At 41.0% G+C, this 288,358-nt stretch overlaps 2 protein-coding genes across 12 annotated transcripts in view; one reads left to right on the top strand and one right to left on the bottom strand.

Moving 5' to 3' along the window:
* Nucleotides 1–35,626, top strand: part of ankrd13b (ankyrin repeat domain 13B) — a 421,315-nt gene extending 385,689 nt beyond the window's left edge. For 2 of the 5 annotated variants that reach the window (XM_059655241.1, XM_059655240.1), the window contains 4 exons: nt 6,401–6,457; nt 11,059–11,219; nt 14,083–14,159; nt 24,411–35,626. In XM_059655241.1, the coding sequence (XP_059511224.1) occupies nt 6,401–6,457; nt 11,059–11,219; nt 14,083–14,159; nt 24,411–24,606 (491 nt within the window). In that variant the 3' untranslated portion in view covers nt 24,607–35,626. Of the gene's footprint in view, nt 1–6,400; nt 6,458–11,058; nt 11,220–14,082; nt 14,160–22,985; nt 23,025–24,410 lie in introns of all 5 variants that reach the window. The other 3 variants (XM_048557095.2, XM_048557094.2, XM_059655242.1) reach the window with 2 other exon arrangements.
* Nucleotides 35,627–49,802: 14,176 nt separating this feature from the next.
* LOC125464515 (coronin-6-like) lies at nt 49,803–272,747 on the bottom strand. Of its 7 annotated transcripts, XM_048556954.2 has the most exons (12): nt 272,208–272,746; nt 268,343–268,606; nt 211,140–211,339; nt 133,210–133,332; nt 90,898–91,027; nt 83,098–83,279; nt 76,029–76,148; nt 71,080–71,184; nt 69,259–69,404; nt 65,373–65,430; nt 62,083–62,313; nt 49,803–58,654 (listed from the first exon to the last, which is right to left on the bottom strand). In XM_048556954.2, the coding sequence occupies exons 3-12, from the start codon at nt 211,335–211,337 to the stop codon at nt 58,532–58,534; spliced, it is 1,416 nt and encodes a 471-aa protein (XP_048412911.1). In that variant the 5' UTR covers nt 211,338–211,339; nt 268,343–268,606; nt 272,208–272,746; the 3' UTR covers nt 49,803–58,531. The 7 variants fall into 7 exon arrangements, with proteins under 7 accessions (XP_048412911.1, XP_048412910.1, XP_048412909.1 ...); XM_048556953.2 differs by lacking the exons at nt 76,029–76,148; nt 268,343–268,606 and adding an exon at nt 74,849–74,968 and having other exon boundaries at nt 272,208–272,747; XM_048556952.2 differs by lacking the exon at nt 268,343–268,606 and having other exon boundaries at nt 272,208–272,745.
* Between the last annotated feature and the right edge of the window lie 15,611 nt (nt 272,748–288,358).

Genomic DNA, 288,358 nt, shown 5'->3' with positions numbered 1-288,358 from the left:
TTCTGTTTTTTTCAGTGGTTTGTATATTGGGTCAGTTTAATGTGTTTGTGAATGGAGTTCCGGTTGGAATACCAAGCCTCTAGGAATTCCCTAGCATGTCTCTGCTTGGCTTGTGCTATTATGGATGTGTTATTCCAGTCAAATTTGTGTCCTTCTTTGTCCGGTGTACATTGAGACCAGTGAGAATTGGTCCTGTCTCTTGGTGGTTAGTTGGTGATTGTATATCCCTATTGTCAGTTTTCTTCCAGCTTGGACTATGTAATGTTTTACACAGTTCTATGGTGGACCACAACAAGAATCCACAACACAGCCAGACACACTAGTCACATACAGCACAGACATATCAGAGATGACCACAAAACTACTCAGACCCCTAGATAGCCCACGAACCAACAACCACCCTGTGACAGCTACTGACAAACATAGAGGATCCCATACCCACAACCAATAAAACTAACATAATATACAAAATACCAGGCATGGATTGTGGGCTCTGAAATATCAGATATTATTGGAGTCCATGTGTCCCTTGTTGGCTGCATTTCCATAACATGGAAACATTAATGCATTTGTTGGCAGGTGAAGTGCAATATAAATGTCAGTGTGGTATTTAAAGTCATAACTTCCATGTTTATCAAGAGACTTGCATACTAGCACATTATAAAATGCCAGGAACACATGACCAGCATTGACATTACTCAGCTGTCTGTGGGTGAAACAGAAGGATGCTGAACCAAGAGGAAAAATACTAGAAACAGTTTGGCATTCAGAAGACAAAAACAGGGTCTGGGCTTTCCACAAGCTGGAAGTATTTATTTTAAGGAACTTTGACAATTCTAACAAATTACCGTCTACTTGATGCAAGCCGTGTGATAGCTGTCTTTAGCAGGTGCAGTTGTGTTGTGCTAGAAGCTACTTTATAATATTATTCTCTGTCAGAAGATTAAGAACAGTTTTATGCAGCTATATTTTCTAATTGAGTGCACTAATTAAGTGAACTCAACCGGGGACTGAGAACCTCCTGCATAACAGAGCCAACACATCAGATAAAGCATGATGAGGAATCGGAATTGAGAATGAATCACAAGTTCAACATCACTGGAAAAAGCAATATGTTGGAGCATAAGAATTTTCAAGTGGATGTGGGGCACAGGACAGCATTGAAAGTAATGATTATTTTTAATTGTGTGGCTTTCCCTTTTACTGAAATACTAGTCTGAAGCAAATGGCGACTTACATTATTTAAGTAAAAAGCAATTCATATGTTATGCAGAACAAATGCCGTGTTTGTCTGCTAGATAGGACACGGCACAAACAGAACATCACCTCTCCGTCTAGCAAAGCAAGGGAGAGAAAATTCGAAGTACAAATGCATTCTCCCTGTCTGTCAATATTGCATAAACACCTGAGACATCATTCCTTGGAACATAATCTGGCAGGAGAACCAGCAAGAAAGGGATAAGTATGTGGTACGAAACAGACCTGTACGAAGTGCTTTCATTTGGATTTGAATGAGGAAGACAGCTGCTTAAGAAAATCAGGGGCTGGTGTCATCGTGTCACTGGCCCTTTGCTCGAACTGAACAGAGAATGCATTGAGTGCCTCAAGGCTCAATGAGAACAGAAGGAAATTGTGGCCCCTCCCTGTCCATGCTTCCAGTTAAAATCATAAGACATGGGCATTTGCCTTTGGGCTAAGACTTGTTGGCAGCAGTCAAACCATATCCAAAGACATCACAAGAGGAGGAGGGATTAAAGCTTTTCTTTTAATATAAATTTATACTATAAGTAAGGTTCTTCTTATTCATTCAAGAGATGTGGACATCAATGGTTAGACTATAATAAGTTACTTCTGGTTATGCTCCAGCATTTTATAACTAGCATACCTTATGGTTAGCAAAGTCGTCATGCTTCTTGAAAGCAACTTTCGCAGCCTTGATGTGATGATCGATTTTCCCCTTCACACTCTCCATTAACTCTTTATATCTTGAATTACTCAATGCACCATTGCTCATGGTGAGGGGCTATGAGAGCGAGTCGTCAAAATCCTCGCAAACTCCCAAAATTTGCTGTAACGGATATCACAGATATCATTCATACCAAAACATGGTCTGCCATCAATCTTTTAGAAGCAAAAATTCTCATCTTTTAAACAAAATTCAAAAATCCAAAAGAATGAATGAAAATACAGTCTCCAGTTTGTATTTTTAACTGACAATGCCAGTAACTATGTGCATGGGTCCATGGGCAGAAGCGGTGTTAGCTTTCCAATTACTTTATCTCTCTCTTTAGTTCCAGCCTCTGGCGTGTATGTACTAAGCTCCTTTCTAGTTAAAGATGGAGCAAGTAATTGCAAGTCAAACAGTTCTGTAGTGTATCAATTACTGATATGACATAATTGCACTTCATCCACTAAAATAATCACTGTAGCTTACTCCATATGAAGCATTCATAAACACTAATAATGTAGTTCCCATTTATAATACACACTGCAGAGACTCACCGAGACTGCTTTGACAGCGCCTTCCAAATGTGACATCTAGCACCTAGAAGGACAAGGGCATCAGATGCACGGGAACACTTCCACTTGCAAGTTCTACAAGCCACATACCATCTTAACTTGTAACTATTTTGCCATTCCCTGAAGGTCGCAGGGTCAAAATCCTGGGAATTCCCCTTCCTAACAGAAAAATCTGTGCACTTATGTCCCAAGGACCACAGTGGTTCAAACAGCAGTTCACTACCATCTTCTTTCTGGCAACTTTTGCTTCAATGTATTCTATGTTAGTGATGTAAATCAGGTCAAAACTCATGAACTAATCTTGAAACCTTCATTGTGTTGTGCCATGTCACTAAAATCTTTACTGGATTGCTGGAGATGAATATTTATCGTTATGATTTCTTGTAACTCTTGATCCAGTTGAAACAGATTGAATTAGTTTATCTTTTTGCCCTTATTCCATTCGGTAGATTAATGTTTTTGAGTATAAGCTTTGTGAAGTTTATTAATAAAACCAATACCATTAAAGCTCATTCAGAAATGGAAGGCTGAATTAAGAGAGACAGAGTTGAAAATGCTGGCAGATGGTTAGAAACAGAAACAAAGGCTAGGATTTTCTTGTTTTTGGATTAAATCTGAAAGCATGAGTGTTACCAGGAGGGAAACTCTCACCCTACTAAAGTGAGAAAACCCAATGGAAATTCTGGTAAACAGGCAGCATTCTACTGGATTTAGGACTTGGGATGAGGCTGCCATGACTGCCTGGAGTTGTCAGCCACTCAGAGGCCAGCAGCTCCAGAACTCAGCAGGTCCATGCAGAGGCTATAGCTACTGCCAGGACACCAACCCTGCACTTCCAGGCTGAGGGGTCGCCTATGAAAAAGGTATGTACAGGTAATTCTGCTATAACATATGTTTCATTAACATGAATTGGCTGTAATGCAATTGATGAATAGTGGACGCTGTTGGATAAGCAAACTTTCTGCTGTACAGGTATAGCAATTTTCTGTAGCTATTTCCCTGTAATGTGATTTTCTGTGGTGATTTTCTATAGCATAAGGTCACACAAGAACACAATTATTGTGTTATAGGAGAACTATCTGTGCTGTTTGGGGTTTTGTATGTGTACTTTGTCTTTAAGAGATTTCACCTTTCAGGACTGTACATACTGAGTGTACACAATGTTGCAACTCACCCTGTCAGTTAATTTACTTCTGTTGAAATGTCTGCTTCATAACTTAAAATGTGTTTTACTGTTTTTAAGTAAACTAAACTATGGAGTTAATCAATCCCAAATAAGTGAATGATTATTAGTCCATTATCATTAACATGACATAGTGTATAATAGGAGAAAACAGTGGACTAATGAGGCACAATAGGCTTGAGCATTCCACAAGTAAATTTGTCTGCAGTTGAAAGCATGGTTGATAGTCTAAATCGTGCTAAAATGTGTGAGACAGTCATCAATGTCATTCTTCAATACTGGCTTGGAGACTAATGAAAACACAACTTGTTGAGAATCAGACAAATTCCGATTAAGAAATTATTTTAACTCACTTGAGAGAAATGATCAGGTGTTTGACAGACCAATAGCAAGCAAGGAAAGGTCAAGGGCTTATTATTGCCCTAGACCTCATCGCAAAAAAACCCTCCAAAAACCTTGACGTAACTCAATCTTAGCCAAAAAAAAAGCCTAAGATTCAGCCCGAAGCAATGTTTTTCAGAGAAAACCCACAGTGAGTACAAAGCACGTTCAAATACAAGTTCACTATTAACAGGGGGCAAGCACATAGTTTTCATATTGTTCCACATCCTCCTGCTCTCCATGTTTGCACCTCCAGTGGCAGTAGCAAAATAGCAGACAGCTCAGAATCACATGCATCTAAGAGATCTCTGAATGACAGCAGTCATGTAAGTGATGATGATTTATCACTACATGTTAAACCCAAAAAAAAACACTAATGCTATCTTTTTATTCTACTTACAGACCATCCTAATTGCACTCCATTGTCTTATTGAAACATGAGGGTTTAGTCAGAGGAAGTGTATGAGTTGAGGTCTAAGTTTTTATTTTGTTCTCCAAATGCAATTTTTGTTATAATTAGAGGTGATTCATGAAGGAGAATAAACATTTGTATTGATCCAAAGGGTTGTCCAGGCAGTGAAGTATTTTCAAAGTTGTCATCGCTGTTGCAATGTTAGAAACACAGTCAGCTCTCACAAATTACAATGTGATAATGATCAACCAATCTGGTTTGATGATGCAGACTGGCAGGTAGCAGATTGGTCAGTACTTGAGGTTAACTCCTCTGCCGTTTTCTGGAATAATACGCTGGGATCTGAGGGGAGCAGACAGGGCCTTGGAATTCCGGCCTCATCTGGAAGACTGCACTGCTGACAGAGTATTACCCTCTCAGCCATGGACCGGAGCATCAGCCAACATTTCAATCTTTAAATCCAGAGTGGGACTTAAGCCCACGATGTTCAGATAGTGGCAGTGCTATGCATGGTGTCACTGGTGAATTTTTGTTAAAACTAATTAAGTAACTTTTATATGAAGTCATCAATTTACAAATTTTCAGAAGTATTTAGTAACCATTTCAGTAAGGTAAACCCATTAACTATTAACAGTCTAACTATACTGGCTTCAGCATGTGGTGATACATAGTGGCTGCTCTTATATTTCTCTGGTGCAGTAGGCTTCAGTAAGTAAGTCTACTGTTAGACCCGGAGGCTGATGGTGGGGGGGATATGTATTGTTTAATTAACTGGACCTTTCTGATCATTAACCATCACAAACCTGGCCACTTCACTCTTGCTTTGCCACCAGCTAAGCTAGATTGACATTATCAGGAGCGAGCACCACTAACACAGTACCAGAGCAAAAGAAAAGCACCAAATTAGATGGCCCTTGTTAACAGGAAAAAAAAATCACTTAAGGGAAATACACATTTTTCCATTAAGTAAACACTGCAGGATTTATAAATGCAATAAAGTGGCATGCATGATCTGCACTAAGTTAGCTGCTAACAGTTATTAGTCTACTGTAGTTAGCACAGTGTTCCAGAAAATAGGGAAATCAGATAATCTTCCCATTCTTGAAAGCAAATGTGTAGACATCGTTTAGCAACAGGTTTGAGACATGACAGCAGTTGAATGCTGTACTAGTTTCACTACACGATCAATGTGCAATACCAGAGAGCTGCTATGTGTAGAATTGTCCTCTAGGAGCAATCCCTTGAAAGCAGAAGAGGTTTTAAACAGTTTAAAATTGGATCTTTCAGAGTAAATAAGAAGGAACTGTCTAAACTCGCAAAAGGATTGGTACCCAGAAACACACCTTTGAGGAAGTATTTGGCACAAAGACTGGAGTGTATAAAATAATTTTTTTGGTAGTTGGGATTCCACTCTCTGAAATGGTGGTGCAAGTGGATTTAATGGTAACTTTCAAAAAATGGATTACAGTTAAAAAGGGTAAATGAAAAAGCAAGCCTATGGAGAAAGTGAAGGGAAATATGACAAATGGATAGTTCTTTCAAAGAACTGTCAGGGGTAGGATGAACTGAATCAACTCCTGTGCTGTATGATTCCAACTCTGCAATTAATGAATTTGTCCTTACAAAATGCTTTTCTTCAATCTGCTGGCTAAAATGTATGAAATGGTGTCATCGCTAGTCCTAACTGTCCACAGGGACTTTCCTATTTCAATTAAATTTGCAAAGAATGTTGAGGTTACGCAATGGAACTTTAACTCAATCCTTGGAACAGTAGACACAGGGTTTCCAATTAACTTAGAATCACACAATCAAACAGGACAGCAGTTTGGCATTTGACTGTGTCATATCTTTGAATTCATAAATTTCTAACTTTGCCAATACAAACGCAATGTCCCTTTTTGCAGCGGAGAGCGGCGCGAGCCGGGCGGACGTGAGGTCAGGGCAGAGAGGCAGTTGGGAAGGTAAGTGAGTGCTATTTAAGTACTTACCTCGAAGCCAGCGGGTCCTTTTTGCAGCGGAGAGCGGCGCGAGCCAGGCGGACGTGAGGTCAGGGCAGAGAGGCAGTTGGGAAGGTAAGTGAGTGCTATTTAAGTACTTACCTCGAAGCCAGCGGGTCCATTTTGCAGCGGAGAGTGGCGCGAGCCAGGCGGACGTGAGGTCAGGGCAGTGAGGCAGTTGGGAAGGTAAGTGAGTGCTATTTAAGTACTTACCTCGAAGCCAGCGGGTCCTTTTTGCAGTGGAGTGCTGTTTAAGTAGGCTTGTTCTTAGCCCCAGGCCCTACACAGTAGGGCCTCCCTCCCACCCTCCTCCTCTAACCTAATTAAGAGTCCACAGACTCACAGCAAACACACAAGGGCTGAGGGAAGTGCCTGGTGAGTAAAGTGCGAGTTTTCGGTGAAGAGGCTCAGTGAGGAGATTGCACCACTGTTGAAGAGGGTGAAGACATGACTGCCAAGCTGATTCAGTGTGCTGCATGCATGATGTGGGAGGTCAGGGACACTGATGTTTCTGGCTCCTATAGCTGTGGTAAGTGTGTACACATTCAGCTTCTGAAGGAGGGTGTTGCAGCCCTGAAGAAAGAACTAGACGACCTCAGGCTTATCTGAGAGAATGAGAATTTTCTGGACAGGACCTTCAGCAAGGTCACTACACCGAGGATACCTGAAGAGAGAAGGGGGATGTCGATGACAAAGGAAGACATGAATGAAGTACAAGAGACACCGGGGAAGCACCTATTGTAAACAGGCTAACTGTCTTGGAAACTGCCGAGACAGATGACACTGCCAGTCTGAGAGGTGGACAGGTCTGCGAGTCAAAAATTGGTGGCGAGGCAGAGCCAAGAAGTCAGACATCACGGAGAGCTGTGGTAATAGGGGACTCCATAGTGAGAGGGACTGACAGGGGTTTCTGTGGCAACAGGTGAGATTTGAGGATGGTGTGTTGCCTTCCTGGTGCCAGGATCAAGGACGTCACTGGTAGAGTGCAGAGAATCCTCAAGGGTAAAGGTGAAGACCCAGAGGTGGTGGTCCATGTCGGCACTAATGATGTCGGGAAGAAAAGGAGGAGCATTCTACAGCGGGACTTCAGAGAACTCGGAAGAAGGCTGAAAAGCAGGACTTCCAGGGTGGTTATCTCTGGTTTGCTTCCAGTTCCTCAGGCTGGAGAGGGCAAGAACAGAGAGATAATGGACCTGAACGTGTGGCTGAGGGACTGGTGCCGGAAGCAAGGATTTAAGTTCTTGGATCACTGGGGTATTTTTTGGGGTAAGAATAAATTGTACAGGAGCGGCGGTGTGCATCTTAATAATCGGGGGACCAGCATTCTGGCAGGCAGGTTTGCTACTGCAACACAGGTGTGTTTAAACTAAGTAATGGGGGGGGAGGGGTCAAACTGGAAATTTAAGAATGAAGTTAAAGGGAAAGTGAGAATAAGAGAGGTTAAGAAGGACAACAGAATCAACAGAGCAGAAAACTCAAGAAGGGATCGTACAGTATGGCCAAGTGAAATGGGGATTGATAGGAAGGGTAACGGGAGAAACAAATTAAAAATATTATATATGAATGCACGAAGCATAAGAAATAAGGTGGATGAGCTTGAGGCTCAGTTGGAAGTTGGCAAGTAAGATGTTGTGGGGATAACTGAGACGTGGCTTCAAGTGGACAGGGCCTAGGAAATGATTATTCAAGGCTATACGTGCTATCGAGAGGACAGACTGGTGGGCAGAGGGGGCGGGGTAGCCCTGTTGGTGAGGAATGATATTCCGTCCCTTGCAAGGGGGGACATAGAGTCAGGAGGTGTAGAGTCAGTATGGATAGAGCTGAGAATTCTAAGGGTAGAAAGACCCTAATGGGAGTTATCTACAGGCCCCCAAACAGTAGTCAGGAGGTAGGGTGCAGGTTGAATCAAGAGTTGAAATTGGCCTGTCACAAAGGTATCACTACAGTTGTTATGGGAGATTTCAACATGCGGTAGACTGGGAGAATCAGGATGGTACTGGAGCCCAAGAAAGGGAGTTTGTGGAGTGCCTCCGAGATGGATTCTTAGGACAGCTTGTACTGGAACCTACCAGGGAGGAGGCAATTCTGGATCTGGTGTTGTGCAATGAACCAGATTTGATCAGGGACCTCAAAGTAAAGGAGCCATTAGGAGGTAGTGACCATAATATGATAAGTTTTAATCTGCAGTTTGGGAGGGAGAAGGGAGAATCGGAAGTGTCAGTATTGCAGTTAAATAGAGGGAACGATGGAGCTATGAGGGAGGAGCTGGCCGAAGTTCAATGGTACAATACCCTAGCAGGGATGGCAGTGGAACAACAATGGCAGGTATTTCTGGATATAATGCAGAAGGTGCAGGATCAGTTCATACCAAAGAGGAAGAAAGATCCTACGGGGAGGCAGGGGCGGCCGTGGCTGACCAGGGAAGTTAAGGACTGTATAAAAATAAAAGAGAAGTATAACATTGCAAAGATGAGTGGGAAGCCGGAGGACTGGGAAGCTTTTAAAGAGCAACAGCGGATAACTAAAAAGGCAGTACACAGAGAAAAAAATGAGCTATGAAGGCAAACTTGCCAAAAATATAAAGGAGGATAGTAAAAGCTTTTTTATGTATGTGAAAAGAAAAAAATGGTTAAGACTAAAATTGGGCCCTTGAAGCCAGAAACGGGTGAATTTATTATGGGAAATAAGGAAATGGCAGATGAGTTGACTAGGTACTTTGGATCTGTCTTCTCTAGGGAAGACACAAGCAATCTCCCAGATGCAGTAGTGGCTGAAGGACCGAGGGTAATGGACGAACTGAAGGGTATTTATATTAGGCAGGAAATGGTGTTGGATAGACTGTTAGGAGTGAAGGCTGATAAGTCCTCAGGACCTGATGGTCTGCATCCCAGGGTACTTAAGGAGGTGGCTCTAAAAATTGTGGACGCGTTGGTAATTATTTTCCAAGGTTCTATAGATTCAGGATCAGTTCCTGCAGATTGGAGGGTGGCAAATGTTGTCCCACTTTTCAAGAAAGGAGGGAGAGAGAAAACAGGAAATTACAGACTGGTTAGTCTGACGTCAGTGGTGGGAAAGATGCTGGAGTCAATTATAAAAGATGAAATTACGACTCATTTGGATAGCAGTAACAGAATATGTCAGAGTCAGCATGGATTTACGAAGGGGAAATCGTGCTTGACTAATGTTCTGGAATTTTTTGAGGATGTATCTATGAAGATGGATAAGGGAGAGCCAGTGGACGTAGTGTACCTGGACTTTCAGAAAGCCTTTGATAAAGTCCCGCGTAGGAGATTGGTGAACAAAAATAGGGCACGTGGTATTGGGGGCAAAATACTGAGTTGGATTGAAAATTGGCTGGCTGACAGACAGGAAGCAAAGAGTAGTGATAAACGGATCACTTTCAGAATGGCAGGCAGTGACCAGTGGGGTACCACAAGGCTCGGTGCTGGGACTGCAGCTGTTTACGATATATATTAATGATATAGATGAAGGCATTAGAAGTAATATTAGCAAATTTGCTGGTGACACAAAGTTGGGTGGCAGTGTGAAATGTGAGGAGGATGTTATTAGAAAACAGGGTGACTTGGACAGGCTAGGTGAGTGGACAGATGCATGGCAGATGCAGTTTAATGTGAATAAATGTGTGGTTATCCACTTTGGTGGCAAGAACAGGAAGGCAGATTACTATCTAAACTGAGTCAAGTTAGATAAAGGGGAAGTACAACGAGATCTAGGTGTTCTTGTACATCAGTCAATGAAAGCAAGCATGCAGGTACAGCAGGTAGTGAAGAAAGCTAATAGCATGCTGGCCTTCATCACAAGAGGAATTGAGTATAGGAGCAAAGAGGCCCTTCTGCAGCTGTACAGGGCCCTGGTGAGGCCGCACCTGGAGTATTGTGTGCAGTTTTGGTCTCCCAATTTGAGGAAGGACATTCTTGCTATTGAAGGAGTGCAGCGTAGGTTCACAAGGTCAATTCCCAGAATGGTAGGACTATCATATGTTGAAAGATTGGAGCGACTGGGCTTGTATACTCTTGAGTTTAGAAGGATGAGAGGGGATCTGATTGAGACGTATAAGATTATTAAGGGATTGGACACTGTGGAGGCAGGAAGCATGTTTCTGCTGATGGGTGAGTCCAGAACCAGAGGACACAGTTTAAAAATAAGGGGTAGGCCATTTAGAACAGAGTTGAGGAAAAACTTCTTCACCCAGAGAGTGGTGGATATATGGAATGCTCTGCCCCAGAAGGCAGTGGAGGCCAACTCTCTGGATGCTTTCAAGAAAGAGATAGACAGAGCTCTTAAAGATAGTGGAATCAAGGGTTATGGGGATAAGGCAGGAACAGGATACTGATTGTGGATGATCAGCCGTGATCGTAATGAATGGTGGTGCTGGCTCGAAGGGCCGAAGGGCCTACTCCAGCACCTATTATCTATTGTCTATTAATTCATCAGCAGGCTTCTTCCATAGCTATTGACAAAGTGTTTGTCTAAGATGATAACATGGCAGATGGAATCTATTTAACACTGTAACATTAGTTAAGTTTGCAAGTATTTCTTGGCAGCTTCGTGTCGTGGCTGTGATATGGACCCAGCGCTCTTTGAAGTACCCAGAGGCTACACTGTGGTTGGCAGCAACCGGGATTCTCTGAGGGAAGAAGATGATGATCTCTTACAGTTCGCTATTCAGCAGAGTCTGCTGGAAGCAGGCACTGAATATGACCAGGTAGGGCAGGAAAATGGTTACCTCTGATTTCAGAAATAAGAACTACATCTTAAATTCACACAATTTTTAAAATAAGTCAAGGACTGAATATCAAAAAGAATGAGAATATTCATACATCATCTGAAATTAACAGTTGAACCTTTAGTTGTGCAATAATAATAAATCATGTAAGGGATAATGAAAACTTGGATGTGATTATCTGAATAGTAATGTAATTGAGCAATTTAAATAATGTCATAAGATCGAAGTTTGAGTAGTTAGCAACTGTTATTTAAATCCCTAAAATGAGGGTATAGTTTTGAAATCACTTCCTGTGACTGAAAAAACTAGTATTGTCTATTATGTCAATTCTAGACAAGAGTCTATCCTGCATCTGGTTAATTCCTGTGCTGACAGCTTGCGTCATTGCAATGATAATTTTCTCGGGGGCAAAGTTTTCTTGATATGCAATGACATTCATACAAGGAGATTCAGAGCTGGGATCTTGTTGCTACATAATTATTTGAATCGATTACTTAATGTAATTTTACATCCACGGTAACCTGAAGATATTGTAAAGCATTATATTTTGAATTTTGTCCAGAGCACAATGGAAATTTATCCTTCTAAATCTTAAGTTAATTTCTTCCTGAATCCAGATCAAACACGATTCAATTTGAACTTACCTTTTGACAAAACATTTGTAATAAGCAGGTATGACAATTTTGAAAGAAACCTAACATACTTGAGTCCAAGAATTTCCTCAAGAGCTGCTTTCTTTCCATCAACCCCAAATAAATAAATACACTCACTTAGCCTCTCCATGTACAACATTAAAAGAAGCTCATTACATCGTTAGCTGTACCCTGAGCACTGCATCCACCATGTTCTGTCTCCTGTAAATGAGGAAAAGGGAATGAAAGTGTGACCATCATGGACACTGCCTGTTTGAACAAAGAATATGAAATGTTTCTCTTGATCTAAAATACTATACCACACCAGAAATGTAGCATGCTGCTGCTTCCATGTTTGATCCCAATAAATCCCGATCCTGCAGGTGTGATTGTCAGACAATACTGCACTAAAGTATGACACCGCACCATACTCCCAATGGAGTGTTATTATCTTAAGGAGGGATTGCTTGTATCGATCATCAGCTATAAAAGAAAGATGTAGAAACATCAGAAACATTTCATTAGCCTTGTCCTTTGAAAATTTGTGTTGTAGCTCAAAGCTCTTGATGTATTAAAATGCTATTACTACCAGTTGTGTAATGGTAATTTTAGATGTGGAATAACCATACCTTCTCTGAGTTAGCTTAAAGTATCTTACCATATCATCTTTAAATACTTAATTAAGTATTGCCCAGAAGAAATATTTATCTTATGTGTTTGGAAGAAAACAACAATTCTGCCAATGTTCTAATATCTGATTCAGCAATGAACTCTCAGAATAAACACTTGCTATGACATTTTTATATACACAAGTGACGTATTGGAGTCATTGAGTCGTACAGCATGGAAGCAGACCCTTCAGTCTAACTAGTCCACACTGACCATGTTCCCAAACTAAACTGGTCCCACTTGCCTGCTCCTGGCCCATAACCCTCCAAACCTTTCCTATTCATGTACTTTTCCAAATGTCTTTTAACCGTTGTAATTGTACTTGCATCAGTCATTTCCCTCTGGTAGTTCATTCCACACAGGAACCACTCACTGTGTAAAAAGTTGTCCCTCAAGTCCTAGAACTATCTCCTCTCACCTTAAAATAACAGCCCCAGATTTGAACTCCCACACCCTAGGGAAAAGACCCCTGCTTTTCACCTTATCTATGTCCCTCATGATTTTTTAAACCTCTGTAAACTTACCCCTCAACTTCTTATGCTCCAGTGAAAAGACTCCTAACCTACCGAGCCTCTCCTTATAACTCAAACCCTCCATTGCCAGCAACATGCTGGTAAATCTTTTATGAATCCTTTCATAACATCCTTCCTGTAGCAGGCTGATTAGAATTGCACACAGTATTCCAGAAGAGGCCTCACCAACATTCTATCCAACCTTAACACGACAGTGTAACGCCTATACTAAAAGGTCTGAGCAATGAAGACAAAAGTGCTAAATGCTTTCTTAACCATCCTATCTACCTAAATGCAAACTTCAAAGAAATGTGTACATTCACCCGTAGGTCTCTATGTTTTATAGCATATTCTCCATCAATATCACCCCAACTTCGGATGAGAATTTTTCTTATGACAATGAGTCGTAGCATTTTGTAATATAACTTTTAAAACAGAGGGACAGATGGTTTGTTCAAGATGCAGAGCAATGAATGAAATCCTGAATCAATTTCCACTTCAGATTACACAGTATGTCAAGTTGCAGCACAGTCTCATCATATTTGGACATTTACAAACTTGATCTTTGATTTTTCAACTGCGTTTTTTCATTTGTCCAAGCCCAAGACAATCAGTTTACTTACTTACAAGATTGGTACTAATGAGAAAATGATGATTCAACCATTCCAGTACATCGTCTAGACAAAGCCTAAAGCAGGCCTCTCATCACACCATCCAACTACCTCTTAAATGCTTACAAAGCTTTGTCTCCATAATGTGATTTAAAAGACCATCTCACATGTTGATCACTTTCTAAAAGGAGTTTGACTAATTTTACAACTGGATTGAGGTGTCTGTTACAACTCTGGTTACTAAACATGTTTTGGATAAAAGAGACACCTGCAGCTTTAGGCTAGTTCAGATCGAGAACTAAGTTTAGAGCTTAGCTTTGTATCAATTAATCACAAGAACTCTAACTCACTAACATTTTGGACAGGTATCATGCTTCCAACTTTATTCACCTAATTTTTTATTTATTTTATTTTCTAGGTGACCATCTGGGAAGCACTGACCAACAGCAAGCCAGGAACACGCCCGATGATGTGTGAGGATAGAAAAGGAGAAAGGTAGTGCAGATTCAGAGACAATCATTTACTCTCAGAATCTTAGATACTATTTGGATTAAAGGCATTTCATTGCTTATGAATGTATATGCATTTGTAGTGTAACATATTCGTTAGGCAGAAACAAACTTGTGAGAAAATCACACCATTATTATTCATCTCTCAATGTGATTATCACAAAGCATCATTTTGTTGATCAATGGCAGAGAAAAGGCTCAGAATAAAAAGTTATAAATAACTTCTAGTAAGTCATACTCAGTTCATTTTGACATCAAGCAGGAATACGAGAATGACTACGAAAAGAAAAGAAGAGCTGAGAAGTGCCTTTTGTTTTTCAAATTTAAATGGTCCCACATGGTTATTGGTAGCAACTTACCTAGACAGGGCAAAGGGTGTGACATATTCCTGGTACATTGCTCATCTGATCACCTAATGGTTAGATGACATTGGACAGTACAGTACGTAAATGAATGCATAATGGTGTTTTGCTTACCCAGGTTTTCTTGAGCTGGTCAAAGAATAACTTTTGGACAAAGAATATGAATAATGGTAGTTGACTTAGCTGACATTCCAGAAATGACAGTCCACTTATCAGCTGATGCCATGAAGGCCTATATTTTGGACTTGCACAGTAAAATTTACAGTTAAATATTGAAGAAAGTTACATTGTTCCCGTGGACAACACAACGCCATTTCACGTTACATTTACTGAGCTCAGCCAGGTGATTAGCTCTCAAACTTTGTGCTACAGTAGTCTCATGTTTATCCCTCAGATGAAAGGCCATGACATCATACCTCTTCTATAACCTTTAGTCTTGCTTTATGTGAGCTTGCACCAGCTCAGGATTCCACAGAATTGTTGAATTCCGTGACTTTGTGGAAGGAGGTGACAGGTATAAAATCCACTAGGGGGCTCGGAGCATAATAAAATCTCCCTTATCACCTTAGGTTCGCAGAAAAGATGAACATATAATTGTTTCAGGAGAGTCTACCTAAATAAAAACACAATAATCCACATGTCAATAGCATTAACCTTGCAATGGGCCTTGGCGATTTGAGCTGATGTTTGGTCAATGTCCACATTGCCGCTGGCGAATTCTTGGAAAGCTGTCTGGAAAGGAGTGGTAATAAACCGGAAAACACCGCATTTCCTGCCAGGACCCTAAAGACAACAATATGAACAAGGACAGTTGTTCCAGGATCTGTTTGACAGGTTTACAAACTTGTTATAAATGATAATTAATATCTCATTGATCCTGTGTTTGGTGAGGATTTAAGGACTGCCTACCTCAGAAGGTGATCTTGAGTACCCAACATCTACTTTGAGTTAACTTGAGATGTCAAGAATTAAAAGAATTATGGATACTCTGAAAACATACTTATTCTCTGTGTGAGTGGCACCCAGAAAAGCCTTTAGAGTACATGAATTGCAGAACTCTACTGTAAGCATAAAGTAAATATCACTCATAATTAAAGTATAGGCACACATAATAATACTTTAATAACATTAATTCCTCTAATATTTACACATCGTGATTGTTGGTTGTGGCACATTACAAGCTCAAACCACCAAAGTAGACATTCACCCAAGCTTCCAAATACAGCAATGACTGTGCATTTTGTTCCTCTGTAGCTCATAGGTAATGCACAAGTTGCTTTGATGCTACTGACTGTGAGTTTGGATCACATTGTTTCTACTTTGGCCAAGCTTGGGTGTTTTACATGTGCCACATATTAATCTTAGAACTCATAGAATCCCCACAGTGTGGAAACAGGTCCTTCGGCCCCACAAGTCCACCCTGACTCTAAGAGCATCCCACCCAGACTGATCCACCTATTACCCATCTAATCTACACATCCCTGGACACTATGGGCAATTTAGCATGGCCAATCCACCTAGCCTGCACTTCTTTGGACTGTGGGAGGAAACCACAGCATCCGGAGGAAACCCACACAGATACAGGGAGAACTTGCAATCTCCACACAGACAGTTACCCATGGGTGGAATTGAACCTGGGTCCCTGGCACTGTGAGGCAGCAGTGCCGTCCACTGAGCCACCTAGGTTAGAAGGAAATGGTAAGATCCAGGTATCACCAATGATCAACAAGCATTAATTATGGACATGCCAAAGAGGTCATTTGTATTGTATTGCACCTAACTGCAAGGGTTGTTTGAATTAAATATAACAGTTCACCTGCTGAATTTGACATAAGGTTTTCAATTATCATGCACTGGGTTGGCTTTGTAAATCTGGATGAGTGTTTTATACAAAACAATGTCAATCTCGATTTATGTTATCAAGATCCAGTGGATTTCATAAAAGCAGAGAACATGCAGCCAGGGCTCTCAGTGCTATATAAACAAATGCTGTTTCCAACTGGCCCCCTTATAATTAATCCTTAGAGGGCTGAAGGACACACTTTATTCTCCTTTATGTTCAATGTTTCAGATAAACAGGCGTCCTTTTAGTCACGTGTCTACTCCAAAATGACATTTCTTCAACCTGATGTTAAATATATTGGCAAGTTGCAGTTCACTCTGAGCAGAAGCAGAGAATTTTGGGCTATTTTTGGACATAGTGCAGGAAAGTGCCAGCAGTCCGCAAAGAGTTAACAGATTTTACTTGCTGAATTTATCCTTTCATATGAATATTTTAGTATGTTGTTATATTATTCATAACTAAATAGGTTTTAATTTAAAACATTCATTACATGACTGGAGGGCTTTTTTTTAAAAAGAAAAAGTATTTTTCTACCGAGCTCAAATCCAAATTACTTACATTGTAAAATCTATTAAAGGCAGTGACAAAATAAATTATTCATCTCACTGTCACAAATTCAAATTATTCTTTTGATTACATATTGGAGAACTCTCAAAACAACTTCTGTAATATCCAACAAATGAAGCAATAAGCTATGGGAGCCAGAGTAGACCGTTTGACTGTTCTGTACCCTTTCATTCTTGATCCTACCACGAGTGGGAATATTTTATCCCTGTTTGCTCTGTCCAAACTTGTCATGATTTTGCATACTTTAATCAGATTTCCTTTTAACCTTCTCCCCTCCAAAGAAAACAGTATCAGCTTCTCCAACCTGTCTTCATAACTGAAATTCTTCATCCCTGAATGTTCTCAGGAATCTCTTCTGCACTCTCTTCAATGCCGTCCCATCTTTCCAAAGTGTGGAGTCCAGAACTAGACATAGCATTCCAACTGAGGCCAAATTAATGTCTCACATAAATGCAACAGAAACTCCTTGCTCATGTACTCTATTTCTCTTTTAATGAAATTTAATCTGAATTTGTTTATATTGCATCCTTTTTTAAAACAAGGGTGAAACAGTTACTATTCTGCAGCACCATGACACCACCTTGGAGTTGAAACAGATTGAAAGATAGTCAAAGGCTCTGCAATTCCCGTTCTCCTTCTCATTTCCCACATATGCTTGGGTGCATCTCATCTGTTCCAGTGCTTTGTCAACTTTAAGTATGGACCCAATACCTAGTTCTTGTCAATTATAAACCCATCTGTTTCACAAACATGGCCTGGGTAACATCTTTCTCCTCAGTAAAGACAGCTGAAAAGCTTTCATTCAATATCGCAGCTATGCCCCCTGCATCCACGACTTCACCTGACAAAGGAGCAGCACTCTGAAAGCTGGTGATTTCAGATAAATCTGTTACATTAGCTGCCAACTTCTTTTCATCCTTGCTCTTTGCTTCGCTTAACCCATTTGCTTTTCCACCATTCCTCAGAAAACGTTGATGTTCTGCCTGATTCTGAATTGCAATTTCCATCCAACACCTCTCATTAGTACAGCTTTTCTTTCTTATCATAATTTCTATGTCTTTTCTTATATAGTTAGCTCTGGATGTGTTTTCTCTGAGGAAATATACCACAACCATATCCAAACCATCTCTTCTATGAATGTTGCCCATTGTTTAGCTACAGTTCTTCCTACCAACTTTTGACTCCAATTTATTTGATCCTGTTCCATTCTTGCTCCATTGAAGTTGGCTATCTCTCAATTAATGACTCCTTCTGTAAATTGTTCATTTCTATGGTTGTCCTAAACCTAATGATATAATGGAAAATGGTTATAACACCTTCAAACAATGAGAGAAACTCAGGGCAGGTGTCTTGCACATTACCAAGAAAGCAAGAGGAAGGACTGCTGTATCTTCAGAACATCAGGGACTTAAGGGGCCAGCAAGTGGGTTTTTATCTATACTCGGGTCTCAGGGCGTGAAAGCCCCTCTACTGTGCTTAGCTAATGCTGGTAACGTAACCTTGGAGATTAAGGCTATGGCCAAAAGTAGGTGATATGTCAGGGCAGAAGAATGGTGTTTGTTTTCACTGGTCAGGCTCACAGCTGGAGCAGAGTGTTATTATCTCAGAGATGGTCAACACAGGGTGCCTTTCACTGAGAGCCCACCCCAAACCAATGGGTAAAAAATGATCACACTCTTTCTCGCCCAGGAATTGGGGAAGAGGTTGGGGATACATTTGTTGACTGGGTAACGTACACCTGCATTAACTCCAGCAGTGACAAGCTGAGGCCCTTAAAGTGGTCTATAATTATCCAGTTAAGGCCTCAATCTGTGTTGGAAAAAGTGGGAATGGACCTTTCAATCCCAAAAATAATTTGTGTGGAGGTAAGAGACAATGGGAACTGGATGTGCCTCCTCCCCGTCTGTTTAAATGTGCTCCATGCCTCCTACCTCATCTCCTCCAGGATTCAGCTCTCAGACTTAAGAGGAAGAAGAAATAACACTCTATTCACTTTGGAATTATTTTGATGTTCAGACTGTGTTCCATCAATGCTAAGAAAGCTCAAAAAAGTGCGAGCATGAATACGCCATAAAGTCCATTGAACCCATTGTACTATTGAATAAAATCATGGCTGAATTTCTGCCTCAACCCAATGCCCCTTCTCTATTTCAATATTGATTGATCCCTTTAGTGTGCAAAATTTTAGTCCGAAAGTATCATTAAAATGTCACATTTTCTGTATCGGATATGAATTCTTCAAAGTAATGAGAACAGAAAATTCTGGAAACACTCACGTCGAGCAGCACTCACAGAGAGCAAAATAAAATTAACATTTTCAATGGTTTAAAAGGTCATCGATCTGAAAACTTACTTTCTCTGTCTTTAACCTGCTGAATATTTCCAACATTTTGTGTTTTCTCTTTATTTCAGATTCTCTAAATCCTCAGCAGTTTCTTTCTGCTTTTAAAGAGATGTCTTTTGTTGCTGGAAATTAGCTGGTCAACTTTTCAATGAGTAAAATCATTACAGGAAATATACAATTTTGTTTAAAAAGATGAGATTGAAGGCTGTTTTTTTGAGTGAAAGAAGCATCTGCAACAAGATAGACAGATTAATGACACAATTAGGGATAATTTATTTAGACCTAATTGACATTACAGACATGAGAAATAAACATTCCAGGGTGCACAATATTTCAGAGAAACAGAGAGAATGGCCAACGAGGAGAAGCAGCCCTGGTAGCGAAAGATGATACAGGGCCTTGAGTGAAAAAGGATCTGGGCTATGAAAATCATGAAGTGGATTTGTATGGCTGAAAATAATGAACAGAAAAGAGTCAGAAAGTCCTGTTGGGAGCAGTTTTTTTCGGGGGCATCCTACAGTAATACAAGATTGGACAGAGCATTAAACAAGACAATCCTGACTTGTAAAAGTGGCAGTATAACAATTGTTGGGGTCTTCAATCTAAATATAGATTTGGATAATCAAATTGGCAACTACAAACTGATCTTCGGCAGTGTTGAGTGTTTTCATGACAATTTCTTGGAGCAGTACATTATGGAACCAACTGGGGATACAGCCATCTTAGATCTCATATTGTGCAGTGAAACGGGGTTAACCTGTAATGAAACAGTAAAATATCCTCTGGCAAATAGTGATCACAATTCCATTAAATTCTATTTTAAGGCTGCAAGTAATGTACTCCATAGACAAACATGAAACTTAAACAATGCTAATTACATAGGTATGAGAGGAGACCCAACTGAGATTATTTGGGTAAATAGACTGAAATATATAGCTGTAAAGGAAAAATGGGAAACATTTAAAGAAACAATTGAAACAGCTCAACCAAATTATGTTCCATGGAGAAACAAAACCTCAGCAAAAAAAAGACATCTGTGGCTCACAGAGGAAGTTAAAGATTAACCATGGAATCCCTACAGTGTGGAAGCAGGCTAATTGGTCCATTGAGTTGACACCAACCCTGAAAAGACCATTCTACCCAGACCCACCCCTACCCTATCCCTGTAACCCTGCATTTCCCATGGCCAATCCACCTAACCTGACATCTTTGGACCGTGGGAGAAAACAAGACCACCCAGAGGAAACCCATGCAGACAAGGGGAGAATGTGCAAACTCTACGCAGACAGTTACCCAAGGGTGGAATTGCTTGCCATTGAGCGACTCTGCCAGCCCACAACATAGTAAATTCACTTTATTGCAAGGGAGTTTGAGTACAGAATAAAGAAATCTTGTTAAAATTATAAGATGACAGGGTGTAGAGCTGGAGGAACACAGCAGGCCAAGCAGCATCAGAGGAGCCGGAAAGCTGACGTTTCGGGTCTGGGCCTTTCGGACCCTGTTGTGTTCATCCAGCTCTGCACCTTGTTAACTCAGATTCTGCAGCATCGGCAGTTCCTACTACCCCTTGTTAAAATTATACAGGGTTTTGGTGAGGTCACATCAAAACTCACACAGTTCTTCAGATCTCCACATTTATGGAAGTGCATTGGAGGTAATACAGCAAAGTTTCATTAAGTTAGTTCCTGGGCAAAAGGGATATCCGGATTGGCTGAAATATTCTCCAGGTTTTAGAAGAATGAGAAGCGATCTCCTTGAAACATTCCAGATTCTGAAGCAGCTTGACAGGGTGGACCCTGACGGACTGTTCTCACTAATCAGAGAATTTAAAAGGCAGGGGACAATGTCAAAATAAAGGGCTGGTCATTCAGGATTGAGGTGAAGAGAAATTACTTCACTCAAATGGTTACCAATCTTTGAAATTCTCTGTCCCGGGGGGGTTTGGAGTCTACACATTGAATACATTTAAGGCTGGAATAGACAGACTTTGGTCTCTCAGGGTATCAGGGGATACGAGGAATGGGCAGGAAAATGAAGTTGAAACTCAAGATCAGCAAGGATCATGTTGAACAGTGAAGAAGAATCGAGGAGCCAAATAGTCCACTGCTGCACCAATTTCTTGTGTTCTGTGTATAGTGGTGGTTGTTTAAGAAAGCAACACTTGTAAAATAGTAATGTGTCACAAATATATCAACTATTCCCCTGTAATTTTTCTTTTGGCTTTTTCCATCCCCAAAGCAGCTTGATTCCAATTTAAAAAGACGTATGTTGTCTTATTCAAGTTGGCCAAAGATGCCAGAATCCATAAAGCTTGTCCTAAATAGCCACACCTTGGAAACAGTTTTAAATTTCTTGTCACCCCCCCTTAATGTAAAATCCAAACATTACTTTGAAATAATTCATGGGAAAATAGGGATTTCACATGAAGAGTTAGCCGAAAGTGTGCGTCATTTCTCAGGTGGATAAATATAAATGAAATATATGTGCGATAAAGTCTTAAATCAGATTAAACGGATCAAAAGCTCACAAGGTAGCGAGGCTAAAATTGACGTGCAGGGAGCATTGACTTGAATATCAAAAACTAGGATGCTGCAAAGTTTGTAGCAGTTGTTTGATCCCAGATTTGGATTATGCCATAGTAGACAGTGATAACTTATCATGTCACTTCTTGCAACGATTCAGGGCCAGAAAGAAACACTATCCAGTGGCCTTGTCTTCCTTACAATTCAGGTCAGTGCAACTTTTCTATGGTGTTTTTAGCAGAAGCAGAGTGGCCATTTAGTTGACAGCTGTTGAGATATAAATGCTGTCTTTTGGAACTAGTGCTGGTTCAGTAATTAATTTAGATGCTTTTTGATCATTAGCTGTGCTTTGTTCTTCAGCTTCAGTTCAGGCAGAATTTTACTGCTATGGCCTGAATGAGGAATTGTATTCAGTGTGGTATCAGTTTAGTTAATGGGACTTCTGCTTACTGGTTCAGGCAAAAAAAAAAGCTGCACCTCTCTTGCCATGCATTCTGCTGAGTGTGTGAGCTAATATACAGTGCAGTTAACCTCGTACAGATGCAATGTGCTCCAGACTGATTGCAGTCTATGCTGAGTCTGTCAGATAAAGCACTTACTAGATATCCAACAGTGAAGTACAGGCAACAATTGAATTAGGCATTGCATCGTTATTGTTGTAAGTAAAACATAAAAGCTGCTCAATTTAAACAGTGTCAGAAATTTGCTCATTTTTACATCAAACAGTGTGCGTGATTTTCTTTTTAAATCAATAAGGGAATTTCTTCATTCTTTTCAGCAAAGAAAAGAGTGAGCAGGATTAAAATAACTATAAAGTTTTTGGTGACTCATAACCCGAAAGATAAACAATAACATGAGCTTGGCAATGGAATCTCAATCTAAGTTCAGTTTTTCTGGTAACAGATTTCCAAAGATTATGATATAATAGCCCCAGCTTCTGAACTGTGTGTAGACATTCAATCATTCAGGACTGTGGGAGCCTGGACTGCAAGATTCCCAAAAAAGTACAAAATGTTAACTTTTGTTTCCTGTCCTGTGAAGAGAGATCTGTTTGACACTTGCTGTACTTTTGCTTCAAATTTTTTGGGTGTATTTCTTTTGCCAACATTCTCATTTTTGCAATATCATTGTTAGGATGGCTGTGTGTATGATGGCAAACATGTTTGTTTTTCAGAAGATAAAATAAAGTCCTTCAGTGCTCAAAGGGTTAAAGGTAAGGACAGAGATTGGGGGCCACTGGATTTCTTTCACTGTGAAGTGATTCCTTTGCTTTCATTCACTGGTGTTGAACCTTAGGCCAGATGCAGTAATATCACAATTTTCTCTGGCAGTATGGTCTTTACAGGCTTGATGACACTCATTGGCAGCCCAACCAAAATAAAGAATGATAAATGGGATCACCTAAACCTGTAATAAGTATATTGCCAAATCTGACTGGTGTTATTACTAATATTATCAAACACAGCACTGTAGTTCTGATTTTCTATGCTTTGTGGGTGCTTTGTCATGATGGGTTGAGGTGGCTTTGAACCTGTACTTTGTTAGCATCTTTTAAGTCTTCCATGCCTTTCTGCTAATGTGGCATAGTGGAGTCTTGTGTACATTGGGTTTTAGATGAAGTGGTTGTCCAAACTGTTTCTAAAACAATTGATACACTTTGAACCAATGGTATAATTAATGACTGTGGCTGATTTAATGACCAGGTTTAGGTATCTGGTAAAGTCAACCAATAATTTGGTTACATGACTTGATACTATTCTTCTCACTATTGGTATTTTTTTCCATAAAGCTGTTAAACCTCAATCGGTTAAATTTCAGTAGTTTCAATACAATAAATATGTTAGTCCATTGTATCAGCTTAGAGAAAATGCTTGAAATTTAAACTGGTATAATACTTAATTTTTCTTTAACAATAGATTGTTTAAGGATTGCAGAAGTTTTAGACTTCACTGTAAGGCTGTGATTATTTGATATGGTCATGGATGATGACTGGAAGAAAATTCCATTACCTAGTACTGTTATCATACTTGGCTTCAAGTTTTGTTTATATATAAAAATAAATATTTTGTGCATGGGTATTTCTTCCAAAATACACTCTCTTGCTTAGTATTGCATTCCATGTTACTTCACATTATTCTCTGGGTGAAATATTACTTATAAACAGATTGAGACTCCAAAATTGTCAACATTGTACTTTAAACAATATCCTATTGTCAATGTTATCGTGCTTGGACAAACAATTCAGTGGTTGCAGCACTTTTAAAATGGCTGATCCCTTAAGTTGAAAGAACTAGTCAGCTTTTAGATGCATTTAACTGACCTTGTTTTGGATTTTCTGTCACTGTGAAAAGGATTACAAGGCAGTTTTGAATTACCAGCCCTAAAATTACTAAAAGAAATAATGGCTTAATTTGTGATGTCATGGCATTTTTAAGTAGTTCTCATAATACTGTCTGGTTCCTGAAAGTTTAACTTATACTATCAATATTGCGTTGTTCTGAGTCTGAGTGGTTGATCTTCAGGCAGGATGTTCCAGAAGAAAATTCACAAGCAATTATTTATCATTTCTTACTAATTTTGTGTACAATGATTGTTTCAGAACACCACAACACAATATTCTCAGTCAGCCCAGCACCCAGCACATACCCAGCAACCAACTATACCCCAACTATGATGAGCAGCTGCGACTGGCTATGGAACTCTCTACAAAGGAGCAAGAGGAAGTAGAGAAACGTAAACGGCAGGAGGAGGAAGAATTGGAACGCATTATTCAACTTTCACTCACTGAGAAATAGTATCGCCACTCGATTGTGCTTTCGTAACAGAATTTTTTAAAGATATAAAAATTAAAGGTAAAAAGACAATATGTAAGGTCACCAGTCCATGCATTACTTTTGGGCACAAAAGAGTGTCACAGTAAAGCAAAACGCAAGGCTGGTTTACAGCCACACAATTGTGCATTGAAAGCGCACCATTGAAAAATGCCTGAATAGCCCATATTTTATTCTACTGTCTTTCACATAATTCTTTGTACTTGGTTCAAGAACAACAATAACCAGAGGTTTATTTGTTTCCAATATTGATTACTTTAGGTCATGGCGACATTTTACGTCAGTGGAAAAAATGCTATTAGACTATTGGCTATCTGAATTGGAGCCATTACATGCAACTGGTCTTTTGTGTTGGAACATTGTTCTCTAACCTCTAGGGTTTAGAACTGAACCGAGTTCATACAAAATGCTTTAAGGAGTCTCCCCTGCCCCATCTCCCTTGTTTTATAAAGATCTCTTATAAAACAATGGATACCTAATTCCACTCCAAACTGCACATAAAACTTGTTAGTACAACTTCTAATGAGGAAACGTACAGACCTGATGAGAAATGCCACAGTGGTGCAGTACAGGAAGACACTGTGTGTGGTTAGAATCCATGCTCATTATCAGGGCAGTATAGTTTCTGTGTCCTACACATCATACTGGGAAACCTGATTGATAACAGCTCTATGCAACTGTTCATTACAAAGTGGACCAAATCTCAATTTATATTGACACAACAGCGTTGAGCTCAAGGTCCTAAGACGACAATTGGACCAATGCACCTTCTAAAAGCTAGATTTAAAGCAAACGGAAGAGGAGTGTCCACCTCTTATGACATCATGTTAGCCAAGCCTTGATTCAGTGCAAAATAGTTTGAACTTTCTAGCAATGCCAAGCCAGAAAGTAATCATTTTGCTTGGATGACTTAACGCACGGTCATGGTCATTTTCTGAACCTTTGCTACAGTGGAATGTTCATTCTCAAATGTCAATTATGAGAAAATTATTGAAATATCAAAATAACTCGGCTCCAAAACTGCAAGTATCAATTTTCAGAACAATGTGAATAAAATGTTTTAAAATCTCACTCTTTAATTCTAAGTTTATAAATGTAATTCTTGAAATATTGAAACCTCCATTGGGTATTTTGCAAAATGACCAGATTATTGGTTAATCTTGGTTTTCCTAATTTTGGAACTTGTTCCCTGTTCTGGCATTGGTATTGCAGACATAGACACTAACTTTTACACTAAAACTGATCAAGTGAATCATCAGATCTAACATAGCTATTGTTGATCAGTCGTAAAGACACAGTGTAATGGTGACCCTTTTGCTTTCACATTGATGAATTTATTTGCAACTCACAAGGCCACCAAGCAATTGAGCTGACTTTGACTGATACCTTGACCAGAGCAGATAAATGTTGCAGTTCTTGGCAACATCATCAAATGACTTTGTTAACAGCTGTAGAACATTATAAGATTGTGAAAAATGTATGTTTGCTAAAAATCAATGTTCAGTGTTTAGCTGAGAGTTGAAATGTCAGTTCTCCAGACTGAGAGAATATAGGTAATTAATATACGGCAACAAAAAAGTATAAGAGGACTGAAAAGAAGCTTATTTTGGCTTGACTGTCAGAGATTTTTTGAATCAGTGTATTTCACAGATGACACAAAGCTCGGCTGCGTTGTAAACAGTGTAAATATAGAAGTCAAATTACAAAATGAGAAAATAGATTGAGTAATTTGGCAAAAGCCATGGCAAATAGATGTCAATGAAAACAAATGTAACGTCATCCACTTAGGAACCAAATGCACTTTCTGGGTGTTAAAATGTTACAAGCAGTAAAGGGTGCAAAGAGATTTGGGAGTCTCAGAATATCATGGACAGGAACAGATAATAATCCAAAAGGCTTTTGGTATGCTGGCTTCTATATCTAGAAGAATAGAACACAAAGGATAAAAGCTAAACCACTGCCACCCAAAGCCCTGGTGCAGTTTTGCACTACGCCAAAGGGATGAGAGTGGAACATACATTTAACAGGATGATACCTGGTCTCTAAGGATTAAATTGCAGGAGAGGTTACACAAACTAGCATTTTATTGCATATAATTTGGAAGATTTGGGCTGATTTAATTCAAGTTTTCAAGATGTTAATAGGTAGGGATAGATAAAACAGATTGTGAAAAAAAGACTTTCTTTCTATAGTCTTGAACATCCAAGAATAAGGAGAATTTAAAACACTAAGCCAGGCGTTTCAGAAGTGAAATTAAGAAGCTCCTCTGTAAGCAAGGGAGCTCAAAGTTTGAAAATCTCTTTTGCAAATGGCAACAATGCCATTGACCTTGTGCCAGATCAATTGTGAATTTTAAAATAAAGGTTGTTAGATTTTTGTTAGCAGAAGATATTAAAGGATAGGGCAAAGGTGGAGTTAGGTTGAAGATCATTGTGATCTCATTAATAAGTTCCCTCCCCCTGCTCCTATGTATCTTTGAATATCATTGTACAAGTCTGGAGCACGTCACCAACAAGTAGAGAACAACGGATGAATGTTTCATCAAAGGGGTCAGATAACATAAGCCATAAAGAATAAGCATTATGAATTACTTTGACATCTGAAGTCACCATGTACTATTATTTTATAGGGCATTTATTGCAGTGTTTTGATAAAGATTAAGATGTTCTGTACACAGTTGCTATGGGGGCATGTTATTTTTCAGCAATGGTTGCCAAAGGTGACTCAGAATATTCAGTCATTAATGCATGATAAAATATTCCATGAAAACATAAATGAATCATAACATCTCTAGCAAAGAGTTTAATCAACCACTGGTATTTTCACAGTGATATGAAATAACTGGCATCTCCCCATAGTAAACTTCTAATTACTTACCATAATGATAATTAGCAAAGATGTCAACAGTTTTTCAGGGACGCTGGGTGCACTGCCCATCAACATCTGTGCAATATCTGCAAAGAAAGATAATGATCCATTCAGAATAAAATTTAATGGAGATGCTTTGAAGGCTGTTCTTGCATCTCAACATCCAGTTAATAATGGTGATAAACTTTTATGCTATACACGACAGGAAACATAAGTGAAAAACATGTTAGTTAGCAGTAAGAAAGGAAGGTACAATGTTTTACACCGGTGGAATAACATTGAAAAAAAGAATTTATGAAGATTGTAAGATAGTTTCTAGAGAAGTAATCTGGTGAGAAATTAAATAGTTGGGTTAAGGATATACTAGAAAAGTGCAGGTTAGTTGGAACTAAAACTTTCTTCTGAAATGCCTGAAATAAATTTAAGACTGATTTAAATTTCATCTTGAAATAAGACAGTGGAATAAAGTTAAATACTAATTATGTGGCTATATACAGTTTTTGAGTTGTGCTGATTTAACTGATGCGTGCTTCCACCTCTTCAAAAAGCCGTTTGATAATCTGGGGACTATCTCCATTTGCAGCTTCTTTTCACATCCATTTGACAGCTGCATCATAGCAATGTGGCATTTTCATTGATTCAGGCAATTGGAGCAGCCTCATGGAGAGATATAGTGATAAACCTTCTTTAAGAAAGGATCAGAAATTACAGAAACTCATTTCTACAGAGACCGTAGGCTACAAAACACATTCTGAAGGCCACAATAGACAATGAGTACTTAAAGGTTTGCATCTGATTTATTTTAAAAATCTGCATTCATACTGTCTCTTTACCATTTGGGTCTATATGTTTCTAATTCTGTAACTAAACGACAGGCTGAGTTCACATGATCTTAACTTACTGGAAATTTGAAGAGAATGACCCAGGGATTGGATTACGGCTGAATTGGGATGTATTCTTTCAAACCAATGTGATGGCTGTAGAACTACTGCAGATTGATCTACCAGTCTCACAAGGATAATACCAGCCGACTAGCGTCATCAGTTTTCTGCAGTCCAATTTCATGAGCAACCACTCTTAATAAAAGAAACAAAACCTCTTCAACTTCCACAATGGATGCAAAGTACAGTAAGTGTGTGATTATTCCTCAGCATAGGCTCCAAAGAAAACCTTGCAACTCTTTCCAAAGGTAATCTTATTCATATGTTTCAAGCTGTCATTTTCCAATTGAACATGTCAACGTGAGCAATTGGGCTTGATAGATATCTGCATAATGATGGATGCTGATAGATGACGTTCACGAGCATTTTGAGACCACAATTTGATCTATACATAATGGAAGTGGCATGAAGTCTAAGACAGTTATAGTGCAATTGCGGTTTGGCGGAACTGTCACATTAAAAATATAAATGAAGTGTTTTAGGCTACCTTGAGTTATAGCAAGTGCAGTTTAAACAATTTCCTGTTTGCAGTTATAGGTTTCTCACAAGGGATCCAAAAAGCCTTCTGGCTCCATCACTCTTAGTGCAGTATCTTCTTGCCCTATTAAATAGTATAGTTGTGATCAATAGTTTTGTTATGCGGGGGAGGGAGGAATTAATCAGTTTGTTTGGTATGCATAATGACGTTGTAAATGCAGTATTTTTGAATTAATGTACAATCTTATGTGATGACTCGATTAATACGTGGTTATTTCCATTCATAAAGAATCTTGGATGAAACCTGACTGACCTTAACATTTCACACCATGGCGTGTGCAGCAGCAACCTTTTAAATGCACATGTAGTGACTATATTGGGTTCAGCCAGATGAACCTTATAGACTAGGAGTTCATGATTGGGCCTGTTAATCTGGTCCCGTTAGGGAACCTTGGCTGACAGATAAAAGGGGAGTGTCCGAGATACTGGCACTCTGAGAGCTGACTCTGAAGAGGCAGTACTAAGCTCAAGGACTGTTCACAAGTAAACAAAAAGTGATTTGGTGATAGGATACTGGCCTGTATGGAGCTATTTCAGTACAGTTAGAACTTTAAAGGGCCATTGTCTTCATGAGTGATTTTATCAACTTCTTTCCAGAAAATAAACTCATTTTGCAAAAATAAAATGAACAAACCCACACAAGTGCAAGAGAGCAATTTTATATACATATTTCTGAGAAGTCAAGGGACAAGGACATGGTTGTTGAGTAGAGTGCTCTAAGTAATAGTCTTATCAACCAAGCACTTAAATGTGAATCAACATGTCGAGCATTAATTCTACAAATGAGGGAATCCTGCCCACAGATGACTGCACTTGGATTACCGAGTTAATGTGGAGTCTGTTGTTTGGCTCTTTATATCCATAGGGAGCTAAAACTCAAACAATTACTAGTCTAAGTGATGCAGCTAACAGTAGGATGCTTTAAAATAATCCCTAGGTGTCAATTTTTTTGATGCAGGAGCTTATTACATGAGAGGGAAATCCAATGCCTATGGTGCTTTAGGTTATGAAAGGATGTGTTTCACAATTTACCAAGTGCTGGTATATTATTATTTATGAGCTTGATGTTTTATCTCTTAGAACGTATTTTTCAAGAAAATGGAGTAGGCATTAGGAAAATTGTTTTCTATGATTTCAGATTTGTCAACCAAACATTAAGTTTTCATTAATTTCATCGAGCTGTGGGTGGTTTAGTGTGACATACTAAAATAAATTAATGCTAGAAAATTAATATAGGCAGTTTTAAATTGGAGTTTAAATTAAATATTTGTCGTTAAAGGCCAAATTTATTGAAATCATTGAAGGTCATGGAAACACCTTTAACTGCCTGCACCAAGTGAACTTGATTCTGAATATCGTAGTTTCATGAAATTCAACACAGAGTGAGGGAATAGATCTTATCTCAGACAATTCTCCCAAGGCAACGTGCATAATGGAGCCACACCGTCCAAAAGACACAGGGATTGACAGAGGGTGAGAGAACAATGTCTCCATCTCCTTTTTTGCACCAGTTTCCATCAGCCCTCTTCAAATGAATTGACAGAACTTCCCTCCACTGTATGTCCCCTCTCAACCCTACCCCCTCAGACATGGAAGCAAATGTGTTAAGTTACCCTAGGCCATTCTCAACAAGCACCCAGCAATCAGACACAGTCATCCGCAAAATAAAGTCACTCACCTCTTACTGGCTCATCAATGTACTTCTGAGAGCGGGACAATCTAACAGAAGTCTAAGGCACAAATAAAAGTGAAAATACATACTTATTAAATGTATAAACAAGTGATAACTAAAATCTTGAGGTAGACCTGAAATTACACTGTAGAATAAATGACTGTGTTCAAAATAACAGAGTAAGAGTATAAAAAGACTTCAATATTGACCAGTTGTCAGCTTCAAAATCTGTTAGACAGATTGATATGCTTTGGACAGGTTTCGAGATAAGAATTTACATTCCAAGCATTTGATCGGAATCTATTGAAAACTTGGTCCACTCCAGTCATATGACACAAAAAAAGGAAAGAAAATTGACTTCTGCTTTATAACTGTGTGTGTGTGTGTGTGTGTGTGTGTGTGTGTGTGTGTGTGTGTGTGTGTGTGTGTGTGTGTGTGTGTGTGTGTGTGTGTGTGTGTCTGTGTTCAGGTTAAGCTTGGACAATATACCACATTCTGGATCAAGTCAAAAATAGGAATCACTGGTTAAAAACTTGGTGCTTATTAAGCAACTCTGGCCCAGGTTAGTAATTAATCAGCCAAACCTTTTTCTCCCCAAAATATCCTCCTGCCTCTGTAAATCAGAGAGAAACATTCCCAGTGCAAAGCAAAATGCAAAATGTTTCCATGTTTCTTTAACTCCAGTTCTGAATGTATGTGTGTGCAAAATGATTCATTACAGTTATTGAAATTAAATATAAAAAGAAGAATCCCCAAAATGATTCACGTTATCTTTCTCTGCTGGTAACTTTAGAAAGATTATCTGAGCTGTGCAATTCACAAATGTTTGGAATTGCATTTGTTGATCTGTTGAGTTGGTAGCACAAATTCTAAGTTTTCCTGTATATTTTTGTCCATTTCATACATTGTTATTTCCAAGTACATCTGTTTTTACCTTAAGAAATGTTTGCAATCTACACACCTACTCACCAGAAAATCTTTTAAATCTCAAGTAAAGGTCTATAAAACCTAGGCACAGTGGCTCAATGGTTAGTACTGCTGCCTCATACCACCAGGGACCTGGGTTCAATTTCAGCCTTGGGTGACTGTGTGTGCAGGGGGTGAGGTGGTTTGCAAATTCTTTCTATGCCTTTGTGGATACCCTCCAGGAGCTCTGGTTTCCCCCCCACAGTCCATAGATGCAAGGTTAGGTGGATAGGCCATGCAAAGTTGCTCATAGTGCCCAGATTGCAGAGGTTAAGTTGATTTGCTGTGGAAAATGCAGGATTACAGGGATAGGATGGGGTGAGTCCAAGGGCTGAATGACCTACTCCCACACTGTAGGGATTTAATGATCTCACCTGCCATCACTTTCAGAACAATTTGAAGTAATACTTTCTGTAATCATTCACCAAAACGGAGACAAATAATGTAGGATTTTTACATCCTCAAATTAATATTAAAGAGGAGGCCATATTTCATTTCTGAATACAAAAAAAAAGACAAAACACTTGTTGGTGATTTTAGGGCATGAAATCTTACACGCCCAGCCACTTATGAGTAGTGCTAACTGCTAGAAATTAATATGAGGTTCCAGAAAGCAAACTATCATTAGATGCACATGATGTAGCATAAGACATGTTTGACTAACACCCTTCTCCCCACCTTTGCTGCTCAATATGACCCATTGTCCTCTTAGGAGCATTGGCCTGTAAAAAATATCTATTTTGTAGTATTTTTCACCATACTGTATGCCTCAAAGTGTTTTTTAGCCAATGAAGTGCTTTTTTTGATGCATACTCACTTTGGCATGTTGGAAATGTGGCAACCAATTTGCAGACAGCAATCTCCCACAAACAGCAATGAAATCATTTCCAAATAATTTGTTATTGTAATGTTGATTGAAGGACAACACCTCTGCTGTTCTATTAAAAAAGGTGCATGGGATCTTTTACGTCCACCTATGAAGTCAAATGGAGAGTTGGCTTGGCATCTGATCTGAAAGACAACCCTACTGACAATGCACAGCTCCCTCAGTGCTGTATTAGATTGCCAATGTGTTCAAACTTTGTGTTCAAACTTTGAAATGGGCTTTGAACTTAAAACCCTATGACCCAGAGGCAACAGTTCAACCAACTGAGTCAATGTGGACATACAAGAGAACATTCCTGTTCATCCAACTGGGGATGAAGGTTATAGACTTCATGTATCATCCCATCGATTATTTTCTTACATACCTCACAAAGGTTAGGATAATTTATGGTGGCAAGCAAATACATCGAGGAACATTTCCCATTCACATCTAGAAATGTAACATTTTAGGTTGAACATAGCTAATTATCTATGGTAGGGTTGCACCATTTGACATTCTGTTTGTTAAATGACAAACTCAAAAGGAATGATTGGATTAATAATCACCATCCTGAAATTGCAACCGTGAGATGACATTTTCACATTAATTTCAAGCAAAAAGTATTTTCTGTACCTAATCATTTATATTGTGAGAAAATTGTTGTCAAATTTACTCGGGTTAACTTTCCCAAAGTGTCTTTGTGTAAACATAATGTTTAAACCAAAGCAATAGAAATTTGTTTCTATTAGCACACAAGAAATGTGAACAGCTGCATCTTTTATGCACAACCTAAATTTCCCGTTTCAAATCCAATTACTTGTAGGCATATTATCTACTGTTTAAGTTAGCAAGAAAACTAATGTGATAAAAATTCAAATTTTCCTCAAATTGTTTTCATAAATTATTTTGCTAACAGTAACAATTTGAATTAGATTGGTTGTTCCTAACTACTTAACAGGAAGTGTAAGAGTATGCCATGATAAAAGTTGTGATTTGGTCTAAATTTTCCAAGTAACTCCATTAGAAAATTTCTGTTTAACCCGCTCAAAGATGCTATTGCACACCTCTGAATCAGGTGGAATTTGAACCTAGATCTCCTGCCTCAGAGATAGGGACATTATCTCTGTGTCACAAGCATCCCAAACAGCTGTTTTATGCAAATACAATTGTTATGCTATTGATTAATAATGTTCTTAACATAACCTTCTCAAAAGATTAGGTCTGATCTGATACCAATAAATACTATCTTGAGAGTCTGACTTATAAATGCATTTGACAACAGTTTAACAAGTAGAAATCGTAAACCTGTTGAGAAAATAAACACTTGATTCCACAGAACAATCTGTTATTACAAGATTCTGGTTGTATAACTCCTCTTTCTCCTGATCCCAGAAAAAGATCAGCTATACCTGAGGTGTGCATTGATCTCCATAAGACAACACATCAACTAGATTGTTTACAGCTGTGAGTTTGTAATAAAGAGATTTATGGCACTTTATGTAAGACAACCTTAGTTTTTACAGAGATTTTCTCTCTACTTCCTATGAAAGATGGAAGTCTGATTTAATTGCTTTAGTGTCTGGGCTTAATTCAAAGATGGGAACCTTAAAAATTGATTTTACTTTCTCACAAGTGCCAACGTTATCCAACATTAAGTGGGACAGTGGAGGCATAAATTCTGAATCCTTAAAGTGCAACAGCTGTGGCTCACTAGAGGGTTCTTTTTAAAGGCATAAACTAAAGATGATCCAAATGGCCTGAGATCATCTCCAGATATTCTTTGATCACCTGCCAACATCTCTCTTGAAAATATCCTGGCCTTCCCATTTTGTGTTTCAATGTTATCAATGGATAAGCCCATCCGGCTCTGAGGATTGAGCTTGGAGTTTGATTTGGAAGCTGCTTTATTTCTTTTATAAATTGAACTCATTTTGTGAAGAATTTTAAGTTTATGCAACAGCTGAAAGGCTGCTGATAAAAGGTCAGTCATCTCCAGCGCCACTCATTGTTTATATTAGACTAGTGGCAAAATAACACGTGTTTCTTAAAACACAGAGCAGCAGTACAAACAGTGTGATATTGTAATCGGCTGTGTTGAAGAAGTTTCTTATGAAAATCAATAACACTCAGAGCTCATCTCTGGTGCTGCCCTGCCTCTATAATACTCCTTACCATAGATTTTCATTGGTTGCTATCCAACATGACACAATCCCAGTTGTGCTTTATGGAGCCTGTTAACATTCAAGTGATGTGTCTGCTTCCCCTTATTATGGAACACACACGGTTCTGAGTCAGTCTTGATTGTCACTGGAACTTAAGAGTTCAATGCTCAGTGTCCCTGCATGCGAATCCAGTATTCTACCTCTATAACCACTGGGCCTTCAAGAAGGGGCATTTCTTTATTAGGAAGGCAGCCATAAACAGTCAATACTGTATTCATGATGATCAGTATCTCAAGACTGCTACAGTTAAGAGCTGGCATAAGACAGATCAATTCTGTCAAGGTAATACTAATTGATACTGAAAGGCTTAAGTATGTCCTAATTTTGTCTCTTGTTCCTTTGCATTGTAAACCAAATACATTATATACCCACAGGCAGTGGTACAGCCATTTGAGAAAGACTGAGCATCCATTTGTCTAGCATCCTAAGTACAAAACACTAATAGACACTGTACAACTGCAGTACATAGTATGGACTACACTTCACACAATTTTTATCTGCAACATGACTCGAGATCATAAATAAATACATCTCAATAGAATGTCAACAGCTTGGTGGAAACTGCTCAATACCGAAGCAATACACTCTCAACTCTTAGCTAGGGGTGTTTGTAGTTACAGCCTGCTTACTAAAGAATGCAATTTTTAAAATGTTTGGTGAATGTGGAGATAGATTTACTTGAATCCAATGTTGAGGAAACAAAACTGCCCATTTATGGTGTGTGACATTTCTGCTCATGTCCTTTACAATCAATTTGATTTTAACATGCAAATTTTCAAATGGAGATGTTTACATGATTTGTTGAGTTGAGTTATTATTTGATAACCAATGTTTCAGGCTGAGGAGACCAATTAACTAAGGTTTTAGTGTAATCTCTATGGTGCTGTTGAATAAAATTTGAAATACAATTTTATATTTGTGTACAGTTTGAATTTATGTGAATGCTTAATGTATGGTTAAATTCACACACACACGCACTAGACTTAAGATAGAGTCAAAGCATATTCCTTGTCATTTTCCAAATATTTAACAATAGTTACAAAGTCTTAAACTTGCAACTATTTCTGAATCATTCCATGTAACAAATTTCCAAGATACACATGCAGTCTGTTGGACGCCAACATTAACGTAACATCAAACTGCCATCTGTTTCTGATGGATGCTTAGTGGGAATCTGCTGCAAACCCCTTTGGGATTTGAACATTTTCTAGTGTTTTCTAGACCTACACAAGAGTTTCCACTCAGCCTTCTAAGTGTACAAGGCCATAGTGTGGAGGACACAGGGACTCGCAGTGACAGAAATCTGTCTTGGATGGTGGTGCAGAATAGGTGATATCAGAGCAGTTAGTGGAACCTGACATTCAGTGCCATTTGAGTAATGGAATTAAATATCGGACATTGTGCATAATGAGTGGTTGATTCGATACCAATTGTTGAGAACTACTGCCTAAGATACATTTCTACCTGCTTACGCGATGTTTGCAAAACCTCAATCTGAAATGGAGGACAGTGCTGTTCAGAAATGGGTGCACAAAAGGAAGAGAAAATGCTAGTGTTTTCTGCAGCAAATATTGTGGGGGGGTGGCAGTTATGGGCTCAAGCCTGCATAATGGCCTATGTGGTTATGTTCCAATTTGTAATGCAGTTTGAATACACAAAGAGAAATGCTAACAAAAAGTGTTTCCTTGGCAGAGGAGCAGACATTCCTCTTGTTGTCTGAGCACCAAGGATACAGTTTGTGGTATCATGAGGCCCAAAAATCACAGAATTGGCAGACAGGAGACTATTGAGTCCGTACTGACTCTCTTAATGAGCATTATAAACTCAGTACCACTCTCCTGATTCTTTCCCATTACATATCTACAGCAGTTATTCACACCTTACTTCTGGAATTCAACTCTTTTTTCCATGTTTGAACAAGGGTGTAATAAAGTCAGAAGTTGAGTGTCACTGGCACAACCCAAACTGAGTGGTAATGATGTTATTGCTTTACGAGTGTTGCTTGATAGCACTTTTGACCTCCCTTCCATTTGTGACGCTGGAGGCCTTAGGAGGGAGTGAAAGGGATCATTGAAACTTCACTTTTGGCTAAAGATCTCTGCTTCAACCTTGCCTTTTGCTCTGAAATTGCTGGGCTCCATCATTTTTGATGTTGGGATTACTTTGGAACCTCCACTTCTCGTTAATTGTTGAATTGTTCACTTGAAATAAATGATTATTGTAAAAAAACAATGGTTGCCTGATTGAGAAGTGAGGAACAAGTCCAAATGAAAGCAAAGGCAACTCCCCCAACTAAGTTACACTGTTGTTAACAATGCCCAACAGCCATTCTCACAGATAGCTGGGAAATTATTGACAGAGTTTGTTGGGAAAATAGCTCTTAAAAGCTGAAGCTGATACTTTAAAGGACACACACAATGAGCTGCTGTGTGCAACAGAGCATAAGGCAAAACAAAGTGTGTGCCATTTTCGTTCTCTGCTATCCTCAAGGTGAGCAAAGTATTGGGCCCAATTATGATAGCTCTCATTCTATTAAATTCTGAGCAGAGCGTAATGCTTGTTACTGAATTAAATAGAATCCAGTCCATATTTAACACAGAAATATAAACATGGATAGCGTTTCTGTAAATATTTGAAGAAAAGATTTGATATTGAGTTAATTTCATCCAATAGAATGTGAGGCTGCAGAATTAATGGTGGTATAAGGGAAGCAGCAATGACAGGTATTTTACATCAGTCTTCAGTACAGAAGATAATAACAGCATCCCATCCCAGGGGAGTAGTGATAAATCAAGAAATGGAAGGGAGGGAGGAACTTAGAAAACACAATCACTAGAGAAATGGTAAGATAACAAAGTGTGGAGCTGGATGAACACAGCAGGCCAAGCAGCATCTCAGGAGCACAAAAGCTGACGTTTCAGGCTTAGACCCTTCACTTAAAATTGTTGGGGCTGTGAGCTGACAAGAGTCCAGGTTCTGTTAGACTTCATCCCAAGAGAAATGGTTAGTGAGATAGATGCTGCGTGAGTTCTAATTTTCCAAAGCTCTCTTGATTCATGAACTATCCTGTTAGATTGGGAGATAGCAAATGTAACTCCTTTATTCAAAAAAGAAGGGAAGCATAAAGCAAGAGATTATGGAAAACACCATGTGGAGCTGGAGAAGCACAGCAGGCCAGACAGCATCAGAGGAGCAGGAAAGTTGTAGCACTTCCTGCGGTTGCATGGAAAGGTGCCCGGGATGGTGGGGCTAGTGGGGAGTGTTGAGCGGACAAGGGAGTCGTGGTGAGAGCGGTCCCTTCGGAGGGCAGAAAGGGGTGGGGAGGGTAATATATCTTTGGTTGTGGGGTCTGATTGCAGGTGGCAGAAGTGGCAGAGAATGATACATTGAATCCAAAGGTTAGTGGGGTAATAGGTGAGGACAAGGGGGATTCTGTCTTTGTTTATGTTGCGGGGAAGGAGTGTGAGGGCAGAGGTGCAGGAAATGCGGGAGATGCAGTTGTGAGCATTTTTGACCACTGAACGGGGTGGGGGGGGGTGATGTTACGGCCCTTGAAATAAGAGGACGTCTGGGATGTTCAGAAGTGGAACCACAGGAAGTGCTACATCTGCCTCTAGACCTTGTCCCTCACCTCCATTCAATGAACCAAAAAAGCCTTTCACATCAGACAGAGGTTCTCCTGCACATCTGCCAATGTGGTCTATTGCATCCGCTGCTCGCAATGTAGCCTCCTTAACATTGGTGAGACTAAGTGGAGGCTCAGAGATTGCTTTGTGGAGCACCTGCGCTCTGTATGTGACAAACAACACCACCTTCTGGTTGCCAACCATTTTAACTACCCCTCCCACTCCCTGGGTGACATGTCCATCCTGGGCCTCCTACAGTGTCTCAATGACACCACTCTCAAACTGGAGGAACAGCACCTCATATTCCACTTTGGGAGCCTACAGACTGATGGTCTAAATGTGAACTTTACCTGTTTCAAAATTTCCCCACCCCCGGTAACATCCCATGACCAACCCACCCTCTCATCCTGCCTCCTTGAACTGACACAACCTGTCAATCTTCTCTCCCCGCTATCTGCCCCCCCCCCCACCTCACTAACCAATCCCCACCACTGCCTACCTGCACTCACCTAACACCATCCCACCTATCTTCCCCAGCCCCACACCTCCTCTCCATTTATTTTGGAGCTCCTTCAGAAATGGGGGAGGGGGAAAGAAGGGTCCCGACCTGAAACGTCAGCTTTCCTGCTCTTTTGATGCTGCCTGGCCTGCTGTCTTCCTCCAGCTCCACACTGTGTTATTTCTGACTCCAGCATCTGCAGTTTTTGCTATCACTAAGCAGGAGATTAAGGACCAGCTTAACACATGTCATAAGGAAGATTTTAGAAGGTATTATTTAAGATGTTATAACAGGTCACTTTGATGAGATAACACATGCTCTGAATAAAGGGGAACCCGTGGATATTATGAATACTTAGATTTCCAGGAGGCAGCTCGTAAGGTGTTGCATCCAATGTTATTATGGGAAATAAAAGCTCATGGGATAGCAGACTGGCCATGGACAGAGTGTTGCTTCCTGTTAGCCAGTTAGAGAATAGGTGTAAATGGGTCTTTTTCAGGTTGGCAAAATGTAATGAGTTATATGCCACAGGGATTAGTGCTAGGGCCTCAACTGCTAATAATTTACAAAGGATTTAGAGATTGCAGAGGGATCTCAAAGCCCTTGTGCATGAATCTAAAAAAGTTACTATGTCAGAAACCTGACAGAATGTTATCATTTATGGTAATGGGAATTGAACACAAAATGGGGAGATTATATTTTAATTACACAGGGCCCTGGTAAGGTCTCTCTGAAATACTGTCCGCTGTACTGGTTGTCTTATTTAAAGAAGGATCCAAGTGTTTTGGAAATAGTTCAGAGACAGCTTAATAAATTAAACCTGGAATGGATGGGTTGTCTCATGGTGAACATTTGGACAAGCTAGGCTTGTATCTAGAAGAGTAAAAGGTAACATTTATTGAAAAATATGAAGCCGTGAAGTGACTTGGCAGTGTGGATAAAGGGGAAGATGTGTCCTTTCATGGGAGAAACTAAAACTAGAAGGTTACTATTTAAAAATCAGTGGTCACTCACTTAAAATGGAGATTAGGCGATTTATTTTTTCTGTGTTGAGAGTGGTTGGAACTTTGCCTTCGAAAAGACAATGGAAGCAGAGTACCTAAATATTTTTTGGCAGAGGTAGATAAGATTCCTTTCAAGAATGGGATTGAAAAGTTTTCAAAGCTAGTGGAAATGTGGATTTGAAGTTATAATCAGATCAACCATGATCTTATTTAATGGTGGGACAGACCTGAGAGGCTGAACAGCTGCCTTCTGCTTCTAACTTGTATCTTCATATGTTTATTGTAAATCCATGGTTTAGTACAAACACAAGTTTCCACCTTTCCCACTGGATCCTTTCCCTGTCCAGAAGCTATCTGGTTCACAGGGGAAGAACATAGATCTTAAATGCAAAGTCTAATTACTATACTCTGCTCTCAACGAACTCTAGGGCTGTTCTGATTTATCATTAAAGGCATTTGAAATCCATTGTGCAATCACAGTGACAATTCAAAGCAGTCTCTCACACTAAACCAACATACCAGCTGAGTTACAATCCAACTTGAGTTTGATAGGGATCCTATTTCTTACAGCTCTGGTCTAAATCACTGTCTGATGCAGAGCTAAGTGCTATGAATTTCACGATCCCCTGGTTTAAGGAATGTCATGACTCTGGACGTGACTGCGCATAATCCTAGAGTGGAATTCTTTATTAAGATGTTAAATTCTCCTTTGTGCTATTTTAACACCAAACGGTTCAGATTATTTCATAAAAATCAAAAATTCATTTAAATTAATATCTTTTGGTCTATTTTATTTGATTTCTCAATGATTTAGAAATCTTCCACTTTCCTTTAAGCTAATGGACAATTACATTTTCTCTTCATCCATAATGGGGCAAGAGTCATTTATTTCCAAACAATGACTACTATAGATCAGTTACAGTGTCAGTGCTTCGGCACTGTGTGAAAGGTATGCATGTGCTGGAGCAGATAAAAGGAAAAACAACCAGGAAGATAATAAAGAAATCTAAAGTGCTTTCTACGAGGAAAGCAAATGCGTTATGATTTACATAAACATGAATGCATTGGATTTGTTCCAGTTAGATATGGGTGGATGGGGTGGGGAGTGAGGTCAAGCTAATGAGATATGCATTAATTGAATCAGTTTGGATGTTAGGACATATTTCACTGACAAAATCACATTGCCCCGTTTGGGAAAGAAAAACTGCTGAGATACTGATTAAAATATTTTGGTAATTCCACAAAGAGAATTTGCTAGATTTCTGAGGGAGAAGTACTTTCGAGTTATAGAGAGCAAGTTCCTAGTTGGTGCGATTACATGGAATCCTAGTAAGTAACCTCCTAGCCTCACTTCCATCGTCTCTCCAAAGTCCTTGAATTGCTCCCTTCAACCCTTGTTCAAACACTTGCAATCAACTTTGTGCTCCACCTGTAACACAGAAATTGCCCCTATCAATATCACAACTGACATGCACATGACTCCCATGATTGCAAACTATCGCCTCCACTCCACCTTTTTTGACCTTTCATACAGCCTTTAGTATGATTGCAGAAAAAACACCCCCTACAAAATGCCTCTCCTCCATTGTCCTTCTGGATGGAAGTGTCTGCACCTTTTCCATCTCTTGTGGTGTTTTGCCTTCCCACTTCAGTACTGGGATATCCAGAGTCTTTCAAGGAACTTTGTTTGGCGTCTTCCTCTTTCGTGGTGACTTCACCTGAAAATGCTTTGGCCTAGCTCTTGTATTAATACTAAAGGTGAGGTGAATGTGGAGTCAGTGGACAGCAACCCCTGTCTCCACATACACAGAGTTAAACAACGCAATCAGAGTGCTGCTGTCAGAGGTATGGTGTGCAGTAGCAGGCCTCATTGACAGCACTGAAATCAATGCAGTAATTGTGGACCTTGTAGTGTAACGGTATGATCATTGTAATCCGAATGACTTAGAAACCCAAGCAAATGCTCTGGTGAGACAGTTTCAGATTCCAGCCGGGCAGATGGTGAAATTTGAAATCAATCTGGAATAAAAAGCTAATTTAATGGCAATTATGACTTCCTCATCTGGCCTGGCCCACAAGCTCCACCACTACCTTATACGATCATCCATATGCCTATCTAATAGCCACTTAAATGCCCCTAATGAGGCCGACTCCACTACCCTCTCCAGCAATGCATTCCACACCCCCACCACTGAGTAAAGAACCTACCTCTGATGTCTCCCCGATATCTATCTCCACTCACTTTAAAACTGTGCCCCCTCATAAACGCTACCTCCATCCTAGGAAAATGTCTCTGGCTGCATACACTATCTACACCTCTGATTATTTTGCACACCTCTATCAAATCATGTCTCATCCTTAGTCGTTCTAAAGAGAAAAGCCCTAGCTCTCTCAACCTTTCCTCGTAAGACCTTCCCTCCATTCCAGTCAACATCCTGGTAAATCTCCTCTGCACCTTTTCCAACGCTTCCACATCTTTCCTGACCAAAACTGGACACAATACTCCAGACGTGGCTGAACCAGGCTTTTGTATAGCTGAAGTATAACTTCATGGTTCTTGAACGCAATCCTTCTATTAATGAAAGTTAACACACCATATGCCTTCTTAACAACTCTATCCACCTGGGTGTCAGCTCTCAGGGAACTGTGGACATGAACCCCAAGATCCCTCTGCTCCTCCACATTGCCAAGAATCTTTCCATTAACCCTGTATTCTGCTTTCAAGTATGTCCTTCCAAAATGAATCACCTCACACTTTTCAGGGTTAAACTCCACCTGCCATTCCTCAGCCCAGCTCTGCACCCTATCAATGTCCCTTTGTAACCTAGAACAGCCCTCCACACTGTCCATAACATGACCCACTTTCGTATCGTCCGCGAACTTGCTAACACACCCTTCCACTCCTTCATCCAAATCATTTACAAAAATCACAAAAAGAGGACCCAGAACAGATCCTTGTGGGACCCCACTCGTAACTGAGCACCATGTTGAATATTTTCTGTCCACTACCACCCTTTGTCTTCTAAGGGTCAGCCAATTCTGAACCAATCTGTCACATTTCCCCCTATTCCATGCCTCCTTACCTTCTGCATGAGCCTACCATGGGGAACCTTATCAAACGCCTTACTTAAATCCAAGTATACCACATTCACTGCTCCACCTTCATCCATGTGTTTGGTCACCTCTTCAAAGAAATCAATAAGGTTTGTGAGGCATGATCGACCCCTCACAAATCCACGCTGACTATAATGAATCAAACTGTGCCTTTCCAAGTGATCATAAATCCTGTCTCTCAGAGCTCTTTCCAATAATTTGCCCACCACTGACGTAAGACTGACTGGTCTGTAATTTCTGGGGTTATCCCTGTTCCCTTGTTTGAACATGGGAATGACATTTGCTTCTTTCCAATCTTCCAGCACTACACCCGTGGACAGTGAGGATGAAAAGATCATCGCCAAAGGTCCTGCGATCTCGTCCCTCGCTTCCCATAGAATCCTTGGATAAATCCCATCTGGCACGGGGGACTTATCTATCTTCAACTTCCTCAGAATTCCTAGCATATCTTCTTTACTAACATCAACCATCTCTAGCCTACCTGCCCGTTTCATAATGCCCTCCTCTACAACTAGGTCCCTCTCAGTTGTGAATGCTGAAGAAAAGCATTCATTAAGGACCTCTCCTATCTCTTTAGGCTCTGTGCACAAATTCCCTTTACAATCCTTCCTTTTCTCTGGTCATCCTCAATTGTGAAGACAGGATGTTGTCTCCACAAGGTGTGTGCTGGTCACTCTTATCAATACTGTCATGGATAGATGCATCTGTAACAGGCAAGTTGGTGAAGAGGAGTTCAAATATGTTTTATCGTCTTGAAGGTTCCCTCCTCACATGCTACAGACCCAGTCCAGCAGTTATTTCCTTTATCACTCAACTAGTATGGTCAGTATTGGTGTGGCTGAGTGAGTTTTGGTGATGAATGTTGAAGTAATCCATCCAAAGTACATTCTGCACCGTTACTTCCTTGAAGTGGTGACCAACATAGAGGAGCCCTGATTTATTTGCTGAGTGGAGAGGATGGGGTCAGTGCCCGGTAATCAGCAGGAACTTTCCTTGCCCATGTTTGACCTATACCATTAGACTTCATGAGGTCCAGAGTTAACGTCAAAGACTCCCAGAACAACTCTTAGAGTCATCAAGTCATAGAGTCATACCGTCAAAAAAGTGTGGAGCTGGAGAAACATCATGGAGCCTTATGCGCAGGAACAGACCCTTTGGTCCAACGAGTGCATACCAAACACAATCCCAAACTAAACTAGTCCCATCTGCCTGCTCCTGGCCCATGTCCCTCCAAACCTTTCCCATTCATGTATCTATCCAAATGTCTTTTAAACGTTCTAAGGCTACCCACATCCACCACTTCCTCAGAAAGGTCACTCCACTCTGTGTACAAAAAAAAGCCTCAAACTTTTTTAAATCTCCCTCCTCTCACCTTAAAAAAGGTATCTCCTAATCTTGAAATTCCTGATCCTAGGGAAAAGAAAACGACATTAACTCTATCTGTGCCTGTCATTATTCTATAAATTTCTGTCAGGTCACCTCTCAACTTCCTACACTCCAGCGAGAAAAGTTTCACCCTATTCAGAGATAACACAGCGTGGAGCTGGAAGAGCACAGCAGGTCAGGCAGCAGAGGAACAGGAAAGTCGGTGTTTCAGGTCAGGACCCTTCTTACTATCTCTCCAGCCGATTCAGCATTTCTGACTCAAATGTTCCATACGCAGCAAACATCCTGGCAAATCTCTTCTGAATCCACTCCAGTTTGATAACATCCTTCCAATAACTGGGCAACCAGAACTGCACACAGTATTCCAGAAGAGGCCTCACCATGTCATTTGCAACCTAAACATGACTTCCCAACTCCTACACACAAACGACTGAGTAATGAAGACAAGTGTGCCAAATTCCGTTTTAACCACCTTGTCCAAATGTGATGAATACTTCAAAGAATTATGTACCTGCGCTCCTACATTTGTCTGTTTTACATCACTATCCAAAGCCCTACCACTAACTGTATAAGCCCTACCCTTGTTTCTTGTGCCAAAATGCAATACCTCACTTTTATCCAGATTGAACACCATCTGCCATTTTTCAGCCCATTAACCCATTTGATCGAGGCTCCTTTGTAATCTTAGAAAATCTTTTTCGCTGTCTACAATGCCACCTATTTTGGTTTCATCCACAAGATTATTAACCATGACTTCTATATTCTCATCCAAACCATTTATATAAATGACAAAAGAGGGCCCAGAACCAATCCCTGTGGAACAGTGTTGGTCGCAGGCCTTCAGTCCAAAAAGCAACCCTCACCATTACTGAGATAACAAGGTGTAGAGCTGGATGAACACAGCAGGCCAAGCAGCATCAGAGGAGCAGGAAAGCTGATTTTTGGGCCTAGACCCTTCTTCAGAAAATTTCAGATTTTCTGAAGAAGGGTCTCTGCCCGAAACATCAGCCTTCCTGCTCTTCTGATGCTGCTTGGCCTGCTGTGTTCATACAACTCTACACCTTGTTATCTCAGACTCTCCAGCATCTGCAGTTCCTACTATTCCTCCACCATTACTATCTGTCTCTTGCCGTTAAGCCAACTATGTATCCAAATGTCAAGCCCACCCTGAATCCCATGTGACCTAACTTTACTTATTAGGTTACCATGTGGAACGTTGTCAAAGGTTTTACTAAAATCCAAACAATGTCTACTTTTCCACCCTCATCAACCATCTTGCAGCTTTGAAGCCACGTTTCGCTTCAGCCACCCACAATTATTTACCTCCATGGCCACCTCTGCCCAGGCAATCTTTGCCAGGCTGGCTGGCGTTTTGTGGTTATCCCCAGGGACAAGAACCTCCCTTCTCGCCCAGATAACCTTCAGGAAAACCTAAGGGGAAGCATCACTAAAGTGTGACTTTGAGCTTGGTTTCTGATAGCACCAGGGGTGGGTGGGTAAGAGGAGTAGAAGTTGAGTGACAGGCCTGTGTTATGGAAAATTAAATGCGCTCTAGTTGCCTTTTAATATCTCTTCCTATGTTGGAGATCAGAGCGTCCTGGTAGGCTCCAGAACTTCATGCCTATAAAATTTGAAGCTGTACCCCAATACAAAGATGAGATTAATTCAACCATGCAGGAAAAGCCAATCTATCCCGAGCTAAAATCACTAAAATTTCTCTAGTTATGCTTGCCTCCACTCGGCGTCAAAGAACAAAAATTCCATCAAGCATGTCTTTAGGGTGGGAATTAATTCCATCTTCTTTTGAGGCCCGTGGCAAAAATAGATTCTTCTAAGTCAGCTTGCTTCATAATTTGACAGTACAAGTCCCATTGCACTCGTGATGTGGCTCATTTTCAAAAATGTCACCTATTGAAACAACATCCTAGTCCAACATGAAACTTAGTCTACAGTGCACTCATTATTTTTCGATAATAATTCTTGCTCTCAATGTATAGTTACAACTGGAGTTTTGTCATTGTGCATGCTGTGCTATACTGGGAGCTATAATGCAGGAAATGGCATGACTGAGAATTAGTTAATCATCATTTGCGACTGAAATGAAGAAAGAATTGAAAAGGCGGCAAAAAATTTTGCCAACTTTCTTCCACAGAGTAAACACATTTACCACTAAACCATCAGCAGAATTATCCAGAGCAATTATTCCCAAAATAGAAGTCAGCCAAAATGCTTGCCTTATTAAATGGGAAAGGTCTTTAAGGTCTGAAGCTAGAGTAATGGAACTGAAATACATTTATTCTGAAGGATATGGATTTTACTTTAGTTCTGTGCGGAGTTGGACGCCACTAAATTAAAAAACAACATTGCGTGCACAGACATTATTTTTAAAAGTGCCCTGCTGACAGCCGTGTGACATCAGTTTGTAAAATTTCCTTCAAAAGATGCATTACTTCTCTTTTTTTAAGGTATCTTATGCAGTCATGTATTTGTATTTTGACATAATTTACATCATTTTCTGCCATTAACTGACAACTTGGTCTGTTTTCCAGGTTGATTTAGTAACTACTGTTGTTGTTGTAGCAGTTTTGATTCTCCAACACAATCCATTTTCCTGCAGTTGTACATTTCATTCAAAGGTTACATAAATGTTCTGACTACTTACACCTGGATCTCTGTTGGGCGCGTTGTAATGCATTTTAACTTCCCCAGTTGTCTGCTGGTATCATGCTTCCAATTATTCCAGCAGTTAGGCACTTGCCACTGATAATGCAAATATACCGAGCATTAAATCGTAGCCATTTTGAGAAAAGTTGGTAGGTGGGATGTTGTCAGTGCTGTGGCTCAATCCCTTCCTTTCCAACTTGTACAAATAGCACCACAGGAGCAGTTTAAATGAGGCTAAGTCACTACTGGGATAACAAGGTATGGAGCTGGATGAACACAGCAGGCCAAACAGCATCTCAGGAGCAAAAAAGCGGATGTTTGGAGCCTAGACCCTTCATCAGGTTTTTCTGATGAAGGGTCCATGCCTGAAACATCAGCTTTCCTGTTCCTAAGATGCTGCTTGGCCTGCTGTGTTCATCCAGTTCCACACCTTGTTATCTCGGATTCTCCAGCATCTGCAGTTCCTATAATCTATGTCACTGCTAGAAATGTTTTTCAAGAACCATTGTAAATCTGATGATTAAAGCGAAATTCTAGGAGGGATTTAGCACCTTTAGTCAAAATTGATGTTTCAAACTAAGTTAGCTATTCAATCCCACTGCTACTACAGTCACCCTGGAAAAGATGCACATGGCAAGCGATGCATCGCATGCCATACATCATTTACATGCTAATTTCAACTATCCACATCTTTGAGTGTTGTGTGTCCCTCGTCACATCCCTCACAAAATCTTGGAAATGAGAGAGGTCAGTGGATGGAGTGACACCATGAAGAATATCTTGCAGTGTTCTGTAGGAATAATGCTGGCACAACCCCCTGGAAAATCCTGCTCAGTAGGTCACTGGGAGGGTCCATCATCGAGTGGCTAAATTTAGCAATTATCTTATAATAGTTGAGTCCATTCGCAAGTGACACCAGGTTTTTACAGAAGGGATTTATTAAGTGAATATGTGAAAGAAAGGACATATAAAACCCCAACAATGTGCACACCCATCCTTAACTAAGCAGCAAAATTTACCAATTTCGCTACCCCATTGCAAGAATAATAAAAGAGCTGTTGGTACATTAATCAGCCAGCTAGTCAATTGTGTCGTATCTTATACTTAACATATTGCCTCCTACTCCTTAAGGCTATCATTCTCAGATTTGAGAGGGTTTCACTGGAGTTTACATGGATGTGCGTTCAATAGTCACATTTTCAATTTGAATTACAAAAGGGGTCTTCCTCAGCGCTGGACACACAACAACGGATTGCTCACTGCATTTCTTCAAACGATTCAACATGTTTGAGAAACCTAACCCCTGTTATCCCATCACCAGGAAATTAGAACATTTAAGGCATAATGAGACTATTTTGACATTGCATCATAGCGTGGAACCAGTGATATCAAATAGGCAGCCCAGGACCCCAGTCTTTGACTATATATCAGAAGAGGTGCTGCCTGAGCTGTCAATTCATTATCACCTAAGTTGCCACTATCACTTGTGTGAAATTGAACTGCCGGTGGATCTGAAGTGATATCTTCAGGCAACCAGTGTCTTTCGAAGTAAGTACTTGGCTATAAAATGCTCTTGGATGCCCAGATATTGAGAGAAGGTGCTGCAAAAAAAGAAGTCTGATCCTCAATTAGAAAAAAAACGAATTATAGTCAAGAATGCCACCCTCCTTGAATTAATTTAGATTGCAAATAATTGAAACTTGGCATTTACTTTGTACGCAAGGAGTTTGCTTGTCAGCACTGTATGCCCAACCATTTTAATTTCAGAAAGCCCTACAGGGACTCCAAGAACCAACTGCATTATCTCAGGTGAAGTATCAGAGTCCAGATGGTCTCTTCAGCTATGAATAGTTTAAACAACAGTGAGGAATAACAATCCTGAGATAGCCAGAAAGACAGAAGAGGTGTCAAGCTTTAATTTCAACAAACCCTGCAGTTGTTGCTGGAACTCGATATAGTATACATTTGCATCTGTTTTTTTTTGTGTGTGACTTGAATCATAAGCTAGGTTTAATTAGTGTGCAATTCCATTTAGGTAAGTGCTACTTGCACCCAGCAATAATGACAACATAAAAAGAAAGTTTAAGTATGTTGGTTAATGTAAAAAATGATATGGACATTGAGCACTGGAGCTCCAACCACCAAACAGGAACAGGAACGTGGTCCGCCGTATCTATGAAGAAATGTATTAAGCCATTTAAATTTTGAAATATTTTATTCTCAAATTATACACTTTCATAGAACAGAAAAAACTGATTCATGTATGGCAATGTATAAACAACTGCCTAATCTATTATGCTCTTACAAAACAACCACCAGACCAACTTACTTACAATTTACAAAGAAATGCAAGCTTAAAATTTCAATGTGTCATATGATTGGCATTATCACTTTCCATATATTGAAAACAACTTTGTTCGGTCAGTCATTTCCAAGGAATGCCATGTGGCGAACCCTTCGCACTACTAATCCCACTTTTGTAGGAGTGCGATCACTTGCAAATTATCTTTGCAAACTAAAAGCACAATGGGAACCAGTTCAATATTCTTCAGGATGGATTGTGCATGCCTGTAAATAATGTAGTGTCGTGTCCTATAGTTGAGCAATATTTGTTACAAAACTCTTCAGGTATGCTGTTCAGAAGTGACAGAAAATATCAGGTGTTTAACGAGAGATAACAAGGTGTAGAGCTGGATGAACACAGCAGGCCAAGCAGCATCAGAGGAGCAAGAAAGTTGACGTTTCGGACCTAGATCCTTCTTCAGAAGAAGGGTCTAGACCCGAAACGTCAGCTTTCCTGCTCCTCGGCCTGCTGTGTTCATCTAGCTCTACACCTTGTTATCTCAAATTCACCAGCATCGGCAGTTCCTACTATCTCAGGTGTTGAATGGGTCTTTTTCACCTGGTGGTACAATACTTGGTAGGTTTGGTGTGGAGGGTGCAGAGAGATGCACTCAGTGGGATCACTGATTAGGAAACTGTTGCAACACATCGTCCAATCATGTTCAAAAACAGAAGTTGTTGGAAAAGCTCAGCAGGTCTGGCGGCATCTGTGAAGAGAAAACAGGGTTAATGTTCAGGTCTGGTGACCCTTCCTCAGAATCCCGAGTTATCAGATTCGAACATTGACCCTGACTTCTCTTCGCAGATGCTGCCAGACCTCCTGAGGCTCTTCCAGCAACTTCTGTTTTTGTTTCTGAGCATCCACATTTCTTTCGGTTTTTATCCAATCATGTTCACTCTTCCAAATCAACCAACTTCCAGAAGTGCCATATTTAATCTAAAAACTTCCATTTTGATCAAACTATGTTGATATTAGAACAAAGGACAGTGCAGCACAGTAACTATTGGGGCGGGGAGGGACTGCAGCTGCGATTAGAATCTCCACTACAACCCACTCCAATGACTTGTCTTAATTTTCATGGAGATATTGAAGTAGTATTGAAACGGAGTAAGTTAGGTGTAGGTATCACATCTTCATGTGAAGGAGCATATCAGTATCCTTTGTGAATAATAATAGATTTAAAAAGACACAGTATTAGTTACAGCAGTCAGGTGCTTTATGTTAATGAATATACTGCAAACATAGTCAAATAAATTGTTTAAAATACACAGGGTGGAACAGCTTCTACTTTAAATGTCCAACTTCAATTCAATGTTTGACTCATGAAGTTGTTATTTCTTGAACAGAGTGCCTTGTAATTCTTCATTCTTTTTATTAATTATTATGTAAGAATGACCCTATAAAGGCCTTGTTTTTAAAAACATGCAGTCTTTAAATACTACAGAGTGTCATGCTGATGTGGAATTTGAGAACCATTTAAGACACTTACACAGCAGCTAGAGCTTCACAACTCTGGAGATTCTTGTTTGAGATTGAACCTCACCTACTATTTCCATCAAACCTCACTCTCTCTTGCCCATCTTACTGAAAGACGGGATGGAATTTTTCTTCCTTGCAGAATCTAAATGCATCTCATACAGGTACAGGGCAAGTGCAGGAGGCACTCTCCTGACTAAAGCAAATGGACACGGCAATAACTTTGGTGTTTATGAAAAACTTAATGACACCAAATATTCTTATTCTCAAACTGTAATTTGAATTTCCTCACGCCAGAATGCAATAATGTAACAAATTTGAACTTTTGATCACTGCATTACTCAGTTATTATTTATTTAAAAATAAACTTTAACAAATTGTGATCAATGCAGATGCCCGATACCCACAAAGTTCACATTGGAACGCCATATATCCAGTTAACAACAAAACGTCTCCAGAGCAATACAGAGAATGTTTGAAACTACCAGCCTCTTTTTTTCTGTATTTTCTTTTCATTAACCCACTAGATTCACTTCTGCAAACTAGAGAATAGATTTACTTCCAATTGCCCACATTAGTATCTTTAGAAAGGCTAGACAGGAAGGCCATGTAACAGTATCTAACTTACCCTCTTTTTAGCTCAAGTATACTAGTTTATGTGTTCACACGCTTTATCTCCTAGCACACATCCTGCATCTATTTACCCTCTTTCGCATTAAGCATATTTAAATTGAATGGCAACATACTAGCCTTGTAAGCTAGGTTTGCCAAACCGTTCACGATAGTTTAGAATCAGACCTCTGAACTAAAAATAAACTCACACATCTGTGTTATTTTTGCCTGTTTCTCTTGCTCTCTTAAAATGTCAGTGTCAATGATCCATATGATTGGTATGTTGAGTTGTCTGTCAAGTATGACATACATACATTGTTAAGAGACAATCCATTTGTTGGAAAGGATGCTGGAAAGTGATACTGCCAAAAAAAACTCAAATGGAAAATTAATTAAAAGATTAGTAAAGCATTACATTATCATTCATTCCACTTACATTCTTAAGTAACTGAAAGATAAGGGAGTAATCCTGTTTGTTAATCTATACCGGCCATACAATGGAACCCTCTTAAGAGCCATTCTGTTATGATCAAGCACTACTTAGTGAGGCAGAAGATTGTTCCTTTGCTGTAACACACAACCATCAAATCATATCCAAAATCAAGGCTTGGATTTTAATTTTTCATTTCCATGTACAAGGTTAATTTCTGCTATCCTCAGTATGCAGAAGCTGTGAAGTCTTCTGTATCTGCTCTCTTGCAAAACCTACTGAATACCAGAGGTGCCTCTAGTATGCACGGTTTCATAACTTTTAATTAATACTTATAAAACCTTTATCAACACCTACAGCCAGAAAATCAGTGCAATGTGAACTTTGATCTAGATTAATGTCTTAAAATCTGCTCATTGCATTTAATCCTCTGATAAACCAGAATTGGCTTCATGAGGAATACGTCACATGATATTGTAAATCTCTCGGCAAGAATTAATTCGTCCAAAAAAAAATTGGCATAGCTTTCTTTGAAACAAAAACCAGAATTGACATAGATTTTTTACTTTACAAATCCGTTGAATTGAACTCCAATGGTTGAATTGACTGACCACAGGCCGACTGAGAAGAGAGATATTATGCATATTGCACGCTTGGTGATTGAATGTTGATGAGTCTCATCTTGGCTCACAAAATGTGTACGTGTCACCGTTAACATTACAAAATAAGGTGACATTCAATTGCTTGGCAGCATTTATATTACTTTTATAATATAATACATGATAGGGCACTTTACATATCACATTTGTTACAGATTGTTTACAGTGACAGCGGATTACATTTGCGATGTATCTCATGCAAAAGATTACTGTATTACATCAAACGTCTACACAATACTATTATGATGGACTTGGGCCATACTTTGTGCTAAAGAGTAGTAAGTTTTAAAAAAGAACACAGGTATTTACTGTCCAGTATGGATAAGAAGTCATTCTTTTCAATTACAGAGAAATTAGTTATAAAAATGCACACAAACTCACGCAGATTTATTTTTATAGGTTCCACCATTTCCGAAAATAAAACACAGCACCTTTTGAAGATTTGGTATCATTGCAGCAAGAGGCCTTTAGAGTTTTTACTTTTGCAAGACTATATCCTGGATGTAAGGAATTCTGATTAATACATCTGTACTGTACCACTGATTTTTAATACATGAATTTGCTTTATCATTTTAGGAAAATATGATGAAAGTTATTGGCTTAAAGTTGTTTTATTGCTCAAAGAATAAATATCTCACATTTTCTAACATTTATTTGCTTGGGGGTGATGCGTCTGAGCATTACATCCCTTCCCGAGTCCAAAGTTAGTTCCCATTTGGGATGCTGTTGCTTATGATAGTAATTATTACATAGATCATAGTGATTGTAAAATGCTCGTAAAGCCTTTACATTACGCAGAGTAATTCCAGATCATTGGCGCTAATCTTTGAGATACATGTACTGATTCCTTTTGCAGATATTTGTTCATGTATATATGTAACTGAACAACCAGTCTGTGTTAGCTCATAGTTTCAATAAAGAGATTTTTAGCTAAGACACTCCCATGACTTGGAAAATGCTATTCCCACAGGCATGCAGCTCCAATTGCGCCATATGTCCACTTACAATGCCACTGAGTTCAATAAAGATAAGACACTTATCTTTGGCTGCTGCAGTGAAAGAAGAATTTGATATCTTACATTATTGGTACATTGATAGCTATTAAGCATCCTGTAAAACTAACTAAATGTGTTCGCAAGTTATCAGCTATTGGAAGGTTCACTCTGAAAACAACCAATTATAACAACCCAGCATCCAAAACTCTTCTACCAAGTAAAAAGCTGCCAAAGCTTTGTATCAGAAGAAGGGACTTAGAGGAGTCTTGGCAAAGAGTATGTCAAACATCTTTTGTCAACACACTTACTACTAGTTATAATCATTGACAAGTTGCTGAAAAGGCAATGTGTAAAAAGAAATTCCATCTTCTTGTTTCATAAAACAGTTGATATTATTTGGTATAGATTGACCTAAACTGTAGGTGAAATCAGAAGCCTCTCATTAATTCCTGGTGATAATGAACTTCAAACAACTAACCCGTTGTTAAAGAAAATGGTTGGAAATTTCAACAAAAATAAGACGTACTTCTAATATGCAACATTAAATGACATAAATAGTTTAACAGTAAAACACAAGTCAATACTGTCCTTTCTGCTATAATGTGGTAATTGTGTGCTTGTGCAAACTCGCGCTATAGTAAGCCACACAATAAGAATAACAGGGCTTATGGAAAAAGTAGGGCTGGGGCAGACCACTAAAATTATCACTCAAAATCAAAACAAATATAGTAGTTATATAGTCTAATATAAAGGATAGCACACTTTAAATAAATGTCAAATTCACATCCATTAATGAAATAATACAGAAATTTAACATTTTACCTTGAAAAAAATTTGAAGATAACTGATGGTGGTGGGATGGAATCACGTAATGGCCAACAAATGAATGCAAATGGTCGCATTTTACAATCAGTGTTCACCTATTCACCAATTGCATTGCAGTCAATTCGTGTCAAAAATATACGTAATAGCAGAAAGGGCTGTATTTAAAATAATTTGGCTTGCATGATGGCCAAATCTATAATTAAATGAATAATTCTGTACAGGCACTCCTGTTCTTGTTTGTATTGAGATACCAAAGTTATTTTCCAATCAACTAATATGGCCAGGTTGTGTCAAAAAATGAAAAGTATTTTCCAAGTTGAAATTTTTCGAGCCATCATCATTTTATGATACTTCCCAGTCTTTAAGTGGATTACAGAAGAATTGCAGTTTGGTTCTGTTTATTTTAGTCTTACTTGATTTCATCTGTCAGAACAGTAACTCTCCTATTTATCTATCAATTTAAAATGCAACTAACAATCTCAATTTTGCTTATTTGATTCACTTCAATAGAAGTGACTCAATCTAACAAACTCACATCTGATTATTTGGACACTCACACTTCTTCCATTTTTCTGCCTGGGGCTTACATTCTCATTCCACGTTGCTCCATTTTATTGTGTTGTAGATTTTCTCCCGTCTTGCTTCATTATTTTGCATAACATAACTGCGACTCTATCTGTGTATCATTCAGCACTTTGAAGTTTTGAGCAATATTTGGTTGTGATTAATAATGTGTTTGCAACAGAACATGTGTAGCAAATATCAGACATTCCAATATTTATCTTATATTCAAAAAGACTGCTCAAATATGTCTGAATATCGTGCAACACAAATGCTCGCCCGGCATTATAAACAACAGATAAAAGAAATGAAAGCTGCACTTGGATAAAAGATGAATGTCTTCAAAGAAGGGAAACACTTACCTGAATAAAAGCTTTAAATTGGTAGAACCTCTTTTTACTAAGTCATAAAAAGGCAAAAATCATAAATTCTATTTGTATCACATTGGTTGTAAAAGAAGTCAACCAGTTAGTCCTCTATATCTTTCTTATGGCCATAAAAACTAATTCTTAGAAGCAAACATTTTTATAGCAAACAATATTAACATTGTTACTTAAGTGATCTAAACTAGCTCTTAAAATGAAAACCAAAAGTAGCAAGGGGATTAGAGACCCCAGATTATCTCAAAAGGGTTAATCATAGATTCTTCCTGGGGAGTTGGATTCTATCCATCCTGGTACATACAGAAAGAGTTTCCAAGTTTGACTAATGTTGAGTGCATGGATTATATGTACAATAATTGATCAGGAAAATGCATAAAATATTTTGCAGTAAAAGCTACTGAACATGTCATGGCTGTAGACAAAGCGGCAAAACATGACATGTTCAACAGCCTACCTATTGTTTTACCTTTCTTTTGGCTATTTCTTACAATGGCCCCATGTGCGAGACTAATACCAAAGATGACACAACAAAACATAAATGCGAGATCTTTGAGCATCAGCTGAATCACGTGTTTGCTGATTGTATTAAGGTGAAAACGCAATCTAATCTAATAAATACAAATTTCTAATCTTCAACTGCCTTTTACAAACAAGTCACAAAGATATTGTCAACCATTCTCATACATTTTACCTGAGGACAAAATGCGTTCACATTCTTGGACAGTTGTTGTGTACTTCACAGCTCTGTAAAGATAACGTCTGTTGATACTGATTTTAATCTATCATTTAGACTAAAAGGCACAGCTGATTAGTCCATTAAGTAAACATTGCCCTGTATTACTGCATTATTTATGTTTAGATTAAGCCTCCTGTCCTTTCAACGCATGTCTGCATGCAGAGATCTGCTGCTATTTAAACAAGGTCACATTATTTTGAGACATTTTAAGAGATTTGATAGGCTGTGCTACAAATCTCTGAGCAAGTCATCCGAAGTTGTTGACAACTATTTGAGAACCAGCCTGTACAGAAATTGAAGAAAATTGTAACTTGCTTCCGTTAGAAACATATCTTTTCGTAAAAGGTGTTTAAGAAAAAACCCAGCATCATCTCTAGTCTTCAACTCTGTGTAATGTTTGGTACAACATATGGCAAAGCAATGATTCAAGTGCAAAAAAAAACATGCACTACTGTTCTTCAAAAGGCTGCTGTGTGACATTTTGATTTTTGCTTAAAGTGGCTCCAATAAAACAAACAAGAAGCAGATTAACATTGAGTTCTTTGAACATATTGCATTTAGAAACTTTTTTAAAAAAAAACTTCTAGGTGGTTACCTTACTTTAACACAGCAACACTGCATTAAAAAGAAAAAAAAGCCCCAAGTTACTTCTGGATTACGATACGCTAATATTTCTACAAATGGAGTTGCTGTGTACAGAAAAAAAAACTTCAAAACAGCACGAGTGAGTACAGAACATAGCACAAACAACAAGTTGACAGAACAAGTAATGCTGAGATTTGGCATACACCCTCACCAATTCAGGCAGTGAATTCTGCTTAATGTGGAAAGGACACGGGAATTGGAAACATTGGGTAGACTACTACTGTTAGTCAACCATTGAGCACAGGATCTCCTTAGAGGAGGGCTGACCATCACTGCAAACATGTCGTTTCCCTCTTAGGTATGTGTTGTATACACCTTCCTGTTTTTATTTATTTATCTCATTTTTATTTAGGAAAAGAAAACATAAAAGGTACTGAGAAAAATCAGTTAGTTGGTTCGATTGGTGAGTTCTGAAGAAACATGAGATCTATCAGTCCCTATTCTCTTTCTCTTTATATGCAAAGAACTATGCACTGAATGTTAGGAGCATTGATGATGCTGTGCCAGAAATAGTGTTAGTATTTCAGCCTTTTATACCTGTGCTTCCTCTCCTTCCCACCCCAATTCACCAAAGGCCAAATAGAAGCAGGCAATGAGCTGCATCGGGGGAAATAGATCTTTTCTGATATTGAATCGTGGAAATATAAAATGAATACATTATCTAGAGCAGCCTATGATGGGGGAAGTGCACATTCGCTATCAATTGCACTGTCATCTAAAAGAAGTGCCGATAGAAACTGCAAAGTCAATACTCTTTGTACAAGACTATTATGCACATAATTGGCAGCAGTGATAAAACAGAAAAAGAAAATTAATGACAGGAAGCTTAGCACTGGGCAACAACTGCAATTTAGAGCATGGACATAGAAAACAATAGTGTAAACCCACCACAAAAAAAAACTTCTTTTTGCCATAACGCACAACGCATACACCAAATAACACATGTACAAATTGCCATTTTAAAATATTTCCATTCCTGAAGGTGAAAGTTTTTGGAACAAAACCATTTTATTCATAAAAGTAAAGAAATTAGCAGAGAATTCCCTATGGATTTGCTAGCATTGTATGTCACAATTTTGGAACTGACTCATAAAATAATTACACTGGCTTTGCAATGAACCATAGAAACTACATCATTCACTCATTTTAGCCTGTGTCTACACACGAATGCTACAAAATATCAATTTTGCCAAGTGCCAAATACTGCCACAATCTTATACAGTGCAAATCATGAACATAAAATTAGAATCACTAAATATTGTTTGAATATACCTGAGCAGAACTTGAAGACAGTTACTTTATTTGCCAGAAGTAATGCAGCCACAAGCTGAGGAACTTTGTAAGAATATTAGCCTGGAGATTGTTTCAAAGTTAATTTGTTTTATGAATCATTTACATGAAAACATTGTGATCCAGACTATCTCACCATCCAGCCGATGCCCTTGACTTGACCTACTGGTCTGTATCTTGAGGTTATTCCTTTCCCCTCCCCCTCCCTCAGTCCAAAGAGAAGTCCTGGCATTTCTGTTCAGGATATCTGCTCATGGAGATTTTAATGCTCACTAACAATAGTAGTCCATAACCACATGTAGGAACACTGATCAGGTGTGGCTTGACATTTTAGTTCACTGTAGTTCCCAAACATCGCTTAATCCTTCAATTAACCTCCAGAACAAAATATTAAATACTTCCATGTGGTCTTGTCTGACTGGAGTTAAGAATGTGCATACTTTTATGTAGATTTTTATAAATGCTACTGTCATTTGCCACCAGAATTCTCAAGGTGGGCAATGATGTGTTGAGTTGACTTGGCAGGAAGCACTGATACCTTGGAGTGCATGCTTGAGCTGAAGATAAAATTAAGCTGTGCCATTGGTGAACTTTGAGAGCTTGTTCTCTAACTCAGTAATGCGTCTCTCCTGGGACTGGACTATCACCTTCAGTGATTTAATTTCATCCATTAGTTCTTCCACGGTTACACGCTGAGGGCAAGAAAGAGAAGAAAATCAATAACAAACTAAAGAAAGAGGAGAAGGAATCTGCTTCAAACCTTCTCTGCTATTCAATAAGATTATGGATGTTTCTCATCCCACTGCTATAACCTTCGATTCCCCTGTCTAACAAGAATCCATCTACCTCTGGCTTTAAAGTATTCAATAGCCCCGCCTCAACCACATTATGATCCAGAGTGTTCCAAATTCACACAACCCAGAGAAAAGTAATCCCTTCATTTTGATCCTAAAAGGTGACCCCCAACTTTAACATAATGTTCGAGATTCAACAAGAGTAAACATCTTTTCTATGTTCACCTTTTCAAGGTCATTCAGGATCTTATAAGCTTAAATAAAATTACCGCTTGTTCTTCCAAACTCTCATGAAAACAACAACAGCCCATCCCTCATAAGACAACCCATTTATTCCAGGAATAATTTAAAGTGCAAACTGCTTATATAAGGGACAATGGGCACACAGAGTGAATGTCAACCTTGCTGTATAGCCAACATTATATAATCATGACAGAGGTGGACAATTGTAATTGATTTATTTGATATAGTGGATACTTTGACTTTGATGGAATTATTTGGAGAAGTTAATTCAATGTCAGAATTGCTCTTTCTACCTCTTTGCAGAATTTGTATTACCCTTCTAAGCTCCTTCAGACTTTACAGCTATTGCTGGATCAACAGGATTTGATTTAATATACAAATGGCAAAACAACATTTATTCTAAAAATCAGAGGGAGTAGTGACTGATTGTGAGTTTATTTGTCTTAGCACAGTGCTGACGATTCCACTTCATATTCCACAGCAGGCCTGACATGCACAATATCTAATCATAGATCAGCTTATCCCGGGAGTTTACACAAAGAATTTCCTTGGGACGTGAATACTGTAACTTTCACAAGTATTGAGATATGTGCTTCTCTAAACTCTCTGAAGATGGAAGTAATCATAACGTGGCAACAGCAGGCTGAAACTCACCTCTTGTTAAAAACACACAGTCAAAACAAACTCTACTTGCATGGCTCAAAATCACTTCTTTGCTTGGAAAATGTGAAAATAAATAAACGATGTACCCAATTCTTGTTGGAGGTAATGTTTTTTTCCCACTCGTGCTTGCTTCCTACGCAAATGCTTACTGCAAAAGTTTGACTTGCTGCATTTTGGCTCCACCTCCAATCCTGCAGCTTGGCCTTTCTTGTTTAATAAGCTGACGAAATATTCTCCTGTCCAGCTGATTTTCATTCATTCTGTTATCCTATTCAATGTTTCTCCCCCCTCCACCACCCCACTAAATCCTGCACACAGTGGTTCTGACAAAGATCGAGACACCTTTCCTCCCTCTTGAGAGTCAAGTTTAAAGGCCACAACTATTGCTATTTGCAAAGTGAATGCAGCAACCCTGACCAGAACAGGTTTGGGCTGAGATAACTTACACTGTTTGTGTCCATTTCAAATGGACTATCAGCCTACTGCATTTCACAACCTAACTTGTTTAATACGGTATGTACTTACCTAAAATTGTGACTGTCTTTCAGGTGTGTACGCACACCAACATTGCTTACCTCTATCCCCGGAGTCCCCATGACGGACCCAATAGAACAAACAGGGTCCACCCCCTGTCCCTGACATGCGCAGACCCCTAACTGGTGGCTGCACACGTCCATAACTCTGAGGTCTACCCGCAAATCTGGATTGGGCCTTACCAAGATAAAAAAAAAAGAGTGAAGCGTGAAGCACAGAGGTACACAGCCCAAGTGTAAAACCACCCCAACCAGATACCTGAGCTGCCCCTGACTAACAGTGATGAGGACCCTGACTGACCGGTGTCCCCAGGCTCTTCACGGCAGACTACTCCACTAAGGCACGGCTGACAGTTCACTGCAAATGCAGCGTGTTTGACATGAATGCTGTTACTTCATTGGTACAAGTGCTACACTGATGTGGTACACTGCCATATGGCAATGTGTTATGCCCCCCTGTCTGAGGGGTTCTGAGAGCCACGGCCATCTGTCCGGTTGTGTGACTGTGCAAATTGTCACAGCAAGGTATGCATGCTGCACGTAGGCTGGTAGGCATCAGGTGAATGGACTCTGACAGCAAGAAAGCAAACGGCTGGGTCCCAGAGCAAGTGTGGTACCGAAAGCAGCTGGGCACTGCTGCTTTCTGGCGTGCCCTGCTATGAACATCTGCGCTTCCAGAGCCCATAGCCAGTGCATCAGAGGTGTGCCAGGTGGATGGCACAGCTTCACTGAATGTTAGATACCAATGTCCATGGGGAAAAGTTGTGTGTGGCTGATGTACACGGACCCCGCCTTAGGCTGCTGTTTGGACGTAGGCAACATGGAGACCACTGGGAGGAAGTGGAGAGCTCCAGCACCCCACCTCGGTGCCTGCTCTGGTTTCCATGTCAGGTTTATCTGGTTTACTGAGTGAGCTTAACAAGGATTAATCACAGCTCAGTACTACCTGATTAGAATCTCACCCAGGGTGCTTGTGAAAAGTGCCTTAGCACATGTCACGCAGATTGCTAGGACATTTCACCCAAAATAGCTTCTCGGCTGAAATTTCTACATTGCTAAATTCCTACATTGGTAAATGAGTTTAAAAATATGAAAGAAAAATAATATTTGCTGCTTACAGCGCATCTTTCTCACTGGCTATTGTGTTTCCTGATCTCCTGGTCATTGCCAACCCTTCCGACTTCCCAATCCCCTACTACTTCCAACCCTATTTCTGGCCTTTCTTCATTCCTCTGACTCTCCATTTACAGCCTCACCTCAATCTCCCAATCTTCAGTTGTGGTCTAACCCCATCCACTGACTCACTCATTACTGCGACTTCTCCAGCACTGCTTTCCCAATCAATCAGTGGCTAGAACTCCGATGTTGTGAAAATGTGGTATATCAGAAATGCTAAAGTATTACAATCTGTATTTTAGATTGAAAGTTCCCCACTTGTGCATCTGTCTCTCCTGAGAGAACATCAAAGGGGCAGAAGCATCTTTCAAAGTCATTTTACAACAAAAGTGATTGTCACTTGAGAACCGTGAGGGCCTGCACTTCCACAACAGAGGTGTGGCTGGATTCAATCTGGATCGTGAATGGGAATGCAAGATTGGGGAGGGAAAAGAGCCCACAACTGGGCAGTAGGTCAAGGTAGACAGTGGTGGGGGCACCAACTGAGTTGTGCCAGAAATGACCTTAAAATGAATTTTGCAATGCTAAATGAGACTACAAGCCCCTTCAGTATTAATGTGGAACAATGTTAAATGGGGAAACCGTAAACACGGACTTAATTTACACAACTTCAGCAGTAGCCTGTGACGAGGGAGGGGAGCAGGGTCATAATGGACAGACGTATATCCAAAAATATAGCTGAAAATCCCATGATGCTTTAGGAAAACGTACAGAGAAATTTGGTTCGCATGTGGAGTAGCTTCGTCGAGGTCCAAGAGGTGGCTTGTTATCCAGAATGTTCTTCTTGGCAAATTTCAGTTCTCTGTTTTTCGGTGGAATGTACCCATCTCTCAATGAGATAAGAATGGGATCAGCGTTCTTGCCAGCCATCCACTCCTCAGCTTCTAATGCTGGTTCAGGGCCTTGTGTATCTGGGTACAAGTCATCTTGGAAAAGATCTGACTATAAAATTCACAGGAATAAAGAAAACTTCGTTTTAGTTGGACAGACCATGAGCCATTCATATCTGAGATGTAAATTGGACACGGATAGTAAAATGCTTCTCATTCAACTTACACAGTTTTGAAATCTTTAGTAATCTGGACCAAACAATTTACCGACTGAGCTGTTAGTTATTGTCAGAGAAGAGAACTGGCTGTTTTGGAGGCCTTCATTTTGATAAATAGATAGATAATCAGATTTCATCGTTGTAGATCAGTGCAATCATCATGTCTATGTCCTAAATGGCCAATAATAAATTGCTTTAAAGTAATGTATTTTCTTTGAAGAAGATAATGTTTTTATCCTTTCCTGCCCTTTTATGTCCTTCATGTTCAGAATAAATATTCTCAAATAACTTTATCTTGTTATGATCCAATCATCCAATAGTGTTTAGCTTCTTTCCACACCAAAAACATTGAAATTTTAAGACTTGAAGGAGGTCATTTCGTCCATCATGTCTGTGAAATAGATCACAGGATACACAATGTGTCCGAGTAAGCACATTGATTTCTTGCTCAGAGCACAGGTGATGTACGTGGGGAGGCGATGGCCTGGTGGTATTACCGCTCCACTCTTAATCCAGAGACCCAAGGAATGTTGCGGGGACCCAGGTTTGAATCCTGCCATGGCAGATGGTGGACTCTGAATTCAATAAATGTCTGGAATTAAGAGTCTAATGATGACCATTGTTGATTGTTGGAAAAACCCATCTGGTTCACTAAAGTAATAAAATGTGAGGCTGGATGAACACAGCAGGCCAAGCAGCATCTCAGGAGCACAGCTTTTGTGCTCCTGAGATGCTGCTTGGCCTGCTGTGTTCATCCAGCCTCACATTTTATTATCTTGGAATCTCCAGCATCTGCAGTTCCCATTATCTCTGGTTCACTAAAGTCTTCCTTTAAGGGAGGAAACTGCCTACACAGGTTATGTGATTTATTTTAAATGCCCTTGGGGCAATCAGGGATGGGAAATAAATGCTGGCTTGGCCAACAACAGCCACGTCCCATGATTGAATGGAAAAAAAATCCACACTCCCTAAGTGTGACCTGTTACACTGGGAGCACGAAAATCAGGAATCTGTAGCCTGCACACCTCAGTCGAGTGCATTTGGATTAATGAGTGGGAACTAGTGGGTTGTACATGCTCAAATTCCTAAGTTGTAGAAGCTTCCATACAAGGTGCATGACTTCATAAAACTATGATGTAGTTCTTTACATTTCTGCTCTGGAATTTACAGCTTAAAAGAAAGTCCCCATCTACCTCTGAGATCATGCTTTACCTAAAGAGGCACTGCAATGAGAATACAGAGATAACAAGGTGTAGAGCTGGATGAACACAGCAGGCCAAGCAGCATCATAGGAGCAGGAAAGCTGATGTTTCGGGCCTAGACCCTTCTTCAGAAATTGCGAATACTGCAGAGTTTGGTTCTATTAACCAACTTAGAAAGCATTGCTCAGGGATCAGTCTTACACTTGGCACCTCAACAGTGAAATAGACAAACTGAGCAGAACATTTTTAAAAAAAAAATCATGGAATTCTCTTTCCAGTGCTTCAAAGGTGAACAGTCCTCATCTAAAATAAATTTGTTGCCACCAATTCATTCCCCTGCATCCAGACATTGATAGCTGCTTACATATAGGTAAGAATAAATGTAAAATAAAAACTGCTCTTTTAGGAATTAGTTGTTCTGCCTTCTGATCTTTTGCCTTTGTTCAAAATATTTTTTCCAGATTAACAGGGTTGCGTCTAATGAAGGGTTCCAAAGTCAAATTGCAACCTGTTCTTTCTGTGTTGAAAATGGATTGCTGTGCCATGTATTTGCAGGAGCTTCTATTTCATTTGATGGAAGAGGTCGTATGTGGGCAAGATGTCATCACTTTCAATCTTGTCAAAATATTGCTAAGCTTCCAGTGTATCACCCTCTGAGTCAAATCTGAGCTTATTCCTGAACATGAATCCACCTTTACAGAGTAAACAGCTTCTGGGGATTGGTTAGCTCAGTTAGCTGGGCTAAGATAACAAAGTGTGGAGCTGGATGAACACAGCAGGCCAAGCAGCATCTCAGGAGCACAAAAGCTGACGTTTCAGGCCTAGACACTTCAACAAGAGGGGGGGTGAGGTTTCTGGGATAAATAGGGAGAGAGGGGGAGGCGGACCGAAGATGGAGAGAAAAGAAGATAGGTGGAGAGGAGAGTATAGGTGAGGAGGTAGGGAGGGGATAGGTCAGTCCAGGGAAGATGGACAGGTCAAGGAGATGGGATGAGGTTAGTAGGTAGGAAATGGAGTGCGGCTTGAGGTGGGAGGAGGGGATGGATGAGAGGAAGAACAGGTTAGGGAGGCAGAGACAGGCTGGGCTGGTTGTGTGATGTAGTGGGGGGAGGGGATGAACTGGGCTGGTTTCGGGATGCGGTGGGGGAAGGGGAGATTTTGAAGCTTGTGAAGTCCACATTGATACCATTGGGCTGCAGGGTTCCCAAGCGGAATATGAGTTGCTGTTCCTGCAACCTTCGGGTGGCATCATTGTGACACTGTAGGAGGCCCATGTCGTCTAAAGAACGGGAGGGGGAGTTAAAATGGTTTGCAACTGGGAGGTGCAGTTATTTATTGCGACCCGAGCAGAGGTGCCAATTTGCAATGCAGTGATGCCAATAGAATGGCTTCAATTTCGGTACTGTTGGGGGTTGTTATGAAGGACTTCCCTTCGCAAACTGTCCCCACACCATCCTCTCCTTGCATGAGGTGTAGTGACACGCATAGTAAAACACCACCAGTTGTGTCTCTCGAAGAGAGAGTAGCCTCTGATAAAATTGTGGTGACTTTACCCTTACCTTTAATAATGACTTATATGAAAACAGTGAGGATTTTCTTTCAGTAAGCATGGACCTAGCTTCAAAATACCTAAAAAATTATTATCCTAAAAATCAAAAAGATGGTAATTTTCAAAAATTGGATGCATCTTTTTCATTTTTCACATTGTCATGGGTGATTACTTGCATAATGGGCTCTTCTACTGCACTGACCTTGCGAGGCACTGTCATTGTAATCGGTTCACATTTCCGTTCATGTAACTTGAAAAACCTAAAAATAAACAAGTTTAATAAATCAAATACTATTCGCAGACAAAGAAGCTGCAATACAAGATGGGTTTTGTAACAATTGCATTTTTTTTTCCATTAAGAGGAGATCATGAATAACTGGGAGATGTAAAGTGAATTTGATTCAAGGAAAAAGTTCAGTTGAGTGCAGAAACTACAATGCTGAACTTGCAACCTTTTATAACTCATGACTGTTCAAAATGTCTATAGTTTTCCAAAATATCAAAGCCTACATTTTTCCTATCATGTCCACACAATTTTCAAATAGGCAGAATTGGAAAGAGAGCTGTATTCTTATGCTGCAGGGATATTCTTGTGAATAGCACCAGAAACAGTGGGAAAATGCATCTCAAACAAACAGCTGCCAATGTTGATGCCCTGTCACAATTGCTTCTAACTTGTGATAACAAAGTGTGGAGCTGGATGAACACAGCAGGCCAAGCAGCATCTCAGGAGCACAAAAGCTGACGTTTCGGGCCTAGACACTTCATCAGAGAGGGGGATGGGGAGAGGGAACTGAAATAAATAGGGAGAGAGGGGGGGAGGTGGACCGAAGATGGAGAGAAAAGAAGATAGGTAGAGAGGAGAGTATAGGTGAGGAGGTAGGGAGGGGATAGGTCAGTCCAGGGAAGACAGACAGGTCAAGGAGGTGGGATGAGGTGGTAGGTAGGAAATGGAGGTGTGGCTTGAGGTGGGAGGAAGGGATGGGTGAGAGGAAGAACAGGTTAAGGAAGAGGAGATAGGCTGGGATGGTTTTGGGATGCAGTGGGGGAGAGGGGAAGAACTGGGCTGGTTTTGGGATGCAGTGGGGGGAGGGGCACGAGCTGGGCTGGTTTAGGGATGCATTGGGGGGGAAGGGGAGATTTTGAAGCTTGTGAAGTCCACACTGATACCATTGGGCTGCAGGGTTCCCAAGCAGAATATGAGTTGATGTTCTTGCAACCTTCGGGTGGCTTCATGGTGGCACTGCAGGACGACATGTCCATCATGGGCCTCCTGCAGTGCCACAATGATGCCACCCGAAGGTTGCAAGAACATCAACTCATATTCCACTTGGGAATCCTGCAGCCCATTGGTATCAATGTGGACTTCACAAGCTTCAAAATCTCCCCTTCCCCCACTGCATCCCTAAACCAGCCCAGCTCCGGCAATTTTGCATGACCGATCCACCTAGCCTGCACATCTTTGGGCTGTGGGAGGAAACCGGAGCACCTGGAGGAAACCCACGCAGACACAGGAAGAATGTGCAAACTCCACACAGACAGTCGCCTGAGGCGGGAATCGAACACGGGTCCCTGGCGCTGTGAGGCTGCAGTGCTAACCACTGAGCCACCATGCCGCCCTCTAAAACCAAAACCAAAATATTCTTAAACCTAAACCAAAATGGTCAGGAATTTTGTGACCCTTGTCAGAAATGCCAGAGGATATTGCTCCTCATAACCTTTCACTGCCCAACATTTTTAAAAAAATTTGACTGACATCCTTTTTGAAGTCTGTAATTTTTTTGATGATTGTCTGCTTATCCTTAAAGTAACGATTATTCAATGTAAGAATCATCAATTTCTGTTTGAATATCAAAGGTGTGCCAGTCCATAGTTAAGTGAGTGTATTCCATCTTTTCACACTTTGAAATGCCAAAGTGAGCATTACACACAGACAGTAGCTGAAGGCAAGTCTGGTGTACCCTTATACTGGAACATTACATCTCATGATGTCATGTAGCTGCCTTAAAGAGGGAGGTCTATCCAATTTGGAATTTAAACCATAATAGAACTATAATAAGCATAGTATTTGTCATACCTCAAACTTTCCAAAGCACAGAAGTCCTTGTACAGTGTAATTAATTGGTTCCTAGAAAACGTGACATTTTGCAAACCACAGAAATTATATAAAATATGGCTACATTCTTGAAGGTGGTTTTTGGAATATACTTTTCCACACAAATATTTAGATTAACATTACAGTCGGAATTTTCCTACTTATAACAATTTCTTTTATTCATTTGTGGGATTTGGGTGTCGCTGGCTAGTCAGCATTTATTGCCTGTCCCTAGTTGCGCTTGAGAAGGTGGTGATTTGCCTACTTGAACAAATGCAGTCCACTGCTGTGGGTTGACCCATATGCCCTTAGGGAAGGAATTCCAGGATTTGGACCCAGCGACACTGAAAGAATAGCAATACACCTCCAAGTCAGGACGGTGAGTGGCTGGGAGAGGAATGTGAAAGTGGTGTTGTCCCCATGTATCTGTTGCCTGTCCTTCTAGAGGTAAGTGGTCATGGGTTTGGAAGGTGCTGTATATACCTTTGGTATTTGGCAGGTTTTGTGGATAGTACACATTGTTGCAACTGAACAGCAGTGGTAGAAGGAGTGGATATTTGTGGATGTAGTGCCAAGTAGGCTGTTTTGTCCCAGATGGTGTCAAGCTTCTTGAGCATTTTTGGGGCTGCACCCATCCAGGCAGGTAGGGAGAATTCCATCACACTCCTGGCTTGTGCCTTGCAAATGATGGACAGGCTTTAGGAAGTCAGGAGGTGAGTTAGTTACCGCAGTGTTCCTAGCCTCTGACCTGTTCTCAAAACCATTGTGTTTATGTGGTGAGTCTAGTTGAGTTTCTGGTCAATGGTAACCCCAGGATGTTGATAGTGTGCGATACAGTGATGGCAACGCCATTGAATGTCAGGTTTGTCTCTAATTAGTGATGTTCATAGCCTGGCATTGTATGGCACCAATGCTACAACCTGGATATTGTTGAGATCTTGTTGCATTTGAACGTGGACTGCTTCAGTATCTGAGGAGTTGTGAATGGTGCTCAACATCAGCAAACATCCCCACTTCTAACCTAATAATGGAGGGAAGGTCATTGATTAAACAACTGAAGATGGTTGAGCCTCAGACACTAGCCTGAGGAACTCCTGCAGAGATGTCCTGGAACTGAGATGATTGACCGCCAACCACAGCCATCTTCCTTTGTGCCAGGTATGATTCCAACTAGTGGGGAGTTTGCCCCCAATACTCATTGACTCCAGTTTTCCTAGGGCTTCTTGATGCCATAGTCAGTCGAATGCAGCCTTAATGTCAAGGTCACTCTTGTCTCACCTCTGGATTTAGGTCTTTTGTCCATGTTTGATCCAATTTTATGCACGTTAGCACTTCAGTTTATACCCTCCTAGTCAGCCACCACTAACATTAGAAGATTCTATGTTGGCCATGGCTTACCTTAAGATCATCATACCGAGTTCTAGCCTCATCTTGAATAAGTATTTCCTTAGAGACGCATCTGGTCAAATTTGGTTTCAATCCAATTGGTTAGCAGTCTTTCCACATCTATCATAAATCATCCTTATTTTACATAATTAAGCTGCAGACCAAGGAGTTATTAACTTAACAAACTATTTCGGCTTATCAATGTTGTTAATAATTACTCACTGATCAGTCAAGGTGTTGAGCAATACCTGTTGCTCATTGACCTGTTCTGGAATGTTTAATAATATCTAATTTCACTTGAAGTGTGATTTGTTTACATTGCCTTTCCTCAGCAGATAATCACTGGCTCTCTTTTAGCTCATTATGAGAGAGTTTTATAGGTTACAATTAATGAAAAATGCCACAACAACTCAAGACAACATGAACAGTGATGCACGATATGTATTTTGCACGGATCATAAATAAGCACAATTCACACTCTCATCATTCATAAAAAGTAGCGTGCTACACCACTGATTGGAGACCACTGAAGACAATGCAATCAGTCAGTTATAATCTGGCTAACTTGCCTCTAAGTCCATTATTAAAGCAAAATCTGACCACTCACCTTGCAATTTCACATCTACTGACATCCAGGCCTCTCTTTGTCATGAAGCCCATTCCTCTCTGTGGCTCCTTACTGCTGAATGTGCTGATGTAATGAACATATGGAGCTTCATCTGTGATTTCAAAATATCGAATACTGCTATCACCCTGTGCACAAAAAGAAATCAGTCTTCAAAAAGGAAGCTAGAAAACAAAATATGTCTCGTGCTTTTATTATAGCAAACGTCATCCTTTAAGTAGATTTCAGGATGAATATCCCAAGACTTTGAGCCAAGATCTAGTGCAGAATGACAGCATGATAGAAAAACACATTGCTAATTTTTCCACTTGAAAGCATGAGGATCTCAGACTGGAAGCAACAAGAACTGTTATAGTTCAGTTAAAACTTTAGTGGATGTTTTCCCTTGTTAACAGTAGAGTGTATCTATTACAATGACACCATAACATTAAATTGTAGAGCACTTCATATCAATGTAAGAAAGTACAAAAGATGTTAGTTAAAATGCGAGGTGAGGAAGAAAATGAAAATAACGTGGAATTGATTTGTATTTTGTAAGCAGGAATGTGGGATCACAAATTTTGAGACCAATTTAAAACATAGTTGCTTGCTGTGATGAAGAAACTAGCTTCTTCGAAATGGATGAGGCAAGATCAGTCGTCTTCATTTATATTTATGGAACATCTTGCTATAGAATACAATGAATTTATTCTGATATATTAAACAATACGTATGGTGAAAGGAACCATACAATTAAGATGATATTATTTAGACAACAAAAATAAATACACATCTACAGAATAATAACTTAACATGGTTTTAAAGACCCATCAGCATGCCCATCCGAATAATGGAGTGGGATTAAAAGGAGATAACTCCACTCATAGTAGATTTACAAAACTAACTTGTTTGAGGGCCTTTTCCATCATGGAACTATCCTACACCTGTGATGTGTTAATGGACTGCAAGTCATTAGGCTAACTCAAAAATATCAACTAAAGTTTACTACAAAGGCAACTGCTTTTTGAAAAGAAGTACTTTTGCTAGATTATAGGGAGAAATCCACTTTCAAACAGCAGTAATCTGCAGGATGTAGCACATCTTTAGAAAGGACCCAAATGCTTTTTATACATCCGATCAGTTTGAAATCCAATGGCTGTTCTTACTTACACATATTCATCTTTTCTTTACGGCAACAGTGACTTAAAAAAAAACATTGTCCTCGGCCGACCCCCGATTTGATGATCATTTCTTTCAGTGTGTTTTTGCCATAGGTCTTCATCCGATTGAACAGGCCAATTCACAACTGTCACCTTTGGGCACACGAGGCAATCATTCCACAAGGTAGTGGGAGTTGCTTCCATCTCTGCCAATTCCCTGCCTCACCATTAATGCATAGTGACAGGTGGACACGTTGTTGCTATTGGATATTCAATATGTGTTTGAATGGCTGAAAAATATCCATCCCCTCCCTCAGGGTCCTGCTTTCTCCAATTCTAAATGATCAACATTTCAGACGAGGACTGAAAAAAGTTCTCGAAAGACAATCTAAAGCTCTCCTTGAAACATGTCAGTGTTAATGTTAATGACCTGCAGGATCTTGAGGCAAATACAAAAGAACATCATTGGCAGTAAAACGCTTTGGTATGTCCCATGGTCATCAACAGGTACTGTATAAATGTAAATCTTTCTATTGTCATAGCAACATTTTCACACATGGCAAGATTTCATGAACAGCCACGAAAGGGATGATCATCTAATGTTCAATGGATTGTTTATATCAAACTGTTAAAATGAATTACAAACATATCAATGGACTCTCACCTTTCCACAGAGGTAGACTATATTGGAATCTGGATCATAAAATGGCAGAAGCACTCCATTACTGGTGTCCATCTCCTGCAGTGCTATTGGTTCGTCAAAGCTCTTCTGCAGGAAGTGGTGGAAATGTAATAAATCTTAAAATCAGTCCAAGCTGATTGCACATTACTGCATGCAACAAGTTAATAAGATAAACTATTCACAACAAGATAGGCAATGGGGATTGGGCGGGTAAGTATGGTCAACACTTGTGTGCTCCTCAGTGGATACAACAACCTCTTCTACATCTTATATAGAGAAATAAATTGCCATGTCTTTCACACATTACGTCAGTAAAGGCCAGTTAGAAGATTGCCATCATGAGGGTTCATTATAATTATGGTCTTGCTTGTAAGCAGCTTCTCCTCTTCACCTATAACAATCTGGTGTAGGGAATTGTTGGAATTGGAGCTGGACATGGCTGCAGATTTAGCTGGAGTTATGCCATGCATATTCCTGGTGCAGAGTGTTTTCAAATTATTTGTTCACAGGATGCACATGTCACCGGCTAAGCCAGCATTTATTGACCACCCTAACTTCCCAGAGGGCAGTTGAGATTCAACCACATTGCTGTGTGTCTGGAGTCACATGTAGGCCAGACCAGATAAGGACAGATTTCTTTTCCTGAAGGACATGAGTTTCACCCATCAGGAACACAATTTCAATCAAAAAGTATGTACTCCCAGTGACTTTCTCATTCATTAAAGTAAACCGATGGGAAAACGTGGGACAGTCTTGGCAGTGAGATGCTACACCAGGAAATTCGGTGCTTACACATTGAGAAACTCAGCTGCAGGACCTGAAAACCCTGTCACTTTATTGTGTTGGGCACATTCACTAACAGGTACAGTCAAGAACAGGGAATTCTATTGAACTCAGGCAGCCAGCAGGCTAGTTTCGAGCTGGGACGGTTCGCTCCATTGATTACTTGGGCTTAATCACCTCCTTTATTTCAGTGTCATTCTCCCATTTTCTTCAGCTTCCCGAGACAGTATCTGTACCTGGCAGATGGCTTTCTAGCCTCTTCTCCTAGACCGCCATGAACACCCAATTCCTCTGTACTCATAACTAGATTGTGGCAGCTTTTATCCATCCATGACACATACTTCCCACTTTGCTTCCCCTCCTGCTAAGAGGTTCTCGGCTCAGTGCCTCCTTATGGTTCAAAACGGAGCAAGATTTGAATGGACGTCCTTTGGCAATGGCATTTAGCATTTGTGCCATATCGACAGTGGCAATATCATTTTTTACATTATATTTTGTTCTGAGCTCTTGCATGCCAAGTGTTTTCATTTCTTAAAAAGTGAATAGTCTTTCAAAGAATGGTGTTCATGATGGCAAAGGGCTGGGTAGCTCGACAGGAAACCACATGGCTGGCCACATAGTGCAGGGGAGAGCGAGCTCTCTTGGGAAAGGCCCAACTTGGAGAGTCGGCAGATGGATGGCTTAAGAAAGTACTGTAATGTTTGACTTTTAAAACTTTATTTCCTTTTTATTCTACTTTTATACTAAGTAGTCCGTAGTGCTGAACTTTTTAAACTTTTTTTCATCTTCCTACTTCCGTAACGAAGATTTTTTTTACCTAGGTACTTTGTACCCAAGATGTCTGGCAACATTGAACACTTTTCACTGTAATCTTGTACCCCATACTTGAGTACACATCACAATAAAACTGAAATCTAAATTTCAATCTGATCAAACTGGTTGCCTCATCAGTTGGATGAATGCCTCCTAAACCCTACATATAGGAGCTTTGAACATAATTTCTTATTGTTCAAGTGATAGACAAACGTCAGAAAGTCAGAAAGCACCTTACATTTGACACCATCAGCTAGAAGGTGCAAGGGATTGAAGGTTGGAGCTCAGATTGCACTCCATCTCAGTGACGGGGGTGGGGGAGGTTGTGAATGTTCACTCCCTCTCTCAAGGTGATTAGCAATTCAGCAACTAGAGAAGGTCAAAGGTCCAATTCTGCAGCACGGCAGGCAACCTACTGAATCACAAAGGTGTTTCTTTTTCAACAAAAGATGTGAATAACCTGTTTCAGAGATAGTAAGAACAAGAGATGCTGGAGAATCTGAGATAGCAAGGTGTGGAGCTGGATGAACACAGCAGGCCAAGCAGCAGAGGAGCAGGAAGGCTGACATTTCGGGCCTAGACCCTTCTTCAGCTTTCCTGCTCCTCTGATGTAGCTTGGCCTGCTGGGTTCATCCAGCTCTACACCTTGTTATCTCTATGTGAATAATCTGGCTGCTTTCTTTAGTTTGCAGCTACTGCAGTCGCACTTGGTTCAGTTGAAACAATGGCTCTTTTGATATTCTTGTTAGAGGTGACAATGCGTCACTTTATTACCATGCCCGTGTGCTTGTTTCCCTTTTTTGAGAAAGGCACACACATGCAATCCACACTTCACTCCAGAGGCCAGGCCGATGCATCATCCATGTGGCAGCGATTCACCATTAACAATACCTGATCATCATCCAGATCAGAAGTAATTTATTTTTTGTTCAAATAGTTAGAAGCAAAAAGGAATGTGTGCTCTTGATCAAACAGTATTTCTTCTACTTAATTTTATTAAAGATTGTCTTACAGAAATAATATCAAATAGTGAGGTTATGAGAACCCCACACTGATGAATGACTGTGTACACTGGGGGAAAGAGACAAAGTAGTACTTTTGGTCTTGAAGCCTATGGGACCTACTTTCTATGAAACAATGCCAGTCAAACTGCAGGAAGCAGTGACCATAGGACAGAGCACTGAGCTAGAATAGTTTTAACACTATTTCAGTCCCAGCTTTCCCTCGTAATGTTAAAATGTGTTGCATGCAAGCCTTCCATTTAATTTGATGACACAAAAATCATCCCAATTTAACACTAAGTTATGTTAATTTGACAGACACTCTCCAGTGTCGTGTCCTTCTGGTGCCCTTTAAGTGTGGTGGTACTGTTCCTACCTCTGAGCCAGGAGGCCTGGGTTCAAGTTGAGACCTGTGTAATAACATCTATGAACAGTTCAATTAGAAAACATCTATGCCTGAATTCACAGACCTGCGGGTTCTGCGTGGTCAGGTTTAAGCCTCAAGGTGACAACTTAACAAAAATAGCTAGTCATCAAATTTTTCAGGAAAAAGGTACATCACACTAGCATATGAGCACCAGTCAGCTGTTTTTACAGCTGGCACAGCTTTCCAAATTTGTGTCTCTTTTCTTTTCATGAATATCCTGCAACAAATCATAGTATTCCTGAACATACTAGAAAGAGCGCCAGAGCGAGATACATCACTTATCTCATGGTCCCTTCCAGTTCTTAGTTTTGTTGTATCCACGCCATACTATCTCAACCAATCGGGTAAACTCAAATATTCCTAGCTACCATCAGTTCTGAGGAAAGGTCACTCAACCCGAAACGTTAACTCTGATTTCTCTCCACAGATGCTGACAAACCTGCTGAGCTTTTCCAGCAATTCCTGTTTTTGTTTCTGATTTTCAGCATCTGCAGTTCTTGTGGTTTTTATATCAAATCAAGGTTTGGTTGAAACAACAAAACCAATGCATAGCTATAGATGTTTTTTCAATATCATTATTTTCCATCATACATGCCCACTTCCGTCCTTTTTTTAAATTTTGCTGTTTGGCTTAAAGATTGTATATTCAGAAAAATAGTCCTATTCAAAGATGTTGCTAATGGATGATGCACATTGGCCTAGACCCTTTGTAGTCATTGAATACTACCGGGTCCCACAGCCCCAGCTCCCTCTGACTCATTCGGGTAAATCCTGTGGTAAAGATGTTTCCCTCCCGTGTAAAAACGGCCCTCATCGGCCTCATGCCTTCATGGGGGGCCAGTTTCTCCTGAAGAAGAAAGCAATAATTAACACAACAACAGAACAACTGTATAAGCATTTGGGGAAGCTTCGCTTCAGACTGAAGTCAAAGGATTCATTTTCAATCCTGAAACCTCCAGGAGGTCTGAAGCAAATATTCCCATTGTGAGAGAGAAAGCCCTAGAACTCCTCCTCCTGGCCAGCAATAAGAATACCAGCTGATACAAGTCCAATTTGTTCCGGGAGTATATGTGGTGCACAGAACCCCATGCATATGTTTCTCTGTAAAGAAATCTGCTTGCCGTCAATGTTATCATTTTAACAAAATGGATTAGTTGGCCTGTGAAGAGGAATTCTGGTTGAGATAGAAACAGTTCTTCCCACTTTCTCTTAGCATGGTGTCCAGCTGGGACAGAACACAGAACTTTTACAGCATTGTGCGCCAAACTATCTGGTTTGATAACAAATTACTCAATTTGCTTCTTTAACGGCACAGCCCAGTTCCAAGGAACCTGTCAAAATAAATGCTGAATATGATCAAACTCGTATCAGGAGTCACAGGTCAAGGCGAAGGAAAAACATTCTCAGTAATAATTCCACTGATAAGAAGCATGAGCTACAGGACAGGTCTGGAATGAGTACTCACTTTAGTCAGTATTTATTGTTTTCAAGAGATTGATCCAATTATCATGTTGGCCAATCTGCACCAAAGACAGGGAGGTGAGCTAACAGTTGGGTGAGGGACGAGTGGAGAAAAGGGATCAGGAATTCTGCAAAGATCTCATAGTGGATCGGCAAAAGCACAAATAGCAAGGATTAAACCAAACAAAGTCACAACTGATCTGCCAGTAACCAGAATGTTTGTGCTATTTCACCAATAAATGCAAAGAAACTGCGCAGTGCCAGAAGTGAAATTAAAAGCAAATGAGGGATTCTACTCAGAAGTTTGATCATATTCGGCTCCATTTATTGCCCGTTGGTTGTTTGCATGTGTTTGGCTTTGTCTGTTGCTCGTGTCGTGTACCAGGCTGATGTCACAGGCCCCTCCCTCCCCAGCACCAACCAGCCAGTGATGAAACAGCTCCTACCGGGTCCCAGAGGGCCAGTTGCCGTTCGCTCATCTTGCTGAATCCTGTGGTGAAGATTTTACCATTGGACATAAAGATGGCCCTCATTGGGCGAGCGCCTTCATGTGCTTTGTTCTTTTCCTTAGTTTGTTGGTTAGTAGAGAGCAGCACGAGGAGCACCCGGGCAAGATGCATTTTGGAGGAAACAGAAATAAACATGCAGTCACAGCAACACAACATGCACAAATGTTAATCCTATAGGCATCCATTTTACAGAACATCTCATCAACCCCTCACCCAGATTAACCTTTTACAAAATATGTCTGACTAACCAATAGCACCCACAGTAAGGCTTCAAAGTGACGCAGAAGGAGCCACACCAGCTGCTAAAGATGGCCTCGACTTGGGTTTTTGGTTCTTAGAATCTGAACTCTAGAGCTTTGTAGAGTATTCCAAGCCGTGTCAATTAAAAGACTGGGACACAGCTCAACTCACGCTGTATTAGTTGCCTGGTTAAGTACATCGTACACTACTTGCAACTTTTACGAAGACAGAGCACATCTATTCTACCTCACAGTCCCAGTGGTAGGGAATCCTGAGCAACATTTCTATTTCCCTATCATTATCGAAAGGACGTTGTTTCAATAACCTATTAAATGATTTCTCAAAAATGATTAAAGAAACAAAACAAATAACTTGATCAGGGATTGCACAAAGGTCTGACATGTGGCTTTGACATTAGCGATCTCTTAAGGAGGAATCATACAGTCATACAGCATGGAAAGAGACCCTTCGGCCCAATTTACCCATGCCAACCAGGTTCCTAATAGTCCCATTTGCCTGCATTTGGCCATTAACCCTCTAAACCTTGCCTATTCATGTCCCGATTTAAATGTCTTTTAAATGTTGGAACTGTACCTGCCTCTACCAGCAGAATTACACTGGAGTGGCAGGGCATTACACCCAGCAGAAATAGGACACCAGCTGAGCAAATGCCGCAGTGTTTTCTGCTGGATCAGTCAAAGTGGAAGGAAGAGGTCTTAACCAGGTTGCAATTGTGTTTCCTCTAATAGTTTTTCACTAGCAGGCAGTCATGTGGGAAGAATTAAAGCCTGTCCATTCTCCCCCTTCCCACCTACAATAGAAATGGGATTAAAATTATGGGGGGGGGGGGTGGATAAAGGGGTAACATACCTGAAAAATAATAATTAGCTTCCTCTGGGTTTACTACATGGGAACAAAATGGTGTCTGTGAATGGTAGCTACTTTTCATTGCTGTTCTTCTGATGCCTGTGTAAGTAGGACTTAAGAAATCTGCAATCAGAAATGTTCTCATAAGTTACTATAAAACTATGTATTAAATTGCCCATGGATTTACAATAAATAGTACAGTAGTCCCTACAATCAACAATGGGAACTGTACAAAGGAAGGCGCACTGCAAAAGGCTCACAGCTGAAGACAACATACACTGGCCTGGACGGACACATCCTGGAGGACATTTTTTCCCAAGTTACAAACCCGAGGAATACCCAGCAGTATTCCCTACGAATTCAGATCACCAAATGAGGTGCAAGGGATAACGTCATGCAATGCTTACATTTGAAGAATGGATGATCAAAAGTAAATACTAATGGGACCAAAATTTACAGAATTAAATTGGCAGCTAATGCTGAGAGACACTTCAAAGGTTTGAACAAATACTAATATAGGCAAGACACCCGTTTCATAAATTCTTAACAAGAGAAACAATGGGCCCTTGAATTCATGGAAAGTATCTACTTAAGGAGAAATCAAGTCAGGTCTCAGTTGCCATATCGTATAATCCCTGAAGAAAGGGTCAGACGGAAATGGGTGGAAATTAACACTACTGAAACATTCATTCAGAGTAAGATTCAGTACTTTATGAGCTTTACCTTATTTGTTAAGGATGCTAAAGTTACTTTACAATCCAGTGAGTTTAAGAAGTTTGGCAGTGACAAGACCTCAGCTTATGAGTGTGCGTGTTGTATGTGTGTGTGTATGAGTGTGTGTGTGTGTGTATATGAGTGTGTGTATGAGAGAGAGAGAGAGAGAGAGAGAGAGAGAGAGAGAGAGAGAGAAAGAGAGAGAGAGAGAGAGAGGGAGAGTTCAAGTGTTCTGTCTGGTATGTGTTAAAGAGTAAGACAGATAGACCAACAGAGACAATTTACAAAATGGTTTTCGATAAGGGAAATTAGGCATCATGAAGTATACAGGTGCAACCTCAAAGAAATCACAGAGCTCACAAGGAGAATGGTTGGCAAGCTGCTATCATGTACTTCTGAGCAGGTCACTTGACAGTGTCACTTCATAATTGCTCAATAAAGATCATGTTTTTACATTTTATTGGCCTTATTTCATCAATATAAATGATGAAACAGCATTCATTGTCTTTTTCCCTGTGTATGCCCTGACAGCATTGGCAGGCTATCGAACAAAGAGAGAACTTTTCTGTGAGACCTTTATGAGCAACAAAATAAAACCTGACACAGATGGAAACATTTAGAGGGACATGAATTGCGTGAAGCGACTGGTTTTGTAGTTATTATGGAAACCATTTATTCTCTGTATCAGCAATTTCATGTCACGGATTAGTCCAATACTGATTGCCTATTGCTACAAATTTGAATGGTTTGAGTGGCGCTTTTCTTTAAATCTTGTCATTTTGTTCAGTCATGGTTCAGGGTTTCAAGTTTAAGTCCCACTCTAGGATTACAGCACTGAAGGAGCACTGCACTGTCAAAACTGCAATCTTTCAGAGGAGTTTTTAACAGAACATCTTTCACTCCTTACAGGTTAACATTAAAAAGCCAAAGGTATTATTTTCCAACAAGTGCAGGGGATTATCCTGGCCAAAAGTTATCCCCCAAACAACATCTCACAAACAGATTATTCAGTGATCATTTTGCTGTTTATCAGAGTTGGCTGTGTGCAAATTGGCTGTTTTTTTTCTTGTTACACAACAAGAGATGGGTAGTGATTTCAGACATCATAAAAAGTCATACAGTCATTGGGTTGTACAACACAGAAACAGACCCTTCTTTCCAACTCTTCCAAGCCAACCAGACATCCTGAATTGATCCAGTCTCATTTGTCAGAATTTGGCCCATATCCCTTTAAACCTTTCAAATTCATCATCTAGGTGCCTTTTAAAAGCTGTTTTTGTATTTGCCTGTGCCACTTCCTCTGGGAGTTCATTCCATGCACACCCCACCCTCTGCATGAAAAAGTTACCCCTTATGTCCCTTTTAAATCTTATCCCTCTCACCTTAAACCTATGCCCTCTAGTTTTTGGACTCACCAAGCCTGACCGTTCACCTTATCTGTGACCCTCTTGATTTTATAAATTTCAAAAAAGGTTCCTCAGCTTCTGACACTCCAGGGAAAATAGCCCGAGCCTATTCAACCTCTCCCTATAGCTCAAACTCTCCAGCCCCAGCAACATCCTGGTAAATCGTTTCTGCACTCTTTCAAGTCTACCAATATCTCTCCTTTAGAAGGGAGACCAGAATTGAATGCAGTATTCCAAAAGTGACTGAACCAGTGTCCTGTACAGCCACAGGAGTTACTTACAACACATACTCAGCCTGACTTACATATGACGTAAGCTTCACCCCACTCTAATTTCTTTCTTTCACTGTAGTGGTATCCTTCAACTCCTTTCTCCCTTAAATCCAGTTACAAATCTGACAACTCTGCTTGTGTCAGGAATATGCCTAATCTTCAAATTTGCAACCTTTCCCAGGGTGCCAATTACATGGAACTAGCAGAACTCCTGGCACAATTATGATCTAATTTTCACTAGTAAGCTAATTACTGAAAATTGGCACCATCTCTGAAGATAAATTTGTATCCCTAGTATTGAGAACAGCAGGAATAGGATTTTGAGAACAAAAATCCACATGTGTTTAAGTCCACTCAGGGTGTGCCTCATGTTCTCAGACAAGTACCCTGACTCCACAGAAATGATTCCTTCTCTTTTCTCTGATTCCAAATATAAGAGGGGGTGGTTGGTAAGAATACCTCCAGTCACAACATGCGGACATTGCCAACACATTCCATTCATAAAAATCCACAATTTCACTGAAAATACCAGAGGAAATGATAATGTACTTCCAAGGTCCACTGCCCACAGCAACTGGAAGAGTTCTTAATCAAGAGTTCTTATATTTCACAGCTGATTAAACTAATCTGTACCTACTGGAAAAAATAATCAGCTTCTGAACTAAAGTTACAAAACAAATCCATTTTTAATTCCAAATGACATATTTCAGATGTGAGCATTCATACCTAGAAGAGTAAATGTACACCCATGCATACTCTCTCTGTTATCTCATTAGTAGCTCATCCTGCATTCAAACAATGAGGTACCAGTATTTGATATTACCTAAGAGCATCATCACTGAAGGACTGTTGCATACATGGTTTCTTTGTATAGTTGTCTTTTGTCCCTCTCAGGTCTCAGCTTGCTCAATGTCTGAAATGCCAGGTGAGACCATGAGGCATAGGAGTAGAAAATAGGCCATTCGGCCCATTGAGTCTGCCTCACCATTCAAGCATGGCTGATAAGTTTCTCAATCCCATTCTGCCGTCCTCTCCATGTGACCTTTGATCCCCTTAACAATCAAGAACTTATCTATCTTTGTCTTAAATCTACTCAAAGGCCTGACCTGTACAGCCTTCTGTTGCAATGAATTCCATGGATTTACCACTCTCTGGCTGAAGAAGTTTCTTCTCATCTCTGTTCTAAAAAGTGTCTTCCTTTTACTCCTACTGACTCAACCTACAAGTTAACCTTAACAGAATCTTGGACTAGGACTCCCAAGTCTCTTTGCACTTCAGGCTGCTGAATTTTCTCCCCATTTAGAAAATAATCTATGCCTCTATCCTTCCTACCAAAGTGCACGACCTCACAGTTTCCCATGTTGTATTCCATTTGGCACTTTTTTCTCTCTCCTAACCTGTCCAAATCCTTCTGCAGCCTCCCCACCTACTCAATGCTACCTGTTGCTCCACCTATCTTTGTATCATCTGCAAACTTAGCCAAAGCCCTCAGTTCCTTCATCTAGATCATTAATGTATAAAGTGAAATGCTGTGGTCCCAACACTGACTCTCACCGGCTGCCAAAAGACCCTTTTAACCACACTCTCTGCTTTCTGCCAGACAGTCAATCTTCTATCCATGCCAGTACCTTGCCTCTAACACCATGGACCCGTATCTTACTCAGCAGCCTCCTATGCGGCACCTTGTCAAAGGCCTTCTTAAAGTCCAGGTAGATAACATCTGTTGGCTCTCCTTGGTCTACCCTGCTCGTTACTTCCTCAAAGAACGCTTGCAGAATTGTCAGGCATGACCTCCCCCTTGATGAAGCCATGCTGGCTTTTCCCAATTTTATCATGCACTTCCCAATATTCAGAAATCCCATCCCTCGCAATGGATCTAAAATCTTACCAATGACTGAGGTCAGGTTAATCGGCCTGTAATTTCCTGTTTTTTACCTCACTCCCTTAAACAGAGGGGTTACATTAGCAATTTTCTAGCCCTCTGGGACTCTCCAGTGATTCCTGAAAGATCACCACTAACGCCTCCACTATCTCCTTCAGAAAGTTGAGGGCTCAAGCCGTGCTCTACAATGTGAACATTTAATTTAGTTTGATACAGTACAATAATTTTGGGGTGCTGCATTGTCAGATGTTTTTATCTGGATAAAATGTTAAAGGAAGGCCTTTCATCTGCCCATGTGGACGTAAAATATCCTGTGCTGCTTACAGCAGAAGAAGGAGGAGCAGAATTAGGCCATTTGGCCCAGTGAGTCTGCTCTGCCATTCATTCACGGGTGATCTATTTCTCAACCCCATTCACCCTGGCACTGTTCAATGAAGAATATGGAATGTTCCCATTTTGATTGTCATTTAATACCTCAACCAGCATCTTTTGGCACATAATGTGCCATGTTTGCTCCATGATCAACAGCGACTGCATTCCAAATATTAGAAATTGTGTTGGAAGTGATTTAGACTGTGCTGGGGGTAAGGTAAGTCATTAAGTTAATGCAAGATTTTTCTTCCATTGTCTGAAATAATTTAACCCCACTCTCCACAGATTTGTTTATAAACATTAAAATTTAAAACTTAAATAACGCATGTCATTTATTTAATCTGCTATCAATACCCAGACACCAAGACATGGAGGTCAGCCTCATCATAATGGTGTCAATGATGTTGCCAAGTTGTAGAATTCTGAGGGATGTCAATGTGATGCACATTGCACTACATCAAAAAATCAAAACCTGCAGGTCAAATTGCAGGAACTATTCAATTCCCCTTAACCAACACCATAACCTCAGATACAGGAGCCTGGTAAGTAACTGGGTTTTTCCAATCTGCCTAATAGCGAAGCAAACTTGACCTCAAACTCGTAGATTGTTCACTGCGTAAGGTATGATCTTCAACAGGCCCATATAGCTATGTGAGCTTCTAAGTTCTCTCCTTTTCCCTGGGCTGTAGGATACACTGACAGAGTTTTACACGCTCATACCAAACTGGATTGACCCTGCATCTCATGTGGGCTACTCTACAGCCCTTGACTAGCATTCCTCTCCAGCAGTACCTTTCAAACCAGGATTAAAAGAGAGAGTAATCAAATCCATTGCTCTGACATAGTATTACAGTCCAGCCTTACTTTGCATAACTCAGGTGACCTGAAGTTTGACATAGATGTCTGTGTGAGATTCTCCACTGGGGAAAATAAAGAAAAAAAATCGGCCAGTTCAATCTCTTAATTCTTATCTGCCTTTGTTTAATCAGTTTTGTCATTGCATCAATTTCCCAGTCTTAATGCAATGTCCTGTTCTATCTTCAAATGGTTATCGGAAAGCTGCAGGGCCTCTATTTCATAGTGACAGTGCCTTTTCCAGTTAGAACATCACAGTTCATTATAGCTATTGCGGGCTTGCCAAATGCTGCATTTTAATTCGGATTTGATTAAAAGCTCAATAGATGCAATCAAATACTGGAACTTCAAAAACTCCATGCAGCACACACATGTCTCTAGCCAGTGGAAAACCTTACAGCAACGATGCGCTGCTCCCTCGGATCAATGACACGCACTTTCTTGTCCTTGCAGGTGGTGCAGATGAGGCTGCCATTGCGGTTCCAGCAGACGTTGTAAATCAGGTCACTGTGCAGCTCATCGAGAGTTATCAAGGGCTCCCCTGTCCCCACATTCCAAATAATTATCATATTATCACTGCCTGCAACAGACACAACCAGATAGTGTAAAAGGTCAGTACTCAGTATCAGCTTGTGAAGGCCAGACCTTTAAAGGAATAAATTGCTTGAGCGTTAGTTTATCTACTGTATCCTCTCAGTTCTTAAACAAACTGACACCCTCCACGTTAGGAACTTTTAAGGTACTGCAACACCACTCGTATTCTGATCCCTTTTATTCCAAAAGAACGTCAGAGTCCAGTTATTGATTACAAACAACAGTCAGGGCCTATAGATTTAGTGTGGGGCAGCACCAAAATGTTAAGAAAAATAGATACAGTTAAAGGGAGCTGCACCCATTGAGATAATGGTTGGGAACAGCACTCACAATGTAAGAGTCAATACACAATGACAGTAAAATTTTTAACAGAATTTGATGGAGCTGGAATAAATGTGGGAGTGCATGAAGGTGGTCAGTGAAATGGCAGTGTATTTCAAATATGAATTCAGCAAGCGAAAACAAAAGACTAAAATACCTCTCATTCTGCAAGAGTCATATCAGACCCAGAATGTTAATATTGTTTTTCCCACAACAGGTGCTGCGGTGTGAGTGTGTCAGATGAATTCTTCTCCTTCTTGCAAAGATCTGTCTCAATTCACACAGCAGCAGACTCAGTTATCAGTAACTGTACATTTAACTTTCACAGCAATCAAGACCAGGTTTGTGTGTATAGTGCCATGGTCGCTGATTACGATTTGACGTGCCAACTCAAGATAAAGGAGGCAAGGCGGCACATGCCAGCACGGAAGAGGAAAAATCAACTGTAATTTTCCTTAGAATCATATTTCAGCTGATTTCTTATAAGCTGTGGACAAGGAACACTTTCAAATGCCAGGGTGTAAATACACACTGTGTTGTAACTTTGCTTGTTAATTCAATCCTCAACCAACTAGTGAACTACTTTTCTTGCTATTGATATGGTTTATATCCAGAATCCAGCATTATATGTATCTGTTTTCTGTCTGTCATCTCATTCCTAGACTTGTTATTTAATTGCCCTAGATATTTAATTAAGCAACACCCTTCATCTATTTGTGTTAGCAACATGATTAACATAGTTCTGTCATTTACAAGGTTTATCCTTCTAAACCTTTCCAATCCACGTACCTGTCCAAATATCTTTTAAATGTTTTAATTGTACTTGCCTCCACCAGTTCTCTAGCAGCTCATTCCATATATGCATCACCCTCTGTATGAAAAAGTTGTCCCTCATGTAGGAATATAAAAAGACATGAATAGGCATCGCATCTCTTGAGCTTATTCTGCCATTCAATGAGATCATCATTCATATTTGACCCAACTCTAAATTTCTGCTCTTTCCCCAAATCCCTTAATATTTCTGGTTGACAAAATCCAGCATCAACTGCATTTTGCAGAAGGGTTTTAAACTTCTAGATTCATTCATCACTTAAGTGATTACTAATATCAATTCTGAAAGGTCTAACAGCAATTCTTAGCTTGATAGATTGTTCAGTTTATCACCAAAACTAGACTGAACAGGTCTTTGAATCTGTAAAAGGGATTCTGTTGTAAATGTAGGATTTGAATGTCCATCAACGTTGTGGGTACTTTTATTTTCTCTTGGATTTGAAAGCAGCCTAAAGTGTCCCAGCTGCTGTCAGGGCAGCAGAATAAAACACGAAGCTCCTTACCTCATTCTGTTTGGATGCCAGCTGCTGTGTGCAACAGGTGGCCTTCACAAACAGCAGTGGTCTCAAAGGAGCACGACCATTAAAGGTGTTATAAAAACAACACTGTGTCCAACTTAAATCAGGGCTGTGTCAGAACTGCCACTTATTCCTGACTACTGGCATCGGCAAAGCATTTCCTTCTTCTGGATCTCTCTCTCGTCATAGTTCAACCCACAATCACACATCTGACAGAGCTTAAGCAAAGCCCAAGGGAATGTGTACTGTAATGGTTCATACTTCATTTCCCTTCTACTTTTCTGCTGACTGTTTTTTGTACTTGAAGGAGTGAAACTCTTCAGTGGCAGTAAACTCATTGTCCTAAATCCCACCGAATCTCTTCCCAGGTGGTATGTGTGTGTCGGGAAACTGAGGAAGCAGATGCTGACACTTTATTCCAGCACAGAAAACATCTCAGCCGCAAATCTGCTCCCAGTCTCGCCAACATCCACACGTGAACACATGCCTTTGCAATTTGGTCCTATGACTTGCAGAATGTATGACGCAACTATCACACGCTGCTTTGTCCCGAGCAACAAGCAAAACAAACTAGTTTCCAGGCTTTTATGCACGTTGAGCTAAGAGCACAGATAAAAATAGTGCAGCCTGGTTTCATTAATTTGGATCATAAACAGAAACGGCTGGAGAAACTCAGCAGGTGTAGCAGTATCTGCGGAGAGAAAGCAGAGTTAATATTTCGAGTTCAGTGACCCTTCCTCAGAACTGAAAAGGGTGGTACATGAGCATTATATGTGCATGTGGCTGCATTTAGGCAGACAAAGAGATAGTTAATTGGGGTATAGGTTGAACAAATCATTGCAAGTCGTGGAAGCTGCTCGCCATTTTGTTGCCACCTGTCTCTTTCAGTCATGGCCCTGACTGGTCTTACGATTCAACAACATGGTGTTAGTGAGCTGCTGGCAGTATTTCCACTGTCTTTTGTGGAATAGAACAGTGAGAAAACTAGGGGACTGTGGAATGGAGGCATTGAGTCAGGGAAGAGAAAGTTACGAGGCCTGTTGCATGCTGCCAGACCTGCTGAGCTTTTCCAGCAATTTTGCTTTTGTTTGTGAATAATGAACCTAGGTCTAGCAATTAAGGCCAGTTTTATATATAAAAAAATCATGGAGAAACTTGCTGAAAATCATTTTGCCAATGTTAGCTCAGTTTTAATGAGCATGGTCATGTCACTGTTGGGGAAACATTTAAAGTTCAAAGGAAAGGGGGAGTGTTCCCATCACCTTTCTCACTTCTACTCACCCACAGAACCAACCCTGCGAACGTGAGAAGGAAAGCTGCACCCTGCTTTAAAGAGGAGCATTTTTATTCTTGTAGTTAAAATTGGCAAAGTGGACTGTGGTATAATCACAGAAGAAATATATATCCTTAAAAATTATTGAAACAGATGTCTATCTGACAGTTGTCTATACAATGTACTAAACCCAAAGGTGATCTAAGGGATGTTGTGTCGTTATGATAATCAACCTGCTCGAATATGTAATAACAAACCTCTGCAGTAGGTGGGACTTGAACTGGGTCCTGCTGAATGGCAGAATCGGACCAGTCAGTTGAATGGCCTAATCCATGACAGCAGGAGATCGGCGACCTCTGTGACTTTATGGTCAACATATTGCCGCTGAAGAGAATAGCTTCCCCTAACAGGTAGACTGACCGTCGAGCTAAGAATAATTATTTATTTACTTGCATATGCAAAATGAGATGAAAATTCATTAGCCAACTCAGAAGGATTTGATACAGAGAAGGTTTTAATAAACATGAATAAGTTTGCAGGTCTGTACATGAGCATTATATGTGCATGTGGCTGCATTCTTCTCATTCCCTTCATTCAGAAACCATTTATGTAGTACAGTTACAAAAGCACAGTCTACCAGTCACTTGTCTCTTGAAATATATTTCTCACAGCTGTCATGGAACATCTAGAGGCATGTGAGGTTCACCCTTTAATTTAAAAAATATGATATAGCTTACATTAAAATCTGCAATTTAATCACTTTAGGAAATAGGGTAAAAATTTAACTTTTTTTCAAAATTTTAAAAAATCTTGTGAATGATGCAGAGTTAGAACTTGAATATTTGTCAGTTTAATGAAGTTGCATGGTTTTCCATTCAGTTTTTAATAATTTCAAGATTATAAAGTCAACAACACATTCTCGATTCCAATACAGCTTTCAAGAATTGTACTTTCCAAAGGCTTGAAAAATATTTTGGACATTATAAAGTGGAAGTATAGAAACTTAAATGAATGACAAACATTTCTCTACTCATTACTTTTAGAATAAAACTGTGGACTTTACACTTATGTTAGTGTCAGTCTCTTCATGGAAAATAAGTAACAAATTTTAGCAGGTTTTTAGTTTCTATTTCTTTCAATGACATTAAAGTCAAACAATTATATTGCGTTCATATCCTGTAAATTTTATTGATGGTCAATTTACTTCACTTTTAAGTGAGAATGATTCTCGCTAGCCTCCTTCACTCACACCCTGTTCCCAAATCAAGATTGACAGTCCAGTTTGAAAGTTATTTTTAAATCATTTGTAACTGTCAGTAACGAGAGCTAGTACAGCCTAGCATTAAAGCATTCCCATATGAGCAATGAAAAGTTATGGGTTTGACTTCTCCAGGATTTGAACATGTAATTCAAACTGACAATGCAATGCTATGTAGAAGAGGCACAGAAAGGCAATTAGCCATATTCCACAAAGAAGCTTGGGCATCTCTCTCATTGTAGAGAGATGGTTGTGGAGTAGTGCACTGTAACCAAAGTGTGGTGCGTGTCAATAAGGCAGGGCCTCTACATACTTCCCGTAGCAGTGCAGGGAGTGAACCCTCTCTATTAACATCATTCTGTGCCACACTCAAGCTGACTAAGCTGGCCCACTCTGGTACAAAGAGAGTGTTCTATTGTTAAATGTACAATGCTTCAAATAAGATGTTAAAAAATGACCAGATGGGCCTGTTCAGGAGCGCAGAAAAGAGCCTACAGCCCTTTTATGGACAAAATAAGAAGTTGTCCTTCTTGAAGATCCTTCCTCAAAACTCACTTCTTTCACCACATTTATAATCCCCTAATATCTCCTGCTTTGTCTTGGGCATTGATTTCATTGACTTCATTACACTTCTGTCACACATCTTGTGATGACCAATCTATGTTAAAGGCACTGTGCGATAAATTAAACATGATGGGGCTCCCTAGAAGTGAGACGACGGAGGGATAGCCTGATTAGGAGAGTTAAAATTGTAAAAAAACGCTTCAGAACACAGAGGCAGTGAAGAGGAAGCTAGAAATGGAAGCCAGGAATTGAAGATACTGGTTACAATGTGGAGCTCACACACAGTAATTGGGACAACTCGTATTGGTGCAATTAAACTGAATCTGGATAACACAAGAGGGAGAAAGGTGCAAAAGAAAAACTTGATGGGGATAGTTGGACAGGATGGGAGGAGGTTTGGAGGAGTATGAACAATCACTGGGATCTGTTGGGCTGATGGACTGGTTCCGTTGCTGTGGCTATTGTTTAATATACAAATGCAAGTGGCTGCTGTTGTTGCCATTATGCGTTGTCATGGTGACAGGCTCATTTCACAGCAATGCCAGAAACAAGCAGAGTGATGAACATCCAACTACGCTATCTTCTTGCAAATTCCAGGATTCTATGGGGACTCCATTTTTTGTTGCTGCTTTGTGAAATTTGACCCCAGCTTTCAGCGCGTTTGTCAAGAAAATTCTCATTTCTCATTTGTAATACAAAGCCATTTTGAGGAGGTGATCTAATAAGCATCCACACTGCTTCCTCAAGGAGATCACTGTGCTTCATTTACTAAATTTGTCTAGCAAGTTAATTCATAAGTAAGAGGAGATCATAATTGTTGATCACTGGAAGTAATTGTTAATTTGATTGCATGATACCGTGATCTCTCAATACCTTGTGACAGAGGTCGACACCACAGGGAATACGGTGTTTTATTTTCCCCTCCAGTTTGAGACCCTTCCTGCTCTCCCTACCACCCATTTCTTCCTTGATAGTTTGTATTGCCCATAATTGACTACATGGGTATTTCATGGTGGTGAACTGTGGGTAAAAACAAAACAATGTTGTGGCTCAACTTACTTGAAACAATTATAGAAAAATCTGCTGTGTTACTTTTCCTCGGGTAATCATCCATGAGGAGGCAAAATGCAATGCAGCTCAGTTATGTCTACATTTGCTAACCTGGCATGCTGCAAGCTTTTATAATGACAGGCAGAGATACTCCATGTTGGCAACTGAAGTATGTGTATGTAGGTGTTTTGTTAAGGAGCACTTCACACCTTCACCTGAGAATCACAATGTATAACAGACCCAGTAGGACAATTTTGGTGCAGTCTGAACCAGGAACAAGCAGGGATTAAACATGGCAGCATTCCAATGTTTTCATGTTTTAAAATAGGATTGTTCAAACATCGCAGAAGTCATATCGATATATCACACTGCTTAATGAATACATCGGCGCCCAATGCAAGTCTTTCTAAATCCGTGCTAACCACCAAAAGTAAACAGCTTGTATGTGCCTCATATTTGTATGAGAATGCAAGCAATTGCATCTCAGCATGTCCTATATCTCAATGCACATCAGAATCAGCTGCTGATCAGGACAGTTCAAAACAGAAGTTTTATAATATTTTCAAAGGAAAGGAAAACAGTTCCTGGAAAAATGCAGAGAAATAGAATCCTTATAAATGACAGTATCCCTGAATTAATCAGGCATGCTAAATTCAAAGCAAGTCTTCTTAGAGCACATTTGAATTGACAACTCTTCTGTTCTCTGAAATGACACTTGCTTCCTATAATGATGCACCTACTTAACTGAACAGCTGCAATGAGTCACTTTGCTTATTTCTGTCCTTAATTAACCACTGAACACTCATTAAACTTTACAAGCAACTTGCAAGTAATGTTTCTTTGGTGCAACTGGGGTGAGAGGAATCAATAAATATGAAAGGAAATAGAAATTTCATTTAAGATGGCCACTAAGGAAGATTAAAGGCAGACCAAAAAAAAAGTCCAGGGGAACCTCAATATGGAGATTCAAAAACAACACTCATGATACTAATAAAGTCCATATTGGCATTTTAAAAGAATGATTAGAAACTGGAGAAATATTGAAAAAGTTGATAAATCCATCAACTGTCTTTAAAAAGAGCACAAGACACAGACAGACAGGCCAATGAGCTGAATATATGAAAGCTTTATAATAATTAAGTTGGCAACACACCCCAAACAAGCAGTTTATCTGCCAACTCCAATGCACCCACTCTGTTACAAACCAGAAGTGGAAGTTTGGGTTAGGTTGGGAATCAGATAAAATCGAACAAAATCTGAGCCAAACCTGCCTGGTGCTCTTGTTGTGGGTTGAAATTGCCCACAATGAATCAGCATGCTTTGGTTCAAGCCCCTGGGATGTCAACTTTCCTGTCATTGTGTGACTGACTGATAGCAGGCACACAATAGCAGCTCTGAAGGACTGTCATTGCAAATAGGCTTCTTCTGTCTGAAAAACCACTTCCCACCCTCCTGGAGTTCAGGGTAAATCTGATAGTTAATACTGTCTATGAAGCAGCATTTACTTAGAGAAGCTGTTTGTGCACATAATGTGATCTATATATAGCAATCTTCATTTCCTCCCATATGGGATGAGAACAGGCATTATGTAAAACATATCCACTAGGCAGTCTTGCTATAAAAAACTCTCTGTCTTGGATAATTTCAAATGCTGTAAACTTCCCACATTCTTTCAGGTGTCATATAAAAATGGATCAACACAACTTTAAGCTAACAATCACCTATACTGTCCGCTGGTGATTTCAACATATCATAGCTTGAACAACACAGTCCACAGTGATGATATTACCTGCACTTAGTAAAATATTCCGGGCAGTTGGATGCCATGTGATAATCCCGACCCTCTTCGAATGGCCCTCCAAGACAACAATGGGGTCCGTTATAGACCGGAGTGCTACATGATCTGGGATCTGCCAAACCTGTGTGGAGGTGAATGCAAAACAAGACTGATTAGAAATAGTTCACTGACTTTTTCTGAGGAGCTGGGTAACTTGTTGAACTTGACTCAATCTCGGTGCTTAGTCTATGACTAAGCAGATAATCAAACAACTTTTGAGTTTAGTACTTACTTTCGGTCATCAAACAACAAACCAGCAACTTATCTCACCTTAAGTAATGCAAAATGTACACAAAATTGTTGTTTCTACCAGTTATATTCAGAGTGCACTTTGCAAATTGTAACATTTTGCAATAAATTTTGCGATTTTATTTGTATTCTTTCAGGGGATGGTGTCTTTGCTAACTGCCCATCTCCAGTTGTCCTTGAGAAGGTGGTGATAAGTTGCCCACTTGTATCCACTGCAATCCATTTGGTATAAGTATACCCAGTGTGATGAGGGAGGGAGTTTCAGAAATTTGGCCTCTGCAACATCGAAGTAACAAACCTTGGTGAAATGCAGCTGAAGCATTCAACAATCATGTACAGTAAGCGACAACAGTTATTTCTGTGGGGTCACCAATCAGTTTAATTAATATAGGTAATGATCTGGCCAAAACGAGCTCATTTATCTCGAAAACAACACGGACAACTCAACAACAATGCCCTTCTCCCTGCATCTAGCCTTCGGTTGTATTTAAAGTTCAAGCATGAGTGACGTCAGTACAGTCCTACCAGGCCATAGGCTGCTCTCATTGGTGAGAGACAACTGGTGGTGATTTAACCTGCGAGTCACCACGTCTTAGATGAGCAGAGAGAGTGAGAAGGAAAGTACTTCATGGTAAATTCAGCTGGTATGGGTATTAAGCCCACGCTGTTGGCATCAGCCTTCATTACTAACTGACTGTCCAGCCAACTGAATGCAAAGGTTTGACCTGCATTGCTCGTACTAATTTGTGATGGAAATCCATAGATGGGGCCTGATTTGACAAACAAACTGAAAAGGCTTCCTTCACTAGAATAAAGTTGGGGCAAAACCCAGGATTTATACCAAATCTTCCAAGTTGATGTTAAGGGAAACTGCTTCACACCAATATTACAAATGTAAAGTCAGGCAAATGACAAGGATTTTGCCTCCCAAACTTACTCTGAAGTTCATTCTATATTGATAATTCAGAACGTCGTGGATGTCCCAAAATGACTCTTAAATTTATCATTTTTCCAACTTTCTGTGATCAATTACCTGCTGCCATAAAACTGACAGAAAGGACATTCACAATCTGACTACCCAAGTCCATAATGAAGCACAATCCAGGTACAACTTACTTGACCTTTGGTTCATCTGAGCAAATTAAACTCCTGAATGAAAGCTGTGTTAAAATATTATCAGATCACCAAAATATTCAACCAGAATTCTACAACATTGATCCATCTTTCATCTCTACCCATCGGCTTCAAGCAAACTGCCGATAGGTAATACTGCCTCCTGACCTCAATTGTACAGAAACAAGCATCTTCTACAGTCTCTGATATTCAGAGTAACCCATCTAAAACCAAGCTGGAACATTTTAATCCCATTCCAGGCCAAATCTCAGGCAATTCCTTTTTTGAAGTGTTAAGTGAGACAGCACTAACATTTCTCTTTATAGTCTGCTCTACATGTACCAGAGTTTGTAGAATAACAGTTTTCACAGAAATCTAATTTCAATTTCTTTTGTTCTTTCCTGGGATGTGGGAGTCACAGGGAAGCCAGCATTCATTGCCCACCCTTAACTATCCTTACCCTGGCAATTATGAAGCGATCACTTTTCTGTGGGTCTGGGTCACGTAGCTGAGACCAGCTAAGGACAGCAGATGGCTCGGTGGTTAGCACTGCAGCCTCACAGCACCGGGGACCCAGATTCGATTCCAGCCTCGGGCGACTGTCTGTGTGGAGTTTGCACATTCTCCCTGTGTCTGCGTGGGTTTCCTCCGGGTGCTCTGGTTTCCTCCCACAGTCCAAAGATGTGCAGGCTAGGTGGATTGGCCATGCTAAATTGCCCGTAGTGTCCAGGGGTGTGTGGGTTACGGGGGATGGGTCTGGGTTGGGATGCTTCAAGGGGCGGTGTGGACTTGTTGGGCCAAAGGGCCTGTTTCCACACTGTAGGGATTCTAATCTCCTCCTTCCTCACAGGACATTGGTGAACCAGACGTTTTATTTTTACAACATTTGATGGCAAGATGCTGGAAGGTAGAGCTGCTGTCAACTTAAACAAACAATTTGATGTTCAGTGACTTCGTGACACTATTAATAGAGTCTAACTTTTTTGTGAGATAATTTACACCAACTGCTGTGGTGGGATTTTAACCCATTTCCCTGGGCTATTAGTCTGGCCCACTGGATTACTTGCTCAGTGATATTACAGTTACACTACGGTTTCTTCCAAAAATCAGGCTTTTTTTCATTTTAAGCCCATCAGTTCCTGTTCAGTACTGTCAGAGAGCATCAAATTAAGTCGACAGAAGCTTTGCCTTTCAATATCTTGTATCTGGATCACTGATCATCTTTTCCTTATTGAAAACTAGTCCTGCAAGTTTCTTTGCGATAGTAAGAACTGCAGATGCTGGAGTCAGAGATAACGGTGTGGAGCTGGAGGAACACAGCAGGCCAGGCAGCACCAGAGGAGCAGGACCCTGAAGGGTCACGACCCGAAATGTCGACTTTCTCGCTCCTCTGATGCTGCTTGGCCTGCAGCGTTCCTCCAGCTGTGTTACCTGCAAATTTCTTTGATTTTCCTGAACTCACTCCTGTGTATCAAAAATTGTTACCCAAAAGGGTGTGTACAATATGACAACTGTTGTCTCAGCGTTGATGTACACAAGTAAGGAATAACTTTGATCTATACGTTAATGCCATATTATTGGGCTGGCTTTTTTTGATGATGCATTGACTGTAAGCTTTCAGCAAATGCTCAATAATTACATCCAAATGTTTTCCTCCCCTCACTATTACACATCATTTTATTGGGCATGTTATCTGCTTTCTGTCGAACCGGTCATTATATTATATTTAAACTATGGAATAGCAGATGGATTTACAAAGCTAACTGTTTCACTGATCCAGATCCTTCCAGCCCTGTTATTTCCCTGATACATGAGGCTATCAGCTAATTTTACGCTGTGTGCAAAAGATGCTTTTGTAATTAAAAGCAATTTCTGAATAATTGGAATAGCAGAATAAATTCTTGAACTTTTCCCACATTTTTTGCCTGATGATTGTGAATAGTTATCACTAACAAGACAACTGTTAGTGAACTGAAAGTTTTGCATGGACAGTTAAGAGTTAAGCACAGCGCTGGAGTCACAGAGTGGTCAGTCTGAAAAAAGACAACAACCCTCCTTCCTTAAAAGACAGTTGTAAACCAGATGGGGGTTACAACAATTGATGATGTGCTCACAATCATTATGACTGAAGATTTTTTTAATTCCACATTTTAATTGAATTTAAATTCCACCAACCATGAGATTCAAACACATATCTCCTACAGCATTAACCTGGGCCTCTGGATTACTAAGGCAAGAGTAAAGTCTCATCATAGCCCTCCTAGACCGTAGCGCTGCTCTCATTAGAGAGGGAGGTTACTGGTGATGGTTTAACCTGAGGGTCACCATGTCTCAAATGAAGGGAGAGGTTGAGAAATTGGGACATTCATGGTAAATTGAACCTGCGCCATTGGCATTATTCTGCATTATAAACCAACTGTCCAGCCTACTGAGCTAATCGACCCCTGTCCATTATCTCGGATTACCAGCTTAGTGGCATACCAGTACAGCAATGATCTGTTTGATTTCCATGATCACTTTACTCTTTTTACTGCTGAAAAAGTTTGCAGTCCATTGGTTTCCTTCCTGAAAGACTCTCATGTGCAACTTTGTCAAACAACCTTCTGAAAATCCAGTAAATTATATGAATTAGTGAATCTGAATATGTCCATTGACAGTGGACATATTTCCATTATAGAAGATCAGCTACTGATCACATTTCAGTTCATTCCATTTGGGCATATGGGAACAGGTTGGATGGACATATCTTCAACTTGTTATTTTAATAAAATCTGCCTAGTGATGTTAATTCACGCCTCTGCAGATGGGACTTGAGGCCAGGCCTCATGGCTAAGAGGTAGGGGCACTACCGCCACACCAGAAAAGCCTCATCTTTGTTTCTTTTAGCTCAACTAAATAGTTCTTAGGTGCTGTTTATTATAGGTGCAGTAATGTTTAATCACCTTCTACATCAGTTGTAAATTTATATGGCAAAGCCTTTCTTATGACTTCTACATTTTTTGCAAACATTCGTAGAAAATAACAGTTCTACACCCATACCAGAGCTGCACTTCATTTAGTGTTAAAGTCCAGGCAGGACTGTATCCCCCAGTTCATCTCACAAAGACTCTCAAACTCCAGAATCCTGATTTACACTGCAGCTACAGCATTAGGCCCATGCTCTGCTGAGACACTACAGTCATAGCTGTACAGCATGGAAACTGGCCCTTCGGCCCATATCCCTCCATACCCTTCCTATTCATATACCCATTCAGGTGCCTTTTAAACATTGTAATTGTACCAGCCTCCTCCACTTCCTCTGGCAGCTCATTCCATACACACACCACCCTCTGCATTTAAATGTTGCCCCTCCAGTTCATTTTAAATCTTTTGTTTCTCACCTTAAACCTATGCCCTCTGGTTTTGGACTCCCCTACTCTGGAAAAAAGGCCTTGGCCATATACCCTGTCCATGCCCCTCATGATTTTAAGCGCCTCTACAAACGTCACCACTCAGCTTCCAATGCTCCAGAGTAAAAAAATTCCCAGCCTATTCAACCTCTCCCTATAGCTCAAACCCTCCAGCCCTGGCGACACCCTTGTAAATATTGTTTGCACCCTTTAACTCAGCCAATGTCTTTTTGTTTGGCAGGGAGACAAGAATTGAACACAATATTCCAAAAAAGAGGCCTAACCAATGCCCTATTCAGCCACATGACCTCCTAACTGCTATACTCAATGCACTGACCAACAAAGGCTAGTGTGCCAAACACCTCAATCATCCTGTCTACCTGCGACTCCACCTTTAACGTACTATGCACTTGTATCGTTAGGTCCCTTTGTTCAGCAACAGTCCCCAGGGCCCTCCCATTAACTCTATGCATCCTGTCCTGATTTGCCTTACAAAAACGCAACACCTATTTAATTTATCTAAATTAAACTCCATCTGCTACTCCTTGACCCATTGGCCCACCTGATCAAGGCCCTGTTGTACCCTGGGATAACCTTCACTGTCCACTATACCACCAATTTTGGGGTCATCTGCAAACTTACTAACCATACTCCTGTGTTCGCATCCAAATCATTTATATAAATGACTAAAGCAGTTGACCCAGCACCGATCCTTGCCACACACCATTGTTTCCAGGCCTCCAGTGTGAAAAACAATCATCCACTACTACTTTCTCCTCTAATGGCACCATCCCGTCACCTACCTTCAAGCCAATTTTATATCCAATTGGCTAGTTCCCCTGTATTCCATGTCATTTAACTTTGTTTATCAGTCTACCTGGGGAATCTTGTCAAATGCCTTGCTCAAGTCCATATAGGCAACGTTTACAACTCTGCCTTCTTTATCCATCTTTATCTGCCTTCCAAATCTTCTTTATCACTTCTTCAAAGAAACTCAGTCAAGTCAGCGAGACATGATTTCCTACTCACAAAGCCGTGTTCACTCTCCCTAATCAGTCCCTGCCTTTCCAAATATATATAAATCCTGTCCATCAGATTCCCCTCCAACAACGTACCCACCACCAATGTCAGGCTCACCAATCTATAGTTTCAGGGCTTTTCCTTATCAATTTTCATAAATAATGGCACCAGATTAGCCAACCTCCAGTCATCCACTGCCTCACCGGTGGCTGTTGATGATGCAAATATCTCAGCAAGGGGCCCAGCAACACTTCCCCAGCTTCCCAGAGTTCTGGGTTACACCTCATCAGGCTGCAGGGATTTATTTACCATTATGTGCTTTAAGACATTCAACACCTCCTCTTGTCTGGAATGGACACTTTTCAAGATATCTCTAAGTATTTCCCCAAGTCCTCTAGATTCCTTATCCTTCTTCACAGTAAATACTCACACGAAATATTCATTCAATATCTCACCCATCTCCTGTGATTCCACACATAGTCAACCTTGTTGTTCCTTACAGATCCCTATTCGCTCCCTAATTACTTTTTGTCCCCCTATTTGTAGAATCTCTTTGGATTCTCCTTAACCCTAGTGGGCAAAGCTATCTCATGTCCCTTTGTTGCCCTCCTGATTTCCCTCTTAAGTATACTCCTACTGCCTTTATGCTACTTTAGGGATTCACTTGATCCTAGCTGTCTATATCGGACGTATACCTCTCCATTTTTCTTGAGTAGGGCCTCAATTTCTCCAGTCATCCAGCATTGCCTACACCGACCAGCTTTGCCCTTCACACTAACAGGAACAAACTGTCTCTGAACTCTCGTTATCTCATTTTTAAAGGCCCCCAATAAACTTTTGAAAGACCTTGCTAATAGAGTCAAATTTGGCCTTACTCCAATTTAGAACATTAACTTTTAGATCAGGTCTATCCTTTTCCAGAGCTTCAATTCTTCATTTTTCTAAGATTTTGTACCTAGGTATATTTGTATCAAAGATAGCGCTGGAAGTAGTGACTTTGTACACTTTTTGCTGTGCCCATGTGTCCCTGTGCCTGAGTACATGACAATAATCCTAATTCTAATGCCAAAAAGACTGACGACATACAACTGCAACCATCTACATTAATTTCAAACTATGCAATGCGCTCCAACTTTGCTCAATTCAAATTATTGAATGTTTCAAACTTCTCAGCATTTATCGGTAAGAACAGGGCATAATGACTTCAGTATTTCAAAAAAAACAGCATCTTATGACTGAACACAGCTAACTAGTTATTATGCTGTCACTGCTAATAGTAAATGTGCAATTTCAAACACGTGATCAGTGTGCTGTAATAAAATGCTTCTTTGTTCATTAGAGACAATTATGCTGCGCATCAGTCTGTACAAAGTGATAAGACAATCTCTATGAAAGGAAGGAGATAATGAAATAGAATTTGAAGGATTTACAATCCCTGCAGTATCACTTAAATGAAGTGAGAACAAAGGAAAATTTGTATAAAGTGACCTGCCTTTAACCAGTTATGGCTAATAGTTTTATTTACTTTGACTCTACCTTGCCACAGTTCTGCTGACAAACCCAAATAATTGCATATCTTCACTTTGATGGCCAGTATGTTTTACTGAATATTTACTTCAAAGTCCACATTATGAAAGGTTATCAACAAAACACTCACTACCCTTAAAAATATATCCCAGTTAAACTGCTGCTGAACTTATTTATTCCTGAATTATAATCAGACTACACAGAAAAATTTCTCTGCTGGGCCTAAAGAACCATTGTTCCCTGTGAATCCAGTGAGCACTAGAAAACAACCAAATAATTTGTTTCCTAACTTCAGAACAGATTGCAGCAACCTTTCTCAAAGGAACTTCCTCACTTTCCCTCAGAGTTTTATGTTGTTGTAATTTTCTGAAGAGCCAGCTGTTTACTTCAATATTCCACAAAGGCACATTCTAGTTGTCAACTCTGACATTTAAAAAAAAAGTCTGTAAAGCAGTCCAGTCAATTACTGGAAGATGCACTTCCTAGATAAACTTCTCTCTTTTGCTTGCTGAAGCTCTAAGGCAAAGATTACTTTGGATACGTATCAGTCAAACAGGCCATTCAGCCCGACTGATGGTTTGTTGTTTTTGCTCTATGTCAACCTCAGTACATCTTTCCTCAACTAAATTCACCATCTTAACCCTTTAACCTTTCTCCCTCAAATGACTGTAAATCTTCTCCCTATCTGCAAAATTACTGTCTGTTCCACATTCTCACCACCGTTTCCCTAAAGAGGTTGCTTCTGAATTTCCGATTGGATTTCTTCATGCCTGTCAAATTTGTGGTCTCTAATTATACTCTTCCTCACAAGAAGAACAATTATCTCTATACCACTAACATAAAATTATGAATGCTTTTTATTGAAAAAGGTTGTACCTGTTTTATTTTTCTATATTTTTGATTGAGGACTGAAATAAGAAAAGTATAGTTTTGAAGGCCAAGAACTGTTGAGTGATTGCTGCAATTTTTAGAAGTAACCTGGAACTCATTGTAATTGCTAGTTACACAGATGCTTTGCAAGCAGTGGTGAATGTTCGTCACAGACAAGCTAGAATCAATGGTTAATTACAAACGAATCTTCAGCTCACAACAAGTAGCTGATTGGTCTGTGGATCAATGACCAGTGTCAATGACAAAAGCTTTCAGCCCGCCAACAATGATGTGATTGGCTCTTAGAGAGCTGAAAAGCTTGGGGCTGTGAATGACGTAGCAAAAGTCACTGAATCTCTGCAAGGCCAGGAGCTGCCTCTTTTTACCCTCTGCAGCCTGAAAAAAAGCTTGTTTATTTTTCCCACTTCAGTTGCTGTAAGATGTGTCTTTTAGTTAATAAGGCAGAAGCCTTTTATAAGTATGAGCCTGTCACCCTGCAACTCCAGTAAACATGCAATAATGTCTGCAGAAGGAACATCCAAAGTTGCGTTCTGAACTGCAAAAGGATCATCGCAGAAAATCATGTGGACAGGGGCCATTGAACTGCCTTCACAATCTTTCCCTACATCCATAACACTCATGCTTTTTGTGTCTGTATGCGTGTGCAGAGGGGGAGCTTATTAGGGGGTTGAGGTTTAACCAGTCGAGTCACATTTCAATGATTCATAAATTGTTTTAACCCATAATTAGAACCTATTTATCTTGAAATTAATAGTAATGCTTCTTAAGTGCAGAAGCCCAGTCCGTGCTTTTCGTCAAACTGGGTGTAAAAGACTGGAAAATTGGGGAATTCTGCGTACTTTCCAAAATTGTTAACTTTTGTGACAATTCCACAAGTAGCAGGGCTCAATTTCCTGTGTGTTTCCTCCAGTGAGCCATAACACGATAAAGACCTCTTTTAGGTTAGCCATCAGTCTTCTTCCTAATACTTTTACCCATGCATTTCTGGTATCATGCTCATAAATCTCCTCTGCACGCTCTTCAATGCCTCTATCATTTTCCCAAGGAAGTGAGCAGAACTGCATATAGTACGCTAATTGTAGTCAAACCAAGCATCAACACATGTTCAGCATGACGTCCCTATTTTTATTTTCTATTGCTCTGGAAATAAAGCCTAGTGCCTGAATGGTTTTCTGTCTGGCCTGATGAACCTGTGTCAGTACTGTTAGTGGTGATGTATTTGTACCCTGAGATCCAGTGTTCTTCTTTTTCATCTGGACTTCAGCATTTCAAGGAATAAGTGAACTTCCTAAACCTCCATCTAAAGTTAATTTTACCTTAATTTGCCTCTTTTGACATTCTGAAGGAGAAATTACCAGTAAATCTCTGTAATCCAGTATTGCACACTACTTAATCACAGGATTAAGATAATCATCCTTCACTTTCCATAGTTTTCTCCAACTTGTAAAGGCATAAGACTAACTCAGGCCTAATTTCAGCCAGAAGTTTAATTATGCAATCTTTGACTTTCTCCTGAAAATTTCAGCCATTATTCACAAAAAATTACAACGCTTTCATTAAACATTCATTCCTTCTACCAGTGATGTTCAGTGGAAGCAGAGCGTGTACAGGTCTCGCCAAGGCAACCTTTGACAACATTTTCTAAACCTGTGATCTCTACCAAATAGGACACAAGGGAAACAGACGTATAGGAACGGCACTTCTGCACGTTCCCCTCCGAGACCACACCATCCTGACTGACAGCTATACCATTATTCCGTCACTATCACTGGGTGCAAATCCAGGAACTCCCTCGTAGCATTGCGGATAAACTGACACTACGTGAGCTACTGCAATTAGAGAAGGCAGCTCATCACTACCTTCTCTGCAGAAATTAGAGATAGCTACCAAATGATTCATTCATTCATGGGCTAAGTGTACAAAGGCTTAGCTGTGAAGGAGCGCAGTGGGGAGGGAATGCAGCTCGCAGTTGGAATACTATCTGGTAATTTGCTTAAGCATATGAATTTATGAGATAGGGACAAAGGCCCTTGGAGCCTCCTCCATCATTCAGATCATGACAGGTCTCTAAGTGTTTTGAATTCAACATCTTGACCTTTGATATCCTTCAATTCCCTTGCCTATTAAGGATATAGCTACTTCCAACTTCCACCTAAAAATATTCATTGAGCCTACTTCAACCGATCTTTAAGGCTGATTGTTTGAAAATGGAGAAAAATCGTGACTCAGAGAAAAGGCTTTTCATCTCTGCCCCAAGAGGGTGACTCTAATTTCTCATGTGCTTCCTGTTCCTAACCTCATCCACCTTATTAAAACCATTCAGAATCTTATATACTTCAATCAAATCCTCCTCACTATTAAACTCCAGTGAAAAGAAGCTCAGTCGGTCCAGTATTTTCTCATTAGATAGTCCATTCATTATAAGTAGTAATTTATGAATCATCTACAATGTATTTGTATCTCTCCTTAAATAAGGAAAGGAAAATTGCACAAAGTTTTCAAGGTGTGGTCTCACAAATGCTCTGCGTAACAGAAGCATAACATCCTTACTTTCATGTCCAATTCCTCTCATAATAAAGGACAGCATTCTATCAGTTATCTTAATTACTCACTTTATCTCCTTTAAGTAACAATTTGCTTTTGTATTATTCCAACCAAAATGAACAACGCCACATTTTCCCATATTGTAACTCATCTGCCAGTTTTTTTTAGGCAGAGTATGTTGCAAGGGATAAATACATCAAATTACCAAGTTGAAATGACTGAAAGCAATGTGAAGATGATATAAATGGGAATTGTATTGACTATTGACTGATCCTTAATGACCAGTGACACTAGATTTCAGTCTAATTACAGCATTCCTCTTACTATCTACTATGAGTGGCTAACTGATACTCATAATCATGAATATAGAGGCTCAGCAGTTAGCATTGCTGCTCCCAAGCACCAGGGACCCAACAACAAAAACAGAAATTGCTGGAAAAGCTCAGCAGGTCTGGCAGCATCTGTGAAGAAAAATCAGAGTTAACATTTCGGGTCTGGTGACTTTTCCTTAGAACACCAGGAATCCAGGTTCGATTCCACCTTCAGGCGACTGTCTATGTGGAGTTTGCACATTCTCCCCATGTCTGCGTGGGTTTCCACCGAGTGCTTGGTTTTGCTGCCGCAATCCAAAGATGTGCTGGTTAGGGTGGATTGGCCATGCCAAATTCCCATAGTGTCCAGGGATGTGCACGCTAGGTGGATTGGTCATGGGAAATGTAGGGCTACAGGGCTGGAGTGTGTCTGGGTGGGATGCTTTTCAGAGGGTCGGTGTGGGCTTGATTGGCCAAATGGCCTGCTTCCACACTGTGGGGGATTCTGTGAACTCATCTTGTATTCCGATTGTTGCTTTTCACTGTGTGATTTGTTTTCTACTTATATTTGTTTTAATCAGAGCTATATTACTTTCTGTTCAAATAGAAATGGAGAGTTTCAGGGCCTGAGCAGCAAACATTTAATCTTCAGGAGCTCTGAGTGGCTCTGTATGACTGAAAATAAAAAGCACAGAAAAAAAGAGGCAAAAGACTGACAGCAGAGGGCAGGCCAGAGCCATGTTACAGCCAAAACACTATCGATTGCTTTTTTCGATCACACCAATTTGAAGAATATGCATTACAAGATCATAAGGTCATTACGTTGAAGAAAGCTATTCAGTCCATTTTATTTCACCCATTCCAAGATGCTCAAATCCCATTACAGGATCTGCTACTCTAGCCAGGCATGTACCACAGTTAATGGATGCTGCTCTTAGTCCAAATCCCATGGTATGTTAAAGATGCTACAAAAATCCAAGTTAGCTTTTATTTAATCATACTGTAGCTTTGCAAAGGAATATTAAACTGACTTGCTAAGCCCTTTCTTGTTAAGTTCTAGTGTAGTCTGATGGCCACACTTTAAAGAGATTTCAACTTTTGCGGAAAAAAAAGACTTGACCAATCTTTGTAAACATAGACAGGCCACAAAATAATTGTGCTCTGTCATTGCAGCTATTCCCATACATTTATTAAACTGAATTTAATTTGGCATGTTCACTGATGCAGCAGCTTTTCTATAGATGAGCTGAAAATGTTTCAAAGCAATAATGGAAAAACTTTAAGCAAATTAAGTTTATTGAAATTTTTGCATACCTTTATATAATTCCTTCTGCTTCTTTACTTTGCTTGTCACACCTAGGGAAGAATGAGGCAGACAAAACGTCCATTTCCATGGTCAAGATTGTCACCCAAAACTATAGCTTGAGGGGCACTGCTCCATTAAATATGTCCAACCAAAAGACACTCCTGGCCTTAGCCATTTTATAAGGTTACACGATAATAACCTGTTTAACCTCATCACGAACTCATCTTCCATAGCCACTGAGTCCTGAAGCGAGACTTGAACCTAGAATCTCTGGCTCAAAAGACTAGGAACACTGCTCATCATACCACAAGGCATACAAGCATACAAAATAGGAGCATAAGTAGACCATTTGGACCTCAAGCCTGCTGTGCCATTCAATAAAATCATGCCTGATCAGTTGGTGTTTTGAATTTCACTTTCCCACCAACGTTTGATTTGCTGAGAATCCGTAGGATTCCAAGAGTGTGGAAAACAGGCCATTTGGCCCAGCAAGTCTACAACGACCCTCTGAACGACATCCCACCAGACCTATTCTCCCAACCCGATCCCTGTGACCCTGAATTCCAATGGCTATACATCTAAACTACACATCAAAACCAGGCTCACTTTTCTCGATTACACTTAGTTTTCCTTGACTGTGTAGCCAAAACCTTTATAATGATCAATTCTAGCACCTCCCCATGACAATTGTCAAGCTAATTGACCTATAAGATCCTTTATTGTACCTCTTTCTTTTTCTGACCAGAGGGTTTGTATTTGCTACTTTCCAGTCTTGATGGAACCTTGCTCAAATCCACAGAATTTTATAAAATCAGCAGTGGTGCATCTACATCCCATTAGACATCTCTTAAAATCTTAGGATGAAGCCCGTCTGGACCCAGAGACATGTTAGCCAGCACCTTCATCAGTTCATAGAGTCATAGAGTTATACAGCACAGAAGCAGGCCCTTTGATCCAACTTGTCCATGTCGCATAGATATCCTAAACTGATCTGGTCCCATTTTCCCCATATCCCTCTAAACCCTTTCTATTCATATACTCAATCAGATCCCTTCTGAACGTTTCAATTGCACCAGCCTCCACCACTTTCTCTGGCAGCTTGTTACACACACAAACACACACACACAACCTTCTGCATGAAAAATAATTGCCCCTCAGGTCCTTTTTAAATCTTGTCCCTCTCACCTTAAACCTGTGGCCTCTAGCTTTGGATTCCCATACCCTGGGATTTCGACCTTGGCTATCCACCCAAGCCATGCCCCTCATGATTTTATAAACTTCTAAAAAGGTCACTCCTCAGCCTCCTGTTCACTTAGTACTGCTTCCCTGTTAATTGTAATTTCATTAAGTTCCTCTCTCCGACTCCTCATTTATTTGTATGTTACAAGAATGTTTGTATATCCTTTATTGTGAAGACAAAAACAAACTATTGATTCATTTCATGCACCATTTCCTTATTTACCTCCAATGTTTACTCATTCGAGGGCCAACATTCACATTACTTCCAATTTTCTTATTCAAGTACCTGTTGGACACTCGTGCTGACCATTTCCACATTTCTAGCTAGCTTTCTCTTGTAATCTAACATCCTCATCCTTTTATCATTCTCTGCCATTCTTTACATTCTGACAAGTCATCTAACCTGGCACTCACCTATACGCAGATAGCTGCTTTTTCCTCCAGTTTGAGGTTTTCTCCAATTTCTTTTGTTAACCACAGAAGGTGGGTCTTCCCTTTAGATCTTTTTTCTTTATTTTAGGAATATATTTATTTTGAGTTTTCTGAAAAATCGCTTTAAATACCTGTCACTGCGCCTCTTTTGATCTTTCCCCTAACCTGGCGTGGTGGTTCACCTCAGCTAGCTCATCTTTCATAAATAAAAGCAAAACACCGGACCCTGTAAAACAATCACAGAGAATACTGTAGAAACTCAGCAGGTCTCGTAGCATCTGTAGAGATAGAAACCGAATTAATGTTGACTGCAGTATGACTCTTCTTCAGAACTAAAATCTTTGGACTGGAAACGTTAACTATGTTTGTCTCTCCACATGTGATACCAGACCTGCTGAATTTCTACAGCATCCTGCATGCTCAGCTTAGATTTCATGCCTACACATTTGCCCTTACCTGGTTTAAAACATTAGTCTGAGCTCCAACCTTCTCCCTTTCAAACTGGACACAGAGTTCAATTATATTGTGGTGGCTGCTACCCAGAGGTGCTTTAATTATGAGATTATTAATAATAATAATTGATTATTGTTCCATTAAACTAAAGCAAGTCTATTATAAATCACAGATAGCAAGAACTGCTATCAAAGATCCTGATCTGATCCTCTCACCCATCCCTTCCTCCCACCCCAAGCTGCACCTCCATCTCCTACCTACTAACCTCATCCCACCTCCTTGACCTGTCTGTCTTCCCTGGACTGACCTATCCCCTCCCTACCTATACTCTCCTCTCCACCTATCTTCTTTTCTCTCTATCTTCGGTCCGCCTCCCCCTCTCTCCCTATTTATTCCAGTTACCTCTCCCCAACCCCCTCTCTGATGAAGGGTCCAGGCCTGAAAAGTCAGCTTTTGTGCTCCTGAAATGCTGCTTGGCCTGCTGTGTTCATCCAGCTCCACACTTTGTTATCCTGATCTGAAACATCAGCTTTCCTGCTCCTCTGATGCTGCCTGGCCTGTGGTGTTCCTCCAGCTCGTTATCTCTAATATAACAACATGTTCTCTGGTTTATTAAGGAACATGTTGCTCTAAGAAACACTCTCAAAAGCTTTCTTTAAACTCGTCACCCAGGCTATTACTGTCATTATCATAATTCCAGTTTAAATGTAGATTAAAGTCACTAAGATTATAGTCATCTCTTTAGCAAAAGCAACCGATATTTTATCTTGCATACTTAGTCCTAAATTATGGGGCCTGTAACCACCCCTATTAATGACTGCTTGCCCCTAATATTTTACGTCTCTACCCAGACCAATTCTACATCCTGATCTCCTGAATCAGGGTCATTCCTAACTGTTGTGTCAATGCTATCCTTGATTAAGAGTGCTACTCCTCCACCATTACCTTGTTTCCTATTTTTCTTGAATGTCAGCTTCTCTCTATATTCAAGAGCTCCTGCCTTTATAGCATTTGGGAGACTTGAAAATCCCCTTTAGTTTAATTATTTCTCCAAAGTGTATGTTACACAGTGACAGAGCATGCACATTAAAGAATGGCACTTAACAGTGCTCACCTAGATAATGTGTTAGAATTTGATTAATCAAATACTATGTGCTCACAATTTAATTCCTCCTAGTCGGCAAGTGAAGGAGTACATATGGAGCCCTTGTGGACAGTAGGGTTTGAAGATTGCAGCCGGGAACTTGCTGCATTAAAAGCACATGAGAACGAGCTGCCAACTAATTAACTTTCATTAAAACATCAGCATCAACATTAGTAGATATAGTAATCAGTCAGAACATCAATCTCTCCCTCATTTAAGTAAGGTTCAAAGTGAGACATTTATTAAATGGAACACAATAATATGTCAATAATATTCAGCAGGGGAACAAAAATAATTCAATTACTGAAGACAGATTCAAGACCACTTTGATGCTTAAGCTACCCTGTGTTTGAAGTCAAAAGCATGGCAACTTCAAAAGATATTCGGTTTCATTAAAATTAATTTTGTGATGGTGAATTTACTTTAAGATTAAAAAGCCTTATTCATTATTAAATGGCTTTTGAGATTAATTCAGCAATTATGATTCCTGGTGAGGGATAGTAGGAACTGCAGATGCTGGAAAGTCTGAGATGACAAGGTGTAGAGCTGGATGAACACAGCAGGCCAAGCAGCATCAGAGGAGCAGGAAGAAGGGCCTAGGCCCGAAACGTCAGCCTTCCTGCTCCTCGGCCTGCTGTGTTCATCCAACTCTACACCTTGTTATCTATGATTCTGGTGAAATGTCTTGGCGGGGGAGGGGGTGGGGTTGGGGGGGGGGTGGGTCTTGTGATGCAATGGATAGCATTCCTTCCCCTGAGCCAGGAACTCTGGTTTCAAGTCCCATTTCAGGCCTTGGTGGCTACAGACAGCGTGGTCATAGTGTGACCAAAGAAGTTCATCTACATGTTAATCCTTCTAACATGCCATTGCAAGTAGTAAGGGAAGGAGAGTCTTCAGGTTAGCCATGCTTGATGGGGAGTGGTGCCCCTCAAGGGGAAAACTCTGTCTTCAGGCTAATGGCCTGTTCCAGGACAAAATAGCAAAGGAAAACAGATTAGTGTGTCAAATGTCTTCCTCACGCATCTGTAAATATAAAATCTTCTAGGATGTCTCAGCTGCTCAATGAAAGGTATAATTCATAGAGGACTCTGACAAAAAGATCAGGAGATTTCAAAATGTAATCAAAATAGAACATAGAACGTATAACATTACAGCACAGTACAGGTCCTTCGGCCCTTGATGTTGTGCCGACCTGTCATACCGATCTCAAGCCCATCTAACCGACACTACACATACACTAGACTAAAAGGTCCAAAGTGAAATGAATCTGAATAGTGTCAATTCAGCATTCAAATACATCCATAGGATTGGACAAAAAAAAAAATCAGGCAGAAGGAAACAAGATGGACTAGATCAATTCTTTCCTAAGAGAAAGCAAAGGAGAACACCCTTATTCATCAGCTCAAACGTATAACAGAATTTTGTTTGTTTACTCTCTCTCCACGGATGCAGCCAAACCTGCCGAGTATTTCCAAGAATTTCTGTCTCCACAATAAGGAAAACATCCGGCTGCAGAAAGGCTCTATTTGATTTCCATAGGGAGCCTGTTGGACAGTAGATCAGTCAATTCCCCCCTCAATCCTGGAATCTGAGATTAAGCTCAGTCTAGTCAAATGGGATAAGAGTCCCCTTCGCCAACACTGACAGTATTGCCCACAGTCAACAGAGCTTGGTAATCTCAGAGAAGCAATCAAGCTAACAGTTATAGAGGCAGGGGGAGATGGGCGAGAGATAAAAAGAACTTGTATCATTCCTTAATTTAATAAATTACTTCTAAAAGGTTGATATTGTTATTTTGGAGATAAGTGCAGCAGCCAGTCTGCACACACCAACAGCAATGATGTGAGCAATAAGTTAATTTCTTTCGCTGCTGTTGCTTTAAGTTCAAATATTGAATTTAATACTGACAAAATTCCCTGCTCTTCTTCTGAAGCTGTCATGAAAGCTTTGTCATTTTTTAAATAAAAGGTTGAAGACATTTAGGCTTAAATGTTTCATATTAAAAGGTTGCATTGCCAATAATTCAACCACCCTTGTTATGGGCCAGACCAGATCCCCACAAAATATTTTAGGAAGGTAGCCTAAACTCTAAAGGTTGATGTGAAGTGTATGTTCCAGATGTGATAAACTGCTCAATCCACTCAACATTAAGAAAAACACAACTTATTTAATCACTATACAAATACAATGCAAACAAGAGGAATTTAGAATAACTCAACTATTGGAAGACTAACCGAATAATAGATACAGTACCTATTACTCATTGATTGTTCCAATTTCGTAACATCCCATCAATGCATCCCTTGGTAAAAAGATAAAGTCTGACACAAATGCTTTCAAGCTGTTCAACATCAAGAGACATTTCAGAGAACGTCAAAGCTAGGAATCATTTACTGAAGCTCCAACCCTTCTGGGACCCCAAACAGCTTCTTACTGCAAAACGGCTAAAAAAAATGAAAAAGCCTGATCTGGAAGAACTGGCCACTCTTCTTCCAATGTTACATTTGTATTTGAAAAAAACCTAAAAGCTTCTTGAAATATTAACTCAGGCAGACTTCAGTAGATACTTCAGCACCTCTGCCTTTACAACTTCTCTACAAAAGAAAACCCAGGACAAAATAACCTATTAAAAAAGTGAGAGCATTGCTACACCGTCACAACTTCACTGAAGCAGTGAGATGCGCAATCCACAATCTACCCTACTGTTCAGACTTGGTGATCCATGTTTAGATTTTTAAAAAGTGTCGACAAAATGCTGCTGCAGCTGTAGGCTACTAATGGCACAGTTTGCTTGATAACTTCACATCACACTTTTATTTCTCGTTGAAGGACTGTGGAGAACTGGTGGGAGGAGGAGTAAGCTGATTATCAACCTGTTGAACTATGTCACAAACACACTGTCTGTGGCTGACAAGTCCAGAGGGGCTGCTGAACGCAGAGCTACTGACTATGTCACAGGATCTCTCTAAAAGTACAGTGAAGACATCCAGGAATTTGGTACACAGTGTAGCAAACTAATGACAGGAAGAACTGAGAAGGGGGTTGAAGCAGAGAGCTTGAATTCAATATTCAGATATTCACAGAAATGAAGACACTGAAATTAAGACTGGTATCAGAAAGAGGCAGACAGCAAAAGTAGCAAATAAAGTCACTTCTTAACATTTAACCACTTTAATATCTAAAACAATTCATAACCGCTTCCTGACCTACTGTGCTCCTCCAGCTCCACACTGTATCAACTCTGACTCAATTATCTACAGTTCTTACTATCACAGTGAATTATAACCCCACTGCGAAGCCTCTTCCAAGGATGCCCACCCTGAAGCAGTTGTCCTTCACCCTCCAGAAAGACCTCAGTTGCTCTCTCTCCCTCTGCAACCTTCTGGTGATCTCCTCTGCCCTAAAGCTCCTAGACCACATACTGAAACAAACCTGGTACTACAGCCACATCTCTTTTCTCAGTACCTGCCTACACAGCTGGATCATCTTCAACGGACTCCAAACAACATTCAGACCACCCCAATTTGTCGCAAACCATAACAGCTGCTACCTACAGAACATCCAGAGAACCATTTTAACTCCCCCTCCCACTTCCTGGGTGACATACCTATCCTGGGCCTCCTAAAGTGCCACAATGACACCACAAGCAAACTAGAGGAACAACACCTCATATTCCACCTCAGGGGCCTGCAGCCCAGTGGCCTAACACTGCATTTGCTGGGCAAATTGTGTTGGCAGCTCCACTATGAATTCACCAATTTTAAAATCGCCCCACCCCCGATCTCATCCCATGTCCAACTCTCCCTCCCATCCCCACCTCCTTGACCCGACACAACCTGTCCATCTTCAAATGAGCAAATCTACAAGCAAATTGTGGCGAGGAAGAGGCAGACCATGGAGCTGATTTGGAGAAGCTTGAACCATCATTCTCTGACTCAAAGCAATTATCCTATGAGCCAGAGTTTTCTGAAAAAATAACTGTGAATGATATACACAGTGCTACTAACCAAGCCTCACTGTTACTGTTACTTGGAGCCTGAGATTTAAGCAGTTCATTGCATTAGCTACAGGAACCTGCAGACTCTAGTTAGGTTTTCTCTTATCTAAAATCATTGAGGGTCTTTATCCTTGCATAAACACTTGTTCAACAAACCACTTATTACGAAATTTGAGAAAAGAACAAAAATGCATTTCATTAAAAAGGCAAAAACTAAACTTTTTGTAAAGACAGCACTTCCTTCGTTAATAAATGTTTTTCTGAGCTGTTTACTTTGAGAATGAAGTCACTGACAGTTTTATCACAGTCATGCTGTGCTACAACAGAGATACAAAGATACCTCTCAGGTGAGGATTTACGTCACTGTGTTCGACAAAGAAAAATCAAACTTGCAAATGCAGTTATTTTGATATGAAGACTGTGGATAATTTTCACACTTTTCACTATTTAACAGGAACACAATAATGCTAAAACTCTTTCTGGGGATCTAAAAAATGGAGCTGACAACACAGTTTGTCCAACAAATGCAGTGTTAGTGCGAAGATTCATCTTTGAGAGAGAAGCAGTGTCACACTTAAACAACTGGGAAATGCGCAATTTCGCTGCATACTTGGAGCTATCTAGAATGTTAATGTTTCAGAGAATAAGGCTGCTATTATTCAGCTACCATCACTGACAACATGTTGTCTCCTGGTTACTAAACACCAGTGGCCTGTGGTATGGTATGACACATATCTTGAGCTGATAGGACTTGAAGCCAGGCCTCCTGGCCCAAAGGTTGGAACAGTTCCAGTGCAGCACAAGGAACCCATCAAATTATCAGTGACTGAAGATAGATCACAAAGAGTCTGAACAAGAAGAGGCACTGGCTTTAACAAGATATGACACACTGTATAATAACAATAGGTACAATTCATTAACTAGTTAGACATAATTACAACTGGCAGGAACCAGAAACGCCGTGTCCTTCAGGACTTGAAGCAAGAAAGAATAGATGACATCATCAGATTGGGTAGAGATAATACAAATTCAACATTAACTCCTTTGAAACCATTACCTTAGACAAGGGCTACTAAAATGATGAACTCATTTTAGCTTGTATTACTGAGGCACGAAGTAACAGAATTCAATATCACTTGCGCTTCTAATCGTCTAGCAACATGTTCTATCTTTTAGGAATACGCTAGATACAAAAGATGCAGAGTTTACAATTACTAATAATAAAACGTATCAGAGAGAAATCTACAGCTGACGGTTGTTTTCAAGTATCCGTTCTGCTCTTGAATGTATTACAAAACATACATTTGAAAATTAATGCAAATGAGTGGAGATTGAAATTAATTTATCAATAAATATGGGTTTATTTTAATGATATATGCATTTAGCCAGTCATAGGGTGGTTGAAGGGTAAACCAGCGAGTTATAGAACAAACATATAGAATGGAGGAAAGAGAGAGGAGAATACACTTGGTGGTGAAATCTTGTTGGCTTGGTGGAATTGACTAAAAAGCGTCAGTTAAATACGGAGATCGAGGGTGGGGAAAGTAAGGACACAAGTGAATATTTCATGATACCAAAGAAGAGGAAAGAGTAAGTGAAATAACTGCACAGGGGCCAATTTCCCTTCACCAAGTCACCGTTTATTTACCAGTGCACAGTACACTGGCCGCGACCAGCCAGCTTGGAGTCTGTCCTCAACGGAGGAGATTCTAATCTCCTGGTTACACTGGTCAGCCAAGTCTTTCCTGATTGGCCCAGGTTAACAACGTCAAGCAAGACCCTCATAGTCAACAAGGTCTATCTGGTGCCAATCGTTACAGGAAAAAAAAGCAAAGGAAATTGGTGAGAATTGCTCAAGGGCCTTCCCAGTCTGAAGTGAAAATATGACATTTAGAAAGTCCTGATGAACAATGCGGCTTAATCAAAGTAGTGCAGAGCTGGGGAAAGGACGTGCAGTTGGTATTGGAATGAGGCCGGGAGGAAATATGATCCAGGCTTTTTTGGAGTCAGTGGGTCTGTGGTGGAATCAGTGGAAAGCTCCTAGACATCTCAATCTCTATCAGGAAATGAAAAGAACAGATGAGCCAGAGATGAACCGTGCAAAGTTGATGAAGGAGTGGAAATATGAATTAAAATGATTGAATTTTAGAAGATCAGTGCAAAATCAGGAAATAGCATAAAGCAAGTCAACAATACACTGGGATAAAATGGTCAGTGTGAAAATAAATTCAATTAACATGGCAATGATCACCAACTGAAGAAGGAAGTTAGATTTTTGTCGGTTGCATTCAGGGTGTGTTTCAGACGATAATTTTGAGGACTTACTGTGAGGTAGAGAGATGGCTAGAGTCCTGGGTCTTTTTAAAGTACATGTTTACTTTCACCAGGCTGACTATACACATTACAACTCAGCGTAAGTCAAAGCTGTTGCTCCTTCTCCAGAGTCTCAGCACTGTCATGAGGTCATGAATATATCAATGACATAGCTTCTCAGCAGCTAACTCTATCCAACTAACAACTAAAGATTGTTATCTTTACATGACGAATATACTGACTGACACACTAGCTCCACCAGAAGGTATGGCTACACATCTGCCACCTGGCTGCTAAACAAATAAGATGTTCAGTCCGGGCAATCATGAAACAGAACCAACATTATAACATGAAAATTAAATAGACAAAACTGTTCATTTTTAAGCGAGTATTCATCAAAAGAGGGCTCATTTAATTATTACTCTTCATGATTTTATGAAAAGTGTATTCAAAGTGTGAAATTTCCTTTTTAAACTTTGGTCAAGACTCACACTAAAAGAACAATGCATTTTTTTTAACAAAAAGATCTTAATCATTGGGTCAGAGATAGCAGGAACTGCCAATGCTGGAAAATCGGAGATAAAATGGTGTGAAGCTGGATGAACACAGCAGGCCCTTCTTCAGAATGCATACTTTTCTGAACAAGGGTCTCAACCCAAAACATCAGCTTTCCTGCTCCTCTGATGCTGCTTGGCCTGCTGTGTTCATCCAGCTTCACACCATTTTATGTTTTAATCATTGGGTCAATGGGCTGAGGAGTGGCAGATGGTATTTAATTGAGATAAATGCGAGGTTTTGCATTTTGATAAAACAGACAAGGGCAGGACTTGTCCAATTAAAAGTAGGGCCTTGGGTAGTGTTGTAGACCAGAGAGACCTGGGGGTTCAGACACCTAATTCTTTGAAGTTTGTGTCACATGTAGACTGGATGAATTGGGACATCATGTTGCAGTTATACAGGACATCAGTAAGTTTTCTGGAGTACAGTGTCCAGTCCTGGGCACCCTGTTATATTATTATTCTGAAGAGGGTTCAGGATATTGCTGGGAATGGAAGATTTCATCAGGACAGGCTGGATAGCCAGGGACTTTTCTCACTGGTGCACAGGAGGTTGAGGTGCGACCTTACCGGGGTTTATAAGATCATGAGGGGTATAGATAAGGTGTCTTTTTCCTCGGCTGGGGATTGTAAGCCTTGGAGTTTTATTTTTAAGATCAGAGGTGAAAGATTTCAAAAAGATGAGGAGAAACTTTTTTGCACAGAAATAACTTCATAGAATAACTTCAAGAGTTAGTTGAGGGTTTATTTATGACATTCAAAAGACATTTGGATAAGTACATGAATAAGATGTGTTGGAGGGATATGGGCCAAGCAGGTGGGACTAGTTTAGTTTGGGATTATGGTTGGCAATGGGCTGGTTGGATTGAAGAGTCTATTTCCATGCTGTATGACTCAATGACCCAATAAGTCAATGAGACAATATGGTACAAAATCAGATGTGAAAGAGAAAAAATTGCAATGGATGAAGATCAAATGACAGGGATCACAGACTCCTGACATACAATTTCACCTCTGCTTGGCAGGAACCCAATAGGAGGCAACAAAGAAACATGGAATCTTTCAGCTTTTCAGTAAATTTGAGAGCTGTAATAATCCAACTGCATTGAAAATTCTAAACTCTCATATCACTAACTATACAGCTGAACAAAATGACCCTTGGTTAAAAGAAATCTAATCCACCGCTCTCACTTTGCAGAACAATGGTATTCCTTGCTTCATAGCATTAGTCATTAGTGCCTGTAATCACCAAACATGCAAATATCTGAGTGCTAGCTAACTCTCCTAATTCAATTTTAAAATGTTTTCATCCCAGTTTAATAGTTCCTGGACCACAATCCTTGTCATGAAATATTTGCAGAACTGGGCCAGGATTCACAAGCTGAAGATGCAGTAAATTCAGTTCCTTATTTGGGCCAGTCAGTTCATGAATCATGGTTTGAACCAACATCAAGAATGTCCAGAGGAATTGTTTGCTGTAATTGATCGTGCTGCTTTCTCCCCTTAAACTGTCATGAATGTTCATCAGCCAATTCCTGATACATTTACAGTGAAATGCTTTGTGGCAACTGGGACTTCAGTTAGAGAATTCCAATGAGAAGCCACATAAGTCAAAGCACCCAGGCAAAGTTAAAATTACTCTTGAAACATTGGAGGACCATAATTTTTTAAAAATCTTCTTGATTTCATTTCTAGTTGAAAATGCTGAGCAGAGGCTTTTAGTCACATGTACTCTTTGAAGTGTGGGCTATTGGGACAAAGACAAAGTTATTTGCTCCAACTTCACTATTCAATATACAAAAACACTCAAATACAACAGGCATACAAATAAGGAACAAGAGTAGGCCACTCGGCCCTTCGAGCCTGGTCTGCTATTTAATAAGATCATGGTTGATTTGATTTTAATCTCAATTCTGCAGTCCTGCATATCCCTGATAAACTTTCATCCTTTTACACATCCTGCACTAGCTGCTGTTGTGAGACAAGTGAGAAACTGGCAGCTTTGTAGTTGCTGGAATCAGGGATGAATTTGACAGCAGAAGTATCAGCTAATTTGCACATGATATGATCTCAAGTAAAACAATGGCATTTATACTGTTTCTCTGTTTGGATGGTACTTTGGCCAGACAACCTGAGGAAGCGTCACTGGACCCGAGACACTAACTCGGTTTTCTCCTTTGCAGATGCTGCCAGATCTGTTGAGCTTTTCCAGTGAGTTCATTTTTGTTCCTTACTTGCAACATCTGCAGTTTTTTCAGTTTTTATTTAGCCTGAGGATTAAGCCATTTTAGACAGGTTATGGAATGCACGGTCCTGAGTGTGTGTTTGGGGCAGAATCAGTTGTAGATTTCAAAAGGGAATGGGACAAGCACGCCAAGAGAAAAGCATTTGCAGGACTACAAGGAATAAGCAAAGGAATAGGAATAATCAAGTCATTCTTGTAGAAAGCTGGCACAAATGTGATTTGTTAAATGTCTTCCTTCTGTGTCAAAATCATTTTGTTATTTTATTTCATGTATAGGGTTGGAGAGAAATAAATGAAAAATGCCGAGTATTAGATATCGTGTTGACCAATACATAGCTGACTTGATTATAGATATAGCACTCTGTATTATTACACACTTGCTCACTGTGTTTAACCACTAAGTCATCATCGCACCTTTACTTTGTATATGTGAACTTGGCCCATTCCTGTTCCTCAGTATTGAAGTTTAATTACACGGAGATGTTGGAGTTGAAGTGCAGTAGACAAAGTCGGTAGTCACAATGGACAAGGTTGCGAGCCTAAGTGGCACTCTTGATGTAACTTCAATAAATTAATTTGATTTATTATTGCCACATGTACCTAGGTACAGTGAAAAGTTCAGTTTTGTATGCAGTACAGGCAGATTATGCCACACAAAGTGCATGAGAGTAACGGAACAGAGTGAAGAACACAATGTTAAGGCTGCAGAGAAGGCGCACAACAGTGAGCTCGACATTTAAATTTAAAGTTTGAGAAGTCTATTCAGCAGTCTAATAACAGCAGGGAAGAAGCTGTTCATGAATCTGTTAGTACAGGTGTTTATGCTTTTGTATCCTCTGCGCAAAGGAAGAGATTATAACCGGGTAGGAGGGGTCTTTATGTTGGCTGCCTTCCCAAGGCAGCAGCAAGTATAGATTAAGTCAATGGATGGAGGTTGGCTTTCGTGATGGACTGGGCTGTGCTCACTACTCTCCAAAGTTTCATACAATCCTGGGCAGAGCAGTTGCCATACCAATCCATGATGCATCTGGATAGAATGCTTTCTATGGTGCATCTACAAAAATTGGTAAGAGTCTTTACAGGCTTGCCAAATTTCCTTATCTATACTTCCTCAGGAAGTTATTGTTGTGCTTTATTGTTGGTAGCATCAATGTGGGTTCTGTAGACCATATACACTACAGCAACAAAATGGTCAAGGAATTATGAGTGCAGGAATACTGATGAAGTTTATTGTCTTGTTTTACACAGTGTTGAGATGATGGGGTAGTGGTTATGTGACTGGACTGATAGCTCAGAGGGCCAGGCATTTAAATACCACCAAAGCAGCCGGAATCTGAATAATAAGTTAACCAACCTGGAATGTAAAATCTCAAATGATGGTGGCTATGAAACTATCAATGGTTGTAAAATCCCATCTGATTCACTGATGCCCTTAAGGAAAGGAAATCTGCCATCTTCACCTAACCAAATTAAATAAAGACTGTGAATGTAAGAAATCAGAAACAAAAACAAAAACAAAAACAAAATTTGCTGGGAAAACTCAGCAGATCTGGCAATATCTGTGGAGGGAAAGCAGAGTTAACATTTTAGTTGACCTTTCCTCATTAGAACTAACTGTGGCTTGAAGGAGGTTGTTAGATACGCTGAAGATGGTGTGGGAGGAGGAGGGGAGGTGTAAATGAAAGGTGAAGATAGAGCCTAGAGAGAGGGAACAACAGTTGGGCAGACAAAAGGATAGCTAAAGGTCAGCCTGGCGAAACAATAGCCGCTAATGCCCAATAGCTGACAATGCAATGGTTGTGGGAGCAGCCCATGTGATGACAAGGCCTAGTGAGAGGGATTTGCGATAAGAACATAGGAGAAAGTGCTGTGGCCCTAAAATTATTGAACTCGATATTGAGTCCTGAGGGCTGCAGGGTCCCCAAGGGGAAAGTGGGACGCTGTTCTTCCAGCTTACGCTGACGCAGGGTTTGAAGCAGGGTCCCTGGAGCCAAACCGTTGTTACTTTCTTGCCACACATGCTGCCAAATCATCTGAGATTTTCCCAGCAATTTCTGTTTTTGTTGCCATCTTTACCTGGTCTGGCATGTGGCTCCAGCCCACAGCAATGTGATTGACTCTTATCTGCCCTCTTATACGGCCTAGCAAATCAACTGGTTCATGGACAATTAGGCATGGAAGCAAACTCTGGCCTGGCCACTGATGCCTATGTCCCATGAAAGACTAAAGAGCATCTCAAGTGTTGTTGTAGCCGTACTCACCCAAGCAAATACTACCTATCCCATCAGAGGTCCGGAACCCTGCTGGTTCTCAGCATTCAGTATCTAGAAACCAAAACTAGTGGTTTGTTTAGTTTCATTTAACCAGCTGTTTTAGAATTTCTGAAACAATTCAAGACCCTGGGATGAAGCTATCTCACGGCGTGTGAGGTTTATGTCACAATAAATTCGACTCAACTGAGTTAAAAAAAAATATTGATTAGATTGCCTTTTCCTTTTAAAAAGAAAAATATGAAATAGTCTAAAAGTGCAGGCACTCTCTCCCCAAAACCTAAAATTGCAATTCTGGGCATCAAACTCTTCCATGAATGTATTACAGCTAGAAAGGAACTCACAAGGTATTAACTGTTTTAGATGGGCAAAGTAAGAACATACACTGAGTAAACACAGCACAACAATGACACTGCATCAAGGAAATGCATTAGACATTTGAAAAGTAGCACCACCATTGACTAAGCAACTCTCAAAACAAATTATTGCAGAGAAACTTGTGACTTGTTCATTAATTTTTATTTCCTGTAGTAATCATTGAGATCTATTTTACAAGTGCCCCTCAATTAAGAAAATATAAACCCCACCACGCAAGCTTTTATACAATCTCCACATACAAGTGCACTTCATTATAGCCACGCTTTGACTGGCTCCATTGATCCAAGAACAGAGAACAGGAGTCTTGACCACTACATCAAAACTTAAATTACAGCCTGACATGATATTCAACCTGACAATCATCACTGACCGAGCCATTTTAACCTCTTAATACTCAAGCTTTCATTTCTTTGAGACCGGTTTCATAGAAGTAACTGGAAGTAAGTTCCAGCCTGGTCCACTCCCCAGTACTCAATAGCATGTTGGCTCCCATCAAGAGTCAAAGGCAGGAACTTTGGCTGAGATTATTCTGTTCTCAGCTTGATGAACCTTAAATTACCCCAGTTCAGGCTTTATTCAATCATTTAGAGATCCAAATAAAAATAACTGGAATTCCAGACTTGGCATACATCAACTCCTGGCCCAGTGTTCCTCTGAGATGATGTACTTAGAAGCACAATTTGGTATGAATTTTGGCAAAGCAAGCTAATCTTTTAGCAAAGTGTTCCCTTGTCAACCATGGTTATCAAACCTCAAAGTCAAGATAAACTCATTTGTGGGTTCAATATCTAATTTTTTCCAAACCCCAGTGACTGTTAGCCAAATAATACAAATCCATTTAAGTCACGTGGATTTGAAGACAACATTTAAAGTTTTCCTATTAATTTCTCTGTCAGCCAGCCTACACCATTCCAGTAATTGTGGTTGCTTTACAATGATTAAAATTCCTGTTGCTATAACAAATGGTAAACTGAATTTTCTGAAGATCTGGAAAATATTTAAGAAAATCCCAGTCGAATTGGGAGTGACAAAGGGAAAGTAATTATTATTATTGGCTTCAGTCATTTTCTGGAAACTGTCATTTTTTGTAGAAAAAATTTGACAGATTATTTTTAATTTAACCGAAACCATCAGTAGTTTTGGCGTAAACGCCAGGTCCATTTGAAGGGAGCCATTATTGTAAAAACAACAGCCTGTGACCGTGAGGGAAGGCATTACCTTGAATATGAGATCACTCTGCCTTATGTTTGGACTCTGATGCTCAGTTAGTTGGCTCGGGACAGATGTCACAAGCCACTGTGCCTAGCATTGAGGCACTAATCACTCAACCTACTCTGCCAAACAGTACATCATTCAGACGCCTGACACCTGATTCCCAAAGTAACTTCTCTACGTGGAACTCAGTCATGGCCTAAAACTCCCAGGCAGACAATGAAACCACTCTAGTGATATCCCTATGGACTCATGGGAGACCTTGATCTGTGACTGACCTGTGACTCAATTTGAGAAGACATTGAACACATTGAGATCCTTCACCAGGAGCACACAGCAGTGAAGCTGCAGTGTCGGAGGGTATGCATAAACCCCTAAGTAACCCCACAACCGGAACCTCAAAAGGTGTACCAGCCTTGCATGGTGTAGGATCTGCAGATGGTACACTGGATTTAACAGTCATATCAGAACTCATTGAATTGGAGTGGAAGCAAACTGTTCCTGATTGCCAGGAACTGCCTAAGAAGTGAAGCAGCTGAGGTGCTCCAATTGGTCCCAGTGCAAAGACAAGGATTAATTGAGCCAGCATAAATGTCTCTGGTCACTATCCATGTGATTCATTTTGGGAAATAATTCATTTTGGCACAGCAGCCAGGTAATCTACCTTCCAGTTGTCGAGATCCATGCATTATAAAATGGCCACTTAGACAAGGCAGTGGAGATCTGTGGGTTTCCATGAATACACAAGCCATTGAATGTCAATGGAGCAGGGTTTCCTGCACCTGGGATTATCAGATCGCTTGGAACCGAAGTTTTATGGTGACAAGAGCTTGTCTCAAAGTGTCCAGAAAAGGCCAGGGGAAGTTAAACAAAGAAGTTGGTTTTAATGCAGAATCATTATAAACTAGGAGGAAGAAGAGGTTCCATATCCAATGCAGAATATTTGTGCATTTTTACATTCATCCATGAGATGTGGGCCACCATTTATAGCCCACACTTTACTGGCCTTGAACAGTGTGGCTTAGTTAGCAATTTTAAAAAGGCAATTTACGGTAAAGCACATTGCCGAGAGTCTAGATTCACATGACTAGGTAAGGATGACAAATCTCCATCTCTAAAGGACATTATCAATCCAAATGGGTTTTAATCACAATCAGTGGTATTTCCATTAGCACCATGTCTGAATTCAGTTTTCAATTCCAGATTTTGTTAGTTCAATTTAAATTCCACCAGCTGTCACAGTGGGATTTGAACTCACTCTCCCAGGACTTTAGCCTGGCCTCTGGATTACGAGTCGCGAGATATCACCACTACATGACCATAGCTCATCTCCAATTGTTCCCCTTCCTTCCTTCCTTCCTGGAAAAGGATGGAGTAGGGAAGCCCACTCCTCACTATTTAAACTATGCCATGGGCTTCTCTGGGTTCCCACCACGGCTAAGGTATTGCACTGATTACCTGTTCAGACAGTTGTTAGGTGTGGTTGACCAAAACAAAAAACAGCAAGCCCTCACTTTCTTCGTGAAGTTCACCTGCCTCCCACTCCCTCCCTTCTCACACACCCAGTTAAATCAATGCCAGACACAGTCTGTAACATTGGGACTAGGGAGCTGTTTCAATGAGTGACAGTCCCAGTACCCAGCCTCCAAAACACAGCAAGCACCACATTTCACTTGTAAACAAAAAATGTTGGAAAACACAGCGGGTCAGACAACATCTGTGGAGAGAGCAAGCTAACATTTCAAGTCTAGGCAGCTCTATTGAAGAGTCATCTGGACTCAAGACATAAACTTGTTCTCTCTCCACGGATGGTGCTTGACCCCCACTGTGATTTCCAGCATTTGTTGTGATTCCAGCACCTGCAGTAATATGTTCCCATCGCATTTCATTTGTTCAGATTGTGATTTTTGGTTTGAAGCTTGACAGATTGAAGGAACAGAGAAAGTAATGGCCAACTTCAAGAAGATTCAACGTCATACGGGCACTTATGTACAGAATTTCTTTCTAATACATTCATTGATGGGTTGCATAAATCCCTGGCTGGACCAGCATTTACTGCCAATCCCCAATTGCTACCTGAACTAACTTAACTGCCTGAAATGGCCAGCAGACAAGAGTCAACCATATTGCTGTCGGCCTGGATATGCACGTAGGCCAGACCAAGTAAGTATGGCAGATTTCCATCCTCAAAAGAGCATTTAGTGAAGCAGATATTTTTTGAACAATTAACATCATTTGTCTAGGTTTTAGTTCCAGATTCTTAGTGATTCAAATTTCACCAGCTGCCAAGGAGGGATTTGAACCCATCTCCCCAGAGCATTCCCCCTGGGTCTCTGGAGAACTACACCAGTGACAATACCGCCATTCCACCGCCTCCCCATTGTGCATCAATACCAAAACATAAGTTGTTGCTGGATTTTGTACTATAAAAATTGTCCAGCTGAGTACAGTCAGTCAGTACTGCCACCAAACACCATGAAACATCAACGCAAATATAAAATCCAGTTTGCTTCTTTAGTGTAGGAAATTTCTTGAAGTGGTCTCTTTGATCACCTTGTACATTACAAAAGAGCAATATTTTATTTCTGAAACTGATTTTCCGAACTTACCTTTCCACTGTACAGGAACCAAAATTAGGTCATTGTCTGCATGAACAGGGAGGAAAGGTTAAATGCCATCAAAATGAATGAGACTGAGTTTATTCATCGTAACAAGAGGCTTTCATTATTTTTTTTTCAAAATCAGCGAGTTGTACCAAATGTAAATGGGACTCAACCGGTCCAAGGAAATATCAAGGCACCTAAAATATCCCAATGAAGAGATCAAAGTAACCATAACATGGCACTCGGCTCAAAATAACTGTATCCCTCAGTTCAGTGAATTTAAACAAGTGCTAATCAGCCAAATCAAAGATAAATTCAAACCCATGAAAGTTTGATGGTAGTGACGGTTGAATGGAATTGAACAATATCCCAAATTCGCCACTTACAATTAGTGATTTAAATTGATTTCCGTATTCAGGCTCTTTTGGGTGAAGGAAGAGAGGACTGGTTGAGCTCCACATACTTTCCTGTTCATAATAACAATCATGTCCTCCTATCTCTTTTCCTTTAATCCATGTAAAATACTTAGCTTATTAATATGGTCTTAGTAGTAAAAATGCCAGTTGGCACATGCAAAGCCTGTTATAAATGAATGAATTAAAATTGGGATGTTCTGCAGTGTTTGTGTTTGGTTTGCAAGATTCAGCAAAGCTTGTGCTTGTGATATTATTTTCTTGATGGTTACCATTTTCCAAACTCTTCGAAAACTGTAAATGAACAAGAAAAGCTTCATGTGCATATAACCTTGCTGGGAGCAAAAGGGAGCTCTGTGCTATATAGCATCCTTACAAATTCGAGTATCAGTGGGAACCCTTACCCAGGCAGGTACGCCTGTACACAGGTGGACATGTATGTTTGTTTATGGTTTCACAAATAAAATTAATATACATTTTATTTTCATTCAAGTCTTTAATTTGAAAAAAAAAATCAAAAGAATACAATCATGTCGAAATGAATTTTTGGTGACAGTCACCAGGTACTAAAAAGGCAATAGTAAAAACATTCATTTCATTTTCCAATGATAACTTGCACTGATATAATATCGTGGCAGTTTGGTACAGCAGTACTACTCGTACATTTGAGTCAATAGGAGGTATGCTGTCAGAGCAAGTACATGCTTCAGTGCAGTGTAAGGGTGTTCTGATATTGCAAGGTACCATCTTTCAATCTAAACAGCTAAACCAAGATCTGTCCAGGTGCAAAACATTTTGTGACATTGTTTTAAACAGAACCTAGTATCCTGACCAATATCCCATCTCTGCCTGAACAGAATTCAAAGCAGATTAGCTGGTCACTCATTCATTTGCTGATGTGGAATCATGCTGTGTGCAGACAGACTGTCTAAGAAATAAGAGTGATCATGCGTCAAAAGCAATCAGTTAGTTGTATTATGTTTTTGACATCCAACAGAGGGTAAAGGCAACAACGGCCTTTCATTCACTGAATATAGCAACATGTTGGCTGAGCATATACACTCATCCACTTATCAGAAACAGAAGCGGTCATTCCACTCCTCAAGGCTGCTTCACTGTTCAGTGAGATCATGGCAGATCATGGAATGCCACATGTGTCTTAGTTCCGTAGTCTCAGTATGTAATAAAAATTGTCCAATCTCAGTCCTGAAAGCTTCAATTATCTCTAGTGACATCAGCCCTTTGCAGATCAAATTCTAGATTCCCACTACCTTCAGTTACAACACCTGTGGCAGCCCTTGCGAGACTAATCACTGCAAATGGCAACAGCTCACTCACGTTATAAGAAAGTTATCGTCTTCAATGGAGACTACTGCTATGTCATCCCTAACAGAAACCAAACAAAACTGCTGTCCAATTCTCATTTTCAGCAAAATGATCTTTCTTGTTCTTCTCTTGACTCTAGGCTATTCCCACATAAATTATCATACCATACTTCCAAATAAATCCCCAAAGCTCACTGTCTCCCATAGTATCTCTAGTCTGATTAATGACAAAGCCATTGCTAACAATTTCCTCTGTCACCAACTATCTGTATCTCTCTACCCTCTGCTAACTCTCTACCCTCTGTTCTCCAGTGTTTACCTTGCAGGAAGAAATACTTCTTCACATTGCCTGTAACTCTCACCTTCTGAGTCTTGGCCCTCCACGTGCACAATTTCCCAGCAGCCGCTGATTTGCTCAACTGCCCACCTGACCACACCTTTGATGCCCTTGTGCTCAGTGGGTTCTGAAGCTGACTGAATGACTTCAAGTGCAAGGACATAGGCTTGAGTGAATCTGTTCACGCCGTGGATGGACCACATCAAGCTGCATTCTGCTATGCCTGAATGTGCCACTATTAAATTACACTCTTGGAAAGCTGGTTTTCTCTATGAACAGTTATTAAATTTCATTTGTGCTAGATTTTGTGTTCAAATTGAGCAGGATTTGAACTCACAACCTTCTGGCTCAGAGGCAGGAATACTATCTATTGGCTAAAGCTTGGGGTGGCAAAGTGGTGATAATTGTCGTTGGAGAGTACCACTAAAATACCTACCAACATGAAATAAAGAGGAGAAGTCACATTTATTAACTGGATCATTCATTCTGGAGTGGTGAGTGAAATTCTTCAACTGCAACAAAATGAATGACTTTAACATGCCCCATGTAGGAGAGGCATTAATAAAGGCATTTCATTGTCACTAGCTACCCCCTTCCAGCGAGGAAAACCTTGACTAATTTTATTTATTACCTTTCGCTGAACACTAAGACGAGTGGGTCACCTCTACAGAAGAGAATATATGTGAATGAAAGGGTTTATTTTCACACCTCTGAATTCACATGACAGCCACATCAATCTTCATGACACACGGTTTGCAGTACTACAGGGGATTGCTGTGTCAATGAATTTTTATTATAAACAAAAGCTCTCAAACAAATGAGTCTCCAGGCAATATATGCACTAATTCTTCCATAAGTTCACTTTCTCTATAGCTTGGGAGTTTCTTTGAAGCTTAATGAAATGGATATGCCATTAAGATAGCCTGCTTAAAGGGTGCTGATCATAACTCAAATATAATAAATGATATGCGAAATAAAAATACAAGAAATAATAAATACCCAAGAAAAGATAAGGCAGTAACAATGCCAGCAGCCGAACTGTCTTAAGGATCTATATCTCAAGCCTTAACACAACATTCTCCAGGAGCATTTTACATTTATTATTCTTCATAATAAAGATGTATTAAACTTTACAAGTCATAAAAGGTTTAAGCTATGTATTGGCAATTCACTTGTAATACAAGTCAAATTTAATTAGCATCTGTAAAAGCCAGGAAATATGAGGTGCAGATGAATCCAATCTTATTTGCTACCTCTCATCATATGATGCAGATGACAGTACATTCATTCACATGCTCAACACAAGTTTTGGATCAAGGCTATTTGATCTAGTCAATACTCTTCCAGTACAGTAGCCCATCTTCCTATTAGAGTATTTAGAAGCTCCCAGTTAAATAAGTGAAGACAGGTCTCCTGGCTTCAGTCAATCTTTCTGGCAACACGTTCTGACTCTTGATCTACTTCCTGGTATATCTTAATAAAACTTCAAACTATTGCAAGCTTATCTTCCTTCCAATGTCAAACACTGCATCTGAAAGTATCAAACTCCTCATCCCATTCAGGGTCAATTCTAAGTTCCCCTTGGAGTCATCATTTTTCAAGATTGAACAGCCGTGAGTTATGAAATTGTTACAGTTCCTCAGCTAAATTCCCTCCTCAACCCTGAGTCACAATTTGAGTGTAGTTTGTGCATCTGCCGAAGTAATACACATATAAACTACCACCAGATTTCAGAGTTCACTTGTCAAGGGAGAGGCATATCTTTCTAAATAAAGATTTTCACCTAGGCTGTGATGGTACAGCAGGTCAGAAATTCAAACTGATATGTGAATAGGAGTAGACCACTTAGCCCCTCCAGCTTGTTTCACAATTCACTAAGATTATGATTGACTCGCAACCGAAGTCTAAAAACATGTCTTTGTCCCACAGCCCTTAATAACACTGGCTAACAAAACTCCGCCAATCTTAAAATTAACATGTGCCATTTGCAGAAGAGATCCAAATTTCTCCCACCCTTTGTATAGATGTGTTCCACAGTTTCATTGCTCTAGTGGGAGAACATGGTATGATGGTAATGTTACTGGATGAGGAAACCCAGGTTCAGGCTTAAAACCCAACACAGCAACTCTAGCATTCAATACAGTTTTGAATTGAAAGCTGGCTTCAGTAATTATTGCTGTGAAAACAAATCCAGTTCACTGATGTCCCTTTAGGGATTGAAATCAGCCATCCTCACTTGTTCTGGCATGCATGTGACTCCAGATACCCAGAAATCTAGTTAACTCTTAACTGTCCTTTGAAGTGGCCCAGCAAGTTGCCCTTTCAAGGGTGATTTGGGATGGGCCACACACACACACACACACACACACACACACACACACACACACACACACACACACCCCATGATAGAATACCTCAAAAACATGTTTAAGACTCAGCTCCCTGATTGAAAATACCCCAACTAATGGAAATATAGTTTCTCACACACATTTACAGCACAAGAGGCCATTTAGCCCACCATGTCCATGCTGTTATGGCTACATTAATCCATTTTCCAGCTCTTGGCCCATAGGCCTCAAAGCTATGGCAACACAAGTAAATATCTAAACACTGCTTAAATGGTATGAGTGTTTCTGACTCAACCTCCCTTTTAGGCAGAGTGTTCCAGGCTCCCACTTAGCCTTCTACTTTTTAACCATAAATCCCTGTTCATTGATTCATCTAGTAATTTAAAAAATGGCTTCCCATCCACCCTCTGTCCCTCAGAACTATACACTTTTATCAGATACCTTCTCAATCTTCACTGCTCCAGGCAAAACAACCCCAGGCCTTCCTAGCTTTCCTCATATTTTCCTCATAGTTTAGACCCTCCAGCCGAGACCGTATCCTGGTAAATCTCCACTACATACTGTCAAGTGTGTTCACATTCTTCCTGTCATGTGGTGACCAGAACTGCATGCAAAATTCCAGTTATTGCCTCACCATTTTTTATACAGTCTCAGCATAACCTCCCTACTTCTGTATTCTATACCTCAGCAAACAAAGGGAAATATGCCATATGCCTTTGTAACCACCTTATCTATCTGACCTGCTATCCTAAGGGATCTGTGGACATGTAAATCCAGGTCCCTTTGATCTTCATAGCTTTCTATGGTCCTACCATTTATAGTGCAACCCCTTGTAATGTTAGCCCTCAGCAAGCGCATTACTTTATTCTTTTCTAGGTTTAAGTCCATTTGCCACTGCTCTGCCAAGCTGACCATTCCATCAATACCTTCCTGCAGTTTATAACAATCCTCTCCACTAGTTACAACTGTCCCAAATTGCATTTCATCGCAAACTTCTTGCTCATATCCATTTTTCTCTCTATCCCATTTGCTCCCTTTAATACCTTTAATGACCCCTCAACTATCTTAATTCCAGAAAACTCTCAAAGCCTAATTTGTGTAGATTCTCCTCATGATTTAATCTTTGAAAGCCAGATATTGTTTAGTTAACGGCCCCGTGTATCTAAGGTGGCAGAACAAGAAGGCAAAGACTGGGCACCATCTTATTTAATAGTTGAAAAAAAATTAAAAAGCAAAGCATATGCCCAACTTTCTCATGCATACCTTGAGCTTAATTCAGAAATGACGCTGGTAATGGCTCAGGAGCCACATCCCAGCCCCAAATGGGGAATGCTATGCAGTGCAAAGGGACAGAGGGGAACATCATTTCAAAACATGGCTAAAAGGTTTGAAGGTGGTTTCACAATACATCTGCTGTACTTGCTTCTCAGTTATGCTGCACATAAACCTCCAACACAAGTCCAACCTAACAGCAGAATAAACCTCATCAACACTGTTAAACGACAGTGAACTCACCCAATTAGTTTCCAAGGAAGATTAGATCTTCACATTATATTTAGTGTCAGAGTGGATTCATGTTAAGTGCTGAATATGAACGCAGAACAATTGACTGGAAGGGTGAAGTTCATAGTACAGCCAACACAAAAGGATCAAGAGCCATCAAATACGACAAATTTAAAAGATTTGGAGTATTCAAGTTCCATGGTGATGTCACTCTCTGTAAGGAGATTGCGAGAACTTCAGGGGGAAGGGACCTCCAAAATAAAGACAGAGGGGGCTGGGGCTGGGGAAGGTAGTTGGCATGGTGATAGGCGAGTGCAGGTAGAGAGTGGTGGAGATTGGTCAGTGAGGTGGGAGGGGTGGATAGGTGGGAGAGAAGATGGACAGATTGTGTCAGGTCAAGGAGGTGGGATGAGAAGGTAGGTTAGAGATGGGATGTGGCCGGGGTGGGGAGATTTTAAAACTGGTGAATTCCATGTTTAGGCCATCAGGCTGTAGGCTCCTGAGGCCCATCCTGGGCCTTCTCCAGTGTCACAATGACACCACCTGCAAACTGGAGGAGCAATACCTTGATGGCCACCGACAGCCCAGTGGCCTAAACATGGATTTCACAAGTTTTAACTCTCACCTCTGGCCTCATCCATGTCCAAACCCCACCCTCCCAATCCCCACCTCCTTGACCTGACACAATCTGTCCATCTTCTCTTCCACCTATCCGGCCCTCCCACCTCACTAACCAATCTCCACCCCTCCCTACCTGCACTCACCTATCACCATCCCACCTACCTTCCCCAGCCTCACTCCTCCTCTATTTATTTTGGAGCTCTCTTCCCCCTCCCTATTTCTGAAGAAGGGTCCTGACTCAAAACGTCCACTTTCCTGCTCCTCTGATGCTGCCTGGCCTGCTGCAATCCTCCAGCTCCACACTGTGCTAAGTCATTCTCTGTTTGGTCTTGTTTCATGTTCTGTACTTTGTTTTTGACGCAGTCTTGCTTACGTCAGCTTCCACAGCACAGCTCCATAAATAGAACTGGAGCATTGGCTTCACTGCAATATGACTGAAAGCACAGCGCTTATTATTTAGTCAGCAAAACTACACTGGAATGGCTGCTGTAACCCGATGAGGCTCAAAGCTCTCATCTAATGAGCTGTCGTCATGTTCAAAGTACATGATGCATGGGGTCTACTCAGTGAGCATAGAAGCTCCGGATTTTTCCATGTTTCCCAAGATTTTTCTGGGACCCCAGAATTTCCGCTTTATGAAGTTCTGAACACAGAAAGGTGTTTCCTCTTGTGCCCAAGTTAAAGAAACAAAGAAACCTACAGCACAGGAACAGGCCCTTCGGCCCTCCAAGCCTGCGCCGATCAAGATCCTCTGTCTAACCTGTCATCTATTTTCTAAGGGTCTATGTCTATTTGCTCCCTGCCCATCCATGTACCTGTCCAGATATACCTTAAAAGAAGCTAACGTGTCTGCGTCTACCACCTCCGCTGGCAATGTATTCCAGGCACCCACCACCCTTTGTGTAAAGAACTTTCCACGCATATCTCCCTTAAACTTTCCTCCTCTCACTTTGAACTCATGACCCCTTGTAATTGAGTCCCCCACTCTGGGAAAAAGCTTTTTGCTATCCACCCTGTCTATACCCCTCATGATTTTGTAAACCTCACTCAGGTCCCCCCTCAATCGCCGTCTTTCTGATGAAAATAATCCTAATCTACTCAACCTCTCTTCATAGCTAGCACCCTCCATACCAGGCAACATCCTGGTGAACCTCCTCTGCAACCTCTCCAAAGCATCCACATCCTTTTGGTAATGTGGCGACCAGAACTGCACACAGTACTCCAAATGTGGCCGAACCAAAGTCCTGTACAACTGCAACATGACCTGCCAACTCTTGTACTCAATACCCCGCCCAATGAAGGAAAGCATGCCATATGCCTTTTTGACCACCCCATTGACCTGCATTGTCACCTGTAGGGAACAATGGACCTGAACACCCAGATCTCTCTGTTCATCAATTTTCCCTAAGACATTTCCATTTACTGTATAGTTCGCCCTTGAATTTGATCCTCCAAAATGCATCACCTCGCATTTGCCCGGATTGAACTCCATCTGCCATTTATCTGCCCAACTCTCCAGTCTATCTATATTCTGCTGTAATTTCTGACAGTTCCCTTCACTATCAGCTACTCCACCAATCTTAGTGTCATCAACAAACTTGCTGATCAGACCACCTACATCTTCCTCCAGATCATTTACATATATCACAAACAACTGTGGTCCCAGCACAGATCACAGTGGAACACCACTGGTCACGGGTCTCCAATTTGAGAAACTCCCTTCTACTACTACCCTCTGTCTCCTGATGCCCAGCCAGTTTTTTTAATCCATCTAGCTAGCACACCCTGGACCCCATGTGACTTCACTTTCTCCATCAGCCTGCCATGGGGAACCTTATCAAACGCCTTACTGAAGTCCATGTATATGACATCTACAGCCTTTCCCTCATCAATCAACTTTGTCACATCCTCAAAGAATTCTATTAAGTTGGTAAGACATGACCTTCCCTGCACAAAACCATGTTGCCTATCAATGATAAGCCCATTTTCTTCCAAATGGGAATAGATCCTATCCCTCAGCATCTTCTCCAATAGCTTCCCTACCACTGACGTCAGGCTCACCGGTCGATAATTACCTGGATTATCCTTGCTGCCCTTCTTAAACAAGGGGACAACATTAGCAAGTCTCCGGTCCTCTGGGACCTCACCCGTGTCTAAGGACGCTGCAAAGATATCTGTTAAGGCCCCGGCTATTTCCTCTCTCGCTTCCCTCAGTAACCTGGGATTGATCCCATCCAGACCTGGGGACTTGTCCACCATAATGTCTTTTAGGATACCTAACACTTCCTCCTTCCTTATGTCAACTTGACCTAGAGTAAGCAAACATCTATCCCTAACCTCAACATCCGTCATGTCCCTCTCCTTGGTGAATACCGATGCAAAGTACTCATTAAGAATGTCACCCATTTTCTCTGAATCAGAGCATATCTTTCCATCTTTGTCCTTAAGTGGGCCAATCCTTTTTCTAGGTACCCTCTTTCTCTTTATATATGAATAAAAGGCTTTGGGATTTTCCTTAACCATGCTTGCCAGCAATATCTCATGTCCTCTCTTAGCCCTCTTAATCCCTCGTTTCAGATTCGGTCTACATTCCTGATATTCTTGCAAAGCTTCGTCTGTCTTCAGTCACCTAGACCTCACGTATGCTTCCTTTTGCCTCTTGGCTAGTCTCACATTTTCACCTGTCATCCATGGCTCCCTAATCTTGCCTTTTCTATCCCTCATTTTCACAGGAACATGTCTCTCCTGCATGCTAATCAACCTCTCCTTAAAAGCCTCGCACATATCAAATGTGGATTTACCTTCAAACAGTTTCTCCCAATCTACATTCCTCAGATCCTGCCGAATCTTGGTATAGTCAGCCTTCCCCCAGTTTAGTACTCTTCCGTTAGGACCACTCCTATCCTTGTCCATGAGTATTGTAAAACTTACGGAATTGTGGTCGCTATTTCCAAAGTAGTCCCCTACTGTAATATCAACCACCTGGCCGGGTTCATTCCCCAGCACCAGGTCCAGTATGGCCCTTTCCCGAGTTGGGCTACATACATACTGCTCTAGAAAACCCTCTTGGACACAACTTACAAATTCTGCTCCATCTTGACCCCTAACACAGTGAATCCCAGTCAATGTTGGGAAAATTAAAATCTCCCATCACCACCACCCTGTCTCTCCTACACCTTTCCATTATCTGTTTACATGTTTGAACCTCTGTCTCACGCTCGCTGTTGGGAGGCCTGTTGTACAGCCCCAGCATGGTTACTGCATCCTTCCTATTTCTGAATTCTACCCATGTTGCCTCACTGCTTGAGTCCTCCATGGGGCCCTCCTTCAGTGCGGCTGTGATATCGTCTTTGACCATTACTGCAACTCCTCCACCCCTTTTACCTCCCTCTCTATCCCGCCTGAAGCATCGATATCCTGGCACAACTAGTTGCCAGTCAGGCCCTTCCCCCAACCAAGTCTCAGTAATAGCAATAACATTTTACCTCCAGGTACCGATCCAAGCCCTAAGCTCATCTGCCTTGTCTACTACACTTCTCGGAATAAAACAAATGCACCTCAGACCACCTGTCCCTTTGTGTTCATCATCTGCTCCCCGACTACTATTCCCTTTAGTCACACTGACTCCATTATCTAGTTCCCTACAGGCTTTCGTTTCTACCTCTTTTCTGTCCAATATTTGGTTCCCATCCCCCTGCCACATTAGTTTAAACCCTCCCCCACAACATTAGCAAAAACACCCCCAAGGACATTGGTTCCAGTCCGGCTCAGGTGTAGACCGTCCAATTTGTAATAGTCCCATCTTCCCCAGAACCGGTTCCAATGTCCCAAAAATCTGAACCCCTCCCTCCGACACCATCTCTCTTGATGCTTGCTCCTCAAAAGCAGCCCTACGCAAACCACGTTCTTTTCCCCTCTGCCTGCCTCTTTGTACATGTTTTCCTTTTAAATATTTAGTTTAAATGTGACAACTACTGTTTCAATAATCACCTCAGGTAAAACAATTCACTTCCTTCTCCCCATCCTTCTCCCCATCCGTCGAAAAATTCTCCGTGTTCTTAGCTGTACTTCAGAGTCCATGTCTTTTTATCAACTGAAAACCTCTGAAGCATAAATTCCCGTTATAAAAGAAGGAATTTTCTTTCCTTTTCCTTAAAACATCGGCAGGGCAGGTAAAGTCAGTCGTGTTGCCCATTCCTAACTGCCCTGGAGAAGGTGGCAGTGAGCTACCTTCTTGAATCGCTGTGGTTTGCCGGGTGCAGAAACACCACTGCGTTGTCTAGGTCAGCATGGGGAGTGGCTTAGAGAGGAACTTGCATGGGGTGGTGCTCCCTGCTCCAGTTGGCGGATGCCGGGATTTCATGAGATTCCCCTTAAAAGTGCCCCAATCTCATGGATTTATGCAGCACTGCTTTCTGCGCTGACATGGAGGTAAGAAGCATCGTAACCGCATAATAATGGAAAAAACCAGCTATCACAGTCTTACTGAATATGATATCCATGCAGTAATTGACCAATCCTTACCATGACTGTACAGTCTTCAGAGCCGCTGGCAATCACATTGTCATTGTGTGGACACCAATCAATGTCAAGCACGGGGGCCGTGTGCCCACACACCAAGGGGTGGTTTTTATCCACACGTCCAGTCTGTAAATTAAAAGAGAAACAGCAAGTTTTTATCATGGTACCAAAAGGGGGAAGAATAAGATTAAATTGTATCATTCACAGGAAGGAGACACTTGGGTCATTTCACCCGGGAAGATTTATGAACCAATTTCATTCCTGACATCTGTTTGCACTGCACGTTATGGAATCACTACACCAACTAAACGCTGGCAAGTCACCTTTTTCTGTTCCCCTGCAGCAAACAAGCTCAGGATAGAAGGAAAATGACACCTTGCCTTGGGCAGGATGCTCATGACACTTTGTACAATTTCAAACAGAGAAACAAATTCATCCATAGTTCCTCTGTTTTATATGGCCAAGCTGTGACTGCATACAATTCAACAGAAAATACTTTGCTTCAAGAAGAACACATCATAGTAATACAAAGGACCATGAACAGGCTTTCTGCATCTTAAATGATCACTGAAGTGCAAGCACAGGTTGTAAATTATCGTCCAAACAGCATAAATCTTGACATGAATGTGTCCTTCTTAATCAATATCTAGACAGCAAAATGCAATACGCAAATCATGTCCTATGCAAAAACAATAAAGCATTGGCCAAAATCAAATAGGCAAACTTAGATTCTGTAAAATAATCAACTTGAAATTTGCCACATTATGTACTGAGACATGGGTTACAGATTGAAAACCTTTGAGCCTTCAAATCAGAGCTAATCCAGGCAGCAAATCTGGCTGAAGCTGATAGGAAATCTCTTCACAATTTCTGAGTGAGAAAATCTAGCCAGTCATTTCAGTCTGGTGATGTTACATTTCCCAAAGGAGGCCTTAAATAAGACTGACTGAGATTTTTATGGCACATTCATAGACTGCACTTTTCGTGTCAGTGTGAAGCCAACAGAAGTCTATTTGAACTGCAAATTAGAAATGAAATTCCAAACTGGTCCTAAGGTAAAACCAAATGGGACTGCCTCCTCCAAATTGTCTCATTGCACCCTTTACCATATCAGATTGACCATAAACCAGATTCAAACTGCATTTATAACCTAATTCCAAATCTGAAATGCTACAGTTAGGCCCTTAATTCCTGAGAAAATGTATCCAATACATTCGGCATGCGCTATTTGCAATTACAGTGAGATCCTAGTTCACAAAGATCATCAGTGCCACCCGGAACATCAAAAGTTAAAAATCCACAAAATTCCTAACCTACAGATGATTATTTACCAATTTCCTACAACAGATCACAAAGGAATCTCCATACTTTGAAATGAACCATTATAGGTTTTAATTATTCATCAATTACGCTCATAAGTATTCTCCAATACCAGTGTTCAATCCTGAAAATCAAAAGAAGCGAAGATGTGGCTTGTGCACAATGACTGGCTAAATTCCTTCTTAAAACCAACAGGGTTACCCACATGAAGCACAGCACAATACTCAGAAGTTCTACATAAGTAGTATGGATTTCCCAATGTATTTTTTTTTAAAGAAAGAGTTCACAATACAAATTGACACTGTTTCACTAGAAATGAGAGCTCACAGCACCTATGTTCTTTGATTAAGTCTTCATGAAGGCCACTGAACGCTTAAAATATTAAGCATGTTGTTTTGCTGTGTTGTCCTTTCTCTGTCTTCCTTATCATTGAGCAACTTATAATGAAGCAAGTCAATCAGGTAGGGCAGGAGGGAAAAGAAATAAAGAGCTATATATCAGAACAAGGTAATCCACATGGGGTTAACTACAATTTTGAGGACTGAATCATCAGCATGAAGCCTGGAAGTAGGCCTATAATCCAAAAAATGGAAACAAAAATCAGAAATGGCTGAATATGTATCTTCCACTCTAAAAATGTACGCTACAACCCTTGTTTCATCATGAAAACAAAGAAAATTCAATATTTCTAACTGCATTATGAAATCATATTCACGAACTGAATTTTATTTCTACAAATAGTAGAGGTATTTCTTCTGAGAGACAGAAGAGCTTCATAACCCATTTTATTAAATTATGCAGACATTTTAATTAGAATGAAAATCTTTTATGTATAGTAACGACAGAGAGTGCAGCAATGCACTATCAGACTATTTTCACTACTCCACAGAGCCACAGTATTAAATAAAAATATAGCCCCAGGTTACAAAGATGCACAATTAAATACATCTGGTTTTAAATAAACAGATCTATCAGCCAGGTTTCTTTAATAAATGTAACAAGAAGTTTTGTTTTGATAAGAAACCAATAGAAATGCAGTAACAAAAACAAAAGTTGCTGGGAAAGCTCAGCAGGTCTGGCAGCATCTGTGAAGAAAAATCAGAGTTTACTTTTCAGGTCCTGTGACCCTTCCTCTGAAGATAACAGATATGCAGTAACTGTTCAACATACGGCTTTGTGTTAAAGGAACATAAGTATTCATCTTGTTGAACAACCTAAAACATACACTCATTCTCTCTTGAAGGAAAGAGGATTTCTCCCTCCGCAAAAGATTACTTCAACGAAAAAAGGCTTTGTGATTGAAACAGTTGTTCTTGAAATCCAAAATGATAAACCACATGATGTTTCCGTGCCTGTTGCTCTGATGTTCCAGTATTTGTGGTCAAGTCACTCATCACATATGGTTGCCTCTGGAGTCTTGGCAGTCACAGTTTGCTCAGGAAATGCAATTTTGAACAGTTCCTTCGTTCATTCTTTCAGAGAAACCAAGTTTCACTCTGAACTTCACAAGAGGTCTACCTTCAGAAAAAGGAGAGATCAGTTGGGTAGCTCTTCCTCATAGGCTCCAACTAATTCCAGACATTAAAGCTCTCTCCATCCAATCACTGTACATACAATTAACAGAAGAACAAGGAGCAATCGCCAGTGATGTGATTTCTAGAAAGTAGTGTTAAAACACAACACTCTCTTCAATGGCCTTTCAGTGACCTAATTCAAAGAAATCATACCAGGTATTTCCAAAAAAACTTGAAATAAGTGTATCTTATCCACAATCCTCCACAACATAAACCCACCGAGAAATGTTAAATATAAAGGGTCTTTGTAACAATCCTTGTATATTTAACCATAAGCTTATGAGTATCAGACAGTGGCAACAAATCATCATAACTCCACTAAATCAAAGTAATCATTATCAATCCATGTAAGAAACCATAAATATTAATCCATTTCCTTTTATGTGCAGACTTACTTTATTACAGACTTGGGAGAACTCAGATACAGCTCAGTTAAGTTGACCTTTGTCTCCAAAGAAATATTCTGCTCAAATCAGCTATTTGGAAAATCCACTGTTTGGAGAATCTGGGTAAGGGACAAAATGTGTAAAAATTGGTGCCCAAGCTTTCCAGAGAGAAACTGAGAATCTTTTTTTAAAAAAAAAAGACAGGGCGATAGAAATTTGGAACACTCAGCTACAAGTGGAAATTGACACTAGATCAATTGTAAATCTTAAATCTGAATTTGATAGGTTTGTCATACCAAAAGTATTGAAGGATACGAGGCAAAGATATGTTTATTAAATCAGGTTGCAGATCTTGAAGAGTGAAGAACAGACTAAAGGAACTAAATAGTTGACTACTATTCCTATATTCTACTGTTGTTTTCTGACATACTGTTGTGAAATAAAAACATCTCATTGTCTTTGTTGATTTGTTTGTTTCCCTCAAATAGCTCCCCACTCGGCTATTTAAAAATGATTACAAACTGTCATTAAATAATATTGTGGGTTCAGACCAAAACAGCTGCTCAAAGGTACCAAAGGTAATGCAAGATGCATTATAGCAGACGAGAAGCACACCTCTTGATACTCAGCAGTCCATAATTGGTTCTGTTATGGTCTTTTTCACTTGCAGCCAGCAATGTGTCTGAAGTAAAACACCAGAGACAAAGGATCCATTCCAACTCTCACTATTCAACTTACTCTAGCACCTTTTGCAATGAACTGTAATGTTTGACACAACAAATCTCAAATCGTGAGAAAGTTATGTTATGATCAATAATGAAATCACAGGCATCAAAAGCTTCTCTATGCTGGGTTATTTTTTCAGGTTATTCCACAGTTAAGTTTCATATCAGTTGGGGAAAAAAAAATAACAATTCATAGACATTTCTTGCTATTTTTCTTCCCTGAGCCTTGCTCCAGAGTACATTAGACTTCTGCCTGGTTTTCAGTCCAGCCAAGGTTCCTGACGACCTGGATCATCAAATATTTGCTTGCAGCTGTAAGCTGAACAATTCCTGTCTCACACATGCCCCATCTGGGGCTGTCCATCACAGTGTACGAAAGAAAAGCAATCCCTGCACAAAAATGCTGCATTCTCCTGCGTAGATGCTGTCGTAGTGGATTCCCAGTCATCCTTCACCTGCTGTCAGCTGTTCACATCCCTCAACCTGCAGTAGGCTCTGCCAATCAGACAGGGTTCATTCATGATCTTCCGTCAATCGTTCAGGCTGATAAACAAGTTCCAACCTTCCAGAAAGGCAACAGATGATGCACCAGGAAGGAAGGAAGGATCCTGCAGCAAACACTGATCTCGTTTTTTTCTCCCTCATCATAGATACTCACTGACCTGTTATCTACTTACAATACTTTGTTTTGTTTCAAATTCAAGAACCCTGTTTGGATTACAACAGCAAGCGATTCCTTTAGGGATCTATCAGAAAAGCAGGCAACTTCTAGGCAGTAAGTCCAATTTTCTTCACTACAATTTTCTTTTCCTCATTCACGAGGTACTATTACAGTTCACCCCTTTGCAATTTTGAAGCAAAACACCACAATGGACTTCCCTAAATTAACTCTCATTATAACTGCAGAATACTGCGCTGCCCCATATTTAGTTTCTAAAAAATAAATGACTACCACAATGCACAAACAAAAGCAGGTCAGAAGTCTCATCATTACCAGTGTGAAACATTATGGAGGGGTGGTTAATGTTTAAATGAATAAAGTCCATGAGTATGGAGTGAGGTGAACAGGACTACAGAGCAAGTACCATTTCTCAACAACCCATGTTAACTATTGATAGAAATAGGCATGTAATTATCAAAGAATCATTTTGATAGACTTAAGTCTTACACCAAGAAACAGTATACAATTTTATGTTCAATATAAAATTAAAAGAAAAACTAGGTGACCCAAAGAAATGCTCTGATTCATAGGTCTCTACCCAGATTTTTGCTTGCATCACTATTCCTCTAAGAATAATTTGGTGAATATAAAATAGTGGTTAAGGAGTTGGTGGTGGTGATGGAGCTGTGGATGGTTTGATCCCACCAACACCAACAATATAAAGTAAATGCAGACTGGAGTTGACTTGAGTAACATCACCTGGGAGTGCAGAAGTGGAACAACTGCTTGGGATTCATAACGGAGCCCTTTAGGCTTTCACTGGAAACAAAACCAACATTGCTCACCAATGTCTCATGAAGCACCGACCGTGTGCATGCGAGCAGTAATCAGTAGGATGGTGCACTCAGGAGTTGTCCCCTTTAGGATAATGCACATGGCCTGCCTCGCAAACATTAATAATTGCACATTACACTAAAATAAACAGGTCATACACAATAAAGAGGAATAATTGGTGGAGACCCCTGGGATAAATATTCCTTTCTGCAGTACTTCTCAGAAGCCTCCTTTCTCTCTAAGCATTTCACATGCAGCAAATAGCTATTACAATACATATGTTTTTCAACAATCTGTCAGACACACCACAGGAAGCGCTTAGATCTGGGTCTTCTGAGGACATCACCTCCAGAAACACAAGCCCACAAGTGTATGAAGGATGCAGACATCTTGAATCAATCTCTTTGCATAATGTTACAACACCCCTCTGGAGCAGGTGGGATTTGAACCTAGGCCTTCAAGCTGACGGCACTTGATACTCCCAGGCAGTCTCCCATCCAAATACTAACCAGGTCTGAATCTGCTTAGGTTCTCAGCTCAAGCATTTGCAGACTATAATGGCTACAAGCCATACAATAACTGGCAAGCAACTGACTGACAAAATCATCTTGCAAGAATGGCGTGGTGAATTGGACATTTGTATACAAGTACAAACCATATTTTGTACAACCAGGCATCCTGTGATAAAATTATTATAAAGTATGGAAACAGGATAAAGGAAAATGGGAAAGTGGTAATCAAGAAGTTTTATTTAAAATAGTCATGCATGTTACAAAGAAAATTAGAGATCAGTTGGCAGAGGAAGTATAGGGTACAATTAACGGTCTATAGTAAATCTGTTGGCAAAAATATACATAAACGTTGTTTGAAGTCACAATATTTGCAATCAGTACTTCCTGCAAATAACATTTTTTAAATCAATCTCAACACAGTGTTGAGCTGGAGAAACACAGGGCAGGCAGCAGAGGAGCAGGAGCGTTGATGTTTCAGGATGAGACCCTTCATTAAGACTTCATTCCCCCGTGCCCCACACATCAATGAATTCTGTTCACATCTGGACGTTGAACTGTTTTGCTGCTGCCTCCACCTCTGTGCCTATTCCTTTGACAAGGAATCTAACCCACCCTCTACAGACCCTTTCTCCTGCCTCCTCCAACCCTATCCTCCTGGACACCACCCCAAGGCCTCCTACCCTCCCGTGACCTCTTCATCGTCAACTGCCATCGCAACATCGAGGCAGTCAACCTCTCCACCCTTCTCACTCACTACAACCTCTTCCCCACAGAATGTGCAGCCCTCCACTCCAACCCTAACCTCACCAACAAACCCGCAGATGAGGGTGGGACAGGGTGCAGAGTAGTGATATGGTGCACTGACCTCTATATGGCAGAGACCAGGCACCAACTCTGACACCCCCTCCTACCACCCCCTTGATCATGACCCCACCCCTGGTCATCAAACCATCATCTCTCAGACCACCAATAACGTTATCATCTCAGGTGACCTCTTATCCACAGCCTCCAATCCCATCGTTCCCCAATCCCACACTGCCAAGATCTAGCTCCTTCCCAAAATCCACAAACCCAACAGCCCTGGTTGATCCATTATATCTCTGCCTATTCCTGCCCCACTGAACTCATCTGCGCATACCTTGACTTTGTTTTCCCCCACCCTCCCTGCCCCGAGTCCTGGAACTCCCACCTATGTCCAGGGCACCACCAATGCCCTCCAACTCCTCCAGGACTTTCAATTTGCTGGCCCCCAAAGCCTCATCTTCACCATAGACATCAGTCCCTGCACACGTAGCCTAAAAGCCCTCCGCTTCCTCCTCTCCTGCGGGTCCAACCCGTCCCCCTCCACCGACAGCCTCAACATCTTTTCCTTTAATTCCTCCCACTTTCTACAAACCAAAGGGATGGATATGGGAACCTGTATGTGTCCAAACTATGTTTGCCTCTTTGTAGGATATGTGGAACTGTTCCTCTTCCACTGTTACACCAGCACTACCCTCATCTCTTCCTCCGCGACTTCGATGATGATATTGGCACTGCCTCATGCTCCCACGAGGAGCCTGAACAGTTCATCAACCTTACCAACACCTTTCATCTGAACCTTAAATTCACCTGGACCATCCCCGATACCTCCCTCCACCTCCTGGACCTTTTCGTCTCCATCTCTGGTAACCGTCTCAGTAGCCAGTCCTGAAGAAGGGTCCATGCCTGAAACGTTGACTCTCCTGTTCCTCTGATGTTACCTGACCTGCTGTTGCTCCTCCAGTTTATTGACTCAATTTATTGACACAGACATCAGCATCTGCAGTTCTTGCTATCTCCAAGTGTTCTTAAATCAGTCCCACAAGCTGGACATTGAAAATTAGCTCACTTAATGGACTTGTGTAGTAAAAATCAAATTAGTGAAGAAACGAAAAGCTCACAGAAGTTTCAAAACGTAAGAGATGCGCATTTGTAAGAAGACGTGTAAATCCAATGGCTAATGGCAGAAGTCTGATGGCGTAATCTGTGATAATGGGAACTGCAGATGCTGGAGAATCCAAGATAATAAAATGTGAGGCTGGATGAACACAGCAGACCCAGCAGCATCTCAGGAGCACAAAAGCTGACATTTCGGGACTAGACCCTTCATCAGAGAAGGGGATGGGGTGAGGGTTCTGGAATAAATAGGGAGAGAGGGGGAGGCAGACTGAAGATGGAGAGAAAAGAAGATAGGCGGAGAGGAGAGTATAGGTGGGGAGGTAGGGAGGGGATAGGTCAGTCCAGGGAAGATGGACAGGTCAAGGAGGTGGGATGAGGTTAGTAGATAGGAGATGGAGGTGCGGCTTGGGGTGGGAGTAAGGGATGGGTGAGAGGAAGAACAGGTTAGGGAGGCAGAGACAGGTTCGACTGGTTTGGGGATGCAGTGGGGGGAGGGGACGAACTGGGCTGGTTGTGGGATGCGGTGGGGCAAGGGGAGATTTTGAAGCTGGTGAAGTCCACATTGATACCATTAGGCTGCAGGGTTCCCAAGCAGAATATGAGTTGCTGTTCCTGCAACCTTCGGGTAGCATCATTTTGGCACTGCAGGAGGCAGAGGATGGACGTGTCGTCTGAGGAATGGGAGGAGGAGTTAAAATGGTTCGCGACTGGGAGATGTAGCTGTTTATTGTGAACCAAGTGTAGGTGTTCTGCAAAGTGGTCTCCAAGCCTCCGCTTGGTTTCCCCAATGTAGAGGTAGCCACACTGGGTACAATGGATGCAGTATACCACATTGGCAGATGTGCAGGTGAACCTCTGCTTAATATGGAAAGTCATCTTGGGGCCTGGGATAGGGGTGAGGGAGGTGGTGTGGGGGCAAGTGTAGCATTTCCTGCGGTTGCAGGGGAAGGTGCCGGGTGTGGTGGGGTTGGAGGGGAGTGTGGAGCGAACAAGGGAGTCACGGAGAGAGTGGTCTCTCCGGAAAGCAGACAAGGGTGGGGATGGAAAAATGTCTAGGGTGGTCCAACCTGTCTCTGCCTCCCTAACCTGTTCTTCCTCTCACCCATCCCTTCCTCCCACCCCAAGCTGCACCTCCATCTCCTACCTACTAACCTCATCCCACCTCCTTGACCTGTCCGTCTTCCCTGGACTGCCCTATCCCCTCCCTACCTCCCCACCTATACTCTCCTCTCCACCTATCTTCTTTTCTCTCCATCTTCGGTCCGCCTCCCCCTCTCTCCCTATTTATTCCAGAACCCTCTCCCCATCCCCCTTCTCTGATGAAGGGTCTAGGCCCGAAACGTCAGCTTTTGTGCTCCTGAGATGCTGCTGGGCCTGCTGTGTTCATCCAGCCTCACATTTTATTATGATGGTGTAATCTGAGTGGTTTCAGCTGTTCTTTTCTAATTTTGTAAATTGCAGTCCAGTGATAGGTAGTCAGATCTAACAACCGTAAATTTCAAACATTTCAACTCTCTTAAAAAGCACTTCTGGTTATATTATGGCAAAATTTCTAATCAAGCATCAGGTTTCTTAGATTGTGCAAAAAAAAGGTCAAACTCTGCAACCAATGTAATGACAGCCAGGTAAGCAGAAACAAGAGATAACAAGGTGTAGAGCTGGACGAACACAGCAGGCCAAGCAGCAGCAGATGAGCAGGAAAGCTGATATTTTGGGCCAAGACGGTTCTTCAGAAAATGCAGAAAGTCAGGGTTTATCTACCACAGCTCTATCTACCATAAAGCAAGTTTGTTCAGATATATTTACACTGCGAGAAGACGACTGAAATAAATGTATCTTATCTGGAAAAGGATGGGGTGAGAGAGAGGAGTGGGTGGCAGTGCTGCAACTAACTGTGTCTTGTGCCTTGAACACCATGTGAGAGTTCGATGAAACCCAATAGCCAGTCTATTTGTCCTTGACCACAGAGCATGACATGCTCACTCAAGGCCCTACAATAATTCACACTCCTCTGCAAAATGTGGGAGGTGGTTGCTGCAATTAACAGCATGGTCATAAAGATTTATAAAGCTGCATTCTTTTCTTGTTAACATTTATGTGAAGGAACAAGTCTTCTGATAGAGACCACTTTCTCGAAGCAATCTCCAGTGAGCATTGCTCATAGGGCCTACAGTGCCAACTCTGGCTGTATGTTCCAGGCTTCTTAGTTGCATTGCTAACTAGGCTATGTCACAGCTGGTTTATTTCAAGCCTTTGGACTTCTTCCAGACGCTCAGACCTCTACAAGATTCTAGCTTCGTCCACTTGGTAGCAAGACCAGCACATTTTATTCTTGCAGAGATCCTGGGTATGGCAGTTATTTATGGTATGGAAACTTGTCAAAAGAATGCTGTGCTGAGTAATAGGACAAGTATACCTAGAGACCCTTTTGAAACCATGACTTTGATATGGAATTGGAAATGCATAGACAGATGGCAGGAAAACAAAACAGTTCAGTTTCACTTAGTCACTCAGCATCAAAAAAGGGAGACGGGAGTCACTGCTAATAAGCTGATGCCCTTGATTTGAAGCATGCATCAATTGTTTCTTTGGTTGCGGCTCACCTCATTTCTGACGCTCACAAAGTTATTTATTTTTAAGCAGATTGTACTCTAGCTCAATCACATCTACTGGAACATGAATCTACATAATAGGTAAAGCTGGCTAGCTGGTAAAATACTCATTAGTAAATACATGTCAGTTGAAGTTTCCTGAAATGGACAAGCCAATTAAACAAGAGAGAGGCAATGAACCCATTCATCCAGCAGCCCTGTCCTGGGAAATTTTATTTCGCTGCATTATCATGTTTACCATTCCATGCAAAACTAAAATAGTCCCCACCTCTCACAAAAAAAATGGCATTTTGTACTTTTATAAATGTAATTAAAGCTTCAAATGGTGACAAGCGTGTCACTTCTCCAATATCAGCAAACCATGTTATTCGATCAGGTGTGCATTTCACCATATTGTCATGGCGTCATTTACACTGACTGAGCAAATAGGTGGGGGTCCACAGTTTAATGTCCCACCTGAAATAGGGCACCTCTAAGAGAACAGCACTTCACTGGAGTATCCACTTTAATTTTTGAGCTGAAGCCTGTGTGTAGGACCTTCTGGTTCCGAGCAGCAGGTGCTATAAGCTGAGCACATATTTTTTTCCTTTATTCATTCATGGGATGAGTCTGCATTTATTGCCCATCCCTAATTGCTCAGAAGGCAGTTCACAGTCAACCACATTGCTGTGGGTGTGAAGTCACATGTTGGCCAGACCAGGTAAGGATGGCAGTTTCCTCCCCTAAGGAACCAGATGGATTTTTCCTGACAATTGGCAAAAGATTCATGGTCATCATTACATTCTTAATTCCAGATTTTTATTGAACTCAAATTCCACCACCTGCTGTGGCAGCATTCGAACCATTCTCCAGAGCATTACCTGAGTCTCTGGGCTAACATTCCAGTGATAATACCACTAGGCCATCACCTCCACTGTATTGATCTGGTCTCGGTAGGCAGTCATTTGATTCCTGTTGTTTTTTCAATGTAAAGTTAATTTATGTTCCTGAGGAGGATGATGAATAAAAGTCTTTTTAATTGCCTCTATTCCAGATAATTAGAACTTCACCTATGGTATCACAACACCGAATGAGGTAAAATTGTACTGAACATTGTCTTATAAGCTTCCCAGGAAATAGAGTCAGCTTGCAAGCTTCAGCCTAAAAAATATAACTGGATGGTAAATGGTGCACATCTGTGGCAGTGAACTGATGCTATTCTGCTTCTGATCCATTTTCTTCACTTAACATGTAATGACATCACAATATTGACAGTTCCACCATTAACAATATAATGGAAATTAATTATGCTTCAAATGTAAATTCTTCCCGAGGCTAAGATAAAGATTTCAGGTATTGAGCACTACTTCCACTCTACATCGTAACTTAGAAACAACTTAGATCGACTGCCCTCATCTTTACCAGAAGCCCTGAGTTTTTATTCATTTTATTCGCTATATAATTTCTAGAGAATTCAAAGTACAAACCAACAGTCCTGCAGCATTGAAAAGTAACACATTACAACACAGAAGCAGATCATTAGGCTGAACCTATCAGATCATTAGGAAGTGATGGCCTGGAGGGATGAATTGCTGGATTGTTAATCCAGATACCCACGTAATGTTCTGGGAATCCTGGTTTGAATCGTACACACATTCAATAAAAACAAAACTGGAATTAGAAGTCTATTGATGACCAATTGCTGGAAATACCCATCTGGTTCATGATGTCCTTTAGGGAAACAAATATTCACTAATGTCCTTGCCTAGTCTGGCCTACATGTGACTCCAGAGCAATACAGTTGGGTCCTACCAACCTACCCTCTGGGCAATGAAAGATCAACAATAAATACTGGCCCTCATCATGTGAATTAATAGTAAAAAAATTGTTTCACCTCCAACTGATTGTTGCGTTGTAGGCAAGTATCGCTGAGAAAGATACTTCCTGTGGGCATTTCGATCATACACATACACTTCATGTCTGATCCAAACATACAATTAACAACTTGTTCCACTTTGTAATTGAGAATTGCACTTACAACAGTGAAGACAAGAGCACTTTCCTGAACATGCTTTCCCAAGATTACATGAGAATAACTCTACATCTCAGAGCCACCTGTTCAGTTCACAGCCAAGTTTTCTACAATTCAGGAATACAGCCAAGAACAAACCATCCAAACATTAAAATGTAATATATACCAGTGTCAACGTTATTATTCGCCATCTTTAACCCTACTGTCAGGAATCAGGTGGTGTACAATGTTTCCACCCCCAGTAATTATGCCATCATTAAATTTATTCTATTCAAATATAGTTCAATGGGCCAAAACAATCTAAAATTAAGAAATATGTTCTAAAAAGTTCAAAGTAACTTTCTCCTCAGTGATTTAGGATGTTCACTGTGATGTTGACTCCATTGATCTGAAGCCTGAGGCCAGTGGTCCCCTGCAGACATCTTCTTGCCCCATGTTCATTGGCTAGTCAGTGGGCCCATGTCTTTAATGGCAATGGGTGAAAGAAGATAGGTATTCTGTTTGGTCTGAAGAGCTGGTCAGAAATGAAGCACGGATCTGGAGACATATTGTTTTGTAGAACACACTTAAAAGTTAATGATTGTGTAAGTACATGTTAACAATTTGAGCAACATGGGAGAGAATACATTAGCATCAACTATACTCTTCAGCACTCTGTGCTATTACAACAGAGCTTTGTCTCATCAGCTTTAATGTTCTAACTTCTCTCATGTTCAATTAGATTTCAGTTGCAGGCGGTATTTAAATGGGAAGCTTGTCTCATCAGAAAACTTGTTAGTTATTGAAAGCATACTGAGCCAATTAGCTGGAAAACCCGTTTGATTTACTGATGCGAATTTGCCTTATGGACTTATAGCGTTAAATCTTAATAAAAACAAAGAAAAAAACCACAAGAACTGTGGGCGCTGTAAATCAGGAACAAAAACAAAGTTGCTGGAAAAGCTCAGCAGGTCTGGCAGCATCTTTGGAGGAGAAAACAGAGTTAATGTTTCGGGTCCAGTGACCCTTCCTCAGAAGGTGCGTAGAGTTAAATCTTGCCTTTTTTGGCTAAGTTTCAGTTTGTGGCGTTCCGTGAAGGGTTTCGCCCTGGGAGGCCTGGTGAGTTCTCTTGCTGTATTTAACCAAACTTGCTTTGTTAACACGAACACTGCCCCATGGCATCTTTTCCATCGGATTTGAGCCTCATTCTACCACATGCTGTAGCCAGAACAACTCACCATTACCGGGATACCCCAGTGGCCTAGTGGCATTATCACTGAGCTAATAATGGGGATTCAAATCCTACCAAAGTAGATGCTGGAATTTGAATTCAATAAAAAAAAATCTGGAATTAAGCATATACTGACGGCAATGAAACCAATTGTCGGAAAACCCGTCTGATTCACTAATTTCCTTCAGGGAAGGAAATCTGCCATCCATTCCTGATCTTGCCTACATGTAATTCCAGACCCACAACGACGTGGCTGACTCTCAGTTGCTCTCTGAAATGGCCGAACAAGCCATCAATTGCTTTGACGTTTCAACAAAGAAATGAAACCAGGTCCACTCAGGCACCAGAAAAGGCAACAGCAGAACCAGCTCTAGCAACTTCACAAAATCCTCCTGACTGACATCTGGGGGCTCGTTCCAAAATAGGGAGAGCTGTCTCACAGAATAGGCAAACAATAGCCTGACATAGTCATACTTGTAGAATCATACAACATCCCAGACTCCACCATTATCATCCCTGCATATGTCCTGTACCACCGGCAGGACAGACCCAGGAGAGATGAGCGGCACAGTGGTATACAGTCGGGAGGCAGTTGCCCTGGCGGTCCTCAACATTGACTCCAAACTTTGTGAAGTCTCATAGCTTCAGAAACTTCCTGCTGATTAGGACGTACCATCCTCCCTCAGTTGATCAATCAGTATTCCTTCAGGTTGAACAGCACTTGGGAAAAGCACCGAGGATGGTAAGGGCATAAACATACTCTGGGTGGGGGATTTCCAAGTCCACTACCAAGAGATGCTTGGCAGTAGCAATACTGATTCGAGGTGGTTGGGTCCAAAGGGCATAGCGGCTAGACTGGGTCTGTGGCAGCCAGTGAAAATACCAGCAAGAGGGAAAAACATACTTGACTTCATCCTTACCAATCTGCCTGCCGTAGATGCATCTATCCATGACAGTCCTTGTGGAGAAATGATCCCACCTTCACACTGAAAATAACCATCGTGTTGTGGAGCATTATCTCTATGCTAAATGGGACAAACTTCACACAGATTTAAGAACTCAAGACTGGGCATCCATGAAGCACTGTGGGCCAACAACAGCTGCCAAATTGGACTCCAGCACAATCTGTAACCTCATGGCCCGGCATATCGCCTACTCACTGATCGTCATCAAGCAGGAGATCAATCCTGGCTCAATAGAGAGTGCAGAAGGGCATGCCAGGAGCAACGCCAGGCATACCCTGAAGATGAGCTGTCAAACTGGTGAAGCCACAAAACAGGGCTACTTGACATGATAGAGGTGTACAAGATGATGAGTGGCATAGATGGAGTGGATAGCCAGAGACTTCTTCCCCAGGGCGGAAATGGCTGTTATGAGGGGGGCATAATTTTACGGTGATTGGAGGACGGTATAGGGGAGATGTCAGAGATAGGTTCTTCACACAGACAGTGGTGGGTGTGTGGAATGCACTGCCAGCTGTGGTAGTGCAGTCAGATACTTGAGACTTTTAAGCAACTCTTGGATAGGCACATGGAGGATAGTAAGATGTAGGGTATGCAGGGTAGTTTGATCTTAATAAGTTGGTACAACATCGTGGGCCAAAGGGCCTGTACAGTGCTATACTGTTCTGTGTTGCGGCCGCACCTGGATTATCACGTAGAGTTCTGGTCACCGCATTATAGGAAGGACGTGGAAGCATTGGAAAGGGTGCAGAGGAGATTTACCAGGATGTAGCGTGGTATGGAGGTAATGTCTTATGGGGAAAGGCTGACGGACTTGAGGCTGTTTTTGTTAGAGAGAAGAAGGTTAAGAGGTGACTTAATAGAGACATCAAGATGATCAAAGGATTAGATAGGGTGGACAGTGAGAGCCTTTTTCCTCGGAATGAGATGGCTAGCACAAGGGGACATAGCTTTAAACTGAGGGGTGATAGATATAGGAGATGTCAGAGGTAGGTTCTTTACTTACAGTAGTAAGGGCGTGAAATTCCCGGCCTGCAATAGTAGTGGACTCGCCAACTTCAAGGGCATTTAAATGGTCATTGGATAAAAATATGGATGATAATAGAATAGTGTCGGTTAGATGGGCTTCAGATTGTTGCACCGACCTGTGAAACCATCGAGGGCCGAAGGGCCTGTACTGCACAGTAATGTTCTATGTTCTATGTTCCATGTTCTAGAGTCCTTTAAGCAGACCCCTGACAATAAAGAAAGCTCGCAGCAAAGGTGAAGCACAGATTGCATGACAGAATTGAAAACAGCCAACCACAACAATCCAAAAACCTTTCCCCTTACAGAAACAGCTGTCAGACCACTGAGGAAGAAAACGTTAACAAAAAGTTATTTCTAAACAGTTTGACACCCCTACCTCTGAAACATTAATGTAACATTCATTCCTATTCTGCCTTAAACAAAAATACTGGGAAGAACAACATGTGACTGTCAACTTGCCATTACCACGCATTATATAACAATCAGTATCAAGATAGATCAGGAACCAGCAATTCATCCCATGGGTAATTATGTCTTCCTTTTGCTAGGATTCAAAGCAGATCATCAGCCACATGTTTTAATGACATAATACATTTTCAAAAGAGTACTCAGGCGGTGACTTGAGCCTCAAGTACAAAAATTCTTGGAAGCCAAATCAACATATCATTTTTCTTCAACCAGATGTTGAATAACGAGGTCCATAATCACTGTCTATTGGTAAAGTTTCAACAAAGGAAAACCATTTGTTCTGGGAATATACCCACACTTTGGTTTGTTGTTTAATTTAGTTCAATGTGTTGCTCTGGAATTAGAACTTAATTACCACATTTCAAAAGAAAAATATGGTTTGTATTGGTTAACTGACTGAAATTCTGGACTAACAATATGTATTCATTTAACACTGTTGGTCATCCCAAAGAGAATTAGCAAGGAAAGCACAGTTGCTTTAAAAGGCACGCAAACATTAGAGAATGTATTCATCTTTTATTTTACACTTTGTTAATGTGTCAATCTCTGTGGCCTTGGCCTGACCATGCCCTGAATTGTCCTGTGACAAGTACTTCAAAGTAGAGCACAAAATGGCAGAGAGTCTGTGTAACTTTATGATGTATGACTTCACAATGTGGAAGGAAGGCGTTGATAACAGGAAATGGTAGATGATAAGAAACAAATTAATTTGAAGCCTTAGACTCCTTGGTTGGCTTAGTGCTTAGCAGTGCTGCCTCACAGCTCCATGGACTCAGACTCCAGCCTTGGATAACTGTCTATATGGAGTTTGCACATTCTCCCTGTCTGCGTGTTTCCTCCCACAGTCCAAAGATATGCAAGTCAGGTGGATTACTCCAGGTAAAAACCCCATATGGGATTACAGGGATGGGGTGGAGGGGTTGGCTCTGGGTGGGATGCTCTTTGGAGGGTCAGTGCTAACTCAATGGACTGAATGGCCTCTTTCTGCACTGTAGGGATTTGATGATTCTTAAGGACACACTGCATCCCATTTTCACTTCCAGGCAGAGGGGAGTACACAATTGTTTTCTGACACGACTCAAGATGGAATCTGTTTTCGAGTTTGCTTCCCCATTCCTCACGGAGTGGAGTCATTTTTTTTTAGACCCAGAGGGTGGTTGAATCTGGAACTCAATGCCTGTCAGGGTGGTAGAAGCAGAAACCCTCAAAATGGTATAGCCAAGCACCGGAAAATTGGTTTACAATAATTAGGCGCTTGGTTTTGACCAGTGCAGGCTCGATAGGCTGAAAGGTTTTTTTCCGTAATGTGGACCTCCATGACATTGTGGCTCTAATAAGGCAAATTTGGCATTAACATACTAGTCTTCTTCTAAGTTACCATAATATCAATGAAAGTAATTTTAAATTGATAGAATAGATTGTGATTCAACTACATTAAAAAAAACACACAATTCCGAGGGTCAAATTTTCCCCAAGAGGTGAAGAGAAGGGAAAATAATTGGGTGATTTTGATTGTCAATTAAAGATTACTTAAGGGCCTCACATCACAACCCCTTCAGTTAATTGCCTTCCAAGCAGATGGAAAAGCTGCCTGGTTTCTCACCGAGGAAACCAGGTCAAACAGTCTGTTTGGTTAGGGGTGTCTCTCCAATGACCTGAATCTGGGGTAATCAGGGGCTGCCTCTGGAAGCACACCCCTCCCCATGCCACTGACCTTGCCATCAGCCCCCTCTGGATCATCCTATGCCTGCAACATCCACTCCGTATGACCAAAGGAAATGACCTGCCTCTGCTAAAGGCCCCGAGGAGTAGGCCTCTACCGATTGTGTCTAGGACCCAGAAGCTTTTGGCCTCTGATTGGCCAGCAGAAGACATGAGATGCGTGTGAAAATGTGGATTTGGATTGACATCAGGGTTCAGGACAGAGGTTACGATCTATTTCTCCTCAAAAGATCACAATTTACTGACAACACGGATAGTGCAGCAGTTTTATAGGGAGCCTACAAATTCGACAGCTGCAAGATAAATTTGCAGATGGATAGAGCCAACAAAATTTGGCAAGTGGTGACAGCATTGCTTGGTGTGATACAAAGGGATGCAGAAGGGTGCAGGTCCAACTGCCTATTGTCTACAGGGAATTGGTGAGCTGCGAGTAGAACTGGTTTTGTGTCAGACAAAAATCGGATTGAGGTAGGGAAGCAAATCATAATTCCCACCATTGACTGAGGGTGACCTCACTCCACCTGAATGTGTGCATGTCTGGGCAGACAGAAAGAGAGAGGAGTGCCTGCAAGATGGTAGATCCTGCCAACATTATCAGCCTGAAGTAACATGTGAGGAATGGCATGAGGAATGGAATCACTGGAGGAGGAGCGGCACTAATCAAACAACACAAACCCATCACTTAGCATCTACCGAGGGGATAGACCGCAGGGCCATGGGGCACAGGTGGTAAGTTTGTCGAGAGGTACTTCCATTGATAATTTATATTTTGGTTATTTCAGCTTCCCCACACATTGCTCAGTTCATGCTTTCTCTTGCTCACAAATGGAAATACATCCGTAAGAATATTACAAAGACTGCACCAGCTCCATTCAATCACAATGAGCATCCCCTTGGACTCTTCTGGGTTGCATGCATATCATGTCAATCCAACCATTATATACTGTGTTATGTCAGGAAAGAACTGACTATGACATGCCAATGTCATTTGGGGGAGAGAATTGCCATCTTTACCCAGACTGGCCTATATGTGACTCCAGAGCTACAGCAATGTGGCTGACTCTTAACTGACTCTTCAGAGCAATTGGGGATGGGAAATAAATATGGCCTAGTCAGTAACGACCACATCCTGTAAATGGGTTAAAATATTAAAGTATTGAAGTTATATAGCTTGTTTGCATTCCAGTTCATAGCCTTGTTGTAGAATTTCTGTCATGGCCAGCCTCTGATCTCCTACTGCCTCCTCCAGTTTGCTCTAGGATGCCCATATACATCACAGGGATTAAACATGACTGCAGCCCTGTTGTCTGCATTACATTGATAAACAGAGAAATTTAACTCTAATGACTGCCAAAATGATCCTAAGAATTACGTGGCTGTGAATGACCATCTTGAATTATTGTAGGCCACACTGCTATTTAGGTAGTGAGTTCCAGGATTCTACTTTGAATTTGTTAATGCCATGTAGCACATGGTAATTTTGTTTTATCTAGCATATCTCTGCAACAATATGTGTAGTACCATAAACACAGTGTAACCACAACAACATACAGCAGCCAAATGTCACGGCTAATACTCTGCTGATTACTTTAATGCATGGTCAACTTTCTTATGACCCTCTTGTAGTGCTGGGTCATCTTCAACAGCAAAATGAAAAATATTCAATTTGAATAATAATATCAACCAACCAAAGAACAAGCTTTCTTCCACTCCAGCCCATGAAATCACAATGATCTTTTGGCAATAAGCTTTTACAGCATTGGCTTGTTTTTGTTCAACTGTTCCAGGATCAGTGGTCATACCGCCCAACAGTCAATCATTCAGGAAAAAAAAACAACTCATACTTGGGGTTAATGGGAACTGCAGATGCTGGAGATTCCAAGATAATAAAATGTGAGGCTGGATGAACACAGCAGGCCAAGCAGCATCTCAGGAGCACAAAAGCTGACGTTTCGGGCCTAGACCCTTCATCAGAGAGGGGGATGGGGGGAGGGAACTGGAATAAATAGGGAGAGAGGGGGAGGCGGACCGAAGATGGAGAGTAAAGAAGATAGGTGGAGAGGGTGTAGGTGGGGAGGTAGGGAGGGGATAGGTCAGTCCGGGGAAGACGGACAGGTCAAGGAGGTGGGATGAGGTTAGTAGGTAGCTGGGGGTGCGGCTTGGGGTGGGAGGAAGGGATGGGTGAGAGGAAGAACCGGTTAGGGAGGCAGAGACAGGTTGGACTGGTTTTGGGATGCAGTGGGTGGGGGGGAAGAGCTGGGCTGGTTGTGTGGTGCAGTGGGGGGAGGGGATGAACTGGGCTGGTTTAGGGATGCAGTGGGGGAAGGGGAGATTTTGAAACTGGTGAAGTCCACATTGATACCATATGGCTGCAGGGTTCCCAGGCGGAATATGAGTTGCTGTTCCTGCATTCCACATTGATACCATATGGCTGCAGGGTTCCCAGGCGGAATATGAGTTGCTGTTCCTGTTGCTGTACCCGGTGCGGCTTTCTCTACATTGGGGAAACCAAGCGGAGGCTTGGGGACCGCTTTGCAGAACACCTCCGCTCAGTTCGCAACAAACAACTGCACCTCCCAGTCGCAAACCATTTCCACTCCCCCTCCCATTCTCTTGATGACATGTCCATCATGGGCCTCCTGCACTGCCACAATGATGCCACCCGAAGGTTGCAGGAACAGCAACTCATATTCCGCCTGGGAACCCTGCAGCCATATGGTATCAATGTGGACTTCACCAGTTTCAAAATCTCCCCTTCCCCCACTGCATCCCTAAACCAGCCCAGTTCATCCCCTCCCCCCACTGCACCACACAACCAGCCCAGCTCTTCCCCCCCACCCACTGCATCCCAAAACCAGTCCAACCTGTCTCTGCCTCCCTAACCGGTTCTTCCTCTCACCCATCCCTTCCTCCCACCCCAAGCCGCACCCCCAGCTACCTACTAACCTCATCCCACCTCCTTGACCTGTCCGTCTTCCCCGGACTGACCTATCCCCTCCCTACCTCCCCACCTACACCCTCTCCACCTATCTTCTTTACTCTCCATCTTTGGTCCGCCTCCCTCTCTCTCCCTATTTATTCCAGTTCCCTCCCCCCATCCCCCTCTCTGATGAAGGGTCTAGGCCCGAAACGTCAGCTTTTGTGCTCCTGAGATGCTGCTTGGCCTGCTGTGTTCATCCAGCCCCACATTTTATTAACTCATACTTGGGTTTTGGTTCTTGGTTTTGCAAATGTGAACCTACATTAATTGTGGCCAAATACTTCAATTTATGAAGAGAGATTTTAAATGTTGGTTGTTCATCTTGCTGACCTTCACAGCAGTTTCCTATTTGTACCTCATGGCTGCTTAACAAGCATCACATGCTGGTAGGTTAATGAAATCCAGCAGGCAACAGCTGCTAGGAAGATACTAAGACAAGAGGAGAACAGAACAGAGTCTATTGAGAATTATGGCACTTGGCAATAACAGCGTGTCCAAGAACATAACTCTTCCTGAAACATTTGACATAGAATAACATTTTTCTAACAAAGATACTTTGATAGTGCTAGATGAGGGCTTTAATGTAGCATATGAACTTGATAATTGACACCAGTCCAGTGGGTGAGATATATACAGTGCATGGCAAAGGGATAAAGCAGCTAATATTACTGGCCTATGGTTGGATGCCCACTAAATTAGCATCCAAACCTTTTTAAGTGTTTGGCTCAGTGATGGAAAGTGACACAATTTAGCCGAGTGTAACGGATTTGAGAGGAATGCTGTCCCACAAATAAACTGAAATTAGATCGGAACTTTATATGACCATACAACTCTCAAATAGTGGAAGAATTTACAGATGGGCCAATTAATGGAAAATCTGACTATACATATCTCCAAACTGTTCTATAGATATCTGTCAGTAACTGTGTAAAATACTTAAGAACTGAAAAAATATATGTATCGTAATTTCTTTTACTGTCATTTATTGGGTCAAGAAATTGCTGGTAAACTACATGCACGGATTTCTACTTTTTTGAAGCATTATAGATACAATATTACTTTAATTAGTCAAATCACCCATCTCAAAAATTACCAAGTGTTTGATTTAGCGGATGAAAAAAAGAGTCTTCTTCAAATGAATTTTGAAGTTGCCAGAGAGAAGGAAGTGCTGGGAAATTGGGAATCCTTCCCAATGACTGCACTCTTGTCAGGACAAAGTACTCAGGAGGTATACAGCACTGACTGCAAATAGAATAAAATGTCTCCTTTCTGAATACTGTCTGATGGAAGTTTCCAAATAATCCCATCCCAGAACAGCATTATTGTAGGAAATGGCATTTCATTTCCTTATTTGAGCTATGTAAAAACTGAGTTTGTTACAAGCAGTTTCAGGTCACTATCCACTATGAAACTGATCTGTAATTTGTAGAAAGCATTTATATACATATGAGAGAAAGAAGACATAAATGTAGTTGGGTTTGGCCGGAATTCAAACACAGTATTAAATGGAAAACACCCTAATCCAAAAGGTTCTCAAACTGGGATCTTTTGACACCTAAAGGGTCTATTGAGATGCTCCAAGGGTTGCACAAGATAATGGGGATATGTTTACCAAATACAGCCAACCTTATGGATGTGATGTGATCAGGGCTTGGATCTCATCAAGCCTGCATGTAAGCCTTGCACTCCATACTGTCTGTCACTCCTCTAGACACTGCATCTTTTGGCTAAAGGGCGACAGGGTGGCTCAGTGATTAGCACTGCTGTCTCACAGCACCAGGGACCTGGGTTCGATTCCAACCTCAGTTGACTGAGTGTGGAACTTGTGCATTCTCCGAGTCTGCATGGGCTTCCTCCCACAGAAGGTGTGCAGGTTAAATGGATTGGCTGTGCTAAATTGCCCACTGTGTCTAGGCATGTGCAAGCTAGGTGAGATAGCTATGGGAAATGCAGGTTGACAGGGATACAGTAGGATGGGATGCTGTTCAGACAGGTGGTGTTGACTCAGTGGACTGATCCACACTGTAAGGATTCTAAAGGTTCAGAACAGAATGATTATGGCAAACAGCAACGGAGTCAGCAGACTACCACATTGGTACACTGTCCCTCAAGGGTACAAATAAAGCTTTGAAACAAACTTCAGAATATCCTTCAGCTGATCTCCCAGGCCTCTGAAGAGCTACTGCTTCACCAGTCTTGCGTAACTCAAATACTATTTTTAATTACTTGGGATTTTTGCGGGTAATTTTGGAGATCACATTTTGTTATTCCATCTGCACATTTCCCTGAGAATAAAAAGTAACATGTTTTAAATACAGAAGGGTTTATAAAGGGTCATTGTTAAACATCACAGCAGGGACAGACACACTTCTCATTGAGAAGTGAGAACTCCCAAATTACAGATAACTACCTGTTTCCATTAAAAGCATTATTAAAACACATTTTACACAGACCTACCCAGTTGAAAAGCAAAGGTGCCTTTAAAAGAGAAAAATACTGCAGTGAACTTGCTTCAAATACCATACATTAGCACCACTGACAGGAACAAAATTCACAGCAAAATGTAGGAAAATAATTTAAATAAATCATGGGCCAATGACAGTGTGTCCCTTTTAAAATTATCATTTTTCCATCTCACAAAATAACAATTTTTCCTTTGACAACCTGCATTTCCACTAAGGCTAATGCTCAGGACTACTCTCAAAGCAACCTTAAACAGATAATCTCTGGACAAAAGATAATAAATGGCACAAAGAGAGGGAACTTTTCCACAGGACAAGGTACAGCCACGGAATGATATTTACAAGAAATCATATCAGATGTGATATTTGACTTCTACACCTCACATAGCCACAGAACAAAAGGAAATGTCCCTTTCCCCTGTCAGGGTCATTTCTCCCAAAGTACAAACCTTTACACTTCTTTCTTGTGTTTAACAAATGATGAGCTCATTCTCTTTTTGTTTCCATATAATGATTAATTATAAAAACATGTTTTTGTACCAGGCCACTCTGGGGACTTTCCAGTAGCTTTCCACAATATTTTGACAGTCTGGAGTGAATTGAGGGAAGTGATCCAATTTCAGATTTTATGATACAGCACCATTCTACCGTAGTGCACAGAATGCATCTTAGACCTGATTAACAGCAATCAGAGTTTTAAAAAGGAAACAGTAATAATTAATTTCAACTATTAACATCTCATAGTTTCTGAATGATGTATAACTCACTTTGTAAGCCTGTTTTTAATTTTCATAAGTTCTGAATGTGTCACTGGACTCAAATGTTTTCTCTTCACAGATGTTGCCAGCCCTGCTGAGTTTCTCCGGAAATTTCTGTTTTTGTTTATTTCAGATCTCCAGTATCTGCAGTTCATTGGCATATTTAAAAATAAAACTTGTGATACCCAGAACTATGTTGTCAGTTGGTCAATTTCCGGGTCTTTTTTTGCTTATTCCACAGGGCCAGCTAGTAGTTTGACTCTGCAACTACTGAGACAGAGAATAATCCCAGGCAGACAGAATGGGAAATATTGACATTGGTTTACATTGTGTGTGAATCACAATGAGTTTTGATAACAGTAGGTTATGTAGACAGGAAGCATAGCGTACGGAAGAGGTTTGGCATTGGAAAGCAATTCAATTGATTGGCTGGAACCAGATCAATTGGTCATTTGGTGCTGTTGTCCAAATTCATGTGCATTCATGGGTCGCCTTTCTGATCTCACCTCGTCTATGGAAACCGCCTCCAGTCTCCCTACCTGCACTAAGCTGTTGAATGCCTAAATTTCCTTTCCATCACATAAACAGACCTCTCTTCTTCATTATTATCTTTTTCTGCTTAAAAGCTGTTGTGATTACCCCTTTCCTCAAAAAGCTTTGATTTTGCTGCCCTTACAAACTGCTGACAAATTTCCTATCTTCCTTTCCTCTTAAAAGGACATGTTGCCACATTCCAAATCCACGTCCATCTTTCCAACAGCTCCAAGTCTGAACCCCAAGTTTCTGCCCACCACAGTACCAAAATAGCCCTGATCAAAATGATACATGGCTTTCTAAGCAATGGGGCAAAGGTTGAGAAGATCAAAACCATTGTTTTTGGTATCTGCTGTAATCTCCATCATTCTCCCTCTCAACTATCTGAGGCTGAAGCAGACTAATCTCAATTTTGGTGTTCCAATTGACCAATATATCCATGCTATGACTGCCTACTTCACTTCCAATAACAGCGTTCAACTCAATGTGCCTCAGCTCACATGCTATGAAAACTTGATTACTGACTTGGTTACCTCTACTCTCAACTATTCCAATGTGATATCTCGTGCTGATCTCTTGATTATCCCTGATTTTAATTACTACATTTTTAGCAACCCTAACTTCAGCTACCAAGTACTAATCTCTGGTCTGTCCTTCCTAAATCTCTCTACCCCTAAATTAGTTCTTAAAGCCAGGCTTTTAGTCATCCGTCTCAAAATTTCCTTACAAAGCTAGGTACTGAATTTTATTTAAAATGGACTATCTACGTCCATAAGAATTAGAAGGACAAGTTGGACATTCAGTGGTTTTTTTTAAAAATTTGTTCATGAGGATGTGGGTGTCAATGGCCAGGGGAGCACTTATTGCCCATCCCTACTTACCCAGAGGACAATTAACTGTCAACTACATTGCTGTGGGTCTGGAGTCACATGTAAGGATAGCAGTTTCCTTCCCTAAAAGGACATTAGTGAAACAGACCATTCTGACAGTCAGCAATGGTTTAATGGTCATCATTAGACTCCTAATTCCAGGCATTTATTCCACCATCTGCTGTGACAGGATTCGAACCTGGGTCCTCCTGAATATTACCAAGGTCTGGCAATAATACCAAGTACCCATCACCCCTCTAGCCTGCTCCACCATTTAATAAGATTCGATAATTTAACAAGTTCATCTGATTGTGGCTGAAATCCACATTATCTCCTCCCCTCAATAAGCTTTGACTTACTTGCTAGTTGAGAACTTAACTCTGCCTTAGAAGTATTCAGTGACTCTGTCTCCATCTGTAAATGGACACAAATTATTTCTGGTTTTGTATCTTTTGTGCATCCCTGATTTCCTTACCTCGCCAATAGCAATTGTGTATTCTGCTGCCAAGGCCCCTAGGTACCAGGAATTCCTCCCTAAATCTCTCTGCCCCTCTATCCCCTTCACGAAGTTCCGTAAAATTGTCCGAAAATTCTCTTACTCCATTATCAGGATGTTTTTGGTCTTGCTGTTGTGGTCAGTCTTAGGGATTGATTACACTCAAGAAAAGCTCAACTGAGAAAACAGCAGTTAATAATCATTGTCTCCCTACAATATCTGAATAATAATGCTACAAGGTTTCAATTGTACTCTTGGCCTCAAAAGACTGTGAAACACCCTCATTAAAATTCACTGAAAGAATTGCACATGTTCTGAATAGATTATAGCAGTCGGTAATACAATATGACATTTTTTCCATTTGAGATCAATTTAATTCCAATGTATGCCAATCACAGGATACCAAGTTGATTTGAGGACTATTTATAACATGTATGTGAGTCATGACACATCATTTCCATTTTCTCAAACTTTTATGTTCAGTATACTGGACAATTTTCCAAGAAAGAATAATGAAAAAGAATGATTTGCACTCCTCATTACCTTCAATTCTACTTGCTTCCTGCCAAAACACCCATTTCCTGTTGTCATAGTAACCACACAAATTCACACAAACTATTGTTGCACACACATCCAAAGCTGAATTCAAAAAAAAACTTACCTGATGGATAAAATCTATAATACGAATAATCTTTACAGTACATTGTAAACTAGATTTAAAATAAAAGAACAACAGGAATAAAGTGCAGGTGATCTCTTCAACTCAAATAGCCTGTGCACTAAGACAAGCAAGCTAGCTCACAAAGTCTAGTCAACACAACATATATCTGTGTCGCTGAGCCAGGACTACATTACACATCGTAGAAGTATTAATGTTTAGGGGTTCCTGCAATGCAGTGGTGGTATCCCTGCTCTGATCCAGGAGGCCTGAGTTTAAGTCCCACCCGTTCCAAAGGTGTGTAACAACATTGCTGAACGGGTTGATTACAAAGAATTTCTTTTTTTTTGGGAAGCAACAATTTATGTGCAGTTAAGTCAAAAGAAACACAGACGTTAGTTTGCTCACGTTACAGCAGCTTTTAATTCAAACATTCAGGAAACTCTCCTAAAGATATATAATGTAAGCATTATAGGAAATGGTGGAGTATAATCATTACAATATGCTTATTCTTTCAGTAAATATACCACAACGTGAACTTCTATTTATGTCTTCAATGTGCAAAAAGGACCAGGTTCTCCATGGAGATGCAATCAAACACAAAAGGAGGTGAAGAGGTTATTTAGCCAAATGACTAGTCAAAACATTTTAAAGAGGTGCTTAAAAGAACAAAGAAACCTACAGCACAGGAAGAGGCCCTTCGGCCCTCCAAGCCTGCACCGATCAAGATCCTCTGTCTAACCTGTCATCTATTTTCCAAGGGTCTGTATCCCTTTGCTCCCTGCCTATCCATGTACCTGTCCAGATATATCTTAAAAGAAGCTAACGTGTCTGTGTCTACCACCTCCGCTGGCAACGCATTCCAGGCACCCACCACCCTCTGTGTAAAGAACTTTCCACGCGTATCTCCCTTAAACATTCCTCCTCTCACTTTGAACTCATGACACCTAGTAATTGAGTCCCCCACTCTGGGAAAAAGCTTTTTGCTATCCACCCTGTCTATACCCCTCATGATTTTGTAGACCTCAATCAGGTCCCCCCTCAATCGCCGTCTTTCTAATCAAAATAATCCTGATCTACTCAATCTCTCTTCATAGCTAGCACCCTCCATACCAGGCAACATCCTGGTGAACTTCCTCTGCACCCTCTCCAAAACATCCACATCCTTTTGGTAATCTGGCGACCAGAACTGTACACAGTACTCCAAATGTGGCCGAACCAAAGTCCTATACAACTGCAACATGACCTGCCAACTCTTGTACTCAATACCCCACCCGATGAAGGAAAGCATGCCATATGTCTTTTTGACCACCCTATTGATCTGCGTTGTCACCTTTAGGGAACAAGGGACCTGAACACCCAGATCTCTCTGTTCATCAATTTTCCCTAGGACTTTTCCATTTACTGTATAGTTCGCCCTTGAATTTGATCCTCCAAAATGCATCACCTCGCATTTGCCTGGATTGAACTCCATCTGCCATTTATCTGCCCAACTCTCCAGTCTATCTATATTCTGCTGTAATTTCTGACAGTCCCCTTCACTATCTGCTACTCCACCAATCTTAGTGTCATCTGCAAACTTGCTGATCAGACCACCTACACCTTCCTCCAGATCATTTACATATATCATAAACAGCAGTGGTCCCAGCACAGATCACAGTGAAACACCACTGGTCACAGGTCTCCAATTTGAGACCCTCCCTTCTACTACTACTCTGTGTCCTGTTACCTAGCCAGTTTTTTTTATCCATCCAGCTAGCACACCCTGGACCCCATGTGACTTCACTTTCTCCAATAGCCTGCCATGGAGAACCTTATCAAACACCTTAATGAAGTCCATGTATATGACATCTACAGCCTTTCCCTCATCAATCAAAGGAAGTGAGGTTAGTACAGAAATGGAGGGTTTGGTTCAATATACCTCCCAAGTGTATGGCCTAGACTCTTGGGAGCACAACTGCAAATGGTGGGACAAAGGAGGGTGGGAGCGGCAGGAGGAGAGACAACAGTCTGAGCAATGGAGAATTCAGTTGTGCATTCTACCGCTGGAGGAGGTTACGATGATAACATGGGCAAAGCCACAAAAAGGATTGACACAAAACGTTAATAGTTTTAATCTAAAATGATCAAAGAAAATTGAAACCAATGAAACCAAACATTAGCCAATTAGCACAGATTGGTGACTGGGGCTGGATATCACATGCCCCGACTGGGAGGATTTTTAGTAGGGAAGCGGAACATGTAAAACTGATGATATGCAGCCTACGACCTTCCCACCTGCCTCAGAGTTCACTCCCGTGATGCTGACACCAGCAGTCCATAATATTTAAATAAATAATTAAAGTTCAATTGAGTGAGTTGGCACTCAATATGTTAATAAGCCTGTGTGTTCCATCACCAAAGCTTTAAAAATTGCAGAATGACCGTGAACCTTGATGGCAAAATGAATGGTTTCATTCCTATTCAGACATAAACATTACAGTTCAGTAACCAAGGTATTAGGATAATATCATTCATTGTGTGACATAGAAGGCGGCAAGAAAAAGGCAGATCATTTATAAGAGCAACAGTCATGCGCCAAAGAGTCGTAACAACTTGGAAGGAGGCCAGCCAGGCCACTGAGTCCATGACATTTCTTTGCAAATAAATCTGTCCTATTCTACCACTCTATCTCCATATAATCTTGCAAATTCATTTCCCTCAAGCTTCCTGTTGAAATCATCTCCATTTTCACCTCCCTCTTGGAGAGCAAGTTGCAGCAGTTACTAAACTATCTGCCCCTCCTCCAAGAGATGGGGGTGAGGATGAGATTGATCATGTTAGCGGACACAAGGAATCAAACGTGTTTTTCATTTATTTTGCTGATGGACACTGTGCAACTTAAGAAACAGATGCACAGGAAGATCAGACCTTCCATCAAGCCATAAGTTTCTATGTTAAAGTTGTGTTGCAAGCATGAGCTGCCTTTGAGCCTCTACCAGGCATGTCTTATCAAAATATCTTTACATGACCTAAACTCCTGTGACATTGTACCTGGAAAAAGTGCTGATGGTCTCCATATTTAATAATTGTGAAATGTGAATTCTTCATTTTCTGAGTTAATCTGAATAACATGACATGAGGATCTGCTGTATTCAGGACAATGCTGCCTGCAGTGGGAGCACATTAACTAGGGAAAGCAGCCATTGTTATCCCATATGTTGTTCAGCTGAAGTGTTCAGCATGAAAAAACAACACAAAGTGACCTCTTGGATGAGCCCATTACAGAGCATTTGCAAAATGGCTGAACAATATCAAACTACGTATGATTGCGAATAGTATCAGGGCAAAAGCAACATAAAGCCAACCAAGGACTGGCAGGCGATAAACTGGCCTCATATTTGGAACTTGCTAATGTTGAGAATTTGTTTAGCTTCATGCTGGGAATATTCTGGCAGTCGTGAGCTGGATTCATTTCCTAGGAATTCATAATTGGAGCAGTTACCTATTTATAATATGCTTTGTCAAACATGCTGAACATCAAAAATAGTTTTAATAAACGTTCTCTGGGCCACAAAAATGTTCATATGCATAGATCAGAAAGAATGAATGGTATTGTTAAACACAGTTTACAATGGATCAATCATCCTACTAAATTTTAACCAGGATTTCACTCACTAAGTACAAAAACATGCATTAGGACTGTTGGGTCCGAGCACGTTCATCCCCATTTTTTTTTTTAGTTAGCAGCAATACAATCCTGAAGCTGGTATTCTAGCCAAAAATCACATGAAAACTAAGCAATCATGCCACCAGAGCTAACTGCACGAGTGTGCTTTCGCATCATGTCGCAATGTTTCAGTAGGTGGTAATGTCAGATCCTACAATAGCCACAAACAGGCCAATCCATATATTTAATGCACCACCATTTTTGCTGATGAACAACATGAGAAACATTTACTACATCAAATATAACGAGTGTTAAAATTACCTTGCTAATGTGTCAAAATTGTCCAAGTCCTACAAAAGTTACATATTTATTCAGAAGCCTACCATTTCAAGGACCACAACATCCCCCCCGACAGTGGTCGAGAACACCCTCGACCGTGTCTGCCACATTTCCCGCAACTAATCCCTCACACCCCATCCCCGCAATAACAATCAAAAAAGAATCCCCCTCATCCTCACGTACCACCCCACCAACCTCTGGATCCAACGCATCATCCTCCGACACCTCCGCCATCTGCAATCTGACCCCACCAAAGACATTTTTCCTTCCCCATCCTGGTCTGCTTTCCGGAGGGAACACTCTCTCTGTGACTCCCTTGTCCGCTCCACACTCCCCTCCAGCCCCACCACACCCAGCACTTTTCCCTGCAAACGCATGAAGTGCTACACCTGGCCTCACACCTCCTCCCTCACCCCAATCCCAGGCCCCAAGACTTTCCACATCAAGCAGATGTTCACCTGCACATCTGCCAACGTGGTATACTGCATCTGCTGTACCCGTTGTGGCTTCGTCTACATTGGGGAAACCAAGCAGAGGCTTGGGGACCATTTTGCAGAACACCTACACTTGGTTCACAATAAACAGCTACACCTCCCAGTCGCAAACCATTTTAACTCCTCCTCCCATTCCTCAGACGACACGTCCATCCTCGGCCTCCTGCAGTGCCAAAATGATGCTACCCGAAGGTTGCAGGAACAGCAACTCATATTCCGCTTGGGAACCCTGCAGCCCAATGGTATCAATGTGGATTTCACAAGCTTCAAAATCTCCCCTCCCCCTACTGCATCCCAAAACCAGCCCAGCTCATCCCCGCCTCCCTAACCTGTTCTTCCTCTCATCTATCCCCTCCTCCCACCTCAAGCCACACCTCCATTTCCTACCTACTAACCTCATCCCATCCCCTTGACCTGTTCGTCCTCCCTGGACTGACCTATCTCCTCCTTACCTCCCCATTTACTGGCTCCATCTCTGCCTCTTTAACTTGTCTGTCTCCTCTACACCTATCTACGATCCGCCTCCGCTCTCTCTCTCTATTTATTTCAGAGCTCCCTTTTTTCCCGCATTTCTGATGAAGGGTCTAGGCCCGACACGTCAGCCTTCCAGCTCCTCTGATGCTGCTTGGCCTGCTGTGTTCATCCAGCTCTACACCCTGTTATCTCGGATTCTCCAGCATCTGCAGTTCCCATTATCTCTCACATGTGCAATGAGTAAGGTCTGCTCCCTAAGCCTAAGGCTGAATCATTTTGGCCAAGTCTCATCTGGGTCAAGGTGTTCTGGAGGGATTTTCTCCATGAGACTGAGCAAGTTTTCTCGTTGGTTGTTACTAAATCTGCCTCATTAACTACCCAGCTCACTTTCTTATCGTCCCACCTGTCCAATCCCAAGTCAACTTTAACAAGCACTATTCTCAGAACAATTCGCCACTCAGCAACTGTCTATCAAAAAACCAGCATCCCTTGTATCCATGCAATTTTAGAAAGATCCCTGTGCACCCGGTCATGCATTGGCAATCTGGCACTGCCCCTCATTGACAGCATGGCACAGAAATCACAAAGCCACACTGCCAATGACACAGAGCCAGTATGCCTGGCACTCCCTCATAGATACAACCCTTTCTCTCATTGGTGTTAACCACCATACCACATACTTTTCTTGTAGATATCTACTATCCTATTTGAATGCTCTCTAAGTCAGCGCTACTCTTATTGTCACTAGCAGTCGTCTCTCCGTAATGAGAGCAGCCAACGATTGGTTCGGTCTATGGTAGCTTTACTTCTACCTTTGCTCTTTCCCCATTGTACACAACAGACCATCAGCTTGTCACCGTCCAATAAGGGAACATCACAGCAAGACATCACAAGAAAACACAAATAAAACCAACACAGGCTGAAATTCATTCTGGCAATGCAAACCAGATTTCCGCACCATGGCAAATGACAATTGTACACTACACAACAGTCTGCTTCACCCTGCTCTTGTCTATTGGAACCAGTGTCAGTCAGGTCCTGTCTGGTTTATAGCACCAGATGCAGCTGAGCTCCATCTTAGACAAGGAGACTTTCTTCCTCCCAATGTTCTTGCCCTCCTCTTAGTAAGACTGTTGTCATTCTCCCAGGTCCTCAGTATCCAGCACATCATCTCACTGACTGCTCCAATAGTGCAGAGTATAGCGCACCAGGATGGTGTCTCACACTCTGTCAGGGCTAGTCTGCAGAGCTCCGCCAGACTGATGCAGAAAAACCACATCTTCAGCGGCCCACTATCTGCTCCAACACAACCCTGTTGATATATGGGCAGCATTGTATCAGCTCTTTGTATCCGTGTAGGGATTATGCAATGGGGTCACAATGAGACCATTTTCACAGAGGTCCCCCAATACCCAGCATCCTTATGAGACCCACAGGATCCTCAAACATACCAGGTACATGAGAGTGCTCCAGGATGTACCAGCTTCCAGGGTAGCAGGCACACACGTACAGGAAGTGGTGACGGTAATCACAGGCCAGCTGTACGTTAAATGAATGACAGTCACACCTGCCGATGAATTCTGCAGCATTGTGATACCACTCGCTCAGCACCACATGTGTACAGTCGATGACACCCTGTACCTGGGGGAAGTGGGCTGCAGCAGCATGAGGGAATGAAGCAAGGCATTGTGACTTTGCACACAGAGGGAACCAGGCACCGTCCTGATCCATTTGTCAGTGCATAGACCTACCCAGCACACCCTGGGAGGAGCCTGGAATGGGGAAGTTCAGTGTAGCACTGACCTGCACAGTCACCAGAAAAATGATGGCCTCCACTCCAGCATCTGGCACAGTCACAGTGTCCCACAGGGACATACACAGAGCTTGTGTAAACACTGTGCTTCACTCATTCCCAGGAAATAGAGTTGAGACCATAAATTTCTGGGTCTCTTGTGGACCCCAAACATTCTGAGGGGCTCTGCAGCAATGACCTCTCCCAGAGCTGGGTGCCACTCCTCATCCATACCAGGCTGCTGCTGCTCCAAGGCTCTCTAAACCCATTACAAACCCTCCCTTATCCCCACACTGACTGACAAAACATAAACAGAAAAAGAAATATGGATGGAGTCCACTGTCTTTGTTAACAGCGCCTTGCTGATCCAAAGGTTTCTCCTCAATCTTCTTTTTCCCACTGGTTTGCAAGAGTTACAGGGTGGTTGCTTTATATATGAATGGTCTCCGAGTTCTCCAATTCAAAGTCACAACTGGCAGCATCTCCTGAAGGAAATATAGGTGAGTTTTGTTTAGTGGCTTCCTGCAGAGAAGCAGGAGTATTTTTGGCTGCTGCAGGCCTGCTGGTTTCTCTTCTGCTCTGACTAGCTTCTATTTGTCTTGGTCAAAGCCCAAGTTGTTCAGCTATCCAACAACCAATCACACTGCTATTGGCAGGTAGAGGCCCTTTGTTCTTAAATAATTAGTGTTTCATCTACATCAATCAGCTTTGCTTGTAAGCAAGCCCTCAGATCCAGCAAGCTGATTTCACCAGATACTCACTTGAGCTGCCATATTGGTCAACGTCTAGTTTGTTCGGTAATATGAACATGTTTGAGGTGATTTCAGCCATTATCAAGGTGTCCAACAAACAATAATTTCCTTTTAATTGGCAGCTTGCCACTGGTTAGCAAGAAACTCACCAGGTCGCTTTCTAAGATGCATAAAAGGTAGGACAAGATGCTCCCACTGCTGAGGTAGGTCCCGTCAGACTTCCTGTCCAATTCTACCATTAATCTCACCATAGCCTGGTGTAGTAATTGGAATGAGGGCCAGGTGGATCTCATTAACTACGAGGTCCCTGGTTGGGGCTGTTAACCTGGGCCAATCAGGGAGCCTTGGCTGATTAATATTAACAGGAGATTCAGAGAGTCTCCTCATCCGAGAGGTTCTGAACTGGCTGGTCAGAGCCCAAGTACTGTGCTCATGTAACTAAAGGAAGACTAAGCAACAGATACCGACCTCTGTGCACTTATTTCACCCCCATCACTCAGACTCCAATACGATTAGACTCCAAGCGATTAATGTATTATTTCTTCTCCTCATCCTCTTTGAGGTAACGGTCGAAAGAACTAAAAAGATGACAAGATGATTGAAACAGAAAGAACTGCGGACACTGTAAATCAGTAACAATAACAGAAACTGTTGGCAAAGCTTAGCAGTTCTGTCAGCATCTATTCTGACGAAGGGTGACTGGACCCAAAACGTTAACTCTGATTTTTCTTTTTCTTCATAGCTTCTGCCAGACCTGCTGAGCTTTTCCAGCAATAACAAGATGATTAGTGATTTTACACAGCAATTTGTCATGATCCAGGATACAACACAATGCCTGGAAGGAGTTTCAATATTAAATTTCAAAAGGGAGTTGGATAAATACTTGACAAGGAAAAAGAAATGAGAGCTACACAGAAACAAGCTGTGAAGCTGAACAAACTGGACATTGCTTTTCCAAAGAGCCAGCACAAGCTGCATGCTAAGCTATAAGAAACTATATGATTTCTTTTGTCATCTCTCACATCGCTGTATTTACCTTGTCCTTTTCACAACGTATTGTTTGTGGAATGCGCAAGTATTCTCTCCAAATCCAAAAGTCTCAAATATCAACCCATAGCAACAGATCAGTATTTGTTCAGGTCAATACGTAAATTTAAATTTGGTTTTGGACTTATTATTTATCAGCAATGATTACGTTAATGTTGTTCAACTCAGCATCCAGTGTGCAATGCACAATTAAGTTTGTACATGTGGTGTAACTTTGGATGAATATTTCTGTACTATAAAAGGTGCTATAATAAAGCAAGCTGCTAACATTTGGTACTTAGCTCTGGAGGTCCGAGTGAGCTTTCCATTAGACATTTTAGATAATGAATGACTGAATTAGCGAATGTAATTAACAGCAAAATGGGAAGAACTCCATCAGATAATTTAAATTAGTTGTCCTTGAATTAAAAGTAGAACCTTTTCATCTTTGTAAAAAACAATTTGAAAGGGGTTTGGCAGGCAGGGGGAGGGAGGTGGATGTTACATTGCACCTGGGGGCTATCCATTCACTGAATGAAAAATTGCTGTAGGAAACATGCTTGCTTTAATTTTCTTTTTGTCTCTCATTTAAATCTGTCATCAAATCAGAGCCAGAACCACACAGAAACCGAGAGGCCTTGAAATTCTTCCAAGAGCTAATCATGAACATTTCGCAGAAAATCTTTTGTTCGCATTTTAATGAGGGCATTAACCATTTAAAATGAAGGGACTAACACCAGCGGTAGAATTGCAGACAAAGCCATTTTGACTGAATCCATTAAGTTGTCACCCACAATTATTCTTCAATAGTGTTTCAAGGTCCATGATGGCGGCTTTGGGAACTAGGCCCTGCTAGGCAGCAAAGACTGGCACCTTGAACAAGGCTGAATTTCACAGATGATAACAGAAACTAAAAGGAAGATATTCCACTGGCGCAGTAGGCCAAATAAGACTGGAGTGTCTGAGAAAATTAGACGCATTCCATATGATTAGACTGCATCAATCATCTTCAGTTCACACAGAATGGTTACAGCACAGAAGGAGGCCATTCAGGCCTGGCACAAGCAAATGAACTAGTCCCAACACCAGCCAATATAATACGTCCCTCTTGTCAGGTGATAATAATGCATCATTTCCTTTGCATGCTATACAGAATTAAGAAAAAGTAGTCAAAAGCTCCCCAAATGTTCTTCATAATTGATTATGCAGGATTCACCGTGTTGTACTTAACAAAATGCAAATACAAATTACATGTCGCTTTGTAGTAATCTTGGCAAGCATATTTTAACTTCTCAAATTGTATCTGATACATTCCTCCGATAAATCTTTTATTAAGACGTGATACAAGGGAACTTAATACTAAAGACAAAATGAACCACTGCATCAGCAGGGGAGGTAGTGGCTTGGCAGTGATGTCACAGGGCTGGTAATCAGAAGCCCAGGTTAATGTTCTGGGGAAATTGGGAACGTGGATTTGTATCCCACCATGGCAGATTGTTACATTTTAACTCCATAAAAATTTAGAGTTAAATAAAACAGCTGAATTACGAACTTGTAACCAATGGCAATCATAAAATTCCATCTGGTTCACTAATTCTTTTCAAGGAAAGATGGAAGATGCCTTTACCTGTGAGTTCAGCATTGCAGTAGACTCTTAACTCCCCAATTTGGGATGGGTAATAAACATTGGTTTAGTCAGCAAAACCCACATCCAACAAACAAATTTTTAAAAAGCAATTAATACCATCAGGAGGGAAATAAAAGCTGAAATAGACCATAAAGATTCAGATAAAAATGACGATCACACATTGGAACTCCAGGGAGAAAAACAAAGCTAGCGAATTTCTGGACTTTTCGTAAAAACATTAATAATTCTGGAAAGCGGACTGAATTCCTGGTCTGATTTGATTCAGCCAGATGCACAAATAATGTTTCTAAAATTAAATGCAATGAATAATGAAATGAGTAATGGTTTCCATTGATGTGTTAACAATGCACCATTTCCATTGCATGCTGTACGCAATTCAGAAAAATAACTCAAAGCTCCTCAAATCTTTCTCCAGAATTGATTGTTCAGGATTCTGAATGTAAAACAAAGATATATTCATTTAAATAAAGAGAACTAACATTCAGAGTTTCTGTAAACAAACAACAGTATAACAGCTGTTAATTGAACAATTTGCCAATGCATTAAAAAAACTGAAGTTTAGATAGTTTTAAATCAACCTGTTTGGACATGCTCTGACGCACTTTTGGAGTACGTTGCAGTTAAATGCAGGTCTCCTGGCTTAGAGAAAAGGACACTAGAGTCCTAGGGTTATAGAGTTATACAGCATGGAAATGGATCCATCGGTCCAACCTGTCCATGCCAACCAGATATCCTGAATTAATCTAGTCCCATTTATCAGCATTTGGCCCACATCCTTATAAACTCTTCCTATTTATGTACCCATCCAGATGCCTTTTAAATGTTGTAATTGTACCAGCCTCCACCACTGCCACTGTCAACTCATTCCACACACACAGCACCCTCTGCATGAAAAAGGTGCCCTTCAGGTCCTTTTTAAATCTTTCCCCTGTCACTTTTAAACTATGCCCTCTATTTTTCACTCCCCTAGCCCAGGAAAAAGACCTTGGCTATTCAACATATCCAGGCCTCTCACGATTTTATAAACCTCTATAAGCCCACACGTCAGCCTCCAACACTCCACAGAAGATAGCCCCAGCCTATTCAGCCTCTCCCTTTGGCTCAAATCCTTCAACCTCGGCAACATCCTTGTAAATCTTCTCGGAACTCTTTCAAGCTGCACAACATCCTTCCTATAGCAGGGAGACCAGAGTTTAACACAGTACTCCACAAGTATTGGCCTAACCAATGTCCTGTACAGCTGCAACATGACATCTCAGCTCCTATACTCAATGCACTGACCATTAAAGGCAAGCACACTAAGCATTTGTCTCTCCTGCGATTCCACTATCAAGGAATTATGGACTTGCACCCAAGGTCTCTTTGTTTGGCAATACTCCTCAGGACCCTAACATAAAGTATATAAGTCCTGCCCTGATTTGACTTTCCAAAAAAATGCAGCACCTCACGTTTATCTAAACTAAATTCCATCTGCCACTCTTTGGCCCTGCGGCCGGATCATGACAGCCCTCCCCACCACGACTGAAGTTTATTATATCAACAGTAATTTGCTTTACAAAATAATGACAATAATGCATTGACAATAAAATCTGAAAATCTGTGAAACACATAATTACCGGTAACTAAATATTTCAGATTATTCTAAAAACAAGTTTTGAACATACAAGGAACCATAATGCTACTACAAAACTTCCATTGACTAAAAAGAAAGAAATCGCTCTCCAGTGATTAAACACTTACTCTAAACATGACACTCACTTTAAAAGGGGAGTATCATTCTGCTGGCAAGCATTTGCCCTAGATCTGTCCTTGGCTTTTATATCGTGCTAAATAATTAATTTTCTCAGTATTCCATTTCACAAGGCTCCACCAATCTTCCACCTTCTCCATATGGGAATTAGCTCCTTTGGAGAAAATGATATAGAATAGGGCGACATTACAACTCTGAGCATAGTGACTGCCTTTCTCAAACCAATTAGAAAATATATCTTTTTTACACAATACTGTGCTGAATTTTGTTTCTTCACTAGATGTTGAAATAATTATTTGGATTAAAATATTGTTCTTGAAATGCAAGCCACTGAATCATCTAGTGAAACTGGCATGCTTCTTCAATGCTTTGGGTGGTTTCTGAATTCTTTGGCATTAACCAGCTGTGATGCATTGTTTTGTACCCACGCAATTTAATCGTAACGTTGCAATAGCATGTTTACTTGGCTCCTTGCAAAGGTTCAGCAGGCAATACAATGTGCAGTTGGGGGTAACTGGAGAAAACTGTTATTTTAGTTCATATATCTTCAAGAAGCAATATTGTGGTGCCCAACTGAGCCTGGTTTCTGAGTCAGCTGTCCAAAAATTGCTATGATATGAATCAACTACGATTTCATACCTGCCCACTTTTCTCTGTGTTGTATAATTGGAAGGCAACAGCTACGAAGGTTTTCAAAGGATTTTCTTTGTCAACTAAGAACTTAAACAATGGTTTATCCTGTCTCTTCCTGCCGTATTGTCATTCTTTACAGTAGATCCAGCATAAATACCCTCCTGCATTAGGATCTGCCTAACGGTAGAAAACAAATTATAATTTCAAGAATCACTCGCTGTTTTCCTGGCTGTTTCTATTCACTCTCTAAATGTTTATTCTTGGAAAAGAAAAATCAGGGGACATGTAAATATTAAATTTTCAGGAGGTAGTCAATGAAGAGGATGGTTAAAAAGTTTGGGCCTGTAATCTGAGGGGAAATGTCACGGCATGGGTAGCAAGTCGGTTAGGTGACACAAAACAGTAAATGAAGGCTGCTCAGACAAGAGAAGGTTTGCAAATTAAGTGTTCTTAGAAGTCAGTACTGGGCCCCACATCGACATCTAACACACTAGCAGGTTTGGGGAATAATAAGTGCTAAGACAAGTCTTCAGCAAGGCAGGCGTGTCGGCAGAATGGGTAGACAGGCTCCACTTCACCTGAAAGACAGCAGGATAATCTGACTGATTTAATCAGAGGCAGCTCCTAATCAGTTGCTCCTTAGTTTCCTGCTTATCCACCCATGAGTAGGCAAACAAAAAGTTAAACATGATAGGGTCAAGTAGTCAGGACCTCTTGAATGGCCTATTAGGTATGCGGGGACATGGCCCGTGGCAGCGCAAATGGAAACTCCAGCTTCAATGGTCTCTAGGGCTGCTGCAAGGCAGAAATCTCCATTAAGACGGCATCCTCCCGATGCAAAGCATCTACATTCTGCCACCAGCAAGGTGTCAACAGCCCCTTAAAACTGCCTTTCATAATACTATAAAAACTTGGGCCCTTTAGTTATCAAAGGTTACAGTAAAGTTTTGTCCTCAAGTCATTCTCTTCATCTCCAATTGCAACACTCTCTCATTGAAAATACCTGCTTCACTTGGTTTACCAACAGATTAATGATAAAAGCTGCAGTTTGTTCTCATTCACTTCAATAATTATATAAAGTGACCCATTAAGACAAACAGACCTTGCTGTCTGAAGCATAGCTCAGTGACAATTTAAGATTGAATACATTAGCGCTGTGCCTGAAATCAAGCACATCTACAGATTGTTACACGGACTGAGGTTGATGACCCAGTATTGACGGCTTCGTAATATGTAGGCAAACAAGCATGGTTTGTTGTCCCAATAGAAATTCTTCTGATCGCTAATATGCAAAATATACAGCAGGGATGCTTGGATCAAATGTTTCTGTGAGGCAGAAACTATTACAGTTCTCAAAAGGTTCAACTATAATTATTGATTGCCCTGCTGAATCTCACAGAGCTAGAATAAGTGCTTGTTATAGTACAATCTTAATCATACGATCTCGACTGTTGATGGGACCCATTCCAGTGCATTGAACTCATTATGATGAAGCTTATAATGAGATACAAGGTCCTGCAATGTCACCAAGTCAATGTGACTCAGGAATTCTTTCATTGTAAAGACGGTCATGTTCTACTCTAAAACATTTTCTTGATTCCATGAAAATTACAAAGGTTTTAGAGATGTCATGAGTCATAATATGATTGAGGAAACCTTTTGAAACATATACTCTTCCAATCATACCCCATGACCTTTCTTTCTGCTGTATCAAACTCTGCCCCCAATGCGTACTACATCCCCATGCATTCTTGTCCAGGCACACAGATAACTATTAGTCTGTTGAAATACCGGAGCCTTAGAAAATTATTTCTACATTGGCAACTCCGACTTTCTGATCCCTGCTGTCAATTGTGCAATGTTCATTCACAGAAGATTAAGGGGTTTCATGTGCTTGCAGAATCAGATATTGATATTTTAAAGCATTTGGGATATTGACACATCCACTACTCTGTAATTAAGTCACTTATTCTTAATTATTGTGATGTTATGAATGAATGAGTGTTTTAAAAGATAACAAAGTACAAAGCACAAAAGCTCCTAAGATGCTGCTTGGCCTGCTGTGTTCATCCTGCTCCACACTTCGTTATCTTGGATTCTCCAGCATCTGCAGTTCCCATTATCTCTGAGTGTTTTAAAAGCTTTATTTTGCCCATATTTTTGTCACAAAGGGGTTAATTAGCTGTATAGAATTCATTGTAGGCAAATGGCCATGCAAGTGTCATAGCTTACCATGGGGGCCACGGGTGTGATTGGAGGGAGAGAGTTTGGCATGGGGGAATGAAGAGTGTGTGGTGGTATGGACAGGCAAGGGAAACACATATGGGGAGAGGGGGATAACAGGCTTTTATGGTTTGTTGTAGAACTGTGACAAAATCCCACAACACTGGGGTGAGTCTTTTACACAGCCCATCCTGGCACATGGCAGATCCTACGGGCTGCCTCTGCTCTCTTGCCTGGATTAGTCTCCTGCACACCCTGTCTTTCCTGGCACCTCAAGAAGGCTGACCAAGGCAGAAATTTTCCTGATACCCACTATCTGGTTTGGAGATGTAAACCCAGGATAAGGTGTTTATACAATATAATGCAAATTCTTTTTTGTATTCTAAATTGGTTGCTGGTGCAATTTGCTATTTTGATGCAAGAATATTATGGAGAGGTGACAAGAGGAGGGGATACATTAACTGGACTGGTGTAAACAAAACATTGATGGAATCTGGAGTCTAGTCTTGGAGCTCCAACCCTCTCCAACATCTGGCAGGCAAGCATGTGATGAATTTTCAAAGAGAAAAATAAGCACGGGTGATACATTGCTACAATAACACAAGTGACCACCCACCCCAGGCAAGTTAACACCCTCCAACTGACCACAAATTATGTCAGATTCAGTGCTGGAGTATGTTCTGTGCATTTTTGAAGCTTTGGTGCTCTTCCACTGAAAGAACGTATCGTAAGGCACACACTTACAGCCTCTAGTATTTAGCCTTACTGGCAAACAACAGTAATCTGTAAAGCGGATAATTGGAACTGTAGATAACAAAGTGTGAAGCTGGATGAACACAGCAGGCCAAGCAGCATCTCAGGAGCACAAAAGCTGACGTTTTGGGCCTAGACCCTTCATCAGAAAAAGGGATAGGGAGAAGATTCTGAAATAAATAGGGAGAGAGGGGGAGGCGGACTAAAGACAGATAGAGGAGAAGATAGGTGGAGAGGAAAGTGTAGGTGGGGAGGTAGGGAGGGGATAGGTCAGTCTGGGGAGGACGGACAGGTCAAGGGGACGGGATGAGATTAGTAGGTAGGAAATAGAGGTGCAGCTTGAGGTGGGAGGAGGGTATAGGTGAGAGGGAGAACAGGTTAGGCAGGCGGGGACGAGCAGCCGGAGAATCCGAGATAACAAGGTGTGGAGCTGGATGAACACAGCAGGCCAAGCAGCTCCCAAGATGCTGCTTGGCCTGCTGTGTTCATCCAGCTCCACACCTCAGTAATCTATAAAGCTCTTACTACGAAAGCAAGAGGACAATCATGGCTAAGTTCCTTGCATATACTGCTTTGAGGTGCAGTGGGGCAGACATTTTGCCAATGTTTCCATCCCTAAAGGGCAAGGTGCAAAAACTACAGCTTGTGAACCACAGTCAGACATCCAGAGGATATCATTGTTCAGGTCAGATTTACAGGTCATCCAAATGCTTCCTAGTTACATAACCTTACATGAGAAGGGGGTTGGTCAGACAGCTGGTTTGTGATGCAGAATGGCACCGACAGCATGGGCTAATTTCCTGCTCTGGCTGAGGTTACCATCAAGGTCTCTCCTTCTCAACCTCTCAGATGGTACCAGGGTGGGGAGTGTTGGTGGTGAGTTGGGCCATGAAGAGCTGGGGGTAGGGGGCAAGATAGTCAGGAGTTGGCCTGCACCTGTTCGTTTCCTATCATTTCATTTGTACGAATGAAGTCGCTTTTAACAAGTTGTATTCAAGTCTCAGGGTGGGGGTGGGGGCTGGTCGATTTTGGCCACCTTCACTTCAGTGGGAAATGTCTGCTGGTGAAGCAATGGTGCTGGTGGAATTCCTTTAAAACACAAAGACTGATGGATCATTTTCCTGAAGTTATACGGGACAGAGTGAAAGGGGCGAGAGAGGGGAAAAGGGGCATGGGGAGTGGGAAGGGACAAGGAGAGAGGGTGTACAGAGAGAAACAGGGAAATAGATAACAGTGTGGGTGATGGAAAAGTGAAAGGGGGGGGCGTGAGAAAGTCAGCTGAGTGAGAAGGAAACCCCAGGCTGGAAGTCAACTCCATGTCTGACTCCTGTTTTGATAAGAATTCTCCCAAGGACTGTTCAGAGAGTGTCCTGCCTGAGGCAGTGCGAGGTCAGTGTTATTTTAAACCTCACTCAGCCTTAGCTCAGCCCTAGATGCTGCCCCTTCCCTTACAATAATGGGTGGGGCTGATTAGAGGGTGAAAACTGACTTTATTATGAAACTTAATAAGATAATAAAATGTGAGGCTGGATGAACACAGCAGGCCAAATCTGCAGTTCCCATTATCTCTGATACTTTATTATGAAACTTAGCTGCTAATGGTCATTTATATTATTTACTAATTTAAATGATGGACTTATTACTTTTCAAGTTTTTTGAATGAAGTTCACATTTCCTGTTGTGGCAACCCTTACTGTTCTGAACTGTGTACATACACACAATACGCACACCCTCACAATACGCACACGCACGCGCACACACACACACACACACACACATCAAAATTCAGTGTTTCCAGCTGTGAAAAAGCAAAACCCAGCAGATACTGAAAATCAGCAAGAAAGGCTGGAATTGCTTAGCAAGTTTAACCCCATTCTGAAAACAGAGAAACAGAGTTAACGTTTCAGGTCTATGTTCTTTCATTAGGCCATCAACAAGAAGCTAGAATTCTGTTTCTTTCCCCACAAAGCTGCTGAGAAATTCCAGCATTGTTAACAACTGAAACAATACAGTGAACATCAGTCTGTAACTATAGACTGGAAACTAGTGATCTTAATATTGATTCAAACTCAAACAGAATCAGCAGCCCTGCAATTAATGCTTTCTTAAGTGTTATTTTACATTTGAGCATTTACATGGAATGGGAATAATACACACATGCTATATCCCTCAATTTTAAAATTTTTTCTTGTTTTTCTAATCCCTGCATGCCCTTGACACTCCATATCCCAAAATTCCAATCCAGCCCCTAAAGTGCCCTGACATCTTCATGTTGCTCCCACCCTGGCCTCTTACACACCCTCTTCTTGAACTCCTTAGCATCAGGGCCCTATGCTGCCAAGGCTCTGTGCCAATGCTTCCCAAACCACTTCCTCTTGTTGACCCCACTTCAAGGCTTGAAAACAGTTGCATTCCCCTCTGCAAGAACTGAAACGCAGGTGTTGGTGGTGGTAGTAACATACTATGAGAGCATAGGGTAGAGAACTGAGAGCGTGTGAGGGAGTTAGGCGGAGCTACACTGTGATTGCTACTGCGTCTGAGTTGGGAACCTCAAAAGGTTTCAGCTCATCATCTGCACTCAAGGAAGCCCTGGCCTAATCACTGAGATTACTTCCCTAAACTTCTCCACTTCTCCTTCAAGAATCTCCTCAAAACCCATCTCTTATCATCTGTCCTAAAACTTTGGTGATGGTGAAACTGTGCACGCAGGTACAGTTACAACTTTTAAAAGACATTTGGATAAGTCCATGAATAGGAAAGGGTTGGAGGGATAGGAGACAAACACACAGTCAGGTGGGACTGGTTTAGTTTGGGAGCATGGTCAGTGTGGATAGACGGATAGCTGGATAGAAGGGTCTGTTTCCAGGCTGTAACACTATGACTCTACGTCGCTCAATTTTGTTTCATAGAACTCAATACATTAAAAAGGCACCATACAGTTTTAATTTATTGTTATTGCTGTATAAACCAGCCCCTCCAGTGGCATATAAAAGGTGGACATCTTGTTTTTTTCATCTGAATATTATGGGGACATTTTTAAAAGATACCATTACTAAAAATGTGCTACTTTCCCTTTAACCTGGAGTTAATGCAGACTTCTCTTTATAAAGGAAATAACTTGTGGAAAATCCTCCAAAAGTTATTATTTTAGAAATATGAAATTACTTGAGAAATATATACTTTGACTTTATGACTATATTTTGCAACATGAACTCAATTATTTTTGCCACACCATCTTGAATAACAACTGCACTAATCCAGATTCCATTTATAAAACTGCAATAGACAGGATGACTGGTCAAAAAACAGACTGCTCAAGAGACAGTGCTGTGTTATGCCCTATACTGTGCATTACATGGAAGTCAAGGACATGCCTTCATGGAAGGTCTGGAATACTGGCTCCATCAGTTATTGGCACCAGTAGCATACAATCCTAAACAAAGCCACTATACTCTCACATTGCTTTGTAACTTCACTTTAATTTCCCTTGGACACCCTCTGGGATTATTATGGGATGCACAAAGAAATTAGATATTCACTGACATTATTTATGGCGCTCGTAAGTTATTATTTCAGGTCACAAGTGGTCTTCTTCCCAAAAGAATATATAACACATGATCACTCAATGCTAACCTTGCACAATAACTTAATGAGGTGATTTTCACTGGGTTAGTTATTCTCCAGTAGTTGAGTTTTGTTTTCTATCAATAGCGAAAGAAATAATAGTTTGAACGTTCAAAGGGAGGAAAAGAAGTGATTGGAAGGAAACGTAAGTAATGGAATGGAAAATCCTTGGACCTACCCCCTCCTCTCGAACTAAATTAATGATTTAAAAACACAAAAGATGTATCCATGGGTAATTTCATCCTCATTCTCAAAATCTGCAGTTAGCCCAATAAAATGTGCTTTTTGGTAGAGATCTAGCCTGGCAAATAAAACTGGAAAAGTTAACCTTTTATACATTTCAGACTTTCAGAATACTTTTAACCATACCCCCTACCCTACCATATGGTGTTATCACTGATATTTTTCTGCATGAATTAATACAGATAAAGCAGTACAGTTCTGGAAAACTGTAGGCTTGTAAACATGGGTAAATGGTAATCTCTTAAACCACTGACAAATACAAGTAAATGTAAATCCAAACAATAGCAAGTTAATTTTTGTACATTCTGTGAGCCCATAGCACAATTCACAATCAGCACTGTGCCAGTACACTGGTAATGATTGTCGCACTGGCTGCCCATCAAGTATTTTAGTGTAATTAATATCACCGAGGATTCATCCCACAGCTGTCACACTGAAACAGAAGAGCTACAGAATCCAAAGGCTGCACCAGGCATCACTTCCAGTACTAGAGAGAGGTTACCTTTAGATCCGGAAGTTCAACCTTTAGCAGTGGAGATAAGCTACACATGTTAAAATTAGTGAGTGGGTTATATCTGATTTCATAACTGCGTGAAGACTCTGTCATTCTACACAAAAAGGAGCTCACAATTTGTAAAAGAGCCAAACACTGCAAAACCGCAATACCCTTCTTTACTGCACGCCTTCCAATCCTGATCACCACCACCAACCCCCCTCCACCACTCACTCAAAGTCTATTTGATGTTATCATCATTATTCTAAACCCTTTGCTGGTCTCTTCTTCTCTCACTCATTCAGTTTATCTTCAAGTATAATCTCTGCTCCAAAAAGTGCTTGTGAATGCAGATATTGGAAGAGATCTGGCAAAAGGCACTAGACCAGGGAGAAAACGCATCAGCTCCACAAACCAACCAGGTCAGGAACCAGTAAAGGCTACTCCCTGGTTGATCACAATTCACCATGGTGCCAGCCTGCACTGGGCAATGTTCTTCGCAAAGCTGGTTAACTGTGGGAATCGCCCATCACCATGGAAAGTTGCTACAGTCAGAAAATCATTACAAATGAGCCTTTTTAAGATAAAGAAGGAACAGCGAAGCTGTAGCATTTAGTAAAACCAAGAGCTAGTCTTGCACAGAGCTTTGCAGACTATCCCAAAGAAGCATATGTACACATAGCAAATATATTAATCGGACCACATCCACTTAAATACTTCAGAAAGCCAAGAGAGCTCAAGACTCAGTTATTCTGTAGCTTTGAGAGATTTGTCTAAACTTGTCTATCGGGCATGCTCTACAATAGCAAATGTCACGTGATTCTGCCCTCCGCAGCTTCCCACTTGTATTCCTATATATGGTGTGCTGCAGAATTCCAGCCCCACTGAACACAACATCCTTTCCTGCTGGGAAAACCGCTCCTGATATTTTTGTCGCGTTGGTACCTCTTTCCATGAACAGCAGCATTGCAGCCAAGCTAATAAAAAGCAGTGACTGAACAAAACCAGTTTTGATTCACAGCCTTTTGCAGCACCCAGGGACGTGTGTGTGTGTGTGTGTGTGTGTGGGGGGGGGGGGGGGGGGGGGGAGTGATGGTTGGAAAGAGAAGACATTTTCTCCATCATTCACTTGGCCAGCTTAATAAAACAAGCACTCTGCCCAAATTCATAGCTTATCGTGTGCATTTTTTTTAAACAACACCATTCAGAAAAACTGTGCCAATTGTATTCACTTCTGTTTCCTGCATAGCTTCGGTGGCAAGGGGGAGAATTTACAATCGCTTCCAGTCATTTCCACCACCTGCCATCCATCAGCACCATTATAATTTCCACTGAAATGTAATAATGCTAAAACTAACCTTTACTTTCCTCAATAGGTGAAATCCATTAATAAGCTGTAACCACAGCAACCCTTAAGCGCCACATTTTCTGCAGTGTGCCTTCAGCTATGTGTTGTCTGATAACAAATACATTTTTTAACCATCATCAAGGCAACCAGTTTACAGCTTTAGGAGAAAGGAAAACAGATGCAGTCACCGAGCACAGCGCAATCAAACTTTCAAGATCTTACCTACCCTAAAGCTGCAGGCTTAATTAGAAACTGAATTATGAAATGTCGTTCCTAAAATGCCAAGAGAAATTCAGCGATCCCACAAGATAAAAACATTCAGTGTTAGCTGAGGCACAGAAGGATCACTTGAAACATATGACGTCTGCAACACCCTAAATCACAGCAAAGATAGTTCATGACTTGTGCATAACGGGATCAGCACATGGGTCTCCTATCCGCTCCCACCCTCAACCAACCAAAACAAGAAAAGGGCAGAAACATTTAAGAACCCAGGAAACCAATGCGACTTGTGGCACTCAAGTTTTTCGCACAAGACTGTGAAAATTATGTCTAGTTTTCAGGACATCCAATCTCCAAGAATTACAAATCCCAGTGGCACAGTTGAAGCAGGGCTGGCAAGGTTGGGGAAGGGGGTGGGATGGGTGGAAGAATACTGGGGAGATGATAAGAATGTAAATAATTTAAAGGAAATGTTAAGGTAAATGTTTAGAGAAGTTTGGGAGGAGTTGTAGTGTGATGGAAACAGATAGGGCAGAGAGATAGCAATGTATATCATGATCTGACAGTAATATTAACAATCGTGTACAACTGCCTGAACAGAAAGGATAGAATAGTCTCTATTCATGACAGATGTCCATATAATACTGCACATAGAAGATTTACACAACAGTGTAAATAAGAGAGATAATAGCTATCTCTTAGGATCAGAAATTGCTGGAGAATCTCAGCATCTGTGGAGTGAAAACAGTTAAAATCTGAATTGCAGTAATCCCTCACTGGATTTGAAATGTTAATTCTGGTTTTCTCTCTCTCTCTGCAGATGCTTCCCAGACCTGAGTTACACCAAAATCTCCACTTCTGTGTGTTTCTGATCTCCAGCATTAGAGCAGCACGGTGGCTCAGTGGTTAGCAGTGCTACCTCACAGCACTAGAAACACAGGTTCGATTCTGCCCTCGGGCAACCGTGTGTGGAGTTTGCACGTTCTCCCTGTGTCTGTGTGGCTTTCCTGCAGGTGCTCCTGTTTCCTCCAGCAATCCAAAGATATGCAGGCTAGGTGGGTTGACCATGCTAACTTGCTGGAGTGTTCAGGGATGTGTAGATTAAGTGGCAGGATGGATCTGGATGGGATGCTCCGAGTTTTGGTGTAGACTTGCTGGGCCGAAGGGCCTATTTTCTACACTGTAGGGATTCAACCACGGTTCTTTGTTTTCTATTAAAACCATTACAGGCCATACAGTATCAGAAGGCATACTGTCAGAAGTAAAGCTATCTTTCCAATGTATAGAATAGAATCCAGAGCCTTAAGCTGTGTGGCAACATACGTCACAGTTTTCACCAGAATGACACATTGCAGCCTGGTCAAGTCAGAACACACACTGCTCAACTGCAGCAAACCGGGGATTCCAGGATTGTTGGTCAGAATTCTATACAACAATGTAAGTTAGCAAAAGACATCACGAGATCTCTCCCCAAGGATGGTAGTTCAGTATGGTCCGGGGCTTGAGGGGACGGGTTTAGGGTGGGGGGGGGGGGGAAATTAATGGGCAAAGTTGGATATCAGAATTTCTGTGCTGGACAACTGTCCCCTTTGCACTGCAGAAATATTCTACAGCACTGCTTTAAAACAGTCAAGCAACTGTAGGAGAGAAACCTTCTCCACTTTCTGGATATTGAGGACATCCTTCACAGCCATGTCTCCCCAGCATGAGAACACAAAACATATGAGCTGTTGTGGAGCTCAGCATCAGGAATGGTAAATCCCTGATAACAACTGGTATTGGAATAAGGATCCAATGGGAATTTTGAGGTAACAGCCGCACAAGTTAAAAATACTTGCCTGGCCATTTCTCTGTAACCAGTATAAAACTTCCCGTTGCAATGCAGCATTAGTTCTCAAACAGCATTTTGCAATGCCTTGAAATAATTTCTGTAAATACTCAACAATTGTCAGTTCTACAGTTCGAATAACAACCACTTCTTCCAGTACAACCCTCCAAAACAGAATGAAACCCAAACCTACACATCATTAAAAAGCATTCATGCGTTGTACTCTGATTAAGTACATTTTGATGATCCTTTACAGATGCCCTCATCGATTTACGCACACCATCATGATGTATGCACTTTTGGCTCAAATGGCAGTGCTCAGAATCAAAGCTATTGATTCAAGCTCAGAATCTAGCCCCATGCAGCAGTTTCAATGCCTCAATATGGAAGCTCTGCACTATTGGTAATGCTGTTTTTCACATTATCCATGAAATGGATGCCCCCAGAAACCCTCTTTGATGGATGTAAAAATCATCCTTGGCAGTACTTTGAAGAGCAGGAGAATTGAGGGTAGTGTAATGGGCTGCTAATATTTCCTCAGCCGTCATTTAAACTTACCACCTGAACATCAGAGTTTTGGGGAACTTGCTGAGCATGAACCTGTGGCCGGTGACTTCTGTCTTCCAGCAGCATGCCATTAGTTATATAGCAGTAAATAAGGGTGCTACATAAATGCAATTCTTTCCTCTGTCAATGCAAAAAAAATGTAAATGGCTGAAAGCTGGAAAACACATTCAAAGTTTTTACTGATTAGGAACAAATTGGTTCCTGTCTGTGCAAATGTTTGCATTGAACCCAGATTTTGCAGGTGTTTTAAAATATTGGGCTGGACTCAGACGTGGAAGTCTTGCCCCTATTTCCAGGAGATCCCTTTTTTCTCAGCAGGGAGAAGGGAATGGGCCATGAATTGTATACACATAAGTACAATTTTGCTTGGCCAGTTGAAATTTGCATTGAGTCACAATGCACACCCTGAATTTTCTATATTCCAAGGGCTTAACCATCAGTGAGAGCAGTGATGATATGGAAGAGGAGTAACGCTTGTGAATGTCTTTTTATGATGAAGGCCATGATCCATAGTGACTTAAATCCCCAGCTAATTAAAAGTAAAAAATGTTTGCAGTTTTCATTTAGAGTGAAAAAAAAGCGACCGCTATGGGAATGCACTGATAGACAAACAACTGGATATAATTCAGAAAAATATCACTAGTCATCTGTTTTTGCAATGTAAATAGATTCCATCATTTAAATTTCCCAAAAGTTATTTTTCTTACGGCTGAGCCCTTTTGGATGCCGGATTCGGTTTATAACAGGTCCAGAACCACATCTCTCAGGTGGAAGTTGGGTGTGGTGGTGGTAGGGGGGGGGGGGGGGGTGGGGGCTTCACATTGACATTTGATTGAAAAGTTTTAAGACGTTACTACAGGATTAGTCTATGATGTGGTGAATGACATGGATGTTGGTTGGGCTTCACAAACAGCTCAACCACTTGAGGGAATTTACATTTTCAAAAGGGTTTCCTTTTCCATTGAAACATGTGTTTGAGTATTAGGGTAGCAGTAAAAGTAAAAGGGAAAGGCACCACAGTCCTCCTCTCTCATTACAGAGAGATGTCTGGTGGTGGTTTAATCTTACCACACCTCAGGCAAGGGAGAAGTTGAGGAGAGTCCCTCATGGTAACCTCAGCTGGTGAAGGAATTTAACCCACGCTCTTCGCATCAGAAACCAGCTGTCCAGTCAACTGAGCAATGCTGTAACATACATTTTAGATTAGATTCCCTACAGTGAGGAACCAGGCCCTTTGGCCCAACAGGTCCACACCGCCCCTTGCAGCATCCCACCCAGACCCGTCCCCCTGTGACCCACACACCCCTGAACACTACGGGCAATTTAGCATGGCCAATCCACCTAGCCTGCACATCTTTGGACTGTGGGAGGAAACCGGAGCACCCAGAGGAAACCCACGCAGACACAGGGAGAATGTGCAAACTCCACACAGACAGACAGTCACCTGAGGCAGGAATCGAACCCGGGTCCCTGGCACTGTGAGGCTGCAGTGCTAACCACTGAGCAACCGTGCCGCCTTTATAAACTAAATCCTCTAATATTCACAATTATACTTCAATGAGCTCTGATGTTGTGCTTTCAACATGCATTGTCTTTCCCTTTGTAGTTTAACAAGATAGTTTACTACAATAGTCACTTGAATGAAAGAATCTTCAACATATTGAATTTTCTACCGCATTGTTACAGTAATGAATTAACAATTCCACACTAAATGCTTGCTTTAAATATCGAAGCATCCAGGTCTAAGAGGGCAATTTGTTGAAGATTTGGCTGAGCACTAAGATAAACTGCAAATCAATTTTTAAAATGGAGGGTGAAGTTTCTGTCAGCAAGCAAAACGAGTGCCCGATGGCTTTTATTAACCGCGTCCATGCCTTGGCTGAAAAGTATCCAGCAGTCCAGCATCATCAATTCTCAAATCTGCAATCATTACTTCCTGCATTCCTCTGTTATGAAGATTCCCCAGGCAACTTTTCTTTTGACTGAGGGTTTCTTGCATTCGCTGCAGGAGGTAGTCAAATAATACAGCAGAAATCATTGTCACCACTGCTTCTTTAGGCTTGTTAAATGCAGTATAGGAATTGCAGCATTGTTAAAAAAAGTGCCTACCTGTTGTCCCCGAGAGCTGATTACACTGTCAATATGCTTAAAGTAGCCCATGCCCAGTTGCATGATTCACTGAGGTGACAACTGTTAGCCAGATTAATGTAAGATCGTAACGAAGAAATGCCACAAACAAAACATTTACAAATGTCATTCATGACACTTCACCCTCATTCCATACATGATAATGTACATCTGTCTTATCTTAAAAATGTGCGTTTGGGATTTGGAACACTTTCTCTCTCCAAAAGTGCTCTTGAGGTTAGATCAAAATTAACCATTTTGATACTGAGCTTCTGGGCCTTCTCTTTTGCAAGATCAGTGGTTATAAGGCCACAGTGAGCTAAGTGGAGCCAGGATGCGGATCAGCTATGACTCAACTGAATGGTAGGATTAACCAAGGGGTTAGCTGGCCTACACCTTTTCCTATCCTGCTACGGAAGTAGCTGATATAACAAGGTGTAGAGCTGGATGAACAAAGCAAGCCCAGCAGGAAAGCTGATGTTTCGGGCCTAGACCCTTCTAACCCTCACCCTAACCCTTTCTGAGGAAGGCTCTAGGCTCAAAACTTCAGCTTTCCTGCTCCTCTGATGCTGCTTGGCCTGCTGTGTTCATTCAGCTCTACACCTTGTTATCTCAGATTCTCCAGCATCTGCTGTTCCTATTACCATGGAAGTAGCTGATGATGCTCTAGTTGGTAATCCCATCCCTTACTGCAGAGGTGAAGAAGTGTAAGGCCATTTCTTGAACTACTGCAGTCCATGGGGTGATGCTTTTAGATACTGTGACATCCCCACAGCTAAATAGACAAAGCTTGATGATTAGTCATCACTAACCATATTCTCCCAATAGATGCCTACAGAAAGCAAATTGTTCACCTTCAATGCTGGGTAGTGAGAAATGAGAAAAAACATCTGCCTCAAAGCACCTGAGCCTTTTTTTGTCTATTTAATTATCAATTCTCGAAGAATTAAAATCAGTTCTAACATTTAAAAAATTGTCAGTAGACAGCAAAAATTCAAATGAAAAGCAATGGCCAACAGACTGGAATACATTGCACCTTCACCAGTACAAATATCGAAACGAGCACTAGAATAGACCATGCATAGACATACAAGTGCAAAGGAGAGTTTTGGGAGTTGATGGATGGATCGAGACAGGCAATGTTACAGAGGTTGAAAAATATGGTCATTTTCATTGAAGGAATATGGGGACGGAACCTCTACTTTGAATCAAACTAGGGACTGAGGCTAAACCAGACTTGAAGTAAGCTGAGACAGTAGGGGGATGGAATCAATGGTAAAGTATGACATTTGTGATTGTGCCAAAGTTAATAGTTTTACTTTTCCTAATGCTTTACAGGAGGAACATTCAGCATAAGAAAAGCTGTTTGGAAAGGCATTCCAGGCAATAGGGTGTTTACAGCACTGAATGTGAAAACTGACTTCAGTGTCTTTAGTTGATATCACCCAAGGGCAAAATGTAGGTCAGGATTTGGAGACAGCATTAACTAGATTTTTGTGGTGGTTCTGGGAATAGCGTCTAACATGACCTCAGAATGAAAAATATTATTTCATTTCTCTTCACTAAGCCATCAAGAGAACGATACAAGGATTAAAATAAAAAGCCATTGCTAGAAATGTTCTGACTTCAATTGGAAAGGTAGGCGTGGAACTCATCAAATGTAGCCCTACTGAACTAGGCAATGTATATGGGAGAACATATTACAAGGAGAATGCAGGGAACCTGCAAGGAGATGCAGATAGATTGAGTGAAACTGGGCAGATGGAGTTTAAATGTAGGAAAATATGAGATCATACACTTTAGTAGGAAGACTGAAAAGGCAGGGTATTGTTTACATGGTGAGAAAGTCCAAAAAAGTGCAAAGCAGAGGGATCTGGATGTTCTTGTACATGAAACACTAAAATGTTTACACGTAGCTACAGCAAACAAGGAAGAAGGCAAATGGAATTTTGGCATTTGTTGCTAGGTTTAAAAATAGGAACTGCTGAGTGTTGGTGAGGCCACACCTGGGAGTACTGTTTACAGATCTGGCCTTGTATTTAAGAATGAATGCACTGGCATGGAGGCAGTTCAAGAGATTGGTTAGGCTGATTCCTGGCAAAAAGGGGTTGACTTGTCAAGAATGGCTGAACAGTTAGGCCTTTATTCTTTAAAATTTCAAGAAACATAGAACTGTACAGGCCCTTCGGCCCACTATGTTGTGCTGACCTACTAATGTACATATACATAATATGTATGATCTGAGCGGACTTGATAGGGTAGATATAAAGATGTTTCCTGTACTTGGGGAATTTTAAACCAGGACACAGTTTAAATGTGACCCCCAATCCTGTAACTAAGATGCAAAGAAATTTCTTCTCCGAAGCAGTAGTGAATCTATGGAATTCTCTAGCCCAGAGAGTTGTGGAGGTTAGATTGTTGAAAGTATTTAAAGGGGAAGTAGATGGATTTCTGAAATATATGCAAGTTTAAGGACAATGAGGAGCTGAAATGAACAAGGAATCAAGGCCTGGAGCAGATCAGCCATGACATTGATGAATGGTAGGGCTGGTTCGAGGGGCTGAATGGCCTACTTCTGTTCCCATTTATTATGTCTATAGGTTTTAAATCAGAAAAAGCATTAGGGGAGATTGTGGTGGCAGCAGTGATGGCAAGGTAATCAATTAGGGATGAGGAGGAATCAGTGTATTATCATCACAGTCATAAAGGATGATGCTCATTAGTTATAATCACCACTGTCTGGAGAGATTCAAACATGGAGTTTGAACAAAGAGCTGTCAGAAGTCGATTGCAAAAGCAGAGGAGTGGCGGGTAGGCTTTTAAGCTTTCAAGGAGGTTAAATGACAATGTATTTTATAACTGACCAGACAGCCCCCATGGCAAGAAAACAACTTCTAACATTAGCTAGCACAAGAGCTGGAATAGAAAACGGAATGGCCATCAATTTAATGTGTATAAGTCTTTAGAATTCCTCTTTCTCAAGCCCTCTATTTCCCTTTACAAAATCATTTAATTCGGCTTCAGATTTGCAACAGAAAATTAGGAATTGCAATCACCCTGTACACAAGCATCATTTTTTGATCTGTCCTTTGTTTATTTATCATAAATACATATACTCATTGCTGTCTTGCTAACAAGTGGAATTAATTTGTTATTTACTTAGCACATTTCCTAGCCTTGAAACTTCATTAGCAGATCATTTCCTAACAATCTCAGCTCCAGTCAGGGTATAAAGCCTAACCTCTACTATCTCTTCACATTGACCTCAGTATCATAGAACCCTTACAGATCAGAAAGAGGCCATTTGGCACATCCACTCTGCACAGACCTTCTGAAGAGCTTCCTACCCAGACATAGTCGTCCACCCTATGTCCAACACACCACATTTACCGTGGTCAATCCACATAACCTTCACATCTTATTTAAATGAATATGCATTAAGATTCCCTAATAATCTAATATACAATTGAAAGGCTCATCTATGATTGGGATCACGCGCTGTACAACTTAAGTGGTTTGTCTAACAGTATTTGTGTTCCCAAGCATTATATAAATGGTGGAATGGTGAGAAATGGTCTGATAAATCTAAGCAGCCAATGATATCACTTATTCCTTAATGTTCGACATCCCCATAATAGTATGTATCTAAATGAAATATAAGGAAGATTAGGAGAAGAGAACGGCAAGCAATCTAAAGAACTTGGATTCCTATATTTCTAGACATGACAGTTTTGATAGATCTCCCACTCCCATGATTACAATTCACTTGAAGGAGTGGCTGCCTCCAAGTTACCAGAGACAGGTCTAGCAAGGAACATCTACAACAGATTGCATTGGGTATTGGGATCAACACGGAGATTGCACACTTGGAAATATTGCCTCGTCACCTGCTCACATTGCTCAGCAGGTCAGATTTGCATAAATACAGTAATCACCTGGGTTTTACTGCTGGTTAAAGATACTGAAAACCTACAGTTTAAACAAAAACAAAACCAACTATCATACGTTCTGTTATACAAACTGAATCTAACCACAATACCCTGAAAACAACAATGGCAGAAAGCGCCAGATTTAGAGAATTAAGCAATGAATGTGCTGCTGAACCAGCAGGCACTGGGACTTTAACTCCAAATAGGTCCACAAGTTATATTTAGTGGATCTGGTTCAATGATATCAGTCTGTGCACTGACAAGAGTGCCACAGCTGTCTTCCCATCAAGTACACATTGGGTTTCTAGCAATGCATCCTTCGGTCAGTGGGGACAATGCTCAGTGAATAATCCAATTCATATTTCACAGTATTTTCTAATTAAATAGACTTGCCTCAGTATCAAAGCCTTTAGCTACAATGAACCTAAATAACTTGCTTACTTACATAAAGCTCTGTAGATCACTTTTCCATGTCCTAATGAAATCCCCTGCCAGGACAGCTCCATATTACTATCTGGGAGGTGTCAATGTTAAATGGAAACACGAGTTCACTCAACACAATTTACTTTCGAAGACAGTGAACATTTGAAATTGATTCACTTCTGTAAGTGACTAAAGGAAGATATCAGCACGTGTTTGACCTTAAGGGAGACAATGGCCTTACAGATTTCTTCACTGCTTCTGTTGCCAATGCCACTTTTCATCCAAATGTCTAAAAGTACACACTCATGGTAACAGAAGGAGCAGTGGCTCACAGAGCCAAAACCAACATCAGATTGAGTGACAGGCAAGCTGATTCTCTATTTAAATTTCAATAGTTAGAATAGGGAAATCACTTTTTTTCTGTATCATGGTCAGATAACCATTTTTTCCATTGTAAATGTCCCTAAACTACAAAGGCCACAGCAGCAGAACACAAATACGTGACTTGGGCAGGTAAATGCAGTTATATGCTCCTGGAATTCATTCTTATCACTCATGGCCTATGAAAACTCATCCTGTCTAATGCTCTTAATATCCTCTCAACCATCATCTAACTTGATGACAGAACAGGCTGAAGCAACCAGGCACCTCAATCTGATTACTATGTTGCCTGTAAAGTCTTCCCAACAAGTATCATATATTCTCAGAAATTGCCATGTTCCAGCAAGTTATGGAACATATTGAGTTTTAATTTAGTGATCAATAGACTATCCCTTTATTAATGTTCTCTGAATCATTAGCACCACAATAAGAAACTGTGGGCATAAGCATTATCCATAACACCTACATTTAATATGCATTAACATTTAATACTTTACTCTGTTATTGCGCTACAAGAATGATATGCCTATTTAGTCAGGAAACGTCAGTCACTGTAACAATTTTAGATTTTGTCACCTCAGTTGTTGTCTTTCCTGCAGTGACTTTACAAAACATTTCTCAGCAGAGTAACTGGTGAGCATTATGCTTCTTCCCTGAACAGTATCACAACCAGTCTCCATGCACCTCCATCTTCAACAACCATCTTTTAACTCCATTCACTTCCAGATTATTAAGTGGTCCTATAGATGTCCGCATTGATTTCAAGCTTTGTTTGTTTTTTCATAAAACAATTGGACATATTCGAGTCCAGTTCTTATTCAGTCATCCTCTTCTTTCACTATATGGATGAGAGTAATAATCCACTTATTGCTCTTTTTAACTGACTGAGAATGCTACTAAACTATGCTTCAAATATTTCATCATTCTTCACCTTAGAATAAAGACCACTTCCTTCCCAACCTGGGCTTGAATTCCTTTCTCAGTCTTTTGTGATGGGCTTTCCATTGACATACATTACAAAGCCATGGCTCCTGGAATTCATCCTTTTCACTCATGGCCTGTGAAAACTCATCCTGTCTAATGCTCTTAATATCCTCTCTGATGACACTATTTTCTAAAACAGACTTTCTTAACAGTTCTTAATGAGTTTAGCATTCTCCATAACAGTGGTTTGTCCATTTTCCTTGGTTTCTATCATGACTCTCTTCCAATCTTCTCATAACTCGGAGAGAACCTCAACCCACTTTGGTCCTGATTTTGCATCACCGTTGCCAAACACCATCTACCACAACGGGATCTCGTCAACAAAAGCATCCATTTCTCTCTCAGAGATAGTAGGAACTACCGATGCTGGAGAATCTGAGATAAAACTGTGTAAAGCTGGATGAACACAGTGGGCCAAGCAGCATCAGAGGAGCAGGAAAGCTGGCGTTTTTCCTGAAGCAGGGTCTCGACCCGAAACGTCACATTTCCTGTTCCTCTGATGCTGCTTGGCCTGCTGTGTTCATCCAGCTTCACACCGTTTTATCTCAGATTCTCTTTCATCTTCGCTTTCCCCTATTTCATTCATAATCTCTCAAATCATTCTGCTTTCACTCTTTAGCTGCCTTTCCAACTCCCTGCGCAAATGCAGCCTCTGGCCCTTTACCTCTCTCACACTGCCATCCACGATTCCAGACGTTCCCTCCATGTGAGACAGTAATATCTTTCAATTCCAGCATCGAGAATTTTTTAATCTATCTTCTAGGCACCCTGAAACCCTCTAATCCAAAAACTTTATGAAACTTTTTTTGTTTTTGCTACTGGTATATACTCACTTTGAAACCCCTTTTATTTCCACAAATAATATCCCACCCCTAAAGTTTCCATCTCTCTTATTTTCACATATTTCCCAAAAGTTCTCCCAGTTTGTTTGCTGCCAAAAATGTGGATCTCTGATTTCTTAACATTTCTGGAAAATTTCTTTATTGATATTGCCAACCAAGATTCTTCTCCATGTTGTCTGCCTGTTCAAAATAATAGGCCTCTCCTCCTTTTATTGTTCAGTTCCAAAGGGTCTGCACTTAATAGATCCATTTGGCTCTCCAGAGACACTGTCTAAGCTCCTGAGCATGTAGTCAGCATTTCCAGCAACTGCAATTATTTGGCTTTTCTCTTATAAGCAGTAACTGTCTTTCTGCACAAGAAAGGCACAGCAACATTATAACATCATTAACCCGGTAATGAGAAAAGGCCAAAGGGTACTGTATGCAGTTCATCAATGCTAAATGGTCTTTTAGTCCACTGATCAGTTCATTCCAAAGAATCAAAGGATATCTGATTGTATTTTATATTTCACATTTCACAATTAGTTGTTAATTTCTTGCCCCTTAAAAAGTCAATCCATTGCCTAGGGGCAGTAATGATCTCACTGACAGATTGGAAAGATGTCAAAAATCAGTCAAAAACTAATCTGTCGAGAATGGATCTCTAAAAATTGTATTAGACCGTGAGCACAAGTATTATAGAACAACTGCAATCCAATTTACCAGAATGACGGACAGTTATGTAAACAAAATGCTTGTTCCATCCACACGTACGTCAACATCTTGATCCAGTTTAATGTGATTCTGTAAAGTAGTGGCTGCCCCCTCATGGTGACTCACCCAAAATATTTCAATCATATCTCCTAAGCTGCTTTGGAATTATTTTTCTCTTTGATCACTCAAAGGTCAACAGGCACTTGACTGAGGCTAGCAATAAATCACTCTCTTTATGTGGAATGGGAAATTAAAATTGGGACTCAACTGTTGGCCCCAGTAATAATAATTCAAGGCCTGGCATATCCAGCTAAAGTGGATGGTGACACTGAATTGCAGCTCATTGAAGAAAGGTCTTTTACCAGTGAACTACCAGAGCAAGTGCATTCTGATGGAATATCAGAGAAAGATACAAAACAGTAAGACAGCAAAACAGATAGGCAGACCCAAGGATTTAAAGAGTTTTGAAAAGGAAAAGCAGCAAGCAGAAATTACTGAAATGTTGGACACATGATTCTCCCACTCCCAACTATGATCCCAATTTAACTTCATCACATTGGTTTTCATGAGAGTTTTCTGAGAGAAAATTGACTGTGATGCTTCCTGTGATTCAATGCTTCAAAAATACATCATTGTTTGTAAAGTGTTTTGCAAATTCATATGATCGTACGTTTATGCAAGTCTCTCTTTCTTTAAGCAACTGCTTACATCAGCTCCAATATTTTTACAACTGTAACTCTATTCAGTTATGAATGAGAAAAAAATACTGACCAAAAAGAAATTAATCTGATGAATGTTCTCCCCCATAGCCTCTCCCCCTGTCAAACAAGTATTGAGTTTTGGATATTGATGTGAGGGGAGGGCATCAGATGGCAGCATCAGCAGTGGCACCATAGCTGGCCCTGCTGTACAGCCAGGAGGGACAAAGCATGGTGCAGCAATTGTAATTGCAGATTCGATTGTCAAGGGCACAGATGGGTGCTTCTTAGGCAACTACAGATTGAAAAGATGTCCAAAAACCAGTCAAAAACTAATAATATATAGGGAATGGCTCTCTAAAAATTGTATTAGACCCTGAGCACAGGGTGTTATGTTGCCTCCCTGGTGCCAAGGTCATGGATGTCTCTGAGTGGGTACAGGGCATGGTAAAATGGGATGGCAAGCAGACAGAATTCATTGTCCATATTGGTGCAAATGGCATAGGTAGGAGGATTGACAAAGTTCTGCTATGACAATTCAGGGAGTTAGGTAATAAACTAAAAAGCAGGACCTCTGGGTTAGTAATCTCACATACTACTCAGGCTGGGAAGAAAGACACAGTAGAATTGAGCACATGACTAAACAGCTCGTGTAGGAGTGAGGACTTTCAGATATGTGGATCATTGGGATGTCTTCCAGGGAGGGTAGGACCTGTACAAGAAGGGCAGGGTTCAACTAAATTGGAGGTGCACCAAAATTCTGGCAAAGAGATATGATAGTGCCACTCAGGAAGGTAAACTAGTGTGGCAGTGGGGTGGGAACCGAAGCAGCAGGTCAGTAAGTGTAGAGGCTGGGGAACAGCTTGAGACTAAGGCAAATAAAGCTAAGAGGATGTGCAGTCAGGAAGAACTGGAGGCTTGGACTGTATTTACTTCAGTGCGAGAAAATGGATGAATTTAGAGCCTGGATTAATGCACGCAATTATGATGTTATTGCTATCACAGAGACATGGCTGAAAGAGGGACAGGAGTGGCAGCTCAATGTTCTAGGATATCAATGTTTTAGATGAGGCAGAGATAGAGAAGTTGCCTTATTGGTTAGGGAGCATATCACAGCTGTGTTGAGGGAGGAAACCCTGGGGGCGGGGGGAATCTTGCAGTGAGGCATTATGGGTAGAGCTCAGGAATAGGAAGGTGCAATTACAATGCTGGGATGGTACTACAGACCTCCCAGCTGCCAGCAGGAGACAGAGGAAGAGATATGCAGTCAGATTTGGGAAACATGTGAAAATAACAGGTCATTTTAGTTTTCCCCATATTGACTGAGACTCCCTTACCACCGGGAGTTTGGATGGACAGCAATTTGTTTGTCATGTCCAAATGGGTTTTTTAAACAGTATCTGGACAGTACAATGAGGGAGGGGTCCATACTAGACCTGGTATTGGAAAGAAATCCAGCTAGGTGAACAAAATTTCAGTGGGGATACATTTTGGGAATGGTGACCATAATTCCGTAAGTTTTCAGATACCTATGGGTAAGGACAGAAGTGGCCCTCAGATGAAGTTGTTAAATTAGGTGAAGGCCAACTATAACCAAAATTGAACAAGATTGGAGAATATGGATTGGGAGCAGCTGGCTGCAGTTAGATCCACATCTGAGATGTGAGAGTCTTTTAAAGACCAGCTAGTCAGAATGCAGGGCAGGCATGTTCCTGTGAAAATGAAAGACAGACAAGATTCAGGGGCTTTGGATGACAGGGGACATTGTCAGCTCAGTCCAAAAAAGGAGGAAGCATGCCTAAGGTCTAAGCAATTAACAATAGATGAAGTGCTTGAAGGACATAGAGAAAGTAGGAAGGAGAGCTAAAAGAAGCCATGAAATGTCCTTGGCCAGCAGAGTTAAGGAGAATCCCAAGGCATTTTGTACATGTATTAGGATCAAGAAGGTAGCTGGGGACAGAGTAGGCCCACTCAAGGATGAAAGGAGGGAGGTTAAGCATTGAACCAGAGAAAATGGGGGAGATCCTTAATGAGTACTTTACTTTGGTATCCACCAAATACGGGGATATGAAGAGTGTTGAGTTTAAGGAAAGGTGTGTGCATACTCTTGGACAAATCAACATAATGAAGGAGGAAGTATTAGGTGGCTTGAAATACATTAAGCTGGACAAGTCCACAGGATCAGATGGGATGTATCCCAGGATGGTGTGGGAGGCAAGGGGGAGGAAATGGCTCAGGCCTTAACAGATATCTTTGCATCCTCTTTGGTCTCAGGTGAGGTTCCAGAGGATTGGAGAATGATCAATGTTGTTCCTTTATTTAAGAAGGGAAACGAGGATAATCCAGGTAATTACAGGCCACTAAACCTGACAGCAGTGGTGGGGAAGCAGTCAGAGAAGATACTAAGAGACAGGATTTATTTACACTTGGGAGCAGATGGACTTGTTAATGATAGGCAGCATGGGTTTGTGTGGGGAAGATCATGTCTCACCAAGCTGATTGTGTTTTTTTATGGTAGTGACAAGAACTATTGATGTGAGAAAGGCAGTGAATGTTGCCTACATGGACTTCAGGGATGCATTTGTAAGAAGGTACCTCATGGCAGGCTGGTACTGAAGGTAGGGTCTCATGGGATCCCAGGTGAGGCTGGCTGGATGAATATAAAACTGGCTTGGTCATAGAAGACAGAGTCACAGTGGAATGGTGCTTTTCAGAATGGAGATGAACTCGTGGTGGTCAACAGGGATCAGTGCTGGGGCCTTTGTTGTTTGTAATATACATTAATAATATGGAAGAAAATGTAGATGGCCTGATTAGTAAATTTGCAGAGTACACCAAAATTGATGGAGTTGCAGATAGTGATGAGGATTGTCAAAGGATACAGTGGGATATAGATAGTTTGCAGTAATGGGCAAAGAATTGGCACATGGAGTTTAATCCAGACAAATGCAAGGTGATACAATTCAGGTGCAAACTGTACAGTAAATGGCAGAACCCTTAGGAACATTGACACACAGAGGGATCTGTGCATATAGGTCCACAAATCTTTGAAGGCAGCAGCACAGATGGGTTGCCTTTAAATCGACTGGGACATTGAATACAAAGGTTAGCAAGTTATTTTACACCTGTATAAAACCCTGGTTAGGCCACATTTGGAACATTGCATGCAGTTCTAGTCACCACACTACCAGAAGAACATGGACGCTTTGGAGAAGGTGCAGAGAAGGATGCTGCCTGGTCTGGAAGGTTTTAGTTATGAGAAGAGGTCAGATAAATTTGGCTTGTTTTCACTGGAAAGATGGAAGCTGAAGGGTGACCTGATGGAAGTCTACAAAATTAATGACAGACATAGATAAGATGGATAATCAGGATCGTTACGGTGAAAGGTCAGCTACAACACAGTACTAGTTCAAGCTGGGAGGTGGAAAGTTTAGGGGAGACATGGACGGAAAATATTTCACACAGAAGGTGGTGGGTGCCTGGAACGCATTGCCAGTGCAGGTGGTGGAAGCAGGCACATCCGCAAAATTTAAGGCATATCTTGATAGACACATGGGCAGGAGGCAAACAAAGGGATGGAAACCACATATGGACAATAAGTAGTGGCTCTAAATAAGGAATAGGAATAGGCGTAGGCTTGGAGAGCCAAAGGGCTTGTTCCTGTGCTGTGTGGTATTATATAACGTCCAAGAAATTAACCTTTAAATCACACCGACTCTAACATAATGCTGAGTTCGCCGTCCAATTCATACTGTGCTCTCAGGATATTCCCAGAAAGTTGCTTCTTCCACGGCCACCACACAAGAGAAACAAAAATGGCAAGAAGCTAATCAGACAAAAGAAATTTAATGACAGATTTCCAAAGTCATGTGGCAATATTTCATGGGAAAACTGCAAAACGCCAGGCTAAAAAAAGATTCTTTTAGGAATGATATACAATATACTGGCCAAAACAGAAAGGGTAGGGAAATTCAACCAATTAGATGGCTCCTTAAGAGAGCTTGAAAGGACATTATGATCCAAATGGTCTCCTCCTATGACCCAATAAACTTCTTAGATTCCTCTACACGCAATAAGACATTTAGTTTAATCAATCATTCCACTTTGCATGAAGTATGCATTAAAAGAAATGAAACTAATTTCAATGGTCCCAGCGAAGCTCTGTTAGGTACAGATGGTAGACAAGTTTAGTAACATTGTCATCACCTGCTTTGATTAAATTACATCTGATGGATTACAGCCTTCGTGGAAACATTTTGGAGAGGTGCAAAGGGATGTCATGTAGATAGGATTTCCCAAAGGTAGCAAATATACATTGTCAAGTACTGCGATACGGCTCAGTTGTTTTGGTGGAGGGTGGGGGGGGGGGGGCTCACTGCTCCTACAACATTTTTCGAACAATGTGACACTTGACACTTCCGTTTGATCTGCTGTCCGAAACACTGCAGGGATCTCTGTGATGTTGTGATCTGGTTTCATTTTCAATCATTGATATCACAGCAATCCTCGAGCCAGTAACAGCGGGTGAATTTACTGATCCCACTCTTAAGGGATGACAAGGCAGTAGCATTAATTCACTAATTATGTTCCACTCAAATCTAACTCCCTGTTGGTAGGGCAGAACTTTCCCTCATTCAGTAAAAGGGAGTTCAAAATCCTCAGTAAAAGCTTATCTGATACAGTCAATACTTGTTGTACACCTCTTCTATAACTATCAGTGTGAAGAGAGAGGCCTATGTTCATATACATTAATGTTTTGTTCAAATCAAAGCAATGCACAACATGAACAATTTTGAACTGCAATGACGACGGTTAAAGATAGCTGTGGTTTTGTAACAAAAAGACCTTGCAAAACAGCAACAATCAATTGATCTAACTTTTGAGTGGCAGCGCTGCAAATGGAAAAGTAGCCAAGATCCAGCGTGATTAATGACATTCTGTACCAAAATTTTGGTACCATAATCACATGAACTAGAACAATGCGACCCAAGGCTTCAAACCCAAGAAATCATTAAGCAATCCAAAACTGGCAAGAATTACTTGCATTCCCTGAATACAACTGATTCAGAGGGTCGCTCAGATTACTTATTGAATGATGGACAGATTAGAAGTAAAGTGGTATTGTCTGGCAAATCTCTTTGCTTTCGGAAGAGCGAGGAGGCAATTGAAGATGGTCCACCAATGATGCTGCCATGGTTCTTTTAATATGATTCAATGTGCCCTTCCACTGTGTATTTGAAACAAAAGAGTTCCAATGGGCACTTTTCACAAATACAATACTCATAAAATTGCCAAGAGGAAGGAATTCTTCAGTGCACTACATACTTCATAAACTCAGTCAAAGAGAACAATGCACTGATAAAATCATCCTTGGAACTTCTAGCATACAGGCCTGGAGGGTTATTACTGATAGAGTTCAGTAAGCAGCACCCAATGTAATGGCACCACAGGTTATTGTGTTCCTAACAGCCTCCGTAGGCATGTGGGTCATTTCTACGTCATCGGTAAATAGCTGCAATAATTAATTTTGGTTACACAACAAGACTGTTATAAATAGACCATAAGGGTAGCTAACCTCATCCACACTATACCACTTCAGACAGGAAGGAACCCAACTACACAACAGGGTGAGCAGTGGTATGATCACATGATCACCCCTGCCACAATTCTGCAAACAGTGGTGACCATCACTATTCATAAATGGTGCCAAACTAAGAGAAATGCAAGATCAAGACTTCAAAAAAAGAGAGTAAGGAACATGCAGCAGACCCAAAAAAACCCTGCCGAATGCCGAAAACAGCAAACCCCACAATCATCATAGGAATACTCATACACAGAAGCTTATTTCAGAGAATAGCATGAAGTACTTCAGACCCGACAAACAATGCATTGGAACAGAGGAAATCTGCAGCTTGAAGGCAGAGGTACAGGCTGCAATGCACAGCCGGTGTCTGTGGAAGAAACCCAGTGTCTCAGCTGAGCTGGTGAGTTGACCAAACGTTAAGAATTGCAAGAGTTAAAGCCAACAATCCCTTGTACAAATGGAGAGACCCAAAAGAGTGCAGTAATTCACCTGTGAATAAACAATTTGCAGCTCTAATCAGGCAGCGTCACCAAAGTGCATGGATGGAGTTGAGGAAATGAAACCATGAATACCACAAGGGAGAACATGTAAATTCCTGGAGCAACGTGCAGGAAAATCTTCACCAAGACACTGAAAGTAAATATGCATTGGTCCATTTAAAGAGATTCAGGATTCTGGTCTTACACAGTATACTTTTTGAGAGGCAAGGAGAATGCAGCAGGAATCTTAGTCAGTCTCCAAAGCATGGGAAAACCTCCCTTATTGCAGTGAAGGGGCAGCAAAATATCAAGTCACAAGGGGCGGGGCAACCCCTCCCTTACAGCCGCCAAGGGGCGGGGCAACCCCTCCCTTACAGCCGCCAAGGGGCGGGGCAACCCCTCCCTTACAGCCGCCAAGGGGCGGGGCAACCCCTCCCTTACAGCCGCCAAGGGGCGGGGCAACCCCTCCGTTGCAACCCTCATTACAGGTACAAAGAGCCGGAAAAGCTCCATTTGTAAAAAAAAATTGAACTTGTGACGTGGGTGCCACCCTGAATTGCCCAAAGGGCAGCTTAAAGTCAACCAGATTTTTATAGGTCTTGAGCCATAGTTTATTATGCAGTCTGGATGTACAAAGACAATATAATTTCTTTCTTTCCTAATGGATTTTAGTGACCCAGGTGTTTTCTTTTGTTTAAATAACAACCATCATTCTTCACATGGTCAGCTTTTCAATTCTAGCTTTTATTATTAAGTTCAAATTGTACTATCTGCCATGGTGGGATTCAAACCTACATCCCCAGCACATTCACATGCAGTTCTAGATGGCTAGTCCAGTGACATTACCACTACACCACCGCTTCTCCCTATTACAGGCGCATACCATGGGAACATCATCCAATATAGCAACAAAGCAAGAGGGACATCTGACAGAATAGAATAAAGATAAAACACTTAATCACATTAGAAAGCTACAGCAGCAGAATCATATTGTCAGTAAGATTTAATTTCAGTGAGGGGCTAAATAGAACACAAAATTGAACATCCTAGAGAGTAAAAAAGAATCTGGAGTAGTGAAATGGCATCTATCTTGGGTGATACGATCGGTACTGAACAAGTAAAATATATTTCAGAAGAAGTTTGGCAACATAGCAGATGATGTTACTGCTTGCTAAGGGATAAAACGAAATATGAGACAAATTTAAAAAGAATGCCCTTGACAATGATCACTCTTTCAAGAATGTTATTAATGCTGAGATTTTAAAATTTTACATGAATGTGCAGCATCCAGGTAAATCTACAGATGATTTAGTTAGTGATCTCTACAGACCATTGAATGATAGAACAATGGTGACTTAAAATCAGATCAATTACTTTATGCATTGCGGATAAGCCTTTGTCAGATTTATTTCAGTCCCAAGAAGACTCAACTTTAGAGGAATGGCAAGTGAAGCAGAGGTTCAGAAACAAAACCGATCAATCCTAAAAAGGAGACAATAAAACATCGCACAGGACATCTACAGAATCTATTAATTCCCTAACATATATATGACAGGCACAAGACCCTAAAACTCCTTGAACATGCTGTGGAGCAAAGAAACCAGACAGGCACACAACAGTGCCTGGCTATAAAAACCTGATTTTTTTTTTACACTAAGAAAGTTTCAGAACAATGTGCCAAAACAGAACACATCTACAGAAAAGTAAGACACCAAAGTACTACCCACAAAAATAGATTAAGGAATTAGAATAGTCTAGAGTAGCAACAGAACCAATGTTTCCCCGAGAGACATCAATGGTCCCAAATCAACTGCTTTGGCATGTAAACACTTACATCAACTGCTGTTCACAAATTTCCAGTTAGACATCAGAACACATGTTATAATATTACCAGAAATTGAGTCTTGGTTGACAAAACAGTGTGGACCCCAAACACTAGAAATTTTATCTATAACTTCACAATCAGCAATTCTCACTCACGAGTAGAAATGATTTCAATGACCTTGATCTCGTGCAAAGGGTGAAATAAGTTAAAGAACAGAAGTCAGGAAAAAATTAGTAGAAAGTTTTACTGGTCTCCAATAAGGAACCTAAATGAAAAGTAGAATTTCCTGAGGTTAGACATTCTTGTTGAAATGAAAAACAAAAAGTCACACCATAAATGGGGTGGAGAGCTGTGAAATATTTTCCATTACAATCAAAACAGAAGAAAACGCAAATTCCAAGAGGCAACAAAGTTCAAGATGAAATGCAAACAAAGAGGTAGCAACTGAAAAGTTTCATCATATGTACAGTTTTAGGCAAATGACAGACAGACAACTGAATTATGTCAGATTATCACACAGCACAGTGAGCAACTGTATATTTCAAATTCATGCCTGCTATAAAGGGGTTGACCTGAGATAATTAAGAAAAGGCAAGGTTAAGGAAAATGTTTGACATCCCCACTTTCCAAAGAGGAATTCTCAACATTAAAGGGTAGATGGGCAAGTAGACATGCATCTCCATTATCACAAGTGTGGAAGTGAGACAATGCTTTCATCAATAATTCACTTTTTGTGAAGAATGAACATGTCCAAATATTTAAGGGTTTAAAATAGTAAGTATCCTTATGGCCGTACAGATCTATAGACAAATTCACGGGCATAAATTAAAGATGTGGTACACGTAACACCATGGAAAACACTACAAAGGAACTAGCATCACACAAAGGGACGGGCTCCACCTAAATAATACTGAGAGCAGAGTCCTGGCAAATTGATAACTAGGGCTGTGGACAGCGCTTTAAACTGAATAGTGGGTGCAGTCATAGTTGTGGGGAGGTTGGCAAAGAAATGGCAAATGGAATGCAGCATGGGAAAGTGTAGGGTTGTGCACTTTGGTAGGAACGATAGAGAGACAGATTATTTTTTAAATGGTCAGGGTAGTTGGCAGTTAGAAAGGCAAATGCAATGTTAGCTTTCATCTCAAGAAGGCTAGAATTCCAGAACAGAGATGTACTCCAGAGGCTGCTCTGTTCGGACCTTTTATTTGGAATATTGTGAGCAGTTTTGGGCCCCATATTTAAGGAAGGATGTGTTTGCCTTGGAGGTGTCCATCAGGGGTTTATAAGGGATTCTTATTGAAACTTACAGAATACTGAGACACCTGGATAGAGTGGATGTTGGATGTGAAGATGATGTTTCCACAAGTAGGAAAGACTAGGATCTGAGGGTACAGCCTGCGAGTGAAGGGGTAAGTCTTTAGAGCTGAGATGAGGAGGAATTTCTTCAGACAGAGGTTGGTGAATCCATGGAATACATTGCCAAGTCATTGAGTGTATTTAAGACAGAGATAGATAGGTTCCTGATTAGTAAGGGGATCAAGGGTTATTGTGAAAACTAGGAGAATGCGGTTGAGAAACTTATCAGCCACGATCAATGGGCTGAGTGGACTCAATGGGCCAAGTGACCTGATTCTGCTGTTATGTTTTATAGTCTTATGGTAACTTGGAAGCCTTTAGCCACCTCAGACAAACAAGCATTTCCAGTTTTACCAAGAGAAGGTCTTTGGATTTGGAATAATCAATCACTCATGAGAGCGAGTCGGGTCTCATTGCTTTTGTAAACAAAATTTGCTCAGTTGAGTAAATCAAGGTCAATTCCATAAATAATTGTATCTCTCTAAACAAATCTGAAAACCTCTCAAATAAAACCGAGCCACCTTAAGAATAAAGCTACAGTCAAATTAATAGACCAGTGCCCTGTGTAATGTGAGGTTTAATAATAATGTTCTCTACTGGAGAAGGATCACCATCAACCTGAAATGTTAATTCTCTTTCTCTCTGCAAATGCTGTCTGATCTGTCTAGCACTTCCAAGATTTCTTGTTTTTCTTGCAGATTTACAACCTCTGTAGTAGTTTGATTTTATGTTGCAATGTTAGACTTTGTTGTTTCAAATCAGGTAATAATTATTTACTCTTTCCATGTAAACTTTTAACCAATTCAACATAAGATCAAATACTGCTTCTGGATACATAACCAAACAGAGCACAAATCTTCAGCAATTATGTCAAAGTTTTACAATGCACTTGTCCGGTTTCCTTGAATATTTGGGATCATTTTCCGACCAGAACACAACTTTCAAGCAAAAGGGAAAGATTCCTTTTTTGTTTGATGCATTTAAAAAGAATGAGGGTTTTTTTCTTCCAGCATCTTGGTAAATCTCCAGCTCTCAAACATCATCAATTGTGGGTTAATTGGTCTCTTATTGTCAGTTCCTCTTTGAGGTACGTTGCGCTCAAACTGATTGTCATATTTGCCTCTTGGGGCAGTTCAGTGACTGTGTGGGGCACTTTGACAACACGGATAATATTATGTACATGTAAGTCTTTTTGCCTAGAATGGCAAGATATATATAATAAACACACATACATTAGAGAATGGGAAAGGACAAGAAGGATCAAAGATGGCAATGTAGAAACAAGAGGGCCAAAACTAATTATCCAAAGAAGGGAGGTCATTGGTGGAAAGCAAAGCCTGGCATTATTTTCGTATAGCAATGTCTTTAACAAGGGCCTGACCGAGGTAAATAAAATATTTACTCAATGATGCATAAAATGGTTTGCCATATATTAGAGGTCCTCTAAAGCCAGTTGGTTGCTAAACTTAGCAAGGCAGGGATTAAAGGGATGAGCTTTAGTGGATAGAATGACCCTTTGATGTATTCTTCAGTGCTGGATATTCGCCATCTAGAAATTGCACCAAATGACCTTGAATAATGTTAGGCAAGCTGAACCTGACATGGGAATACACTGCTTCCTACATTTGCTAATTTTAATGAAAGGCAAAGGTGCGTTTAGAAGATGGAGCAATCTCTTGACCAGGCAATCTACCGGTGGGAGTTGATTTCGATCTTCAATGCTTGACATCAACAACCTCAAAATGGGATCAGAAGCCATCGTCCCAAATAGCAGTTGCAATGCATCCACTCTCAAAAGGGAAGACACTGGGTGCCAAAAACGGCTGGATGACTCAAACAATGGCAGCCTTTTTAACATCATGGGTCATGGCATAAGAACAGCAGCTACCATTTTAGGTCAAACAATAGTTGGAGCCTGCAAGATCTGGCCAGTAGCACAACTGACACGGAGAAGAATATTACAATAAGTAAAACAAACTGAAGACATGGCAGGGACATGCTCCCTAATATAGCAATCATCCTGATGACTAATAGCAATTAATTGGCAGTAAAGTACATTAAACCAATGGGGCATGCGTTCCTGAATACTTTGAGTGTGCAATAGCAGCAGGACAGGCAGCGAATTAACAGAAATGTAGCAACCAATTTGTTAATGCATAATGACCTTGAATAATTACGATAAGCCAAATGTCATATGATAATCACACAGGCAAGGGAAAATAGACATGAGGAATAAAACAGATTGATAATTTCCATAATGATCATTTCCATAACACCAACTAGATTGTAATTTTTTTTTTAAAAAAGTGCAAATTAAAGCCAAAAACATTTAAATTGCACATTCATCTCAGCAAAATGAAATAAGGTTTACTGAAAGCAAATATACAAAATCACAACTGGCAGCATCATTCAGAGATAACGTGGGTCATTTCTGAATGTAGCATTCCCTGCACCAAACATAAATGCAAACGTTTGCCAATATCCATGGCAACAGAATATTACCCAGCTCCAAGGTACCAACGTTGCAGATGTCAGCAATCAGATTTTGGCAAAAGATATTTGTAGTAAAACTCTCGAATAGTGACAGCCAAGAAATGGAAAATAAATCTCTTGCATCGCTGCAGAGGAGAGATGAGAAGTGCGTGAAAGAAGACTTGTATCACCAGCCAAGGGTAGTATATGTATTAGAAGCCTTTATCTTTTACACAGTACTTGGCATTCTCCTTTTCGCACATGCAATTCCATTACCAATTGCGAAAAACAAATAATAAAAAAATTGAGAAGTCAATTCAATCAGACAAAAAAGTAGTAATGGTCAAAACATATTGTCTGCTGCCAAGGTTTGAAACAGTTGTTCCACTTGGAAGAGACACTGGCATTTCTGGTTCGCACCAACATGGAAAGTTTGGCAATTGTACAAGACCAGAAGCAGAATTAAAATTATGTCTATACTGAATTCCTCAGTTTAGAATTAATTTCCTACACACAAAGCACACATTTGCTCCATTTCCTTTATGGAGACAATGGCTATTATCGATAGATTGTTAATCCAGACACCCAGGTAATGTTCAGGGGACCTGGGTTCAAATCCCATCATGGTAGATGGTGGCATCTGAATTCAACAAATATCTGAATTAAGACTCCGATGATGACCATGAATCCATTGCCGACTGTTGGGAAAACCCAGCTGGTTCACTGATGTCCTTTAGGGAAGGAAACTGCCATCCTTACCTGGTCTGGCCTACATGTGACTCCAGGCTCACAGCAATGTTGTTGACTCTGAACTCCCCTCTGGGCAATTAGGGATGGGCAATGTCTGCTGGCCTAGCCAGTGACATCCTCATCCCATGAATTGAAAAAAAAAACACTTGAACATTGCTACAACAAAAGCAAAATACTCTGGATGCTGGAAATCTGAACACAAATATTCATTCAATTGTAGAAATAATCCACATGCCTGGCAGCATCAATGGAGAAAGAAAAAGAGCTGTGTCTCAGGTCAACGCCGTCTCTTGTGAGGAAAGGTCATCTATCTGAAACATTAAAACTGTTTCTCTCTCCACAGAACTGATGAATATTTTAAGCATTTTCTGTTGTTTTTCACTTGAGAAATACTCCCAATGCCTTAAAATAACCAGGAAATTATCCAATTGTCCATTCTTTACACTTCCTGTTATCCAGCTAATCCTCTATGTTACCCCAAACAATGGGCCTTTATTTTCAGCAATATCGTTTGATGCAACACTCTATCAAATGCCTTAAGAAAATCTTAATACATTCCCTTTATCAATAGCACGTGTAACTTCCCCAAAGAACATCAATTTATCCATGTTGACCCTGACTGATTAGCTTGATCTTATCCAAATACTCTGCTATAACATGTTTTATAATAGCTTTGAACATCTTTCCTATGACAGATGATGAACTAACTGGCCTGTAGTTTCCTCCTCTTTGAATAAAGTGATTATGTTTACCATTTCCCAATCCAATGGAACCTTGCCCAAATCTAGGGAATTTTGAAAATGAAAACCAATACATTAGCTATTTCCCCAGCCATTTCTTTTCAGAGCTCAGGATTAAGTCCCTCAGGACCCTGGGACTATCAGCTCACAGCTCCCAGCTATAACTTCACAAACAGTGAGAATTTTCTGCTAATTTCTACTGAGTTCAGTTTTACTCAGGCTCTGTGATGCCTCATTAGGTTAAATGTTGCCTTGAAATCAAGGGCAGTCACTTCTATTAGACCTCTGGTGTTCAGCTCTTTTGCTGATGTAATTAGGTTGGGAGCTGAGTGGCACCAGTAGAATCCAAACTGTGTCAGCGAGCAGGTTATTGCTGATCGAATGTCACTTGGTAGCACTATGGACAATTCCTTCCAGTTCTTCCCCTGTCTCTTCACTGGCAGTGATATACAATATCTCAAACTTAGAATTATGAGAGGCATGAAAACACATGTCAATTGAACCTTTTTTTCTTTCATCTTATGTAAACATCACGACAATGCTGTCACTTTAAAAAGGTTATTTTGTCCTGGGTTGGTAAGAAATGCCGATGCTGGAGTCAAAGATAACACAGTGCGGTGCTGGAGTAACACAGCAGGCCAGGCAGCATGAGAGAAGCAGGAAAGTTGACATTTTGGGTCAGGACCCTTCTTGTGCTGGGTTTTTATTTTGAAGAGAGGTTGTAAAGGCTGAACTGGCTATGGGAGACAAACTGAGTGAACAATCAGAGAAGGCGTTTAAGGCTTCTATTTGAAACACTGAAAGGGGAACGACCAGTTCTCACAGATCAAGCTTTCTCGTTTTTTTTAGTTGTAGCAGTCAGAAGATGTTTAGGTCTCAGAAGAATTGGGGCTTCAGTGAAATGATTCCTAGCTGCTACATTCTCGGAAATCTCTCAATGTTGTTTTCTCCTGGATTGGTTACTTGCCTGCAAGAATCTGTGTCTGAATTCACCTTTTTGCCAAGGGGTGTGTTTATAGGATGTTACTATATTGGAACAATTAATTAATTGTATCTATCATTTGGTTAAGTTTTCTAACAGTTATTTTAAAATCCTCTTTCTTTTCTTTGTATTTTAATTGTGGTGTTTAATAAATTGTGTTTTGCTTAACATCAAGTAGTTAGACAAGTGATGCCACATTTGGAACGCACACTTCACACCTACCTGTAAAATAAGAAAAAGTTAGGGTCAAGGCTATCTTCTTAAAATATTTTGAGAGGGTAACAATGTCACAAGACCAGAATTTGTTGCCATTCCTAATTGTCCTGGAGAAAATAGTGGGAAGCTGCACCTTGTACTGCTGCAGTCCACATGCCGTAGGGACACCCACAATGATGACAGGAAGGGATTGTTGAGGGGAACTTGCTGGTAGTGCTGTTCTAATATACTTTGTGCTTTTGTTCTTCTCAGTAGCATATGTTTCACATTTGCAACTTGCTCTAAAAGAGCCCTTGTTAAGTTGCGACAGTGCACCTTGTAGCCAATGCACTCTGCTGTCACTGAGTGGGGGATACGTTGGTCCATGACGTTAGAGGTTGTGGTTGAGACTAATTCTGTTGCTGCTGACGGCCCACAGTAGCTCCAATATCCAATTTTGAGCTACTGGATCGATTTGGAATCTATCCCATTTAGCACAGTACGATGGAAGGTATCCACAATGTAAAGCCAGTACTTTCACAAGGACTGTGTGGTGGTCACTCATACCTCGTGCAACATAAATCCTCATCACTGCCCATCATGTTGTTAGCAATTTGATAGATTTGCTGTCATTATCCTCTGTCCTGACAAGGATCTAGAGGATCCACTTGGTCTAGTGTGGTAGAAGAAATTCTTTAGGTCATCTAATGAGAAAAGGCACTCGTTTTTAAACGAGATGTTGTTTTCATGCATGATAGCAACTAGGCACAAGTTGCATTCATATGATCAACATTACTACAGATATTACGAGGAAGACTCAGGTGGCGGGTCTTCTTCCTGCGAGATCATAGGCTGCTCTTCCAAACAGTCCATATGACTTCATCATTAAAGAGGAGCTTGCAGGTAGTGCTGTTCTAATACATTTTGTGCTCTTCTCCTTCTCAGCGGCAAAGGGTTTGTGTTTGCAACCTGCTCTAAAAGACGCCTCAGCAGGATTGGTAATCAGTTAGATCTTTCCTTGCCCCCACTTGACCAGAAGTCAAAGGACTTCAAATCTCTCCTGACCGTATATCTCTATGCCGTTGTCTCGTCTGGCTATGTTCTGCTGGCGACACAGGGCATAGGCAAGGTTGGCATATCATTTGTAAGGTGATTATGCCAATAACAGGCTACTGCGTAACCAGTCTGTGGGACATCTGTCAATTACGGTACAAGCTCCAAGTGTTAGGAAGTAGGGCTGTGCAGGACCGATACAGCTGGGTTTGCCATTCATGTTTTTGGTGCTTACGTTGATATAATGTGTTTTGGTGGTGTTTTATTCCTTTTAAACTTCCCCGTCTGTTTGACTTCACAGTCAACTCATTGACCATACTTTCTGATAAGAAAGCTGCGGCGTTTTCATTGCAAATTGCAGACAGTCACAAATGAACAATGTCAGTCATTTGACAATGCCTAAGCTGTTGCCTCGAATAGATATACACATGAAAGCTAATTCAATAGACTAAACTGGGAGATTTTATCAACTGAATACAATGTTATCCAACTTACGGTTTTCAAAACTTGACAATACCACTGTAAAACAGCACTAAACTCAATGATAATTATTGCATTCTTTTTCTTTGCAGTACAATTCTATAAGACAGTCTTTTACATACTGTACATGGTCGTATTTTTAAATTGAGCAGTGTCATTAGTACAGCAGAAACCTAAAGTAAAGCAACTATTGAACCTAAGAAGCCACTATGGGACTGACAGACCAAAGGTCACATGATAAAATGCTGGTTTAAGCAGTGTATAATGATGTTAATGAGTCAGAGCTTTACACACAATCATATTTAATTTGCTTTGGCAGCAATATAAAATCCTACTGGCAATAACAACTACAATGCACATTAGCAGGACAAATTTACCACTCACCATCGGTATGTTCATTAATTCACTCACTAATTTTTTGCAGATTAACTCATACTGTGCTTCTATTACAGACCAAAGACTGACATAATCATAATTCCTGTTTGTTCAGTGCAAACACAAATTCAGTTTATTCAACAAATGAAGGTCGTAATTGAGCTTAATTTTATAATTCACACATTTCTATTTCTTGTCAAAAACAGGAACAAAATCTTCTGCAAAGTAAATCGCAAAAACCATCCAAACTCTTTCAAATGCTCAGTACTCTAAAACCTGTTAAAAAGGTATTTAGCTGTTCCCAGTCCAACTCTACGCACAGATAAATGCAGTTCTAGAATCCTCATGCTAATCTTATTCAATAAAATTAAGAAGTTTTACTTCTCTGAAAATAAATCATAATTAAAAACAAAGAAATTCATGCCAACCTTTTGACATGTCAAAAGATTTAAGATCTTTCATATTACAATAATACTGCCCTTGCTGTATAAACAGAGAGCCCCATGAATGGTCTGGTCAAAGCAAATTTATGAGATCCATTCTTGTCAATTTCTATGGACAGGAAGTTGTGGAAGGTGCAGTTCTGAATTATCCCATATGTGCTTGCGTAGGCAATGCACTTTGCAAGGACTGTAATTTCATAAAATAACCCTCAATGACTCTGAACTTGTATTTTCTATTTAATCCACTGAATAATTCAGACAGAGGGACAATAGGTCCAATATTGAAGGTAATGACTTGGGTCAAAGTAAAGGTGTAGGATTTTGCATAAAAGGAACTCACAATGCCACTCAATATCAGAGAGAATTCATAAAGTTGATTTTTGGCCAGTGATATAACCTTAACCAAAGTAGGCATCAAAACCTTTCACAGTATTATTCATCTTACATTGGGAATTTGTCTCAACTCCTTAAGGAGCATATCATGGAACAGCTTTAGAACAGAAGATAGATATAAAATGCTTGATTACAGCGAGCAAGATCAATCTATTGAACAAGACTTACTTTGGCAAGTTGCAGGACCAGGAAGGCTCCTCCTCCACCGGATTCCACAATGATGGCCACAAATTTGGGATTAACTGCACAGAAGGAGCTATCCCACGTCACTTTAGACACACGTATGTCTTCATAACATTGGTCAGCTTTCATTGCCTGCCCAAAGACATGGCGAAACTTGCTCTGACGTACAACCCTACGGCTCATGGCTATAATCAAAAAGGAACAGCAAAGTTAGTTTGGAAATAACTTATTGTATCTAAAAGAGAAAAAAACAGTGTTATTTTTCTTCTTTGCAATCACATCCCAGTCTTTTCCAACCTGCTGTTATCATTTCTGTTGCTGAGACCTAAACTTGTTGGCGTGCTCCCCAACCAACATACTCCCTTGCAAGTGCCAGGATGCGTGATGTCTCTGATCGTGTTTTTGGGATCCTTAAGGGGGAGAGGCAGCAGCCCCAAGTCGTGGTCCACATTGGCACCAATGACATAGGCAGGAAGAGAGATGGGATTTAAGGCAGAAATTCAGAGAGCTAGGATGGAAGCTGAGAGGTAGGACGAACAGAGTTGTTGTCTCTGGTTTGTTGCCAATGCTACGTGCTGGTGAGGCGAGGAATAGGGAGAGAGAGAAGTTGAACACTTGGCTACAGGGATGGTGCAGGAGGGAGGGTTTTGGATTCTTGGATAATTGGGGCTCTTTCTGGGGTATGTGGGACCTCTACAAGCAAGATGGTCTTCACCTGAACCAGAGGGGTACCGATATCCTGGGGGGGGAAATTTGCTAAGGCTATTCGGGTGGGTTTGAACTAATTCAGCAGGGGGATGGGAACGAAAATTGTAGTTAGAGTATAGAAAAGGTTGAGAGTAGAGTGGTCCGAAATAAAGTTTCAGGGACGCAAGATGGCACCGCAAGCAAGAGGTTGGCTTGAAGTGTGTCTACTTCAACGCCAGGAGCGTCCGGAATAAGGTGGGTGAACTTGCAGCATGGGTTAGTACCTGGGACTTCGATGTTGTGGCCATTTCGGAGGCATGGATAGAGCAGGGACAGGAATGGTTGTTGCATGTTCCGGGATTTAGATGTTGCAGTGAGAACAGAGAAGATGGTAAAAAAGAGGGGGAGGTGTGGCATTGTTGGTCAAGGACAGTATTACAGTTGCAGAAAGGATGTTTGGGGACTCGTCAGCTGAGGTTAGAAACAGGAAAGGAGAGGTCACCCTGTTGCAAGTTTTCTATAGGCCTCCGAATCGTTCAGGAGATGTAGAGGAAAGGATAGCAAAGATGATTCTCGATAGGAGTGACAGAGACAGGGTAGTTGTCATGGGGGACTTCAACTTTCCAGATATTGACTGGGAACACGATAGTTCAAGTACTATAGATGGGTCAGCTTTTGTCCAGTGTGTGCAGGAGGGCTTCCTGACACAGAATGTAGATAGGCCAACAAGGGGCGAAGCCACATTAGATTTGGTACTGGGTAATGAGCCTGGCCAGGTGTTAGATTTGGAAGTAGGTGAGCACTTTGGTGATAGCAATCACAATTCTGTTATGTTTACTTTAGTGATGGAAAGAGATAGGTGTATACCACTGGGCAAGATTTATAGCTGGGGGAAAGGCAATTATGATGAGATTAGGCAAGATTTGGGGAACATAGGATAGGGAAGGAAACTGCAAGGGATGGGCACATTAGAAATGTGGAGCTTATTCAAGGAAAAGCTCCTGTGTGTCTTAGATAAGTATGTAGCTGTCAGGCAGGGAGGAAGCTGTAGAGTGCGGGAGCCGTGGTTTACGAAGGAGGTGGAATCTCTGGTCAAGAGGAAGAAGGCGGGTTATGTTTGGATGAGATGTGAAAGCTCAGTTAGGGCGCATGAGGGCTGCAAGGTAGCCAGGAAAAACCTAAAGAGAGAGCTCAGAAGAGCCAGGAGGAGACATGAGAAGTTGTTGGCGGATAGGATCAGGGTAAACCCTAAGGCTTTCTATAGGTATTTAAGGAATAAAAGAATGACAAAAGTAAGATTAGGCCCAATCAAGGATAGTAGTGGTAAGTTGTGTGTGGAGTCAGATGAGATAGGGGATGCGCTAAATGAATATTTTTCAACAGTATTCACTCTAGAAAACAACAATGTTGTCGAGGAGAATACTGAGATACAGGCTACTAGACTAGGTGGGATTGAAGTTCACAAGGAAGAGGTATTAGAAATCCTACAGAGGGTGGAGATAGATAAGTCCCCTGGGCCTGATGGGATTTATCCTAGGATCCTCTGGGAAGCCAGGGAGGAGATTGCTGAGCCTTTGGCATTGATCTTTAACTCGTCATTGTCTACAGGAATAGTGCCAGATGACTGGAGGATAGCAAATGTGGTTCCGCTGTTCAAGAAGGGGAGTAGAGACAACCCTGGTAATTATAGACCAGTGAGCCTTACCTCAGTTGTTGGTAAAGTGTTGGAAAAGGTTATAAGGGATAGGATTTATAATCATCCAGAAAATAATAAATTGATTAGGGATAGTCAGCACGGTTGTGAAGGGAAGGTCGTGCCTCACAAACCTTATTGAGTTCTTTGAGAAGGTGACCAAACAGGTAGATGAGAGTAAACCGGTTGATGTGGTGTATATGGATTTCAGCAAGGCGTTCGATAAGGTTCCCCACAGCAGGCTATTGTACAAAATGCGGAGGAATGGAATTGTGGGAGATATAGCAGTTTGGATCAGAAATTGGCTTGCTGAAAGAAGACAGAGGGTGGTAGTTGATGGGAAATGTTCATCCGGGAGACCAGTTACTAGTGGTGTACCGCAAGGGTCGGTGTTGGGTCCACTGCTGATTGTCATTTTTATAAATGACCTGGATGAGGGCATAGAAAGATGGGTTAGTAAATTTGCAGACAACACCAAGGTTGGTGGAGTTGTGGATAGTGATGAAGGATGCTGTAGGTTGCAGAGACACATAGATAAGCTGCAGAGCTGGGCTGAGAGGTGGCAAATGGAGTTTAATGCAGACAAGTGTGAGGTGATGCACTTTGGTAGGAGTAACCAGAAGGCAAAGTACTGGGCTAATGGTAAGATTCTTAGTAGTGTAGATGAGCAGAGAGATCTCAGTGTCCATGTACACAGATCCCTGAAAGTTGTCACCCATGTTGACAGGGATGTTCAGAAGGCATACAGTGTTTTAGCTTTTATTAATAGAGGGATCGAGTTCCGGAACCAAGACGTTATGGTGAACTTGTACTAAACTCTGGTGCGGCCGCACTTGAAGTATTGTGTACAGTTCTGGTCACCGCATTATAAGGAGGATGTGGAAGCTTTGGAAAGGGTGCAGAGGAGATTTACTAGGACATTGCCTGGTATGGAGGGAAGGTCTTACGAGGAAAGGCTGAGGGACTTGAGGCTGTTTTCATTACAGAGAAGAAGATTGAGAGGTGACTTAATTGAAAAATATAAAATAATCAGAGGGTTAGATAGGGTGGATAGGGAGAGCCTTTTTCCTAGGATGGTGACGGGCGAGCATGAGGGGGCATAGCTTTAAATTGAGGGGTGAAAGACATGGGACAGATGTCAGAGGTAGTTTCTTTACTCAGAGTGTAGTAAGGGAATGGAACGCTTTGCCTGCAACGGTAGTAGATTCACCAACTTTAGGTACATTTAAGTCGTCGTTGGATAAGCACATGGACGTACATGGAATAGTGTAGGTTAGATGGGCTCAAGATCGGTATGACAGGTCGGCACAACATCCTGGGCCGAAGGGCATGTACTGTGCTGTAATGCTCTATGTTCTATGTTCTAAGTCAGGCGGCACAGTGGCTCAGCAGTCAGCACTGCTGCCTCACAGCACCAGGGACACGGGTTCGATTCCAACCTCGGGCAACTGCCTGTGAGGAGCCTGCGCATTCTCCCCATGTCTGCATAGGTTTCCGCTGGGTACTCCAGTTTCCTCCCACAGCCCAAAGATGTACAGGTTAGGTGGATTGGCCATGCTAAATCACCCCATAGTGTCCGGGATAGCTGGATTAGCCATGGGAAATGTGGAGTTATGAGGACAGGATCAGTGCAAACTTGTTGGGCCAAATAGTCTCTTTCTGCACTGTAGGGATTCTATCTGGTCAGTTAGGAGGTGCTGGAAATGACTGAACTGTAAATTTCTCCTGTCTCCTATTTGAACCTCAGTGTCTGTAATTCCTTACTGAACTATTTAGCCAGCCTTATAACCTCAACTAAAAGAGCAATCAAGCAATTTGTTTCTTTTGCACAATGCGATTCAGTAAATGCCAACCTGTCTACATTGGGAACTGTCCAGTTTTCTGTCAGAATCACCACTGATGGTATAGCTCAAGGAAGCATAACACAGGAAATAATTTAGCCTACATCTATGACAACCTGCATCCCTTCAATAACTCGCACAGCACAACAGGATACCAATCCACTGCTTAATGAATGAGTCTTGAAATGGCCACTATGAATCATAAGCAGATTGGAACAGGCTTTCTGAACAATAATTTTTGTTTGGAAAATTTCTCATCTTGAATATAGCAAAATTAATTTAAGTGAACCGTAATGAGAGGGGTTACCTAAGAGAAGATCAACTCAGGTGCACACAGAGTAAGAAAACAAAATGTTAATAAAATCAACCTACAGAAATGTAGCCAAGATGAAAGCTGCAAGGTTTGCATACTGTGGATAATTGCAATCAAGGAATTGAACGAAAGATATGAAAATTTGATTGCACATGAAAGTATGGGGCCTTATAATGGTAGAAAAAATATAGTGAGGATGGGTGGCTTAGATTGATAGTTAAGCCATCACAATGTGTGAAGTCCATAGGCTAATTTAGAACTTAAGAAAAGGAGGAGGCCATTCAGCCCTTTGAGCCTGCTCCACCATTTAATACATCAAACACTTCCTTATCTTTTACTCACAGTATCCTCACAACTCTTTATGCCATTGATAAATTTTTAATTATCAATATCTACTTTAAATAAACTCAAATGCTGAGCTTTCATAGCCCTCTGTGGTTGAGGATTCCAAAGATTCACTGCCCTCTGCAAAAAATAAATTTTTCTCATCTTAGTCCTAAATAGCATTCCCCTTACTTTGATATTGTGTACTCTGGTTCTAGGCTCCCTAACATCTCACCTCCATCTACACCATCTATACCTAGAATATTTTGTGGATTTACGCCTAAATAGTGAATCAAATAGGTGTCACAGTTGGCAAGGATCAAAATGTCCCTAATCCACAGTTTTTGAGCTCTGAGATTTTCTAAAAAGCTTTTCTTGAATGTGCAGGGCCTACGTTTTCATTCTCCCTCTCTCTTTTATTTGATGATGTCATAATGTTGCAACATTACCTTCCATATTTGTGTTGGCGAGATTTAAATTGGTAAGATGGCACAACTACCAAAGATTTTATATATACGTACACATACTGACTCTTTTACCTTGGAATCTATAAATAAGATATTTGGTGGTGGGTGGGGTGGCTTGTAATTTTTGTTCTCCCCCAAAATTGATTTTTCATGGGGGCCTTTGGAGCCAAACCCATCCCCCACCCTCAAGTACTTGAGCAGTAAAGCTGGAAGTAGATAAAATCAGGGATGAAGTTGTTATGAATTGGATACATGAAAATTTGCAGCAGAAAACATGATGTAATTGTTAGTTTTTAAAAAACTAACAAATGTAAGAAAGCTTGATGAGATGATCAGGATGTTACACTATTGTACAGGTAACCTGGCACAGTTCAATACTACTTGTTCTTCTCAGAGACTTTTTCTAACTTTCTTCATTACCCTCAGCTGCACTTACAAGTAGATAGCTTACTATGCTAAATTATCCCCTGGGGATTATCCTTTCAACATACCTGAATGCTATTCCAGAGCAGAGCTTCCTATGATTCAAGTCTGCCTGTGCCTTTTATCCTGAATCCTTGTCCCAGTAACTTCTCTAGTTTTCCGGCTACTCCTTTGCTAATCTTGTTTTCCTCTTTAGCATTGATCTGTAAGAGACAGAATCTGTAAAGAGTTATTCCTCTAAATCAAATCTTGGTCTGGGTACCATGTGCCACTGGTAATCTCATCTAAACTACCAAACTGACAGATGCAAGTTCTGTTTAACATTTCAAAAGCAGAGTCCCCCAACAATACCCACTTTTCTTCAGAATCATTTTGAAACTGACAACTTGGTTTCTGAGTCAGAAGTTACACAATACCAGGTTATAATCCACCAGGTTTATTTGAAATCACAAGCTTTTGGAGTGGTGCTCCTTCATCAGGTGAAGCCAATTTACCTGAAGGAGCTTCACTCCGAAAGCCTGTGATTTCAAATAAATCCATTGGACTATAACTTGGTGTCATGGGACTTCTGACTTTGTCCACTTCAGTCCAACATGGGCACCTCCCCATCTAGAACGGGGTAGGAAGAGGAACTCCTACCGAATAGGCTTTGCTGAATCTCCAAAGATGAAAGGACTTTGTTCTAAACTATCACATGTTCATACTGAATGACAGAATATTCATCGTAAAATATACTAAACAAATAATCATCAAAAGTAGTTGTTTCTTTTGAGGGGTGGCCATGTGTCTGAAAATGTATTGTGCACAGTATTTAGCAGGTCATAGCCAGGAAATTCGGACTGATACTTTATTTCACTTCTCAGCTCCACATCTGAATTGCAAATCTAGCCCAGGATGTTGATTTGGCATCATACAGATAATGTAGGAAGTTAAATGGAGCCTACATAAACACATACCTGACCCAAGTGAAGCTTAAATCCAAGCATAACATTCCAGTGTACCAATCCCCCTCACATCTATTGTACAGAAAAGCTGATCCATGCAGTAAATGCTTTTTTAATTGACTCATGTGTTTGTCAGCTCTAAATTACAGAGCTATCACCGGATACAGAGTGGGAAAAACATACCATTTGTTCGCTCCCTCATTTCTGCTGTAACAATGCACTAATAACTGCACAAGGCAGGAAGGACTACAGTCTCACCAAGACTCCTGCAAATAACAATCACAGGAGTTTCAGATTGATATATTTGAAATGAGTAGAGTTTTACTGCACAGTGTTAGACTTGCCATCTCATTCTCTTGTGGCTAGAGGCTAGGCTACAAGCTAAAGGGTGAAACCGAAGTGCATGGGTAATATCAAATGCAACAGCATAGAAAAAAGGTAGCCAACAGTCCAGAGCATCGCGTTCAACACTAAGATTAGCCCAGACAAGTACTTTTTTTAAAAAAGTTCTATTCTAATGATATAAAGAAAGTAATTTTCCCAAAGCATTTTAAATATATACAAATGTCGGTTGCCTCTCAATGGCTTTTTGAAACACCCATTGAACTTTCAGACCATATGTCACTTCAATCTCCTGCAAATATCTCACTCTTTCATACCCAAGAAGTGGAAATAGCTAACCATTTCAAAGTCAAGGTAACTGTAAAGTTCCTTCTACACACTTCCCTTCTCTGCTCTCCAGAAAAGTTAGAGCAATAATTTCATTTAGAGGCATTGTTTTGCTTCTTTTGAGGACATTTTTTATTCCAACGCGTTTAAACAATGCCCAAGTGTTACAACAAATACACTTAATTTTGCAGCAAGCCCCTGTGGTAAAAACAGGTTTACTTACTTGACTGCGGCCAGTGTTACATTGTTGTAAGGGCAAGGCTAGTTGCCACATTCAGATTGGCACCTATTAGCTTGAATTATCATGTAACTGAAGATCACTTTCTTTTTACTTCACCTCATTCATTTTAAAGCCAGTTTTATTCTGTCACATCTTCTGCTCATATCATTGGCCTTCTTTAAAACACTTCCAAAATCATTCTGCGCAAGCTTTTGGTTATCTCACTTAACATCGCCTTATTTGATTTGGTTACATATATGGGTGCACTTGATTCAGTTACGTGCATACTGCACGTGTGATGTGCCTTGGTGTGTTGCGACACATTAAAAACGTGTCATAACTAATTGCTCTTGCTACTGTGGAAAGATGTTTTATAAAATCGATTTCGAATTTAACAATGTTAAGCTGAATGCTGGATCCAGTGGAAGTTCCAATGGCTCAGCTGCCTGGTCAAAAGCTCTTCACTTCCAAAAAAGTTTACAATTTTCTGAGATATGTTACAGGAGAGCACAAAGCATCTGTGAAATGGGTAGGGATGGAAACCTAAACTTGGAATAAGATGCATCTTCTGAATGCGCAAACAGTGCATCAGAATTATCTAGCAGGAGGACAGTACTGTAGATGGCACTGAGCAAAGTATCCTATGTTTGAAGACATAGTGAGCTTCAAGTTTCACCAGAGATGTTACAAGAGGAGGAAAAGATAAGAGATTGGAAAATCAAAGCAAGTTGGTCCATATTTGGTTTCCCGTCATTGGTTATCAGGGATGTGTTTTCTGAAACCAGAGCAATGCTTCTGTATAGGGGGGGTCATATTCTCAAAGTAATTTGAACAATGTAATGCATTAGATGTTTCAAATAATTGGAAAAGGGCAAGATGATGATGTGACAGGTGTGATGATGTGCCTTAAAAATGAATGGGTTGGTGGGGGGGTGGGGGGGGGGGGAGGAAAAAAGAAAGTGATCTTCAGTTACATGATAATTCAAGCTAATAGTTGCCAATCTGCACATGGAATTAATCTCTCACCTACAACTGTGTAACACTGGCATTGTTCAAGTGAATAATCACAATTTTATCAGGAGGGCTTGGTGAAAATAAAGTGTATTTGTTCTCATACATTATTTAAATGCCTTGGAAGAAAAAAAAGTCCTCAAAAGGAGCAAAATAATACCTCAAAAGTGGATCTATTTATATCTCTGGTGCCCCACCAGTTCCCTCACCCACAAGGTTTAAATGTAATTCAACTTGTCAAAATAAAATACCAGAACACAAGTACCGTCAACAGTAAAGCTGTTAGCAATCTTCATCTTACATTCCGTGACAATTACAGCTTACATTATTGGAGGAACATCCAAATGTCCTGCCCTCCCAGTTGCACACACATTTCAAGGTGCTTTTATACAGCAAATAAAAACTAGTGGGATGTATCTCTAATCAGTTATTTAACAAGCAATTTACAGAAAAATTACTTATGTGTTTGAATCTCAGGGTTTAAAAGATCCCCCTTCCAAAAACAGTCACTTGGCCTGGAGGAAAGCTGTACAGGTACCAGTTACAGTCAGATAGTTAACATTCATAGATCCATCTTAGGATTGTTCAACAGATACTCAAATAATGGTGATCCAATCCTAAGGCTGAGCAAGTGGAACAAGTATATGTGAAGTGACATGCGGGGATTGGGGAAGGAAGGGGTCAAAGAGAGGGAGAAAAATAGGACAGGAAGGGAAAGAAGAGGTACAAAGGGATAAAGAAAGCATAGGCATGTACTGACAAGAGATAATGGAGAATAAGAAGCTATTGGAACTTGAAATCCGAAATCATTTTCTTTCTGCCTAACCCATGGATGCAGAGAATGCTTGTTGACTTGCTCATCGAGCTGGCTTCTTTTCATTCAGTTGTTTCATCACAATGCTAGGTAATATCATCAGTGAGGCCTCCGATGAAGTGGTGTTGCTCTACTCCGTTTGGAATTTATACTGTCTAGTCCATTATGATGAGGTGTCATTTCTGGTTTTGCTCTGTTTGGATTTGTATATGGGGTCCAATTTTAGATGTTTGTTGATTGCATTATGGGTTGAGAGCTGTGCCTCTAAGAATTCCCATGCATGTCTATGTTTGGCTTACTATGGTTATCTTGTCCCAGTTGAACTGATGGCCTTCATTGTCTGAGTGTACCGATATTAAGAAGAGCTCATCGTGCCGCTTTGCTGCGAGCCTGACGTTCATGTATTCTGATGGCTAGTTTCCTTCCTGTCTGTCCAGTGTAATGTTTGTGGCAGTCTTTGCATGGTATTTTGTAAACTATGTTGGTTCCGCATGTCGTGGGAACGGGGTCTTTAATCATTGTGAGTGTATGTCATAGCGTGGCTGTGGGCTTGTGTTCTACCATGATTCCTATGGTTGTAGGAGTCTCGTTGTCAGTCCTGTTATGTTCTTGATGTCAGGCAGTGTGGCTAATGGTTTAGGGTGTACTGTGTACCCCTGCTCCTGCCTGTTTAGTAGGCACCAGTGGATGAAGTCACGGGGATATCCATTCATAGCGAGTGTTTTGTAGAAGTGCTCTTCCTCTTTCCTGCATAGTTCTGGCATGTTGCAGTGAGTGGTGACCCGTTTAAGTAGTGTCCTAATACAGGTTCGTTTGTGGACATTTCTGCAGAAGTTGAGGATTTGGTCAGTGTAGGTTGCTTTCCTGTATACTGAGGTTTGGAACCCCCCCCCCCGTTGGTCATACTCTCAACTCTGACATCCAGAAACAGAAGCTGATTGTTGTTTTTGTCTTCTCTTATGAATTTAATCCCTGCAAATACATTGTGTATGAGATGGTGGGTCTCTCCTTGTTTGGTGTGTTTGATAATGACAAATGTGTTGCCCACATATCAGTTCCACAGTTTCGGTTGAATGCAGGAGAGGGTGGTGTGTTCTAGTCTTTACATGACTGCTCCTGCAAAAACTCCCGAGATGGGAGACCACAGGGGTGTGCCATTGATTTGTTTGCATGCTTGACAATTAAAGATGAAGTGTGTGGTGAGGCACAGTTTACATAGGTTATCGTTGCTGATGGAGCTGCTGGTCTGCATCCCTGCCTCCTCTAGTAATGTGGCCAGTGTTTCCTTGGCTAGTGGGATGTCAACTGATGTGAATAAAGCTGTGAAGTCAAAGGATACCATAAAAATCAGCGACGAGATTATGTTCTTGAGGATATTAAGGAATTCGTGGGTTGAGTGGATGGAATGAGGTGATCTGTTGACTAGGTATTTCAGCCTCTATTGTAAGTCCTTGGCCAGTTTGGGTGAAGGCGTGCCTGGTTGGGAGACAATGTCTGGTTTGTGCCCTCTGGTTTCATTCTCATGTAGTCTTGGTTATCCGTCCTACATCCTTTAGTCTCTTGAGCCTGAGTGATCCTATTACCTAGCTGCAGCGTTGGGTCTATCGCCACATTTTGCTAAGTGTTTGGAGCAGTGCCTGTGCTTTCTCAATGTAGTCTGATTTGTTCATAATGACAGTCACAAGCCCTGTGTCCGTTGGTAGGATTATAAATGTTCTTGTCTTTAGTTTTTCTAGTGCTTTCCTGAACAAGGATTAAAGATCCCATTCCCACAACATGCAAAACCAACATAGTTTACAAACTACCATGCACCGACTGCCACAAACATTACATCAGACAGACAGGAAGGAAACTAGTCGTCAGAATACATGAACGTCAACAAGCAGCAAAATGGCACGTCGAACTCTCCTTAGTATCAACACACTCGGACAACGAAGGCCATTAGTTTAACTGGGACAATGTAACCATAGAAGGCCAAGCCATACACAGGAATTCTGAGATGCTTGGCTGTCAACCCATAATGCAATCAACAAACATCTAGGAATTGGACCCATACGCAAACCCAAACAGAACAAAACTAGAAATGACAGCTCACTATAATATTCCAAACAGTATAAATTCCTAGAGGAGTAGAACAACATCACTTCATTGGAAGCTCCACTGAGGGGTTGCCTAGCATGGTGATGAAACGTCTGAACAAAAGCAAGCCAGCTCGGCGAGCAAAATCAACAAGCTCACTCACAACCCAAGCTACAGATCTTTGTTAAAACCTTTACAATACTGAGAAAGTTAAGAGATCAGCTGACTTAGAAAATACCAGGAGTCACATTAGGAAGACTTCTAGCCTGTATGATTTGGTTATGTTGACTTTACCATTGAAAGACTAACTTACGACTCCATAAAGTAGATTTTTCAGTTAAGGAAGATTGTACTTATGTATGAATCACAGATATTTCTGTGAATGATTTCACTTACACAGCACATAATTAAATCAGATACAAAACATTGTGAAAGGCTACTAATACTCAGCGATGAGAATAATTAGCTTCATTCACATGCAGAATCTTTCACTTTTTGGAATAAATATATAACAACATTACTCATTAGATACATTGGCAAGTGGCTCACCCCTATGCATTACTAATAGTGTTGCATGTGTGTAATTTCGTCACCCTTGGGCCAAAATACAAAAGACTTCCTTTCAGAATGCAGCAATATTTCAATTTAAATTCACTGAAAAATTCATGGGAAAGATTTTTTTTTATAAAGGAACTAGAAATATGACAAACAATTTCAGTACCAGCAGTATATTTAACACAGCCCAACCCTGCAACTATCATTTGTTCAAGCAGCAACATATATTTTTTTCAGGGATTTGTAGCTCTTTCTGAAAATTGTAGGTGAGAGAAACAGCAACGGTTTTGGTGACAAAACAGCCATTTAAAATAACTGGGCAACTGTGAAAACTATGAATACAGCAAACAGATCTGTATTTAGACCGAGTCACTATAGCGACTCCCACTTCAACATCCAGCCTTTAGCAGATGTGAGATGCAGCCTGACATCCAAACATTTTTGAAATGTCTCGCCAGCATCGTATTGGGTTTTTTTTTGCAACATAGCTCCTTGAATAGTTTCCTCTGAAAGCTGTACTTAAAAGGTCAGCATGTTGTGTGTTTGGGGAAGTACACAGAGCCAAAAGGACGGTATCTGCCTCAGTGAGAATACTTGCAGTTCTTTACTTAGTTACACTATCATTCATGCTGTTCAATTCTTTTGGTTAACGGCCATCAGCAAAAAAAATCTCTTTGAGTTAACTTTGATCCTTAAATGGACATTGTAGAACACGTCGAACACTTAATCCTAAACACCAAAGTCTTGACAAGGATCTTTCCTGTCTACCACCTGCAACCTAATTCCAAGTTGTAGCTGGCCAGTGAAAATGCATCCCTGTTCCATCAGCTAATGCAGAGATACACATTATCTATGTATTTTGTATAAAATACAAAGTATACACAGCAGTTTTCTTCAGGAAATGGGCATATAAGTATTACTGCAGGGCTCCTCAGGGACAGTTCTGTTGTGACTGCAACATTTCATTGCCTTCACCCACCGTGGGTCTGCCTTTATTTTTAAATTCACATTTTAAAACATTGTTTTTCCCAAATTTAGCATTAGCATTTTCAAGAGATAAACAGAAGACCCATCGGTGCCCTGTGATATTTATCCGATAGTGGTTTCAAATGCCATAAAGGTAAGCAAATGTCCCAAGTGCATTATTTAATTATTTTTGATACTTAGATAAATATTGTTGCTGCCAATTCCCTGCTGTGAATTTTGCACTCCAACAAGATGAAACATATCAGTGTTACAATTTATTATCCAAAGGAGTTAACTACAGGCTAAATAAAACTCCCTTTACTCTTCCTGGCATCACGTCTGAACACAATGTCAGATTTGTGCCAGGGACACCAATAATGCGCATTTCTTTTTCCCACACTCACGTGGCTGCTCAAATTCAGGCTTTTCCAAATTATGTTGAATTTTGGCCAGTTTCGCGCTTTGATTCCATCCTTCCAGCCTTAGCTGGATTCAAACCCAAAACTGCTGACACTGCTCTGCTGCTTTCTTTAAGATCTATTGAATCGTTATGTGAAGTGAACCTGCTCAAGAAATTTGGCACATTTCAGAAGTTTTCACACAACTTTTCAGACCTCGGCAGGGAAGCTGTGCTAGGTAAGGCACGAAATGGAATAGTATACCACAGAAATCAGACCGAGCTAAGGTTACTTTTGTTGTGACAGCATTATCATGCTTTGAATCCAAGTTTGTCACAAAGATTGTCAGGCAGTGTATGCAAGTGATAAAGGCAAATGTACCACTGCTACATGTATTCTGAGCGTGTTTCACTCACCGGCATAAAACATCAGCAGACCATTGTGTAATACTTTCCCAGACGACTGTTCCCAGAGCCTTGTAGTATTTGCCATCTCTAACTGTGTGTGGTATTAGAGAAGGGTTGTCCACAGTATCTATGCACCTTTGTCTTGGGCTTATCCAGCAATTAATGGTCGAGGATACACCACCTTAGAGAATCTTGTTCTTGGGTAACAAGAAAGTTTATTGCATGATAGGAACAAGTACATCTTTATTGAATCATATCTATACTCAGACATTGCGGAACATGTGCAGATACACATTGGGGAGAGGGAGGATCCAAAAATAAAACTTAAAGTAGAACTCCTTGGGCTGAAACTGATGGTTTTCTTGGCGAACTGTGTTGAGTTTAGTGGAATGATCCATTCTGGAAGGCCAAGTGAGTTTTCTTGCTGTGATACACCAAGCCCGCACTGTAATTGCCATTTGACACTTGCACCAAGAATTGCATCCAATTTTCATCCCATCTTACCACACGGCATTTCCAGAGCAACTCACCATTCTCTGGAGATCCCAGAATTGACCGGCGTCCCTGGTGCCCATCCTATGTTTAAAAGGATCCAGGTAAGCGTTCTTAGTCTGGGGGTCCCTCCATGGCTTCTGGCATTTTCACCAGACACAGCAAGGAGAAATCAGCACCTGCTTTGCTGGGGTTGTCCTGGAGCTCCTGCTGGATGAGTTAGTGTGCATGTAGGACTATGTCTTCCTGCAGGCCCAAAAGTGGAGGCCACAACACCAGATCATGCCAGCCAGGTTCAAAGTTGCCACACGGGTTACAGCAGCGGTCTGGAGGAATGGCCACAATACAGAATGAAGGTCAATGTCCTTTTCCATGTCAGTGCTGTAAGTGCCACCGTCTTTTCCCTAATACCTCATACTCACTCGCTCTCTACTACTGCAGCCACCTCCCACCAAATCGTATGCTCTACCACTCTCACTCTCGACTGCAACATTTTCTCAAACTCGCTGTCTCCCAATCCAACCTCCAACGTCACTAACCCTACACATCCTCTGCGCTGCCTACTCACTCACACAGGAAAACTCACCACCTACACCAACAGTAATGGCTGTGCCACCCACTTTCATCTTCAATAAAATCTACATGTCTCAAATTCCAGGAGCAAAACAGACCAGAATGAGGCAGAAAGAGTCAAGATGGGTGATGTGCGACCTCTCATTCAGCTCCTCATCTTTTATCAGGAGAGGATCCTCACCTTGACCACCCCAAGCATGGACTCCCTGAGCAAAGGCTATCACCCTTGACTGGACTGAGGCTGCTGACAGCCAAGGCAAAATTCCTGCCTTTATGTCTGTGCTAAACATGAAGGTGATATGATGGTAATATGAGCCTGGTATCTCCGGCTGAGCAGGCAAACTACAAAAAGGCAAGGCAGGGCAGGAATGCTTTGAGCATCTGGGGAGAATCAGAGTGAGTGAGCACTGACAGTGAGCGAAGAGCCCGGAGATGCAGCCTGGTCTAGTTCATCAGCTGGCTGCATGTCCACAGCACAGGGTCCTTACTGCAGCATTAGAACAATAGTTACTAGCACGTACCACTGAAGCTTGGAGGCATTCTCGAAACATGCTGGAGATGTGCCAGGAAGGTTCACAGAGGCTGACTTCCAACATGGAGGACTCTTGCAGCATGTGTTGAGTTGAACGCACCAGGAATCTGCTTTGGTTTCCATGTCAAATTTCACAAGGTTAAACTCGTCTGGTAAAAATTATAACCCGTGGTGAGTTAGGCTGTAATAATGAGCATCAAACGGGAACCCACCACTGCCAGGCAAGAATCCCACCTTCACTTCTCACGTCACTTGAGCAACGTGGACAAGATGTGGTGAGATGCTCTCAATGTCGAGATGGGGCCCTCGCCAAACATCTCTGCTGATCCCACCACTCATCTCACCGTTGCCAACGGTGCCAAGAGCCTGGTGAGATTCTGCACTTGCAGAATCTACCTTGCAGTGAGAATGGCATCTGTCCCCCGTCTGCTGTCTCTAGTGACAATGTCAGAAACTGTGGAGGGAGTTCCAGGCTGACAGCACTTATCTGGGTGCACGATGGAACCACATTGCGGCACATCTGAAGAATGGATGGAGCCAGTCACATGAACATTAACCCCCTTCAGAACCTTACACCATTATCAATTAAAAAACACAACTTCTGTGGCAAAAAAAAAAGGTGACATCATTTATCTGCCTGCTTTGGTGATAGCTGCAGCCTGGTGTTCTCAAACATACCACTTCAAATGCACTGCCCGTCTGAAATAAACGAAAAGTTACAGACAGATACATTGAGAGAAATAATATTACCCAAGGCCAGAAGCAAAGTACTCATTTAATGTTCTGGCATTCTCTGAAGTAAGACTCATGATGCAAGGTGTGACCTTTACAACACTTAATGTGATCATCTAGTAAACAAAAATATTATAATCCACGCCTCTGAACGGCGAATGAAGTTGAGACGCAATTTTGAGATATTAACATGCATCCCTCATTATCCATTGAATATTCAAAAGGACCAGGGATCAACTGCTGCATAAAATATGAAAATAATATGCTAACGTGTGCAACAGATTCTACAGCAGACACAAAGTAACTGCACTGTACATTACTCGACCCTCCTTTCCCTGGTGTTGCTGATGAAATGCTCCAAATCAGTATGTAAATTTAATCACAGTAATTCTACTACATCCTGTGAAATGAAAGCAATATAGTCTAGCTGATTCCAATTTATAAATCTTGTCTTGACTACAAGTTGGCGATCACGTCAACAGTGTGACGTGTCACATATCTACAGCAAACAGTCATCGCAAACTGTCAGTGCATGCATATAGGCAAGACTACTTGATAAGCCCATGGATTTAGAAATGTTAAAAAGTAAGTACACTCTTTCATCTCCAGCATTTTCAACCCACATTTAGGCTGCACAATTATGGGGACAAGGTCCCCTTTGGAACCAGCCTCCACATCAAAAGATTGAGGCTCGACTGTTGATAGGCCAGCCTTATCAGATTGCTTCTCAAAATAACATTCTTATCGCAACAAGAAATATCAATGTATTCCAAGTAAAGGCATGTTCAGTTTGGCAGTGTTTAAAAATATCAAGGGAACAAATTGTTTTGCTCGTCAACATTTATTTCCCTCGTTAAGTCATTTGGATCTTTACAAAACATGATTCAGATGAGCAATGTGAGTGGGCAAGCAACACAGTAACACAATCACAGTGAACTGTGAAATTCAGGGATGAATAAAAGCGAATAAAACTCCTGTCTCCATTCTTTCCCCCCCCCCCTCGACTCCCCACCAGCCCCATCCACTTTGTGAAAGCCTCCTTCATGTGGGTTTAATGTAGAAAACTACAACAGAAACTGAAAATGTGACCAATTCACTCACCTCACTGCTAAACACAGCTGCAAATATACAAGTACTTTGTGGGTGGGGTGGGGTGGAGAGGTGGGGGAAGGTGAAGGGAAATTAATAGAGAGGAAGACTGGGCTGAAATGTTGCACAGAGTTATCCATGCTTCTTTTATTATCATGCAGAAATTGTACACATTAACTGTTCTATGTCTCCCCCAACTCCTTCATTTACTCCCAACCCAGTTGGAGGGCAAGTATGTTCTGATAGAAGCAAATGTTCTGTCACAGCATTAAACAGGAAAGACATTCATTTATTCGCATACAATTGGTCGCACTATGCTATGCACCTGCTGTGAGGGAACAGCATTCAATTTGAATTCTAAACAGTGAATCCCAAACCATTTCAAAAAGGACTTTCAGACACTGCACTTACTTATTAAGAAACCCAAACACGTATAGCCTGCCTGTGATACAACTCACTGGAAACTGTGTTCAATTAGCATTTCTACACCAAAATAAGAAATAAAATTTAATCCATAACAGAGGTAAATTGAACAGAGGGAGAACTGTGACCTAGTCCAGTAAGTTAATGCATTCTTAAAAATCTCAGAAAATTTTGGCAATAATTTAATTTTACTTATTAATTAACCAGAATTCCCGACTACAGGCGGAGAGATTAATAAAGCATGATTCTAAACCACCGGTACAATTGGTCAGACAGTCCCATGAAGTGAATGCAGAAGAGGCATCGAAGAAGACAAGTTGAACTGCTATTCTAATATGCTTTTCTGTTTGTTAACTGGCTGCATATGGTTCAAACGCTACCTCTGGGTGGTACAAGGAGTATGCATGAGCATAGAGGAGGTTAATGTAAGTGGTTTAAAGCCAGCAGCCAGTATCAGAGATGGCGCATTTCACACTTCCTCCTTTCTCTTATATCCATAGTTCCTATTATTCACCCCCTCCCCTAGGTTCTTTGATAAATTGCCCAAATACTGCAAAATTATTACCTCTCTTTCACCTACGTAGTATCCTACTAAATGTTATAAATTAATTAAGTACCCCAGGCACATCACTCACAGGATTCAGCCTTGGTAATTCCTGGACATCCCCACCCCTTAACCCACCCAGTAACTGCTAGAGACTTTTCCAGCATAGGGCAAAAGATTAATGCCTCTGACTCCCAAAGTTTTCATCATAATGTTATAAACTTTGCCTACCATCTTCAAAATGATGTTTTCTCTAACTGAGTTCCTAAATAGATGTGATCCTATTGTGCTCAGTTGACATCACTGACCTTATCACTGCATGCCTGTGCTTGGCAGTCTTTTTATTCTGGCATTCAGTGTGATTACCCTGTTGTCAGCTGTCCAAGGCATATAGTCAAAAAATTATAGAGGTCTACAGCACAGAAAAGGCCATTTGGCATGTCAAATTTGCACTGGTCAGAAACAAACACCTAACCCCATTTTCCAGCATAGAGATAACAAGGTGTAGAGCTGGATGAGCACAGCAAGCCAAGCCGCATCATAGGAGCAGGAAGGCTGACACTTTGGGTCTTGATATCCCCCTTCCCCTCTCCCATTTCTGAAGGCGGCTCTAGGCCCAAAATGTCAGCTCTCCAGCTCCTATGATGCTGCTTGGCCTGCTGTGTTCATCCAGCTGTACACCTTGTTATCTTGGATTCTCCAGCATCTGCAGTTCCTATTATCTCCCATTTTCCAGCACTTGGCCAATAGCCTTATATGCCTTAGCATCATAATTGTGCAGTTAAATACTTCTTAAATGCTATTAAAAAGCCAGCTAATTTTGGCCTTTACGTATTTTTTAACCTCCTAAAATTCTTCATTAATCTTGTTTCCCAGTGCCACTGAATGAGTGAAATAGTAGGGACAGGAATGCATTGGAGTCTTCCATACCCAGTACAACAGTTGGCTGAGGAAGATCAGTTCATGAGAGCTACTAAATGCAGATGCAACAACATCTGAAACATTTTGTTCACATTCATTAATCCCCAGGAGTGCATTTCCAAGAAGGGAGACACAGTCCGGAAAATCAGACGAAGTGGAATTGCAGTGACAGTCATATTTTTCCAATCCTTTTCCTCAGGCTCAGAGAGGTGCCAGAGGACTGAAGAACTGCCAATGTTACACCCTTGTTCTAAGAAAAGTGTAAAGGTAACTTCAGCAATGCCAGGCCAGTCAGTTTAAACTCGGTGGTGACCAAGATTCTGGAATCAATAATCCAGACCAAAATTGAAAATTAATGTTTGAGGTTTTTTTGATGAGGTAACACTAAAGGTTGATGTCTAGTCCTAGTTGTTAACAGCGTGAGTCATTTTCCTCTCCTTCCTTAACAAGAAATAATTCTGGATGAAAAATAAAGTGATTGCTGTGGAAGTTATGGCAGAGTCACTAGATTTTAATCACAATGTCTCACCATTCTTCCCACGATTAGACATTAAAGTGGATAAAGCAAAATATCATCAGTTCCCAATGTGATCACAGCAGGACATTTAGATCCCAACACTTTCTCATGTTCAATCTAGAAAACAGATGAGTTAGGATCATGTCTTCTGAAATCCATCTTGCAGTTGGCCTTGTTTGAACTCGAGTAGCTGGAAATAAATCCATTCTAAAAATAGGGAAACGTGTCTTTTGGGCAGGGTGAACGGAATCCAAATGATTTAGGCTTGAACAAAAAATAATGAGCTAGTTTGTGAATTAGGAGCAGCATTGCAGACTCTGTTGAAAAATCCCAATCCAGTCTTCTGAATCGTTACACTGTCAGAACCCTGCAAAATAAAATCCGGTCTACTATTTTAAGTCAGCATAAATACATAATCGTCCACAGCAGATAATTGCTTCTGTGAGTTTGCTAATTCAAACTAAGCAGTTTGCATTTCAACTCCAGTGGATAAAATTTGTCGAGTGCATTTTGATCCTCGATAGTTAGAACTTTTCATGTCCAGATGTTTCAAGATGATTTACAACCCATAATCTACTTCTGAAGGAGTCACTGGTGTAGTGTTAGGACAGCAAACTTATACAAATAACAATATAATTATGATCAGAAAACCTGCCTTGGTAACGTTGTTTAAGGGATAGATATTGACAAGGCCACCAGGAAAAACTCCCCTAAAATAGTGCATCGGTCATTTCCATTTACACACACAAGTCAGCATTTAGAAGAGGAGTCTCTGGACTCGAAAAGTTAACCCTGTTTCTCTCCACAGATGCTGCCAGATCTGCTGAGTTCCTCTAGCACTTTCTGTTTTAGTCAGATGGGGTCTTGTGCATATATCATAAAAAGTTAGCATCCAGTTTCAGCAGGCATTAGGGAAGGCAAATGGAATGCAGGTCTTTAGTTCAAATGGATTGGAGTATGAGAGTAGAGGGGTCTTGCTAAACTACACAAAACACTGTTCAGAACTCAGGTGGAATACTATAAGCAGTTTGGGCCTCTCATCTACAGAAAGGTACAATAGCATTCGAGGCAATTCAAATAAAGTTCACTTGGCTGCTCTTGGATATGGAGGAGCTGTCTGACTTGGAGAAGCTGAGTAGATTGGGCCTGTATTCATTGGAATTTAGAAGCATGAGAGATGACCTTTTTGAAACATTGACACATAAAAGATTCTTAGGGGACTTGACAGGATAGATATGGAGAGGTGGTTCCCCCTTTGGAAGAGTCTAAGACCAAAGGGTGTTATCTCAGAATGAGTGGTCACACGTTTAAGACACAGCTGGTGAGGAATTTCTTCTTTCAGACAGTGCTGAATTTGTGGAATCCTTTACTGCTGAAGGCTGCGGAGACTGGGTTGTTAAGTATATTCAAGGCTGAAATAGATTTTTAATCAGTAAGAGAATCAAAAGGTGAAGAGCAAAAGGCAGGATGATAGCTTTAAGGACTATCAGATCAACCACGATTCATTGAAGAGCACAGCAGTCTCAGTGGCTGATGTCCACTCCTATGTCTTACGATCTTAATTTAAACGTAAATCTAAAGACAGCACCTCCAACAATGCAAGGTTCCCTCAACACTGCAGTGGAGTATCAGCCTTGAATTCTGTGCTTAAGTCCTTGAATGGGACTTGAACTCAGGATCTCGTGATGAAAGATAGTACATGACATATTAATGCACGTTATGAAAGAAAGCCAGACTGTTGCATAAATTGGTAATTTTGTTCCACCCAACCTGATTACAGCAAGCAGATAAAAGTTTAAAACCCTTAAGTCGCAATCTGCTACTGGATAGAATCTTGTGAATCAGAAAAATAAATAGGAAGGCTTCTGGAGGACCTACAATCATTTACAGAAGTAAGGCCATAACACTGATTTCAGTTTCAATGGCCTAGCAACACATCTGTACTGCTTGCCATGTTTAGTAACCGAGTGGCTCTACTAAAGGCTGTAATGAAACTAGTGAGCCAGAAAAATGAAATGGTGATATGATCAACGACACTACACGCGCAGATATCCAAGACGAGGTGACATTAATTACAAATTGAAGTCTTTTGCGTGGATTCAGTGAAACAGAAGGAATCTCTTCGCTGCTTGAATGAAATCAAATCTAAAGCAGTAGACTGAAGGAAGAAAAAAAGCAAGCTTGTGAGAAAAATCAGCATCAAAAATAAGTCAAACTCCATTCATTCCAAAAAGTATTGAAATGGACATTGCTTAATTTTACATCAAGACTGCTGATAAAGAAAGCTAAGGGGGACAGTCATGCACCTATTCTCTTGGACACTTCTGTCAGGACAAAGCAAACAGAGAGACTATGCTGGACCTTCAGAAATACACAGGCCACAACAAATAATATTTTCACCCCTTAAAGCCCAGTGGAAGAAAGATAAATTAATGCAAGTCCCCCAGTGAGTCATAAATTTTCATTGTGGCTTGAAGAATTCATTTCCAATAGCAGTGCTCTATAGGGTGGCATACACAAGTAAAGAATAAGAGACAAAAATAACGTCAGCCGTGGAACATATAATGAATATAGCACAATGCCTGCTAGCTGCTGAAAGCATTCCCATCTAGACTCAAGTCCTTTAAAATAATAGGAAGAGCATTTCAATCCTGTTTCCCATCTAAACTCACAAAAATCTAACTGGTGCTTTCTGTCAGGGCAGTGATATGGAAGATACTGTTTGCCAGCATCGAGTCAGCAATACCTTAAAGAATATGGACTGCTGACCCAAGAAACTGGAAAATCACACACAGTCTCAAAACTCTGGCCACCTTTGCCTTGCTGCTTAGTCAACATTCCCTGCACAGGATTTCTTGCGGGTCGGGTTAGTGGTGCAAAACTTTGTGGCCCATCTGCAATTTAATCTCCTGTGATGCAAGGAATTGTCGAGAGGAGAGGTGCACACCCTCCAGCAGCTTTAATAATGACAGATTAGGTTTCAAAATTGGCATGACCCAGCTTTTAAAATTTCCCGATTGGTGGGGCTTTTCTGGTTACAGTGGGGCTGATGCAAATGTCAAGCATGAGCTTCAGTGATAAATGAAAATCATTGTACCCAAGATGGAAATATTTCAAAATCAACACAACTGAGCTAAGGAAAATGAAGTTCTCATACTTTTGCTAACAAATATGCAATGCAAATATAAGTTGTGTTGCAATGGCATTTGCAAGGGAATTGGCCTAGAGCCCAAGTTCAGTGAAGAATTTCCTAACATTCAGGACATTTGCAGAGGAATCTTCCCAATCCTAAACATGAAAATGTTGGGAGAATCAGGAGACATCGGTAGTGAGCAGATTCTCCACATCAAGACAAAAAGGTCCCATTTTCCGACCAAGTGTTGAACGGAGAGACGAGATTCTCACCACTGAGCAGAGAAAGGCCTATATACCTGCAATAACATCATCTCACGTCACTGATTTGCAGTTTCCCCATCCACTAACCCTGGACCAAAACTAAACAGGAACAGTTCCCAGCAGAGAGGTAACCTGATACTGCAGGGTCACTGGAGAGAAGCATTTCAGGAAACTTGCTAATAATCTGAGCTAGTGAATTTCTACTGAGATTCAAACCTTTGGTATTACACATCATTGTCTGACCATTGAAATAAATTCTGTTTCTGCATTTTTCTGTCAATGTTATCAATTTCAGTTAGTTTGGTATGAGTCTAAAACCTATAATTAAACATACAACAAGTAGGCCTAACAGCTTTTGCATGATGATGTTCACATAACTAAAATTCAACAACATTCTCAAAATACATCGCCAGTTATCTAAAGAAGGACTTACACTTACATAGTGCCTTTTACAATCTAAAAAATCCCCATGATATTTTACAGTTGACAAAAATAACTCTGAAGTGCAATCACCATTTAATTGCTCACCATAGGCACAATGAAACAGATTTTTAAAAAAATCAACATTTCTGTTGCAGTTTATAACGAGTGAATTGTGCTAAGATAGTACAATCTTAAGGCTAGGTCATTCTGGAATAAGTGAGATTTTAAATGGTGATAATTTCTGCTGAACAACTTTTCTAGTCCTAAAGGGTTTTTTTTTATTTAAAATAAAGTGTGGGGTGTTTTCTCTCAGGAATTAATCTGTTTTGGGGATACTTTTAAGGTATAAGTTTGACTCACTTCTCTGCTTTAAACATTTACTATTTATTTTAGCTTTCTGAACATCATTTAGCTCTGATTTATATCTCCAATATCTCATTCACTGGTTTGGCCTCTGCGTGTCTCAGTGAAGGTTCTTTAATCTAATTTAGTTGAAAAGCCAAACTGACAGACAACACTGATCCTTGTCATGGGAAACCAGGATGCCACTGATGACAAAAAGCTGTCAGTGATCGCTACACTGAGTGCTGAATCTTCAACACTGATAGTAAAATTAAGATGACTAACCTTGAAATAAATTAGGTATGGATTAAATCTTAATGGAGTTGTCACAGCTATAATTGATAAAACTGATCATCAGTAAGTAAAACAGATAAATGAGATACAGAATGAAACCATATCTTGCTCATAGTTTAAGTGCAAAGATCAGGGGTCGTGTAACCACCGCACTTGAATTGAGATCATAACCTTTCAGCACTTGGCTGTAAAATCTATCCAAAGCTGCCAAGTTATCCTCTAGAAAATACAGATGCTTCCCAAATGTGATATCAACACTTGTGCTTTTCTTCAATAGACTGAAACAGCGGCAACAGAATTTTGTTAGAGACATAATACTGAAAAGGAAATGCTTTATAACAGGATTTAATGATAGATAAAATATTCATAATAATGATATTACCTTAGGGCCCGCACAATTTTCCGAAAAAGGATTAAAAATAAAATCTAGATACAACAGGATAAAATTGTGTTGCAGATTTTTTTCTTAAAACAGACAGGAAATTAGGGTTAATCTCCAGTAACAAATAAATACCACCTGCATGTTGGTGGACTGATCCACTGCACTAATACAGAAACTCAAGCATCTAGCCCAATACCCTAAAGATGCCATTGGAGAGTCAAACTAAGTGATTTTGTTTTCCATGCGTCATGTTATGGCCAGTTTTAAAGATGGAGGAATAAATTAGCAACAATTTTCCACAGCAATAGAATGAGGAATGGTGAGAGATTGGGAAGGCATGGAGACTCAGTGGTTAGCACAGCTGCCTCACAGCACCAGGGGCACAGTTTTGATTCCAACCTCAGGCAACTCTGTGTGGTGATGCACGTTCTCCCTGTGTCTGCGTGGGTTTACTCTGGTTTCCTCCCACAGTCCAGTGATATGCAGGTTAGGTGGATTGGCCATGCTAAATTGTCCACAGTGTCTAGGAATATGCAGGCCAGGTGGGAAAATGCAAGGCTAGAGGGATTGGGTAGGGGGCAGGTTTGGATGGGATGCACTTCGGAGGGCCAGTGTGGACTTGATGGGCTGAATGTCCTGCTTTCCAAACTAAGGATTCTATGGAGATACTTGGATAAGTTTTTTTTTAAACAAATAGGAATATTGGCCATTCTTACCAGAGTGTCAGGAAGATGCATGTACTTAATATTGGTTAAAGGACACAAGTTATGAAGGATTGTGGAAAAATGTTTTTCAACATTATTGAAAGGAGACCAGAAGTTGAAGCTTTTTGTCTTGCACTTATCAGGATTACTGTGCAAGAAACAGTCCTGTAAAAGGAAGTCACTAATTTACACAGCATGAGAAGAGGGTGAAGACTATTGGGACATCACTGGCACGAATGTGCAGAAAGAACTGTTAACTGTCGATATTAATTCAGGCTGGTAGATTCAAGATGGTCAGGGTGTTGCCAGGGGAATGCAGCCGAAATTGACAATCTCTCACAATCAACAAATGCATCACGCTGCTGATCTATTCTAAATTGGAATGGATTTATTCCAGGTTTCGTGGGAATACCTGTGGTGGTTTCTCTAAAAAAGGCTCAAGGAAGTTTGCCATGGAGTTAGAAGTTTGTTTTTGCTTGCTTTCCTCCAGACTCTTGCTGGGACAGTTTCGAGCAATAACTAGCTTGGAGAGATGCTGATTTTATCTGGATTAGTTGAAGCAAAGCCTACAAAGAACAAGCTGCCACTGATCTTTACGATTCTTAAAAGATAGCCTTTTCTTCCTTTAGAAAGGGTGATGAAAGAAATACTCAATATTGTATTTCCTGTGCAAGCTATATCTGCATAAATTAAGACACAACTGTGCATGATTGTTCTGACATTTGTGGCCATCAAACTCCAAGCATTTCATGCTCTGTCCCTTTACATTCAAGGAAAAGCCATTGGTCCGTTTTCTTTATTGAAAAGCCAATGCCTACACAGATATCTGTCTTGTTTTTTAATCCCTCATTTTTTTTTTCTGAACAGCCTGTGTGTTTTAGGAATATTTAGATGAAAAAGCATTCATATTGACTGCATACAGTAACATTGTTGCATCAGTTTGGTTTTGATAATGTACTAATAATTAGATTAGATTCCCTACAGTATGGAAACAGGGCCTTTGGCCCAACAAGTCCACACTGCCCCTTGGAGCATCCCATCCAGACCCATCCCTCTATAACCCACACACCCCTGAACACTACAGGCAATTTAGCATGGACAATCCACCCAGCCCACACATCTTTGGACTGTGGGAGGAAACCGGAGCACCCAGAGAAAACCCACCCAGACACAAGGAGAATGTGCAAACTCCACCCAGACAGTTGCCCAAGGCTGGAATCGAACCTGGGTCCCTGGCACTGTGAGGCTGCAGTGCTAACCACTGAGCCACTGTGGCACTTAAGAAGCCTACTTAATAGACCTTGTTGTTTAACACTGGATATCGATTAAGGTTTTCAATTGTTCAGCTTGGTAACAAAAAAAAAGGTATTTTATGTAGTAACATAGAGTCCTATGATTAGAGCAACAGTACATTCACCTGCTCAACAGGAGATTACTTGTCACTTGAAGCAAAGTCCTAACTTTTGATACTAACACACTTAGGATGGTGCAAATTATGCACAGTGCACGCTTACATCACTAATGGAATGACTTTGAAAAGTGCAAATATAATAATACAAGGCACTTGACTGAACTGAAGAATTAATTTGCAGACTATAAACTGTGCAGGATCATATACAAGACAAAGTCATTAAAAATTTGTTTTTCTGCTCAAATCACTACCTTGGTTTTCGGGCTTCAAAAATTATTTGCTTGGCTCAAACAGGGAGAAATCTCTACTAGCCCTGCCATATTAAAAAGGGGGTTTAGTATGTTGTGACAGTGCCCTCAATCAGACAATCCTGTTTTATTAATTACCAGCATGTCCAGGATCGTGTGCAGTAAATCACATTTACATACAAATGCGGGGAAGGAGAAAATGTCTCTCATATTTCCCAAAATTATAAAAGTGCACTTTGTCCTCAACATATAATTGCATTCATTAGAGGAGGAATTTGAATCATTATCACTGCACAAAGCAAATCTATGTAAAAAAAATCAATGAGCAGCTTCTCTTGATTGATCTTAGTAAGGCATGAATAATAATAGCTTCTGCTAGAATAGCAGTCTGGAATTGCACAGCTCTGGAGATGTGATTACCAATAAACAGTATTCATCGCACAGGAAATGCACATCTATTACTCTTTCCTTCCTTTGTCCTCTTATAGATCGGGCAAGTGCTGGGGTTTAATTACATGGATGCCAACTTTATCCTCCAGTGACTGCCATAGAGTCACCGAGATATAAAGCATGGAAACAGACCCTTTGTTCTAACTTGTCCATACTGATCAGATATCCTAAATAAACCTAGTCCCATTTACTAGCATTTGGCCCATATCCCCCTAAACTCTTCCTCTTCGTATACCCATCCAGGTGCCTTTTAAAATGTTGTAATTGTACCAGCCTCCTCAACCGCCTCTCGAAGTTCATTCCATACACACACCACCCTCAGCATGAAAAAGTTGCCCCTTAGGTCCCTTTTAAATCTTTCCCCGCCCACTTTAAACCTATGCCCTCTAATTTTGGACTCCCCTATCCTGGGACAGAGATCTTCACTATTCACCTTATCCATACCACTCGTGACTTTATAAACCTTTATAAAGTCACCCCTCGACCTCTGACAACCCAGGGGAAATTTCCCCAGCCTATTCAGCCTCTCCTTATGGCGCAAGCCCTCCAAGCCGGGCAACATTGATCGAATCATTCTTTGTGTTTATGTCCAGACATCATGACTTTGTTCAAAACTAAAGTCCAGTTCACACTGAATGTAGTTGCCTGATTTAATGGAAGTTTTTAGAACTCACTGCTGAAAAAGCCACTCTCTGCAATTTCGACCTGGAATTTGTGATCAGCGCTGGAGAAAGCTGTCCATAGAGATCTAGAAGCCTCTGAAATACAGGTTGCCTCACTTCCAAGGGGAACATAGATCTGATGCTAAGTGAGAGCAATTTTTTTTGATGTGCTGCAGCAGAGTCAGCATGAAGAACAGCAGTCACGTTGAAATATTCAGACACAACAAATCAAAACTTTTAAAAGCATTTTAAAAATAAGCAGAAATTACTGGGAAAGCTCAGCTGTCTTGGCAGCATCTATGGACAGAAATCAGAGTTGTCGTTTTGGATCGAGTGATGAGTCTGTTCTGAGGAAGGGTCACTTGACCCAAAACATTAACTGTTTTCTCTCCACAGATGTGGCCAGACCTGCTGAGCTTTTCCAGCAATTTCCGGTTTTGTCTTTAAAACCATTTAATGCCATTCACTTTTAAAATGTTCAGACTGCAAAGTGATTGATTATGTAAAGACAGAAATTAAATAAAACTGATCTTGTCTTAAAAAAGACAATATTTTGAAAAATGTCTTTTTTTAAACATTATGGAGGATTTCGGCATTCCACAAGCATGAAATTGGCTTTTAAAGGGCTAGCGGAGGTGTTCAGCCAAAATTATGATGTTACTATACCATTAACACCTTATTTAGAAAGGTGTAACTTTCTCAGAGGCTTTCTTTTAGCATGATTAGCAGTGTAAGAGTGCAAATTCTGTTCAATTCAATTGATTTATATTGTTGGGTGGGATTCTAGGGACCTGCCTCAACAGCACACCCTCTGGTGAAATGCAGAATGTTCAGCATCTTCAGGGTACATTGGAGTTTGCACATGTGCAGAATAACAGAATTTGCTGTCAGTTTTAATGGAGTAAATACTGTCAGTTTAAGGTTCATTACCACTATGTTATCGAGGCAAATGTCCCACGCACACTTCATTAATCAAGTTTTTCAGTACCAAACCTACCTTTTGTATCTTGGAGATAACCGAACTGCTGGTCTTAATTTTTGACGCAACTTTAGTCTTAAGCTCCTACAGAGATTATACTGAGCAAAGAACAATGGGGTCCTTCTCAACAGTCCATCCATTAACTAGTTCCATATACAACCATAACCTTTGTATTTTGTGATATCACAAAAGCAAACCTGACTGCAATGTCTCACCCTTGCGGATCAGCTGCCAAAGTGATGGCATAAACTAGTTGAGTGAAAGAGCAATTGTATCTCAAAATTTAATTTGGCATTTTTATTAGGAAATGATAGTCACAGGCATAACCCCTGGCAAAGTCGACCGCCTCCAATCTCATTTCTGGGACTGATAATCTCTGCAACGACTTTGAGAACACATGGGTGAAAATAATTGAACACTTTCCCATTAAATCAGTCTGGGTCACCTGGCAAATGAAGAAAAACACTGCACATTACAACAGAAAGGAATTGAGATTAAGACTATTCTGCAAAATAAAAACAAAATGAAAGACACAGCAAGGGAGTCCCAATAGACACAAAGTCCTACACACACAGCATTTGGCAAACTTCTGTCTTGTTGACAGACCAGTTGTGTACTGCCAGCATTTCATTTCTTTTTTAATCTCAGCAGTTCAGTAATGACCAACTTTTGTTTAATGTGAATTCTATGCACATTCTGGAGTCTACTGTGCTGTGGTCAGCCAGTCCTCATGTAGAGCACAGTGAGATAAAAAGTAAAGCTCCATCATTTCAATCTGAGCTTCACAATTACAACAGTCTATCATTCTTCAATTTCACACTCCAAATAGACTGTGACCTCTCAGGTGAACCATCAATGACTTAGACACTTCTACATGGTCCTTGTATTATTTTTAAAAAAAACACTAGGTAGCTCTCAATCTTTCATTTCTTTCCTTAGAATTGCTACATCGCAGATGGAAGCTTTTCAGCCCATCGAGTCTGCACCTACCCTCCAGGAAGCATTCCGCCCAGATCCACCATCATCATAACCCTGCATTTACCTTGGCAAATCCACCTAGCCTGCACAACATCAAATGGCCTGTTTCCATACTGTAGGGATTCCACAAACACAGTGGGGAATTTAGCAAGGCCACTTAACAAAGAAAAACAATAGTGGGCCCCACACCTCAGGAAGGACATACTAGCCCTGGAGCGTGTCCAGCAGAGATTCACACGGATGATCCCTGGAATGGTCGCTTTAACGTACGATGAACGGCTAAGGACCCTGGGATTGTACTCAATAGAGTTTAGAAGGTTGAGGGGAGATCTAATAGAAATTTACAAGATAATGTATGGTTTAGAAGGGGTGGACGCTAGGAAGTTGTTTCTGTTAGGCGGGGAGACTAGAACCCGTGGGCACAGCCTTAAAATTAGAGGGGGTAAATTTAAAACTGAAATGAGACGACATTTCTTCAGCCAGAGAGTGGTGGGCTTGGGGAATTCATTGCCACAGAGTGCAGTGGAGGCTGAGACGTTGGATGCCTTCAAGGCAGAAATCGACAAATTCTTGATCTCAAAAGGAACCAACGGCTACGGGGAGAGTGCAGGGAAGTGGTGTTGAAATGCCCATCAGCCATGATTTAAATGGCGGAGTGGACTTGATGGGCCAAATGGCCTTACTTCCACTCCTATGTCTTATGGTCTAACAAAGAAAATTGCAGCACAGGAACAGGCCCTTCGGCCCTCCAAACCTGCGCCCATTGAGATCCCCTGTCTAAACCTGTCATCTATTTTCCAAGGGTCTGTATTCCTTTGCTCCCTGCCCATCCACGTACCTGTCCTGATACATCTTAAAAGATGCTAACGTGTCTGCGTCTCCCGCCGCCACTGGCAACGCGTTCCAGGCACCCACCACCCTCTGCGTAAAGAGCTTTCCACACATATCTCCCTTAAACTTTCCTCCTCTCACTTTGAACTCATGACCCTTTGTAATTTAGTCCCCCACTCTGGGGAAAAAGCTTCTTGCTATCCACCCTGTCTATATCCTTCATGATTTTGTAGACCTCAATCAGGTTCCCCCCCTCAATTTCCGTCTTTCGAATGAAAATAATCCTAATCTACTCAACCTCTCTTCATAGCTCGTGCCCTCCATACCAGGCAACGTTCTGGTGAACCTCCTCTGCACCCTTTCCAAAACATCCACATCCTTTCGGTAATGAGGCGATCAGAACTGTATGCAGTACTCCAAACGTGGCCAAACCAAAGTCCTGTACAACTGCAACATAACCTGTCTACTCTTGTACTCAATACCCCGTTCGATGAAGGAAAGTATGTCATATGTCTCCTTGACCACTCTATTGACTTGCCACCTTCAGGGAACAATGGATTCTCTCTGTACATGAATTATCCCCAGGACTTTTCCATTTACTGTATAGTTCGCTCTTAACCTGGTCTATGGGAGGACTCGAAGAACTCCACATGCATATGGGGAGCATGTGCAAACTCCATGCAGATAGTCACCCAATGGTTGATTTGAACCTGGGTTCCTGGTACCGTAAGGCAGCAGCGCAAACTACTGTGGCGCCCCTTTCTTCCCTATGTTTTACATATGTTGATTATTTGATCCTTTCTCCTGACTACACGCATCTTCATTGAATTTCTTCACCAGGAATCTTGGCCCAAGTGTGACAATCATTCCGACTGGTGATTTTTAAAAAAAAATAATGAATTAGACCTTTTATTTTAAAAATGAACTATTTTATAGTCACATGGGCTCAGGGAAGCAGTCAACCTCTTTCATAGATTAGGAAAATGAAGTCTACAGTTTACTCCATCTGCAAAGAAAAGCTACGTCAAGGTGGGGCAGGCGATCAATGTGACAATGTTGTATAAAATTCAGCATTTTTCTTCAACTGGGTTTTAACTCGCTGAACCAAATTTTGCCCATTGATTGTGCATACCTTAGTGAGCTGCTCACATATCCAAAGGCAGAATCAGTGGTGAACTGGTGGAAAACCCATGAGCAAATTACAGTTCATTGTCGGTCACATTCCAATCAGGGACCCCATGTGTAGCGAGCATTTCATGCAAAATACTGACAACTACTTCCCTTGTGATTTGAGACTTCTTAACCTCAATCCACTAAGAAGTGAACAGCAATAGACAGCTAAAACAAACAAACATATATTGGTCTGTGATAATGGGACCTGCAGATGCTGGAGAATCCAAGATAATAAAACATGAGGCTGGATGAACACAGCAGGCCCAGCAGCATCTCAGAAGCACAAAAGCTGACGTTTCGGGCCTAGACCCTTCATCAGAGAGGGGGATGGGGAGAGGGTTCTGGAATAAGTAGGGAGAGAGGGGAAGGCGGACCGAAGATGGAGAGAAAAGAAGATAGGTGGTGAGGAGAGTATAGGTGGGGAGGTAGGGAGGGGATAGGTTAGTCTAGGGAAGATGGGCAGGTCAAGGAGGTGGGATGAGATTAGTAGGTAGGAGATGGAGGTGCGGCTTGGGGTGGGAGGAAGGGATGGGTGAGAGGAAGAACAGGTTAAACTTCTGAAAAGAAATTTGAGCTTCCCATGACTGAAAGGCCCATACAACAAGATTTCTTGTCTTAAGGCATTTATTATCACAAACAAATTAAAAGCAGTACAGACTAAACACTACTTTTGTCAATAACTTGCAATTCAAACTTCAGAAGTTAACACTCCTCTCTTTGCAGTTCACATTTTCAAATGTCCTGCATTATCCATATTATGGGTGTACTTTCCACTGTGTCTTAACTGGACATTTTATTCTCCTCGAAACAGTTCAAAGTGATTCTCAGCTCTGCAGGGATGGTTTTCTTTGCTTCTCTTTTCCAGGTTGACAACTTCCAATCCAGAACTGACTTCCAAATTGAGGGATGAATCAGAGATTTTTCACTCCACCCAAGCCAGACAAATCTTCCTCTCATTGAAATCCACACAAACACAGTCTCTAACTATTCTGCATGGTGACTGACAAGCACCTCATTTTCTTTGTTTAAAGAGCAGGAATAGTTGATACCATTTTCTGCCCTCTCTACCTCAGAATATTGCAGACTCCCTTGAGTCTGTAAGATTCAGTGCTATCTTAGGAAAACACTGATAACCAATATTATAATAGTTATCTATGGCATGTTCCACTGTCAAAGTCCACCTTCCTGGCAAAATGAATCACAGGGCCTTTTTTTAAAAATCATTCACAGGATGAGGGCATCGCTGGCTAGGCCAGCATTTATTAAGAGTTAAGAGTCTTGCTATGGGTCTGGAGTCACCATTAGGCCAAACCAGGTGAGGATGGCGGTTTCCTTTCCCAAAGGGCATTAGTGAACAATGGATTCTCTGAAAAAAAGCAATGGATTCATGGTCATCATTAGGCTCTTAATTCCAGATTTTGATGGAATTCAAATTCTACCATCTACCATGGCAAGATTCAAACCCAGGACCCCAGAAAATCCAATGTACTCAACCTTGCTGTGCGAGATTTGGCGACTACGAACTAGTTTTTCTAATACCAAGGTTAGTATTACTTGGGAATTTTCCCAACTAGCTTAAAGGGCTCTACCAGACATAATTTGTCCCTAATGGTGTGGAAATGGGATGGAGTCACGCTCATAAAACTTAAAAGCAGATCCTAAATGGCCACAGTATTGGGTGAACGCTGAGATGGGATAGTTATTAGGCCTTGGTTAGTTCTTTGGGATTGTGTATCAATTGTTATTTTAAAAAGGCCGTTAGGCCCTTTGGCTTTCACAGGCCATTGCCCAACTATCGTGGCCATTTCACGTCAGCTGATTTTGCTAGCCCACCTACACATTCCCAGATTTTCTCCACATTCAGCATGCAAGATGGGAAGACCTCAGTGATCATCACTGAGACAAATATAAATAAACTTCTAATAGTCTAATAAAGATCTCACACAGAGACAAACATGTAACAGCAAGAAAAGGGAGCTGTTTGAACTCAGCATTAAACGCAGATAATCCGGTAGAGTCCATGTTTCTGTCCGAATCAAGTCATCCTTCACCCTCTTTCCACTCTGGCAAAATGGAGCAGTCAGAAACAGCAGCAGGGATTCTGCATTTGTCTTCTGTTAGCCTTTTTTTTTTTAAGGCCTGCGGAGCATTCCCAATTCTGAAAATCTGCCCCATTAAAAAAAGACTATTTACCATCAGCACAGTTGCTCTGGTCAGCGTTTAAAGCAGTGAACACATATACCTTCCCTGCAGCAAATCTATCTGTGCCAGGTGTTCCTATTGCAACCAGGACACCAAGCCTTATTATCATTCATGACCCTGAAAAGGCAACGTCAGTCTCTTTATTAATCTATTCTACCTTAAATAAACATTCCCAAAGCATGGCACACTTCTAAACTTTGTATTTGTAACAATTGAACCTTTCAACCCATTTCGTAGCTGATAGTCAACAGATTTGATTTCACTTTAAAAACAATAAAACCAAGAAACAGTCAAAAACATGTATTTTACATGAACCCATTTTTGTCTTGATTGACTTAAGATAAAATAAGATTGAGACAATAAAAATGAAACTACTTAAGTGAAAGAACTCCACACGGGCCGGTATCCTGTCACCAAGTCACCCTTTATTTACATATGGAGAGTCCTTGACAGTGATCTAGCTTCCTCAGAACCAGCTCTCAGACTGAACAGGATGTCTGACACTCATGCATATATCCAACAGTCAGGGCTCCCTAATTGGACCAGGTTAACAGCCCATTCAGAGAACTCATATTCTATAATGTCTATCTGGCTGTCCTCTTTACAATCACCACATCAAACATTGATTAAAACTAAGTTTGCGATCTAAGTTTCTATTATAGTGCAATGCTCAGTGAAGAGGTATTAGATGAAGAGTGATTGAGATAAATAGGAAAGGTACATATATTTTTCAATCCTTACCATAGGATGCTGTGTACAGTGAAATGATAGGCTCCAAACTGTGTTATCAAAAATCATGTATATGAAGGAGGGGATGGAGAAAGCAGGGAGGACAGATCTTTATTTATAATAACTTCAGGACAGCCTAAGATACTTCACAATCAATTAAACTTTTCTGAAGTATTTTTACTATCAAACCTAAAAAATTTGCAGTGGCGAATTTACATAAGGAAAAGACCCAGCAACAGCAGGGAGATCATTCAGCACATAATCTGTTGTGATCATTGTTAAGGGATAAATGTTTTTCATGACACAAGAAAAACTCCCCAGTTACTCTCTGAATAGCACCACGAGATATTATGCAATCATCAGACAGGACAATGCTGCATTGAAATGTCAGTCTGAATTATGTACTCAATTTTCTCAAGTGGAACCCCTGAATCCGATATGAGTGTGAAGGCATTGAACTACAGCTGACAGCCTTACCTTTAACAACAATTTAAATTAAACAGCAGTACCACTATTGCACCACAGTGATCATGCTATGCAGGAGGTCTGGAACAAGGTACAGGGTGTTTGGATTTCACGGTGTTGAAAGCGAAGCTTTTCTGCTCCTTTGTGAGCATTTAACAGTGCAAACACAGAGAAGACAGTGCAATAATATCATCACCTCAAAATTCAACTCAGAATGAAATTGAAATGCACTTCTTTACACAAAGAGCAGAAGAAATCTTTGAGTTTCTCTCCAAAAGACTGTGTGGCTATTACATAGAATCATACAGCACCAAAACAGGCCCTTCAGCCCAACTTATCTATAGGGACAAGGTTTCTTAAACTGAACTAGCCCCATGTGCCCATATCCCTCTAAACCTTTCCCATCCATGTACCAGCCTAATCACTTCGTATTGTACTCGCCGCTACTACTTCCTCTGGCAGCTCATTCCAAATAGGCACCATTGTCTGTGTAAAGACATTTTAAAAAATCATTTCCCTCTGACCTTGAACCTACACCCTCTAGTTTTGGACTCCTCTACCCTAGGGAAAAATCTTGGCTAGTCACATTATCTGTGCCCCTCTTCATTTTGTAGACCTCTATAAGATCATCTGTCAGCCTCCTGTGCTCCAGCGAAAATATGTTTTAGCCTATCTAGCTTCTAGGTGTAACTCAAGCCCTCTAGCCCTGATAATATCCTTGTAAATCTTTCAAGCACCCTTTCCAGTTTAATAACATACTTCCTATAGCACGCAACAAGAATTGTACACAGGACTACAAATGTAGCCACACCAATATCTTGGTATGTCTTACAGCTGTAACATGACATCCCAACTCCTGTAATTAATGCTCTGACCAATGAAGGAAAGTGTGCCAAATGCCTTCTTCACCACTTTGTCTCCCTGTGATGCCACTTTCAAGGAATTATATACCTGTCCCCCCTAAGTCTCTCTGTGCAATAACGCTCCTCAGGGCCCGGCCATTAACTGCGTTAAGTCTTACCCTGGTTTGTCTTGCTGAAATGGAACACCTCACATTTATCTACATTACCTGCCAGTCCACCTGCCATTCCTCAGCCCACCTTTCCATTTGATCACATCCCAATCTATTCTTAGATCAATTCTTCACCATCCACTATACCAATTTGGGTTATCTGCAAAATTACTAATCATGCACTCAGAATTCATCATCAGATGACTGGTGTCAGCAGACACTTTCAAAAACAACCTTGAGGAAGACAGAATATTTGATATTTTTAAATGCAATAAATGTAAGTGTGCTTAAGTTCATCAAAATAACAGTCAATAGATCAAGAAACACACCTGTGCGCTGGAGCACAAACTTAGTTCCATGGAAAGGACTGCAGAGTTGACCGTTGAATCAATGCCATCAGTAAACAAGAATATTATGTACTACTATTCAGAAGACCAAGAATTCATTGAAATCAAGGAGTTGGAATAGCCATGAGGATCATTATGCACGAAGAAGAGCATTCATCATAACTTTGATGCATCCAACCAAGTTAACACAATGCCCCTCGGTTCTGTCAATGTACTATTCAATTCCTTTCTTCAGAGCTTTTTGCTTCTGCTAAACAATTTGGGAATTTATTCCATAAATGGCCCTATTTGCAGTTGAAGAAGAACTTCCCCTTATGTGTTCTATAAGTACTCTTCTCTAACCAAACCTAAGTCCACTTATTTTTCCTCCCATTTAGTGCAATAATTCAAGGTTCTAAACCCTTAACAATTTTAAAAAGTTACCACTCAGATATCTCCTTTCCAGGCTGAAATATTTTGAGTCTTCTCCTCATATCCATATTTAATAATGCCCATCATATAGGTGAATGTGAGCTTACCTACAGACACAATTTTTGCCATCATTATGTTGAAAGGGACCCAGGAGACTTAATTAAACATGTCCAACGAGCAATCAACAAAACATTCAATATTCATCCCCTGGCACTGCAGATGAGCCATAAAACTCTTTTCCATCACCCAACTGTTGTTTCTTCTTGTTTTGCGAATCAACAGTCTAATTTTTTGGTAACCAGAATTGCTATTCAAAGTGCAGTTTGATTAAAGTGAGACAAACTTTGATCATTACTCCCTCTGACATACATTCAATCATTTTGTGTATGTAATTCAATATGGTAATACTTTGTTGATTCCTGTGGTAGGTTGGTTGGACACATTTAATTGAATCTCTTTGATGCCTTTCAAACTTATAATAGCAATTTTGAACAAGAATCAACTTCTGTAGGCTATCTCAAAATACTACATTCACATTTGAGGGAGGAATTATTGATGGATTTGCAATGTCAAAGCCTTCCATAAATACTGGCTTTATGAACAGATGTATTGACTACTCACAGTTTAGAAACACAAAATTACAGGCTATATTTTTCTTTTGTCTACTACATGCTCCTCATGTAGTACTGATACCTCAACACAAGGTCTGCATTTACATCTTTGTAAAACAGTGAAGTATGTCTAATAGAGATAACAAGGTGTAGAGTTGGATGAACACAGCAGGCCAAGCAGCATCATTGGAGCAGGAAGGCTGACGTTTCGGGCCTAGACCTTTCTTTCTGCTTCTCTGATGCTGCTTGGCCTGATGTGTTCGTCCAGCTCTACACTATGTTATCTCAGATTCTCCAGCATCTGCAGTTCCTTTTATCTCAAGTATCTCTAACAGAACAGGCAACCTTTTCCCATTCTGTAACTACATTCATAGAAGCAGCTATGGAATAGGTAAAGTTCAATCTACTGACAATATGATTTAAATAAAACCTTGTAAAAACATTTAACATAAAAATCTATCCTGATGCAAAAACATTTCATATTGAAAATATGGCATGGGTTCATAAGCTGCGTGCCAGTATATCTTATCAAAGTAACGATATCTCTTCAGGAGATAACACAAAAGAAAGAGCATTTTTTCAGACAGCTGCCCAACACAGCCGAGAAAGCTGGAAAGAAAACCTCAAAGTGTTAAAAATACAAAGCAGCTCCATACATAGTGGAACAATTACCAGTTACATTTGCAAATGTCACCTTTCATTGGAATTGAAAGTTTTATAGGTGTTTAATTAACTACAGTGGTGACAGTGATGGGACATAGTGTCAACTAGACTGTTACGTGGCACCACAATGGCATTGTGCCAGAATTTACTGAGGAACCAAATAGAATATTACTTATAACTCAGAAGTGACGTAACTAATGACCAGTTCTGCAATATCAGATGGAGATAGCTCCGTTTCTCGTGAACGGTGCGACGACTATAAATTTCCTGCTTCTGTGTGTTACATCATTATTTATTTGCCTCTATAAAATAAATAATACATTTACTGATGTGCTTTTAAGACCTGATTACAATACTAAATCGCTTAGAAAACTAAGGCACTGCTTTGCCACTCAGACAGCTTTTGGCCATTCAAGTCCTGAAGCTTGCTCCGCCTTTCAATTAAATCATGACTAATCTTTGCCTTTGCTCCATTCATCATCTTAGTTCCGTATCGCTGATAATAAAGTCTATACATCTCAGTCTGGAAAGCTCATCATCTGTAGCTTTCTGGGGGAGTGAATTACAGAATTCTCCTGCCCTCTATATGAAGAGGAGCATTCAGACTTTGCTCCTGAATAGTCTAGGTCTAATTTTAAGATATGTCCTCCCACTTTTGACTCCATTCTAGTAAAGAATTTCCAACTATCTATCCTACTGAATCTTGTTAACGTTTAAACACTTCAATCAGGTCAGTTTTTCACCTCTGACGTTCAAATGAATACAAACCACTTTTATGAAAGTGGTAACTATAATCCGACATTTTAAGCCATGATACTAATCTGGTGAAACAGTGCTGAGTCTTTCCCAAAGTCAACATATCCTTTCTGGTTAATAAAATGTGAGGCTGGATGAACACAGCAGGCCAAGCAGCATCTCAGGAGCACAAAAGCTGACGTTTCGGGCCTAGACCCTTCATCAGAGAGGGGGATGGGGGGAGGGAACTGGAATAAATAGGGAGAGAGGGGGAGGCGGACCGAAGATGGAGAGTAAAGAAGATAGGTGGAGAGGGTGTAGGTGGGGAGGTAGGGAGGGGATAGGTCAGTCCAGGGAAGACGGACAGGTCAAGGAGGTGGGATGAGGTTAGTAGGTAGCTGGGGGTGCGGCTTGGGGTGGGAGGAAGGGATGGGTGAGAGGAAGAACCGGTTAGGGAGGCAGAGACAGGTTGGACCGGTTTTGGGATGCAGTGGGTCGGGGGGAAGAGCTGGGCTGGTTGTGTGGTGCAGTGGGGGGAGGGGATGAACTGGGCTGGTTTAGGGATGCAGTAGGGGAAGGGGAGATTTTGAAACTGGTGAAGTCCACATTGATACCATATGGCTGCAGGGTTCCCAGGCGGAATATGAGTTGCTGTTCCTGCAACCTTCGGGTGGCATCATTGTGGCAGTGTAGGAGGCCCATGATGGACATGTCATCAAGAGAATGGGAGGGGGAGTGGAAATGGTTTGCGACTGGGAGGTGCAGTTGTTTGTTGCGAACTGAGCGGAGGTGTTCTGCAAAGCGGTCCCCAAGCCTCCGCTTGGTTTCCCCAATGTAGAGGAAGCCACACCGGGTACAGTGGATGCAGTATACCACATTGGCAGATGTGCAGGTGAACCTCTGCTTAATGTGGAATGTCATCTTGGGGCCTGGGATGGGGGTGAGGGAGGAGGTGTGGGGACAAGTGTAGCATTTCCGGCGGTTGCAGGGGAAGGTGCCGGGTGTGGTGGGGTTGGAGGGCAGTGTGGAGCGAACAAGGGAGTCACGGAGAGAGTGGTCTCTCCGGAAAGCTGACAGGGGAGGGGATGGAAAAATGTCTTGGGTGGTGGGGTCGGATTGTAAATGGCGGAAGTGTCGGAGGATAATGCGTTGTATCCGGAGGTTGGTAGGGTGGTGTGTGAGAACGAGGGGGATCCTCTTGGGGCGGTTGTGGCGGGGGCGGGGTGAGAGGGATGTGTCGCGGGAAATGCGGGAGACGCGGTCAAGGGCGTTCTCGATCACCGTGGGGGGAAAGTTGCGGTCCTTAAAGAACTTGGACATCTGGGATGTGCGGGAGTGGAATGTCTTATCGTGGGAGCAGATGCGGCGGAGGCGGAGGAATTGGGAATAGGGGATGGAATTTTTGCAGGAGGGTGGGTGGGAGGAGGTGTATTCTAGGTAGCTGTGGGAGTCGGTGGGCTTGAAATGGACATCAGTTACAAGCTGGTTGCCTGAGATGGAGACTGAGAGGTCCAGGAAGGTGAGGGATGTGCTGGAGATGGCCCAGGTGAACTGAAGGTTGGGGTGGAAGGTGTTGGTGAAGTGGATGAACTGTTCGAGCTCCTCTGGGGAGCAAGAGGCAGCGCCGATACAGTCATCAATGTACCGGAGGAAGAGGTGGGGTTTGGGGCCTGTGTAGGTGCGGAAGAGGGACTGTTCCTACAAAGAGGCAGGCATAGCTGGGCCCCCCACTGCACCACACAACCAGCCCAGCTCTTCCCCCCCACCCACTGCATCCCAAAACCAGTCCAACCTGTCTCTGCCTCCCTAACCAGTTCTTCCTCTCACCCATCCCTTCCTCCCACCCCAAGCCGCACCCCCAGCTACCTACTGACCTCATCCCACCTCCTTGACCTGTCCGTCTTCCCCGGACTGACCTATCCCCTTCCTACCTCCCCACCTACACTCTCTCCACCTATCTTCTTTACTCTCCATCTTCGGTCCGCCTCCCCCCTCTCCCTATTTATTCCAGTTCCCTCCCCCCATCCCCCTCTCTGATGAAGGGTCTAGGCCCGAAACGTCAGCTTTTGTGCTCCTGAGATGCTGCTTGGCCTGCTGTGTTCATCCAGCCTCACATTTTATTATCTTGGAATCTCCAGCATCTGCAGTTCCCATTATCTCTCATATCCTTCCTGGTCTATGGTATCCAATACTGAACAGATGGCTCCAGATGGAGTCTGACCAAGGCTTTACACAATTAAAACATTATTTCCTCCCATTGTAATCTAACCCCATGGGATACATTCCATCAGCTTTTTTTTTGACTCATTTATATACCTGTCTACCAGTTTTAAGTAATTTGTATACTTGGCTTCTCAAATCTCCACAGTTTCTAGCTCATTAGAGTAAATTTAGAATATACTCTGAATTAAGGTCCAAAGTAGATGATCTCATATTCAAACGATAGACCAACCAGTCTTTTCCTGCTTGTCCTTTTCGTATGCAAACATCATCTTCCATGTTTTTGCCCACTGACAATCCATGTCCCTGTGTAACATCCTGCCCTCATTTGCACAACTTAATGTACCTTCTAATTTAGTGGCATCTACAGAATTGGAAATACAAATCTCTCATCTTTCATCCAATCATTGCTATTTCTTAGGCTGTCCTTTCAGAGAGGATGACTTCCTTTCACTCCAAGGTTGAAGGTGGTCCTAAATTATTAAACTACTGAAATTATTAATATTGATGATGAAAGATTGAAGCCCCAGAGCTAATGCCTGGGAGGTACCACTTGCCTTAGCCCTCCAATCAGGACAAACATCCATTTATCAGCATATACAGACACTCTGCATGTGACTAACATTAACAGTGACAAAGAATATGTTTAAACAAGCAAAGAACCCTCTAGCCCTTGCAAGGAGTTCTTGTGGCACATGATAATGTCGCTACCTTTGAATCAGGAGGCCCAGGTTCAAGTCCCACTTGCACCAGGGTAACGTCAGCCTTCCTGCTCCTCTGATGCTGCTTGGCCTGCTGTGTTCATCCAGCTCTACACTTTGTTACCTCTGAACAGGTTGATTAAAAAATATCTATAATTCTTACATTCTAAAGAAAGGGAGATTCCTCCTTTTTAAATTGACATCATTGAATAGTACAAAACTGCATTAAAAAAGTTAATGACGTACACAGAGCTATTAAAACATAGAAGACCAAATGATAAACGTAGCACATTCCTTTTACAGATTATTTTACCAGCTAATGTTGGATATCGCTAACGCTGAATTCTTGGAGAATCAGCAACACTCAACAGTGGACAATTGTCGCTACACACCATTTACTCCCCCCTGTGGAATACTGTGTTTGCCTCCCAAAAGTTTAAATTTCAATATTTCATGTTAATTTTCAAAATATTACGAAACCGAGATTCTGAAGTGACAACTGTTTGGGGAATCCAGCAAGCCAATTTAATCTGGGACCTTTGGGCTTCATTACATCAATGTATCATGAAACGTTACTCTACCTTGGTGGGAACAGTCGAGTGAAACTTAATCTTTTTCAAATCCACCAAAATGTAGCCCAAACTCACCATCTGTCAATTTGCAGTGACCCCCAGAAAAAAAACTAACTCAGTGTTCTAAAGGTTCAGTATTTTTACTTTATGCTAAGGCAGCTACATGTCCTATTCAATCTCAAGCATAATCTTACTGCACATTTAGTCTAACAGATCATCCAGAAAGAAAACAGTACCTCCAAATGGCATTTTTAACAAATCACAGAGTGAAAATAATCACTTTATGCTTTCTTTGTGTTATGTGGGGTAACATCAAATCGCTACCTGAGTCAGAGAGATTCTTATAGATCCCATATATTTCATGAATGCACTTGTTCGAAAAATGCATCCCAATGTTTGGAATACATTGAACATGTTTATTATACCATTGCTGTGTAGGATTACATAAACATATTGATTTTAGACAAAGTTTGGAAATTTACGAATAATGCACGTTATGTCACTGACAGCAAATGGTCTCAAAATTGTAAACTTTTCATTTGCCATCACTGAAACTGTGCAAGTTCACTAAGCACACACATATTTGAAAATAAAACTGGTCATCACGGCTTCTTCTGATGCAAGAACTCTTAACTTAAACACTTTTATATAATCGCTTCAAGTGCTATAATGCTGGCCAGAAAGCAAGCATCAACATATAGTTTTCGCAAGTTAGTTCAAATATAGTCCTGGGTGTACTTCTGAGACCTCAATTTTTCGTTGCATTTGATTCTATAATTTATTCGTATTTGTTTTGCTGATGTTTCCTTTTAGATTGGCTTATTCAATGTAATGCAGCTGAAACAGAATTCCTGCAAATCAATGTCATACCTTCCAGAAATATTACTGTCTCGTGTGTCAATAAATATTAATAACATCTTGAAAGGGTCACTAATTATGACTAATTGAATGTATTAAAGGCAAACTGGAGATCAGGCTAACGTATGTAACCTCTTTTATTTAGTCTGATTATGCTGCAGACATCTGGGGACAATGGTACAAAGGTTTCATCAGAATTTCCTGTAAGGATTTTAATCTTTGTTTTTCTGCTAGTAATTTTTTGTGCTCATTGTTTTAAGAGAAATGAGCTGGCAACCCAATGACACATCAAAACTATTATAGTCATTTGTGACTCAGAATGTCCACCAAACCACTTGTCCCTCCCTCTTTGTTGTTACTCTCTTCCACCCCCCACTGCCCCTTCCTCACCCCACCAAGGCCTCCCTCGCCTATGGCTCAAGAACTTCCTTAAAAAAATTAACATTTTACCATCTCACCGGTGCATCACTTTTACAAACACAACCAAAATGCACACCTTGAAATCATTAGCCTATTTTCATTCATCTCACTGACAATCCTATTCCTGTACCTGCGTAAACGCACAATGTTGAGAGAACGTTTCAAGCAGAATAAATTCACAGGTAAATCGTTAGGGAAATAATACTGCAATTTCAAACAAGCTCTTTGTCTTCGCTATCACGTTCAGACCTGGGGCTAACCAATAACACTCAGAAACTGGAGAAACCAGCCTGGACCATTGCTAAATGCTGCAAATATGTGATAAGGATTTATTAGCTCTTGGGAATGCCTGACTCGGACAAATGAAGTGGACAGGATAGCAGAACAATGGAATATAGAGTAAGAAAAAACTCAATTTAATACTGCATGATCCAGCAGATACCTATCATTACTCCTCCAGGAGGAAATGCCTAAAAGATTATGTTTGCCTTGTGAAAAAAGGGAAACCAGAACTTTAACTTCATAAAGTCAAATACACAGATGCTTGCAAACAAAGTTTCCAATCCTTAAACTGCTCTCAATAAAAAAGTGACGACCTTTAACAATTGTGAAATCATAAGCACATTTTGAACTGTGTTATTTTAAGAAAATACATACATTTGAATAGGACAGCAAAATTAGTGAAATTTAGCTGAACACAATATTTAGTAGCCTTTAGAATGCTTCATTGGAAAACACAATCTTTCAAACTGTGTTCTATATTTAGATAGCTTGGGTGTTTTTAATGTAACAAACTTCTGTCGTAAAATCCACAACCCTGCGTTATTTTTAATTCATTCATGGGATACGGGCGTCATTGGCTGGGCCAGCATTTTATTGCTCATCTCTAGTTCATCGCATCCCTACAGTACAGAAAGATGCATTCAGTCCATTGAGACTGCACTGACCCGCCGAACAGAATCCCACCCAGACCTTAACTCCCACCAGCATAACCCCGCATGGGGTTTTTGTCATAGCGAGCTTTCCTAACCTCTACATCCCTGGACACTGCAGGGCAATATTTAGCATGGCCAATCCAACTAACCTGCACAAATTTGGACTGGGGAGGAAAGTGAAGCACTCAACAGAAACCCACGCAGACACTGGGAAAACGTGCAGAATCCAACACAGTCGCCAGAGGGTGGAATCGAACCTGGGTCCCTAGTGCTGAAGCCGCAGTGCTAACCACTGGTGGTGAGCTGTCTTCTTGAGCTGCTGCAGTCCACATGCTGTATAGCCCCCTATAAAGAGCATTGGTGAATTTTTGAGTGCATCTTGTAGACTGTACACACTGTAGCTACGGAGGAAGTAAATGTTTGTGGATGTGCTACTAACCAAGAGGGCTGTTTTGACCCGGTATCAAGTTTCTTGAGCACTGCGATAGTTGCATCAATCCAGGCAAGTAGGAAGTATTCCAACACACTCCTTCCTTGTGCCTTGAAACAGTGGACAGGCTTTGGGGAGACAGGAGGTGAGCAATTTGCAGGATTCCCATAAGATGTTGATGGTGAAGGATTCAGTGATGGCAATTCCATTGAATGTCAAAGGGCGATGCTTAAATTTTCCTTGTTGGAGAGGGTCATTGCCTGGCACTTGCATGCCACTTGTCAGCCTAAACTTGGAAGTTGTCCAGGCCCCGTTGCATTTAGACACAGAATACTTTGTCTGGGGAACCACAAATGATATTGAACATCGTGCACCCTTCAGCAAATATCCTGACTTCTGACCTTACATTTCTATGAATCATCACCACATCAGAATAAAATGAATCTGTCAAGTCAAGTGCCATTCTGGGATCCGAGTTGCCCTGTAGTAATGTCAGCTGGGATCAAAACATTATGTGCTGAATGGTATGTTTTCTTATTTTCTTTTGTTTAATATGGAAGAAAATTATGCTCTCTTTCACGCAAGTAAACCTGGGAACTGGCTCAGCTTTTTTAATGACTGTACAGGGCCTCAAACCAAAAGGGGCGATTCCTCTGGTTATAATAATATGTTGAAAAAAAACGACACACAAATATAATCCCAAGGCAGCACTGATCACACGATGCCAGTTACAAAGCATTCCCTGCATCCCTATGCTGGCTCTTCTCTTCCCAACTAATCTCCAAACTTCTCCAATGTTACCTCCAATTCAATACTTATAATTTTGGTGATCATCTCTTGTGCAAAGTCTTTTCAAACACCTTTTAACGACCCATAGACAACACTCCTTATCCACTAGGCTACTGACCACCTCAAGAAGAATTAAATAGGTTAGTCAAACAAGACTTATCTCACACAAATGCATAATTCTTCAGTCAACTCATGTTTGTCCAAGTGATAGGCTACTCTTCCAGATGTTAGATTTTAGGAACTTCCTTTAACTGATGTAAAGTTGACAAATCCTCTTAAATAAGAGATTGTACAATCTAAGGATACATTTCCCAAATTGGAGAGGCTCTAAAAAATTCAGACCATTACCACTGCAGCCAAGTCAATATTTTAAAAAAATACAACTCCAGTGGTAATCATCAACTCATTCAAGATTTGTCTATTATATGCCCCATTATTTCCTCCTTTTCTTAAATTAACCCAATAATTTACGCGCCACTATCCTGACGACTTCTACGTTTTGTTGTTACACTACTGGCCAATTTTCTATGGTCCTGAATTCAGAGTGATTGATGCTAATTACACTGTCTCCATTTGTAACCTGTTCGAGTTCATGCAACTTGACAATACTGGGAGAATATTTCTCAAATGAGCCTCCGTCCTCTGCTGAAGGTGCTAACTAATGTTGCAAATGCCTTCGTGGATATTGTGTACCCATTGTATTATTGACAATCTTCACTTGAAAGTCTGCACAATACTGGGAAACTATCCACGAGACTGGCATAACAGAAGAGCCATCTCCTCCTACCCCAGCTCAATTTTTTTCACCCCTTGTCCAGTCCCTTTCCACTTATATCCGCAATTCTCCTGGGGCTTTACTCCAGTTTCAGAATTTCAAGCTCCAACCACCTGCTCATTGCCTTGGAAGTGCAATCCCTTTACACGTCCATTCCCTATGAGGTTGGTGTCAGGGGTCTCTGCTAATTCTTGGAAAAAAAGCCTGAACAGTCCCTATCCACCACCACCCTCCTCCACCTGGCTGTGTTCATCTCACTCTGAACAGTTTCTGTTTTAATACCTCTCGCTTGCTTCAGGTCAAAAGTGTGGCCACGGATAGCCACATGGACCACAGTTATGCCTGTCTGTTTGTGGGGTATGTGAAATGTTCCTTGCTCCAGTCCTATTCTGGGCCCCAGCCACAACTCTTTCTCTGGTATATCGATGATATCATCAGTACTGCTTCCCTCTCTCATTCAAAATTGAAAAAATTTATAAATTTCACTTCCAATTTCCACCCCCTCTCACCTTCACCTTGTCCATCTCCAGCTCTTCCCTTCATGAACGTCTCGGTTTCCCTTTCTAGGGATAGGCTGGCCACCAACATCCCTACAAATAGATCAACTGACGAGACACCCTCAGACCCTGCTTCCAGTAAAGAGTTTATTCCATTCTCACAGTTCTCTGTCTCTGTTGCATCTGTTCTGATGATGCCAATTTCGATAAGGGGGCCTCTGAAATGTAGATCAGCTTCCTCAGCTCCCGATTTCCCAGCACTATAGGACCCTCAGTGGGTCTGACCAATTTCCCACACTTCAGCCCTCACCTCCTCTCTTCCCTCCCACAATAACAATAGGATCCCTCTTTATCTAACCTACTATCCCACCAGTAGCCACATCCAGTGAACCATTAGTTGCTATTTCCACTACCTATGGTGAGATGCCACCTACCAGACACATATTTGCCTCCCTTCCCATGTCAGCCTTCCGCAGGGACCATTCCCACTGGGCCACCCTAGTCCACTCCTCCTTCACTTCCAACAACACCCCACAGCACCTTCCTCTGCAACCGCAGAAGGCGTAACGCCTGCCCATTTATTTGCTCCCTCCTCAGTATCCAAAGTGAAACAGGACTTCACCTGCACTTTCCTGCAATGTGGTCTTCCCTACACTGGGGAAACAAAGCATAGACTGGGTGACCACTTCACTGAACACACATGTTCTGTCTGCCAAAAAAACCCTGATTTTCCAGCTGCTTGCCGCTTCAACACATAGTTATGTTTCCTAGCCAACATCTCCATCTCAGGCTTGCTGCAATGCTCCATTTCTATTCAAGATAAGCTGGAAGAACAGCACTTCACGTCCTCTTGGGAACTCTGTAGACTTCTGGACACTATCCCCTATCCCCACACACCAGGCCTTGTTATCACATGGTCTGCTGTTACACACAACCGATTGTTAGTGAGTAATAGTCCCTATTAGCTGATATTCATCCTCCTAGGCTAACGCTTATCCACTCTTATCTGTCTAACTGTTTTTCTCTCTCTTTGGGCTCCATCTCCACCTATCATTTACTTCTGACCCACCCTCTTCAATGTACAAACAAAATTTTCCTAGCTACCATCATTTTTGAAGAAGGGTCACAGGATCTAAAATATTAACTCTAATTTCTCTCCACAGATGTTGTCAGACCTGCTGAATTTTTCCAGCATTTTCTGCTTTTCTTTCTGATTTCCAACATTTTTAGTTCTTTCATTTTTGTTTTCCTATTTTTATTTTACACCTTGATAAGAATGTTTGCACGTTGGTGATGAAAACATTATCTGCAAGTGTTAAGCTTGGAAACAATAAACTCAGATATGGGAATGCATCAAAGCATATAAATGAAGCTGTTTCCTTTGGCAGAGAAAGAGGGATGAAATTAACTAAAGACACAGAACTAAAAAGTTGATGAACTTTCTCTCTTTGTCACTGAAGAAGAAAAGCACCCAGTGTCAAAGCGGATTAAAAAGAACACTAAATGATTGAGAACTCAAAGCATAACAGCAACGGTTTCTTTCACTAATTGTTTAGATGGTACGATCTCAACAATCATAGTGTCAGGTTAAAACCACCTACATATTCTAACTTTCCTTTTCTTTTGGGGGCTAGCCACTTTTTAACTTCGTAAGCATCTGTTTGTGGGCACGTCTGCATGACAGAGTGTGCGTGAGAGACAGTGCACGTGCGTGCGTGTGCGTGTGCGAGACAGCGAGACCACACGCGAGAGAGACCATATGCTTGACATTGTGTCTTTATCATTTTTCCAAGTTTAGCAAATAATAAAATTGCTTTCTTTCAATGAAACATTGAAATTGGTTCCTTACTGCTACAGTAGAAATTAGCTATCTCCATTTTGGTTGGAGAGAGATTATAGGCTTGTTCTAAAAATAACAAATCTTTATCACTGCCACCAGGGAAGGTTGTAAAGAGAGGAGCTGATTCACCTCTCTGTACCTGGTCAGAGCACATTCTAATGGATACTGGCACATAAAGGTGAAAAGTGCAAGCTTTCAATTGGGGGGAGGCAATGGCCTAGTGGTATCATCATAGGACTCTTGATCCAGAGACTTAGATAATGCCTGTGGGACACTGGTTCAAATCCTACCATGGCAAATGGTGGAATTTGAATTCAATAAAATATCTGGAATTAAGAATATAATGACCGTGAATCCATTCCCTATTATTGGGGAAAAACCCATCTGGCCCTTCAGGGAAGGAAATCTGCCATCCTCACCAGGTCTGGCTTACATGTGACTAGCTCTTAACTGCCCTCTGGTTAATTCACAATGGGCAATAACTGTTGCCTCACCAGTGATGTCCTCATCCCATGAATGAATAAAGGGGGGAATAATTTCATTTTCCTATGCAGGAAGATCAACACTAATTTCAATTCCCTCACCACTGTCTTAGCCAAGTTTGATTAATTTAATCCAAACAGCATCTTGTACTACACATCATCCTAATTTACTAGGTCATCATTTGATATTCTTTTCTACCAGAATCAGCCTATATGTAAGATTCAGTCATAATGCACACATTCTCATGACTATCAATAGTGCCATTCACCTCCTGTATTAAAGTCATCTCTCTCGTAAAGCCACACAAAACTAGAAATCACTAGAAAAAGTCAGCAGGTCTGGTAGTGTCTATAGAGAGGAAAAAATGAAGTTAACTTTCACAAAAAAGATCACTGGACCCAAAATGTTAACTCTGCTTTCTCTCTACAGATGCTGCCAGACCTGCTGAGCTTCTCCAGCAATTTCTCTTTCTGTTTCTGATTTCCAGCATCCACAGTTCTGCTGATTACAAAGAATCAATTTTAAGGTACAAGCCAACAATGGAATTCTGCAACTCTTGTGCTGTTAACTGTAAGGACTTCCTGGTGCAAGAGTGAAATAATGTCACCTCAATTTTAACTGCTGATACAAAATTGATCCCATTCCCCAGCCTAATGATGGTGTGAAGTCTTCAAAATACTTCAGCTTCAGCACATTTTTTCTAAGCTTTTTAAGATCTATAATGAGCAACTCATGAAGAAAATATTTAATAGCAGAATTCCCCTCCTTGCTGTGGTGTGGCACGTTGGGAAAGTTGGGAAAATATGGCGAGAATTAAAAATACAGTATCTAAACATTGAGTTTTTTTTCATATTTTCCTATTAAGCTTGAAGTGTTGACTTCAGAATGTCTCTACTGAGCATCGACCATAACATTTCCATGCACTTGCATTCCATTAACAGTACACTCATTACGAGGGGGCATAATTTTAAGGAGATTGGAGGAAGGTAGTGGGGATATGTCAGAGGTAGGTTCTTCACACAGAATGGTGGGCGTATGGAATGCACTTTTAGCAGTGGTCATGGAGTTAGGTACTTTAAGAGAATTTTAAGCCACTCTTGGATAAGCACATGGGGTATAGTAAAATGTAGAGTATGCAGGGTAGATTAATGTTAGTAGGATAATAGGTTGGCATTACATCACAGGCCAACGGGCTTGCACTGTGCTGTACTGTTCTTTGTTCTATGATCTATGTTCATTATTTATGCACCACTTCCAATTCTTCCCTTCTTCCAAGACTTTAGACAATGCAAGTTCCACAAGATGTAACTCAGAGCGGATGCCTCATGGCTGTGTCATTGCTGACAGCCTGTCCTGGACAAGATCCAATCATGTCTCCACAAAAACATTCCTGTATGATCCATGCCCACCATTCTCCACCCTTTACCCCTACAAGCCTCTCCACATCATTGCAGTTCATCTCAGAGCAACTCACACCAATTAACATCTTACTTTGGGACTCAGGGGTACACATACCTGCTTACATTTGCCAGGCTGCTTTGCGCACACAGCCATGCACACACACACACACACACACACACACACACACACACCTCATTCATCTATACCGCACTCATCCTATGGCTCTTAGCTTGCTTTCTGATTGCATACTCACCAACTTGGAGACTGCCAGTCTTGATATATTTCACACTGCTTCCCTACTGCAGGAGGAGAAGCAACCAGTTTGACAGGATGGGAAGAACTGAACAGTCAAGGGGTAGATGTGTTGCTGTAAAGGATGGTGCCACATCAACATCACTCCTGCAGCACACAAAGGCAGGCTACCCACTAAAAACACTGCATGTGCTTCAACTAAATGACCAGATCTAAACATCAAAAGGGATGCTGTCTGTGTTCAGATCAAAAGGGGAACTGCAATCAATCACAGGGCACTGCCACAGTCAGGCAAGGGCCACATCCAATTCCCGTCCAGGGAATTGCTGCTCAAGCAGTCTGGGGACTACAGCTAAATCCACAGACAGTTCCATGGAGAGATCAGGCTTAATGGGCCAGGTTGTCCTGCAATGAGATAAAGAGAGGGATTGAGTATGTTGGAGGTGGAAGGAAGAGCAGTTGGTGATGATACAGCAGCGAGGGGTATGGGGTGGCCCCAGTGAGTGAGCAGGAAGCGCAGGGGACAAGAGAAGTGAAACCAGTCCATAGACTGGGGTTGGGGGAGGGGGGGGGGGGTTTGGTGGAATGAAAACTCTTGATTGGACACGATGCATTCAACACAGAGTTGTAATCTATGACCTTTATTGAGATGTGTGTGTAGTGACAGAGTTAGACTGGATGGTGAGTGTGAAATAGCACGGAGAAAAGGGGGCACTTCCCTCTGAGGAACACAGATCATCACTGGCCTTCTTTCTGAACTGCTGGTCATTCCTTCTAACTCCAGACATAGCACTGACCCTGGTCACTAGCCGAGTGCAGGCTGGCTACATCCGGTAGTGTGGCCTCCCACTACAGTCAGTAGAATAAAAGGACAGTCTTCTCCATCAGCATCTCCAGGGCCTTGACCACAAAATAGAATGCCAGCCTCCCTGGCTGTGCCATAGCGGTCCCGCATCAGAGTGTGAGGGGCAGATTTTGCCTCCCAGCGACTGAAGCGATGCTTACTTGGGCTTACAGTATCACCAAGGTGAACACGCAATGTCCCAAGAACAGCAAGCACTTTTCCCTCTCCTGCCATGCCATTCCACAAGAAGAGTCACAAACAGCCCAGTGAAAAGTAGAGAATAGCAAGAGAAAGCTTGCTGCAAGCTACGGCCAACATGCATCTCACTTAACAAAACACTAAGTGAAAATGAGAAAATTCTACCCCATTTAATAAAATGTGAGGCTGGATGAACACAGCAGGCCCAGCAGCATCTCAGGAGCACAAAAGCTGACGTTTCGGGCCTAGACCCTTCATCAGAAAAAAAAAGTGGGATGATTTTCTGATGAAGGGTCTAGGCCCGAAACGTCAGCTTTTGTGCTCCTGAGATGCTGCTTGGCCTGTTGTGTTCATCCAGCCCCACATTTTATTATCTTGGATTCTCCAGCATCTGCAGTTCCCATTATCACTGATAAAATTCTACTCCATGTCATCTTTTCTCTAATCGCCGAAAATGTTTGTCTAAAATGATCATTTAACCTTGTATCCACTACAATGAACATATTAAATACTGTAGAATAATTCCTAATTATCAGAACCTTGAGAAAGACCACACGCTGAAGATCCTCACCCAAACCCAAAAATGTACAATCGTAATACATCTGTCATGATTCAGCTGAAGCCATGATATCACAATTGATCGAAGCTGATCTAGGATGTGACAGCAGCATGATGTCAGGCACAGTGTCATCCTGAAGCCAGTAAAGTGCCTCGAATTGCTGCTTTCAAAACTGTCAGAATTACCACCATAGTTCTCATTTGAAAAGTGAGCATGCCTGTACCAAATCCTGCCATGTTCTTTTAACAAAGACATTAGCTCACTCAAAAGGAACAGTGATTCTGCACAAATTAACACCAGCATTAAGAAAAAGTGTAAAATGGACTTTGGTAATCTTGAAAGCTCAAGGCAATCAGTTGTACATTCAACATATTCGTTCCAAATATGGACACTGTCACATAATTTGTATAACTGTGCCAAAGTCACAGCTTTTTTCCTATTATTACAATTTTTTGACGTCAAGAAGCCCTTTAATGAAGAAAATCTCTTTTTCAATGAGTTTTATTGCAATAATCTGTTCATTGATGAAAGCTGCTGCTGAATCCCTGTAATTGCAGGGAAAGACTATGACTTGAGAGAGACTCTTAAGAAGCTGTTCAGAAATAGACAGTGATCATCAACTAAGGGGCAGACAATTTGTAGATATCATTAAATTAAATTGTATGTATGAATTATGTTAGCAATGAGTCCTGAATATTTAACCAAAACACACACATACAGGTAGCAAGCTCCAAACAATAAATTGGAGTTGTTCAATAGCTTATCTGTAAGAATCCATTTAATGGTTGAGAAAATAACTGTGTGGATAAAATTCACAAGCAGGCAAAGTAGTACAATGTATTTATAGCACAGAAGCAGGTCATTTGCCCATGTTCCATACACGCCTCCTCCCACTCTTCCTCACCTAACCCCATCACCATATCTATTCACCAATATTCCTTGCTCTCTGAAAACAACAAATGCTGGAGATCACAGCAGGTCATCTCTTCATCAGAGTGTTATCGAAACTCTGAATGTTGCTTTGCTCTCTCTTCATGCTGTCTGACCCACTGTGATCTCCAGCATTTGCTGTTTTCAGTACAGATTCCAGCAGTAATTTATTCCTTTCTCTCTCCCATGCTTATCTAAAATTTTGCTTAAGTGCATCAACGTTATTCATCTGAAATACTTCAAGTGGTCACAAAGATCACATTCTGAATAAAGAGGCTTCTCCTGGATTCCCTATCAAACTTATGGGAGCCCACAATAGCAACATACTCTCCCCCTACACCTTTTCCTTCCATAAATTTGAAGAACTGCATCAGATCATCTCCAAAATGTTTCTTCAAGGAGGTACAAGCCCGAATTGTTCAATCGTTCTTGATCAGTACAACCTCTCCACTCAGGTATTCTTCTACAATATCATTTTTGTATGTTCTCCATGCCCCCATATATGGAAATCTCACCTGTCCACTGCAGTCCATGTATGGTCTTAATGTGATATACAAGAGTAACATAACCACTCTGAATTTTCGTAGACCATTCATCTCAGACTGAACCTCAGTGCTTCACTTGCTAGTGCAATTTCTTATTTTCCTGATACAACAGAGATACAAGTAGACAATTTTAACAGACTACCCTGAGGATTCCTACACTTCTATAATAGAAATCATCAATAATCAGCAAAATGTGAGTAAGAAACAAGTTTCCCTGTTTGGTTTATTAATTCTGGAACCAAGTGAACTGTGTAGCTAAAAATTAAATGCTTTGCTCAGGGTGAAGCCTGCAATATATGGTGTTAACAGAAAATATATGAAGTTAATGAAATAAAGCAATAGAGCAAAACAATCTTCAGCCAAATAAGATGAACTTAAAAATATTTGTATTTATGTAGCATCATTCAACACCACAGAGCATCCCAAAATGCTTTACAGCCAATGAATTAATGCCTGGTATAAATCTCAGACCCGCTGCAGCCAAGTTGCATATAGCAAGCTCCCCCAAACAGTTGTGATAAAGACCAGTCAATCCATTTCAGTTCAGAGTGATCAGAACACCCTCTCTTCTATGAAATAGTGCAACTATAATCTTTACATCTATATTTCTCATCCAAATGACAGCACCTTTGGCAAAGTAGCACCACCTCAGTACAACACTTCTTGTTTTTTGATCTTTGCAGCTGGAGTTTGACAATCTGCTCACTCAGTAACAAAAGTGCTATACTGAGGCACATCCCCCACAGCACAGTCCACTGGAGGGCCTATTACTGAGGAGGAAGCACTCTGGGATAGAACGGGAACTTGACAACTTGCAAAAATCAAGTGCTCAAATAGACTGACTTGCACAGGCATGGAGGAAGCTCAGGTGCAGGAATAAAAAGACATGCAGCATTTATAAAACATTAATCCTGAAAAAGATCATCCACCTACAACTGGTGGCAATGAAAGTCATTGAGGCTTTCAAATTTTATGCTACAGGCACAACGGAGAAGTTCTATGCACAGTGAAATCTTTCCTGCCCTATAATGCTGTACCTGTTACATCTTAAACCTTCCTGTAATACACCAATGATGCCTTTAAAGTATGTGGGGATTAGGATAGGATGGTTTAATCTTATCAAGGATTGACAATTCAGTGCAACATTCAGGGAGTGCTGGACTGTCAGAGGTGCCACTTTTCAAATGTGAAATCAAAGCCTACTTACCCTCACATGGACACAAAAGATGGCCTGACACTGTCTGAAGAGTGGGGAGTCTGGCCCCTAGCACAGACTATCTAATCAGTGATCACTCTGCTGTTTGTGGAATGTTCAATCGGCAATATGGCTGTCATATTTACCTTTGTATCACTACTTTTAAAAAAGTAACTCTGCCTTGACTGCCTTCACAGACATTTTAAGTAAGAAGGTGTTGTGTAATACAACTTCTTTCTTTTAGTATATTCACAGAACTTCCTCAGGATTATTCCCAACTGACCATTGCAATTGGCAGTGATACCAGGAATCTGGGTTTCTACCATTCTTTTGCTAAAGTTACAGCAGCTAAACAGGAAAAACCTGCAAAGCAATTCCAGATTATTTCTTCCCCTCCCTCCTCCCTTTATGGCACTTCTTTACCAAAATTAGCAGATTGATGCTGTGTTAGCAAAGATGTAATGTCATTTATATCCTTCTTAACGTCTACAACCATTTCTGTTATGTTCTCACATTATCCATAGTCATTTTCAATGATAACTTGCACTTATATACAGCATTTAACATAGAAAAAATGCTGACAGAACAGAAAATATAACACTGTGTCACTTAAGGAGTTATTAAGTCTAAATTACCAAAAGTTTGGTCAAAGCTAGGTTTTAAGTAGCAACTTGAAGAGGTAGGAATTAAAGTGGGGAGTCTCAGAGATTTATGAAGAGAATTACACAACTTACGGTCCAGGAAGCTGAACCCCTCTGCAACAAGATCAGAGCAATTTAAAACAGGGGTGCCCATGAGGCCAGAACTGCAGGAGTGTGAAGATGTTGGAGGTTTTTAAGGCACAAGAAAATAGCAGAGATAGAAGAAACTGAACCCGCGAATGAACGTGAAATTTGAAAAGTTAAGCAATGTTTAGTCACGTTTACTTACATCAGCAATAACGGGGCTGATGTGTGAATGGGTCTTAGTCAAAGACATGGGCAGAGACTTGGATGACCGTAAATTTACCTTTGTATCACCGTACTTTTAAAAAAGTAACTCTGCCTTGAATGACTTCACAGACATTTTAAGTAAGAAGGTGTTGTGTAATACAACTTCTTTCCTTTAGTATATTCACTGTGAACTTGCTCAGGATTATTCCCAACTGACCATTGCAAATGGCAGAGATACCAGGAATCCTGAGGAAGTTCACAGTGAACATACTAAAAGAAAGAAATTGTATTACACAACACCTTCTTGCTTTAAATGTCTGTGAAGTCATTCAAGGCAGAGTTACTTTTTTAAAAGTACCGTGATATAAAGGTAAATATGACAGCCATGTTGCCTACTGAAGGAAAAGAGATAGTCAAGACAATGCCTTAAATAGGCAAGTCCAAAAATAATAACAGACACGGATGAGAGCTTCAGCAGTAGATGAGCTGAGGATGGGACCAAATCAAGCGATGTTACAAAGGTGGAAATATGTAACTTTAGCCACAAGGTGAATATGTAGTCAGATATTCAGGCACACATTACACCTGATTTTCCAGTTATTTAGATGATTAAAGAGAACTCTACTTAATTTGCACCATTAAGTCAATGCTCGGTGCTAACAGCACAGACTCACAGATTAATCCCAGTTAATAGTACCCACAAATCCAAGAGTGTTAGTTTATGCCTTACCCCAGGTGTTCCAAACTTTATCTGCACTATTTGAAATGGAATACAGAACTGGAGTACAAGAACAAGGAACTATTGCATGGAGTTTTTTGACATCACATCTGAAGCACTCAACACACAGTTTCGGTCTCCATATTCATCGGAGGCTATACACAACTTGGGAGACCATGCTGCAAGCTTCCCTAGAGTAGTGCCTGGACTGAGAGGGTTGTCTTGCGATGACAGGATGCTTACAGTTGTGATTTCCTTACCACAGGAAGGTTATTTCTGCAATAGAGGGAGGGCAACAAAGATCATTACACTGATTCCTGAAATGGCAGGTTTGTCAATATGAGGAAAGATTGGATTGACTGGGCTGGCATTCACTGGATTTTAGAAGAATGAGAGAGGATCTCATTGGAACAAATAAAATTATAACAGGGTGGACAAATGGCCTGCAGCATTGAGATTATCCCAGCCAGGGTGGGGGTGGGGAATGGTGGTACAGGTGTTTTCAGGACAAGGAAGCCCTAGTCTCAAGAACATGCAATTTACCATTTCAGATTGAGATGAGAAGAAATGCCTTCATTCAGAGGATAAGAACCTGTAGATTTTTTAACTACAGAAAGCCGTGGAGCCCAAATCACTAAACATATTTAACAAACAAGAGTCACCAAACCCAAAACGTTAACTCTGACTTTTCTTCACTGATGCTGTTAGATATGCTGAGCTTTTGCAGCAACGTCTGTTTTTGTTGTTGTCGTTGCTCAGGAAAGAAAAAGTTGGATTTCTAGGCACTAAAGATTTCAAGGAGTATGGAGAGATGGTGGGAGCATGGTGTTGAACCAGAGGATCAGCTATAATCAGTGTGTAAGACAATGGGTCTGATAGACTCCTTATTTTCTATGTTTCTAAATTGGACGTCCTAGCCTTTAGAGATCTGAAAAAGTGATCTTACAGAAACATATAAGATTCTGAGGGACTTGACAGGGTGGACACACACACAGACACACACACACTCTCTCTGGGGCCAATCATTTAGGTCTCAGACGAAAAATGTGTACACTTGGGATCTGGAATCTTTGGCATTCTCTACCTCAGGAAATCAAGGGGTGTGGTAGGCAGGTGGCAAATTGGGGTTGGGGCAGATCAGCCATGATACTGAACAGTGGAGGCAATCTTGAAATGCCTACTCCTAACAATGATCAGACAATGTAAGCTAGACCTTGTCTGTCTGTTCCAGTGATTTAAGCAAGGATTAAAGGCTCATTCCTTTACTCAAAAAACCCTACTGTCCAAGTCAACTTCCAAAATAACACTGAAAGATCATTAAGCCAAAACGATTGTTTACTTTGTCTCTGTCCACAGATGCTGGCTGAACTTTTTTTATTCATTAATGAGATGTGGACATCACTGGTTGGATCAGCATTTATTGCCCATTACTAATACCCAGAAAGCAGTTAGAATTAAACCACCCTGCCTTCAGTCTGGTGTCACATGTAGACACACCAGGTAACAAAAGCAGATTTCATCCTGGAGGGATATTTGTGAACCAGACAGGGTTTTCCTGACAACTAGTGATGGCTTCATGGTCATCATGAACAGATTATTGTAGAATTAAAATTCCACTCTCTGCTATGACAGAATTTTTTTCATAGAGTCCCCAAAGTGTGGAAACAGGCCATTCAAACCAACAAGTCCACACCAACCATCCAGAGGGTAGCCCACCCACATCCATCTTCCTACCTCATCCCTGCATTTCCCATGGCTAAGGCACCTAACTACACATCCGAGGACAATTTGGGCAATTTAGCATGGCCAATCCACCTAACCTATGCAACTCTGGACTGTGGGAGGAAACCAGAGCACCTGGCAGATACCCAAGCAGACACAGGGAGAATGTGCAAACTCTACACAGACAGTCACCCAAGGCTGGAATCAGATCCCTGGTGCTGAGAGCAACAGTGCTACCTACTGAGCCACCATGCCTCCAATAATTTGACCTGGTCTGTGGATTAATAGTCTAGCTATAATACTTACAAGGCCATCACCTCCGCTGCGAGTATTTCCAATATTTTGTGATTTCATCTCAGATGTTACACTATTTTTCTTTCCAAAAATAACACAACTGGTAATGCATCTCATTGCACACTGCAAAATGCCACAAACAGCAAAGTGCCTGCTGTGTCTGTGCAGTTGTAATAATTACATTCCATCATCTCAACCATATGCGCAAAACGTGGATCTCTCTCTGAAGCTCTCTCTTTCCCACTAACTCGCTCAGGGTCGAATCATTCTAAACCCAATAACAGGACAAACAAGCAGCTTTGAGCAACACAACTTTAAACAATAATACATGAATAACATTCGAAAGACCCTGACATAACAAGGTGTAGAGCTAGATGAACACAGCAGGCCAAGCAACATCAGAGGAGCAGGAAAGCTGACGTTTTGGGTCTAGACCCTTCTGAAACGTCAGCTTTCCTGCTCCTCTGACGCTGCTGGCCTGCTGTGTCCATCCAGCTCAACACTGTGTTATACCAGATTCTCCAGCATCGGCAGTTCCTACTATCTCTGTAACATTCTAAAGACCCTGATGTTACATATCTCTATCCAACTAGTCAGTCACTTTTTCCAGAAAGGGTCAGGTTTAAACCCTCTACCTTGATGGGTAAAGTTGAAAAACAACTTCATAGATTACAAGGGACAACACAAGATGGAGCTGGAGGAACACAGCAGGCCAGGCAGCATCGGAGGAGTTGGAAAGTCGACTTATAGGGTCAGGGCACTTAAGTGTGCTGCCTGCCCTGCTGTGTTCCTCCAGCTCCACACTGTTGTCTCCGATTCCAGCATCTGCAGTTCTTGCTATCTCCTTCCTCGAACATCATTCATCACTGCACTGGCTTGCAGCATTACACAGTGGGGATGGTGAACACAATTTATCACCACTTTGTAGTAAAATTCACTTCGTGCAATTTTACCGGAAATTGACTATTTTTCAAATGAAATGCTGAACAGTATATATGGAGTGACTTCTATAAAAGCTGGGAAGGTTAAGCTGATGAATGTACAGCAAAGAATGTGTCACAATTGCTAATGTGATCAATTTCGCGTCAGAAACCATTCTGCCGTCAATGTGCTGGCTTTCAGGCTGGATTTTTCTTTTCGTTTTTAAAACTAGGTTTTAGCGAGAGTGTGGACTTTGGGAATCGAGGCAGTCATCTGCCAACACTATTTATTGCTGGGGTGGGGTGGGGTGGGGTGGGGTGGGGTGGGAGAGAAGGGGGGAGGGCTGCCCCGGAGTTGACACACAGTTGCTGCTCACAGAGACTGACAGCTGGCCTGGACTCGTCTGGTCTGTTGCTAAAAATTGAACGAGAGCGACACACACCATCAAACCGATACACGAAGCGGCTAGGCGTGACGGGGGGGGAAGCCCCCGAAACATCAAAGCTCCCAGGTTGCTGGTGGTGGGAGTCAATTAACTTATTCAAGCAAATAACAAAAAAATACGAGATCATTTGGAATGACTCGCCCTTATCAGCTCCGGGTAATAGCGCCGCGTTCCCCCCCCCCCCCCCAAAGTCAGGCTCAGAAGTCAGTTTCCAAATATAGAGAAAAACACATACTCCGGGGCAGCTCCTGTAATCGCAGAGATCCGGGATAGCGGTTCACATTGCAAAAGAGAAAACACACGATATTTGGTCTCTGAGATTTTAAAGCCATCCTTAAATTGACAGGTTCGCTGCCTGAATAGAATCGGGTCTAGGGTGGGATATGGATGTGTGTTATTTCAACGAGGTCATTCTAGGACTATTGAGCCAGAGGGGAGGGGGTCTATTAAAACAGATGGTGGGTGGGTGATAACAAAAAGAGAGCTTGCACTTACCAAAGTGAGAGGGAGAAGTAGCGGTCTGTAGAAATGCAAGAAAGGTTTTGGTCCAGGAACTGTACCCAGCCACTGATAGAGTGGAGACAGCGAACGGAAAGTGACGAAGCGGCTCGGCTGATAGGAGCCGGGAAGTAAAATATGCAGAGGGCGTGAGAGAGCTTCAAGTGGTGTGTGTGTGTGTGTGTGTGAGAGAGACAGAGCCGGCCAAATTGGCTGGACGCAGACAGAACAACTGATTCCAATAGTATTCCGCCAGGTTAAACATGCCTATAATTAAACAAAGGTACTTTTGGGCCAAAGCAAACCTGAAACTTTCTCTCGCCCACCCCGCCAAATGATTTTTACATAATCAGAGGAGGAGAACAGGAAAGGTAGTTGAAGCTGAATGATTCCGCTTAGACTGCTGCAATGCTGCGCAGGTTCTTGGACGAAAGGCGTGAATCCAGCCTGACACGTGCTTTTCAATTCGACTCGAATTTAGAATGTCAGGAGCCTCTTATCTGCTTTCAGTATTCTCAGTTAGACGGCTGTCGTTCAGACCGGCAATGTACGGTATTCCTTTTCGTATTTAAACAAACGCCAAATTAAAGGCAGAATGTTTGAAAGTGCAAAGTCATTGTATTGAGGCGGGGTGTCTCAGATAACAAAGTGTGGAGCTGGATGAACACAGCGGGCCGCGCAGCACCTCAGTCGCCCGCTGTGTTCGGAGCGATAAGGCGAAAAGTAGGATTTCGATATTTGTCTTCATTTTGAACCCAGTGACCAAGAAAAGCACAGTGCGGCAGCTCTGTTGTGTTCGTATTGCTTAAGAGCCCCAGGATAGTCAAGCACACAGTTTAATGGGAGAGAAGGCGGGAATGCTCATTTGATTTGTTTCAACATACTGTGTAATTCATCTTTTCAAGAATTAGTAACTTTATGAATAGTGAGATTGAAAACGAAACAACTACGAATCATAAAACAGAAAGCAGCCAGCTCTAGTTCAAATAATTGATGCTGAAAATAAGGCGCACTCGAAAATTAAAGTTAACCACCCCTTGGTCAGAAGGGAAGTTGAGGATCAGCGTTGATCTCATCAAATGGTGGAGCAGGCTCCACTTCTGCTCCTACTTCTTGTGGTTTTTCATCTCCTTTGTAAATATTCTTCCGCTACGCCCTCTGGCAGAGGCGCAGAATTAATTTTTCTTTGCTCAATTGTCAATCTTTAATTTCGGGGGGAACTGATAGATTCCACGCAGTGCCAACAACTGTGGAGATGGAGACAGTGCAGGATGAAGAGTTCCCCACTATGTATCTGTGTGATTTTCTTGCTTCCCTGGGGATATGGGCACTGTGCCCACATTAGAACAGATCCGCCTCCCTCTCTCCCCCTTACCCCATTTCTGATGAAGGGTCTAGACCTGAAATATCAAGTAGCTTTTGTGCTTCTAAGATGCTGCTTGGCCTGCTGTGTTCATCCAGCTCTACACTTTGTTATCTCGGATTCTCCAGCATCTGCAGTTCCTGTTATCTCTGTTAAATTGCCAGCCCTGGTTGGGTCTATTCATATCTCAAACCCACTGCTTTGCATATTTTTCCACCAGGAAGAGTGCTCCATGCCAATTTGAAGGAAGGAGATGTTTACTCTTCAATTGGATTCATTTTCATTTGATGCAACCTCCCTTTTCAACCATCCCCGACATTTTGTTCTGCCTGGCCAATGAGGTGTCCTTTCCCACCACATGGGATTGTCATTCTCCAGGCCCAACCTATCCCCTAGTAGCCAATTGTGGGCCCTTCACCTAAGAGCTCTCCCAACCTTCAAACACAGTCCATCTCCATATCCATGCAGTGATCTGTACATCTGATATCTTTTATATAATCTAAACATTAAGTGGTCAAAAAAATTAGGAGACTATTTGGCCCCTCAAGACTGCTTGAGCAATCAAAAAGGATCATGGTTGATCTTGTTACATCTTCCTCTTTTTCCCCACCTCTCCCCAATAATAGTTGACTCCCTCAATAGTGAAGAATCTGTCTCCCTCTACCTTAAAAATATTCAATGACCCTGCCTCCACCATTCTTCTAGGAAGAGAGTTCCAATCAGAGTCAACCTCTCAGAAGAAACAGTATCTTCTTCTTTCTAAATAGGTGACCCTTTATTTTAAAACTGTTTAAATGACACACATCCTTCCCATTTTGAAACATCACATTTTGTGGCAAACAGAAACTAAGTCATAGCTTTAAAAAGATTAACCAATCACCCAAAAATCCAAATAACCGGTTAAATATCCCAACCAGACTCCAATCCATGGAACAACCCACAGGAGCTCAATCAACGCACTACAATGCATTTTGCACGGTTATCTGATTCTTCACAGTGAATGATGTGATATTGAATCATACAGCTCAGAACGGGTTTGATCTGCCCTGAGTTTGCTGTTTTCAACTAGGACAGTCATGAAAATTTTACAGTTGGATTAGGCCGTTGCTTGGGAAAGAAAATAAAAATCTCATATTCTGGAGAGCTATCCAATGAATACAATTGTAAACTGCACATAGTGTAAATGCCAGTGAAGTGCAGGATTAGATTTTGCTGTCAAGCCAAGTACTATTCCCATCTGGTGTTATCACTAGGGTAGACAGGGTTGCGAGAATCTGTTAGGCATGAATGTGGGTGTGCAGAAGGAAACAAAAGAAGTAAGAAAGACTTGCAATTATACAACACATTTCATGATACACGGTCGTCGCAAAGTGCTTTTGAGAGCATGGGGTGTTTTTTGAAGTGTAACCACTGCTGCAATGTAACAAGGGCTCTGGACTTGGACAGAAAAGCTCCCATGCCTTAATGGCTCACAATAAATGTCAGAGAGTTTCAAGAGAGGTAGATTTTAATCAAAACATTACACTTCTTAATGACACTTAGAATAATTATCTTAATCGTTCAGCATGGAAGATTCCAATACTCATGCCTGTCAAGTGGCAGGCATTTCTAACAACATAGATAATCTAGAAGTATTTTAAAATCCATGCTTAATATAATTTTTTCATTTCATTTATGGGATTTGAATGTTACTGGCTTGGTCAATGTTTATTGCCCATTTCTTGTTGTCCTTGAGCTGCCTTTTTGAACAGCTGCAATCCATGTGCTGTAGGTAATCCACGGTGCTGTTAGGAGGGAGTTACAGGGTTTTGAATGAGCAACAGTGAAGGAGCAGAGATATATTTCCAGGTCAGGATGGTGAGTAGCTTGGAGCTGAACTTGTAAGTGGTGGTGTTCCCCTGTACCTGCTGCCCTTGTCCTTCTAGGTGGATGTGGTTCTGGGTTTGGAAGGAACTTTGGTGAATTTCTGCAGTGCATCCTATAGATGCTACACATTGCTACAACTGACCATCAGAGTTGGAGGGACTGAACGTTTGTTGAAATGCTGTCAATCAAGCAGGCTGCTTCATTCTGGATGGTGTCAAGCACTTGGGTGTTGTTTAAACTGCACCCAACAGGTAACTCAATAGTATTCCTTTTCACTTGTACCACTCAGGAAATTGTCAGGCTTTGAGGAGTTGGGAGAAGAATTATTTACTGCAGGATTCATAGCCTATGTCCTGCTAATGTAGCCACAGTATTTAAATGGCTAATCCAGTTCAGTTTCAGGTCAATGGTAACCACCAGGATATTGATGGTAAAGCCTTGCAATGTCACCAGTGCTGGCTAAATTCTTTCTTTGGAGATAACCATTTCCTGGTGATTCTGTGGTTACTTGCCACTTGTCAGTCCAAGCCTGAGTATTGTCCAGGTTTTGCCACATGTGAACATGGATGCCATACTTGGTCAAATGCAGTGTTGGTGTCAAGGGCAGTCACTCTCATTCTGCCTTTGCAGTTTAGCTCAATTTGTCCATGGTTGAACCAAGGCTTAAATGAGGTCAGGAACTGAGTGGCCCTGGTGGGACCCAGACTGTGTCAGTGATTAAGCCATTATTAAGCAAATGCTGCTTGATGAGATCTTCCATCACTTTACTGCTGTTGGAAAGTAGATAGATGCAATAGTAATTGACCATTTGGATTTGCCCTGTTTTTGTGTCCAGGACATATCTGGCAAGTTTCCACATTGTCAGTAATTGCCAGTGTGTAGCTGTGCTTGGTTAACAGTTATATTTGGAACAGCTTGGCGAAGGGCATAGCAAGTTCTAGAGCACGTCTTTCATACTATTGCCAGAATGTTGTCAGGGCATATGGCTTTTGCAGTACCCGTACAGTTCCCATATAGCATCTCATACATTTTCTTGATATCATGTAGAATGAATCAGATTGACTAAAGACTGGTATCTGTAGATGGTACACACTGCTGTGACTGCATGAAGATAGTGAACAAAGTGAATGTGAAGGTGGTGGATGGATTGCTAATCAAGCTGATTGCTTTGGTCTGGATAGTGATAAGCTTCTTGAGGATTATTAGTGCATTATCCATCTAAGCAAGTGAAGAATATTCCTCTACATTCCAGACTTTTGGCCTGTAGGCAGTGGACATGTTCTGGAGAATCAGGAAATGAGTTACTCACTGTAGGATTCCTAACCTTTAAAAACTCCTGCCACCAGTGTTTATACAACCAGACCAGTTCAGGTTCTGCTCAATGATAATCTCGAGGATTATGTAAAGCCACTGCATACAAAAAGGAGGTGTTTAGATTCTCTATTTTTGGAGTTGGTCATTGCCTGGCACTTTCATGATGTGAATACACCTTGCTGTGTATCATTGCAAGTGTGAATATTGCCCAACTCTTGCCGCATTTGGATATAGACTATGGAGGAGACGCAGATGATGCTGAACATCATGCAATCATCATCATCACTTCTGACCTTATGATGGAGGGAATGACATTGATGAAATGTCACTGAAACTGGTTGAGCCTCAGCCACTACCCTGAGGAACTCTTGTCACAATATTCTGGCACAGAGCTTATTGGCATCTAATAACATCTTCCTTTATGCAAGGAATGACTCCAACCAATGACGAGTTTCCCCTTGATTCCTGTTGGTAGTAGTTTTGTTAGAGCTTCTTGATGCCACACTCAGTCAAATGCTGCATTGATGTCAAAAACAATCACACCCACTTCACCCTCAAGAGTTCAGCTCTTTTGTTCATGTTTGGACATAGACAATAATGAGTTGAGGTCAGAATACCACTACAACAATTAACCAAATTTACTTCAATACTATACCTTTCCCCTGCCACCTCTAGAACCAAGAAAGACAAGTAAATTTCACGTTGTGGGAACAACATCAACTTCAAGTTTTCCTTCATTCTGACTTCAGTGTATATCATCACTTCTTCATTTTCTTGGGTCAATACCTAGAAATGTCTTACGTAAAGGCATTGCATGTGGACCACCACCACAATGTCTTATAGTAATACAACGAGAATGTCCGTCAGCAGAGTAGGTAGTACTTGCATCCTGAGAACACATTTTTGAACTGATGTAGCTCCAACAACATCAATGTCGATTTCAACATTCTACCTAGAACCACCTTAATCTGACAGCAGATTTTCTTTGATGCCTCCTTTGCCGTGTGGTCATTGACTTCTGTAGCACTGCACTGCAACCAATGACTAATTCCAAAATGTAATCCATATAACTTTTGCAGGTTAAGGTCCTGGGTGGTCAAATATGATTGCTTATTCTTGTCCATCTAATTGATAGTACAAAACATCTTTGTATGAAATCCAAATGAGATGCACAAAATTCTTTCCATAATCTCGTTTTATTTTCATCCAGAGAATTGGATTTTACTCTGTAGGCAAAGAACTTGCATTTTTTTTCAACACCTTATTTCACAAAGAGTAGAATTAAGAAGGGCTGGTTTCTCGTCATAATTTCTGACCAACAATTTGCCCACCACTGATGTCAGACTTACTGGTCTATCATTCCCTGCCCTTTCATAAATAATGGCACCATATTAGCCAACCTTCAGTCTTCATTTGGTGGCTATCAATGGTACAATTATCCCAGCCAGGATCCCAGCAATCTCTTCCCTAGCCTCCACAAAGTCCTGGGATCAGGTCTCAAAGACATATCTACCTTATGCGTTTTAAGATCTCAGCACCTCCTCTTCTGTAATATGTTCACTTTTTAAGACATCACTATCTATTTTCCCAAGTTCCCTCACTTCCGTGTCTTTCACCACAGTCAATACTGAAGCAAAGTATTCATTTTGTATCTCTCACATCTCCTGTAGTTCCATACATAAACGACCTTGTTGATCTTTAAGAGTCCCTATTGTCTCTCTAGTTACTCTTTTGTCTTTAATATATTTGTAGGATCTCTTTGGATTTTCCTTAACCCTGTTTGCTAAAGCTATCTGATTTCTATATTTTTCCTGATTTCCCTCTTAAGCATACTCCTTCTGTCTTTATACTCCTCTAGGGATCCCAGTTGTCTATACCTGACAGATGCTTCCTTCTTTTTCTTGATGGTATCCTCAATTTTCCAGTGATCCAGAACTCCCTACACCTACCAATCTTGTTTTTCACCCTGACAGGAACATACTGTTTCTGAACTTTTATCTCATTTTTAAAGGTGTCCCATTTCCCAACTGTCCCGTTCTCTGTGAACAGCCTCTCCCCCAATCAATTTTTGAAAGTTCCTGTCTAATACTGTAAAAATTGACCTTACACCAATTTAGAATTTTAATTTTTAGATCAGGCCTATCCTTTACCATAAGTATTTAAAAATCAATAGAATTATGATCACTTGCTCCAAAGTGCTCCCCCATGGACAGTCACTTGCCCTTCTTGATTTCGCAAGGGGTCAGTTTGCAACCATATACTGCAACAAAAAGATTTTCTTGTATACACTTAACAAATTTCTCTACATCCAAGGTCTTAACACTATGGGAGTCCCAGTCTGTGTTTGGAAAGTTAAAATCACCTACCATAACTACGCTATTACTCTTACAGGTGTCTGACATCTCCTTGTGTACTTGCTTCTCAACTTCCCGCTGACCACTTGGGGGACCTAGAATACAATCCCAATAAGGTGATCATCCCTTTTCTATTTCTCAGTTCCACCTTTATAACTTCACTGGACGTTCTCCCAGGAATATCCTCTCTAAATACATACATAATGTTAACCTTAAACAAAATCGCCACTCCCCCTTCCTCCCTTGCCTCCCTTTCTATCCTACCTATTGCATCTGTAACTTGGAACATTAATCTGCCAGTTCTGCCCCTCCCTGAGTCATGTTTTTGTAATAGCTACGATATCCCAGTCCCATGTTCCTCACCATGACCTAAGTTCATCTGCCTTACCTGATAGGCCTCTGTATTGAAGTAAATGCAGCTTAATTTATTAGTCTTACCTCATTCTCTGCCATGCTCTTGCCTGCCTTGACTATTTAATTTGCTTTCCTTAATTACTGTACCTGCCTCAGACTTATCTCATTTCTCACTATCTCTTTGGGTGCCATCCTCCTACTTTCTAGTTTAAAGCTTCCAAATAGCACTAGAAAATCTCCCTGTCAGAATATTGGTCCCCTTCCAATTCGGGTGCAACCTGTCCTTCTTTTATAGGTCATTTCTATCCGAAAAGAGATTGCAATGGTGAGAAAAATGGAAATCCTTGTACCTTACACCAAATCCTTCGCCACACGTACCAATGTGCGCAACAACCTCCTGCTGGTCGCTCTCCCCTTTGAGAATATTCTGCACTGTCTCTGAGACACCCTTGACCCTGTCACCAGGAAGGCATCCCACAATCCTGAGTCTGACTGACAGCCACAGAGACATCCGTCAGTGCCTCTGACTAGAGAGTGCCTTATCACAATTGATTACTTGGAACCTGACATACCTCTCATTACAGGACAGCCAGTGTCAGTACCAGAAATTTGGCTGTCAGTGCAATACTCCCCTGAGAGGCCATCAACCCTGACATTATCCAAAACAGCATACCTGTTTGAGTTGGGGATAGCCACAGGAGACTCCTGCATTACCTGTCGACTTCTCCTCGCGGTAACACATCTACCGGACAGTATCTGCGGTTTTTTCTACTTTCCTGAAACTGCCATCCATCACATCTCCTGGCTCCTATAAACTCCTCATTGCCCCTAACTGGTAGAGGTCTGACTGCTGACTGCAATAAAGGAGAAGATATGTAGACATTTCACTTAAATATATAATAACAATAGTAAGGAAATTATATTAGAGTATTTCAACTTTTACAACATTAATGAGGATAGACATAATGTTAAGTGGTTAGAAGGGTCAGACTTATTGAAGTATATTCATGAGGACTTTTTTATATGAAAATAGAAAACGTCCAACAAGGGTCAGGGCAGTGCTGGACCTAATTCTGCGGAACAAAGCCAGCTCTGCGTTTGATATGGCAGTAGGGGGACGTTTTAGTGGTCAGGCCACAACACTGCTCGACTTAAGCTTGATATGGAAAATGTAAAAGGTGGTCTATAAAAAAGAAATTTGGATTCAGGGAAGGCAGATTTTATTAATATAAGGCAGGATCTGGTTAAAATAGACTGGGAAAAGGTACTTCTAGATAAATCCCCAGCAGACCATTGTGAGTGGGGGAAGAGGTGGATTCAAAACAGAATTGGGAAGAGTACAAGCCCAATGCTCCATGGTGAAATGTAGGAGCAACAAGCCCAGAGAACCGTGGATATTTAAGAATATTCGGGACTGGATAGGAAAGTAAAGAGAGGCTTTTAATATGTACAAAGGAGCAAATCCCAGGGGCACTAATGGAGTACAGAAAGTTCAAGGGAGGGAACTTAAGGAAGCAATTAGGAGAGCAAAGGTGGGGTTGGAGTTAGGGGAAGAGGGGGTCATGGACATGACAAAACACTGGATAGTTTAGGGAGAATCCCAAGATATTCTACGACTATATCCTAGAGAAGAGGATAAGGTTATGACTGCACTGAAGTGTTGCAGAGAAGATTCACTAAAATATTGCCTGGACTGGAGCAGTTTAGCCATGAAGAGATAATGGGAACTGCAGATGCTGGAGCATCCAAGATAATAAAGTGTGAAGCTGGATGAACACAGCAGGCTAAGCAGCATCTCAGGAGCACCAGTCTAGGCCCGAAACGTCAGCTTTTGTGCTCCTGAGATGCTGCTTGGCCTGCTGTGTTCATCCAGCTTCACACCTTATTAGCCATGAAGAGAGACTGGATAAGCTCAGATTGTTTTCTTTAGAGCAGAGAAGATTGAGAGGGACCTGATTGATGTGTATAAGGTTATGAGGGCCATGGACTTATAGAATAGGAAGCAGATGTACCCCTTAGTTTAACAGTTACAGGGGACATAATTTTAATGTGAATAGCAGGAAGTTTAGAGGGGATTTGAGGAAAGATTTTTCATCCAGAGGGTGGTGGGAATCTGGAACACACTGCCTGGGAGGCTAATAGAAACCTCACAACCTTTAAAAAACACATGGATGCGCATTTTAAATGTCATAACATTCAAGGCTAAGGGCCAAGTGCTAGAAAGTGAGAATAGTGCAGATTTAGAGTCATTCCTGTCAATGCAGGACTGATGGGCATAAGAGCTTCTAGTGTAATGTGTGATTCTATCAATGCAAAAGATAAGACTATAGCATTTGCAACAATCTTCAGCCAGAAGTGCCATGCGGATGACCATCTCAAATCTTCTGTCATATTCCTGACCCGAGCCATGTAGATGGTAGAAATGATGGCAATGAACACTTAGAAGTGAAGTAATTCACCACAAAATAGTCCGCCTTTGTCCAGTCTTTGTAAGCACAATGCTGGTGGGACTTGTCCAGTTCAGCCTCTGAATCACTGATGAGTTACATGAAGTTGATGGAGAAAACCCAAGAGTGGTGCGTTCTGAGCAGGAGAATTTCTCCACAGTGTTAGAAGTAACACTAACAAATAATTGTTCTTTAGCAAGTGTTCTTAAGCTTTTTTGGAAATCAAAAACCAGAAGTCAGAAACTATCACAGAGAGTTTGCTTAAATGTCTTCTAATCATGTCTTCAATGATGCATATGTACGGAACAACTCAGCAGTGACGATGCTAGTTCAGTGCAAGGCATGAAAGCAATAGTTGCCAGCATCTTTGTGATAAATAGCAAGGCATCATTACATGCCACTGATGCATTTAAAAGACAACAATAATTATACTATTACTGTGAATGGGTTCAATCATTTTTGCATTCTTAGGGCAAGTTTTGAAATCTGCAAAGTGGCTCCTCACCTGAAATGAATTTTAAGAATGTGCTGAAGTTAAAGATTTACAACTTAACAGAATCAAACAAATTACGTTGTAGCTGGTGGAATTTGCAATCAATTAATACATCCGAAAATTATTGACCATGAAACCATTGTCAAATTGTTGTAAAATCCCATCTGGTTTGCGAATCCCCTTCATGTCTACATGTGACCAAACACCTACATCCAGATTCAGCAATTTGGTTGACACTTTTCTGCTCTCTGAAATGTTCTCACAAGTTACTGGCGGTATTAAACTGCTATGGAGTCTAAATGAAAGAATGAAATTGGACAGACCACACAGGATCAGCTTTGATGTGCCAAACCCAGTCCTGTCAATCCTGCAAAGTCCTCCATACTAACACCTGGAGCACTGCGAACAATTCTGGTCATTCTGGTGTAGGAAGGAGGTTATTAAACTGGAAAGTGTGCAAACAAAAAATTTACAAGGATGTTACTGAGACTGGAGAGTTTGACTTATAAGGAGGGGCTGACACCTCTTTCCCTGGAGCATAGAAGCTGAGGGGTGACCTTTATAGAGGTTTATAAATAATTAAGAGGCACGGATAAGATGAAAAGACAAGGTTTGTCCCTTGGGTAGGGGAGTCCAAAGTTAGCGGCATAGGCTTAAGGTGGGCGGGGGGAAGTTTAAAAGGGACATGAAGGGCAACTTTTTCACACAGACTGTGGTGTGTATGCGGAGTGAGCTGCTAACGGAAGTGATAGAGGTGAATGCAATTACAACATTTAAAAGACATTTGGACGGTAAATGGATAGGAAAGGTCTGCAGGGATGTGACCCAAATGCAGGCAACTGAGACCCGTTCAGTTTAGGAAACCTCGTCCACATGGACAATTTGGGCCGAAGTGTGTGTTTCTATGTTGTCTGACTCTATCACACTAAGACCAGATGAGAAGCACGTTTGTGTAGCACTGTATGAAATAAATTTGAGACACCTCATGTCAGTTTATTAGTTCTTCAGAAAAGTACAAAAGGTATACTGAAGATGGCTACACAAAAGAAAGTCAGAGAGACTACCATCTCCAAAATCAATCACAAGATTTAGAATTTTTTTTCCTTATTTATTCACTGGATGAGGGCATCACTGACTAAGCAGCATTTATTGCTCATCCCAGTTGCCCAGAGGGCAGTTGAGAGACTACCACATTGCTGTGGGTCTGGAGTCACATGTAGGCCAGACTAGGTAAGGATGGCAGTTTCCTTCCCTAAAGGACATTAGTGAACCAGATGGTTTTTCCAACAATTGGTGACAGATTCATAGTCATCACAAGATCCTTAATTCCAGATATTGTTTATTGAATTTGATTCTACCATGGTGGGATTCAAACCCAAAACATTACCTAGGTCTCTGGAGCAACAGTCCAGTGATAATACCACTAGACCATCGCCTCCTCTAATTAGATGTGCTTTAATAAATTGTTTCTGCTTTCACAACAACAATAAAAGCATGAAAGTACATTGATTTATGCCCAGCAGATGCTACGATGAACAGTAAAACATTTTGGAACGGTGAAGATGAATGCAACATAAAGACTCAAAGTAAAAAAAAAATAGCGACAAAAAAAATGTAGCTTTAAAGAGTCAACTGACAAACAGCACTTCTGTCTCAAATCAAAACCACACTGACTTCACCCATTATGATAAACTGCACAAGAGCTTGATTATTTGATATTCTTGCAACATGAACAAGGAAATGATGGAGACAGCAAGCATTTTGTTCCTAACCTAATGAGACACTGCTCTTGTATTAGTAACTACTGACTACTTCTATTATTGTGTTGAGGAACAAGTGAAGTCTTTGTATAATGTGTTTAAACTTACTTTGTGCGAGTTTTATAAAAAAAAGCAATCATGATGTCAGAGTGATACTTTAGTTAATTGCCTCAGGTATTTCTCCTACTAATTGCCTGCACTAAGATACCTTCTTCTCTGGCTGAGAGTAAGCGTGGCTTTAGCTACATGAATTTAATTGTTGCCACAACATTCTCTCTGCTATAAATCAAGTCTGAACCTTTCCTGATTCTTCTCAAACTTGATGAGTCTCCAGTTCCAACCAGGTATCCAGAGCCATATATGGATAGTTGGCTTTGATCTGACGTGTCTGAAAATTGCACTAGGGGTTAACTTTAATGTAATGTTACAGGTAGGGCACCTACAGGACTATGTGGAATGATAAATTTACATCTGATGCAAAACTACTCATTAGCATCAATAAAAAGTAAAATTGCAATCTTGTAAAAATAGCATTGCACCCATCCAGGTCAGTTCCCCAACAGGCAGGTTAATTTTCATTAGCACTCCATGGATTTTTAACCAAATGAGTGAGATTAAAATGCCCCCTGGAATACAGAAACTCCATTCACTCTGGCTTTTACAGGCCCTGTGGACAGTGGCTATGTGCATTTTACAACATCTGTACTGCAATTTGTGTTTGTAGATAGTGTATTTTCATTATATTCTGCAATAACATGCAATAGTGATTATGCATAATAATAAAATGTGAGGCTGGATGAACACAGCAGGCCAAGCAGCATCTCAGGAGCACAAAAGCTGACGTTTCGGGCCTAGACCCTTCATCAGCTCTCTGATGAAGGGTCTAGGCCCGAAACGTCAGCTTTTGTGCTCCTGAGATGCTGCTTGGCCTGCTGTGTTCATCCAGCCTCACATTTTATTATCTTGGAATCTCCAGCATCTGCAGTTCCCATTATCTCTGATAGTGATTATGCAGCCCAGTTCTGAATATATAGTCAAAATTAAAAACATTTCTAAACAGTTTCCAAGCCATGCTGTTCAGCTGGAATTGTTTAATTGTATTGTTTGAACTGATCCAACAATATGTTGTATAAGATTTTCTTTTCTGTCAAAGTTCTCTTTCGCTTTGAATTTCACTATGAACTATAGGAGCTTCATGAACTATGAATCATATAATTGCTTCAGTAAATTGCATCATTTAATTTTAGAGATTTAGGGCGCACTATAAAACAAATATAAACATGCTTTTACAACTGTAACAAATCTCTGTGCCTAAGTGATATTTCTGGTGAAAGCAATGTATTGTTAATGTTATCAAGTTGTATCAGATCGTTGAAAAATATTCCGAACCCTCAGTCAATGAGTGTCATAAGTTTGAAGTTGTGGAGTTTTACAGCTCGGAAAAAGACCACCCGGTCCATTATGTCTGCTCTGGTCATCATGCATCGATGTTAGTCCCGTTTTCCAGCACTTAGCCCACAGCTTTGTATTCTGTGGACCTTTAAATGATCATCTAGATACTTTTTTAAAATGTTGTGATAGTTCCTACTTCTACCGCCCTTTCAGACAGCGAGTTCCAGATACCTAACAGGGTGAAAAACATGCTTCCTTAAATCCCATCTAACTTTCTGCCCTTAGCCTTAGCTCTATGTCCCTAGATACTGATTCCTTTACTAAAGGGAAAAATGTCTTCCTTTCTACCTGTCATAATTTTGTAGACCTCAATCATGTACTCCCTCAGCCATCTCTGCCCTAAGGCAAACAGCCTCAGTCTATATAGTTACTCTTCATTGTTGAAGTGCTCCATCCCAAGGAACATTCTGGTGAATCTCCTCTGCACCCTCTACCACATCTGTCCTGTAGCGTGGTGACCAGAACTGCACACAGCACTCCAGCTGTGACCCAGTTAATGCCTTTTACAGCTTGATCATAACTTCTCAGCTTTTGTATTCAATGCCTTGTACAATAAAGGTAAGTATCCCATACAACGTCTTAACCTCCTATTCTGTTCCCTTCATGAATCTGTAAACAAGCACACCAAAGTCCCACTGATCTTCTGTACTCCCTATAGTCTTACCATTCATCATGTATTCCTTTGTCTTGTTACTCTCCCAAATTGTATCACCTCACACTTTTCAAAATTAAGTACAATTTTCCAGAGATAATAGATTCTCCAGCATCAGCATTTCCTGAGATAGCATGGTGTGAAGCTGGATGAACACAGCAGGCCAAGCAGCATCAGAGGAGCAGGAAAGTTTGATGTTTCGGGTTGAGACCTTTCTTCAGAAAAGTTTCTGAAGCAGGGCCTCGACCCAAAACGTCAAACTTTCCTGCTCCTCTGATCCTGCTTGGCCTGCTGTGTTCATCCAGCTTCACACAATTTGCCACTGTTCAGCCCATCTATATTGCCCTGTAGCCTAAAGCTTTTCTTCTCACTATATACTCACTACCAATTTTTGTGTCACCTACAAATTTACTGATTAAACCCCTATATTCATGTCTGGATCATTAATATACATAACAAGCAACAAGGGACTCAACACCGAACCTTGCAGAATGCCACTAAACAAAGACTTCCATTCACAAAAACAACTTTTGACCATCACTCAGTGACTCCTGCCATGAAACAATCTTTAGATCCTTAGATCCCAAGGATTCTTACTTTCTTGACCAGTTTCTCATGCAACACCTTATCAAAGCGTTACTGACTACATCCAATACATTACCCTAACCTACACATCTAGTTGCCTCCTCAAAAAACTTAATCAAAATTCTCCGACATGATCGTCCCCTGATAAAGCCATGTTGACTATGCTTGATTAATTCTTGCCTCTCCAAGTGGAGATTAATTCTGTCCCTCAGAATATTTTTGAATATTAGACTCACTGTTCTGTGATTGTTGGTTTATCCCTAACATCCCTCCTGAAAAATAATACTACATGAGCAGTCTGCCAGTCATCTAGCACATCTTTTATGGCCAGGGAGATTTTGAAAATTAATATCCCTGCAGTCTCCTCCCTGGTCCCCCACAGCAGCCTGGGATTCATCTCCTCTGGGATCTATCCAATTTAAGCACACCACAATCATTAATATCCACCCCTCTCAAAGCTGTTCCAGTATACCTTAGTCCTGTTCCCTGACTCCTACATCTACATCATTCTTCCCTGTCATGAATATGGAGTACTCATCTGTGTCATCCTACTCCAACCATAGTTTGTAACTTCAGTCCCTAATGGGCCCCACTCTTTCCCTGGCTATCCTCTTGCCCCTGATATACTTATACAATGCCTTTGGATTTTCCTTTATCTAGTCACAAGTGTATTCACATGCACCTCTTCACTTGCACAATTTTTTTTTAAGTAATTGCCAGCACTTTCTATCTGACTCTGGTGTCCTGAGCCCTCAGCATCTCCATAAGCTTTTTTTAAAATATCCAATGCTGTACATTCCTGAATATCCAGGGTTGTCTGGAATTTTTGGTCCCGCTCTTCACCTTTATGGGAACATGTTAAAGTATTTCCTTTTTGAATGCCTCCCACTGCTCTGGCGTAAATTTTCCAACCAACATCTGCTCCCAGTCCACTCCCAGTGACAATCAATGGAGAAATCCTCTACCAGAATCCATTCGCCAATTATTCAATACCCTGTTCTCTTTTTGCATAAACTGCTGTTCCCTTGAAAATTTGGTATTCATGTAATTCTGTCCTGATCAGTGAAAGATGAAAAGTTTTAACAGCACGCCTCTTTTTTTCAGCATTACTGAAGCCTGTAACTAAAATATTGTGTTTCCACTGCACTTTCAGATTGTGCATCCCATGCTGTACAGGTATGCTCATAAAAAAGAAAGTCGCATTCCCCATCAGACCTGTTACTTATATTCATTTCAAGAGGGCTAGAATATAAGAGCAGGGATGTACTTCTGAGGCTGCATAAGCTCTGGCCAGACTGTATTTGGAATATTGTGAGCAGTTTTGGACCCGTTTGAAAGGAAGGATGTATTGGTGTTGGAGGGAGTCCAGAGGAGGTTTACAAGAATGATCCTGGGGATGAAGGACTTGTCATATGAGGGCTGAGGACTCTGTTGGGTTTAGAAGGATGAGGGTGATCTGATTGAAACTTAAAGAATACTGAGAGGCATGGGTAGCGTGGACATGGAGA

The sequence above is a fragment of the Stegostoma tigrinum genome, chromosome 27 (genome assembly GCF_030684315.1).
Source record: "Stegostoma tigrinum isolate sSteTig4 chromosome 27, sSteTig4.hap1, whole genome shotgun sequence".
NCBI classification, from domain to species: domain Eukaryota; kingdom Metazoa; phylum Chordata; class Chondrichthyes; order Orectolobiformes; family Stegostomatidae; genus Stegostoma; species Stegostoma tigrinum.
The sequence above is the reverse complement of the archived record's forward strand: the minus strand, read 5'-3'. Positions and strand labels throughout refer to the sequence as shown.

Excerpts from the sequence above, each read along its gene's own strand:
- LOC125464515 (XM_048556953.2), bottom strand. The coding sequence starts at position 211,337 with ATGAGCCGTAGGGTTGTACGTCAGAGCAAGTTTCGCCATGTCTTTGGG. Across the intron at positions 69,405-71,079 it reads TAGTCTACCTCTGTGGAAAG|GGTGATAGCAGTATTCGATA; the intron begins GTGAGAGTCCAT and ends TTTTGTGCACAG. Across the intron at positions 62,314-65,372 it reads CAATGACAGTGCCTCGCAAG|TCAGATCTTTTCCAAGATGA; the intron begins GTCAGTGCAGTA and ends TGAATTTTATAG.